Genomic DNA, 288,358 nt, shown 5'->3' on the forward strand with positions numbered 1-288,358 from the left:
ACACACACACACATACACGATCAAGCTCACTGACAAGTAAGGAAATGCAAATTACAAACAACCATGCAATATAGAGTTTTCACCTCTCAGGTTAACAAATGATTAAAAAATTTGATACTATCCAATGTTAGCAAAAGAATAGAAAGATAGGCACATTCACATCCTTGGTGAAAGTGGAAGTTGGCACTTTTTTTTAAGAGGGCAATTAGCTGGTTTTAATAAAATTTAAAGCCTATGGTTATTTATGTATTTTATTGACTTATTAACTCTGTATTTAAAAATTTATAGATTGCAAAGTGCACAGAATTAATAAGTCCAAGAAGATATGCACTTTAAATTTTGTTAGTGTTGCCAAATTGACGTCATATACTTATATAATGTTACATACATAAATACGTTATACACAGAGACGACATTACTAGGAGTGGATGTGTCCTAAGCATTTTATAATCATATATGTATTATATATGAGAATTTATTTTAATACTTTGAATTTATTAGTTCGTGGATATGATTTTCACCTTTTAAGGAAGCCCAGGAGAAAAACAAATTCAGGCTGGTACAGTGGCTCAAGTGGTAGAGTGCCTGCCTAGCAAGCATGAAACCCTGAGTTCAAACCCCAGTACCACCAAAAAAAAGAAAAACAAATTCAAATTATATGAAGACAGTCCAGTAGAAAAAGCATGGCTATACAGAGAGAACAAGACAGAGAACAAGGCAGAGAGATGACAAGGAAGGGTACAAACATTTCATCATTGTGAAAATTTTTTAAATGCAAAAATGTCCATCAACTGTAGACTAGTTAAACGTTATTGCACACTTACACAACCAACCACAATTAAGTCATAGAAAGATAGCACTTTCTTAATACAGTGTTACATTTAATAATGTTGTTGAACAATACTACAGTGTGATTCCACATATACATATATGTATGTTTGTATAACATAGAAATGTATATATATAATATATATTATACATTATATATATAATCTTAGATTATTCTGGAAAGATGCACAAGAAACCTTTAGAAGTAGGAGTGGAATGAAGTTTTTTTTTTTCTACCCTTTTGTGCTATTTGATTTTTTTTTAAACCATGGGCCTATATACAATTTAAAATAATTTAACTAGATGATAATGTACAAATAAGCATTTTGTAGAGTAATATTAAATTAAGAATACTATCATCCGTGATATACTACAAAGGGAAAAATTCTACACCGAAACATTTAAAATGGTTCAAAGTAATTTTTTAAGACATTCACAGGAAGCACCCTAGAATGGATGTACATCAAATGTTCCTCTGTTTGGAAGATTGGCATTTTCTTCGTGCTTTTGTTTATTTTCCATAATGAGTTTTTAATTCTTCTGAAACTGTAAAAAACTACAATAAACATTACATTTATCCCAAAAGCATATCTACACATAAGTACTAGGACACTGTGCTTGGTCCTAGTGTAGGAATCAGCAAACATAATTGAGCTGTGAGTGTAATATTTTGCCAGGCATCTGTGATGAGGCTGTAAAATGGTTCAGCTGGAACGGTGACCCTGTGAGCCCTTTGTTAAAATTGGCACTTCCTCAACACATGACACACTTCATTTTTAGATCCATTTATTTCATACGAAAAATGTTTCTGCTACTGAAATTCATTGTTAGTTCAAGTTTACAGAGAAGACATTTTCTTCCTACAGAGCAAGTGCCAATATCCCAAAAGGGAAGCAGAGCCCTGAGTCCTTCATTCCACAGACATTTATAGGGTGTGGGCTTGGTGTTTTGGGCATTGTTCTAGGGGCTTATGTCCTAGTGCTATAGGAGACATTCAAGGTATTCACTCTCAGGATAGTGACATCTTATAGGTGGTAAGAAAGAAGATAGTAAACTGGAAAACTGTGAACAAGATTTCCTAGTGCATAGACGGCCATTTTCTTGCTGTGTTCTAATAGGGTAGAAGCAGCAAGGGACTAATCTGAGTTTTCTTTCGTGAGGGCACAAATCCCATTGACGAGGGCCCACAATCTCGTGACCTAATCACCTCTCAAAGGTCCCACTTCTAAATTCCTTCACGTTGGTGATTAGGTTTCACCATGGATTGGATACGGTTTGCTTGATCCCCCAGGACTTAAGTGTTCACAGCTTAGTCCTGGGTGTGATAATACTGAGAGGTGATGGAACCTCTAAGAAGTGAGGCAGGCACTGTGGCTCACACCTCCTGTAATCCTAGCTACTCAGGAGGCAGAGATCAGGAGGATCATGGTTTGAAGTCAACCCAGGCAAATAGTTCAAAAGACCCTCTCTCGAAAAATGCCCAACAGAAAAAATGCTGGCAGAGTGGCTCAAGTGGTAGAGCACCTGCCTAGCAAGTATGAGGCCCTGAGTTCAAGCCTCAGTACAACCAAGAAAAAAAAAAAAAGAAGTAGGACTTAGTGCAAGGGAAGTCATCAGTGGTACTGCTCTTGGGAGGAATTAATTTATTACTTGTAGTTCCCACAAGTGAGTTGTAATAAAGGAGTGAGGCTGACCCCTGGATTGTTCCCTGCCTTTCTGTTTTAACATGTGATCTCTCTCTCTTGCATGTCTTTCCACTATCATGATACCATCTGCATGAGACCTTCACAACAGTCATGAGCTTCTAAAACTGTGAGCTAAACCTTTTTTCTTTATAAAGTACCCAGTCTTGTGTATTTTGTTGTAGCAGTGAAAACAAAATGAATCCAGGTTTCAACATATGAATTAGAGTGCCAACACTCAGCCTGAGCTCACAGAATGCTGGACCCTTCCTCCAGAGTTTCTGTTGCAGCAGGTCTGGGGTGCAAGCCAATAAATTACATTTCTAACAACTTCTTCAATGCTGCTGGTGGTGGTGCAAGTCGATATTATCCCAAGGCTACCAAAGTTTAAGAAAGTCTGTTCACTCATTCATGTATTCAGTGAATATTTATTAGAAATGTTGGGTGTGTCAGGGACTTTCCCAGGTACCCCTTAATCTGGGATAACAGACATAGTTCTTGCCCTCTACTCTACAGACTAGTGATTGCTGAGGTGACACAGCTGGTGGCAGAGCTGGCCCTTGAACTGTGACTTCCTTACTTAAAACCCAGTACTCATTCCATTACTCACTAAGCAACATTGACAGGCACCTTGGTTGCCTTTAATGCCTTCTAAGAGAAGTTGTGGGGTAACCTCTTTTCTTTGGAGATGGGTTTGTATTTGCAGGTTTGGACAAAGAAGCTTCCAAAGAGAGCAAGGAATGGGCAGGGGCCTCAGCTCTGTGAGGAGCAAGGGGAAAAGGAAGATCTCCCGCTGGTGGCTGCTGGAAGAGAGAAATGATGAAGAGAAGTGATCGACAGGGGTGGAGACACTGGTGTTCTATCCAGATCCCCTTGCGAGGAGGCAGGAACCCCTCCCTCAGCTGCTGGGAGGGTTGTCAGCTGGCAGCTCTCCTGGGGGACTGTCCCTTCTAAACAGTCATAAAAACAAAAATGCTTTGCCCCAAGTCATACTCCTCTCTGGGAGGCCCCATCAGTGGGGACCTAAAGGCTTTTGGGGAGCAAGGGGCAGCTGAGGCCTCTGTGTGACTGCATCACAGCTCACCTTCCTGCCAGTTTTGTTTCCTCTCTGACCTTCCCAGTTACCTGCATGCTGGTCTCCATCTCAGAGTCCTTCCTAGGAACCCAGTGTGTGACAAGGACTTTCAGGGGTCCACTGTGGAGTGGGGAATCTAAGACTTTTCTTCCTCCCTTTGAAAAGTTTTGGGAAAGCCAGATGTGGTGATGCACACCTGTAATCCCAGCACTCAGTGGGTAGATGCAGGAGGATCTCAAATTTAAGAACTGGGCTACAATAGTGAGACCCTGTCTCAAAAAAAAAAAAAAAACAAAAACAAAACCCCAAAACAACAACAAACAAACAAAAAACCAAGAAAAGAAAAAGCTTTGGTAAAATTGGCATTGTTCATTCATGCTTTTGTAACCCAGTATTTCTGTTACAAAGTGTTGATCCCTCTCCTAAGAGAGAGGCCACTCCCACCCCCAAAAAAGGGATACCATTTTCTGTGAGATATGAAACCAAGGACAAAGATGAGGCTGAATGTCAACAGTACAAGTTTATTCTGTGGAAAAGAGGGGTCTAGTTTCCAAGTCAGCCTCTCACTTTACTTCAGAGGGTTCAGAGGTCAAAGAGAGAGTGGCAGAAATGAGAGGATGGGATAAGGTTAATCAGGCAGTGGAATATTCATGTCTTTCCTACAATGGGTGGCAACTTCTCAAGTGCCATCTCTTTTACTTAAAAAAATTTTTTTTGGCAGGACTGTTTTTTTTTTCCTCAGGACCAGGGTTTAAACTCAGGGCCTTGCACTTGCTAGGCAGGCACCCTACCGCTTGAGCCATGATCTTAGCCCTTTTTGCTTTAGTTCTTCTTCAGGTAGCATCTTGTGTTTTTGCCTGGATGTGATTCTCCTACTTCTGCTGCCTGCATAGCTGAGACAATAGGGGTGTACCACCATACCTAGCTTATTGCATGAGATGGGGTCTTGCTAACTTTTTTACCTGGGCTGGCCTCCAACCACAATCCTCCCACTCTCTGTCTCCTGAGTAGCTGAAATTACAGGTGTTAGCCATATGTCCAGCTTTTTCTTCCTTTCATGGTCTGGTGTTTTGAGTCCTGGTGACTGGTGCTTGTGTCATTTAGCACGAAAGTTAGAGGTGATCTGGTTACTCTGACTGCTGTCTTAGGTTCAGTGGTTTGGCCAGTCTACCTGAGGAGTAACATTTGGCTTTCAGACACTGTGTTCTCAAAGATACACAAGTTTAGGTTAGTGTAGAAATTCAGGTAGGTCACGGTGGACACTGGATTAACGTTTGTGGAGGCCTGAATCATACTCCCCATGCCCCCAGTTCATGTCCACACGGAACCCCAGAAGACGACCTTATTTGGAAATAGGGTTTTTTTTTACAGATGTACCTAATTAAGGATTTCAAGATGAAATTGCTAGGCAGGCAATCCTGAGTTTAGGATGGGTCTAAAACCAGTACCTTAAAAGAAGAGGAGAAACATCTAGAAGACGGCCATGTGAAGACCCAGCAGGGAATGGAGGCACCCAGCTATGAACCAGGAAACACCCAGCATCCCTGGGAGGTGGAAGAGGCAAGTCAGGACCCTTCCTTCTCCTTCCCTAGAGCCATGGTGGACCTCTGGACACTCTGATTTGGGAGTTCTAGCTTCCAGAATGCTGAGAGAATAAAATTCTGTTGTTGAAGCCTGCTTTGTTTTGACAGCCTTAGGAAACTCATGGAATATTCTACTGGAAAGAACTTGAAGAAAATGAGATGCCAAATGATCATTTTTCTAAAGAAAATGAAATGCACGTTGCTGGCTATGTAGACATTTAAAAAACTTGCTTGTTGAGGATGGGGCCGCTTGGGGAGGGGCAGGAGGCAGCCCGGTGAGGGGCAGGTGGGGGACCCAGCCGGGCTGGGCCCCTGGGCCCCAGGTCTGTACAATATGGTTTGCTATAAAACTCAAAATCTTCCAGCCGGGGGAAAAAGAACAAAACAAAACAAAACAAAAACTTGCTTGTTGGTGGACTGTCAGGGTGGCCCCAGTGGTAGAGTACCTGCCTAGCTCAGGGCCTGTGGAGCCCTGAGTTCAAACCCCAGTACCTCCAGAAACCAAAACAAAACTGCTTGTTGGGGCTGGGGGTGGTAGAGCACTTGCTTTGCAGTTGCAAGGCCCTAGGTTCCATCCACCCGAAAAAAGGCAAAAAAAAAAAGAGCCTTTTGTTGAATGCTAATAAAAATAAAAAGTAGGACACTGAACATGTAGGTACCTGCTAATTTTCATACCTCCTCATGATATTTGATTCAATACTAGAACTGTGCAAGGAGCAGAATTCGTTTTTGGATGATTTTAATAACACCGTAAAAGTCAGTCACTAATGAGGTCTCTGCCCTGTGTCTCTATAATACACGTAACAGTCATTTAAACTAGGAATTATAATTTCAAATGCTCCCAATCTTTTTATTTTCTTTTTTAAGGCTGTGCCTCCTGGGCCCTCCAGGGCTCCAAGTTTTATGTTTAGAAGTCTGGGTAGGTGGATAATGAGTGATTTGCAAAAGTGGCTTAAGAATTCAGCATGGCATCACATGGAGCGTCCTTTCCAGTTTTTGTCTTGCTATTCTGTAGCAGACAAGACTCGGCCATAGGCCTCAATTTGCCCTACCCAGGAGATGGAGCCCATTCTGCTTTTTCTTAAGTTAGCAATAGCTAGAGAGTAAAGCAAATTGTCTGAACAGATCTCACAAGCTCAGATACTCTTCTGATTGAATTTGGAGGTCCAAAATCATTTCTGGGTCCTGGAAGTTGAGTCCTTGACCCAATATTGGGTCAATATTGTTTATCAAAGGCCAGAAATACACATGTGTATTTATATATATTATACACACATGCACACATCTATATAAACACACACACACAGTTTCTGAGCTTTATGTAAGGTTTTTTGTTTTTTTTGGTGAGACTGGGATTTGAACTCAGAGCTTCGTGCTTGCAAAGCAGGTGCTCTACCACTTGAACCACTTCTCTGGTCCATTTTGCTCTGGTTATTTTGGAGATGGTGTCTTATGAACTATTTGCCGGGGTTGACCTTAAATCTCAGACCTCCTGATCTCAGCCTCCCAAGTAACTAGGATTACAAGCGTGAACCGCCTGTGCCCTGCTTATATGAGTTTTTTTTTTTTGGCCAGGCACTGTAGCTCACGCCTGTAATCCTAGCTACTCAGGAGGCAGAGATCAGGAGGATTTCTGTTTGAAGCCAGCTCAGGCAAATAGTTCGTGAGACTGTATCTCAAAAATACCCAACACAAAAAGGGTTGATGGAGTGGCTGAAGGTGTAGGCCCTGAGTTCAAGCCCTAGTACCACACATATACACACACACACAAAGAGCTGAGAATGTGTTCCAAGATACTTTCTCTGTTTGACCCTGCTTATGTCCTCAAATTTAGAGACTCAAATCATAGAGATGATTTTCAATGACTAGCTAAGTTAAAATGAAAATTTCCAGTTGAACACAGGAGACTGAAGTTCAGGTCAGCCTGGGCAAAAATGTGAGATCCTATCTGAAAAATAACTAAAGCAAAAAAGTGTGGGAGCATGGATCAAGTGGTAGTGCACTTGCCTAGCAAACATGAGGTTCTGAGTTCAAATCCGGATACTGCCCAAAAAAAAAGTTTCCTTGGGTGCAAATGACAGACATCAGCTTGGCCAATCCAAGCCAAGCATGCACACACACACACACACACACACACACACACACACATACACACACATGCCTCTAGAGTCCTGGGAGAGAGTGTCTAATTGGAGTGGCCAAGGTCACATGATCATTATAGTAACGGTCCTCAACAAATCCCACTTTCCTCTGCCCACCTCCCCACAACGTGATCAAGAGATGGAGACCATTTCTCCAGCTCCTTGACTAGAGTTGGCCTTGTCACTCACCATGACCAACAGCATGTGACAGACTTGATGTTAGGTGAGCTCTGGAGCCTAGGATTTCAGCAATCTTGCAGCTTTTGCTTGTGCCCTCCAGGATCTGACGTCACTCTGCTGTCTCACCAGCCTTCTGGATGATAAGCAATCGTGCGAAGGAGAGTTGAGGCTCCCCTAAGAACCATTGGCACCTGACAGAGCTCCATCCATGCTGTTGGTTTTTCTAGCTTGGCCAAACTTCTACTTCAGTGCAGACACCTGGAGGAGCCCAGGGGAGCCCGGCACATCTGCCCAGATGGCCAGCCCACAGAACCATACAAAATTACAAATTATGATTGGTTTCAGCCTCTAAATTTGCAATTGCTTGTTGCAAGAGATAGCTGAAATCCGTGCCCACCTCCTGGGCCTGGAAACGAGGCATCAGCCGGGAGGGGTGTCTAGGAACCCGTTGTGGCTTTCTCAGTGTGGAGGCTCATATTGGCATTTTCTTCCCCACAGTCAGTGAGAAGTAGTTATTTTATTTTATTTATTTTATTTTATTGTGACAGGGTCTTGCTATGTAATCCAGGCTGGCCTGGAACTCCATATGTAGCCCAAGCTGACCTCAAATTCATCATCCTCCTGCCTCTGGGTGCTTGGATTACAGGTATGTATCACTACACCTGGTTTAAGAAATTGTTCTTCAAAATGCAAACACAACAGAAAAATACATACCTGGCTGTTCAAAAACAACAAATATCTACTCTATTTTACTTTGTGCTTCTTGTAAGTAGAGTTGTATAAACACACTGAGTACCTATTAAATGTTGTCTTAAACTCCTACTTTTGAAATAAGTAAATACCACCAGGACAGGCTGATCTGAATTAGATAGACAGAGACTATAGCCTGTGCCATCTGTAGTCCTCCACTTCTTCTCTTGGCCCAATTTGAGAACAAACACATACACACCAAACCACAAGAAAACTACTGATTTAGAACAAATTAAATAAAGCAACATGTAGGTTGTCAACGCTGAGCACTCCTAGACAGGACCCAGCACACCTACCCCCAGTGTGTGTGTAAGACAGGATGAGCCATGGGTTCAACCACTAAATACCCCCCAGTTAAGAGTAAGCTGGTTTGAGTCCCATTTCTTAAGTTAGCACCAACTCAGCAATTCTCATGCAGGGCCATTTTGCTCCCTAGGGGCCATCTGGCAATGCCTGGAGACAATTTTGGGTGTCACACTAGGCAATGGGGGTAGTGCTACCAACATCTACTGGCCAAGGATGCTGTTCTACATCCTACAATACCCAGGATGACCCATTAGGACAAAGATTTATCTGGCTTCAGGGATGGGAGTGTAACTCAGCAGTAGAGCTTTTGCCTAGCATGTGCAAGGCCCTAGGTTTGATCCCCAGCACTGACAAAAGGGGAGAGGAAGAGAAAAGGAGGGAGAGGAGAAGATGAGAGAAGAGAAGAAGAGAAAGGAGAGAAGAGGAGAGAAGAGGAGAGAAGAGGAGGTTAAGAAACTCTGGTTTACTAGAAATAGAATTGCCCAATAAAATACGAGTCATAAACCACATCCTGGCCTTAGACTAGCCATAAATAGCAAAGTGTGGTTATTTTACACTGAACTGTGCATCACACACTACCCTGCTTCCTACCTTACTGCCTACCTACTTCTTGGAATTTACCAAAGAGAAATGACAACACACTTGCCCACAGAGGCTCGCAAACAACTCTTCACGGCAGCATTATTCATGCTACGCAAGTAGGGAGGCACCCCCAAATCTGCTAAGTGGCGAATGGGTAACCGGAGTGTGATCTATCCATACTAACCAGCAATAAAAAGAATACTTGCTACAGCCTGGATGAACCTCAAAATACAAGCTCAGTGAACAAAGCTAGACCCCAAACACCACATATTGTGTGATTGCACTTATCTGAAATGCCCAGAAAAAGCAAATTATGACAGAAAGTAAAGTACTATTTATCTAGGGCTGAGGATAGGAATGGGGATTTATTGTGAGTGGGTATCGGAGATCTTACTAGGGGTAATGAAAATATTTTACAATTGGTTTATAGTGATGGTTACACAACTTGATAAATTCTCTCAAAAATATTGAATTCCATATTTAGAATGGGTGGATTTTGTGATCTATAAATTGTATCTGAATAAAACTCTTCTGTTCAAAAATGTGTTCATCGTTATTATTCTAGGAGTGAAAAACCTAGGAAAGAAAGAGCAAATAATAATGAAATATATCACATCTGTGTAGGAACAAGACACCACGAAACACACTGAAAACTGCTAAACAACACAGGATGGGGGAAAGGGTGAGGAAGAGCAGTCGAGGGGGATTACCTTGTCTTAAGAATAATGTATTCACAGGTATGATACCAAGGCAAAATTCCCACTGAACAACGAGCAGACACCTAAACAATGAAGGACAAGAATGAAAAACAGGTCACACAAAGGGGAGGTATTAAAGGGAGGGGAGGGTAAAAGAAAGAAGTAAAGAAGGTGAATATGGTTGATGTACTTTCTATACAAGAATGGATATAGAATATTAAATCTGCTGTAATCACCATAAGAAAGGGACTAAGGTAGAAAAGAGAAAAATGGAGGGGATGAACCAATTTAGGATATAATACATATATACCTGGAAATGTCATACTGAAACTCCCTGTATGACTATCTTAAACAAACAAAATGTCTTTTTTCAAAAATGAAGGACAGGAAGGTAAAAAGGACCCTGTCTGGGGGTTGCTCCTGGTGGGAGGGGGAGGACATAAGGAAAGGGTGCAGGAGGTGAATGTGGTGGATATATCATGTACTCGTGTATGAAAATGGAAAAATGAGATCTGTTGAAACTATTCTAGAAATGGGGGAGGGGGAATAAAGGAGAATGACTGAGGGGGTGAATTTAAGCATTTTTGTAAATGTCACAATGTACCCCAGTACAATAATATGCTAATAAAAATTGTAAAAATCCCAAATAACCAGAGCAAAATGGACTGGAGGTGGCTCAAATGGTAAAGCACATGCTTAGCAAGTGCAAAGCCCTGAGTTCAAACCCCAGACCCACCCTACCCAAAAAGAAATAGAGATCTTTTTCAACCAGATATTATTGCCACATAATATTGTTTGGAAATGACAACAAAATATACTAGATTAAAACATATATGAAATTTCCGATACCTTGCTGTTTCTGAGAAATGTAAGTGACCATTTAATATGGTTCAGTGTAGTATTCTAATTATTTAAAAAGAGGATGTTTATGTAGATAGAATGCTACAATAGGAGAGTAGTTAAAGATTAAAGCATTTAAAAAAAAAAAAAAGAAGTGAAAACCTTAGGTCCCAGCTTAGACCTGCTGATTGAGAATCTGCATTTTTTTTCTTTTTGTGGAACTCAGGGCCTACCTTGAACCACTCCACCAACCCTTGTTTGTATAGGGTTTTTCAAGATAGAGGCTCATAAACTATTTGCCCAGGCTGGCTTTGAACTGTGATCCTCCTGATTTCTGCCTCCTGAGTGGCTAGGATAACAGGCTGCACGGCGTTTCATTTACTCTTTACAACCGTCCTGTGAGGTAGGTCCTATACATTAACTCCATCCTATGGATGATCCACTCAGGCTCTGGGAAACGAACTGACATTTTCTTTTTTCTTTTTTTTTTTTTTTTTCATTTTTCTTTTATTATTCATATGTGCATACAAGGCTTGGTTCATTTCTCCCCCCTGCCCCCACCCCCTCCCTTACCACCCACTCCACCCCCTCCCGCTCCCCCCCTCAATACCCAGCAGAAACTATTTTGCCCTTATCTCTAATTTTGTTGTAGAGAGAGTATAAGCAATAATAGGAAGGAACAAGGGGTTTTGCTGGTTGAGATAAGGATAGCTATACAGGGCATTGACTCACATTGATTTCCTGTGCGTGGGTGTTACCTTCTAGGTTAATTCTTTTTGATCTAACCTTTTCTCTAGTTCCTGGTCCCCTTTTCCTATTGGCCTCAGTTGCTTTAAGGTATCTGCTTTAGTTTCTCTGCGTTAAGGGCAACAAATGCTAGCTAGTTTTTTAGGTGTCTTACCTATCCTCACCCCTCCCTTGTGTGCTCTCGCTTTTATCATGTGCTCATAGTCCAATCCCCTTGTTGTGTTTGCCCTTGATCTAATGTCCACATATGAGGGAGAACATACGATTTTTGGTCTTTTGAGCCAGGCTAACCTCACTCAGAATGATACGAACTGACATTTTCAAAGTCACATAGCTTCCCAAGACCCTGGGAAAAGAGAAGGGTCAATCATGCTCACAGATTGCAATACTGAAAGTTTCCTGCAGGGGGCAGAATTCACATTGCTTTCTGTGCTTGGATGACAATGAGTATTGCCCCTTGTGTGCCTAACTCCACTGCACTGACTCCAGTGGCCCATTCTGGGGGCACGAATTAGGGCAACGGAAACTTTGAGAGATGGAGGATACAGAATACGGGTTTAGGTAATGCTGTAACCTGATTTAGCAAAATGAGATAATGGCCATCAGCGCTGGGCTGGCTTCAGGAGACTTGGAAGTGGTCCACAGCCAGACAGCCTAGGCAAGCAGCAAGCGTCAGATGGGATTGCTCAGCAGCAGCTGGGGACTCCTGCAATCCAGGAGGACATGCAGAGACTAGAGAGGTGGGAACTTGAGAAGGCAAGAGTAAGGAACATGGTCAAGCCTGGGTGGCCGGTGAGACTCCAGGAAAATGTACAGATAGAGTCACCAAGTCCTGGTGCCCTTATAGCAGACCAGGCATTATTTCCCAACACCTTTGGTGCATGCAACCCGGATTACCCATCATTGGGAGTGACTAAGAGGGTGACACAACAGGCTCCATGATGCTCCTGGTGGGTGAGCTGGAGAGATGAAGCAGATTCTGATCTGAAGAGAGCAAGTCTCCAAAGCTAGAAAATAAGTACCTGGAGCTAGGTATAAAGACGTGTTCTTGAGGTCTTTGATACTCTTTGAACCAGAAAGTAGCCCAGACTGGCCTTGAACTCAGGATCCTCCTGCCTCCACCTCCTGATGCTGGGATTACAGACATGCACCCGCTTGGCCCAGAAAATCATTCAGTGTTGCAATACTCCTAAAGGAGAAAGGAAGTAGTTTAGCAGAGAGGTGGACAGCACAGACTGGGATTCAGGTAGATCCCAGGCTGGAGAACTGAATCTGTGATTTACTAATTGTGGAGTAATGACTTGGAACAATGACTCCACCTTCTTTGAGCCTCAGTTTACTTATTTTTATTTATGCTTTATTTTAGAAAAATGAAGGGTAATTTAACATCCATCTAATAGAATCTTTTTGATAATTAAATGAGTAAACGAGCTGGTGCTCGTGGTCACACCTGTAATCCTAGCTACCCAGGAGGCAGAGATCAGGAGGATCAAGTCCAGCCTTGGCAAATAATTTGAAAGACCCTATCTTGAAAATGCTGAACACAAAACAGGGCTGGCAGAGTAGCTTCAATAGTAGAGCACCTGCCTAGCATGGGTGAGGCCCTCAGTTCAAACCCCAGTACTGCCTAAAGAAATAAAATAAATACATAAGAAATACATACAAGTAAAATTCTTAGCATAATTCTGGGCACACAGAAAACACCAAATAGATGCAAATTTTTTGGCTGTGTTATAAATTCTTTTCTGCAAGTTTTTAGTTATTAAAATGAAATTAAAACTATAATCCCAGCTACTTGGGAAGTGGAGACGGCAGGATCATGAGTTCGAGGCCAGCCTGGGCTACAAAGGACAGAATAACAAAATAAGCAAACAAAAAATCAGTCAGTGAACCCACAGGATTTGTTGAGTAAAACACGCATTGGACCTCTGTGACCAGGACTTGCAGAGGGACCCTGTGGTATTGTTTTTACCTGCCTTGTATTTTTTCTCTTTTGGGATTGGCCCTTTAATTTTTCTTTCAAAGTCTGCCATAGACAGAGACTGAGAGTGTTCTCAAGATCTATTTTCCTTATTTTTTTTGTAAAATAAACTCCACATTTTCAGCTTCCGTAACACCTAAGCTATGTGTCTCAGTTCTCACCAGTGAGAGGGATGCAAAACCCATGTGAAACACTCCCAGAAAGTGCTTAGTTGGAAGAAGTATGCATTCATTTTTATCTTATTCCTTCTTCCTGGCTGGAATTTAGTTGTGATGGTGAGGTGCAAGCAGTCCCTTTGAGCCATGAGGCGTAATCTACCTGCTAAGAATGGAAGACTGGCAAGATAGGCAGAACCTGATAGAAAAGTTGAGAGAAACAGGCAGGTTTTCTTTTTGGGGTGGGAGGGGGTATGGGATTTGAACTCAGGGCTTTTCACTTGCTAAGCAGGTGCTCTATCACTTGAGCCACACCTCCAGCCCCAAACAAACAGTGTCAAAGGAGCTTATGCCCTGTAACAAAACACTTCTGAACACACCCATGGAGTTCAGGGGATATTCCATAGCTCTGTAGTCTCTGCTGTGTTCTACTGGGCATGGTAAGAGAATAGCTTTCCCAACTCCACGTCCTTAGGTGCAGGGAACTTAAAAAAAAGTTTGCTAATTACTCAAATAATACACGCTTCTTATTGAAGACACCAACATGACCAACGAATGCAGAACTTACATGTGGCAGAGTGCCAAATGTGGTCACAGCGCTCATGCTGAGCTCACTTTAGGCTGCATTCAATACTTAATTGCAATTCCAGAAAGCCAGGTCCTTCTCATCTGCTAGAGATGACCGAGCAATGAAGCTTTTGCTGAAGACTGTTTGGGGAAGAGAAGGATTCTAATGCAATCCAGATGACAAAACAAAACAAAACAAAACAAAAAAACAGCAATTATCTTTAAACACCTCTTTTCTGCTAAAATTTCCTAAGTGCAGCTTCACCTTCTGGCTTCCTTCCTCCTTCCCTGAGTCTGTCCACTCTCAGTTACAGTCACAGTCACTCTCAACTCAGTGGAACAACTCAATTCTGGCTCTTAATTTGCTTATCCACTCAAAAGGACAAAAGCTCAGGCAATCCTCAAAAAACAAAACCAAAGCAGCCTGTCATCCCAGCTACTCAGGAGGCTAAGGTAGGGGGTGGAGGTCGAAGGCCAGCCCAGGCAAAAGTGTGAGACCCTATCTGAAAGACAAGCTAAAGCAAAAAGGGCTCCAGTGGTAGAGTGCCTGACTAGCAAGCAAGAGGCCCTGAATTCCAACTTTTCAGTATTAGGGGAAAAAAAAAAAAAAAAAAAGCAGGACAATATCCATCGATGACTTGTTAAGAATGGCTGGGGAATATGGGTCAATGGTAGAGCACTTGCCTAGCATGTGTAAAGCCCTGTGTTCAAATGTCTAGCACCAAAACAAATTGCTGATGGTAGGCATAACACAGGGAAAGGCATGAGATAAATTGACTGGCTGATGGCAGACCCATGCCCACCTTTTGGGGAGAACTGGACTCAATTCCTCCTAAGCCTATGGTTGAGGAGATCTGGGAGACAGGCAGATTTTATAAAGGGTATTTGGGATTCTGTTTCAGAATGTAGGTTACAAGATATCTACTCTCAGTTCTTTGGCCTCTAAGTTGCAAGTAATTTATACATTTTTGTTGAGTACACAAATAATGCAAGGTCATTATTGAAAATTCAAGCATGGTGGATGAGAGTTGTTTGCTGTGTCCTTTAGGCTGACAGCCCTTCCTCCACCCCATCAGTGTTCATCTGACGTCATCTTCAGAGCCATGCCTTTGTGTCATCATCCACTGAGGTGACCATAATGATGACGATGAGGACGTCTGTGGGCACCTGGTTCTGTGTGTTCCCCTGGGGGAGTATCCCAGAAATGTGTTCAGAGGGCCGTGCCAGAAGACTAGCACCACGCATTCTGGGTACAGCCCTAGTCACCTAAGGATGGGGACACATTCAGAGAAATGCTTTATTAGGTGATGTTGTGACTGTATTAACATCCTACAGTGTGTGCACAAACCTAGATGGTGTAAGTCAACCACTCATGTAAACACGAGATGTACCAGGCTGCTGCTGGTGTAATGCAGCATACTGTTGGTTTGATTTTGTGTGTGTGTGTGTGGTATTTGGACTTGAACTTGGGGCCTCCAGCTTGCTAGGCAAGCACTTTACCACTTCAGCCATGCCCCCCATCCTTGTTGCTTTAGTTTGTTTTTCAGACAGGGTCTCATACTTTTGCCTGGGCCAGTCTCGGACTGTGATTCTCCTACCTCTGGCTCCTGAGTAGCTGGGATCGCAGGGGTGCATCCCATGCCCAGTGACTTTTTTTATAAGTAGAAAGAATGCACTCTGAAATAATGATAAAAAGTACGGCATAGTCAATTCGAGAGCCAATAACATAGCTGTTTGTTTTCATTACCAAGTATTATGTTCTGTACATGACCATATGTGCTCTATTTTTACACAACTAGCAGGGTGGTGTTCACCCAGCATCACCACAAATGCACGCATAACACGGGTACCCGCTGGGTGAAGGGAAGACATTAGCTCCATGGTCATTGAATGGGTTCCTGGTTGACTAAAACATTGTGTGGCCTGCAACTGCATTTGGAGGGGAGGTAGACAGGAGAAGATGAAAGAACAGGTTAAAAAAATCATCCTAAATCGGAGTATCCCCAATTGTGTGGTAAATGCTATTTTTTTATTGTTGTGCTGGATGGGGGACATTGTGGCATTTACAGATGTTCTTACAATGTGTCAAATTTGTCATACTTGAATTCACCTCCTCCCTGCTCTCCTTTATCCCCGCTCTTCACCCCATTCCTGGAATAGTTTCGACAGGTCTCATTTTTCCATTTATGTGTACACGGTGTCCCCCTCTCCTCCAGCAGAACCCGTTCCACCCTCCTGTTCTCCAATTTTGTAGAAGAAAAGAGAAAAAAAATGACATTTTTACTTGTTAAGGTAGCTACACAAGAAGTTTCGCTCTGACATTTCTGTGTATCTATGTGTTATACCCTGAATTGGTTCATCTATTCTATTTTTCTTCAATCTACCTTAGTCCCTTTCTTATGGTAGTTTCACTGGTTTAAAAATTCTTTATTCATTCTTATATAGAAAGTACATCAACCATATTCACCTTCTTAACTTCCTTCTTTTACCCTCCCCCTCTCATATGTGACCTCCCCTTAGCATGGCCTGTTTTTCATAATATTGTTTTATTTGTATTAAGTTTATATTTCACATATGAAAGAAAACTTCTAACTTCACTTAAGATGATGTCCTCTGGCTCTATCCCTGTACCTGTGATGACAAATTTCATTCTTCTTTGTGACTGAGTAAAATTCCATTGTATACAAATATCACAGGTAAATGCTATTCTTGCATTAAAGGAGTCACGGTGAAGGATAGCACATCTGTCAGTGGTGGGGATGGAGACCAATGGTTACATTGGCAACCAGTTTGGATAGACTCTATGGTAACTCTAATAATTCCTACCTCCTGGTGTTCATGTCCTGTGTGTCCCCCTCCCTTGGGCATAGGTAAAGTCTAGGACTTGCTTCTAACCAAGAGGATATGGCAAAGTTTGTCCCTTTTAAAAAAACTATATTTTATTAGCATACATTAATGGTACAATGGGATTTTGTTGTGATAATTCCATAGCTGTGTAGAGTGTCACTTCTGTGATTACATTATGTAAGATTGTCATGCCTGTCTTGCTGAAAGACCCTCTCTCTTGCTGGCTTTAAGGAAGCAAATTGTATCTTGTAAACTCTTCCATGGACAGGTGTGAGGGTGACCTCCCACTGACAACCAGAAACAAACTGTAGCTATAGCTTTCAAGGAACTAAGTGTTGCCAGCAGCCACGTGGGCTCAAAAGCAGATCATCCTCCCCCAGTCAAATCTTAATATGGAATCGCGGCCTCAGCCAGCACTTTGCAGCTTTGTAGAGTACCCAGTTAAGCGGGGTGTGTGGGTTCCACACATGGGAACTGTGTTTAGGCTGTTAAGTTTGTGGCAATTTTGTTATGCAGCAGGAGATAACATACACAGTCCTTAGTGATTTGGTCCATTTAATTTGCAGCAGACAGTCACTGCACTTTACAGTGTTATTCTCATGTTATTGACTCACATCAATGAATGGAGAGAAACTGTAGAGACTCAGAAAATTAAAAAAAAAAACTATCTCTATAAATTGCCATGGAGAGACAGGCCCATTTCTGTCACTGACTGGATGCTATAAATTTTTCCAATAAATTTCAATTTTTCATGTTTTTTGTTGTTCCTTTATAGCCTCATTTATACAGTTATTACCTTTCTGTTGGTGCTGGAAGAGGTTTTTACTTGGCAAAGGCAAGTGAGCTGAAAACTGTGTTCTTAAAATCACAAAACCTTTATTTTTAAAGGTTGTGTTTTAGGCCTTGCTAATGGACGACGGACAGAAAACTACTTCACCAGAGCAATCATTGTCAAACCACCGCTGCTTAATGAGAAATTTCAATTCTAAAAACACACCAGCAAGCACACCAATTGAAAGAGAAATGCCTCCTTAATGATTGTAGAAAAATCTTTATGCCCAGAGAAATTGGTCACAGGAAGGCGCCGTCTTGCTTTTATCTGGCGTGAACATAAAAAGATGTTGATGCTCCAAATCCATTGTTCTGGTTTTTCAAGAGTTTTAGCTTAAGTAATGGCAAACCGTGGGAGTTCACAAAATCAGTTCATTGTTGTTCTCTTATTTTCTGCTCAGAACATCCTGGAATCAACCGTCTCCTCTTAAATCCTTAGACTTTTTGGTTTGTAAGTGGCCTGTGTTTATATGCATGAAATAATGAATCTTGGGCCATCTTCTTAAAGGATTTTGAGTCTCTTGCTTGCTTTTAGTAACTGGACAGTTCTGGAGGAGGCCTCCAGGGCTCAAAGCTGAGAACTACCAAAAAAAACTTCATGGACTCTCTTCCAAAGACAAAGGAAAACAATGAAAATTTTCTATTTCTAAGAAGTAACTAGGGCTGGGGCTGGGGATGTAGATCAGTAGTAGAGTGTGTACTTAGCATGCATCAGGTCCTGGGTTGGATCCCTAGCACTGAAAAGAAAAAAGGGGTGGGCACGGAGGATTGCAGTTTGAGGCCAGCACTAGCAATAAAAGTTAGCAAGATCCTCTCTCTATAAACAAGTCGGGCATGATGGTACATGCTTGTAATTCCAACTATGGAGGAAGAACACAGTTTAAGGCTGGACAAAAATGAGGGACCCTATCTAAAAAAATAACTAAAAGCAAAAAGGGCTGAGGGTGTGAGTTCAAACCCCAAGGCCAAAAAAAAAAAAAAATGAAGAATAAAACTATTTTCTGTCCACAATCTCACTCCCTCCCTTGACTCCTACCCAAGAATGTATGGGGGTGTGGAGGGTGGACAAGGTGAGACTGTTCCTTCTCCTCCCTGTGGGAAACCTTTCTTGGGAGATGGTGGGTGCTTGCCAGAAGCAGGGAGCCAAGACCTGTTATTCCCAGGCTAAGCTAAGAATTTTATTTTCAGAGTCTTCTTATTACTATTATTTTTGGTGGATCTAGGGTTTGAACTCAGGGCCTCACCTTGCTAGGCAGGTGCTCTACCACTTGAGCAGCTCCCCCAGCTCTCAGCTGTGTTTCTTTTATTCCTATTTTAGGAAGGGTGTGATTAAGAGGCGACTGGAAAAGACATTGCTCTTTGGGGTAAAAGCCCAGCTACATATCTGTAGAAACATCCCTCGAGGAGCTAGACTTGGACCTTGCCTTTCACTGCATCACCAGATTTGTCACTAGGTTAAAAAAAAAAAAAAAATATATATATATATATATATCAGGGACTGTGTCAGGACCCACACAAGAGAAAAACGACTCTGCCCCTGCAGTTACTCCGTTGGGCCGCTAGATAGCGCTTCAGCTTCGGTGAGGCAAAATGCAAACCAAGCGAGGGTGCGTCACTCACGTGGTTTCAAGCCGCTGATGGAGGGAATTTTGAAGGCAGGCGCCTAATGGTTTTTGGAAGAGAAGTACAGGTGTTCACTAGGCAGTGTGGAATGAATACGATCTGGAGAAATGCCTCCATTTCATATGAAAATTTTTATTACTAAGCAAGGAAATTAAAAATAAATAGAAAAGGGGGGGGAGAAGAAAGAAAAAACCCAACAAAAAGTGTATAAAATGAAATAAAATAAACAGGCTCAATGACATCATTTCATACCCCTACGATGGCTATAATACATTAAAAAATATGGAGAATAACAAGTGTTGGTGAAGATGGGAGAAATCGGAGCCCTGATTGTTGCTGGTGGGAGTTTAAAACAGTGAAGCCACGGTGGAAAGTAATTTGGTGGCTCTTCAAAAAGTTAAATGTAGAATTACTGTAAGATCCAAACATTCTACCCAAAAGAATGGAAAGCAAGGGCTAAGTGTGCTGGTGCATGCCTGTAATTCCAGTCACTCAAGAGGCAGAAGTAGGAGGATCATTGTCCTGGACAGGTCTGGGGAAAAGCATGAGACCATATCTGAAAAACAAACTAAAGCAAAAGAGCTTGGAGGGTGACTGAAGTGGTAGAGGGTGAGTTCAAACTCCAGTCCTTGGCCCCCAAACAAGGTAAGGACTCAAACACTTGTACACCAATGATCATTTAACACTGTCAATCAACAGATGAATGAATAAATAAAATGGAGTATTTTTCCACCTTAAAATAGAGTGAAGTTCTAATACACGTTACAATATGGGTGAGCTTTGAAAAAAAGCTATGGGAAATAAGCCAGACACAAAGATTAATACTGTCTGATTTCACTTATATGAGGTACTTAAAATATGCAAATTCATAGAGAAAGAAAGTAGAATAAAGGTTAAGAAAGGAGAACAGAGGTTGCTGGGATTGGGAAGAGGAGGAAATGGGCAGGGTAATGGTTGCACATTGAGTATGTTGTGAATAAACTTAATGACACTGAATTATACACTTTAAAATGGTTAAACTGAAAAACAATTATGTCATCTATATTTCACCACAGTGAAAACATACTGCTAGGCCCCCTGGATCTCATTCTTGGCTACAAAAGCTGCATATTTTTACTAGCTAACTTATAGATGGACTAAAAGGCCTATTACCAGGAGCTGGGGATGTAGCTCAGTGGAAGAGCATGTGCTTAGCATGCATTAGGTCCTAGGTTCAATCCCCAGCCCCCCCCCGAAAGGCTATAACCAGAAACACAAATGGTTTTTAAATATGTTAAAAAAGATGCTCAAGAAAAACTATACCAAGAGAGCTTTTTTTCTCATCTGTCTGGCTGTTAAAAATTGCATATTCCAGTAACACACTGTATGGGAGAAGGTGATAAAGGCACCACCATACATTTCTAAGGGGCTGTCAAGTAGTCCAGTCACTCTGAAAGGCAGCTTAATGAGGTCTGTAGAACTACACTGTGCAGACCCTTCAATCGGGCATGATTACTTCTAGAAATCTATCCTAGGGATACACTTGCATGGAAGTGGAGCGATGGGATTAAAGACTACTTTCTGCAGATTTGTTTGACATAGCAATACATTAGAGGCAGTCAATATGACATCGTTTGGGCACTGATTAAATAAATTTTGATAAGCCATTCATTGGTTTTATGGCAGCCATAAAAAGGAGTAAAGAGGTTCTGTTTGTAGTAATGATTGACACATTTGCAAGAAACAAATTGTAGAAGAGTACACATTATGCTATGCTGGCATTTGTGCAAAATATATTAAAGACACAGTATATAAATATGTGCTTGTCACATATAAAAAAATATTTTGGAGGGAGGAGGATGTCACATGAAAGCCAGTCATTGATGCCTCCATCAAGAGGAACTAATGGGCTGGGGGTGACAGCAGGGAGGGTCTCTCTCTCTCTCTCTCTCTCTCTCTCTCTCTGGATGTAGTTTTGATTTTGAACTAGGTAAATGTGCTTTTCTCCCCTAAATAAATAAATGGCAAAGCATATGACAGATTCCCCAAATTTTACTCATGGCTAGTTGCATGTAGTTAAAAAACAACAGGAAAGGGATAAACAATGTGTTATAATAACAATATACATTAAATAATAATATAATAAATATACTTTTGAGATGGGGTTTCACTATGTTGCCAGGCTGTTCTCCAACTCCTGGGCTCAAGTGGTCCTCCTGCCTCAGCCTCTTGAGTGCTGGGACTTCAGGTGGACATCAGCATGTCTATTTTAAACAAAGTCTTTTTAGATAGTAATGGCTTTTTTTTGTGTGTGGGGGGGGCTGGGGTTTGAACTCAGGGCTTCATGCTTGCAAAGCAGGCTCTCTATCACTTGAGCCACACCTTCAATCCATTTTACTCTGGTTATTTTAGAGATGGGGGGTTTTGTGAACTATTTGCCTGGGCTGGTCTTGAACCACAATCCTCCCAATCTCAGGCTCCAAAATACTAGGATTATAGGTGTGATCCTCCAGTACCTGGTTAGATAGGAATGGTTTTGACATTGTTGTCTTAGTCAATATTTAATAATTTTCTTTATGCCAGCTCTTGGTTATCAAATGTGTCCATTATGTGGTATGTTATGGTTTGGCTATGAAGTGCTGCCTGGAAAGGCTCAGAGATTGAGGGTTTGGTTCTTGATTCAGAGGTGGGGCTTAGGGGGAAGTGATTGGATCAAGTGGTCTCTCACCTCCTCAATGATGGATCCATTATGGATTCAAAATTTGAATGTACTATTTGGGAGGCTGTGCAGCTGTAGAAGGTGGAGCCTGCTTGGGCACTGCAGTTATGTCCTGGAAAGATGTACCTTGCCCTAAGCCCCTTCCTGTCACTCTGCTTCTTGGCCACTATTAAGTGAGTAGCTTCTGGAACACACTCCTGCTGACATGTTGTCTGTCTCACCTCAGACCTAAAGCAATGGATTTAGCTGAGCATGGACAGAAACCTCTGAAGCCACGAACCAAAATAAATCTTTCCTGGTTAAAATTGTTCCAGGTATTAGACAAAAAAGTGACTAACATGGTGGATTGCAGAATGGGTCCTGAAAGGTGTCTATGTCCTAATCTCTCGACCCTGTAAATGTTACCTTATTTGGAAAAACATCTTTAAGATGTGCTTAAAGATTGTGAGATGGAGTTACTACCCAGGACTATCCCCAAGTCCAATCACCTGTGTCCTTGTAAGAGGGAGGCAGAGGAGAATTGAATAAGCAGAGAGGAGAAGGTGATGTGATGACAGAAACAGAGAGATTTGAAGATGCTGGCCTTGACGACTGGAATGTTACAGCCACAAGCCAAAGAACATCACATCCACTAGAAGCTGAATGGGCAAGGAGTGGATTCTCCCCTGAGCCTGTGGAGAAAGCATGCCAATTTTAGCCTAGTGATACTGATTTCTTATTTCTGGTCTCTACTACATTTAGGCTCTTTAAACTATTAAGCTGCTGATAATTTGTTACAGCAGCCAGAAGAAGCTGATACATGCTTTTAAGCCCTTTGGCTTGGTACTTAACCTGACCCCATCTGCCTTCCCCCCATTTCATTCCTCACTGGGTGTGGAGTTTCAGGGACACTGCTTTCTTTCAATTCTTTAATACTCAGGGCTTTCCTCTGTCCAAGTTATATTAAGGAATAATTGCAAATAAAAATTGTACATATTCACAGTGTTCAATGTGATGTTTTCATACATGTATACATGTGAAATGATTAAGTCAAATGAATTAGCATATTCATCATCAGCTTAGCATATTCATTAGTGTACATGCTTACTATTTATCTATGTTAAGAACATTTTAGATCTACTCTCTTAGCAATTTTCAAGGATACCATACACCGTTATTAACTAGAACTGCCATGATGTGTAATAATTTATTATCATTTATTCTAATTTATTCCTGTGTTGCACTGAAACTTTGAACTCTGTAGCCAACCTCATCTATCATGGCTTCTTTTTGGAATGGGGTCTTTTAATAAGCTATTTCCTCTGCCTGCAATAGTTTCTCTCACCTTTTTTCTGGGCCTGAGTCTAATAATTTAGACAGGAGGACAGTCATGATATGCAATCTTATTCTACCAGCATCCATCCAAACTTTGTGTTTTAGGGCCTTACCCAATATGGACCCAATCATATTTAAGTTATTCCTTCACTATTTCTTGAAATACCAGCATAGAGAACTCCTTCCCAGAGAAACTAGCTCAGCCTCTTTGACTAGTTTCAGGTTTCCATGCCCCCAGATGAATGTTCTTTAAGATAAAGAATTCTCGAAGAAATCCATGTTGGAGACAAGTTACTTAACATATTTCTTACAACCGCTATGCGAGGCAGGCAATCATAATCTTGTATTATAGGTGAGGAAATTGAGATAAAGAGAACATAAGTAGCTTGCTTACAATCAATCTCATAGGTACTATGCAGAACAGCTGGAATTTGAACCTAGGTCTGCTGACTCCAGTGATAGAGTTACTTATAGTTGCAAACCCTACTGCTGAGACACAGTAGATATCTCTACTCTGGGATGGAGATGGCCAAAGGAGGAGTCACAAAGTTATCATTCTGGAAAGAGCCTACCTAGGAAGCTAAGGATGTTAAGAGGCAAGCTAAGGTGCACACACTTCAAGTTTCCTCCCTTTACAGTCTCCAGCATAATTCATGACATTTTCTGTCTTGGGCAGAAACCCTAGTCCAGTGGCCTAGGGTTTTCCTTCTCACAAGAATAAATGAAATTAATGGATAGGGATAGAATTAATAATATAAGCCAAGATATTGCTTATCTCTTGCCTAGTTTAAGCAAGGATTCCCTCTGTTTAGGAATCTGTCTGTCGTATGTTGGTTAGATGGATAAAATAATGGCCCCTTGATGAATCAGAGCCCTGTCTCCCTGCATCTACAGCCCTTTTTTCTTTCTACCAAGAACAGCACTGATTTATCTATTCCCTTGAAGTAGAGACTTTCTTTGGTTAATAGAATGAGGCAGAAGTAATACCGTGTGAGTTTCAGGGCCTCAGCCTTCAAGTGGCCTGGAAGACTTAGCTTTGGCCTTCTGAGAGTCTGGGACTACCACGTTGCCAAAATGTGTAGTGTAGCCTATTGGAAGGTGAAAAGTCATGTGGAGAACTGCAATACTCCTTGGATAGCACCAATTTCAGGAATGTGAGATGTCACCCTGAGCTCCCCGGCCTTAAGTGAGCCACCAGTTGACTGTGGATGATCGAGTAGTCCCAGGAGAGATCAGTAGAAGAACCACTCCAATTTCCTATCTACAGAATCTTGAGAAGTTGGGGGAGTTTGTTACCTAGAAATAGATACCTGAAATACCTATAGAGCAAAATGAGGTTGTGGTCGTTTGTTATAGCAGCCATGGAAACTAATATACTGGCATCTTTGCCGTCTCTTGAACACCTTTTCTGAAGGATCCTGCTGCCTGAGTGCTCTTCCCACAGAACTTTGTATAGCTTCTCATACATTTTGGGGTTTTTTCATTAAATGACCCATTTAGTTTCTATTTGGTAAAATGCCACCTTCTCAGTGAAGTTGTTCTTTACAACTTTATTTAAGATTGCACCTTTCCCCCCATTCTCTCTGGAAGCCTTTCTCTTGGTTCATTTTTCTCCATAGCATATTTTATTTATTTGTCTTGCTTATTTGTCTGTTTCCACTCATTAGAATATGAGCTTTACAAGGTGAGGGGTTATTACTATTGTTATTATTAATTATTTTACAGTACTGGGATGGAACCCTGGGCCTTGCTCATGCTAGGCGAGTGTACTACCATTGAACTACAGCCCCCAGGCTGATCAGGGATTTTCATATATGACTCCAAATGTCTCCTAATATTTAAAAGAGTGCCAGCAAATAGGAGGCACTTAGCTGGGTGCTGGTGGCTCACACCTGTAATCCTAGCTACTTGGGAGGCAGAGATTGAGGTTCCAGGCCAGCCAAATAGTTCACAAGAGCTCATCTCCAAAATAACCAGAGCAAAATGGACTGGAGGGTGGCTCAAGCAGTTGAGCACCTGCTTTGCAAGTGCAAAGCCTTGAGTTCAAACTCCAGTCCCACAAAAAAAAAATAGTAGGGACTTGATAAATGTTTGTTGAGTGAGCGAGTGAGTGAATGAATGATGGACATCTGTTGAGGTCTTCCTATTCCTCTTACTCAAGAAATAATCAAATTATTTTAATCCCTGTATTCTCATTCTTTCTCTCTCTCTCTCTGTCTCACAGGGTCTCACTACATAGCTCAGGCTGGCCTCAAACTCTTGAATCTCCTACTTCGTCTCCTGAGTGCTGAGATTACAGGTATGTACCACATTTAAATGGCTTTTATTGATGTCCTCATTGTTCAGAGAATTCGAATTTATTAGGGCTTACCAAAAGCCAGGCTCTGTGATAGATGTGGAGGACTGCTGCTTGGAGCAAAATGTGTGTGACCCTCAGTCTCACAGAGAGTGTGGGTGGGCACAGGTGAGGGATTAAAAAAAATAAATATTAGGTTGAGAAGAAGGGCAGGGTGAATTTTATGCTAAAAGTTATTGTGGCATGCAGCTCGAGGATAAACTGAAATGAAAGATACAGAGCACATTTAATCATATTTGTTGGTAAAGGTATTTGTCTTCTTGGAGCTCAGCCAAGGCACATGACTGTCTATAATAAGTTTATGCTTTTCATCACTTTTGAGAGATTGACATTCATTTACTCAGGGTTTTAAAACCAGCATCAGTGGTAATTATACCCAGAGAGAGAAGAATTGGACCGATGTAAGGATTTGATGACATTTGTTCCCTAGTTGTCCTTAGAGAACAGTTGATGTGAGTCGGGTGCCTGAGTTTCTGTATTATTAATGCACTGGGGATTGTAAAACTCTCCTGAAGTTGGTGGGCTGAAGGATTCTATGTTTTACAGCTCATAACATTTTGAAGGACACAATTAACTGACATGCCCAAGCATTGTAGAAAAATTGTCTAGAATCAAATGGCAGGGAGGCTAATTGCCATTTAATTAAGTTTCGAAAATGTAGCCTTTCTTGTTAAAAGCATTGTGTAAGATTAAAGAAGGAAAAAAAACATAGATATAAACCATTTACTCAAACTTGGGGAAGACATTTGGAACATGATGGGGTCAGGACGAAGGTTCTAGCAATCATTTAAGACTGTCAAAACATTTAGGGCTGGCTGAGTGGGTCAAGTGTAGAGCACTTCCCTAGCAAGAAGGAGGCCCTGAGTTCAAATCCCATTATCGTCTCCTTCCCCCCCAAAAGAATGTCATAACATTTAAAACTGGAAAATGTATTTTGGTTAGCTTTTAAAGGCTACTAGTTTAAATAAAGCATATTTAATTAGTCGTCGGAAATGATCATATCATGCAGATACACCAAGCAGTTCTTAGTCCAGGGGGATTTTGACCCCCAGGGGACATTTTGGCACTGTCTGGTCACATCTTTGTTTGTCACGATGGGGCATGTGCTAGTGGGTAGAGGACAGGGATATTGCATGGCAGGGGACAGAGCCTCCATGGCTAGAAATTTCCTGGCCTCAAATGTCAATTGTGCTGAGGATGGCAACTAACGAGGATGAATTAGACAGATGTTTTGTACTTATGCACTAGCTTTAGAATTTTTCTTTTGCATTAAAAATTGAGCTATAATTCATGTATCATAGGGCTCATTTAGTGGTTTTTCAGTACATTTATTATGTTTTGTACCCATCACCATTATCTAATCCCAAAACATTGTCATTATCCTAAAAAGATACACTGTACACACCCATTAGAATGGACAAAATCAGAACACTGATAATACCAAATGCTGGAAAGGAGAACCAGGAAAGGGGGACCTTCAATGAATGAAGGAACTCTCGTTCATTGCTGGTAGGAATACAAAATGATACAGTCACTTTGCAAGACAGATTGGCAGTTCCTTATAAAACTGGACATATATATCTATATATATATACATATATATGTGTGCAATATATAAATATATATGTGTGTATGCTCCCCCTTCCTCCTCTTCCTCCCTTCCTCTCTTCTCTCCCTCCCTCTTTCCTTCCTGCCTTCGTTCCTTCTTTCCTCCTCTCTCTCTCTCTCTTTCTTCCTTCCTTTCTTTCAGTACTGAGGTTTGAACTCAGGGCCTTGCACTTGCTAGGCAGGCACCACTTGAACCACACTGCCAGTTCTTTTTGCTTTAGTTATTTTTCAAATAGGGTCTCATATTTATGACCTGGATTGAGATTCTCCTATTTATGCTTCCCACCTAACTGGGATGACAGGTGCACCTAACCACCTTTTATTGGTTGAGATGGGGGTCTCATCAATATTTTGCCTGGTCTGGCCCTGGACCATGATCCTCCCAATCTCTGCCTTCTGAGTAGTTAGGACTACAGGCGTTGACCTTCTGTAACCGGCAACTGAACATATTCTTATATAATCTAGAACTCACACTCCATGGTATTAATCCAAAGGAGTTGAAAATTTATGTCCACACAAAAACCTGCAAGCAAATGTCTAGAGTGACTTTATTCATAATTGCCCAAATTTGGTAGCAACCGAGATGTCCTTCGGTAGAAAAGAAACAAGCTATTGAACCATCCAAAGATAGGGGGAAAGCTTAAATGCATATTATTAAGTAAAAGAAGCGAATCTGGAAAGGTGTATGGTTCCAACTCTATGACAAAACTATGAAGACAGTAGAAAAATCAGTGGTTGCACAGAGGCTAGGACGAAGGGAAGGATAAATAGTGGGAGCACACAGGATATTTAGGGCAGTGAAACCTTTCCTATGACACTGTTTTGGTGGTACATTGTCATTATACATTTGTCTAATCCCATGGAATGTGTTCTACCAACAGTGAACCCTAACGTCAACTACGAACTTTGGATAATAATGACATTTCAATCATCAGTTGTAACAAATGTACCACCCAGGTTGGGGAGATTGATAATGGGAGAGCTATCTGTCCATGGGGGCAGGATAAGGGGTCCCTCCATACCTTCCACTTTTAGGTAGTTCTCTAAAAATAAAGTCTGAGAACAAGCACCATGATACCACTGTACACCTATTGCAAAAGCTAAAATAAAAGGTGTGAGAGAGAGAGAGAGAGAGAGAGAGAAAGAATTCCATATCCATTCGAACTCAACTCCTAGAGTCTGCCTTTTGTCTCTGGTTTTATCTACTGTGGGCATTTCATGTAAATGGGATGGCTTTTGCATCTGGATTCTTTCACTGAGCTTAATGTTTTTCAGGTTCATCTGTGTCGCTGCATGTATCAGTAGTTTGTTCCTTTTTATAATCAAATACTATTCCACTGCATGAATATACCACTTTTTTTTTTCTGGTGGGACTGGGGTTTGAACTCAGGGCTTTACACTTGCAAAACAGGCACTCTATCGCTTGAACCACACCTTCAGTCTATTTTGCTCTGGTTGTTTTGGAGAGAGGATCTTGTGAACTATTTGCCTAGGCTGGCCTCAAACTGTGATCTGCCCGATCTCAGTCTCCCAAGTAGGTAGGATTACAGGTGTGAGCTCACACCTTTGATATCACATCTTTGCTTATCCTTTCATCAGTTAATGGACATTGGGTAGTTTCTACCTTTGGGCTTTGTAACTAATGCAGTGAGAATACCGTGAGGACTGTTTTGTGTAGATATGTTTTCATTTTTTTTGGGTGTATGTGTGTATGTATACCTAAGAGTGAAATTGTTGGGTCATATAGTTACTCTGTGATTAACTCTTTGAGGAAGTGCCAAATTGTTTTCCACAATGACTACATTATATTACCGTCCCCCCCCCCTCCCGTGCAATACAGGAGAGGGTTCAATTTTTCTCACACACTCCCCAGCACTTTTGATTGCCATTGTCTGTATATTTGATTATAGCCATTCTAGGGCATATGAAGTGTTATTGTGGTTTTGATTTGCAGTTCCCTGATGACTAATGATGTTAAGTGTCTTTTCATATGCTTACTGGCTATTTGCATGTATTCTTTGGAGAAATGTCTACTCAAATCTTTTGCTTGTTTTTTAACGGGGTTATTTGTCTTTTTATTGCCAAAGTATAAGCATCCTTTATACATTTTACATACTGGTCTCTTATCAGATATAGGATTTACAAATATTTCTCTCAGTCTTTGAGTTGCTGGCTTTAGATTTCACAAAGCATTTTTACATCTCTTAACTCTTAAATCTCACAATAGCTAGGCATAAATTTAGACTCAAAGAGGCTAAATGTTGTGTGTAGAATCAGAAGCTAGTTCATGCATGCACTCAATAAACTTATCGAAGACCTACGAAGTCCATTTTTGGTAAGCTACAGAGAAGGGGAACAAGTGTCTAGAATTCGATTTCTGTTTGAGTTTAAAACCTCTACTTAAGAGAATATCACTGGAGTGAGAGAAAGGAAAAAAGAAAGAACAAGGGAGGAGACCAAGCCTTATGACCTTTGCTTGGGAATATCTGCCTTTTGTGTACTTATATTATCAAAATGTGAAGTATTTATGTTAAAACCCATTCCTGTGTGTGTGTGTGTGTGAGTATTGGGGTTTGAACTCAGAACTTTGCACTTGCTAGGTAGATGTTCTACCACTTGAGCCATACCTCCAGTCAAAGGTCCAGTCCTTATTTAAGCAGACGACAATCCATACATCCCAGTTTTCTTCTGTGAAGTTACTTAGCCATCATCGTTGGTTTCATCATGGCAGATCACCTGACAAAGGCTGAAAACACCCATTTCCCGGTCTTTGGGAAACTTTGAATCTGAGCCGGTGTGAGAGTGGATTCTTCCCACTGGGACAGACTTATTAATAAATGTTGATGATGAAGCCAGGTTGCCAGTGTATTAAATTACAACAGGGCTGAAGGTAGGGCTCAGTAGTAGAGTGCTTTCTTATCTAGCACCCAAAGAAAACCAAAACAAAACCATGAAAAATATACCTTGGCATTTGATTAGCAGTATATCCACCCTTAGGCAAGTGGTCCCTGTGGTTGCACATTGGAGTTACTTGAAGCTTTTTAAAAACTCCCATGCCTAGAGGTGACCTGAGAACAATGAAATGAGGCTCTCTACGTTGGGGTCAAGGTGTCAGTGTTTTTTTAAAGCTCCCCAGGTGACCCCAATGTGCATGTAAAATGGTGAGCGAACCTTGGGCTGAGGGCATGGCTTAAGTGCTTGCCTAGTAAGCAAGGTCTTCAGTTCAAATCTCAGAACCACTAAGACAAAACAAAACAACAAACAAACTAAAAGGATGATGAGTTTCTGCTCTGGCCAGTCTGTAGGAGGAGCCCAATTGTAGTCAAATGAGCATGGGGTTAGATTTCATCACTTAGTCTGCAAATATTTGCAAATATTCTAGACTTGGTGCTGGGATAAGCTAAGTAGAGTAGGTACAGTTTGGTGATTATCAGTATGAGCCTTACCACTGGAAATCATCATGATAGGTGAAATATGCCAAACTTAGAAAGACAAATTTTTCATGTTTTCTCTTATATGAGGAATCTAGATTAAAAGAAAAAGACATAAAGGTAAAAGAGGGACTATGGGAAGGGGAAAGGGACCAGTGGGAGGGAGAACAAGAGAGAATAATAGGGGTGAAAGTGTATGTGTGTGTGTGTGTGTGTGTGTGTGTGTGTGTGTGTGTGTGTATGGTTAAAGTACATTATATACTTGTATGAAAATGTCATAATAAACACATCATTTTGTGTGATTAGTATATGCTAATTTAAACACCTAAACAATAAAAAGGAATATGTTCTCTCCTTTTTGTCCAGCATTCTGCAATTTCTTTTGGTGGTACTGGGGCTTGAACTCAGGGCCTCATGCTTGGTAGGCAGGCACTCTGTCATTCGAACCACTCCTTTTATCTCTTTAAAGTGACTTGGAACATTTCTGCTTGTAACATCTTCCAGCTGAATGTTCTGAGGGCATTTACATTTCCTTTATTTTCAAGTTTTGTGTGTAAGTATTTAAGCATTTACTCTCTTTTTGACTGTCACAGCCTTCAGTACCCTCTACTGCCAAAGGAATTTATTAGTTTCCCCAAATTGTTTGCTTAGAGCTCTGTTTCTTCACCATCCTCATCTTTTTAAAAGCTAACAAGGAGGGTATCTTTTTATCTTGGTTCCCCTAGTGCTTTGCATGGTAAATGTTTATTGAATGAATGAGTGAATCCAAGAACATCATAAAATCCTTCTTTAGGACTCAGAGATGATGGCGTTCTGCCAACGTCTCCACTACAATAATCACATGGAATCAGGCTTAATGAATGCTTGGCCGTGAATTCATTTTGTGCAAGAATAAGCACGAAGGCTCAGGTTTCTTGTCAGTTTAATTTTAAGGACAATTTGTTTTATTTGGTAGTGTCCTATGCTTGAGCATTGACATAGTTACTCTTGGTCCTTTGTTATTCTCTTTCCCCATACACTTTCTGTGCAATTCTACTCCAGAAAAAAAATCAGTGATTTTTGTTTATGTTTCTTTATTCATTTTGTCTGTTGTTTATTTGCTGTCTTATTTCACAAAGGAGTTGCAAAGACCAGTAAATGTTCCAACGGGAAGTTAGTAGGACATCTAGAACAGATTCAAGGTAGTGTAAGATGTTATTAACATAGCATTCTAATTGAGAATGAGTAAGTCCCAAGATTCTGATAATGGCTTCCATTTGGGATTCCTGGAAACTAACAGGTTTGGCTGGATGAGAAAAATCAGCAGGCATTACTACATTAACATTCACAGCTTTTCTGGGATTCTTGTATCCAGTCAACAGTTGACATTAGTTATCTCCAATCCATTTTGCAGAGAGGCAATTTCATTCACATTGCCACCTCGAGACTTGGCTAACCTCCTTAGTGTCTTTAGAAGCATTTTTCATTTTTATATATTTTCTCTGGACTGGGTTAGCTCTTAAAATACCGTAAAAGCAGAGACTGAGAGATTTTCCAGTGGCTTTTGAGAAACAATTTTTGTGTAGAGGAAGGGATCTCAGAGTCAATTCAGTGTTCCAAACTCATTCCCACAACCTAAAGCTGCAAGACCCAGAACTAACCACTCCATTTCCCTAAACTTCAGTCTCCCACCTGTGAAATGTGGTTGCCATTCCTTCCTTCCAGGACCATGGTAAGGATTAAATTAAATATGATGTTGGCTAAAAAGGGAAGGAGGCTTGATAAATAGTAGTTATCATTATCCCAGAAATAAGAAGCAAGTTATGTTTGGGAAAAAATTGTACAGAATCTGCAGTTTTGGATTTGTGCTGGTGTGTGTGTGTGTGTGTGTGTGTGTGTGATAACACATTTGTTCTATCCAGTGGAGGGATTAGAAGAGTACAGAAAGATTGTCTCCCACTTCAAATTTTTTACATACATAAAGAGAACATGCTCTCACACACAATTTAATCATTATAAAACAACATCCATATTATTACTGTGCAGGTTCAGAAATAGATCACAGTCCACTTCTGCCTCCCTGAAAAGCTCCTATCCTAACCCCAGGTATCTACTCTCCAAACTTGTGCTTTCTTTATGATTTTGTCACCTGTCTGTAAATCCTTCTCTAAACAGTATTGCTTTGTTTCATCTGCTTTTGAAATTTTTAACACAATCATACTTTATTGTGTTGCTTGGCACTGTCTGGAGAGTCATTTATTAGTTTTCATTGCGGTATGAAACATTGTCATATAACTTTTTCTCCCTTTTTGGTGCTTTTGGACATTTGGGTTAACTCCAGCTTTTTTTGTTTTTTTTTTCCATTATTTTGTATTGTGTATTCTTGTATATATTTCATGGAGTGAATAATTAGACGTTTCTCTAAAGGAGAAATATACCCAAGAATAGTTTTACAATGCACAGATCTTCAATGTTAACGAATAACGAAAGTTCTTCAAAGAGGACGTTCCAATTTACACTCCCCTCAGCTGTGTGTGAGTAGCTAGCTTGAGTGTATTTTTAAATTTTTCCTCATTAGGCATGAGGCTAGGCACCTTTCATACATTTGTTGGTCATTTGGATTTCTTCTTTGGTGAAGCATGTATTGAATCATCTTGCCTTTTATTTATTTTAGAATGCCCTTTCAGGAGGTCTCAGTGACCTTCACCAACTTGCTGCATGACAGTTGCCCCAGACATGCAGTAACCGAGGCCGCCTCGAGTTCAAACTCGAATCATTTGCAGCCTCAGCTGTAAGCAGAGGACTAGTTTCCCTAAGTAACAAGCTCTTCTACTTTAGCCATGCATGTACGAGGGACAAGAAGTGCAGGCAGAGCGGCTTTCCTCCTGACAGGTGGCCCTGACAGCGCCCTGGCAACCTCCCCCAAGGGATCCTAGACAAACAGATGCGTCCCTAAACACAGCATCCTGCTTAACCGCCAATTTCAAACTTCCAAGACGGGTTTGCCCTTCCCCTTTTTCTATTGGTCGCGAGTGTAAGGAAGAAGCAGTATGATTGGCTTTCGCCTTCACTTCCTCTATCCCATTAAGGACTTGGGCGGGACCTGGTGAGACGCCGCTGTCTATCATAGGATCTCGAACGCTGGTTGGTCCAGATACGCTGAGCTCCGCCCTCACCGCGCCCGGGTTTAAACGCGGCGGCGGGAGGCCCGGGGTAGAGCAGGGCGTCGGCTGGCGGAATCTGCGGAGCGTGAGTGTGGTTCCTCCACCCCCAATTCTCCTCTAGCAGCCTCTGCCAGGCCAGGGGAAGGGCCGCCTCTGGCCCCATCCATCCCAGCTTTCCCTTCCTCAGCAGGGAGGGTTGCAGGGTGTGTGTGTGGGGGGGACAGGGAGGGTCACCCCGGGCTGGCGGGGCGCGCGCCCACCTTCCGCGGGAGCCGAAGGTTAGCAGGGTCGTGCGTGGACCGGAGAGCTGTTCTCTCTGGAACCGCACGGAGTCCCCTATAGGTTCAGCTCTGCCTCCTGTCGATATTCCTTGTTGTGCAGTGGGGTCCATGAGTGCCTCGATATCTGTGTGACCTTAGCAATTTACGCAACCTCTCTGTGCCCGCCGTAGCACCCCCTGCTACACCCCCTCTTTCGCTCTCTTCAGCCCTTCGGGTCTCCCTGCTATTGCGGAGACTACGTCCTGCCTGCTGGTCCCTCTGCCAGGGACATTGTACCTTTCTTTCCCCAGATATCAGCCCTTTCAGGTTTTGGTTCAAATGTTTCCTTTTCAGTGACGGTCACTGTCACCACACCCTCTGCCCCGCCCCAATAGCCTTAACCTTGCTCAGTTATTGTATTTTTGTTTTTAAGAATCCCCACAGCACTTAACTCCCTACAGCATACTATGTAGCTTCCTTTCAATAACTGTTTCTTCACAACTACTCTGTGCCCAAGCTATGTGTGTGTGCCCACTATGGAGGCAAAAGTCTCTATCCTGCGGTTGTGGGGTGCAGACCATGAACTGGGATTTGAACTCTGGGACTTGTGCTTGTTAGGCAGGCCACTTGAGGCACACAGCCCAGCCCAATAAATTGTTAAGTGAAAGTATGTCGGAGAAGTGTATCAGTTCCTGTTGCAGACAGTAAAATCTGTTTTTTTTTTTTAATCTTCATGGCCAGACTGAGCTTCCTAAAACTGGATGGTGGCAGATTTTCACTATCTTGGTATCTTGAGGGAGAGCAGGATCTGATCAGAGATCAGCGCAGCTGGGAGATGTTGAAGTTCAAGTATGGACTGCGGAACCCACTGGATGCTGGCGCTGTGGAGCCCATTGCCAGCCGGGCCTCCAGGCTGAATCTCTTCTTCCAGGTAACAAGCTGCCTGCGTTTATGCTTGCTGTCTCCTTGCCACCTGCTTTTGCTTTTATTATAGGACCAAGGATCATATTCTATTAAAAATTGTATTTGATGTTTTATAGGTACTGATGGTAGTGGCCACTGTATACGGGAGTAGACTGCTGAACTTGCCCTTGGGAGAACCTCTTATCATTTCTCACACTTTACACTTCTGTTCTAGACTTTGTCCTTTTATTGAAGAAAGTAAAACAAATGAACAAAGGCACTCATTTTTACCAAAATTTCTGTAGACCTTATTTCATTCAAGGGATGTTTACTTTTTGGATTAAAAAAATAGTTTTGATAGATAGCCACACCTGTGGAACTCACATTCCTCTCAAGATATATAACACTTCCTTCATTGTAGAAGTGTTAAAATTTAATGTCATGAAATTATTTCTGAGTAAATTTCTAATTCTTCTGTTTCTTTTTTTTGGTGGTCCCAGGGTTTGGGCTCAGAGCCTTGCACTTGCTAGACAAGCACTCTGCCACTTGAGCCATGCCTCCAGCCCCCACACCCCTCCTTTTTTATGTTACTCTTTAGATAGGGTCTTGAATTTTTGCCTGGGACTGGCCTGGACTCTATCCTTTTACCTATGGCCTCCCACAAGGTGCACACTATTTTTGCTTGGGATGGTTTCAAACCACAGTCCTCCCAAGTCCTCTTGAGTAGCTGGGATTTTATGTATGAGTCACTGTGTATAGCCTAATTATTTTCTTTCTGATGTATATGGAACTCTGGTCAAGTAGGAGTACTTATGTGATTTGTGTCAAGAGGACAAATGAATAATGAAGATTCAGACTTAAATATTGGTCCCAGCTGTTAGCTGTGTTACTTTGGGTGAATGTCAATTGCTTCTCTGAATCTGCGCTTTAAAATAGAGGTTTATGGAACCTAATTCATAGGGTTATTGTGAGAAATGAGATAATTCATATGAAGTACTCAGCACCTCGCCTGGCTCTTGGGATGCTCTTAGGAGTAATTATATTTAGGAAGGTAGATACGTGAGGTACCTGTGTCATGAATAGTAACATGTTCTTGCTAACATTCCCCTCCTCCCTCAGATATTTGTATTAGTGAATGTTCAAACAAATGAGGATGATTTTCTTGAGGGAAACATTGGGGTTTGAACTCAGAGTCTCACACTTGCAAGACAGGTGCTTTTACCACTTGAGCTATTCTACCAGTCCACACAGAGGAGAATGGAAACAGATCGGAAGCCTAGGTTGTATGGGACCATCCTACGCAAGCTAGATTTAGTCGTGAGACTTTCCACAAATGAGTGATCTGACTCTCAATCAACTTAGATGGCTGCCACTCTTACGGTCCTTCATTATTTGGCTTAAATATATTTCCAACTTATTACAAAATAAACAGGACTTACAATGTACTGATTATGTCATAGCCATGACTTCCAAGGTGCTGGGCACAGAACCAGCATGTATCTCCTCATCTCATGTGAGCCTCATAACAGAGGTAAGAACTACTCTTATTTATACTTTATGTTGAAGGAGATAGGCATGGAAGTATCTTGCCCAAGATCATGCAGCTTGTAAAAGGCAGAGTCAGGCTCCAACTTGGATCTAGCTGACTCCAAAGGTTATTCATGTGATCTTTGGGCCTCACTGTATGCGTCAGAGTTTATTAAGTGCATCTTATGTTTAGGTGTCGTTATATCAGGAAAGATTGTGAGAAAACCTTCAGTTCATCTTTTTAATGCTGAGTGTCTTGTCTGTTTTGTGTTGCTGTAACAAAATATCTGAGGCTGGGTACTTTATAAAGAAAGGAGGTTCATTTAGCTCACAATTCTGGAGTGTCAAGAGCAGGTGCTGGCTTCTAATTGGCTCTGGTGAGGGCCTTGTGGCAGATGGCATCACAGTGGCAGGAACATGTGTGGAAGAGATCATGGTAAGACAGGAAGCAAGAGAACAGGGAGGGGCTGGGTTTACTCTTTTTCTAACAACCCACTCTCACAGCTCTTGAGGGTGAGAGAAGTGTTAATCCCTCTTAAAGACCACATCACCTCCATTGGGCTCCACCTCTTAAAGCGCCACCATGTTGACACACACTGGGGACCAAGCCTCCAGGTCATGAGCCCCTGGGGGACAAGCCACACACATACTGTAGCAGGAGTGTGGGAAAGCTGTTGTTGCAAGTGTGGCACGTGCCTACCATTGGCCTCCTGTGCCAGGTGGGGCTGCTGTTCTTTTTGCACACAGTGCTGTTCCATTAGCTATGGTACTTCAGACTGGGTCTCAGTTTGTCATCTTTCCTCCTGCTCAGTGATGCTTCCTAGCATGTTCTGTGCCAGTGGCTGGCAGACTTCCAGAGCCAGAGAAATCTCACAAATCACCAGGTGGACATAGGTTTGCCAACTTTTTATTTTGCCAATGAAGAATGTCGAAAACAAATAAAAAGGAAAACCTATTACCTCTTGGCCTTTCTATTTCCTAAAGAAAGGGCATTTTAAGAGAGAGAGAATAGCATCTCAGAATAAAGGGCCATTTTAAAAGTTCAATATGTTCAGCTTTACGAAAGCAGTATCACATGGCATCCATTCTTTCTCAGTTTCGTGGGCTGTTGAAAACTTTGTTAAGAATTGGTGCTATGAATTAAAACCACGCTAAGATTCCACCGCACCCCTGTTAGAACAGCCAGCATCAGCAACACCACCAACAACAGGTGTTGGCGAGGATGCGGGGAAAAAGGAGCCCTCTTACACTGCTGGTGGGAATGTAGACTAGTACAACCACTCTGGAAAAAAATTTGGAGGCTACCTAAAAAGCTAGACATGGATCTACCATTTGATCCAGCAATACCACTCTTGGGGATATACCCAAAAGACTGTGACACAGGTTACTCCAGAGGCACCTGCACATCCATATTTATTGCGGCACTATTCACAATAGCCAAGTTATGGAAACAGCCAAGATGCCCCACCACTGACGAATGGATTAAGAAAATGTGGTATCTATACACAATGGAATTCTATGCAGCCATGAAGAAGAACGAAATGTTATCATTCGCTGGTAAATGGATGGAATTGGAGAACATCATTCTGAGTGAGGTTAGCCTGGCTCAAAAAACCAAAAATCGTATGTTCTCCCTCATATGTGGACATTAGATCAAGGGCAAACACAACAATGGGATTGGACTTTGAGCACATGATAAAAGCGAGAGCACACAAGGGAGGGGTGAGGATAGGTAAGACACCTAAAAAACTAGCTAGCATTTGTTGCCCTTAATGCAGAGAACTAAAGCAGATACCTTAAAAGCAACTGAGGCCAACAGGAAAAGGGGACCAGGAACTAGAGAAAAGGTGAGATCAAAAAGAATTAACCTAGAAGGTAACACCCACGCACAGGAAATCAATGTGAGTGAATGCCCTGTATAGCTATCCTTATCTCAACCTTTAGCAAAAACCCTTGTTCCTTCCTATTATAGCTTATACTCTCTCTACAACAAAATTAGAAATAAGGGCGAAATAGTTTCTGCTGGGTATTGAGGGGGTAGGGGGGAGAGGGAGGGGGCGGAGTGGGTGGTAAAGGAGGGGGTGGGGGTAGGGGGGAGAAATGACCCAAGCCTTGTATGCACGTATGAATAATAAAAGAAAAAAAAATAAAAAAATAAAAAGCCTGATGGAAAAATAAAAATTTGCCAGTTAGGTCACCAAAAAAAAAGAATTGATGCTATGTTTGGGAACCCCTGGTCTAGTTGGTCTAAACTCACTGAGCTGAAGAAACAAGGAACCTCATTTTTTCTGAGTTAGTGGCAACTATTGCTAAAGTAACAGAGGGGGTAGCCTTGTGACATGGTGCTTCCCACCCCTGACAGCTCTGAACCTTGTGGGGAGATTTTTAATAAAATAGCTTTTAAGCCATAATCTAGATTATTTTTTTCCACTTCTCTAGTGATTGAAATGTAGCCAATCTGTTTATGTTGCCCTGTGCTGTGAAACCACTCACAAAGGTAAAAGCAACAATAACTTTTTTTTTTTTTTTTTGATTCTGCAGGCTAGAATTAACTAGATGTTTCTTTTGTTCTGCCCTATGACATCAGCTGGGGTTACATCTGGGATCCAAACGTTCATGTGCTGGCTTGGGTCCCTGTGTTCCTCCAAGTGGTCTCTCTTTTTCCATGATATCTTTCAGTTAGTGGTATAGCCTAGAGGTCTTAATTTTTTCTGTACATATCAAATATTTTCTGGTCATATACACTCTTGCAATTATTCAGCATTGCCATTGTAGGAAAAAAGTAGCCATGGACAATTTGTAAATGAGCAGGTAGGGACCATGTTCTAATAAAACTTTATTTCTAAAAACAGGCAGAGGGCTGTAACTGGCCTGTGGACTATCGTTTGCTGACTCCTGATCTAACCTAAGCTTTTGTACCTGGCAACTGACTTCCCCAAAAAAGCCAGAACAGAGGCTGCCACGCTTCTTAAGGGCTCCACCCTGACTTGGCAGAGTGTCAGGTGTGTCACTTCCTATTGAGACAGCTCAGAGTCAAGGGAAGGAGTAGACTCTTTGTCTTGAAAGGGAGGTATGGCATGTTCTTCCAGAGCTGGAGGAGCTGTTGGTTGCCATCTGTGCAGAGACTGCCACACAGTACGTGGCCTGGCACATGGGAGGCATTGCTCTAGACCAGGGGTTGCAAACTCGTGTCTGGGGAGGGGGCAAGAAGTGGGTTTAAACAAGTTAAGTCTGCAGTGAATTCCGTAACATTTCTCCTTCCAAGAGGGCAGCATCACAGCGCCAGCTCAGTGTCACCAGGCAGGAAGGTGGAGCAGTGTTGCTGGATCTGCCAGAGTTTCAAGAGGAGCCAGACGTTTTCTTTTTTTCTTTTTTTAATGTGTGTGAAGTCTCCTGATTTTTAAATATTGGCAGATAATTCAAATTATTTTAAACACTACAGGCCAAACAAAACATGTCTGTGGGCTAGACACAGTCTGGCAGATTGTAATGATTCCTCCACATCATGAATAAATTCCATTTTATGGTAGTTACTCTGTTCACGCTACCCAGAATGAATTAAGGAAACCCATAACAAACCCCTGGGCACAGGTAAATAAGTGGCAATCCTTGTTTCCTATTGTAGATACCGAAACACGTCAGAGCTCGCAAGACCCAGAGTAAATGTTCCCACGAGAAGGGAGGACATTTTCATGTTAATAGCATGCTTGTGATGTTTTTCTTCCCAGGTTCAGGCCAAAGAAACTTACAGTGATAAAATCACACAAGCAGTCACTTAATGGCTGTCAATTGACGTTGCACAAAATTGTGCCATTAGTGTGTCGTGAGCAGTTAGTTGAGTTGGTGGCTTGCAATTTACTCTGTGTGGATGCTATTGATCAAAGCTTTTCATTATTGACAGTGTCTCCATCTGCTGTTTGCTGTTTTTAGGGGAAACCACCCTTTATGACTCAACAGCAGATGTCTGCTCTTTCCCGAGAAGGGGTATTAGATGCCCTCTTTGTTCTGTTTGAAGAATGCCGTCAGCCTGCTCTGATGAAGATGAAGCACGTGAGCACCTTTGTCCGGAAGTGTAAGTCTGGGGAACTTTTTTTTGAAAACCATCCTGAAAGGGAAAACTAGGACACTGGAGGCAGAAGGAGTTAGTGGTTGGTAGTAGTTACTATAAAAACTGGTCTGCATAAAGACCAACCCAGGTTCATGTTCAGGTTGTGCCTGTTGCAGTTGAGAGACAGATAACTCAGACTTCCTGTTTGCAAGTGAAAAACTCAATTCAAAGACTGAATTAATTCATGGAACTGAGAAACCCAGGGATGAGTCAAGCTTTAGGCATGTCTGGTTCCAGGAACTTAAATGATGTCCTCTTGTCCCTTCTTATCCATCGGCATGTAGGCACACTGTTTAGGCCCATGACATTTGATTTAATTTGTTTTAACTAGCTTAATTTAATTTTAAAGTTGAGAGACAGAGGGAGGGAGGGAGGGAGGGGGAGAGGGGAGAAAGGAAGTGGAGGATGGAGGGAGGGGAAGGGCTCTTTCAAAGGTATGCCTCTGATGATTGGGAGACTTCTTAAGTGGACTTCTGGTAACTTCTTAAAAGGGAGGAAGCCTTTTTTGTCCATGCACCTTCTCATGTGGCCTTCATCCATTAAAGGATCAACAATCCACAACTGGGAGTTTCCATGGGCACCTTCTTATTGGGTGGTTCCATTACACCCTACTATTACTACACTGGAGGCTAAGCCTTTAACACATGAGCCTTTGAGGGACATTACAGATCCAAACTGTAGCAGCTGTGTTCCACGGTTTAAAGGCAGTCGTAGGGCCACCTAGATCCCACGTACAAAGAAACTACAAAAAGACAGCAATCCCGAGTGTCATGTTTCATTGAGCACCAGTTTTGGAGAATGGCTACCATACCCTACCCAGGAATTATATTCCATTGGTTAATTTGTGCAACCCCAAAGAAGATTTTGATTGGCTGTGGTTTGGGTCATTTGCCTGCCAGCGAGTGAAGTATTCTGATCAGCTTCCTCTGAATTACCAAAGGGATCAGGACACTGTGATTACTAGGAACTTATGGGATGGTAATATACAGGCGGCGGGGATGCTGAGCATTCAAAATTGACATATGTCCACCACAGTGACGTACCTTGTCTATTCTCAGTTTCCTCATCTGTGAAAAGGGAGAATGAGTTAATAAACAGACTAGGCATATCATGTTGCTTGGCCAATCATAGACAATAAATGTTACCTAACAATGATAACCACAAACCTCAACAATGTTTAAAACATTGTGTATCTTTAAAATGCACTTGAGATATTTGTTCATCATTCTATATTTGTTTGACTATGTTCCCACCTTCTTTTCTTGAATATTTAAATTCTCAAGTAGGGAGTGGGAGAGGAAGGAAATTACATGACAAGCTGCGTTTACTGAGCCATCGCCAGGCCCCTTCCTTATCCTTGAGTTTCTTATCCTATAGTTTCTTAAAGCAGTCAATCATCAAAGAACCATTCAGCAACCCAGGGGGCTAGGTTTAGAGGAATGTAGGCTTTTTCTAGTGGAACTCTCTTCTGGGGAATCATTTCATATTTTTGAAGAGGCTTCCTGGGGAGTGCCCTGAAGAGGCTGTAATTGAAATCTGGTGATTGCTTTAGTATGGTTCCTCCCCGCCCCCCTTTTCAGCTTCTGTTTTGCAATGTGAGCTTTTCTTTTCCATATGGAGAAGGGTCTATGAGCTGCTGCTGCCCAAGTTTCTTGGATCTTCTCGTAGGATTGGAGGTTTTCTTCAGTGCTACTAAGGGAAATGTGACAGTGCTGAAGTGCTGCTTCCAGCAAGATGCTCTGACTTTGGGTGAAGGAAAGGCAGGGAATGAGTGTATGGGAACCCCAGAAGGGTTTTTTTTTTTTGGTGGTACTGGGGTTTGAACTCAGGGCCTTGTGCTTGCTAGGCAAGTGCTTTGCCACTTGAGCCACACCCCTCAGCCCTTTTTGCTTCTTTTACATTATTTTGAGCTAGGGTCTATGTTTTTGCCTAGGGCTGGCCTGGACCCTGACCCTTCTACCTAAGTCCTCCCATGCAGCTGGAATGACAGGCATTTGCCTCCACTTCCAGCTTTTTACTGGTTGAGATGGGGTTTTGCTGACTTTTTTGCCTGGGCTGACATTTAACCACCATCTCCTCATCTCTGTCTCCCGAGTAGCTAGGATTACAGGTGTGAACCAGTGGCAACTGATGGCTAATTTTTTTTTTTTTAATGCAAGAAGGTAAGGATATAGAGGACAGCTTTTTAAATTTTTGGCAGAACTTGAGTTTGAACTCAGAGCCTTGTGCTTGCTAGCCAGGTGCCATGCCCTCAGTCCATGGAAGGGATTTTTTTTTTTTCTTTTTTTTTTTGGCAGAACTGGGGTTTAAATTTAGGATCTCATACTTGCTAGGCAGGCACTCTATGACTTGACCCACTCTGCCAGCCTCCACAGAAGGGATTTTTGTCTTCACTAATTACAGGTGTGTGTCTCTTAACCATAGGGATATATTCTGAGAAATGTGTTGTTAGGTGATTTTGTCATCGTGTGTGTGGACATCGTAGAGTGTACTTAATGATGGTTTAGGTCAATCACTTGCTGTGACCTCTTTTTAAAAAAAATTATTTTTTGATATGTTCTTTAAAAGAATTTAACTGATATAATAATTGTACATATTTGGGGTACAGTGTGATATTTCAATACATGATTATTTTCAATGTGTACCGATTAGGTCAGGGTAATTGGCACATCCACCACCTTGGAAATTTGCGGTTTCTTTGTTTTGGAAACACTGATAATCTTTTCTATTGGATGATGTGGTCTCTTGATGTGATCAAAAGGTGCAGTAATGATGAGATGTATGAAGATGCTGCTGGTAGAAGCAGAAGGAGTGCACTTTAAAATAATAATAACAAGTACAGTATAGTTAGTACATAGCCAGAACAATAGTTATTCATAGCCATTATCCAGTGTGAATAACAATAGTTATTCATAGCCATATCCACATATGATCATATGTGTTATACTTACGTGTGACTGGCAGCCTGTATGTTGTTTATGCATCAACACAAAAAGGTGCTCCGAAGTTAGGGTGGTTACAGGTTTCACTAGGTAATAGGAATTTTTTGGCTCCATTATAATCTTACTGACCTCCATCATGTATGCTGTGCTTCTGTGTTCATCATTTCTGTTCCTGTGACAAAACCGATATAAAAGCAGGAAATATTTATTTTGGCGTATGATTTCAGTCCATGGTCCCTTGACCCCATTGCTTTTGTCCTGAGGTGAGGCTGACATCCTGGCGGCTGGAGCAGGTGGCAGAGGCTGCTTATCTTTTGGTGGCCTGGAAGCAAGGAGAGAATATGCCTCCTAGTGAAATTCTTCCTGCTTTCCTTTTATTTCCTTGGGTCTCCAGCCTATTGGACGGTGGCATTCAAATTCAGGGTAGGTCTTCTCCCTTTTTTAATCCTGTCATCTCTCAGTCCAATCAGGGTGACCGTCAAGGTTAGCCATCACACCATCACTGATGGAAACATTGCTATGCCTTACGTGACTGTATTCTTACATTGCTAGTACCTAAAATAGTGTCAGGTGCTCAGTAAATACTTGCTGAATGAATAGATTGTAAGTAAACAGAGTGGCAAACACTAGGTACAGTAGCACATGATTTATGTGAAAGATCAACAGCAAGTGTGATTTTAAAACATACATGGAAAAGTACAGATAATGGTCAAAGTTGAGCTGTTCTTAATGTTTTTTGCTACATTCACTGTAGGAATAACTGTCTGTGTGTTCACAGCTTTAATTAAGGGCAAATGATAACTTTTGAGAATTTTTTTTTGGTAGTACTGGGGATTGAACTCAGGGCCTTATGCTTGCTATGCAAGTACTCTACCATTTGAGCCACACATCAAGCCCTTTTTGCTTTAGCTTGTTTCTCAGATGGGGTGGGGGGGTCTCAGCTTTTGCCCAGGGCTGGCCTTGGACCTTGGTCCTCCTGCCTCCACCTCCTGAGTAGCTGGAATGACAGATGTGCCCCATAATGCTCAGCTGAGAATTTTTTTTCTAGCTGCAAGCGTAAGACAAAGTTTTATATAAAAGGTTAGGCATCATGTCTTTGTTCTGTGAGCTGCTATAATACATACCTTAGGGTGGGTGACTTATAAGCAGTAGAAATTTATTGCTTACAGTTATGGTGGCTGGGAAATCTAGGATCGAGGCATCAGCAGATTCAGTTTCTAGTGAGGGCTCTCTGCATCGAAGATGCCATCTTCTTACTGTGTCCTTACATGGCAGAAGGGGCCAATACACACCCTTAAGCCTCTTTTGTTAAGGGCCCTAATCCCACTTATGAGGATGGGGCCTTCATGATTTAGTCACTTACTCAGAGTCCACCTATGTTATCACTTGGTGATTTAGTTACAACGTTGGAATTTCGGGGGACACAAGCATTCAGACCACAGCATAGTAGTGAAAGAATATCCTTCAAAATCTTTACCTATCTGAGATAACCACTGGCAACAGTTTGGTGCATAGTATTCCATTTTTGTGTGTGTATACGTGCTTTAAAATATTGATTATGGAAATTTACAAACATAACCAAAGGCAAAGAGAATAGTGTAATGAATCCCTGTATGCTAATCAACTGACTTCAGCATTTGTCAACCGTTTTTCATTCATATCCTAGCATGGCTCTTACTAATTTTGCACAAAATAGATCATAGATGTATAATGTTTGGTCACTAGTTTTGTTCATTTACCAGTATATTTACTCAACAAATATTTATCAAACACTTTAACTATGTGCCAGATTCTATTTTAGTGCTGGATTACAGCCATGATCAAAACAGACAATAGTTTTTGGCTGTAGGAATATATATTCTAATGCAGCTTGAGCTCCTTCATTCTTTTCAGCATGTGTTCCATAGTCCTCTATGGTGTGGACTTTAGACTGTTTTCACTTCCCTGCTGAGGGACCTTCAGTTGCTTCTGATTATTTTTGTTACAGTGCTTCTCATCAGGAGCATCTTCATATGTATATCTTTTCTGAGCATATGTGCAGGGGATTCTGTGAAGGATGAATTCCTAGAAGTTAAAATGTTGGTTTACAATTTCCAAAAACAAGGAAGCATAAACTCAGCTGTATTGGCGTTTGCCCCCTGGGTCTAAATGTTTATTTGACAAAGCCGTACCTTGACTGCATTTTCATCACTGCATTTCATTTGGGTCTTTATCTTCCCCTTAATATTTAGTGTCCTGTAGACCCATAAAAGTGCATAGGGGTGAAGGGCTGGTTGATGTGATTCAGGTGTTATAAAAGCAGCTGATACGAAGAGAAGTCACAAAGGGTTTCCTTCCTCCCCCTTTTTTAATAGTCATGGACTTGATATTAGCATCTCACCTTTTCACCTTAATAATCCAAAAGCCTTTGGGTAAAAGGATGGAGATTTGGAATGGTTTCTTAAAATTCTGAGAGTATTGTGGTGGTTTTGCCTACAAATCAGTTTGTCTGTCTGTGTGATTGAGATGCCTGGTCGTCTCCAGTGACAGAACCAGAGTTATTAAGTTGGGCAGTGCTGTAAGCAACTTTGGGGCCCAAGGCCTGAAAGAAAATTAAAAAGGATTGGCCTTGTGTACCAGCGACTATGAAATAGGATTTAACCCAAAAAGTTGCAAACCAGTACATTTGGTGAATTATAATCCAACAATCAAGATACTTGATGTGAAAGAAACTTAGAAAGGGATGGGGAGGGAGGACAGGGCTTGGCACTGTGTTGTCAGGGCAAAAGTAAAATACCATGCAGCGTTCAAGGTTGCTTCCACATTTTGTTTCCATGTGGGCACTCTAGATTTCTATTTCACAGTGGTCACAGTAGACTCATGGGAATCCATACCTATCGCTCTTGTCTGGTTCCCTAAGGGATCATGGGAAGATGTCTTTGGATGACTGGCTGAAGTGAGAGTGTGATCTATGGTAGGAAGACTGCCAATACTGTAGAGTCGGTCATATGTTCCTTTGATCCATGAGAATGTAAATCTATCCTTGCAAGAAAGAAAGAGGGTGGGCAATGACAATTACAGTCTCTCGATTCTTCTGGCAACTGGACAGAGCCATGAGTTGTAGCAGGACACTGTAGCTGGCCAGTGCCACCTCTAGACTTCAGCCTAGTGTGGGGTGTTCTGGCCCAAAAGACAATAAAACTTGAATGTAGCTGAAAACACACACACACACACACACACACACACACACACACACACGCACGCACACACACGCACACACACGCACACACACCCACCCCCCAAAGTTTTGTTTATAGTACATATTAAAGGCATAATGAGCTAAATGTCATGAATATGTATGAAGAAACATCCCTTTTGTGAATGAGAGGCTCTTCTTGATCTTTATGAATAACTGTTCTGCCTTATTGCTTAATGTAGTGAAATAAAGCAAACAAAGCTTGAAAAAAAATTAGCATTGACTAATTTCATCAAAATGCCACTCTGTGTAATGGCCTTTCCCTTGGTTGTTCATCTTATTGTGTGAGCAACCTTTGGAGAGGCTGACTGTGACTCCAGATGTGGTATTCATGGGAAATTGGTTCCAGGACCCCCTGCAGATCTAAAACTCATAGGTGCTCAAGTCATCTCTAGATGACTTAGGGTACCTAATACATATCACTTATTTGTGTGGATTCAGCATAGAATTTGATGTATGAATTTGATGTATAGAATTTTGCATTTTGAAACTTCCAGTAATTTTTTTTCCCCAAGTATTTTTGATCTGTGGTTGGTGTGGTTGGATCTGTAGATGTGGGAGGAGGGCCTACTGCTCCTAATTTCAGTTTCCGGGAGAATTTCAAGACAGTCTCTTAGGGTCGACAGAGTGACTCAAGTGGTAGAGTGTGTGCCTAGCAAGCATGAGGCCCTGAGTTCAAACCCAGTACTAAAAAAAAAAAAAAGACTATTAGTCTTCAACATGGAACCTGCCTGTGGGATTCTTCAGGACAATTTTTTTTTGTCTGTGTGCCAGGACCTCATGAATGCTAAGCACACAGTCTATTACTAAACTAAACCTCCAGCCCAGGATAATTTTGACTATAGGTGTCTCTTGGCTTCCTTTGGCTGCAACCTCTGCATGTGATCTGTTCCCCTGTTAGATGCAGGATCACTCAAGGTTGTTCCCCTCCATTTTTTTTTTTTTGGCAATATTGGGGCTTGAACTCGAGGCTTTGCACTTGCTATGTATACTCTCTACCATTTGAGCCATACCTCTAGCCTTCCCATTTGTTCTTGTGAGTCAGAGGAGTCCTTGTTCTTCCATTGATGTCTCAGCTTACTCTGTTTACAGCATTGATAATAAATGCATGTGAGATTCCAAAGTCACCATCCATTTAGTCCACACTTTGTACACTGACAACCTCTGATTGAGAGATTGGAGCTGGAAAAGGAATAAAACTATGTTTTGAAAAAGATAGTTGCAAGTCCATCCAGATGTGTGGCATGTCAGTCCTGCAGAGCAAATGTCAGGACTCTGTTTGGTTCTTTGGGCCAACCCCTTGCACCTTTTTAAGCACTGCCTTATATTAAGACAAGGAAGGTGTCTCTATGACTGACACAATGCAAGGAAGATAAAACTTGAGCTAGTGGGAGTTGAGCAAAGCCAACTCTAAAGTTGATTGGAAATGGGAATCATTTTGCTTGTGTCACATTATAAACCAGTCTAAATGCTGGTAAGTATGTTTGACCCAACACTGCCCCGCAACCTTCAGAGGAAGAAGAAAAGCATGGTTTGTATCCTCCCTCCCTATTTTGTAAGTCTACAGGATTCAAATTATAGCTACCATGGAAACCGTACTTTGGAATTTCTGAAGCCCTTAATTTTAACTTTACATATAAAAACACTTTTGTGCTGATTTTATAATTATTCATGATGGATGAGAAAGTGACTAAACGTCTTTTGACAGTGAAGGAAGTCGTAAGAACACTTTTTTCTTCTTCCATAAAGATGCATATATTTGAAGTGCCTTATTTACCTGGCATCACTCTTCCATCTTTTACAGATTCTGATACCATAGCTGAATTACAGGAGCTCCAGCCTGCAGCAAAGGATTTTGAGGTCCGAAATCTTGTAGGTTGTGGTCACTTTGCTGAAGTACAGGTGGTCAAAGAGAGAGCAACTGGGGACATCTATGCCATGAAAATCATGAAGAAGGCGGCCTTACTGGCCCAGGAGCAGGTAGGAGCATTTAACATCAGACCTTTCCCTTTTCTGTACCTCAGTGTTCATTGCAGAGACAATAACCTCCTGATTTAATCTAGAATCCAGCAAATTCTCCTCTGACTCTAAGCTAATTATGGTTGAATGGCAAAAAGTCCTCTTGTATTTTTTAACTCAAAGTGATGTTGGTTCATTTTGAAGACTCAAAAATTTCCATTGATTTCTCCATCATTATTCTATAGTTGTATTTTATTGCAAAACCCAGTTAACCTCTTACCTAATGAATGTAAGATGATCTTCAGCTGGGGATTTGAGGACATGCATATTATAGGTAAATCAGATAGCATTTGCTTCTATAGATTCTTACAGTGGGCATGTGTATTTGATATTGAAATGGGCCTTTGTGGAAGTGAAATAGAATTGTTGTGTTCTGTAGCTAGAGAATTGTAAAGAAGCTATCTTTTTGATTGTGATATTCTTCTTTCTTTTAAGAAAGACGGCGGTCTCTAGACGTATTGATTAATTTGCTGTGTTTTAGAGAGAAAGCCATCAGCCTTGGAGTTCAGAGAGTAATTTATTAGTTACAGCCATTCCAGTGCACATCAAGAGTCCGATAATGTACTCAGCTCTGTGGGAAGCCTGCAAAAGGAATTGAAGTTCCATGACTGTTACTTTCAGGGTTTAATCACAGCCTTGGGAAATGCAGAAAAAAAAATGCAAATCTATAAAGCAGGTGCTTACCAGCTAAAGCATCACACAGGGGGAGAGCAATTAGCAGATTCATTAACGTTGATGTGGGTGAGCCAGGGACAGTTAGGGAAAGTCCTCATGAGGAGAGGGAATGGAGGTTCTGGGCAGAGAAGTGATGGGAATGTGCTGGGTAGATGTGTGGCTGTGGGTGAGGTGTGAGTACTAGGATGCTATGGTGTGTGCGCGCGCGCGTGCGTGTGCGCGCGCGCGTGTGTGTGTGTGTGTGTGCGCGTGCGTGCGTGTGTGTGTGCGCGTGTGTGTGTGTGTGTGTGTGTGTGTGTGCGCGTGTGTGTGTAGTGGTTCAGAACAATAGACTATGAAATAGGGCAAAATGAGGACATTTGTTGGGAAGGGGGACCTTGTAGGAAATGTCAGGATCTTACTTTTTCATTGGGGTGAAATATGCATGATGTGAATTTTGCCATTTTAATTATTTTCAGTGTATAGTTCAGAGGGATTAAGAGCATTCCCAGTGTTGTACAGCCCTGACCATCACCCATTGTCATCATCCTAGACATAAACTGTTCCCATTACACAGTGCCATCCTGTTCCTCTAAGATCTGCTTTTATGTATTTATTTATTGGCAGTACTGGGGTTTTGAACTCAGGTCTTTGTGCTTGCTAGGCAGGCGCTCTACCACTTGAGCCATGCCCCAGCCTTTTAACTTCAGTTATTTTTCAGATTGAGTCTTGCATTTTTGCCCTGGTTCACCTGGATCTTAACCCTCATAATCCATGTGTGACAGGCATGCTTCACCATGCCCGCTTATTGGTTGAGGTGGGGTCTCACTGGCTTTTAGGCCCATTGTAGCTTTGTATGATGATCTTCCCCATCTCTGCCTCTCAAGTATCTAGAATTACAGGTATGAATCTCTGCATCTGGCCTGTAAAAGAAATTACCTTGTATTTCTGTGTCAAGAGCTATAAATGCAAAATTCTGTAACCCTTTCCAGTAGCTTCCAGATTTACTTCTTTCATTCCTATTGCCAAGAGCTGTTTTGAATTGCAGTTTACATTGTGAGCCAGTTGGGGATCATTTCAGCTTTTGGAAGGAGGAGGTTGGGATCAAAGTTTGGTACCTGAGGACTTCAGTGACATTGTGTGGTCTCCAATCAGAGGAACAGAGGGTTGGAAGCTGCTTTGTCTGATTCCCAGAATGATATATACACACCATCCATATAGACTATCTCTACACGTAGAATACTCATCATGTATGTATACACACATACACACACATAGAATATATGTGTGTGTTTGTGAATAAAGTGTGAGCTACATCATAGAAAGGACAAATGCCAGGGCATTTCATATGACTTGGAAGCCAGGAGTAGAAGGTGCTCACTCAGCCTCCTGCATCTGAGTAAGATCTATCTATCATCAGTACACACGGACTAGCATTTGTTGTTTGGTGTTTCTAGGTCCTTGGGTAGGCAGGCAGTAGATGTAGCTTGACCTTGCAATGCTTATGTTTTAGATGGGAAAGAGTGCAACATACCATACCGCAGGCAAATGTGATGTTCAAATAAATGTGCCTTCCTCCTGGCGAATGACCTGAAATGTCCATGTGCCAGGGGTGGGCTGGCGCTTTTTAAAATCATATACACATAGGAGCTAATAAGAACCATGCATCCATTCCTTAAGAGAGTGAATATGAAAGAGAAATAGAGGCCTTCATAGAATCACAGGCTGGATATGGAATTTAAGGGCATCAGAAAAGAGCCACCACAAGGAGAAACTGAAAGAAAATGTCAGAGGAGGTTAAAGTGGTGTTCTGCAAACAAGGCCTGTCTCCTGGGAGAGGCCAGCACATGTGCCCAGAGTACTGTGACAACTGGAAGAGGTCCTCAGAGACCATTTCCTTTAATGGAAGCTTCAGGGGTCAGACAGAGTTAGCAGTGAGCAAGGAAAGGTGGAGACCTTTCAGTTCAGCCACCCTCCCCTAAACACCTTTTATGTGCCATCAAGATGAAGGATCAGCCTTTCAGGCAGTCCATTACTGGGGTCCATTTGCTATTTCCTCAGTGGCTTAGATTTAGCACTGGGGGTGCGCAAGGTGATTTAAGGTGGTACGTGGACAGGCTATTGTAACCAGCGTATCAAAACTGTGACTTCAACAGACGTGTTCACACACACACACACACACATATACACCACGTGCGTGCACGCGCACTAGGAACTAGAGTAGAAGATATATTTAAAATTAACTTTATTTACATGTTGAAACAATCACAAATTTATAGAAAAGTTGTAAATACAGTGTATCAGTCAGTGTTCTTAAAAGAAACAGAACCAGTCGAATATGTGTGCATATATATTTTATGTATATAAGTTGAAACAAACTTACCATCACACTCAGTAAAAGCAATTTTTTTCCTGAACCATATCCACAGGTTTGATTCTGTGGATTCAACCAACTATAAACTGAAAATATTTGAGGGGAAAATGATTGTGTGTATACTGAATATGGAGACTTTTTTCTTGTCATTATTTCCTAAAAAATGCAGTGTAGCTATTTGTAAAGCACTTACATTGTATTCGGTATTCTAAGTAACCTAGAGATGATTTAAACTATTTGGGAAGATCTGTGTAGGTCCTATGCCAACACTGTGCCGTTTTACATAAGGGACTTGAGCATCTGTGTATTTTGGTATTCACTGTGTTCTTGGAACCAATCTATAGTACCAAGGGATAGCTGAACACACACACACACACACACACACACACAGAGCATGTATATACCACAGATCATATAGAATATGTCTACATTTAAGATATTTATGCACATAGGATGCATGTAAATGTGTATATTAATATACATACACACAAACAGAATTTACTTATTTCAAGCAGTTGATTTACCTCGTTGTGGAGACTGGAAAGTCTGAAATCTGTAGGGCAGGCCAGCAGGCTGGGAATTTTTGGGTAGAAGCTGATATTACAGTCTTGAGGCAGAATTTCTTCTTCGGGGAAACTGCAATTTTGTTCTCAAGGCCTTTCAACTGATTAGAGGAGGCCCATCCAGATTATTGAGAGTTATCTTAAAGTCATCTGATTATAGATGTCAGCTACATCTACACAGTACCTTCACAGCAGCACCTAGATTAGTGTTTGATTGCATAAGTGGCTGTTACAGCCTAACCAGGCTGATATGTAAAACCAGCTATTAGGAATTGTATCTTTTGGGCTGAATGTGGTGGCTCAAGCCTGTAATTTTAGCCACTTGGGAGGTGGAGATCAGGAGGTTTGTGGATTGAGACCAGTCTGGACAAAAAATGTTCATGAGACCCCATCTCAATCAATAAAAACTGGGTGTGGTGGTTCATGTCTGTCATCCCAGCTGTGGGGTCCAGACTGGCCTGGGCACAAGGTGAGACCCTGTCTGAGAAATAACTAACACAAAAAGGGCTGGCAGAGTGGCTCAAGTGGTAGAGTGTCTGTCTAACAAGTGTGAGGCCCTGAGTTCAAAACCCAGTACCACCAAAAAAAAGAAAAAAATTGAGGAAATGAAAGATAGTACAATTTTTTTTCTCTGAGCCACTTGAAAGTACTTCTGACTACTTCAGTATGTTTTTCCTACAAGGACATTCTCCCATGAGCCGTAATGCAACCATCAAAGTCAGGAAATAAGCAGTGGTACGTTACTGCTCTCTGATCCTCAGACCCCATTCACATTTCACCAGTTGTCCCAATAATGTCTTTAGAATAAAAGGATCAGTCCAGGATCACACTTGGCTCCTAGTTGTCCTCTTTCGTGTCCTTCTGTCTAGATCAATTCCTTTATTTTTCCTGAGCTCTCATAACTTTGACAATTCTGGTAACAGGCCAATTATTTTTTTTAAATTTAGGCTTTCCTGATGTTGCTCTTGCTTACAGTACGGTTATATATCTTTCACAGGAATATCACAGACAAGATAGTTCTATTTTGTCACATTCTGGATGATGGTCACATTGCTATGTCGATTGAAGTGGTTCCTGCCATGTTTCTCTACTGTGGAATCACCCCTCTCCTCTTGGTACCTATGGGGAAGCTCTTTTGGATGATGGAAATCTCCCATTCCTTGTGAAACTTTCAGTTTGTTCACTTATGTCTGTGTGGACCTCTGTTTTCCTATTTCAGTCAGTGAGCTACAGTCTGTTCCTACCATCAATTATTTTATACTTAGATTATCTTCCAGTTGTCTGTTCAAGTTGGTGTTTGTATCCTTTTGACAAATCCCCATTATTCTGGAGTGTGTTCTTGTCTTCTGGTACTGTAGGATGGTCAGGCTTTTTCTGTGCATTGACTTTCTCTGTCCTGGCCCTGGCACTAATCATTTCTCCAAGGATCCCTGTGTAGTGGAAAATGGTGTTTAGAGGCTAAGGTCTGAACCTTGGTGATATCGCTGCTCTCAGATCCCTTTCAGTAGATAACATGAAGGAATACATGAGTATGTGTGCAATGTGTCTACTTATATACTCCCTATATATACACACAGACACATGTAGAGGTAAACAAACACGTTTACCTCTATATCTGTACGTGTGTATATTGAAAACTGTAATTTCACAGCTGGGCATGGTGCACATCTATAATCCCAGAATTTGGGAGGCTGAGACAGAAGGATCATGAATTGAAGGCCAGTCTAGGCCACATAGCAAGACCCTGTCTCAAGAAACAAACAGCCTCTCCAACCAAGTAATAACAAAAATCCGTAAAGAAACCAACCCCCTCAAAACAACAACAACAACAACAAACAACCAAAGAGAAAATCCTAAATTCACACCAATATCTCTAATTCCAAACCATCTTCACAGGGTTTTTCAGTTCTCACCTTTTCCCTGTTTGTAACTGTGTTAGTCAGTTTACTGTTACTGTAACAAATACCTGAGATAATCAGCTTAGAAAGAGAAAAGGTTTCTTTTGGCCACAGATTGGAGGTTTCAATTCAGGTGTGGTTGGCTCCATTGCTTTTGGGCCTGGGGAGAGGCAGCACGTCATGGTGGCTGGCTGAGCAGGGCAGAACTGTCCACCTCACGGCGGGGTTATGAAGGAGAGAAAGATGAAGGGGCTTGGGCATCCCTTTTGAGGGCATGCCCCAGTGACCAGAAGACCCTCCACGAGGTTCCACTACCCTTAGTAGTGGGGACCAAACCTTTACTGCATGGGTTTTGGGGACACTTACCCAAATACTGCAGTCCCCTCTTCTCTGACATCAAACCCTTATGATTTTTACTTATTACTTTATAATTACTTTGGCAGTACTGGGGTTTGGGCTCAGGACCTTACACTTGTTAGACGGGTGCTCTACCACTTGAGCCATTCTGCCAGCCATTTTTTGTTTTAGTTATTTTTCAGATAGGGTCTCTCATTTTTGCCTGAGACTGGCTTCAGACCACAATCCTCCTAACTATGCTTCTGTCTAGCTAGGATTATAGGTGTGAACCATGATACCTGGCTTCTTAGTTGAGATGGGGTCTCACTAATCTTTTGCCTGGGCTAGTCTTGAGCCATGATTATCTTGATCTTCTTCTCCTAAGTAGCTGGAATTACAGATGTGAGCCACCATGCCTGGCATGTATCTGCATGCATCCTATCTACTGTCTTTGTTGCTATCCCCAGTCTCCTTGGTAGGTCCAGATTTCCTGCTCCAGGCTACCCCTACATGTGGATGTCTTCCTCCCCGCTGCTTGAGGCTTTGATATCCTATTCAGGGCTGTCCCCATACCTGTTTGTCACCTTCCTTACTCTGCCTGGGCCTGACACTCTGTTTTGGGCACTGTGGTTGTCTGTCTCTCCCATCTGGGATGGACACTTACCTTGTTCTCCTCCACCTGTTCAGGAAGGGAAGGTGAAGAAGAGAGAGATATTTAGGTTGAAAGGGAGTGAGTTGACTTTAAAGAGAGATGTTAAGTAAATAATTACACAGCTAAGTGATGACTCTAAAAAAAACAAAACAAAGCTGGAAGTATCAGTTTAGGCGTAAAGGCAGGAAAGAGGGTATTTTTCCCTTTCCATTGAATTCTATCATTATTGTCTGAAGGGTTTCTTTTTCCCCTAGGTTTCATTTTTTGAGGAAGAACGGAACATATTATCTCGGAGCACAAGCCCCTGGATTCCCCAATTACAGTACGCCTTTCAGGACAAAAATAACCTTTACCTGGTGAGTCTTCACAGCCATCTCTCTGATACTCAGACCACCGCTGCAGAACAGTGTGGTTCTTGCCTCTGTGGTCCATGACACCTCTCATTCACTCACTCACTTTTCTGACCTCCAGGTGTCTCCCTGTTCTCCTTGTTCTAGAGATTAAGAGTCAGCCTGTTTAGAAATAGCTCACTGACTGTAGTGGAAGCTTACATTTATTTGGGTGTGGTTTGTACTTTTAATGGAATCTTCCTTAATTGTTAAAAGTTAAGATAACGAATGCGTGGTTGTTGTAAGACAATGTAACATGTTTTCACTCACATGTGGAAGCTAAAAGCGTTTATCTTGCAGTAGTATAGTGGTTACCAGAGGCTGGGGAGGGTGGGGAGGTGGGGAGAGTGAAAAGCTGATTAATGGGTACAAAAATACAGTTAAATAGGAAGATTGGATTAGAGTGGTGTCCTACAGCACAGTAATGTACTCATAATGAACTATACAGAATAATCACTTATTGTATATTTCAAAATAGCTAAAAGAGAGGATTTTGAATGTTCCCGACACTAGCAGATGGTAAACGTTCTAGGTGATGGATATGCTAATTACTCTAATTTAATCATTGTACATTGTATACCTGTGTTAAAATATCACATGGTTCCCCATGAATATGCACTGTTATTCTGTGTCAGTTAAAAAAAATGCACCCTGTAGATGTGTGCGAAGGAGAAGGGAGCACCCTCTACCTTTTTTTCCTCATCTGTCTCTTTAGGGAAACAAATGTTAATGGTGGTATATGTATGTTCCCCATAGGAACAAAAACTGAAAGCAGCTATGTATACAGGTTTTTTTCCTTGCCATGCTGGGAATTGAATCCAGGACCTCACGCATGCTAGGCAGGTGCCCTATCATTGAGCTATACCTTCATTTTGTTTTTAGTAAAATGGTATGTTACTCTCCATTTGGGTCTTCACCTTGCTCTTTGGCCTTTTAGCAATTTATCCCAGGTATCCTAGAATGCTAGTCCATATAGGTCTACTTCATTCTTTTTCAGTGCCAGCGATGGAACCTAGGCACCTTGTACACGCTAAGTACATGCTGTACCACTGAGCTACATCCTCGACCCCTACTTCATTCTTTTGGATGGTGGCATCGTTTTCCCTGATGTACATATAGCATAACTTATGGAATGTTAAAATTCTTTTGGGGACCTTGTTTAGGTCCTTAGGGAATTAAATTCTTATATTTAAAAAGCATATCTTAGAAACAATTTTTGTTTTTGATTCAGCCTTAAAACAAGACTATTATGTCACCTTGAATGGAGATAAACTTACAGAAGCTCATATAAGAGAAAAAAAGTAAAGCCAGGCCTCGGTGGCTCACACCTGTGATCCTAGCTGCTGGGGAGGCTGAGATCAGGAGGATCACAGTTTGAAGCAGCCTTGGTAAAAAGTTCGTGAGACCCCATCTCAACCAACAGCTAGGTGAGGTGGTGTGTGCTTGTCATCTCAGCTATGCAGGAGGCTGAAATCCAGAGGATCAAGGCTCCAGGCCAGCTTTGGCAAAACAGTTCATGAGCCACCATCTCAATGGAAAAAGCTGGGTGTGGTGGTGCGCACCTGTCCTCTCAGCTACTTGTGGGAAGCCTAGATTAGGAGGATCGTGGTCCAGACTGGCCTGGGAAAAAAGTGAAACCCTGTCTCCCAAATAACCAGAGGCGAAATAATCAGAGCATGGCTCAAGTGGCAGAGTATCAGCTTATTAAGCACAAAGCCCTGAGTTCAAAACCAAGTACTACTAAAAGAGAAAACATTGTGTGTGTGTGTGTGTGTGTGTGTGTGTGTGAGACAGAGAAACACACACACACACACACACACACACACACACACACACACACACACACACACACACACACACCAGAAACAGAGAGAGAGACATACACACAGAGACAGAGAGAGGAATTGCGTCTTGGACATTTTGGAAGTACGTCCTGTCTTTATTTTCAATCTGGAATGAAAAGCTTATTGGCCTTGCTTTCATATTAGTGAAAATCCAGTGCTTGTAGAGAAGCTCCCCCGGCCGTCCCAGCCTTCTGAGCCAGGGTACCATCATGTACCTGCCTGGGGAGGCTGTCGTACTGGCCACAAACAACCGCGTGCCTGAAACTTCTTTTCCCTGACTCTGTCTTAGGCCTCGGGCATGGAACTCTTCTCCTCCCCCTGCCTGATGACCTTGGTGTGTTTCTGGGGTCATTGATATTTCAGGACATTTGCTAAATAAGCGGCATTTGCCCCATGCCTCATGGAACCTGTCCTGTTTGGATGGATGGACAGACCTCTTCATTAACCTTCAGAAAGGAAGTTCCCTTGCAATAGCAGGGCATCTGTTTGTTTTCTTTGTTTCTTGTTTGCTCCTATTGTTTTGGATGTTTTAATTAGAGTTCTGTGAGAGGTTTAGCACATCAGCTTGTGAGGACAAACCTCATTTTCCAGGCAAACAGGCAGACCTGAAATCAGGAAGGGCTCTGATTTTTTTGGGCAAAATTTAAGAGTCCAGTTTTCTGGTTTACTCTGTAAACTCATATTTCTCTTACTCTGAGTTGAAGAACTCATCTTTTTTGATGTCTCCTCTCATAAAGCTTCTGCTGCTTTATTTTTTTTCTTGCAGTGCTGGAATCAAACTCAGGACCTTATGCATGCTAGGCAAGTTTTTCTACCACTGAGATACCTCCCAGCCCTTGGCTTAAAAGATTTTTTTATTAGCATTTATTTATTGTACAAAGAGGTTTCATTGTTTACCTACAACGTACATATAATGTACTTTGATCAGATTCACCCTACTTTTTTTTTTTCCGCAACTGTCTCCAACTTTTTTTTATTAGCATATAATAATTCCACCACACTCTTTCTTAACCCCCTTCTCCTGGCTTTTTCTTTCTTTCTTTTTTCCTTGAGACAGCATCTTGCTATGTTGTTCAGACTGGCCTTGAACTCTCAATCCTCCTGCCTTAGCCTCCCAAGTGCTGGGATTGCAGGTGTGAGCCACTGTGTGTGGTACAAAGGTGCTGCTTCTTAAAGGCAAGCATTGTTGAGTTGCTTTGGGATTTTTCACACCATCTACATCAGTTTTGGTAGAGGGTGATGACAAATTCAGAATCCAGTTGAGGACTTAGTGATCCAGTTGTACATGGCAAGCCACTGCTCATATGCTTCAGGGACACCTGCTTGCTTCGTTGGTAACCAGTGACAATGATTAGAAAAGTCCCTGGGAGTGACGCTCAGCCAGTTTTCTTGGGTGTTGAACATAGGGTTTTTTTTTTTTTTTTTCATTTTTCTTTTATTATTCATATGTGCATACAAGGCTTGGTTCATTTCTCCCCCCTGCCCCCACCTCCTCCCTTACCACCCACTCCGCCCCCTCCCTCTCCCCCCCCTCAATACCCAGCAGAAACTATTTTGCCCTTATTTCGAATTTTGTTGTAGAGAGAGTATAAGCAATAATAGGAAGGAACAAGGGTTTTTGCTGGTTGAGATAAGGATAGCTATACAGGGCATTGACTCACATTGATTTCCTGTGCGTGGGTGTTACCTTCTAGGTTAATTCTTTTTGATCTAACCTTTTCTCTAGTACCTGTTCCCCTTTTCCTATCGGCCTCAGTTGCTTTAAGGTATCTGCTTTAGTTTCTCTGCGTTAAGGGCAACAAATGCTAGCTAGTTTTTTAGGTGTCTTACCTATTCTCACCCCTCCGAACATAGGGTTTTTAAAAAATTTTATTTTTTATGGCACTACAGTTTTCAAATCATATCTTCAGGAGGATATTATCTGGGGATTTTGAGAATTTCCTACTTTGGTGGCGTTATTCTTAGAATAGGTAGAAAGAGCAATCCCTTTCTTTTTCTCCTTTATTGTGGACTTAGCTGTGTGGACTTCTGCTTAGAATACCTCTCAGAAGCAGAGTGTCTATTGCTTTTTCTTCTTGGACAGGCTCCTAGCTTCAGGGGCCTTGCTTTCTTTTTTGGAGAATTTGTATTCTTAGCTGCTTCTCAGTTTTTTTTAACCTGCTATCTAGCAAGATGGGAAAGATCTTAAAAAGAGCTGATGTCTTAAGTTCTCACTGCCTCAGTACTTTGATATTTGGAGTCAACAATGCTTTCTGTTTTTTTTTTTTTTTTCTTTTGATAGTACTGGTTTCTTTTTTCCTTTTTTTGACTCAGGGCTTCACACTTGCAAAGCAGGTGCTCTGCTGCTTGAGCCACACCTCCAGTCCATTTTGCTGTGGTTATTTTGGAGATGGGGGTCACACAAATTATTTTCTTTGTCTGTCCTTGTGAACTGCAATCCTCCTAATCTCAGCCTCACATTTAGCCAAGATTATAGGCATGAGCCACTGGCACCCAGCTGGTACTAATGTTTTAGTTCAGAGCCTCAAGTTTTCTATGCAGGTGCTCTATCTACCACTTGAGCCATGCCTCCAGCCCCCAACATTTTTGTTTGTTTTTGAGACAGAGTCTCACTGTGTATCCCAGTCTGATCTTGAAGTTGAGATCCTTCTGCCTCAGTCTCCTGAGTGCTGGGATTACAGGTGTGTGCCATCACATCCAGCCTTTCAGCAACGTTTTTATACCCTTCTTTAGTAGCTCAGTTGTGCACTACTGATGGGATCCTACAGTTATTTCCTGGTTACCATTTTCTTTCCAAGTACTCTAGCACTTTAGATTAAAATGCTTTCTAACGGTGTAGTTAGAATAAAAAATTCAAACAGCATAGGAAGTAAGATATGATCATAGGTCCACTATCCCTTATAATTCTGAAATGCTAAGAGCTCTGAATAACCTTAAATTCTTTTGTTACTCATTTGGCAGCAAACCTCATGTTGAATTCAGTTTGTAGCAAAGCCTGTCCCTAGCTTTCTTAAGAATGTTGACAGTTTTTAATTCATTTCCTTTAGTGTGACTATTCACACATTTTACTGTAAAATCATGTATGTGTATGCCTGTCAGGTGATGTCCCAGACCGACTGATGATGCTGCGTAATATAAAGTGAATGCTTGACTTTACTTCTCCGATGTCTGAAAAACCAAATCCAGAAACACATTCTGCAGCAAGATAAGGGAGCTCCTAGGTCAGTACTGGCATTGTAAGGAACAGTAAGCGGCCTCTTGACCACTTGTGAACACTGACCCTTTGAAGTTTGGGGAAACTCATGTGGGGTGATATGCTCCTCTGCCAGTTGAACACTAATTTGTAATGTGAATGCAGTGTAATTGAAGGTATATTTTAAATGAATGAAAGACAAAATAGGATTCTGCCTCCTATACATCTTTCCTGGCTATCTCTTTTCTCCAGTCCTGCCTCTGTTGTACAAGTCCTGGCCTCACTTTTCTTTTTCCTGCATTTCTGTGATAACTTCCCAAGTGTTTTCCCTGCCATCTGTCTTGCCTGCCTCGCAGGTCTTCTACATACTGAAGCCAAGTCATTGTGCTGTCAAAACCCTTCACAACTCCCTGCTATCATCTGGATCAAGTCCAGTCCCTTGCACTTGGCTTTCGAGGCCTTTCTCACTTGTGCCTTCAGGTGTTCTTGTCAAGGACCATTTCTCTCCTTTTACATTCATCCTGGTCTTCTTTGTTTTTTGACTTTGCCTCTGACCTTCCTGCCTGCTGTTCACTCATTCTCTGTTGACCTGATAACTCCTTGTTCTCTTTCTGGGCTTGGGTTAAATGTCACTTCTTAGAACCCTCTCCTGGGCCCTTTACTTCTGGAATGGATGCTCTTCTGCTATATATTTGTAGCACCTGGTACTCCCCCGTCAGGAGTGGGCGTTGGTCTCTTCCACTAGGCTACTTCCACAAGGGGAGCAATTATTTTTTCTTGCTGCCAGTAGAGCTTTACCAAGTAAATGCCTAAGAAATATTTATTGGGTGAATGCATGATTAATTTCATAGAAATCTGATTTACATGCAAATGTACTTACTGTGTTCCAGAAATCATATTGTCAGCAGTGGGAGTTTTGCTCTCTACAGTATGTAACTCAAGATAGTCCCAGGAAGATTTTCAAAAATTGGAGTGTAGTACAAGAAAATGGAACTTGGGTCCTTTTGAATTTTGTTGGCTAAAAATTTCCCATTTGCAGTGACACACCAATGATGTGGCCTGCCGTTTTCTGGCATATAGAAAATGGAAACAAACTTGATGGTAGTGTCTGGTTCTATATAACAAGGCTAGTCCCTAATTCTGGCAGGTGGCCCATGAAAACAGTGCTTTGTTGATCTGGTTCAGTAAGAAATCTGTTCGGTCTGTATTAACAGATGCCTCATCAGTGTCTTTCCATGAGGGAAAACATTGTTTTACAATTCACTTGCAGTACCATATCTAAATTCTTTGTGAGGTTCTTTGTAGTGATGGGTTTTATGTTGAGGGACTCTTCAGGCTGCCTTAAAAATGACCCAGGAACTTCCTTTCTTTCTACCCAGTCTATCTTCCTTTCTACCTAACATTGTTTCTTTCTGTTCATTCCAAATATTCCCCCCGCAGTTGCATGTAGAGAACTGTTAGTTATGGCATGGGGTCAGCTGCTGTGACAACAGAAGAGACACCAACATGCAGTCCACACTGGAAGAGCAGCACCATTATGTGTGATAAGTTGGGGACCCAGGTTCCTTCCATCTTGTGTCCCCTCCCCCCTAACCCTTAGATGTTGTCATCTTTCACATAGTTGGTATCGGGCTGTTTCATATCTTTGTTCCAACTGGCTGCTAAGAGAAAAGAGCAGAAATTCAGAGCAAGCAAATTCCTTTCACACAGAATAATGTGGAAGTTAGACCCATCATTTCCTTTCAGGTTCTGCTGGCTGGAACTTAGTCACATGATTGCATATCTGTGTGCTAGGGAGACTTGGACATGTACTGTCCAGAAGTATGGCCTATTCTCAGTTAAATTCTATGTGTTAGTTTTTTTGTCGCTGTGACAAATACCTAAAATAATTGATTTAAAGGAGGAAGGATTTATTTTCGATTAGTTTAAGAGGTTTCAGACCATTACGGCGGGGGGGGCGTGGTGGTCAGAGCAGCTGACATCATGGCTGCCAGAAAGGAGAGAGAAAGCTTGCACTCACAGGCTTTCTCTCTTCCCCCAACCCCCGTATTCCATCTGGGCCCCCAGCCTGTAGGACAGTGTTGCCTACATTCAGGCCAGGTCTTTCCCTCTTAGTTAATCCTCTGGAACACTAGAAGTGTGCTTTACTAATCTTGTAGGTGCTTCTCAGTCCAGTCTAGCTGACAATCAAGATTAACCATCACACTATGGAAGAAAGATGGATTTGGGGGGACAATTAATAGTTCCCACAGAGGCAGAGCTGGGGTTTAAAGCTAGGCCACTTAGCTCCATCTTCCACATTCATGCTTACTGCATTGCACTGCTGACGCAATCCTGGTTTTAATACACTGTTTGGGATTGGCTTTTTATATTTCCTCTTTTGCTTTCAGTCCACACCCGTGCAATTTTGTGTGTAGAGTTTTTTTTCTAGGCAGGAACAATTTGGAAATGGCCATGTCTAGGCATTGGCCTCAGGGCCTTTGTGAATGAATACCAGGCTGTCTTATCATTGTTGGAAGTCAGGAGAGAGTTAATGAATATAACTCTGTTGTTTACTCTGGTGAAACGTGGCAGCTTATGATAGTTTTGACAACGAAACATGTGCTGTTTTGATCTCTTGGCTAAGATTATCCGAATTTTCAGGCATGTCTCAAAATTCACCAGGCGTGTGTTCACGTGTTGCTGCTTCAGAAGCCAGGGTTTAGAAGCCAGCTGCCCATCAGAAAGGGATGGCTACTCAGATTATTCGTTTTTATTGCTGCTCTTCGTTTGCTCTCTCCAGAGTCATTGGCCTTTTCTGCTTCAATTTGCTCATCGGTGAATGAGATATTAGTTTCTCTTCTCAACCCCAGTTCAGTTGCTGAGTGTGATACTGCCTTTGGGTGGGGGATGGTTCCTTTGAGTTTTCTATGCCTTTGAAATAATTGTTTTGTGTTCTAGTGTTTCGAGGCCTATTCAAGTGAGCGCATAGACTTTTGCCATTTTAGGAGCCACAATTTAATTTCATTGTCCCAGTTTGTCCCCACCCTCAGACTTTCTGACTCAGTAAGTGTGGCGGGGTGCGGGGGGAGGGGGGGGGCTCCCTAATTTGCACTTCCAGCAAGTTTCCAGGTGATGCTGGCACTGCTGCTGGCTCAGGAGCCCTACTTTGACAACCACTGCCTTCCGGCTCTACTTTGTTTCTGGTTATTGCTGCTGCTTTTTTGTCCCACCAGTAATAGTGTGCACATCTGAAATCCCTTTTCCTTGTTCCTTGAGGCCCAGGAATGGTACCTATTACCCTGCTGTTGATAGCCCAGTGTGATCCATTGTTCCATGTTTATTTCCTTTAAACTAACCCACACCTTTTTAAATGGTCCCTTCATTAACCAATGTCTTCAATTACTTTGTTTGAATGTACTGTCAATTTCTTGCCAAGACTGCATGATTCAATACTCAGTATGGATTTTTTTTTTGAATAGATGGATGAATCAGGCTGGAATTCATATTTTCAGAAATAAAGGGCCTTCTTTTTCTGTAGGTCACCTTACCTTTCAGGAAGAATAACATAGGGTCTCTGCAAGGGGCCACTCAGCTTAGAGGACCCTTCCTTCCTCCCCATACCAAAGATCAGGAACACTGGGTATAGCTAACATCGATGCCAGTGGCAACAGTGCATTTTTTTTGTGACACTTTTGAGTCCTGCTGAATGTCCAAGCATTTTAAAGTGACATTTCCTATCGGTGGCTAGCACAGAAGGCCTTTAATAATGCCCTATGCAAATTAGAACAGAGTAATTGTCTTAGTCTGTTTTCTGGTGCTGTAACAAAATACCTGCATGGGATAATTTACAAAGAATAGACATTTATTTGGCTCACCATCCCGTAGGCTGAGAGGTCCAAGAGCATGGCATAAGCATCTGGTGAGAACATTGTACTGCATCTTACGTGGTGGAGGGCATCACATGGTGAGACCAGCAAGTATGTGAGCCCCGGTTTCTCTTCTTATAAAGTCATTACTGCCCTCATGGGGTCCTCCCTCTCATGTCTTCATTTGATCCTAATTACCTCCTGAAGGCCCCACCTCCAACTATCACTAATCATATGAATTTGGGGGCTAAGTGTCTAACACATGCCTTTTGGGGACACACTCAAGCTGCAACAGTACTAAAGAGTTAAATACTCAAACACCCCCACATTTGTCCTTCATTTCAAATTCAGCACGATGGATGGAAATTGCCATAGCAGTGCTCGGGGTATAGATGCAAACACCAACAGAGACGCATCCGCTCTTTCCAAACCAAACCCATGTAAGATTTGCCCTTTAATTAGCATCTGCAGCTGTTGCCATCAGAGGGGTCTGTCTCTTTTGGCCCCAAAGTCTTCGCTTTAAAAGAGCAAGACCATTATAGCTCCACGCCAGGCTTGTCTGTCAGCTGCTGTGCTTTCTCTGCCATCAGCGGGGTGGCCACATAATTTAGGGCTGCTTCACTGGAGGGTTCTTTTCCCCACTCTGTCTTCCCAGCTTTTGATTACCAGGCCTTGGTGATTCCCATGTGTGTGACCTGCAGCTGTTCATGGTGTGCAGGTGATGTTTCCAGTCCTTGCAAGGATGGAAGAGTATAACTTTGCTGCTGGTGGACCTGTGATCTTCCAGCTCTTTGTTGACAGGGATCTTGTCTTGATATTCAGAAAGACTTCAGGTAGTTACTGAAAAAATAGAAGCAGCAGAAGTGATGGTTGGATTCAAGCCAAGGTCCATTCAAGGGCTCTCTGCTATGGAAACTTTTAACTTGATTGGAGTAGGGAGCCACATTGGCTCTGCACCTTCATCAGCAGTGGGTCCCAATGTGTTGCTGAGCTAACTGTCAGAACAGCTCTGGTAGCTCCTTCAAAATGTAGACTCTGAAGCTGGATGTAGTGGTGCCCATCTGTAATCTCAGCACTCAGGAGGCTGAGGCAGGAGGCTTGTGAGGCAAGCCTGGGCTACATAGGGAGACCCTATATTTGAAAAAAAAAAAAAAAAAAAGCCAGTTCCTGGATTTCACCCATGGAGCTTGAGCCATAAAGTCTGGAGTCACTTAAGTTTCTGAAATTCATACTTTTGACAGGCTCCCTAAGTAATTGGAATGGAAAGGAGATGTATTTCACTCTTTTATTATTAAACACTACAATGCCAGCGTCAGGAAGGTGGGGATTTTGTCTTTTCTATTTGCTGCTGTTTCCTGGCACTGAAATGTTTAACTTAGGTGAAGGTGGGTTTTTCTTTTTCTTTATTTTTTCAGTGCTGGGGATTAGACCCAGGGCTTTGCTCATGCTAGGAAAGTGGCAGCACTTGAACTACTCCCCCAGTCCTTTTTTGTTTCTATTTTGTTTTTGAAACAGGGTCTCGCCTCTGCTTTCTGAGTAGTTGGGATTGCAAGTATGTACCACCATGGCTGGCTGAATGTGTCTTAGTTTTGAAAAGTACTTTCCTAGGGATCCTGATGGGTTTATAGGACTTACAGTCTTCTTGGGTTAGAAGCCACATTCCTTTTTTTGGGGTAGGGAATCAGTGCCTCACTGGGCTTCACTAAATAGTAAAGGTCAGAGACAGAGTCACATTTTTGGACAAAACTAGATCTTTGTATGGAGTCTCTGGCACAAGGTGGATTGCATCTTTGTCCTTAGTTAGTTCATACGATTCTGCTGACCCTTGTATTTGGTTGACAGCAAGTAACCTGATAGAAAGACTCAAAGACTCTTAGTTTGATTTTAGATGGTGTTTTTGGAGCCTCTTTTTTTTTTTTTTTTTTTTTGTGGCACTGGGGATTGAACTCAGAGCTTCATGCTTGCGAGGCAAATACTAAACCACTGAGCTATATCCCCAGCCTTTGGAGCCTCTTGATTTGGAATCATATTTTAAGAGTTCAAAAGTGTTTCTCAGTTTTTTTTTTTTTCAGTACTGGGGTTTGAACTCAGGGCCTTGAGCTTGCTAGGCAAGTACTCTAACACTTGAGCCATGCCCCCACTCCCAAAAGTATTTCTGAAAGCCGGATTCCTTTTTGTATCTTGTACTTGACAGCATGGTGATTGATTAAGCCTGGGTTGGCTGCACACAAACCATCTTCCCCATGTGCTCCATGTATTCCAAAATAGTTTTGGAAAAGGGATACCATCTTGAGATACCTAAATTTACTTCGTAAATGTCTAGAATATGTTTTCCTAATGGTGCAAAGGTGCAATTTTTAATACGGTCATCTGGAATTGTGTTGGGGGGTCAAGTTTGATTGGTCTCTCTGATAAGGGTGCAGTGTATGTAGACATTTTTCATTTAGAATGTCGACTTCATACCCATTATGGAGACCATTCTGGCTAGCAACTGTTGTCATTTTTGTGGCTTGTCTTCTCAGTCAATCCTCGTTTTTGAAGATACAGGAAGTTGTCTAATTTAGTTAGGGTGGATAACTTCTGAGTAGAAGTGAAGATTTACGCAGCCTTTTCCTTTGTAAGAGATGTTTTTTACATTCTGAACTATTCCGCTGGTCATAACAAGTAGAATCTTTAGGACTAGGCACTAAGTACCATTGTGGTCGATATATGAGCTCTTAGAAGTTGCCACTGGCTGCTATACTTTTGGCTTTCTGAGCCTTAAACTTATAAGCCAATCTGTTTTCCACATCTTTAATAGAGCAGTAGGAAATTTATAACTGCGGTGTGTTGTCATAAATATGCATTGTTCTTATTTTATTTTAGGACATCTGAGTTCTAAAAGTATGAACACTTCTTTTACTACCTGTGAATTTCTTTGGCTGTTTTAAGACCTTTTTAATGGCAATGTATATTTAAAGCAGACGTACAAATTAGCATTCACCCACATAGCCAGGGCCTGTGGAGAACCAGGTTGGGATGAGTGGGTGAGGTATAGGCAGCCAGGTGGCTCCTTGTGGGCTCCTCTAGGTTGGGGTGAGTAGCTTAGGCCTGCTGTGAATTTGGGGGAAGTAAAGTATGCATCTTAAGTGCTGCCCCACTAAGGGTTGCTCTTCTTGTTATTTCAGAAATCAATTTGTTTTCAGCAATTGCAGTGTAAATGGAGTCTTCCTCTTCAAATGTAACTGTCTTGTGTCTACTAAATGTAAGAAGTCATGTGAATGGGAAGACCCCCGGTTACAAGGAGTCCTTGGGGAGGATGTGCAAGTCCCTGGCTTCCCCAGGGGTGTTTGGTTTGGTGTTGAACTGGTGTCAGGTAGACTTCCTGGCGTGTTGGAGCATCCTGGGCCTTTCAGAATCTGTGCAGGTGCTTGATGACTGACTTGTCTACAGCTTTCTTCTAATTTTGTACTAAAGACAAACAGGAGTTTTAGAGGACAATAGTGAAAATTCACTTCCCAAAGATGGCTTCTGGAATATAGTGTATGATAGATTTAGTGTTTTTTGAAAGTAGTTTATTTGAACCTTGTCTTTTTCCAGAAAAGAGTGGACGCAACTTAAAAGACACTTATAGCATGGCCAATAAAATGGGAGACCAGAACAAAGGATAGGAGAACTCCATACGGGTTAATGGTTGTGGCAATGGCCAAATGGGTCCCAGCTTCTCTCCCGTTAGAAAAGGACCATGCAGTGTAGGAAGGGAAGGTCTGAAATTGGGTGGTAGTCGAGGATCTTGTGTTGGTACCAGCCATTGTGCCAGACCCTCTGAGGGCCTTGTCTTGCTTAATCCTCACATAGGGCTGTAAGAGAATATAGTCTTCATCTGATTTTACAGAGAATGTAACTGACAGAGAGGTGAAGTCACCAGATAGAAACCACCAGGCTAACTAGTCTCAAGGTCATGTGTTGATTCAGGAATATCACACCTGGTTATCATAAAAGGAAGGAGAATTTCAGTTCCATGAGGTAGAATTCTTTTTTTTTTTTCCAGTACTGGGGTTTGAACTCAGGGTCTCACACATTCTAGGCAGGCTTTTTCTTTCTTTCTTTCTTTCTTTTTTTTTTTTTTTGGCTAATTAAACATTTTAACTGAGACTTCATATTCTTTTTCCAATTTTTCCCATATACACTAGTAAATGTAATATTTTTTCTTATAAAAAGGAGGCTATACTTTATTCTGTACAGGGTGTCACTTTATATTATCATGGACAGTTTCCATGGTAGTGTGAATAGATAGAGTCCACTTGTTTTTAATATCTCTGTATCATAGCTCATCATTTAGCTATGTCATAATTTAGCATCTCTTATGACTGGATATTTGGCTGATTTATCAGAATTTTTTTTCCCTTTTACAGACAATGCTGCAGTGAATCTCTTTCTTTCTGTTTTTCTGCAAACTATTATAAATAGTCATAAAATAAATCATTGAAGTGGAATTACTAGGTCAAAAGGTATATATTCAGTTAAATTTTTAATAGAGATTGTCAACTGCCTTCTACACTGACTGTAAAAGGAAAAGATTGTATCACATTTGTCTGCCTCGTATATTCTGCTGGGTGCTGAGGGGAATGCAAAAAGGATGTGTGAGAGTTTGTTGCCCTCCAGGAATATCCATCTATGCTGTGTACCTAAACGTAGGGAATGTCTGGGGTGTCACTTTGGGTGGGTGAGGGAGTGGACGGATTTAATTCAACTTTTCAAGCTTGTCTTGCAAACATCATGTGTGGTGTCTGGATGAGTCTTTCATTATATTGATTCCCTTGGGTAACAAATGTAATTTCTGTAGGGTATGGACCTCATCCTGCATTTTGCAGATGAGATCGGGCACGTTCAGGGTGGTATGGCCATAACATCCTGAATCTTACAATATGCCTCACACATCTTCCTTGCTTTGTGGGGACATCATAATTATGATACATTCAGCAGTATTTGAGGATCTAATTGAGCAGTTCCCTTTTTTGGAGGTGTGAAAAATTAATAACTTCGGCATTCTGTGCAGGTCATGGAATATCAGCCTGGAGGGGATTTGCTGTCACTTTTGAATAGATATGAGGACCAATTAGATGAAAATGTGGTTCAGTTTTACCTTGCTGAGCTGATTTTGGCTGTCCATAGCGTTCATCAGATGGGATATGTACATCGGTAAGTGAGATTCCTTAATAGCATACTGAGAATTTATTTGAATCATGTAGGAGTCCTGCGTGGACATCAAAATCAAAACAGTCCTTCATCCAGTTTTTAACCAGTCTCACCTGTAATTCACTAAAAGTAAACTTTCCAGAATGACGGGGATTTCAGTCATTCTGGAAATAGAGCTCAATGAAATAGAGCTCAATTTTTAATGCTCCTAAGTTTGTTGGTAAAGGTCTGCTGCCAGCTAACAGACGTAGCTAATTGGATGAGGATCCCTGGCATGGGCTAGTTGAGTTATGTGCTAGAAAAACTGATGTTGATTTGCAGGGAGAATTGACACCCTACATAGGAACGGAAGGTCACAGAGTAGTATTTTGTGTTAGGTTAGCCAGCTTCCTATTACTGTATCAAATACTTGAGGTAAGGTTTATTTTTGGCTCAGTTTTGGAGGTTTTTGTCTATGATTGTGTGGCCCGGCTGCTTTGGGCCTGCAGTAAGGCAGTACGTTATGGTGGAAGTGCATGGTGGAGCAAAACCACTCACTTCATGCCTAGGAAGCAAATAAAGAGAGAAGAGTAATCCCCTTCAAAGGCATATGGTTTGAATCTGAAAGGTCCCCCAAAAACCCATCTGATGGGGCTTATGGGAAGTGATTGGATAATGGGGCTCTGTCTTCATCAATGGATTAATTCATTGATAGATTCAGAATTTGATGGTGTTATTGGGAGGTGATGGAAAGTAGGGGCCGGGGCCTGATGAGAGGAAGTAGGTCACTAGGGGTGTGCCTTTGGAGGGTATATGTTGTTCCTGGTTGTGCTCTCTGCTTCCTGGCCACCACGAGGTGAGCTGCTTTACTCTTCCTTGCCCCTGTCTTCATAACATTCTGCCTCACCTCAGGCCAAAGCAACAGAGGTACCCACTTATGTATTTAAATCTCTGAGACATGAGCCAAAATAAACTTTTGGTCCCTTAAGTTGTTTCTTCAGATATTTGATAACAGCAATGAGAAGCTGCCTAAAATAGAAGGCAAACTCTAAAGACCTGAAGACCTTCCAATAGACGCGCCTCTTAAAAGTTCTGCCACTTTCCAATTGTGCGGTGCTGGAGACCAGGTCTTTAACACATGGGCCTTTGGAGGATACTCAAGATTCAAACCATAACACACTCATAACTGATTACTCATTAGTAATTTACAAAGGTGTTGTACTTGGTCTATAGTTTTTTTATATCCTCACTTTTATTTATTTCTGAGAATGTTGTATGAGTGCAATAATGGCTAGCCCAGGAATTGCAAAATCTGGAATAAAAACTCAACTTTCTCCTTGGCTAGCAAGTTCTTTATCTTCTTTTGGCCTTAGTTCTTATGATGTGAAATGTGTGTCTCTAGCAGAAACAATCCATTTGGTAATAAGTATTTGCTTCCTTTCCTTTTTATTTCTCCTTTCCCTCCATTCTTTTTCTTTTTTTTAAAAAAAATATTATTCTTTTAAAAATATATGCTATTCATTCATATCCATCAATAGGGAAGGTCTGTATAGCAGAACACAGAACCTAAGATTCTTGACTGAATTGATATTCTAGGTTAGCAATTGTTTTGCTTATTGACATAGAGAAGACAACACTGATTCAAGGTCCTGATTTTCTTACAGAGACATCAAGCCTGAGAATGTTCTCATCGACCGAATGGGACACATCAAGCTGGTGGATTTTGGATCAGCTGCTAAAATGAATTCAAATAAGGTGGTAACAAAATGGAATAATACAGCTTCACAGGGGTTAACTTAAAATCATGCTGTGACCCTCATAAGTTTGGGAAATACTGGAATACAATGATGAGCAACATTTTACATCTTCCAGTATATGACTCCTCCATGGATGTGGGTGCGGATGGGGACACCAAGCTTTTAACACATGGACCTTTAAGGGATACTTAAGATCCAAATCATAGCAAACTTCTAATTGTATCCATTAGTAATTTATAAAGGTATTCCACAAAGTCCTCAGTCAGTAAGTGTTTCTTCACGTCCATGGCCCATAAAACATCTGATGTTTTATGTGTACCTGAGAAAGTTGTGGGAATGAGTGATGATCGGCCCAGGAATCACAGACCATGGCACACCATTATGTATAATACCCGTTGGTACCCTTCAAGTCATCTTTAGGAGCATTTTTACAGTTTGTTAAAAAGAAAGAAAAACGATTCCCCTTTCATTTGTCTTGCTTTTTACAGGCTGTCTTCTGCTGTATTATGTTGATTTACTTTAAAATATTTTGAGGAAATGCAACCTCTTTTTTTTCTCAAATCCTCTATTTCCTATGCAACAAAATCAAAATTAATCACCAGAGCATTTGAATTAAGTGTCCTTAAATGTTAGGAACCAGTGCTCAAAATGTCATTTTTAAGTCTTGAACTTTTGGCAGAAATCACACTGCATTCCTCATGCTAATTAGTAAGGCAGGAGAGGAGCTTTTGAGATCAAGAGTGGGAATACTTTAGGAAAAACATGACAAAGTTTAAAAAAAAAAAAAGAGTTAAAAAAAATTCTCTAATAAAGTTGGTTCTTACCAAAATGTGAATTTTGAGGGCAACTATGGAAAAGAAAAAGATAGGTCTGAGAGAAAATCGACTTTAGGTTTTAAGACTGATTTCACAACTGAGCTACTTGGTGACTTAGACAAATCCTTGGGAACTTGGCCTTTTTCTTCTTTCTCTAGAAGATAATGACTCTAGTTAAAATGCACAAATTAAGAGGTTAGAGAAGCCAGCTGCTCTTCAAAATGCCCCTAGGTCTGAGAGCTAAGTCTTTCTTTATAAAGGACTACATGTAAAATTGTGTTTTCCTCTCACATTCCTTGGAGGAAATGTGGGCATTATTCAGCTGCTGCTGGGAAAAGCTTAGACTTGCCCTAAGTCTTTGCACTTCAGCATCTGGCCTGTGTGTTCTGCAGAACCTGAAACCTACATGAGGTGATGGATTTGTGTTCCAGCCCTTGGAAAAAGAGGCTCCCTATGCTGTCCGAAGTCAGGATTTCTCAACCTCAGCACTATGGTTGTTTTGGGTTATGTTCTTATAATATATTGGCTTAGACACTCATTAAAAAATTAGATTATACAATCAAAATATCTTATGTTTTAAAAATTGTGTGCAGTGGCTAGGGGTGTAACTCAGTGGTAGAGCATGTATGGTTGAGATCTTGAGGGTCCTCCCAATTATGTATTATTCAGAAACAGATGTGAAGGCTTAGATATTAAATTTAGGGTAACAAAGCACGGAAAAAAACCTCACAAAAATTTATCCCCTAAGATTCAAAGACTTGTACACTAAATTAGTGACATTAAGAAGCACTTATACATTTTGAAATAAACCGCAGCATAGGACATGGTCTGGCAGTATAATTCAGCACTATTGCCTTTTTGGTCAATATTCTTTATTATTCTTTGTTGTAGGGAGCTGTTCTGTGTATTACATTACGTTTAGCTACATCGTACAACCCTCTGTCTAAAAATGTCTCTAGATCCTGCCAAATGTCCCTTGGAGAAGGGAGAGAATCACTCTTGATTGAGAATGCCTGCAGCAGATTGAGAAGCGTGAGAAAGCTAATTAATGAGAGTCAGCAATATGTGTTTGCAATAAGGAAAGCTACTTGGGAAACTAGATTAAGATTCACAGTCAGTGCCTGGTAATAAATGAGTTAAGGGTAAGGCCCTGTGTTTGCAGCTGGAGCCACTCTCTTCAGAACCCTTGGTGGGGAGACAGGGCTCCCGTTCAGTTCAAGTTTCTGTCTTTCAGTGCTTCAGACTGCCTTTTTCACTTCTAAATGTAGCAACCTTCACTCTAAGCAGGAGCCTCCTGGAGGCATTCAGGTTTACTGGCAGCTCAAAGCGCAACCTCTGATTATTTTGGTCAAGGAGATAGAGCACTTAGTATACACACTTGAGAATATTGCACCTCTTTTCTCCCTGTGCTTTTAGGACCAGAATGTGACAAGCAGATAAAAAGGAATTTTTGAGCACTGTTTTACATGGAAAGGTCCTCTTATTACAGAAGAGCAGTAATTTACAATCTAGATCAAGTGTGACATAGGTTTAGAAATATTTTGGATTATATTTTTGACTAATGGTGCAGGATTTAACCTGTTTTCTTTGAGTAGAATGTTTTATAGGCCTGAAGTAGGTTGTATATGTTTTCTGTACTCAAAATATCCATAAAGACATAATTGATATTTATTTCTGTTACACAAAAATCAATCAGTCCTTTTCCCAACCATTCACAGATATTATCTTTGTATTTTGGATATTTGTGAATCTTAGATGTATTGATTTTTCCCACCATTCATTGCCTTTATCTCAAACTCCCTACTCAAAATGTAGCTTTGAGTATTTTATATTAGTCAACAGAAATAGCAGTCTAGTGGCCCAGGATCTGCTGTGTGACTTAGATCACCCACTTTACCTTATTGCAGTCTCAAAGAATGGCAAATAACTAACTTTTCCAACTTGTCTTGTTTGGCTCTCATGAACCAGTAGTATGACAACTGAAATAAAATGTGTTAGGCGTAAATGGTAATCATCCCCATTTAGCAATTGAAAACCCATAGGTGATAACTCTTTTTAGATTTATATGGGAGTGAAAAGATTTGATTTCTTTTCCACAAGAGGAACAACATAGTGACAATATTTCTTCCCCCCTGCTTCTGAAGGTGTTTGTTTATGCCCTGAGCAGCTAGAAGGGGAAAGCATGTGTTTAAGCATGTTATGGAAAGGAATTGGGCACAGAAGACAATGGTTTTCTTACTTTCTTCCTCATTTGCTTTTTGTTTGTAAAATAATTGGCTAAATTAATCCTTTTCTTTTTCTCCTCCCTCCTTTACTCCCCCTCCCCACCGACCCGCCTTTTCCTTTCCCTCTCTTTCCCAAGATATGACAGATTCTTCTGTTCCCTAGTCATTGTTTCATTGTCTCCTGCTGAACTAGATTATTTTCCATGTCAATACAATAAAAATTAACACTAAGCTAGTCATTTCAGGGCCCTCTCATTCAGTGCACTGAAGGCAGGTGTGGCTCCTGGTTCATGTTTACTATTAGCTGGCTGAGTTGATGCCAGAGGAGAGTGACAGCATGTTGTAAAACCCTTATCGGGATGGGTGAGATTACATGTTGAACAGGTTTCATGTGCTTGGAGGTCAGTGACTTGTAAAAACCTATGTTAATGCTAATAAACACTGTGGTAGGAGTTGTTCAGAGAGTGAGCCAGTGGGTATTTTTCTTTCATAGCTTTCTAGTACAAATTAATGACATTTAGGATGTCAGGAAATTATTGGACATGAATATATATAATCACTTATCTATATGGGGCAAGAATTAGTTGGAGTTATCTGAGTTTCTTTAATGAATTTAATCATTATTTGGAAACAAGGCATTGACAATTTATACTCTGGCTAGATCACCCTGATAAACTTGACTCAGTCAAGTTCAGCTCTTTGAATGTGCACAAGTCACTCGGCCCTGTCAGCTACAAATAAGGACTACTGAATATTCTTGAGCAGTGTATGTACCAATAAAATAAGGTCTAGTGCAAATGATGCATATCTGACAATTGTGTAGTTCTGGTACTGAAAGATAATTAGGCATTGAACCCACAAGGGGAAGCATTTTATCCACAGTACAGAGACATTATCATTATTTAGACAAAGGAAGATGTTACAGTTATTTTTCTTGCTTTGTTATTTCAAGAATATCTATTATTCATTGTTTGTATTGTGGTTTTTGCTAAGACCCTATAGTGTAATCCTAACCCTGTGCTGAGCTCACTTATATTTACACACACATTAAAGGTCAGAAGTCATGGCCCAGGCTTTTCAGCATCAAGGCTTTCCCTCAACTTAAGTGACTTTCAGTTTCTCAGGCTTAAGTCTCAAGCTTAGACCAGATTTTTTTCCCCTTTGCCTTCACTGTGTTCTTCAGCATAGGCCTACCTGTTGATTTCTTGGGTGATGTGACTGTCTAGCTTTCTCAAGTGGGTTCTTGTAGTGGAAATCCTGTTGCTCAAAGCACTGGGTGATCAGTACAGGAATAACAGCATCACATTGCTTTTTGGGTTTAGGGTTGGGAAAAATCTACATCAGAGTATAGGCCTGAGGAAAGAGGTGAAAGGAGAGGAAATGGGAGAATTATAGGAGTGGTTTAATATTCCTACATTATATCTGTACCTATACACACATATAAATGGTAATGGATCATCTTTCCTGTAATGAGAAGATCTAGGGCAGAGGAACAGAAAAGCCTAAAGTGATAGGATGCAAGAGCTTCATCCAGCTTCCTTACTGGGGAAAGGAGACCTCATAGTGTCCTCTCTAAACACTCTCTTTTCTCTCATTACTTAGTTACATCAAAGGAAAGTAAATTTACTTTCTTGATATATACTCTAGCCTTAAAGGTACATGGCTATACCCCCCACATCTCTGGGCTCCTCTTGGGGGGCACTTAAACATCCTTTAATAAGGGAAAGTGTCTTCTCCATTTAACTATTGACCTGAGAAGCCAATTTACTATGTGGGGTTGTAAAACAGCTGATCAACACAGTATGTCACTAAAGTCAGGGCCTCTTTCAATGGGGAGGAGGGCTAGACACGCAGCCCTTAGATCTCATATTTCATGACTCAGTAAAATTTCAAGACAATTTTTGTTTTTTATTTTTTGAGACAAGGTCTTGTTAGGTAGCCCAGGCTGGTCTTGAACTTTCGATCTTCCTGCCTCTATCTCCCAGTCAAAACAATTTTGAAGACCAAAGGGGTTGCCTGCTTACTGGATATTCTAATAAGGGGTAAGAGTAAGAGACAGAAAACCTAATTCTTTTATTAGCATCATTTCAAGAAGCAGAGGACATTAAAACACTATAACAGAAGGATAGTCTTTTCAATGGAATACATTTAGCCCTATTCAGACTTCCTACATTATCTTGTATTTCTTTGCCAAGGTCAGTTGTTGGGCACCACTGGCTTGGAGGCCCCAGTTTCCAAACAGTGGGGAGGGATCATGGGAACAAGAGCTGGGATGTAGAAAATGAACTCATTACCACCTGGCCTTAGCTGGAAGTTACCATGTCATGCCTTGCAGCAGGCTGATGTAAAGATGTGGATTCTGAAAACAGTTTTCCACAGGCCAGGTATGGTGGTGCACAACTGCCCAGCACTCAGGTGGCTGAAGCAGGAGGGTAATGAATGCAGGGCCAGCCTGGGCTACATAGTAGAACCCTGACTCAAGGAAAAATAAAGCAGGCAGTTCCCCAAGTTTTTCAAATTTGAGATATAAAATGCATTTGTGGTTACTTTTCCTAGGGAGGAAAAAAAGTAAAAAAAAAAAAAAATATGCATTGGTGATATTGTATAGCCAGCTACCTGCCAGTTTTTCAGTGATGTTTAGATTGATCTTACAGATTTTTGTTAGGGTTTGTTTTGCCTTTTTTTGAGGTACTGGGGTTAGAACTCAGGACGTCACACACCTAGATTCTCCTATTTGTGCTTCCCTGCATTGCTGGGGATGACAGGCACCTGCCACCAGGCCCAGCTATTGGTTGAAGTGGGGTCTTGCGAACTTTTTGCCTGGAGTTGACCCGGAACTGTGATCAGTTCTCCTGATCTCCACCTCCTGAGTAGCTAGAATTACATTAGGATTACAGGCATGAGCCACCAGTGACCAGCTGCTATATTCTTAACTAAAATAAATTCTAGTACCAGTAACTTGTATCAGGACCACATCTTCCATTCCAGCTATGTACCCACTCTCATTTGTATAACTAAAGGGTGTGTGTCATCAACAAATCTTACCCTTTGCCTTTGGATTATATTATGCACTTTTTTTTAATTAGTAAAGCATTTGCATTTCCTGATAGTGTGCCACTTGTCAGAAGGCTTAAGTGCCTGGGAGAATAGTAATCAGTGGCAAATCAGCTTGTATCTGATGTGGCTGTTCGCAATCTACTTGAGGATAATTGAAAGTTTGCTGTGTGTGTTTTATTTATGGATTTCTAGGTGAATGCCAAACTCCCAATTGGGACCCCAGATTACATGGCTCCTGAAGTGTTGACTGTGATGAATGGAGATGAAAGAGGCACCTATGGTGTGGACTGCGACTGGTGGTCAGTAGGAGTGATTGCCTATGAGATGGTTTATGGCAGAACTCCTTTCACAGAGGGAACCTCCGCCAGGACCTTCAATAACATCATGAATTTCCAGGTAAAGGGACATTGGATTTTAAAGTACTATTGAGGAATGCCATTTAAAAATTGTGTGAGTGAATGTTTATGTGTAAATCAGCCTAGCATTCACTTTGTGCCAAAAGCTGTCCTAAACACTTTATTAATTGTAGCCCATTGAATCTCAGCTGCCAGTCACTATAAGAGTGTTCTTACTTTATGTAGAGCTAAAATAGAAAAACTGCTGCCAGTTAGTCTATAGCATTTTTATTACAAAGTGCTTCTTGATCTTCTATTAAATGTGCCTTTAATGTGAGTCTTAAAATTGATGAAATACAGTTCATTAGCTAAGTTCATCTTCAGACAACTCTGTGAGGTAAAAACTACTATTTTCATATATAGATATGGAAACCAGAGCAGAGAGATTAAGTATTTGCCCAAAAGTAACACAGGCAGTCTGGCTCTGAAGTGCGTGGTCTTGATTTTATGCTATACTGCTCCTTTGTACTCTCAAATATGAATGAGGAAATGAATTAGAATTACAGTAATATATACATGGTAAAATTAAAACTATTTCCTTTCTATTTATTGTGATTCTGGGGATTGAACCTGGGATCTTCTGCATAAGCATGCACTCTACCACTTAGCTACACTCAACTCCAAACAATTTTCTAGTAACTATACTTTCCACTGTTTTTTTTTGTCTACTTCTTAAGTGTTTATTTTTTAGTTTCAACCATAAAGAAAAATAACTTATTCCCTAGGTTTTTGTATCTCATCTAATTTTTCATCTTCTTGGGATGGTTAATGCATTTAAAAAAACGTGCGTACATTGTAGTTCTTGAGTCCCTTCTTCAGTTGAAGTTTCCACTTAAATGATTCCTGGGGCTCATTTATTTCCTTCATTTTAGTTCACTTATTTAGTAATTCAATCAGGAGCGAATTGTACCAGGTATTATTGGTACCAGGTTTGTAGCAGTGAGCAAGAAGGCAGCCCTCTCTGCCTTCTTTGTCCATCATCACTCACAAATCACAGTGCATTGTGTCATTGCACAAGTGGAGTAGAGAGTGAGCATGCAGAGGGGAGTGACAGGGCAGGAAAGGTAGCCAGGAAAAGCCTGGTGTGTGGGGAGGGATTCTAGGCTAGAGAACAGCATGATGTGTCCAGGCAGCTTTAAATAACCCATCGTTGTTGGACGCAAAGAGAGAGATGGGGAGCTTATGAGCTGGGATGGGAGAGGGAGACAGAGGTCAAGTCATGAAGGCTATTGAGCCCCTCAAAGGAACTAGGCCTATTGATGTGAACAGGCCACTTATTTTGGGAACATGCCTTTGCTTTGGTCCATAGTTAAGAGGGCATGAAACTTTCTTCCTTTTTAAAAAAAAAAAAAAGAAAGAAAGAAAAGAGACTTGCATATATGCTTTCTTAAGTTTGAGCCATGAGAAACTGAATCACTGTTAAGGAAATAACTATTCTTTTTTTGGAACAGAGGTTTTTGAAGTTTCCGGATGACCCCAAAGTTAGCAGTGAGTTCCTTGATCTGATTCAAAGTTTGTTGTGTGGCCAGAAAGAGAGATTGAAATTTGAGGGCTTGTGCTGCCATCCCTTCTTCTCCAAAATCGACTGGAATGACATTCGTAACTGTAAGTAGAGCGGTGTTTCTTAAATTGGAGTGTTGGGATTGAGAAATATTTAAGAGCAATTTGAAATTACTCTAGCTCAAAGAAGTTGGTGTAAATTACATAAGTAAAGGCTTTAATTATTTACAGTAGAAAAGGCTAATGATATAGTTGTCTTTGAGTAATAATTCTGCTTTAAAATTATTCATGTAAAACTGGGCCATTTATCAAAACTCTGTGTTTCTGTACTTTTTAGAAAATTCCCTGCAGTAAGTTAGAGGCACAAATGAGAAGGGCTTGAAGGCTGTCCCTCAGTTGGACAGTTCTGTCCCAGAGGAAATGTGGACCTAATAATTTTATTCACAGATTAGGAAGAAGCCTGAGATTAGGCACCTCACCCAAGCTACTCTGCTAATGGCAGAGCCTGCAATGAAACCACAAACACATTGCTGCATTCATTTGTTTCCCTTGGTAATATTGCCTTTGCTCGCAAGCGTGTAAAGTCTATATTGCACATGTACCGCAGTGGATTCATTCACACAGTGCTTTATAATAAGCTGGTGCAAACCAAATTCATTAAAAAATAAAAGACCTGATTGATTATAAACAAAACCAAAAAAGCTTGTTTTTTTCTTTTTCTTTTTTTTCAAATTGGTGATTTTTTTTTTAAAGACCATTTTTATTAAATGTTTTGTTGATTGAATGTGATCTAATGACCTGATCCCATGATCATCTTAGATTAGAGCCAGTGGTTAAGCAGTTGGCCTGTTTGAGTGTGTTTATTTTTGGCAATGAGGGGAGGTGGAAAAGTGCAACTTATTTTTTAGGTGTCTTGGAGTTGTGTTGTAATTATAGGTTGAGTATCCCTAATCAAAAAACCCAAAATGCTTCAAAATCGGAAACTTTTTGAGTGCCAGCATGATGGCACAAAAGTGGAAAATTCCACATCTGACCTTGTGGGGTGGGGGGAGGGTTGCATTACAACGTTGTATGAAATGATTTTCAGGTTATGAATGCAGCCATATGTGAAATGTAAATGAGTTTTGTGTTTAGACCTGGGCTGGGTCCTATCCCCTGTATATCTCATTGTCTAGGATGCAAATATTCCAAAATCTGGAAAAATCAGAAATCCATAATGCTGGGTCTTAGAGCCTCAGATGAGGATCATTCAGCCTATATAACCTCTTGTGCCTTCTGCTGGGATGTGAGACCACTTAAGACCTGGTACTGTCCACTAAAAGGCCATTTGGATGGTTTGTCTAATTTCCTGCTGAAATATTTTGGTCAGCTGCATTTCTTTCCTTCTTTTTGTTTTTGGTGGTACTGGGGCTTGAGGTCAGGTCATTGAGCTTGCTAGGCAGGCACTCTACTTCTTGAGCTATGCCCCCAGCCCTTTTTTGCTTTAGTTATTTTTCAGATAGGGTTTTGTGTTTTTGCCTGGAACGGGCTTCCAACTATGATCCTCCTACCTACAGCTTCCCACGTTGCTAAGGTCACATGCATGGTGGGATCACAGGCACAGACATGTACCACTGTGCCTGGCTGGTAGGTTGAGATGAGGGTCTTGCTAACTTTTTGCCTGGGCTGACCTCAGACTGCAGTCCTTCTGAACTCTGTTTCCTGAGTAGCTAGGATTACAGGTGTGAGCCATCAGGACTGGTACTCAGTAGGCTACATTTCCATAAATCTTTCTTGCCAAACTTTTTTATTCATTGTGTTAGCTTTCTGTTGCTGTAATAAAATAACTGAGAAAATCAATTTAAAAGGAGGAGAAGTTTGTTTTGGCTCAGTTTCAGAGGTTTCAGCCCATGGTCTCTTGGCCCTGTTGCTTTGGGTCTTTGGTGGCATAGTATATCATAGTAGGAGCACATGGCAGAGGAGACCTGTTCATGTCATGGTGGCCGGCAGACAAAAAAGAGAACTAGGGCCTGTATCCCAGTGTTCTCTTCAAGGTCAAACCCCTAGTGGTCTAACTTTCTCCAATTAGCCTTATCTCTCTCTGTAAGTAGCAGAACTATTTGTAAGTTCTGTAAGTTCTGCTACTTATAAATAGTATAAAAGGCTGGCAATCGGCCCTTCAACTCATGACTTCTGGGGGACACTTAAGATCCAAGCCATAACATTTTTGGTAGCTACACTGTTTCATTCTTCTATTCTTTAGACAATACCTCCTCATCTCTAAGAGTGAGCCTTTTAAATCAGTAGAGTATTTTCAGTGCATTCTTCCTTTTATGCTTTTTGAAAGACTTGGTAGTTTCCTTTAAATGCTATTCAAGTACTTAATCTTTTCTCATCTTGCCTTTTTTTTAATCTCATATCTTCTTGAATAGGCAATTAATTTTTTAAGCATGGATGTGCTGATCATGCCTACCAACACAGTGTCAAGTCAGGGAGTGTTGATTAATTATCCAACTAACTTTATTTTGTGTTTTGGTAAATCTTGATGTTTCTTTTGGTATTAGGAGTTTCCCTTTGTTATCTGTGGAGGATTGTTGCCAGGACCTCCCCTCCAAAATCCCATCCAGAATCCAGGACCTCTCATCCAAAATCCAAAATCCAAGGATGCTGAAGTCCCTATTCATATAAAGTGACGTATATTGGCATAAAACCTATGCTTATCCTCCTGTGTGCTTTAAATCACCTCCAGTTACTTATAATACTGGATGTGATGTAAATGCTGTGTAAGTAGTCCTTACATTGTTTAGTGAATAATAACAAGAAGAAAAGTCAGAAAGGTTCAGTACAGATGCAGGGTTTTTTTTTTTTTTAATTTTTTTTCCTGAATATTTTTTATTTCATTTGGGCTGATGGACTGGTTCAAGTGGTAGAACACCTGCCTGGCAACTGTGATGCCCTGAGTTTAAGCCCCAGTTTTGCCATAAATAAATAAATAAATAAATAAATAAGGAGCCATGGATATAGAGGGCTGGCTGTGGGTTAGAATTACCAGGTTTTCTTCCAGTCTTTTCCTTTCAGGCTGTTCACAGGTTTAAGGCTTATTGCATTGACACACATCCATTTTTCTGTAAATTATGTATTTTCTGGAGAAGATACGTGTCTATCTTGAATGTGACTCATGAAGTACTTCTTATTTTTTATCCCAGGGCTTTGGTGCCTACTAAGCACATGCTATACCACTGAGCTGCACCCTCAGCCCAAGATTCTTCTTTTGAAAGGGTATAATCACCTTTGGAATTAGATAACTTTGTGATGGGTCACTATAAACTTACTCATATTCACACATTTGTCTTCACATTTGATTCACTATACCTTTTGTGGATATCTAATTTTTCTTTATCCTAATATATATCCCCTTAGTTTTTCCTTATCTTAACACATGCCTCACCTCTCCCGTTTGTATCAGGGAATTCTCCTCACTCAACTGAATCCTGATTCTTAAAAACCTTCATGCATTTTATTGATTGCCACCTCCCTTTACAGTGGCTCTGAAGACTCACCAAATATATTTGCTAAAAAAAGTTCTCTTACTTTTAATAAGTCTTTTATTTTGAACTGTTAGATTTGTAGAAAATTTGCAAAGGTAGTACAAGAGTCTCCATGTACCCTTCAACTAGTTGTCCTAATGTTAACCTCTTAAATAACAAGTGTCACACTTATCAAAACTAAGATAAATATTTTAACATTTCTACTAACTAAACTTTGGACTTTTTTCAGATTTCACTAGTTTTCCAACTTGTGTCTCTTTTCTATTTCAAAAAGCAGTCCGGTGCACCATATTGACTGGTGTTTACATTGCTGGGACCAGTCCCAGCTTAGATACTAGTGTGGCTAGCCAGGGGATGGAATCGTTGTGCCCACTCAGGGTTGGTAGCGCCTTTTCCTGGTGGTTCTATGGCATTCCTGACTATGCAGAGATGTATGATACTAGTTTCATTCTCTTTAGCAGAGTTTTCTGTTTTTCTTTGCATATTTGAAATCAGCTCAGGGGTTTTGTGATTGAGAACATTGCTGAACTCCATGCCATTTGAACTATTTTTTATCTAGGTAACTCCAACATAAATTATGCCTTTGTCCAGTCCTGTTTTTTCTAAATGCACGTGGAATGACTTTCATCAACCAAAGCACTTGAAATCATGGAGTTCATGGTTGCTGCTCAGTGCCTTGTGGTTCCAGGCTGTTGAATATTTCCGTTTACCACACATGAGATTGTCCCTTGATAAAAGAATCATTAGCCTCTCTGCTGTTTCACCCTCTAATTCTTCTTTTTCTTGTTGTAACCAATGAAAGGAAGTACTGCTTAACACAGTAGGTAATAATCTTCTAAAACTCATTATCTCAAGAGGTGGTCCTGGCAGGATATAGAAATGCAATTTAAGAAGGGTCTGGACAAATTTATGAATGACAGAACTGGGAGTGGCTATTGAGTAAAACTAGGATGGGCCTTGACTTTGACACTAAAGTCAGGCTGAGCATCTGCCATCCTTGGCCCTTCCCCTTGGGGTTGCGGTGGGTAATACCACATAAACCAAGGATCTGACCTAATTTCGAGCTGCTTTTTCTTCCATCGCCATGATGAGTTCCTGCCACATTCTTGGGTCACCAAGCACCCATTACTCTGATGTTTCTGTCCCATCCTTCTGGGAGGTTGTGTTTTCATCCGCTTATTACAATCATCATTTTATGGCCACTCTCCAAGTTTCAGTAGGGGTTTCTTAAGCACACCAGCTGCCCCAGGCCGTGCAGTTCTAATGTTTCAGAGGCTGGGCAGGATTCTGGAAAGCTGAAGCTAATCAGAACTCCTCTCTCATGCCTTTGGGTTATGCCTACCTTACCTGGCACATCACACCTGCTTCTGTCAAGGGGAAACCTTGCTACCTGGTGCTGTTTTTAAATGTCTTCCCCCAAAGGCAGAGTGACGTTGATGGTAATGGCTTATTGTACCTTTCTTTCAAGACCACCATGTCTCAGCAGGTCGAGGGCATAATGCAAGTAGGTGATTCTGGGTTATTTCCTTGAACACTTACGGCAATGCTCTGAAGAACTTGCACTGTCTATTACTCACGATGTGGGTCCTTTCTCTGGGTCATCCTCCCTTCCCTATTTTCAGAAAGACACAGTTCTTGCCAAATTATTCTGATTTGTTTCAGGCCCTTACCACTTGCTAGTAGAGAGTACATTTCGTTGTGATCCAGTAGTGAGTCAGTGGTGATCCTGTTTCAGTGACATACTGAGATCACTCCCTTCCAAACAGGTGTCATTTTTGCTATTGTTGATCATTGTTTGCCCCCAGCCCTGGGTGGCCATAGTCAAACCTCAAGTGTATAATCTTACGGTTGCCAGTAAACCTGAGGGATGCCAGCCCTTGGCTTAAAGGAGGACGGATTCTACATCACCTAGCCCTGAATGACATTCTTAAAATTTTTTGTGTGCAAAAATAAGCAGCATGTGACTTACTGGGTTTTTTATTCCAGTCCTTTAGCATGGTAGACATTATTGTTCAAGGAGCATTTTTTTTTGTGCCAACCACTCAGTATTCAAGTATATCACACTATAACTTCAAAACAATTTTGTTGAGTATAAGGATTTTGTGTGTGTGGGTGGCGGGGGCAGGTGGGGAACTACTGGGCTTTGAGCTCAGGGTCTTGCACTTGCCAAGCTGGTGCTCTTAGTACTTGAGCCACACTGCCAGGCTATTTATTTATTTGGTGGTACTGGGGTCTGAACTCAGGGCCTCATGCAGGTTCTCTATCACTTGAGCCATTCCACCAGCCCTTTTTTGTGTTGAGTATTTTCAAGAAAGGGTCTCTCAGGCTATTTGCTCAGGCTGGCTTTGAACCGTGATCCTCCTGGTCTCTGCCTCCTGAGTAGCTAGGATTATAGGTGTGAGCCACCAGTGCTTGGCTCAGATCTTTTCCTTTAGGTTATTTTTCAGATAGGGTGTAGCGTTTTTGCTCAGATTGGCCTCATACTGCAGTCCTTCTGCCTATGCCTCTTGTGTAGCTGGGGTGACAGGTGTGTACCACAGTGCCCAGTCTGTGTTGTTGAGATGGACTCTTGCTACCTTTTTGTCCTGGCTGGCCTCAAACTGTGATCCTTTTTTTCTCTGCCTCCCTAGTACCTGAGATTATACATGTGAGCTACCACACCATGCGATGTAAGGATTTTATGCATATTTTACGGATGTGGATAGTAGGACTTGCCCGAGGTCACGTGGTGAGTGAGTGAGTTTGGATTTGGGTCAAGGTCTCTGTGATTCAAAACCTGTGCTCGGGTGAATACGGTAGAAATGTTATGTTCTCATGTGTGAAAATGGAGAAATGAGACCTGTTGAAACTATTCTAAGAAGAGGGTTGATGAAGGAGAATGATGGAGGGGTGAATTTAACTAAGATATATTGTAAGCACTTTTGTAACTGTCACAATGTTCCCCCAGTAGAACATTAATATGAAATAAAAATTAAAAAAATAATTAGAACATGGTAAAAAAAAAACAAGCAAAAACAAAACCAAAAAAAGTCTGTGCTTTTTCAAAAATACTATTACATGCTAAAGCGTAAGTAGTTGTTATTGGTAACAACATCTGTGATGATGGCAAATAAACCATGACACACTAGGAAGTGGCTAATCTTGGGTTTATCTAAAAATTTGCTCTGGCGTTTAAGCATCTATAGTAGGCTAATTGCTAGGTGCCTAGGCTCTGTGGATGAGCTAACTTGGATGTGGCCCCGCTTTCATGAGTCCATGATCTGACTCGTTCTTTGCTTGACTAGAACTGTGGTTCTGTTCAATTGCATACCTCAAAGTGATAGGAAATTTGATGCTTTGTGGTTCCCCCGCTGGGTTACAAAACCATGCTTGATGTTAAACAAAATACAGACCATGGATGGTGACCTGGTGATCCCTTCTCCACTCATAGCATCCTGCTACCTTGTTATCCTCTCCGTGTCTCACATCTAGCCCGGGAAAGGACACTGTTGGATTGATGGCCTGCTTCTAAAATTAGGATTTATAGTCTCAGCATGAATTGAGAAGACTCAGGATGTGACCTGTTTTCTGTTTGTTTAGGCAGAGTCTCTCCACTTTGGCACTGTTGACATTTGGGGCCAGGTGATTATTTGTTGTGAGGACTGTTTTGTGCAATGCACAATGCTCAGCAGCATCCCTGGTCTCTACCCACAGATGTCTGTAGCATCCTCACTCTGTGGTCGTGACAACCAACAATGTCTCCACTCATTGCTCACTGTCCCTTGGTGGGGGCACAGTAGCTGAGAACCATTGATTTAGAGGAATTGGCTGGGTTTTCAAGAGAGAACATTGCACTAATCTTAATTCCTCAAGACTGCTGTGCTAACAAATAGTAGAACTATTTTCTGGGGTCAGTAGGACCTTCCTACTCAAGAGTGTGGTCCATGGACCAGCAGTGTTGGCGTCACCTGGGAACTTGTTAGAGATGCAGACACTCAGTCTTGCTAAGTCAGAAGCTGCATGTTAATAAGATCCCCAGGTGATCCCTGTGCACATTAGATTTTATAAAGCTATGAGGGAGGAGAAAAATAGATCTGTCAGGCTTACAGTTTCTTGCTCATCTTTGTGGGTCTTCCTTGTTTTGTCTTCTAGGCTCAGGGTGAGAGGAGGCTGCTTTTTTGGCTAAAGACTCTCCTGGGTAGATGAAACTGCTTAGAATTGCTGGGTTTTATGCTTTGATTTTGAGAAATTTAAAGCTTTTCTCTCAGATAGACTTTACAGCCTTCATATCCTTTAAGATGACGGTTTAATCCAGTCATTATCTTGTGATAGCAAAAAGGCTTTTTCATACCTTCTCCTCCACCCATGTTACTGTTGTTCCATACTCACTTTTAATTTAAGTGTTCTTCATTAATACTTTTATGCAAGTATAGTGCCATGCCATTTACTGAGCACCTACTGTGAGCCAGAGCCTTACAAAACATAGCATGCATATTATTATCCCATTTCCTCCACCCAAAACCCCTGTGAGGTGGGTCCTATAGTTAGTCCCTGTACTTATGAGGACACTGAAACATGAAAAGACACACTGCTTAGCCAGGGTCATGGAGCTGATAGTTGGCAGTGGTTGGAGTTGAACTCAGGTCTCCCTGAGTCCATATTCTTTTGCTTTTGTCTTTTTATTATTTTTGATGTGACTTTGTTTTTGAGACGGGTCAGTCTAAATAGTGCTGGCTTCCCTTGAGCTCATTATCTTGCTGTCTCCACCTCCCAAGTAGTGGAATTATAGGTGTTCACCATTATTCCCAGATCCTTTGTTTTTATTTATTTGAAAAAGCAGGATAGTTCATGTTAAAATATTTGGGTACTATAGAAGGTTATACATTGAAAAATGTTTCCCACCTCACTCCTAGTCCCTTCTTCTAAAGTGAATCCCTATGGTCAATTTCTTGTACAACTTCCCAGATTATTCTATGCTAATATAACACCAGTTCCGCCATACATTTTTGGGGTTTTTTTGGTGGTATTGGTGATTGAACTCAGGGCCTGAGTACTTGAGCCACTCCAAAAGTCTCCACCTATACTCTTAACAGCATCTTTGTATTTCTTCCCAAGGATTCAAGAAGGTTATTTTATTGCACCCCTGAAAAGAAAGAAGGAGTAGTTTTTATAAGACCCTACCATGTTTATCCTTTGGATTCTCTACTCTGCCATTGATTTCTGAGGAGCAGTGCTTTCTTCCTCCCAAATGAAGCCCCTTATGGTCTTAGCATTAATATTCCATGTATATATGTTAGCCTTCTGCCTATAAAATAGTGTTATATCAATGACGTATGCATTTTGTGGTTTTTTTCATTTATTTTGCAACTTTTAAAGGTCTGCTTGCTTAGGAGTTGCCATTGTCTGAGCAGGTATCCGATCATATTTTGTTTTCTAAGCTAGTTTGAGGAGGATAAAGGTGGACTTCCCTCTTAGGATTGATTGATCCTGAAATGTTTCTCCCTGGCAGACAATCAATTCAGGGACAGGAGGAAGTGAGGAAAAGGAATAGTCCATTTGGATATTAGCAAGGGGGAGGAAAAAGATAGAAAGATGGGAAATGCTACAGTAGTGATGGCAGAAATTCAACCTAATAGACCAGGAACATGTGGCCACCACCTGCGAGAAGAGATGAGAGGAAAAATGAAGAGATGTAATCAGTAGATCTTTTGGTCTCATGGGCTACATGGGGAATATTTGTGTGTCTCCTGAGGGCTGCTCTGTTTTTAGATGGTAAGTTATTTAGAGGAGAAAATAGACTAAAAAGAGCTAAATGCTTATGTTAGGATTATAGGATTCCCCCCTATAGTCCGAATTTAGAGGCTACATTCAGAGACGTTAAAAATACATATTCCACTTTATTCCAAGGTAAAGTGAGACAGCTTAGAGATAATTGCAGTATTAAGAAGATAAAAAAGTTAATGAATGTAGGAATCTGGGTGCAGGTAATATCTGGGTAGGGAAGTAAAGTCAGAGCTAAAAGTAAAAACAAAGGAATTCCTATTATGTTGCCCAAGGAAGAATGATTTGGGACTCTCAGCTTCCTGGTAGCCAAAGCAAAAAGGAGACTATGAACAGTTACAAGTCTCACTCCATGAGGAAGAAGTTCAGAATGCTTTATTAAGAAAAGATTCCGTTTTCTGAATACTGGAGTTTGGGGGAATTTCACCTTTGGGTTTCCCGTAAATGAGCTCATCTCTGACAGGGGGCAATTCCTCCAGTGTGCGTCCTGGTGATTTTCATGTGGCTGTTGCTTTTAGTGCTTTCCACCACAAGCCAATGGTGCAAGGCCATATTCCAGTTGAGTAAATCACCTCTAAATGAGATAAAGTAATCTTCCTGGGGAAGATGGGAAATGGGGACTAGGTTTGTTAGAGAACCCATAAATTAGAGTCCTCTATCCTTATGTTCTCATTGCTACAAACCCTTTCACAAGCAAGCAAACATGGAAGCAATTTGGCCAATGATACAAAATTATATTAAACATCTGGGACTTTGTTCAGCAGCCAGCTTTCTAATCAATTCTATGAATTGTGGTGATTGCATTTATGCTCATTTTCTGAGGGTGAAGGTTGGATGGAACTAAAGGGAATGGTTGGCGGGAGTCAAAAGAGATGAAAGCATAAGGACAAAGAGTGGGAGGCCCAGGTGGTTCATGAGTGAGGGTTTGGAGATGATTCCCAGTGTCTCATTGCAGAGAAAATAAATTTGGCCCAGTCCATTCATCCGGTGGTGGAACATTCAACTTTGGTACTGGCGATTTGGGATTTAAGACTACACTTCCTGTCCTTCACAAGTGTGACTTATAAAGGACAACAGCTGGATAGGGAACAAAATATGCACTTTGCTGGCAATGTGAGTACACAATAACTTTTTGATGGAGGTAAATTTTCCCGTCTTGCTGAACAGAGAAGAATGGTGGGCCTTCCTTCATGGTCAGGCTGGCCATGCCACAGAGGCTTCTGGGAATAAGGAGGACAAGAGTGGTCAGTTCACTGAGTGCCTGCCAAGTCTGGATGCAGATAGTGAGAGAGGGTGTGTCCAGCTTGGGCCTTATCCTTGAGAGGTCCTTCCTTCTACTAAACATGGCCCAATAACTGTCCAACTCTGATGAGTCCATTGAGCTCCTCCTTCCATATGGGAGGAGTGAGTAAAAGGAAGACTTGATGTGCTTATCTAACATTTCTCCTTTACAGGATAAAGGAGGCTGCATAGTAGCTCCTTAGACCAGGAAAGGATTGAAGATAAAACAGCTCACTCTCAGCTAGGTGCTGGTGGCTCACACTTGTAATCCTAGATACTTGGGAGATTGAGATCTAGAGGATTGCAGTTTGAGGCTAGCATGGGAAAAAATTTCAGGAGACCCCCCCCCCCCAGCCCCACAAAATCAATAGTTGTACATGGTGGCACGTACCTGTCATCCTGGCTACAGTGAGAAGTGTAAAATAGGAAATTGTGATCAAGGCAGGCTTGGGCAAAAAGTGAGATCCTATCTCCAAAAAACCAGAGTAAAAACAGCTGGAGGCGTGGCTCAAGCTGAAGAGTGCCTACCTACAAGTGCAAAGCCCTGAGTTCAAGCCCCAGTACCAATAACAACAACAAAAAATCTATCTATCTATCTATCTATCTATCTATCTATCTATCTATCTATCTATTTGTCTATCTATCCTTCCCTCCCAATAGAAACAGCCTTATTGAGGAATAATAGACACGTAACATAGACACATGATAAGCTGTGTGTATTTTAAGTGTACAGTTTAATAGACTTTGACATGTGTGTGGACTGGTGAAGTCATCAAGATAACAAAGATGTCCATCACCCCCCAAAAGTTTCCTTATGCCTTTTGCTCCCCTTCCTTCCCATCTTTTCCATTGCCTCCAGGCAATGATGGACTGCTGCTTTCTAGCATGGCAATTTAGTTTGCATTTTCTAAAGTTCATGTAATCATATAATGTGTAGTTGCTTTGGCTTCTTTTATTCAACATTATTCTGAGATTCATCCCAGCTATAGCACTTATCAGTTTGGTTCTTTTTTACTGCTGAGTAGGAGTCCATTGTATGGATATATCATAATTTGTTTATTGAGGGAGCTGTTGATTGATGTTTTGGTTGTTTCCAGTATTGGCCCATGTGTTATCATTTGCGTGCAAGTCTATGGACACATGCATTCACTTCTCTTGGGTAAGTATCTAGGAGTACAGTCGCTAACTCATATGTTAGATGTGTGTTTAACTTTTAAGAAGCTGCCAAACTTTTCCAAAGTGGTCGCACTGTTTTACACTCCCAGCAGCAGTTTTTGAGAGATCTTCCACATCCTTGCCAACACTCCCAACAGTTGGAATAGCTTGGAATATAGTCAGCTCTGGAGATAAGCTTAAACTTTTTTCAAATTAAAAATTCTCCTGGATTTCAATGGCTCACACTTGATCCTAACTACCTGGGAGGCAGAGATCAGGAGGGTTACAATTTGAAGCCAGCCCAGGCAAATAGTTCTTGAGACCCTATCTTGAAAGTACCCAAAACTAAAAAGGGCTGGTGGTGTTGGCTGAAGTGGCAGAGCGCCTGCCTAGTAAGCATGAGGCCCTGAGTTCAAACCCCAGTACCACCAACCCCCACCCCCCAAAAAAAATACCCTCCAAAACCAATTCTGAACATTCAGCTGGATGTGGTGGCTCATGCCTGTAATCCCACCTATGCAGGATATGGAGATGGGAGGATCACGGTTTGAAGTCAGACTAGGCAAAAAGTTAGCAAGATCCTCCCATCTCAACAAATAAGCCAGGCATGGTGGTCCTTGCCTATGATCCCAGCTAGGCAAGAGGTGGAGGTAGGAGGTTGTGGTCTGAATGAGATCCTACATGAAACAAGACCCTACATGAAAAATAAACTGAAGCAAAAAGGACTTGGTGCATGGCTCAGGTGCTAGAGCACCTGCCCTGAGTTCAAACCCCATAACTCTGAACATTCATGGATATAGATATGGATCTATGACACTGACTTGACAAAGAAGCAATGTCACTGTCCTTTAGAATATGTCCACATTCTGGATTTGTCTTGTCTCCTCAGTGGAGGATGGGATGGTTTTGTGGGTGGGATGGTTTTGTACCTGTTCTTGTTGCCTCTCTAGATGGGGGAAGGTTGCCTAAATGGTTTAAACAATTCTGATTGGACTTTTTCTGGCAAAAATGGCTGACAGAGGAGCCTCCACTAGCCTAAGATGGAACCATTTGACTACCAAAAAGATTGTAGTGGCTTGAAGCACACGGAATGCATAAAAATTCATAAGTTCATAATGATATGGACAAGTAATCTCACTGGTCACTCCTGGAGGTTGCTAAGGCCCCAGCTCATTACTGTGAATATTGCTAAATATGGGGGAAAGAACCACGCATCAATCCTGCCTTACTCTTTGAATTGTATTCCACTGTAACCAAGTTGCTGATGTGCTAATAAATGTGGAAGGAGGGGTGAAATTAGAAAGCTACCTTTTGCAGCCCTTCATGAAATAACAGTTCTAGGCAGTGATGATCACTGTTGCTGAAGCCATGAGGTGAAAGATTGGAGGGAACTTTATGGTGGAAGGATCGTGCTGATAAGCATGGGAACCCATGGGTCATTTCTAATATCATAGGAAGTGACACAGGTAGACATTGTGTGCTCCCTGATGTCATGTACTAGCAAGCAGACAACACGTCTTGGATAGTATTCATGGCAGAAGAATTCAATTGCATATGAATGTCCAGAAGGCCCTGGATTTTTCTGCCAATCTACAGGAAGCATAGGGGACAGAGAAATGTGTGAAGCGACATCATAAGGAAACAAATCAGCCAAGTTCAGACTGTGGGAAATTCTGCAAGGATGCATGATACACTTTCTTAAACCAATAAACAGCTCTAAAAATGTAAAGAGTGTTAGGGGTTAAAAGAGACACAGCCACCAAATCAATGTGTGACTTTGGCTGGATCCTGATTCAAACAAATCATGTATAATGAGACATTTTGGGACAATTGGGGAAAAAATAATCAAGCATGGGAATGGTAGTAGATAATGTTATTGAGTTATTGTTAATTTTGGTGGATATGATGGAGCTAGTTGTTCTCAAGTGGGAGTAAATTTTGCCCTGCAGAGGACATTTGGTAATATTTGGAGACATTTTTGAGGGTCTTGGGGGTGCTGTTGACATCTGTGGGTAGAGTCTAGGATGCTGCTGAATACTTACACATTATAGCCCCAACAACAAAGAATTCTCCATTTCTCAATGTCAGTATGCTACCTATGAGGAGCCCTGTGTTAGAGTTACTGACTACAGTAATTATAGATGAAATGATATATCTGGGGTTTGCTTTTAATCCTCTGCAAACATGCCAACAAGGCATGGGTGAGATGGAATGAGAATGGGAGTTGCTGATTGTTGAAGCTGGGTGAAGGGCACATGGGGAATTCATTTTACTCCCTTACTACTTTGGTGTTTGAAAATTGTCATACAAATTAAAAAAATAGTTTACTTTTGATTTATCACACATTAACAACACAAATTATCATTGTCACAATTCCATACATGTGTACAGTATGCCTTGAATAAGTTCACCCTCTTCCCCTCTTCCTCTTCCTCCCTCTTTCAAACACTGATGGATTTCTCTGGGGAGTGGATTATGAGAAGTCTGTGAGAATTTGTCATAAGCACAGTTGTGCTCAATGATCTACAGGCTGAGTTTGGCACAACCCCAGCTGCAGAAGAGAGCAAGAGGCAAAAATGCAGCAGAGCTGCTTTTCCTAAGTTGTTTACATTCAGAGAGAGAGAGAGAGCAGGTTTGTCTTGTTACAATGTCATGCCCCTCCCCAGAATGCTCCACCTCCTTGTTTACCACTGGATATAAAAGACTCCCTGAAAGAGGATGTGAGGTTTTTTGATGGGGGATTGATTGAAGGTTTTTTGATGGGAGTTGATTGGCTGGCTATGGGCTGCTTGTGAAGCTGCTGCTGCCACTCCCGCTGCTCATGCTGGCTGTCTGTTTGACTGCAAGTCTGAGGACTGAGACTTTAAGAGATATTAAAGGGAACATGGGGCAGTACAAGTCTAAGGAAAAAGGTTTTAAAGAATTGTAAAGGTAAGGTTTTAAAGAATAGAAAAGAAAAGAAGCAGCGAGGCTGTTATGTGTCTCCATCTGAGCGCCCAGCACACCTGACCCCAACTTTCTACATGTCTGTCTTCTGTCGTTTGTCCAGTTGCCCCTAGTTAGGTCAGTAGTAACAGAGCTCATGAGAAAGCTTGTGAGAGATTTCATTATGCTGTCTTCCTATGTATACGAGAGTACTTTCATGCTCTTCATCCCATGAAAACCCTATGGTTCTTTTCCTTTCTCCTTCCCACCTCCTGCTGATCACTCCCACTCATACAAATTTAAGAGTAAAGTTTTAAAATGTTGGAGAAAAGGACACTAAAGAGGCCAAGAGGGCTGCAAAGAATGAATTGAAGCTGATGTGTTTTTGGATGTAGGTAATTCGTGGGGGAAGGTGTTGGAAGTGACTGCTGATAGGGCCAATAGTAACAGATCTCAAGGCATGAAAGCCAATGAACTTACTTCTTCACCTTTATTTAAATGTGCCAGGAGAGCTTCACCTGGGTGAAACACTATCCAAAATTCAGCTTTGCAGAGAAATACAATTATGACTGGATGCAACTGTAAATGTCCCTCTTCTGAGTATTCCCAGCCTATGTAGGTGTCTCAAAGATTGCCAAGTACCTAGACTGTGAGGCAGGAAAAAAAAAGGTAAAGCTATAGTGATGAGGAGTGCATCCCAGAAGTGAGAGAAGGCATCTGTAAAAGTATAAACCTGTAGGAAAACAAGTTGATTGCCAAACAGTTGATATTAAGCAACCTTGGAGGAGGAACATGGCTTTGGTTACAGCGAGAGTCAGAACACACAACTTCACTGTGATCCATTGCAGTCGGCCACCAGAGAGGACATCTGGTTAGCTGTTGGCAGGCAGACCCTATGGTTCTTTACATTGATTGGACTACACTTTCCTAATGCAAACTTCCTTATTTACTTGGAAGACAGCAATGTAAAAATTGATCATTAGCCCAAACCAGCATATGATGCTTTGGGGAGTGCAAGAGATGGGGGTCTTTTTTTTTTTTTTTGCAGGTGGGAGTGGGGGATGGCACTGGGACTTGAACTTAGGGCCTCATACTTGCTAGGCAGGTGCTCTACCACTTGAGCTTCTCCACTACCCCATACCTGACTACTTCCTATTCTGGGAGAGGAGAAAATAGAGGGTGGGCACAAGGTTATTGGCAGTATATAGTCTGTTCTCATGGGCTAAATTACTTAAGTATATTGTGTAAGCAGCTCTATTTGCCCATCCCCTGACTTGTTCTCGTGGTTCACTGCATGAGACCTCAGATACTTGGTATCTTGCTTTTCTTTCCATTGCACCCTTTTCTCTCTGAGTAAGAATTCATCGTCTGTTCATCAGTTGTCAAATTTTGCCACTATTTCTGTAGCCCATCTCCTGTTCATGTCCTCTTCCTTCTGTTATCACTTCTTAAGTGTGGAATTTGTCATGTTGGCATTTTAGACTTGTCTGTTACAAGTTTCTGTCATTGACCTCTTCTGACCATGACTGCTGAAATGATCCTCTCAGTCCAGCACTCTAAGACTCTTGCTGGTATTATGTTCTGTCAGTCTAACCCAGGGCTCTCCCTTCCAGGTCAGCCAAGATCTCACTTTACTTCTTCACAGCCTGGTTACCCACAGCTCTCTTGGCTGGCTACTGTGGTTTTTCTAAAGTAGCTCTCTTTTCCCACTTCAGCTCATAAAGATTCCTTTTCACCAACTCTTGAGATTCAATCATCTCCATGACACTTTGCTGAAAGAACACACACAAAAACTCACAGCCTCCCCAGCGGCCAAACTTGCCACTACTCTGTTTCTGTGTTCTCTGCTTTTCACACCCACATCATGACTTCTAAATGACATCAGTGTCTTCTTTACTTACTTCACGACTGTCTTCGTCATCTAGGTAAGACAGCTAATTTTTTTTTTGGTAATCTTCCTTCATACTTGAATGTAGCATCTAATTTGTTGATTAAGGGGCAGGACTCATGGTAGCTGGAATGAAGTTGAGTTTTTGATTTCATATTGAATTCCCACTGTGTTTTAGACACAATCCTGACTCATTGTGTCATCACACAGTATTATGTACCTTGTCCTTTATGACACAGGGCTAGCTGTTACTCACCTTCTTCTTCTCCCACATGAAACTTGGCATCAGTGTCTATAACCTATATTGATGATTAGAAATTTAGGAGTTTTCTGAATGGCTCAAGGCTCTTAATATAAGGCTTGAAACTTTGAAACTACTATAGGAAAAGATAAGGGAAACTCTGGAAGATAAAGGTAGAGGTAATTATTTTCTGAGTAGGACTCCAGTTGCCAGGAAATAAGAGCAAGAATTGACAAATGGGACTGCATAAAATTAAGAAGTTTCTGCACATCAAAAAAAAAACAGTTACTAGCATCAAACAGCCCACAGAATGGGAGAAAATTAATATCCAGAGTACATAAAGAGCTCAAAAAACAGCAAAAAGAACAAATAATCCAATTAATAAGTGGGCAAGTGTATTGAATGGCTAGTTCTCAGAAGAAGAAATATGAATGGCTAATACACACATGAAGAAGTGTTCTTCCTCCTGAGCCATAAAGGAAATGCAGATGAAAACGACACTGAGATTCTGCCTCACCCCAGTCAGATTGGCCATCATCAAGAAAACAGATACCACCAAATGCTGGTGAGGATGCAGGGCAGCAGGAGCCCTCATACATTGCTGGTGGGAATGTGAACTAGTACAGCCACTGTGGAAATCAGAATGGAGGGCTCCTCAAAAAACTAAGAAGTAGACTGACCTTATGACCGTGCCATACCACTCTTGGGCATATATCCAGAGGAGTGTAAAGCACTGTAGAAGAGGCACCTGCACACCCATGTTTATTGCAGCTGTTTACAATAGCTAAGCTGTGAAATCAGCCAAGGTGCCCAACAACTGAAGAATGGATAAAGAAAATATAACATACAAATCCATATATGTCTATTATGGCGTATACATGTACAACATGGAGTATTACTCAGCCATAAAGAAAAATGAAATTATGTCATTTGCAGAAAAATGGATGAAACTAGAGATTATCATTCTAAGTGAGATAAGCCAAGCTCAAAAAGCCAGATATTGCATGTTCTTGCTCATTTGTGGAACTAGATCTATAGTGATCATAGTAGTAATGGGACATGAATATAAATGGGGTCTTGTAGGGAGGAGACCAGTGGGAGGAGGGAGAGAGAAAGCAAAGGCTACTGAGGAGTGAAGAGGATGGAGGAAGACAGCATAACGAACCCACCAAGCACTGTTTGAAAAAGGTGGGGGTAATGGGAAGGAAACATAATGGAGGGGATGAACTTGTTCAAGGGACACTGCTCGTGGATGGAGTGATCACAGTGAAATCTCGTACTACTAAAAAATAAAATAAAATAAAAAATGTCAAAAAACCCAAGAATATCTTAAATTTATGTAAGTTTTCTATCTCATTTGAAATAAAAACTATAATATTTGAGCTTTAGATTCAAAATAAAATGTATTTCTATTATAACCCTACAAAAGTTTGGAAAGTTTGCTAGGCTCCATTTTCTTTTCCTTTCTTTTCTCTCCTCTCCTATTTCTTCGTCTTTTTAAGATAGGGTCTTATTTTGTAGCCCAGGTTGCCTTAGCCTTTGGAGGGCTGGGATTATAGGCATGTACTGTCTTGCCTGACTTTTTTCTTTTAACTATGTCAGTTCTTCAAAAATAATTGGGTACTTTGAGGTCCAGCAACACTAAGGTTTCCTAAAGTGGTGTATTGCAAGAAGTAGCACATTAGGTCTAAGAAACTATCTCACATTTAAGGTTCTTGTTATTCCTTCATTTCCTTAAACATGGAGCAAGGACAGCCCAGTGTTGTTCTTTGTTGTAGGTTTATGTATAGTAGTGAACACAGCAAATTGCCATCATGCAATTTGTGTTCCAGTGCAGAAATAAGGCAATAAGCAGACCAAAATTAGAAAATCTTCTGTGTTTTCAATATTAATGTTTACCTTGTATGGTGAAAAACTGAAGGGGGAAATGGGGTAACCAGAGCTCAATGGAGCATGTTAGAGGCAGAGCCAAGAGGGCAAATCCATTTAGTTCTTCTTTCATTGTTTTTAAAAACATATTTTTGAAGACAATAAATTTTTCCCCCAAATAAGTGTCAGGATTTAAAAAAAGGGAGAGAGAATTTATAGAAGAGAAATTAACTATAGTTTTGAAATAGCTCTTTGTTTCTGAAAGCCTTGTTCTGCCATCTATCTTTACAAAAAGGGGGGAAAGGTTACTTGTATAGCCTCTGCCACTAAGGAGAATGTGCCCTGATGTCAGCCCAAACAAGTTGATTTATTTTAAAAATACATAGGATTTTGTTTTCAGTTTTTCTTAGTGGCTTTTACCAAGGAACAAAAGAGCTTAATGTGTGACTTCTTACTGTCCTTAGTGAATATGGTGGGTATGTGACAGTGAAGAAAGCTGATGATTTCATAATATTATATCGGAAAATATTAATATAGGTACTCATTAACATATTTTTCAGACAGAACAATCTTGACTTTTAAAGCTTCTTCATTTAATTCAAACATCAAGTGCCTTTTTGTAGCCTGTATTATGCTAGATGCGCTCTTTGTGAGACCCGTGTTCAAGTCATTCAATTATATCTTTGGTCATTAAGTACTTAGTGTGTACCTACTATGTACCAGGCATTACACTATATACTGGGTGCCATGTGTTCTTCCATCAGCATAGACTCAAGACCAGTATGATTTCACTTGCTGTCCATCCTTCCTTCCTTTCCTCCTTCCTTCCTTCCCTCCCTCCCTCCCTCTTTCCTTCCTTCCTTCCTTCTTTCTTTTCTTCCTTCTTCCTCCCTTTTCTCCCTCCCTCCCTCCTCTCCCCTTTCCTCCCTTTCCCTTCCTCCTGCTCTCCCTCTGTCTGTCCCAGCTCTCCCCTCTGTCCTGGGGATTGAAGCCAGGACCTTAGACATGCAAGGCAAGCATTCCACCATCCCCAGCCCAATACCATTTTATAGGCCAAATATATATTTGTGCATATATATGTACACACATTTTGTGAGGATCAAAAAAGAAGCATCTTCTATAAGATATAAGATATAGAAGAATTAGCACCCAAAAACAGATGTGGTCTCCTACTTGGTAGGTTTTAGACTTGACCAGGTTTCATATAATCATTTTAAAGATTTTAAGTCCCTTTTTTGTACCCCTATGAAAAGTATGTAGAGCTGAGTGTGATGGACACACCCGCATTTAGGAGGGTGAGGCAGGAGGATTGGGAGTTTGAGGCCAACCTGGGCTACATAGTGAGTTCAAGGCCAGCTTGACATACATAGTGAGACCTTGTCATAAAACATCGAAAACAAGAAAGAAGTGTTTTGAGCCTTCTCATTCTGTCTCTGTCTTCCAAGCACTCACATTTTCCAAATTTTTTCAGTGTGTGTTGCATTTTACACTAGTGCTTGTTGAGTTTTCCTGTGCCCATGAATCACCTGGGGAACTTGTTAGAATGCAGATTCTGATTCAGTGGGTACAGGTGGGGCCTGCATTTCTAGCCAGCTCCTGGACACTGCTAGTCTACAGACCACACTCTGAGTATCATGGTTCTATGCGATCTCCTCTGATCTAACTGCTAGTTCACTAAGTTTCTCTTCAGCTAGTTCTGACTTGCTACTTAACATATCCAGTGAGTTTTAAAACTTTAAGCTCAATAATAATACTTGTTGTTTTTGGAAGTTGTATTTGGGTCCTTTCAAATGTGCTTGGTTCTTTTTCAAAGTGGAATTCCTACTTGTTTATTTGGTAATAAGTTAGAATTTATTTTATGGTCCATTTTAGTTTTTCTTTTTTTTTTGAGATAGGATTTTGCTTTGTTGCCCAGACTGATCTTGGGCTCACGATCACCCTCACTGAGGGTAGCTCCCCAGCTGGGACTACAGGCAGAGACATCAATGACACCTGGCTTAGATTGTTCTTTTATATACAGTTTTTGGAGGGCTAATTCTTACATTTCTTGTATAGCATTCCTTCTTGGTTGTATCTTTGGGTGGCTTATTTTTCCTTGATAGGTGTGTAGTTTTTATTTTTATATTGTGAACTCATTTCTAGTAGGGATTAGGGTAGGGAAAGAGGGAAGGAGAGAGAGGGAGAGTGAGAGAGAGAGAGAGAGAGAAAGAAAGAGAGACTGACTGAGACTCTGACTGGCTGACCTACTGTATGCCTTGTGTTGTAGTATTCCAACAAGTCATTCTCCAGTGTGTTTGCCAGTGTTCTAAGGACTCAGTGGTCCTGGAGTATATTCACGTAAATTTCCTGAATTGTGCTTCCCACACCATAAATGTAGGCACCTTACCTGGGGGCTGCAGTTTTTTATTGCCCTGGACAAAGCAAGCCATCCTCTTCACTTTCTGGAGACTAGATTCTTTCCAGTCACTCCACTTCTCTTTGGCTGGAGGCTGTAGCTTTCCCCGCTGCATACACATGGCCCTAAAAGCCTTACTTTTCAGAGTTACCTGTTGTACTTAACTATCTGACTAGAGTTTTACATCCCTAGCTTTTAATCAGTGCCTGACTCCCTACCTCACCTATTACCAACTGGTGTATTTCACACTGACTTCTACTTCCTCTTAACTAAAATTATCTGGCCATCTTTCTAATCTTGCCCATATTCAGCTGGCTTGGAGAATGTTGAAAGTTCTATAGATGAATCTTATTTTATAGTACAGAGATTCAAAATCATAATTATCTCACTGAGGGTGGCTCCTACCCTTCTATTAATCATAGTCCTCACTTAGAAATGGAGTTCTATTTTAGTCTCCTAAAGATAAATTAGTATATAGTGGAGAGGGAATTAAGCTTCTGCTAGGAATTAAATGATACGATAGGATTAGCATAAACCTTCCCTCGCTATGCCTGTGCCTCGTGCATAAAGAATATTCAGATTCTGCTGTATCTCACTCTCCTCTAATAATGGCTATAAACATGGCTATGTGACCACCAGTAATAATAATAGCAGCAGGTAATTTTTAGGGGTTTACTATTTGCTAAGAGCTGTGCTAAGCACTTTTATATAGATTATTTTATTAAATCTCCCAACAACCTTTTGAGGTAGTTATTCCCATGCTGCAGTCGAGGCTCAGAGAGGTTAAATGACTTTCCCAGGGCCACACAGCTGGTGAGTGGTGGAGCTGGGATTTGAAGTCAGATTCCAACCCATGAGCCATTAACCACTGTGCTTCCATATTAGTATCCTCTGCAAATCTCTCTCCATAAATTTCTTGTCTTTATTTGAGTTTCCTTATTTTTGGGTTGGGAAAACTCTTTTGGATCTTTTTAAATTGTAATTTCCATTAATTTTTTTTTCTTAAGAAAACGTACTGGGTAATTGAAATCAGATTGGCTTTGAGCCTGTGTTGATTGAAGTACACCAGGATGTGGGCTGAAACATTCAATCTAAATTTTCTTTCCATCAGCTAATTTTTGAAGTATTAAGCAGGTAGATTCTGACACTAACAGGGAAGATTTGAGTTCTCTTGAGAGAGCTTAGCGGTGTCAAAAAATTTTCTGGCGGTGCACATTTTACATCTTCGATCTTCCTCCGTTTCCCATCTCATCTTGGTGTACCTGCAGCTCTGAGAGTATTCTCTTGCACTTCCCAGAAGCAACCAAACCTCTGGCTTCATTTCTCTCCTCCACGCCCCTTCATCTCTCTGTGTTTCTCAGCACTGCTTCGGGGTGATTGTTGTTGGGGGAGCTTTGCAAACAGCCAGATTCTTTTGCGTCTCAAAGCAGAAAACACTGCTGCTCATATTCAGCACACAGCTTTGTCCAGAAAACAAGGAGTTAAAGAAGGCCTTGAAGGGCTGTGAGAGCTGTCCTAGGGGGAGCTCTAGCGAGCCCTGGCGGCAGTGACTCATGCTGCTCTGTCACTCAGATTGGCATTGGCCCCTGCCACGCAGGAGGCCAGGTGGGGTTACAGGCAGAGCACGCAGCAGCAGCAGCAGCAGCAGCACCACCACCACCACCACCGAGTGGGGAGCATGCAGCCTGCAGTGCAGGGGATGCCAGCCCACCACGGACGCCCCAGCCTGCAGCCATGGTAACGCTTCTGGCCGGAGACACCCCCAGGAGCCCCCGATGATGGGCAGCATCCTGGTGACTGATGGGCGAGTGTCCACCTCCCTGACCGAGAGAGCTTAGTAGGTGGGCAGGAAACAGAGAGGATGTGAAGCGTCCCTAGCTGGGAGTCATGCCATAAGGAGGTAGGAGCCCTGCCACAGACGTCGGTTCAGCCATCCATACGTGCGACCCACCATCTGCCCATGGGGTGCTGTAAATCACCAGGAGGAACTTTATTTGGCTGGTGTTTCGTTATGCTGATTAAACTGCGGAGGTTCCATGGGCATGATTTGCTCTGGGGAGGAGGGATTATGAACTAAAAAAAAAAGTGGTTAATAAGATCTCTGAGTAGACGCATCCAGATATGAATGAACTAGACTGCAGTGGTATCCTAACATGAGTTCCAGAACCAACCCAATCCCCTCTCCTCTTCCTTTCTTCCATTCTGTTAATCCTTGAAATGTAGACGTTCCATCATACTTTGATGCTCAGTACTGACCAGTAAATAATTTAGATCTGTCTGGAAAAGGGACTAAATAGGTTTAGGTCATCTGGCACCCTGGTATTAGCCCACTGATGCTCTGTGTAGAAGCCTTCTGGAACTATCAGGAAGTAACGGCTGACTCCATTGAGTTAACCAAGTGCTTTTCTTGGACCAAGTGACCTGTTTGAGTTTATCCTTCACTTTCCCCTGCTGGAAAGGCAGGCTGTCTGCGGGTTGGTGGCCATGTTGGTAGGGAAGGGGTTAATCTCTTGTTGCTGTATGAGCTGAGGCTGGGTCTGCCTGTGCGAGGAGCTAGATTGAGAGCAGGAGCTGCAGTGCTGTCGCCAACGCCAGAGGAGTAAGACGCTTTTCTCCGCAACAGTGTGGAATCCATCTGAATTTTTCTCTCTCCCCCCTTCTTGTTTTTCTTTAACCAGCTCCACCCCCCTTCGTTCCCACCCTCAAGTCTGACGATGACACCTCCAATTTTGATGAACCAGAGAAGAATTCGTGGGTTTCGTCCTCTCCACGCCAGCTGAACCCCTCAGGTTTCTCTGGTGAAGAGCTGCCGTTTGTGGGGTTTTCGTACAGCAAGGCACTGGGGATTCTTGGTAGATCTGAGTAAGTGAAAATTTGACTTTCTGAGGGACCTGCATTGATACACGGCATACAGAGCCAGTGGTGGTGGTGGTGGTGGTGGGAGGGTGGGGGAGTGCGGTGGAGGGAAGTCGCTGATCTGCCTGCATTGGGAAAGCAGTCTACCTGTCAGGAGCCTGGGGGGGCTAAAATCTTAATAATTCTTGTTTTGCATCATGTGAGGTACCTGTTCCTGTCTGTGGCATCCTAATTGTCATTTGGGTACTTTGGGTTAGTTTTCCTGTCTTTGGTCTTCCTTAGAGCGAGAAGAGATTGGGCGATTTCTAGCAGTGCATATTCTTGGTCAAAGGGGAACTGAGCAGGAGTTAAACTGAGCTGCTGTCTATTTATCCTTCTGTGTATCTGTCTCAAGTGGGTGGCTGCTTGCTATGTTGGCTGTATTGGGAGAATTCTAAACACCTTGTCTCATAAGCTAAAGGTTTCCTGATGGGTTTAACTGAGCTGCAAGTGGCTGAACCAGAGCTCTAACAGAGAGATGATGCTCGGCTCCTCTCCAAGTATACTGCAAGATCGGGGATCTGGCAGCTGAGCCGCTCTGAGCTGAGAGAGCATGGGTGCCCAGAGAAAGCCCCGTTACAGTGAGCTACCAAGAGAGAGTATGATGCAGCCGAGTCACTGATTCACAGAAACTGGGCTTCACAGAGGAAAAAAAAAAACCAAACAAACCAGAAGATCAGAAAATGGAAGTACAAGTATAAATCTCTTGACCTAGCAGGTCTTCCTCCATTCTTATAAAAGCCACTGAAAAATACATTAGAGTACTGTGCTTGGGATGAAGAGTCCTGCCTTCCAGCCTCCTAGCATTTCTGTAAAATTTAGTAGCCTCTGGATGTGGGAGCTTGATGACATTCTGTTTTTAGGGAGTAAGTTCCCCAGGAAGGTCTTGGACCAGCTGTGTTGTTCCCCAGACACCCTGGTTCCCTCTCTCTGAAGCTCTCGGGGGCAACGTTGAATAATTAGTTGCTACCCACTTAGGAGATGAGCAGAATTTGATTTTTTCCTTGGCAGAATTCATTACCTACTTGTGTATTTGTAGCTCAAATATGGATCAATCTGAAGGGACGTCGTATTGGTTCCTGGGTGGTGTTTCCCTATGGGTGCTATTTTAACAGTAAGCATCCTGAAAGGATCTCAGATTATTATGAGGAATTGGGCATTTGATATGAGATAGGGTTGTGGGCTGTGGTTGAATTTGAGAAAGGTTTTGTGTTGAAAGATCCTGAGATGGTCTTTCTTCATTTGCTTGCCTGAGGTCTGGGTTTAAAATTCAGGTAGTTTCTGATAGTGCTGGATGTGCCTTTCTGGCTGATTTGCTCCATGACCCAAAGCAATCTGGATGATGGTGGGAGAGGTAACAATCTAACTAGCTGTTGAATGTGCTCTCAGATGGATTTGCAATGGCCCCGCAAGACTGGAGGTTTTGCATAGGCATTGAGCAAGGCAGGATTAGAGGCCAGACAGTAAAGGATGCATGGTTTGTGGGCAGTGTAACCTTGACACTCTCAGCACACTGAAGGTCACAAATCAGACTAGAAGGAGATGTGTGGGGAGTTGTGTAGTTCTGGTTAGTCATGGGCTGGCTGGGTCAGAATGCAGCTCACTTAGGGTGTTAATCACTGATTAAGCAGGGGAGTCAGATTTCAGGGGCAAAGGGAGAATGATTTGGAGGATCTGAGGCATTGCAATTAATCTGAAGCAGTGTGTGATTAATTGCTTATTTTTTCTGGAAGACCATAATTGCATCTTTCTGCTTTCTCACAGAAAGCTGAGTTAAGGGAGTTTTCTGATAGGGACATCTCAGTGTTAAGTCCTAGGCACTGGATAAATATTTGTTGATATAATTTGCTCATATTGTTATGAGCAAATTTATACTTAATGTATTTGAAGATTTGCTATTTTAACTTTGGTAGGTGAAAATATCTCTCTAAAGCATCAAGGGAGCGTCTGTTCATATCCTAACAGAATGTTTGCTAAGATTCTCATAAAAAAAGTCCATACAAACAAAGCCTTGTATTTGTTATCTGGAAGATGGAATTGGAGTATTCCTCTCTTTGGGGAACTCTATGTCTTTTCTATGACAATTTGGGGCTAGAATCAGAAAGACTGTCTTTCATTTTGTATCTCCTTATGTGATGTTGCTGTTGGACTTGGCTTCTCTGCCAAGGGCAACTCTGTGGTTGAAACCCGCAGCATCCTTTTAGAAATTCACTCCACCTGTTGGATGTAGGTGACCCTGGACATGTTAGATTATGATTAATTGGGAAGCCAATAGAGTGATGAAATCACTTAGCAGCTCCTGCAGTTTTATCGACATAGAGTTATAGAACTAATTTGTAGGGGAAAGCATCTTCTGGATGCCATTGTTGCCCCTCAGCAACCTCCCGAGTTTCCCCCTCCCTGCATCGCAGGTTTTTGTTTACATGAGTTGATTACCTGGGCTGTTACTCACTCTTCACACCACTGAGGAAGCTGCAGATGCTGCTGCGCTGTGTAGGAGAAACTGACCCCAGGTTGTTGCAGTGAATTGAATGAAACATTCAGAGGTGGAGCTGAATGAACAAGGAATTTTCGGGAGACTCTGGTCTGACTGTTACTGTTCTGGTTGCTCCTCACGTCTTAGGATTGCTTTCTTTTTCTTTTTGCTGGGGACCCCAGACTATTTTTAAGCCAGTCTTTGTGTGTATCATTATTAGCAAGAATCTTGATCTCAGCATTTCAATGGATGAGGTGTAGGAGGAGTTCCTTGCTGCTTGAGTTGGTGAGAGCAGAGGATATCGGTGAGAACTAGTTTGGGTGTCTTTGGATGGGACTATGGTGAAACTAGTTTTGGAGTGGATTGGACTGGCACCTCTTTTCCTTTTTAACCAACAGTAACCCAAACTAAATCCCCAAGCTCTGGATACCTGGAGTTCCTCTGAACCTCTGTTCGCTTGAACATTACAATAGTAGGGTACTAAAAGAAATCAGTGTTAAAGGGTTAAAATACAATGGATCCTAGTGCTCCTCTCTCCCTGGTCAGCATGGGGTACATGTCTTTAGGTCCTTCTTCCTGTTTTGAGTCTCTGCCTCACTTAAGCTCTTATTGAAACAGTGTATTTCTGAGAACCTTCAGTATAAAGCCCACAAGGTAAAAACCAGTCAGATTTATGTTTTGTGTTGGTTCTACACATGTTGGCTTTCTGCTTTTGGAGAAGTTGGAAATGTTGGAGGAACAAGATCTTGATGAGACTGGGTTTGTGGGCTCATGAGGTCTAGATAGGCTGTTTTAGGAGGAGGACTCAGTTTTTCTTTTGCCTCTTGCATTTTCCTTTCCTTTTGAGTAGATCTGAAAATGTAGTGATGGAGCTAGCCATTTACCCCTCTTTCATGAATGTAGAATGGTGGCTGCTACTGCCTTCCCAGATTTTCAGACAACTGGTTTTTGGTGTCTCTTCCTTGCTCTATTGGGCTTCTTTGTATGTTGGCTTCTTCAAATGTAATGAGAGGAAACAGTGATATCTTTTCTGTAGGGCTTTTGGGAGAATTAAATGAAGTACTTGTTCTAATACCTGGCACATGAAAAAGCTTCAAAAATATTCACTATTACTATTTTTGTATTACTAGTACACTAGTCTATATTCATGGAGAGTCTACATGCCAAGAGGATATGGAAAGGACATGCAATAATTAGGTAGTTCAAAGTCATGCCATACCTGAAACCCAGGTTTTCAGGCCTTGGGAATTTTCTCCTGGAAGTGCTTAAATGTCCTGACCAACCACAAGGGTTAAGATACAGTTACCAAATACCTGTTGGTTAAAGGTGGTGCTTGGGGAAGAGAAGATTGGGGAAAGAATTACAAAGTCCAGGCCCAGAATGGGTACCTTCCCACCAAGTTGAGTATGTTAAAGCAAATTTGTGGAAACTATTCAGAGAACACAGAGCAGACTCCTTTGCTATAGAGTTGCACGGTACACATTGGACATCCAAGTGCTTTAGGAAAGTCAGAAGAGTAAGGGAAAAGTCTAAGGAAAATGCTTAATGAGTAATGTCAGCCCACAGTTCTTGCTAAAGGACAGTGATGACTTTTGTTGGTGTTTCTGTCCATTTCCCCATGTGGACTGGGATCTCCAGGGGAGGGCTGATCTTTCTGGAACACTGGGCATGGTAGGCCCTCAAGGTATATGTGTGCTGGAAGTGAGCCTATCAGCATGCTAACAGAAAGCAAAATATGTAGGTCAGTGGAGAGAAAGGTGGAGAGAATTTCAGGTGGTCAGAATACTAATATCAGCCCATCCTTACAGGATACCAACTCTCTGCCAGGCTGTGTTCTAAGCACTTTCACAGATTAACTCACAGCAGCCCAAGAGGAACATACCATTGTCATTCTCATTTTACATGTGAGAAACTGAGGCATGGAGGGATTAAGCAATTTTCTCAAGGTCATGCAGCCAGGACTTGAGCCCAGGCAGTGTGGCTGCAGAGTCTCAGCCACTGTGCTATGCTGTGCAGTATAAATGCCATAGGTGCAAGACATAAGGAAATTTTTGTAAGGTGCCCAGGTTCACATCTTGTCAGAAGTGCAGGTCATTGTGGGAAATGAACAGCCATAAGGTTGAGACAGTCAGGAATGAAAGGTGACAGGCAGTCTAAATGCTAGGTTTTGTTTTTAATCTCTGTGGGTTTATTGAGTAGCTGGATTGTACAACTTGTATTTCGTTGATTTCTTCCTGTTCTCATTCTCTGACTCTAACTCTGTGTGTGTGTGTGTGTGTGTGTGTGTGTGTACAGAAACACATACATCATCTTTCCTTGAGAGTTCTTACTTGCTTAGACTATAAGCTCAGTGAGGACAGAAACCACATTGATCTTATTTTCCACCATATCTTCAGGCTGATCATCCACAAGCTGTATAATAAGCATTTGGTGAGCTGATGAAAAAAAAATTTTTTTTTTTTTTTGAGAAAGGATCTTATTATGTAGCCCAGGCTGGCCTCAAACTCCCTAACTTCCTGCCTCAGCCTTCTAAGTTCTGGGATTGCAAGCGTGAACCATGGTGCCTGGCCAGATCATTTTTATGATGGCAAATTTTAAAGTTTTTCTTTTCTCTCTCTCACTTTTTTTTTTTTGGCAGTACTGAGGTTTGAACTCAGGACTTTGTGCTTCTGGTGAGACAGGCAAAAATCTCAATTTCTTGATGACTCTTTAACGCTTGGCTCCTCAAATTTTTGTTTTGTGCTTCCAGTTGCCTCCCATCTAGCTTGCAGTAGCTTATTCTAGCGGGAGATGGTCTGAATTTGACCATCAGTCCTACTTCCTTTTGTTGAAATACTTGGAATTGTTTTCCTTCCACATCCAGCCAGTGGCTCTTTGACATTGTGCTTACTACCCAGATCCTTGTTGCAGAGTCCAATCTGTGATTTGAGGTTTTAAATAGTCAACAACAATGACAGCCTCTTCTCTCCTTCTTGAAGACATGCATCCACTATATTTCCCAAATAAGTTAAAAAACTGTAACTAGCTTCTGCCCCTAGTTACCATCCTCAAGTGCTGTGTTGTTTCTCTTCTACCATTATTAGGATCATATGTTTAACACTTGATTCTGAGTGTTGTGTTGGGTTTTCTCCTCTCCTCTGGCTCATTCAGTTTCTTCTCTCTCCCAGTTAAGCACATCTTGTTCTTATCTGTTCTCTATTTAGGCTGTGCGTGCCTGCCTTGCAGCCCTGGCAGGACCATTCTACCGCCTTCTCACTTGTCTTGAAGATACCTTTAGGAAATCGAATCCAAACCATCCTATATCAATCCTAAAGATTGGGCTCCAAAAGATCTGTCAAGTGTGTGTTTTGCTGGCCTACACATGCTAATTTGCATGGTTGTCTCAGATCCTTTAAGCAGACAGTCATTGACTAAATGGTGCTACATGTTCCCAAGCTCTGTGCCAGGTTGGCAACTCCTGCTTTGCCTAAACAAACTCCCCTCAGTTCTCTGGCTTACTTGCCTTTCATCTCCTGACCTCTCTTGCTGACAAACTTCACGAAAGAATAGTGTACACTTAATGCCTCTTTTCTCATGCCTACCATGCTCATGAATTGACTGTCTCAGAAGCTGCTGATTACATTCAACCAGGAAATCTAGGGATTTCACCCTTGCCATGTGATACCAGCCATTACCACATTTCTTCTGCATAGCTTTTTATTTTGTTCTCTTCTGCATCGTGGGTACTTGATTTGCTCCCACCTCTCTGTCTGCCAGTCTCCCTCTTCTGAGGCTGCCTTCTTTGTTTCAGACCCTTGAAATGTATGTACCATCCTTAGTCTGTTCTGTGTGATCTCATTCAGGTCCCTGACTTTACCTAGCACTTCCTCCTGGCCTTCTTTGTCATTTTATTTAGGATACTACTACTTTCCCTATGCTTCTAGGCAACAAAAAGGAGTCATTTTATTTTAAACTTGTTCTTTCTTTGCCTCCCCTGCCATCCCATTATTTGGCAAGATCTCCAAGTTGGACACTCCATCAGTGTGTCCTCTGATGATACTTGCCTCTGTGCCCGTTGTTCTGTCCTCACTGTCACCCTTAATGGACTTTTGCTTGGACTATTGCAGTAGCCTTGTAAGAGTTCTCTGCCTCTGGTTTTCCTGGCTGTAATCCATTCTCCACAGAGGGTGGAATTCTTCCAAAGCATAGATTGAATGATGTAATTCGCCTGCTGAGACCTTCAGCAGCATCCCAGTGTGCACAGAATTAATGGCCTCTCCTAAACTTGACATTCAAGCCTGGTATGCCAGGACCCTAGCCTGCCTTTTCAGTCAGACCTCCTTCTTGTCCCCTGGCTCATGTCTTTTTTTCTTTTGCCGCAAACAGGGCTTTGTCCCTAGCAGGTCTAACATTGGTTGAATTGAATTAGACTAAAGTGACCAGGGATTATGCCAGCACCTTCTGTGCCAGTTTGTACAACTTGTAATGGAAGCTCTCATCTATTGAGCACTTTCTGTGTGCCCAGAACTTTTTTCTCATGCATTATCTCATCAAATCCTCATAGTCTCGCCCTAGCCCTGTGAGATAGCTGTTGTTATCTCCACTTTACAGATGAGACGCTGAAACTCAGGGAAATTATTTTCCTGGGTCTTTCACATAGTGACAGTTCTAGGACTTGGAGCCGTACCTGGTTGCCTTGAGACCACTGTACCCCCACCTTGCCTCTCACAGTACCGATTTTATTAGATCATGTAGGACCTGTTCACTTGTCTGATAATCAAGGTGAAAGAGAAGTTTTCTGGAGTGTTCACTCTGTACCAGGAATGCTTCTAAATGCTTAGCAAACATTCTTATTTAGCCCCAGCCACACTCATCATTTTATAAATAAGAAAGCTAGTGATCATGAAATTTAGGTTACCTCTAAAGTTCACACAGATTGCACATGGCAGAGGATGGCAAGTGTTACCAACTGCTAGCTTTAAGGTTGATAAAACCATTCTTAATTTTGGGGGATAAAAAAATCCAAGCTTTGGAATCATATGGAATCATATGCAGGGATTCACATCTGGAATCTATTCCTTGCCAGTTGTGTGAATGAGGAATTTTAACTTCTTTCAGCCTCAAGTCCCTCATCTCTAATGGAGGGTATAATAGTGCCTATCTGATAGGTTTCCTGCAGAGATGTGTGGTGTGCTTAGTGTTAGCACTGGGAGCAGAGCAGGTGTTCCCTTCATGTTGGTTATTGTTGTTTAGGTATGGGGATGAGGCTGGGGTGCTTTCAGCTCTTCTTTCCTGCCTGCTTCCACTTTATAAAGACATCTTGCTGGTTTCTGCCCATTGAGAGAATCTGGCTCCACATGGGGTGCCTGACAGATGTCCTAATATCTCCATCCAATTTTTTTACTCTGAATGGAGTCTGTAAAGCGGTGGTTAAGCTTGAATTTTCCACAAAATGCTTTCGAGGCTTCTAGCAGGATCCAGGTCCAGTGGTGACTGTGCACTGTGCCCCGCATAGATGTCACATGCTCCCACCCATTGCTGGATACTTGAGTTTCTGCTAGATGGAAGAGTGTGTCATTGTGATGTTGCTGACCCAGAACCAATGTGGGTCATCTCCAGTATGGGGTACTGAAAGCTTTTTGTGCCACCATTGATGCAACACAACTCATTTTGTGTTCTTTTGTCCCATACCCTGCAACTGTCTAGGGCACAGAGTGCAGGCACACCATTCATTCATCCGTTCATTCATTCACTCATTCAACAAACCCATTGTTCTAAGCCTTGCGGTACATTTGTGAGCAGGACAGATGAGTCCCTGCCCTTTAGAAGGTAACTTTCTATGGGGGAAAAGGGACAAATCAGTACACATGTAAGTCAGGTTTAGCTGATGGCCAGGGCTCTGAAGATAGTGGAACTGGCCTGGGGACCTGGAGGGGGTGGCCACTTAGGTGCCCAGGAATGCCTACCTGAGTTGAGCACTAGTCTTTTATTTAGGAAGATTGGGTTACTTCCCAAGGTGACACAGCTGAGTGCCTCTGAGGTGCTAGGCACTGTACAAGAACTTGGGGTATAGCAGTGAATCCAAGGCAGACAAAAATCCTTGTCATCTGGAGATACATCCTAGTGGAGCAGATGTACATTTATTTATTCATTTGTTTATTTATTCACTCAATAAATATTTGAGAGCCTGATATGTGCCACGCACTTTCTAGGCACTGGGGATGTGGCAGTGAACACAGAGACAAACATCTCTGCCTACCTAGAATGTGTTCTACCAAAATGACAAGGAGGAGCTGTTATCAAAGACAAATGGGAAAAGTATTCCAGGCAGAGGGAAAAAGGGTAAAGACCTTGAAGCCAGTGCTATCCTGTGTATGCCCAGTGAACAGAAAGCCCATCAGGTGGCTGGAGTTTCAGGATCCCCAGGGAACATAGTCCCCATTGAAGTCGGAGCCTGTACTTGGCTCTGATTGTACTGAGTAGGAAGCCTTTGTAGGATTTTGAGTGGGATGTGGATTTTCTTATTCTCATTTTACAAAGGCTCCGCTGACCATTGTTGGAAGGTGGGTAATAGAGGGACAAGAGTTGGGTCCAGGGAGCTAAGTTAGGCTGCTGTACTTATCCAGACAAATGATAGAAATAAAAAAAAACTAACAAAATTAACCCACAAAGGTAGGCACTAGTTTAGAATTGGGAATTGTATTCATAATCTCACGAGTAGCTGTAATTTTATTACTAGAGTGATTCTTGATAAATGATTTTTGAACGACGTATTAATCATTCTAAAGCAAATTCTAATTCATCATGAACCCACAGCTGCTAGTGTGTGTCAGTGTGTGTCTGTCTGTGTGTGTGTGTGTGTGTGTGTGTGTGTGTGTTACCCCAAAGCTAGATGGAGTCTGAAACTTTGAAAAAAAATTGTATTAGCATATAATAGTTATGCAGGTGATACATTGTGATATTTACATATGTACTTACAATATGTCTTTGTTAGATTAACCCTCTCCATCATTCTCCCTCTTCCCTTCTACCCCCTTCTTAGAAAAATTTCCAAAGGTTTCTTTCTTCAGTTTTCATATATGGATACAAAACACATCTCCCATGTTCACCCTCATTCCCGCTTTCTTTGTGCCCACCCCCTCCCCCTGCACCCACCCCTGGAAAAGAGCTATTTTTCACTCCTGCCCTTCATTTTTTTAAAAGTGTATATTGATACTTCAAGGGGTTTCACCTTAGCACTTCAGGCCTGTATATATCATGCTTTAATCAAATTATGTCCCTCCCCCCATTACTTACTCATTGTCTGTCCGTGCTCCCTTAATATTCAATAGCTTATAGTACAGTGCGTCATATTATAGTCATACCTAGATAGGTTGTTTCAATATTTTTCTTTCTCTAACATTTTCTTTACCTCTGGAGTCTGAAACTCTTTAGGAGAGTAGTGTTTTCGATATTTCCAAGTGCTCACAATGGACACCACTGTATTTTAAAATGGGTTTATAAAGTTAATTCACACATTTCAGAATGTACAGTCTTAAAAACCAATAATTTTTGGAAGCAGAATACTGCTTTTTTTTTTTTTTTTTAGCTTTTGCACCATGTTACAGCTTGTAGTTGCATAGTGTCATCTGCCACAATTAAGGTGAGGCCCTCAGCTGAGCTAATTTTGATTGCTCACATTTTAGCATCGAGCATCCATTCTCAGCTATCTCAGGAATGTCTAACTTGTGATCTGTGATTTGGTGGCATGTTTTACAGGCATTGGGCCCTCTTCCTAAGGGAGGAGATGGGTGGTTTGCTGCTTGCACGTGATCTTCATCATTATGGTGTACATTAGTGAGTACTCAAACATGTACACTTGCTGGTAGGATGGAAGTACACATTGGATTCTCTTTTGATATGAAGTATTCTGTTAGTAGTTTTATTCAGGGATTTTCTTGAGTTATGTAGATTATTTATAGGCACACCATTGGGAAAGCTGCATTTTGTCTTCTTTTTTCCCCTGCAAATGTTGAGGTTTCATGTAAAGCAATTTTTAGGTTTGCCCAATACTTTTTCAGCAAATGTGTTCTCTCTGCTGCAGTGGTACCAACCACCCCTTATTCCCTTTGTGTCTTATACCATCGCCTCTCTTAATAATTATAAAGCAGATGTGTGTAGCAGGAAGAGATGTTGATTTCAGAGTAAATTTTTCTTGAAAATAGAAGCTGGGGAAAAAAAAGGAAAACCCAAACTTGTCTTCGTGCTGGAAGAGACAGCACTGCTGTGTGTGTGTGGGTGGGTGGCTGCATGCACCCGCTGCTCAGAAGTGCCGCTTCTCTCCATGGGGATAACTGGCTGTGTATCCGAAATGTGGCCAGGAGGAGCAGGCAAGCAATGTGTGGGCAGGCTGCATGTTCTTTTATTAGCATTCTCATTGTACTGCATCTCTTCGAGCCCAGAGCGTGAACCAACCTGGGCTTCTAACATCATCCTGCTTCCCATTTAATTGCCCCCCAGGAGCCACCAAGTGATGGAGAGAGAGTTGTTTTTGTGTGGGGGTTGAACTGCTCTGGGGGTGGCAGTGGACTAACATAGCTTGTGGATGTTCTTGGTTCCCCAGGCTGTTCTAGACTCAGATTTAGTGTTGAATGCAGCCAGTCGCCTTCTCTTACACAACCCACTCTCCCTTTCCTTATAACCTCGACCCTCTGACCATCCACAGCATCACTTTTCATGGCTTTGTCCAAGGCCTCCTAGTCTTGAAGTAGCAGAGTTGAGATCTGAACTCACAACTGGTGATTGTACTTTGAACCCCCAGCTCTGCTTCCAACACCCACCCACAAATCATCTTGATGTGATAGGAGCAGGTGGAGTTTGTAGGGTTAGCTTTTCCTTATCCCTAATGCCATGGGGATAATAATACCCACCTCATAGGATTGTGGGAGATCCAGTGAAGTAATCTGGGAAGAATAAGCACAATGTCACATAGTACGTACCTGGCAAATGGCCACTGCTAATCATGATGAGCGTAGTAGCATTAATTTTCTTTCCTAGATTGTTCTTTCCTGGAGGCCAGGAATTGTGGCTTCCTTTATTTTATTCCTTCCATAGCGGGGTTTTTCAACTTGATCTTGGCTGGATAGTTGTGTGGGACAGTCCTGGGTGGTGTAGGTTTTGAGCAGTATCTCTGGCTTCTATTTACTGAATGTTAATAGCATCCCTACTCCTAGTCATGAAAGCAAAAACAAAAACAAAATCGTCTCGAGACATTGCCAGATGTCCCTGGTACTGTTCACAAAGATCAAAACTTTTATGTTCTCCCATATATAATATACATGGTGATATATTTGTGTGTGTCTATCAGAAAACTGAGAGACTGTCCCATTCCAAGGTCAGTGAAATTCCATAATTCCATAATTCCATCATTTCATTCCTGTAGTTCATAGCCTTAAGAGTTCTGTTCAGGGGCAGGAGTTTTGCAAACTTTGCTTCAAGCACCAATAGTATCAGCCTTTAAGTAAAACCATGTTTGATGAAGTGGTCATTTTAGGAAGATTGTAGACCAGGAAGTTGCTGCTTGAACATAAAGAGGTATGTTTGGTGGTACCTCGGTGACTCTTAAGACCAGCTTTGGATGGAACCCCTCAAGCTATGATTTACATTGTGGTCAATTCTAGGATAATGCCATCACCAGCCATAATTTGATGTCACTTTGAAAATCAGAAGGATGGCTAATGAAAATCCTAGAAAAAAATGAGTTGTGATTCTTTTTCAGAGTATCTATTGGGGTATATCAATCCATTGCCTTAAGAAATATATATTTAGAGCTTGCCATTGGTGTTGGGAATTGAATTGCCTTAAAAGTCTATATGTGAAAAAAAATGGAATATGAATATTTTAAGTTGAGTCTTAGCAATCTTTAGTATATTTCTTAGTCTATTAGTATAGTTCTAGAAAATCATGGAAGTGATATATTATAGTTGACTTAGAATAGTCACTTAATCATTGTCTGACACTTCTATCTTGTTTTGAAATTCATAGCCCACCACAATTAATGTTAAAATTGGGTTCCTAGTCAAACAGTGACCACACATGGCCCAGCCAAAATGTCACAGTGGAACCAAATGCTTATGATAGATCTCAGTTTTGAATGCCTAGACCCAATTTCTTTTAATTGGCATCACAGTTCTTAATCCTGGCTGTCCACTAGAATCTCTTGGGAGCTTAATAAAAATGGTGCCGCTTCCAATCTGTGTGTCTCAGATTTAATTGGTTTAGGTGGGCCCTGCACATAGTATTTGTCAAAATCTCTCCATCTCCAGGTGATGCTAATATGCAGCCAAAGTGAGGATCAGGGAAGGTTGGAAGCTGCAGTGACCTTTCCCCCTCCTCCTCCAGCCTCATCTTCCAATCCCATTATATTTATGCAATTGTTGCTATAAGTCAGGTTTAGTCACAGCAATCCTACCAGAGCTTTTTTTAGACATGATTTTTAAAATTTATTCTTAAAAATGGTGTCTAACATATTCATTCTGAAGAGCTCTTAATTGCTGTACTTAGAACTTCTAAACAGTAACCATTTGTCAAGCATCAAAATAGCAGAATGAAGGAGTTGGACCTCGGGTGACAAGAAGAACTGTCACATCATCTTCTGTCAGTGCTGGCAGTGCATCTTCTGGATTCTGAGCCCCATTAATGAGTGACCTAGAAGCTTTTTTTCTAGTGAGGGGATAAGCAATCTGCTACCCACAGCAGCACACTTTCAACATTAAGCATTACTAGAACCTGCCCTTCATGTGCCATTAAGTTTTTCGAATGATATCCCACCATCATAAACTCCTATCTAAAAGGGGCCAGTTTCATGACTATGCACAAAGAGCTCTGGCCTGTGTTGTCATCCCTGACTCATGTCATGTGTGTCATGTGAGTGTCCCTGTACTACTGAAGGGCCAGAGATGATCTGTCCTTCCCTTGGGTGGTTTTGATCTTGTTCTCTAACCCATCCACCCAAGTACAATCAGGAATAAAGGAAACAGCAAAGGAAACTCAATGCCAGGCCAAGCAATCCATTTCATTCCATATGAAAAGGAAAGCGTGCATGTGTGTGTGTGTGTATGCATGTGTGTTTTGACTAGAAAATAGGCTTGTGAGAGGGTGTTAAATTTTTAGCCCAATGTGAGATTTTAAAAAAGATTTATTTCTGAATTTCAATCTCTGTTGCCCGTTTCTATTGAAACCAATGTGAATACTAGCACAGAGCACATTTCAAGAGACTGAGGTCTGTAAGGCCTGTGCTATTTACAGCATTGCATAGGTAGTAATAATAAAAATAGTATGATACTAGTAATTGGTGGCATTTATTGGACCCTCTCGAGGCTCCAGGCACGGTGCTAAGGGCTCTACGTGCACTCTGTCATTTGTTACGGGAGTGGTTGAGAGTCATCTCCATTTACAGCTGAGGAGACGGAGGCTCAGAGCGGCCACACAGCTCTTGAGCAGCAGGGTCAGATTTTGAACAGACTCACTTGGTCACCCTACCGCGTGAGTACAGAGAACCGTCACCGGAATACAGCAAGCCAGCACTATTGACCAGCCCTGTCAGAGGTGTTTTGTGTTGCTGCAGGGCTCTGACCTCTTTCAGGCAGGGAAGCAGTTTGGGGCAGCAAAAAGCAGAACTTTTACCTGCTGGTAAGACCCAGTGCCCATTGATAACCAGCTCCTGCAGTCCTGTTACCAAGGCAACAAAGACCAGACTATGGCTCCTCCATGTCCCTCCATACATAAGACTCTTTACTGGCTATCGCCCAGCCTTGCCCTTCACTTATCCCAGTGTTGTACCCAGGATACCACCAATAAGGGACGCTGCCTCAAATGGGAACCTTGATCTCCACCCATTGTTAACTAATCTCAGTGTCTCTCTCCCCTTCCCTCCCTCCCTCTCATCCTACCTCCCTCTCTTCCTCCCTCCCTTTCTCTCTCTCTCTTTCTTTCTCTCCTTTCTGTGGAAGAGCGTTCTTCTCATCCACTTCCTGGATGGCCTGGCCTGCTATGTCATTTTTGTGATATTTTCCAGAGTGTTACTTCAGATACATTAAGCCAGCTTCACACCCATAGTTCCCTCTTGAGATCAACAGGAACTGTTTATCAATGGGCAGGCTACTTAACATCCCTGGACCCCAATTTCCTTATCTATAACATGAAGACAATAGGTCAAGTCTGCCTCATAGAGTTGTCGTGGGAGATCAAGAGTTAAAACATGCCTGGCATTTTAACAGACCCAGTAATGAGGACAGAGCTCAGTCCGTGCATGAGTTTCCTGTTGATTCTATACCAGATCATCACTTAGTGGCCTAAAAGAACACCAGTGTGTTATCTTGTAGCTGTGAGGGCCAGAAGCTGAAATCTGTCTAGACGAGGCTGCCCTCTCACTAGAGGCTCTTGGGGGGAGAATCAGTCTCCTTGCCTTTTCCAGCTTCTAGAGGCTGCCTATGTTGGTTGGCTCGTGGACCCTTCCTTCATTTTCTAAACCAGGAATAATCCCTGTTACCCCTTCTCCCCTTCTTAGCTTCCATCTCTCTTTTTGGTGGAACTGCGGTTTGAACTCAGGGCTTCCTGCTTGCAGAGCAGGCTCGCTACACCTCCAGTCCATTTTGCTTTGGTTATTTTTGGAGATGGTATCTCATGAACTAGTTCCCCAGGCTGACCTCAAACCACCATCCTTCTGATCTTAGACTCCTAGGTAGCTAGGATTACAGGCATGAGCCACAGGAACCCTGCTTCAGCTTCAATCTTACAAGATCTTTGTGCTTCATTGGGCCTGTCCTAATATCCAGGATAATTTCCCCTTTCAAGTTAATCACAACTACATAGTCCCTTCTGCCATGTGTGGTAACATATTTGTACCTTCTGGGGAGTGGGACATAGACATCTTTGAGAAAGGGAGTGGGGCATTATTTGGTTCACCATCATAAGCATTAGCTATTTTTATAAAATGAAAAAGAATCAAACTGGCTAGCTTGGGGAAGGAATAAACATACTTTGATCAGTATAGTAACCAAAAACACTTATTGTGTTAGCCCTGTCTTGCCTTGGGGCCTTTGCCTCTGTTATCTTTTCTTCCTGTCAAATCCTTGTATGGCCAACACCGTCTGGTCCTTCATGTCTCTGGCCAAACATCACCTCCTCTGAGAAGCCCTCTCTGATCATCCTTACTTAAAATGGCTCCTAGCCCCATTTTCTCTGTCACACCATATTGTGTATATCAAATCATATCATATTATATCACATTACATCGAATCATATCACATCATCCTGTATCCTTCTTTTGCAGTAGTCATTCTTATCTGTAACATTTTTGTTTGTGAATCTGCCTGATTCATTGTATCTGCCCTATAGAGAATATTAGCTCTAGGAGAGTGGGGCCCTTGTGTGTCTTGTTCACTGCTGTGTGCCAGTACCTGGCACAGAGTGTGAGCACAGTACATATCTGTTGAGTGTGTCAGTGAATGGAGCCACGTCGGGCACAGTGCTCACACTGTCCCTGTGGTAAATTCTTTCATTGTCATCTCACCTTACCGATGTGCAAACCAAGGCTCAGCAAGGCTGAGTCCTTGCCTCAGGTCAGTGGCAACTGAGTTTGCACCTGGTTCATCTGCTTCCAGAGTCCTTGCTTCCTTCCACTTCCCTGCCTCATGGCTTTGATGTCATTAGAAGCTGCTTGAGCCAGCTTTGCTGGTGGCCACAGAGCACTGGCAGGTTCTCCATCTCTGCTGCAGTTTCCAAGCACAGCTCCCTGGCTCACTTGCAGACCACTTGACGTTGGTTCTTTTTCTATCCAGGTCTGTTGTGTCGGGTCTGGACTCCCCTGCCAAGACAAGCTCCATGGAAAAGAAACTTCTCATCAAAAGCAAAGAGTTGCAAGACTCTCAGGACAAGTGTCACAAGGTATTTATCTCTGCAGTCGGCCTCCTTCCTCGGTCCAGGATCCTCCCGTCAATATATGCCAAGGGATCTGCCTGGGGCCGCTGCTGGCGCTCAGCCTCCTGATCCATAGAGAGCGAGGCCCTGCCCTCCCTCGCTGAAGTCGCTCCTCCATCAGCTCAGAGGGAGATGAATTCAGGCCTTGACGTTGCTGTAAATCCTTTAAATCTTAACCAGAGGAGGCCCTGGATTTAAAACGGTCCATTTCTCAGCATGACCCAGCCGATGTCTGCTTCTTCCGGCAGGTGGCGTGGGTCCTCACCTGTGGCTGACATGCATCCCATCTGCTTTGAGTGATTCGAAGTCTCTCTTCCTAGTCTTTAAAAACTCCTGCTTGTGTCACTGCGGCCACTGTGTTGATTATGCTCAACGTCTCTTAACACTCACTGTTCCTGCCCAGAGGCAACTCTCTGGAAACTAATAAAAGCCACTGCTTGCCTGGGACTCATAAGAGTGCAGACGAATAATTATCTCCTTGCCCTGTCCTGGATTTGTCCTCTAGATCTTTGCAAGGAGATGGGGGGGATCAAGATGGATTTGGGATAAAAATTAAAGTGACGTCTGCAAAACCAAAACCAAAACCAAACCAAAAAAAGCAAATCAGGTGAAAAATGATGATTGTGGCTTCCTTGCTAACTGGGTTAGAGAAGTGACCAAGTGCGAAGCGGGACTTGGATGAGAGGAGTGACCTAGCATTTGGTGACTGTCCTTACGAAGAACTGTGCGCTCCTGGGCGAAGAAACAATGGTATTTCCATCCCAACTTTTGGTGAATTAGCAGTAGCCCATACCATCAGGTGGTCTTCAGGGGCTGCTTGAGATTTAATTGCTCCTAAGGAACCTCCAGGAACACTTTTAACCTGTCGATGTATTTATTTCAGATGGAGCAGGAAATGACCCGGTTACATCGGAGAGTGTCAGAGGTGGAGGCTGTGCTTAGTCAGAAGGAGGTGGAGCTGAAGGCCTCTGAGACTCAGAGATCCCTCCTGGAGCAGGACCTTGCTACCTACATCACAGAATGCAGTGTGAGCCTTCCCCAAAGCCCCCTTTCCTTGGAGGCTGCACTTCTTGTTGTGTGTGTCTCATCCTGTTTCATGATGGCTTCATGAGGCACATCACAGCCAAAATAGTAGAAAGAGAGAGAGAGAGCCAGGAGAGGGAGAGTAGAAATAGCAAGATCTGTGATTTTGAGATTAGTGAGAGCCAGGCATGAGGTCCCTGAGGAATGAGGCTGGACTCATTTCTAGTGGAAATTCCAGGCGGGTTGCTGGTACCACAGAGCCTGGAGATGGGAGTCAGCTGTCACTGCAGCAAGTTGCAAAGGATCCTGAGATCTCCCATCCCAGCCTTTTTGGTCTACATTGTGTCTGCCAACACAATCAGCCTTGGGAACAAAACTCCCAAACCTATATAAGAAAACATAATTCGAATCTGTCTGAAATCAATTTTTTATTCCCTAGAACCAGGGTAGTGACAAGAACACTCAGTCTTTGAAACACAGCCCTCTGTCATTATTTATCATATGACTTTTGTTTTTTTCTTTCCTTCACAAGAATAGACTGTCTTCTCCATTGTCTCGTGAAATTTTTCATTCAGGTGTTTTTTTTTAATGTGCCCAATTAAACAGTCTTCAGAAGTTGAATCACACATTTACAAAGTTTTTCTTACCCCCACAAGGGAGAGGAAATCTATAGAACGTGGCTGATTAAGAATAACTGCTATGTTTCCATACCAGACTTGGCTGCCTTTCAGTGGTGGGTGAAGTTATTCAGCTGTGTATTTCCGATATACATTTCAGTGCCGTTGAAGCACCAAGGCGAGGCTTATGGATGATAGGTGTCCAGGAAAAAATTAGCCAGGAGGTGGAGATAGGCCAACGGACTCTTAAATGAAACTGGGTAGAGTCATTGAATTATTGATATCACAGAAAACACCAGACAGGGATCCAGATGATGGCTGTGAACGCCAAGGGATCCTAATTACTTTTTTAGTCCTAAACATACAAGTAAGTACCTTTGAGGACAGGTAGATGGTGGCAGGAGATGGGTTGATGGAGTGTGTTTCAGGCCGAATCCGTTAAGGCCACAAACTGGCGATGACATTTTTTTGCACCAAGGGGTTTTTACAGGATGAAAACTGGAATCAGCAACCAGCTGGAAGTTGTCAACTTTGGTCCGTCACCCGAAACCATCTTGGTGTCTGTGAAGCAGCATGCAGCTCTCTTAATGAATCTTTTCAACCAGAGCAGGATCCACAGGGCATCCCTATTAAAATCTTTGCTTTCTGCAGAGCTTAAAGCGAAGTTTGGAACAAGCACGGATGGAGGTATCCCAGGAGGATGACAAAGCACTGCAGCTTCTCCATGACATCAGAGAGCAGAGCCGAAAGCTCCAAGAAATCAAAGAGCAGGTATGACTGGTTGCCTGAGAACAGTGGTCACACAGCCAGCTCAGACCTCTCATTTCAGGCATATTTGGGAGACAGAGGGTAGGGCGAGAAAGGAAGAGGAAAGAGGGGGAGCACAAAAGCTATGTAGGTCACTTGGAAACTTCAGGTTCCCTGTGATTTATGTAAATCATACAGAACTTGCTTGTTCCAGGTCCTTTTGATGTCTGTACCCCATAAGGTCTAATGTTTTCAATAAAGATGTCAATTTAAAGCAAGGGTGGGCAAACTTCAGCCTATGGGATAAATCTGGCTTACCACTTATTTTCTGTGGCTGACAAACTAAGATTTTTTTTTTTTTTTTAGGGTTTCAATTTAGTTTGTGTTTGCAAGGTAACCATGGCTCCAGCCCTTTTTGCTCTGGTCATCTTGGAGATAGGGTCTTGCTTTTTGCCCAGGGTGACCTGGACTGCAGTCTTCCTATTTTATGCTTCCTGCTGTAGTTGGGATGACGGGTGTGTGCCACTGTACCCAGTGTTTTTTTCTGTTGAGATGGGGGTCTCACAAACTCTTTTGCCTGTTCTGGCCTGGAACTGTGATCCTTCCCCTCTCAGTCTCCCATGTAGTTTGGGATGACAGGCACATTCCACCGGGCCCCGCTATTGGTTGAGATGGGTGGCGGCGGGGTGGGGTCTTGCGAACTATTTTCTGAGGAATGGCCTTTGTCCATTCGATCCTCCTGATCTCAGCCTCCAAGTAGCTAGGATTACAGGCTTGAGCCACAGGCAGCCACCTAAGAGATTTTTTTTTTTACATTTTTAAGCAGTTGGGGAAAAAATCAAGAAGAAAAATAGTAGTTTGGTGACATGAAAATTTTATGAAATTCAGTTTCAGTGTAAGCAATGTTTTATTGGAACACAGCCATGCTCTTGTTAATTAACATGTTGGTCTTGACTGCTTTTATGCTTCAGAGGTAGAAACTGCCTTGAACTGAAACTGCTCACTCCCAACTTTTTACAGAAAAAGGTTGCCAACCCCTGCTGTAGATGGTTCAGAAAAGTTACTTTTCAGATGTACTTTTAAGTTTTTGAGAGCAGCCAGGATCATTGATAGTTTTATTTATATAATAATGAAATACCCTTGAAGAAAAGCTTGAGCCATTGAGGCCAAGTCAGAATGAACACAGCATATCTGAGTTCAGAAAGCTGTCCCCTGGGTGTTCAGAAAAGAGACTCAAGACCTTTAAAAAAGCCCACTCTTTTTTTCCCCCCCTTTCTAAAAGAGTTTTCTTTTTATATGGTTCATTTTTATATTGCCTCATTGTTTCATTTTTAGCACAGATTTTTCTGTCTTTTGAAGAAACTGTAAATAGAAACTTTAATGAAGAGATGGCGATGAGTAATTGGAGAGCTGAATTATCAGCTGCTGGGCAGCTCTCATTCACTTCAGAAAGTCTAATGGGAGCACACTGATGGAAATAAGCATTTTTGTTTCTGGGTAGCAGAAACTTAGCCATCTGTGTGGTGTGAATGCAAAAGCTCCTGCAAATAACTTGATCCATTGTTTACTCTTCAGAGGGAATGATTACCTCTGGGGTTTTGTTGGCATACTATGTTTATCACCGTAATATTTTTAAATGATGGGTTAATATCCTTTTGCTTGATAAGAACATTATAAATAAATGTGCACAGGACACTTTCCAAACAGATTATCAGGTCTCTGAACAATACTAAGAGATTTTGAAGGGCACACATGCACTTTGAGCAATCTGCTTTGATAGGTGACTCATGCTCCTTTTATCAACATAGTTTTCATCCTAAAAGTTTCAGGAGGTAGGAGTCTTTTTCTTCCATTAGTTCAGTGTGTTTGGAGATTTACTTTTGGGGACATCCTGGGGGAAATGAAAGCTTCGTTTGACCACCAGAGGGAGCAGCTGGTGTCCATGAACTCCATAGAAATAGAATTATCAAGACATTTTGAAAAGGTGTATGCTGATGGTTGAGTTCAAAGAAGTGTCTTTTATGATTCATATCACAGTGGGCATGCATGTGGAGTTTTAGAGTTAATGAATGCTAAACGTTCCATTGAGGGGAGGAAATTTCTTGCCTTTGGATTTTATTTCTCATTGGAAGAAGACTATGTCAAAATGACTTGTGGGTTTTCTGAGAGCAGGATGTTTGCAAACCAGGAGAAAGCTTTTAATGCCTACAGCAAACTTCTAGTATTTGGTTTTCAGCACATTTATTCCTCCCAGATTTGAGATTTATTCCCTGCTTCCTTTCAAAAGCTAATTTTTTATACAACTGTTTTTTTGGTAAATATTTTGCTTTTATCTAGCTACTCTTTAGTGAGTATTTAGACTTGGTTTAAAATAAAAATACCAAAAGTATGTTGTGATAGTTTAATTCATACATCATTAAAGCAATAGCTGATTCTTCTCAGGAGAGGAAACGCAGGAGTTACTTGTGTTTCAGAGTTTCTGGGTGAATTGGACCACGTCTGCTACTTAAGTTCTGAAGCTCCATTCAGAAGACTTGCTTCAGATGGGTCACAGAAGTTGTCTTTGTTTCCCCATTTTGACCTGCTTAACTCACGCCCATGAGTCATTCCATGCCAGCTCTCTCTCAGCTGCTCTTGGAAACAGACCTGATAGCTCAGGAAAGGAAGATGTTGGGGTAGGGCCTTAGGGACAGACAGTCTATCCTTACTCTTGACATAGCACAAAAATTATATTCCCACTTCTCTGATACTAGTTCAAGAATGAAAAGGGAGCCTGAAGACAAAAGTTGCCTGAGACTTTCTTCTGCCTCTTTGCTGCCTTCACAGTTAGGGTTCATGCCTCTGGGCAGGGCTGGTTGTTCCATTAGGCAAGGCAGGCTTGGGGACAAGTGACCACTGTACTTATAGGGTGGCATATATTTTTAATCTTTTTCTTTCTTCTATCATTCAGTCCCATGTAATTCATTCTTGTTTTTCTTGATTTGAATTAGCAGTTTTATGGACCCATTACCTCCTCTACTAGAATTTTGGCAATTCTAACCAAATATTTCCCAGTGATGTGGTCTCAGAGTTACTGAAGCAGAGCCATCAGAGGCCTGTACTCCAGAGTACCTGTCACAGCTCTTTCTTCACATTGGTTTTAGACAGTCCTTTCTGTTGAATAAGCAGCCTCAGAGCAAAACAGTAACTATCTGAATGACAAAAGGCTTAAAATTGCTGGCCATAAAGATCTGATGACAGTCTTTCCTTTATGTGAAACAGGGTCTCACTGTATAGTTCAGGCTGTCCTCCTCTCTCAGCCTCCCTAGTACTGGGATTATAGGCGTGTACCACCATACATACCTGGCTAAAATTAAAATTTAAGAAAAAATTATTCTTAAAGCCAAAGTAAAAAACTGAGCTTTTGGTCAAAGGTAATTGCTTTTATTAATATTAATATTTCCGTATTTATGAATGTAAATATTTTTTCTGTATATGGGGTGGAGATCAAGGAAATTTGTAACAATGTGGCCTCCTGTCTGAGAGGGTCTAGAAGACCTCAGGTAAAGATGAATCATTTCACTCATGGCTCCTGTTCCACTCTGAGGGTTCAGGAGATTGTGAACAGTTATAGAGATCCTTGGTTATACCACCTTTTATCACCTGCTTAGTATGTACCACAGTTCTGAGGTTGGCCTTCAGTAATAGTGTGCTGTTGGGTAGGAGGGAGTGAAATGAGAACCACGCTCTACCTCAGGCCCATGTTTTCCTTCCTCCACTACTGATGATCAATGGAGAATGTGGTTGCATGAAAACTGTCCACTTTTTGTAAGAACATTATCTCCCCTTTAGTGCACATTGGGAGAGCTCCTGCTATAGTTATATAAGAGTTGTACCTGATAACCTGTTACTTAAAAAAGCATTAATTGCAATTTATTGGCCAAAAAAATTCCCTGCTTCACCAGCATGGTGGTTCACACCTGTAATCTCAGCACTTGGGAAGCAGGGACAGGAGGACTATGAGTTCAAGGCCAGCCTGGACTACATAGCCAGAATATGTTTCAAAAAAATTACTGAATTTTATGAATGTCAAAGACAGTTTTAATTTCTCTTCCTTCCACCTAGTCACCTTGGATTAGACAAATGCTCATTCATAATTCTTATACTTAGTCTTGATTTTGCTACTGAAGAATTTTTTATACTTGGGCCAAAAGTTTTCAAAACTATTGGCCATTTCTTTTGGTAAATCCCATCATGAAAAAAAAAAATCTTGATTCAAATGTTCCAGTTTGATTTTAGAAGTTCATTTTAGAAAAGGTTAGGCTTTCTGGTTCACTTTAAAGGGGTTGTTCTGGGGAACAAAATAATTCTTTCCTGGGAATTTTTTCTGCAAGTTATTTGTCCAGAGCCAGCATTCTGTGATTCTCCCAAAATTGAGGGTGACTTGCCTTACAGAAGTAATGTTAAATTTATCCTTCATTTTTGGGCCCAGAAAAATTAATGGTGAGAAACTGACAATGATGTGTTTCACCTTCCTGGATGCTTCCCAATTACCCTCTGGTGCCACCTGGAAGGTTAATTTTAAAATGCTTGCCATATCTAATTGTGTTAGGAGCACATGACTTCCAAAGGACAAATCTATAGCAATGATTACCCTTGGAGAACTAAACGGAAGCAGTTTATCTCTCTGTGTTGAAAGAGCAGCCCTCTGGGCTCTCCCATGTCATGCCTGAAGGTTCTGTACATACTGTGTGGTCTTGTTTACTCAGATGATCTTATTACTACCTGGCTTCCCAATGGGTACTCAGGACACATGTTCTACACGAAAGCAGTTTAAGGATTGAATGTTCTTTCTTCCCTCCTCATCCCGACACCCCTCCCTTTTGCCAATGTGGTGTCTCTTTGTGGATCTTTCTACTCATCTTTTCTCTGTGTCTGTCTGTTTCCACTCTCTCTTCAAGTGTCTTTTCCTCTGTGGTCGATATCCACCCATCTTCACTGCCTGCCTTTCCTTTTTGGAGTTACAGCGTTTATCTTATTCCTTTTAGGAGTACCAGGCTCAGGTGGAAGAAATGAGGCTGATGATGAATCAGTTGGAAGAGGACCTTGTCTCAGCCAGAAGACGGAGTGATCTGTATGAATCGGAGCTGAGAGAGTCTCGACTGGCCGCTGAAGAGTTCAAGCGGAAGGCAACTGAATGTCAGCATAAACTGTTGAAGGTAGTCAGCGCCCTCCAAGAGGAGGCTTTGGGGCACAGTCATGGATAATCTTTCCAAGATACAAGGGCACACTAGCTTAATGAGTGTAGGTCTGAGAAATAATGGGATACCTTAGAAAACTCCTGGTCTTTATTTATAGATGGAAACATCATTATTGCTTAGTATTATTTTGATAACAGAGACCAAGAAAGCACAACAAGTAATGTTGTCTATAAGACTTTTAGATTGTTGACATTTCCTAATATGTTGCATCTTTTATAGGCTAAGGATCAAGGGAAGCCAGAAGTAGGAGAATATTCTAAACTTGAGAAGGTATTTTTTCCATTGATTGGTTTTACTATTTAGGATAGATTGTTTTCCTTTTTTGGGCCATGCTGGGGTTTAAACTCAGAACCTTGTTTGTGCTCTACCACTTGAACCATGCCCACAGCCCTGCTTTAGTTATCTTTCGAACACAGACTTGTTTTTGCCTGAGGCCAGCCTCAGCTGTGAACCTCCTACCTCTTCCTCCCTAATAGGTAGGATTAAAGGTATGTGCTAACTCTACTCTGTCCCCCTTCCCCCTGCCTCTTGGCTGGCCTTGCACTATGATCCTCCTGTCTCTTTCTGCCTCCCAAGTAGCTGAGATTACAAGCGTGAGCTATTTTATGCAGCCCTTGGATCGATATTTTTTAATGTCATTATCAGTGGCCAGTCATTGATTAAGAATACCTTGGCAATGACTTGAGAACTCTCTCAGGTTTATTATATTATGTTTTAGTTTACCTTTTTTGGTGCTGGGGATTGAACCCAGGCATGCTTTCTACCACTTAGCTATGCTCCCAACCTCTCTGTGTTTATTTTGATGGTTCACCTCTGAAGTGACCATGTTTGGCTTTAGCTGCGGTTCTAAAAGAGATAAAAGACATTTTTTTGGTTATTCCTCCTCACAGTGACACATAAACTGAGACAATTAGCAAAGCATGAAAATTCTTATTGTATTATAGGGCACTGGGCAACTTCATTTCTTTTTTTTGTCATTTATGTGTTTGTGGTCCTAGAGAAATTGTCTTCATGGAGGTTTTGCCATGGTTCATCCAAAGACTATAACCTGATAGGCCTGTGTTCTTCCTCAAAAACAAACCCCCAAAACCCCACATAAACCTTGAGGAAGTAGACTGTAGTAAATATAGCAAGATATTATGCTGATTTGCCTTTTGCTTTCTTTATTTCCTGGGATTTTAAATTATAGATCAATGCTGAGCAGCAGCTCAAAATCCAGGAGCTCCAGGAAAAGCTAGAAAAGGTAAGCCTGAGGTGATTTGAGGGGAACTTACCGCATTTCCACATCCCTTTCTTTGCCTCATACTGGAGCACTAAAGATGAGAGAAAGTAGTCACTCAGTGCTAAAGAAAATGAAGGGGTGAGCTATTACCTGAAAATATCAGGGCTCTGAATACATTTTGTTCCTTTTGAGACGTGTCAGCAGTGTTTATTTTTAAAAACCAAGCTGTGTGAGACTCTCAAGTAAAAGTTCTAATTATACTATGATAGAACCCGTGAGGCGGCTCCTCGCACCTCGGGGGGCCAGGCTCCTCATTTTGCTCATTTGTAGGAGAGGCCTGGGCTGCTCTCCACCCAGACTGCTTCCCTCAGAAACGTTCCACAGGAAGGCTAAAGGGTCCCTGGAAACATGCTGTGGGGTGGACAGGGTGGATTTGGTCCATGACAGCTTGCACATTTTGTGCTGATGGCCCTGCTTCTGTATTTATTTTTAAAACTTTGTATTGACTTATTCCACACAGCTTTATTAAGGCGTAATTGACATATAAAACTTGTATGTATTTATGGTATACGACAGGGTGTTTTGACATGCATTTATAACTGAAATTACGAGGCTCATTAATATACTATCACCACTTCATGTACTTACTTTTTTTGTGGTGAGAACATTAAGAGCTGCTTTCTTAGCAATGTTTCAGCCTTCCCTTTATTTGAACACTAGAAGTGTTTAATGAAAGAGCAAAGTGAACGTGGCCTTGGGACACGACTTTTGCATCAGAATGTGTCTGTACATGTTTGCTGGCTTGGTTTAATAGAGATCCTATTTGCCTTGAGACAGGGCCTTGCTGTGTAGTCCAGGCTGCCCTTGAACTCAAGATCCTCTTGCCTTAGCCTCCTGCATGTTGGGATTGCAGGTCTGGGCACTTTTTGTCTTTTATTGTGATTAAAAAAACCCCACATAACCTTAAATTACCATCCTGGCCTTTTCTACGTGTGCAGTTTGGTAGTGCTAAGTACATTCATATGGTTGGGCCCACCAAACACCAATTTTCCTTTTGATATTACTAAGCTAGCTAAAACCAACTCAAATGTAAAATTTTAAAAAATTAGTTTTCTGCCACATTTCACAGCCCAGGGTCCACACATGGACTGCGTAGGTTTCAGAACCAGGGCTGTCTTGCAGTTTCCACTCTAAAAAACTTTAATTTCAAGCAAGCGCACATAAGGTGATTGGTTTCATAAACTCACATTTTTCCTAAAGTGCTAGAAGAGCAGGAGCATAGTGAAGCCCCAAATAAAAATACATACAAAATTAAGAGGTTTAGATTTTTTTTTGGTAATCATGGATTTGCTAATTATCATGAACACCATGGGTACTGTACTTTTTGAAAGGTATTTATGTGAAGAAAAAACTACAATTGTAGATTTGTCTTCTTTTCTTCTTAGATTAGCAGATGATATGATTAAAATAAGAGAATCAGCAGTCAGAGGTCACTACATAAATTCCTAGGTCTTTCAATCCATCGAGACCTTTTTTATTTGATTTGCTACATTGCATCAAAGGATACTCATGTATCCCAAGAGAAACGTATCAATTGCAATTATAGAATGCATTCCAAATTCAGTGGTGTTAAAAAAGAAGCCACACCTTATATATAGACAAAATATGCAATAAAGTATGCATATGTTTTTGAAAAATGGGTATAAAATACTCAGTGTTAACTGCCTTTTCCACTTAGGATATCATCATCTTTTTCACACGAATAAATTTCAGCATCTATATCCTGTCCCTTCTTTCCCTATAGGCTGTAAAAGCCAGCACAGAGGCCACCGAGCTGTTGCAGAATATCCGCCAGGCAAAAGAGCGAGCCGAGAGGGAACTGGAGAAGCTGCAGAACCGAGAAGATTCTTCAGAAGGCATAAAAAAGAAGCTGGTTGAAGCTGAGGTGAGCAGGAGGCCTTTAGCCTGCAGTGGACTGACTTAGGTGACCACACGATTGGCCTTGCCTGTGCCAGGCGGTGAAAACCACTGCTTGCTCATGTTTGACCAAACTTCTTCCCTTCTGACCATCCCTTTGAAACTTGACAGGTCTGGAGACCTTTTCCCCCAAGCGGAAAGAAAGATCTGTGTCAGCAGCTCCAAGTCCAAAGACATCTCGACAAGAGCTTTCCTGTCTGTTTTCTTCTGACCTCACTAATCTGGGAGTCTTTGTATTTATATAGGCTCACTGTGACTGCATCTCGAGTTTTTCTTTTCCTTCTCTCTGTTTTGCCCTGCCTTTTCCCCCAGAACATTAATGACATTGATTTTTCGAGGCTTCACCTAATACCTATGTGTCCAAGACTCTCAGATCTATAATTTTCGGCCTCTTCTCTCCCTCAAATTCTTTGTTGTTGTTGTTGTTGTTGAAATCATTTATATAATTATACTGCAAATATGAGTGCTTTTTCATTGTAAAAACTTAAACAGTACAGATGAATACAGAGTAAAAAGTGACACTTCTTTCTCTCTCTGCCTCCCCCAGCCCTTGGTGTTTGTCCGACGGAATGGATGTAACATAATTTCACCATTCTATTGCTGGATCTTTGCATTTCCTCATCTCAGTTTGGGTGTGAGTCTACCAGTACATGGCTCTTTGGGGCTGTCCTCACCCACATTCCTGGCCATATTTCCCACTGCTCCTTTGAAATCCTGAATCCTGAGTAATGCTTCAAATCTAGAATGACCTTGGTATCTTTCCCCTGCAAGCTGGTTCCCCTTCTCATTTTCCTTATGAAAGTCAGGGCTACTAGCATTCTTCTGGCCACCCTGTGCTTGAAACCTTGGCGTCATCTGCTTGTCCTTGGACCCTGCCATTCAGTGAGTCACTTAGTCCTATAAATATAGACATATTGTGTCTCTCATTCACCCCCTACTTGCTGTTTCTGTATCCTTGCTCAGAATACAGGCCCTTTTCCTTTTAGTTGAGCAAATGTAGCAATTTCTTGGTCTTCTGCTTCTAGTATCTCCTTCCTTCCAGTGACCTCACAGTGTAAGACTCGTGGACCTCAGGCACTCCTGCCCCATTCCAAACCTTTTGGGGTTCTATATATCTTAGGTGCACCCTTGAACCTGGCGTATGGAACTCCCAACCATTAGACCTGCAAACACTGTCCCTCCACCTTTTCACCTGCTCTCCCCTAACCTATCCTATGCTGTAACAAGTCAAGGCTTCACCTAGGGCCTAGACTGGCTTTGACAACCTCTGTGTTTCTGTTAATGGGTCTCTCTTTATGCACAACACTCTCCTCTTTCTCCTGCTCTCCTCACTCCAAACCTCCCTACATTATTGTTTTCCAAGTTTCACACTTCTGTCATTCTGCTGATCAACTTTATTGGTCAAAAATCTTTTTTCCTCCGTGCCATCTCCCATAAATTTGCACCTGTTTTCTTTGTGGTTCTTCCCCCTCTTATCCTTCATTATCTTTTTTTGTGTTTGTCATCTTTGGCATGGGTGGGAACGATGTCATCTTCCTCTCTGTATTACCTGTGATACCTAGTGTGTACATACAGATAGTAGGTGCTTGGTAAATATTTGAATGAATGAATGCACTCTTGTAATCTCCACAGATGAGCACCTCAATTATAGAATCTTATTTTCTTCGCTGTTGCTTCAGGTGACTGAGACTTTTCTTCCTGATCGAGTGTATGCTTCTTCAGGGCTCTTTCCCTTGATGCAGATGGTTATGCCCATAGCGGTTGCGCCATTAAAACTCTCTGATTGATTCATGACCTACAGGAACGCCGCCATTCTCTGGAGAACAAGGTAAAGAGACTAGAGACCATGGAGCGTAGAGAAAACAGACTGAAGGATGACATCCAGACAAAATCCCAACAGATCCAGCAGATGGCTGATAAAATTCTGGTGAGCAGGAACAAAAGTTGCAAAGTTCAAAGACAACAGATTAGAGGTTGCAAAGGGAAGGGGGTAAGAAGAAAAAATAAACACTATTATAGGGGAGGTATCACTGAGTAGGTGAATTAAGAGAGGTGGTTTCAGTGTGTGTCACATCATAGAATAGTATATTTGAATAACCAAATACTAGACATTTCAGCACTGGTAACAGATCCTTTAATATTATTTTTTGTTCTGTTTGCTACTGCCTGGCATTTTTTGGTAGAATGTGCCTCTGTCATTTTTGATATATTTTTATAGGAGCATTTACATCCTTCTATCAGCAGAGCTTTGTATGGCCATTAACTTTGCAATACCAATTGAAAACATTATAGGTGTTTAGACGGGTAAGACCCACATCCAAGATTCTTGCTTTTAGGAAAGAAAGAGCTTAGTCATACAGAATTGTTTTTCTTAGAGTAGTATCTGTCACCCACTCACTTTCTCTGCTACAGTTGGTTATTGTTACTATTACTTTTTTCCAGTTTTCTTAGATGTAGCAGATCTTTTTAAGGTTTATAATCATCCTGTCTTAGTCTCTGATGACCAAATTAATCAAGGAAGTCTTGAGTGGTTGTAGTTGCAGATGTGTTGAAGTTTTGCCCCTGCTAGGGAGGAAGATAGCACTTTTGAAGGGCTTTTCTCAGATCTCAGTACCTAAGCCAGAAATTATTTAGGAGACCTAGTGATGATTGAAGTCCATGGATGACTCCCTTTTGTCCCACCCCTAGGGGAGATACATCATTGGACGTTCTTCCCCACCATATAAGGAGCGGAAGTGGTGAACAGGCCACTTCATCTCTCTCTCTCTCTCTTCGCATCACTTCCGGGAAATGAGGCTCCAACAACTACATGAACTCAAGAATGGCCAACTTATAGGCTTATAAGTCCAGTACTTAATACCAGACCAAACCCGAACTCTTCAACATTTGATACATTTCTCTGTTTATGTATAGTCATAAAAATATGGTTGTTCTTGGACAAAATGGGTAAAAAGAGGAATTGGTTAAATTGTTAGGCTTTTATACCTGGTCTTTATATATACATATATATGTCTGCACACAAAGACAAGTGTGACTGTTAGTCTATCCTTTCTGTTCTCTTGTTCTATCATCAAAGTTTCTCTTGACTGTTGTCAGGTATGTGAATTTTATTGTGAGTAAAATTAGGTTCCACCACCGCTATCCCTTGCTTAATACAAATGAAATGGTTAATTCTCTTGTGGTTGCAAAGTGTTTCTCTGTTTAATGGTGATGTGTTCATTCATTCATTCAACAAATATTTAATGAGCTTCTACTATGTGCCAGGCACTATTCCAGGAGCTGGAAATATAGCAGTGAATAATAGTATTTGCATAATGTAAATGAAGAGTTGATCCAATACATATAGAAAAAGATACGTTTAAAAAATGACAACAACAACAAAAAATGCCAAATCACCAAGCAGTCAGACTTCAGAATATTTGCTTTTCCAAAGGTTCATTTGTAATTAATTGTAGGAATACAGAGTTCTGCATTTCTGGATTGTGTGTTGCAAACTCCCATTCATATAGAGACCAGAAATTTGGTCTTAATGCTATCAGTCTCAAGTATCTGAGTTTTGGTCTGATATTTAGACTCTGATTTCCATTTCTGTGCCTTCTTATGAGGATTGAAACTGAGAAAAGATGATTATCAACTGATATGTAAAATACTCCCTCCGCAAAGAAAAAAAATGAGTGATTTTTTTTTTTTGTTGTTCGAATGTATCTTGCCACCTACCCAAGTGCCTTTGTGGTTGTGACTTTGTTTAACCGAAGGTGCCTTTTGCTCAAGAACCCTTGCTGAGGCTGCAGACTATCCAGGACACAGGCAAAGAGTGGTCCTTAATATGTTACATAATGATGATGCTCAGAAATAGATCCCCAAATGACATTTGCCTTCAAATATTTGCTCTTCTGAAAAGAACTTTCAAAAGAGATAATGGGGGCTCTCATTACAGCACAGCCTTTCGTTTTGATCAAAGAAGTCATTGCAGGCGGTCCTTTAGTGAACATACATAAAGGCCTTAAAAATATTTTTATTAACTAGAGTCCTGTTTACGTTTCACTTTGCAAGATCACATCTGTTAGATTGCAGTAGATTTTGTGCACCTGGCCTTAAGACAGACTATTTTAATGGCCCCCAAAGCAAAGCCTATGCCTGCAGACTTTAGAATTTCAAAAGCTTAATCACTAACACTTTATGTGCATGTGATTCTCAAAATACTTTTTTTCCTTCCATTTTATGGACATATCCTGTATAATTTCCTCATTCTTTAAAATTCTCATAATTGCTTCTACTTCATAATAGTGCAAAGAGATGAAAACTTGGAGTAATGATTTTTGATATCAGTAATTAACTAATGGGTCCAGAGTCATAAGAATGAATTTAGATGCAGCTTTCTGCATTTACAGCATGTCTCAGTGAATGGAATGCTGCCTTTTAAAAGATCACCGTATTATATACACTGGCAAATGAATTGGTATAATTTTCAAATGAATTACGATTTTGTTTAAAAGCAGAAAACTTCACAATAAAGGAACTAAGAGAATCTTAAATTTGAGCTATTTTTTATATTACTCTAAATTCTCTTCCCATCTCTAATATGTGTGCATGAAATTTCCATCCTTATTATCAGTGTATTTTATGTTCATTTCTGTTCCCATTACATTGTTTCCTGTAAACATCATGTCACATATACATTCTGTGATATTCACATTCTTCACCTATCAGTCAGTTTTGAATCTTAACACTAGTTTTCCTTTTTAGCTAGGGTTCTTGAGCAATAATTTTGTGAATGAGAAAAATATAAAATACTGTTTATCATCATAATAAATTGAAATCACTTTTTCTCATTTAAGGCTGTCAATAACAGTGAAAATGTGGCCTGAGGCTCAAGACAGTGGTCAGGGGGTTTGTACTGTGCAAAACTTTCACATGTTACCTGGTTATCCTTGTTTCTCTGTGCAAAGTTGAACAACTACCTCTGTTTGACCTGTCCTTCTGATCCAGCCTTGCAGCCCACCACTGTGTGTGTGTGTGTGTGTGTGTGTGTGTGTGTGTACTTGGACTTGGGAAACCGAGGGCCAAGCATGGTGGTGGTTTCCTTCCTGTGAGCCTTAGGCTAGTAATGGAGGAGCAGCTGCCTGTTACCTGTCGTGCCTGTGCCAAAGTCATGTTTCCTGTGAGTGTCTAATGAACGTTGCTGTGTCCTTCCCTTTGTGCGCCTGACTGTCTGTTCTTTTGTGTTCAGGAGCTGGAGGAGAAACACCGGGAGGCTCAAGTCTCAGCCCAGCACCTGGAAGTTCACCTGAAACAGAAAGAACAGCACTACGAGGAGAAAATTAAAGTAAGGATACTTTCTGATCTTTCTTGGTATTTGTCCTTTAGAACAATGTAGCTTTCCTTCCTAGGCCCTTTTGGCCACTTTTTGCTAGACTGTTTGGAATAAATGCTGTCCTCATACCATGGTGGGAAGTTTTTGGTCTGAAGTTCAAAATGAAATTTTTTTTGGTCATTTAATTCCATCTTTAATTTTTTTTAACCCACTGACATTCAGTCCATGATAATTTAGATTTATCCGTGCATTTAATACATTGTTTACCTTTAATTTTCTTCCAGTATCTCAGACCTTAGTGCTTTTTTCCTTTTGTTTAATGTATATCCTTGAAGCTTGGGCCTGGTGGTACACACCTGTAACCCAACCACGCAGGAGACTGAGGCAACCGAGCCTTGAGTTAGATGCCTTCCTGGGCTGTACAGTGTGCTCTAGGTCAACTTGGGACCCTGTCTCAAAAACAAGAGTAAAACAAAAGCATTTCCTTGAGAACTTTTTTTAGTGAAGATCTGGTGACAAGCTCTCTGTTGTGTTGGTCTGAAAATGTGTTGATTTCAACCTCATTCTTGCAGAGCTTTTGACTAGGGATAGCATTCTCTGTTCTTTTGTGTCTAAGAGCTACACACAATCTTGCCTTCTTGTATCACTGGAAAGATACATTCCATTGGCTTGGCTTTCAGTATTGCGGTTGTGAAGTCATCTGTCCATCTGACTGTTCTTTTTGAAAGTTATCCATCCTTTTAGTTTAAAATTTTACTTTGCCTTTAATTCTTAAGAAGTTTTACTGTGAGATGTCTAGATGTAGATTTCTTTTTTATTTATCCAGCTTCAGATATACTAGGACTTTTTAATAGATTGGCATCTTTTTTTTAAGATTAATTATAAGAAATTGATGGTCATTATATTTCAAATATCATCTCTTCCTCTCTGTATTTCCTTTCCTTTTGAGAATTTGATTAGACATTTATTAGATCACTTCTAATCTGTCCTTTTCATATTTTCCATTTCTCTGTCTCTTTCTGCTGTGTTCTGGGTAGGTTTCCTGACTTGTTTTCCAGTTGGCTAATTCTTTCGTGCTGTGTCAATCTGCTTTTAAGCCCATCTTTTGAGTTTTTAATTTCAGTAACAGTGTTTTATATTGGTTAATTTGTATTTGGTTAACTCTCAAGTGCAGTAGATTATTTAAGGCACTAATTTCTGATTCCACGTATTCATTTTCAAGTCTGTCTTTTATTTCTTGAAAGGTGTTAAGCATAGTTCTTTCATGGTCAGTTTTTGAAGACCTGTTTCTTTTCTGTTGTTTCTTTTGCTTTTCTTTTCTTTTTACCATGGTACCTAGTTCCTTTTGTGTGCTTGATGAGCTGTGCATTTTCCTTGGAGAGCTATTAGTGGGAATGTTTTTGAGCCCTTGGATAAGAATGTATACCCATCTTGGGGTATAACCCTGAGGGTTTTTTTGGTTTGTTTGTTTGTTTTGTTTTTTCCCCTTCTGTCTCCTCTTGAACTTTGAAGCTATCCATGTTCACTTGGTTCAGCAAATGCCTCTGGTTGAAAACAGCTTTGTATCTTTCTTACTTTTCCCTGCTTCTAGTTTCATTTACATTTTGGTCTGTAATATCTTAACTTTCTTGCCAACTTTTAAGTGCTTCTGGGAAAATGTTTCTGTATCTTATCTAGAATTTTAAATCATTTTCAATAGGAGGGCTGGCCTGAGTCATCTAGCCCACTATTTTACCAGAGATGGACGTCTGACTGTCCATGTTTTTCCTACTCAAATCACATCACATTTTTATTATGATTCCCACCAAGTCTTCATTCATTCCTATGTGCTTGAGAATCAGGCATTGGTCATAACATCTAAAACATTACCTCTTCCCCTTCCCAATCCAGACACTGAAAGAGGTTGCTGATCTTGTCACAGATTTGGTTGGTATCCTCAATTGAGGATTCTTTGGGGAGTCAAATAAGTGCATGCTCACCCATTGTCACCACCACCCTGCCACCTGCTTTCTTTTACCTTTGGTGTGACTTTCAGTTACTTTTCATTAAAGTAGAGCAATAGACCAGAAGTGTTCTTAAAGTGTTTTCATGTGACATTATGCACCCCCCTTCCCCCTACCACCTTAGTGCCTTTGCAACTTTCTCTACCAGTCTCTTTAGCTTGGAATTCTTACTGACTTCCAGTCTTTTATCTTTGGAATAAACTAATTTGCAGAAAATCACGCGTTTTTATAGTCATCCACTGGCACCTTTGCATGATGACAGTAACCCTTTGTGAGATCCATTGAGTGATAGGTGTGATTAGACTAGTGTACCTATCAAAACCATGTTTTGTCTTAAATTGATTTAGGTGTCTCCAGTGAGCTCTCCCATGTCAAAAACAAAACAAAACAAAAGCAAAACCTCCTTGCTCCCCCCACTTCCCATAAATCTTCTTGTTCATCCTTCTGCCAGTTGAACCCTGTCAAAGCTGATAGATGCCTCCATTCTCCATAGACCCTTGTCCTTTTGGTCAACAGATATGTTATTGGTATCTATCACTGCCAAAGTCAAGGTCTTATTTTGAACAGAGTTCAAATGTCTTTTATTGCTTTAGCTCCCCATAAAAAATGAGCATTGGTCTAGATATTATGTGGTATCTGCTACCTTCTAGTTGGAAAGAACTTTGTTTTATAGACCCCAGGGAACGTCAGGGAAAGGTCTGTTTTCTTCTGTCTTCCCTACTGGAATCTGTATAAAACCATTTCTCTTTAACCTTTACTGCTTTATGTTGCCTGTTACAGCTTTTATAAGGCCATTTTAGTAATGATTATGATCAAACCCTAGATTCCACCCTATTCTTGCTCATAATTTTAGAATTGCACTCAAACATCCAAAAGAGTGGGGCAATTTACCCTGTAGAGTTGCTTTGCTCCTCTCTGACCCTTTTGCTCTTCTCCACCAACTCCTATTCTATTTTTTTCACCAGTCAGTTCTAGTTTAAAGCCCTTTTTGAAATCTGTTCTTTCCTTTATCATGTGGACCCCTTCCCTGCTGACTGGCTTCTTTTTGGGACGATGTCCCCTTGAGCTACAAAGGTCCCTTCATAATAGACATTATGGGAAACGCAGATTTCAGTCCCATCTGTGACCCCAATTCTTGCAGCTTTATTCCCAATATCCTGTTCTTCTTGATGCAGTTGGTGTCATTTGCAAAAGCAGAATGGATTCTTTGTGATGAGAGCACAGGGTCTTGGTCAAAGGCTTGGGCCAGGTATAATGTCTTCTTTCTTCTTTTCTATTTTGCTTGGTGTTTTGGCAACTGGTAGGGCTGTGGGTGCCTTGCAGAACCTTAGATCAAGCTGGTGGTTGGTGACACCATTACTGTTTTTTTTTTTTTCCTCTTTGGAACAGTAGGTACTTACATTATCGTTCTCAGCTTTCAGAACACATGGTTTCTTTTCTCCTGGGAAAGGTTTCTCTTCCCAGGGACGTGTTTTTTTTTTTCCCTAGCTTTTTTTTTTTTTCTTTATATTGTCTTTTCTGTCTATTGACTATCCACCTATGTGACTGTCCCCTGCTTCCCTCTTCTTCCCTCCTTCTTTTTCTCAAGTTGCTCCTGTTTAGTCCTTCTTCCCAACCAGCTTGGCAATGTAGGATGTTCACGTCTTCTTTTGTTTCTGTAGGTGTTGGACAATCAGATAAAGAAAGACCTGGCTGACAAGGAGAGCCTGGAGAACCTGATGCAGAGACACGAAGAGGAGGCCCATGAAAAGGGCAAAATTCTCAGTGAGCAGAAGGCGGTAGGTAGAAGGATTCTCAAAGCAAGTTCTCCAAGGAGGGTTTTTTGAAATATACTAAGCATCACTCACTTGATAAGACCCCATTTCATCTGATAACTTCTTTCTGTATAATCTTGTGGAGTTTGTAAGTAACAGGAAGTTTTCTCTGAAACTGTTTCCTGTCCTAAAAACAATGGAGCTGATGGCTCTAGGTGGCCAGTTTTATGCTGATCTGTCATGCAGTAGGATGTGGTCCTTCAAAATACCCCCTGAAAAATACCCAGTGGCCCTCGGTCTCCTTCATTTCTCTTTTCGCTTATCTGTTTCTCTCCTTTGTAAACCATGTAGGCAATTTCAGAAACTCGCTGCTCATAGTACTCACGTATGATGCTGGCAAATATTGTATCTGTATTATCTCTGACTGCATTGGGACTTTCCGTATCAGAACCTCTAAGGAGAGTCTGGGAAGTTATACTTTTAACCAGCATCTGCCCTAACCCACCCCTGGTTCTTAGGATTCAGTAAGTTTGGGAAACTCTGTTGCAGAGAAATATGTGATAACTGTGAACTTGCATATACACATTAAGGCTTCTGCAGCCCCCGGTCACAGGCAGGTGACACAGGAGTGTAAAGGGCCTGCTTCTGCACAGAATGTCAGGCTCTGAAACAGGTCCTTCTATGTCGTGTTTTGCTTATTTATTTTTTTAAAAACTAGCTCTTATTTCTACAAGTGCCTAATTTTTTTCTTTTTCTGTGGTACTGGGATTTGAACTTAACTTGCTTGGCAGGCACTCTGCCTCTTGAACCATACCTCCAGCCTAACCTTCTGTGTTTTCAGTGCAAGCCGTTTAGGTATTGTGGAGACATTAAGTTCCGCTGGGAAAACAACTGAGCACCACCCCCTGAGTGGTGACACCTGTGGTCTAGGGGCTGAGCGCCATCCCCTGAGTGGTGACACCTGTGGTCTAGGGCTAGCCTGCTGGCATTTCAGAAGACACTACCTTGGCCTGTGTGTTCACCTTAACCCCGTCCTCGTGAGTCTCTGAGGCTCCCTGTGTTTCAGATGATCAATGCCATGGATTCCAAGATCAGATCCCTGGAGCAGAGGATCGTGGAACTCTCTGAAGCCAATAAGCTTGCGGCAAACAGCAGTCTCTTCACCCAGAGGAACATGTGAGTGTTCACATTCTAACCTGTTCTTCCCTCCTGGCACAGAGACTCGGTTCCCCTCTGTCTCATAGGCTGCAGAAAATTTAATTACTCTTGTACTTTGGCCCAGCCCGCACACGCTCTGTAATTTTGCCCTGTCTGAAGCACTCTTGCTGCTGTGGCCTTTCATTTGAATCAAGTTTTCTTAAATACCTCAAATTACCATCAGATTAGAGTGCTTTGGTCTCGCTAATGAGGCCATTTGTAGTTTGCTTTTGGAAAGCTCCTGTCCCTGTTCCCCACACTTGCCTCCTGTACTCAGTGAGAAGTGATGGTGTATGCACCACTTGGGCCATCCGTTCTGCTGTCGTTAGGCTCCACCCTGGGGAGCCAGTCTGCCGTCAGCAAGGGCTGTCTATGTTCTGACCATAATCTTTTTACCTGAAGAATTAAACTTTCCAGGAATTCCCCTAAAGATTTCTCTTCAGAGGAAAACATCTGCATCTTGATCTAACGCAGTTAGGCTACTTTTCCAACTCTGAGTTATTCTGTGTTGGATACTTATAAGCAGTTTGATGAGGAGGTGAGGGAGCTGCACAGAGAACTGGAAGGAACAGCATTCTTTCTCCTCATTGCAACCTCCCGCCCAGAGCCTGTGTTAATGAGCTATGGGCGGGGAGGGGCGCTCCTGAACTCTAGCGTGGCCCCTTCTCTCCTATACAGACTCTCAAAGAAAAAAACATGAAAAGGTCTACTAAAGCAGTGAAGAGTTAGCATCGCTGTGTCTTTCTTGACTATACTTAACTCCATAGGTGAGGGACACTGAACAATGAGCAATGATGACTAGATGATTGCTGTGATCATCCCTATGGGGCCAGATCAGGAGGGAGCTAACTAGGGAATCCCCACAGTGTATTTAATGAGAGTGCACATCTTACTTCATTTCCATCTGTCCTTCTGAGGAGACATGTTCACTGCTGGCCTGACTGTGATTTTTGTTTGGATCCTCCCACCACCCCCACCAGGAAGGCCCAGGAAGAGATGATTTCAGAACTCAGGCAACAGAAATTTTACCTGGAGACACAAGCTGGGAAATTGGAGGCCCAGAACCGAAAGCTGGAAGAGCAGCTGGAGAAAATCAGCCACCAAGATCATAGTGACAAGAATCGGCTGCTGGAGCTGGAGACAAGGCTCAGGGAGGTGAGAGTGAGGGGCAAATCCCCTGAAGCTGTTGGGGCCTCCAGGCCCTGAACCAGTCAGCTTTCAAGCATAAATCACCTCCCCTTTTTTACTAGTTTTGTAACTTCTTTAAAAGTGTTGCAGGCTACTTAATATCTCTGTGCTTCAGTTTCCTTGTCTGCAAAATGTCAATGGTAGTGTATCTCCCTCCTGGGGTTGTGTGGGGATTCTATAAATTGGTGCATCTGTCAGTGGGAGCAGAGCATGTCCTCCGCTGTCAGGATTTAATGAGGGCCACGAGGTGCAGTCCATGCGTGATGCTTAGCAGTGCTGGCTATGGAGCGTTGCTCAGTGACTGGGGTAGAGCTCACATAATGATGGGAAGTTAAAAGACAAAGCCAAACATAAGTTTGTTGGATGGAAGGTAATTCTCTTCAGAGATACAAGGAAGCTAGAAGGAGAAACCATGTTTTTGAGAAGAAAACACAGCAAATTTGGTTTTAGTTATGTCGAGGTTGATTGAAGCCATGAAGTTCCAGTCTTGTATTCACTGTGTATTCATTAAACACCTGCTGTGTGCCAATTATTAGCCAGGGCATACAGTGGTGATGACAGACCAGTTCCTGACCCCTGGGGCTTTCAGCCTAGTGACTAGGGTTAGCTGGCTCTGAAGAGGCAGGACTGGAGTTCGGGAGAATGGTTATTGCAAGTTGGACACCTGGGCTGGGATTGGAGATGCAATGTCTTGTGCACTGTAGGTGCTCAAATTATGGTGACGGACTTCTTCAAAGAGCAGATGCTCTTTCTTAAGATCTGTCAGCAGACAGATCTGAGGACTAAACCTTGGAGAATATTCACATCTAGGTGTGTCTTATATTTGGAATATTAAAATGAAGCTACTTCTTCATAGGACAGAAAAAAATATAATCTCATGTTTCTTGGGGTTGTCAAGGTGTGTTCTTCCATTAGATCACTTGGAGTGTCTTACAGTGTAGAGTTCTTGGAGTCACTTTAGCTTTTTAAGATAGAATTGGCAGGGGGAAAAGGAATTTGCATTTTTAACAAGCATCCCAGGTGATTTGTACTTTCCCTAGAGTTTGAGAATCATTGTTCTAGTTTGTCAGAACGCCTTAGGTGGTGCTCTCACTGTTCCCAGTAGAGTTAGCCTTAAGGCTGTGAATGTAAATAACCCAGACAGATTTCTTTAGCTTGGGAACATCGACTGACTGTCTTTTTCCTTCTCTTTCCACTTATGTCCATCTTACCGAGCCTGCCCTGCAGCGGCAGCTCATCTGGGCAATTACAGTGTCCCCAGGGAAGCTTTTTTTTCTTGATTCAGTATTGCAGCCCACCCCACTGCCCTGCAGGAAGGCAGGAGAAACTTAAAATGTTTTATAAGAGGTTTAGGGTTCTACATTCTCCCGGGGAGTTTTAGAGTTTAGCTCTAAATATAACAAGGCCAGTCCATCTTCTCTGGGCAACATGCTGCTGGTTGAGATTGAGGCAGAGGCCTCAGCCTCAAGTCTGATGGACCTGAAAGGGCCCTGGGCCTTCTCCCTACCTTGTGTGCACAGTGGTAGCTCTTCTGCAAGGTATGTGGAGTCCCCGAGGTGCAGGGCTTCTGGGTTCTCCCAGCATTCTCTTTCCTTTCCCCAGTGTTTGTCTCCCTAACCACTCCTTGACTTGCTGTCATTTTCCTCATGGTTTTGTTAAGGAGCGTCACAGGAATTTTCAGGCTTATTGGTAGAGTCCCAGTCTGCTCTGACAGCTGTCATTTTCATAAGGGAAAAACAATAAGACATGATGTTTATAAGCATAGACTCAAGCCAGACTCCTGGGTTCCAATGCCAGCCTTTTTTTGTTGTTGTTGTTTTGTTTTGTTAAAACTATGTGACATTTGTTCAGTTGTTTAATCTCTCAGTGCCACAGTTTGCTTACCTGTGAAGTGGAGGTAATAGTAATACCTCCTTTATTGGGTTGTTATGACAATGCAATAAGTCAATATAGTGCCTGGCGTGTTGTAAGTACTATTTGCTGTTATAACGCCATCATTGTCATTGTCATTATTGTCATCATCGTCGTCATCACTAAAGAGATATCATACCTGTGACTCTAGCTACCAGTGGTTTGTTACCAAGTAGACCTTTCTTTTGATTTTCTGACCTACTATTACAGTAGACATTAGACATCTCCAATACGGATGTCTCCGTTGGTGTTTTAGGTTTGACATATTGAGCCCATTGTTCTTAACCACATATATGGGAATGGCTGGTTTTCATTTTTTTCTCCCTAACTTGACGGCAGAGACTATCTTTCATTGCCATATTCCTTTTTCCACAGAAATGGCTGAGTAAAATTTTCTTAAAGAAATACATGAAACATTGAGTGGATGAATGGATGGAGAAATGTTCCATTCATGGAGGGAGAAATGATTGCCTCAAATGTGACATTAGTGCTGGGTATCTAATGAGAACAAATCAGAGCAAGAATATTTGGAATAAATAGAATTCAGCCTGTTGTTCCATTTGCATTCTAATTATAAAGAATTAGAATATGATGTTATTAGAATATAATATGATGTTATTTATATCCATTTACCTTTAAATGCTTTCCTAATAAAAATAATTCTCATAATTTTCATCCAAGATACTTGTTGTGTGGCTTTTCTCGGGTGTTTGAATATTTGCAAGTAAGGGTGGTTAGTATATGTAGTCACTGGGGATTGGTTCCAGGTCTCCCCCCAGTGATACCAAGAACTGTTGATGCTCAAGACCTTGGAGAAGTATTTGCATATAACCTACATATATTCTCTGTGTACTTTAAATCATCCCTCGCTGGCTTAAAACACTAATACAATGTAAAAACCGTGTAAATGGTTATACTGTATTGCTCAGGGAGTAATGACAAGTCTGTACCTGTCCAGACATGTTCAGTGTGGATGCAATTTTTTTTCTCTTGAATATTTTCAGTCCATGGTTAGTTGAACCTATAGATGCTGAACCCATGGATCCAGAGGGCTGATTGTACATCTTCCTGCATGTTCTTATTCCTGCTGTTTTCCAAGATGCATGGGAGTCAGGTCCATTTTCTTGCACGTTTTCCCCTCTGCTGACTGAACAGCAAGCAGGTTGCACCTTCACTTTCTCTTCTAGTTCCACCAAGCATTTGTCCCTTTCCCTCAGGTCAGTCTGGAGCATGAGGAACAGAAGCTGGAGCTGAAGCGCCAGCTCACAGAGCTGCAGCTGTCCCTGCAGGAGCGTGAGTCCCAGCTGACCGCCCTGCAGGCTGCCCGGGCCGCGCTGGAGAGTCAGCTTCACCAGGCGAAGACGGAGCTGGAGGAGACGACAGCAGAGGCAGAAGAGGAGATCCAGGCCCTTACGGTAGGTCCCAGAGCAGAACCAGGAGTTTGAGAGTGTTGCTGAGAATCTTTGCGTACTCTTAGAGCCTGCAAGAGGTAAAAAGCAATCTCTTTTGGGTAGAAAATCGGCTTATATGGTTTTCTCCTTCATTGGAATTAGTACACTAGCTCGACTGGTAATATCTGCTTCCCTTAGTACCTTGAAAAATTCCTCCTTTCTGTATCATCTTTCTTTTTAAATCGATCATTATGTTTAGTTTCAGCTAGGGTCTGTTTACCTGGGTCTACTTAATAATTATGAAAATAATAATAATAACTTTATGTCTTACAATAGTCTTTCTACCATGTTTTTGGTTTTTGTTTGGTTTACCTCATTTGTGTTACTTTTTTTTTTTTTTCTTTTTTTTGAGGGGTGGTATCGGGGTTTGAACTTAGGGCCTTTTGCTTTCTAGGCAAGTACTCTACTACTTCAGCCATGCCCCCAGCTCACTGTTTATTTTTTTTTATGTTTTTATTTTTTAAAGCTGTATATTCTGCTTCATGTCTTTTTATTTTTTATTTTTGTGGTTTTTTTTGGACACAGGTCTTGCCCTGTAACTCAGGCTGACCTCAAACTTGACATCTTCCTGCCTCTGCCACTCAAGTGGTGGGATTACAGACATGTACCACCACACCTGTCATGCTTCATTTACGTTTTTTATATGCCTCTAGTATGATGCTGATGAGAAAGAGTCTTCCGAATGAGAGAGTCTTTCTCTAAAGGAGACCTGGTTTCCCTGCTCTTTCTGAGAGACTAGTTCACTCAGCTGAAGAATGCTCTCAAGAGGTAAATAACTTGGAGGGGTGTCCCTAGATTTAGACTTCAGTTCTTTCTGGAATTCTAAAAAATGAGACTTTTGGCCATTTTTCTATGGTTGATCATTCTCACAGGGAGTGGCCCAGGCTAACAGAACTCACAGAGTCTTACATGTAAAATCAACTTGCAAAGAGAGATGCAACTGTCAAGTTGACTGTGACACTTTGGATGGCCAGTCTCCACACTCTTGTCCCCTTTCAGGGTGGCCTATTTAGGAACCTTGTTATTCTTGTAAGGCTGCTTGGTAGGCCTGGACTCTGAGCCTAGAAAGCTGAATGGGTTGGCTGTATCAACCAAGTACATACTTTTCTCATAGCAACATATTGTACCTGCCAAGAGGATAGGCACAGTCTTGTCTGCTGGTCAGGGTGTCCTGCCCACAATGCAGCTGATTGGGTTTGATGCATTTTAAATAGGCACCTTATTCATTCTGAGTCCACTTGGATGCTGGCCCTATCTACATCAGCTAATATCTCCAGGCATCTCTTAGAGTGGAGTTACTTCTATAGATGGCTGTATACATCCATTGCTTAAGGTTTTCCCTGTTTAAAAGTTTGTGTGTGTGTGTTTATACTAGTTTTATTCTTAGGAGTTATCTTTCATTGTTGTGTTTGGGGATCCCATTATTTGAACCAAATTTGGAATGTGATTTTTTAGTACCAGGGTCCTTCTGGGACTAGTCAGGAACACAATGACTTACATGATCCTTGGGGTACAGAATAACTCCTATAAGGAAGATGCGTATGCAGCTTAGATTTTCTGGGACTTCCGCCAAGTCTGAATATTGATCAGGACTTTAAGTACCATCATCTCTAAAGAACGCTCATTAAATGATGCCATGTGCCCCAATATTTACTTTGGAAAAAAATAGTCACAACACGTCTTTGTTTATATTCTGCTTTGTTTTAAAATGGGTTGAAGGCAGTTTGGCAAGACACAAAACAGTAAAATGGGACACAATAAGAATGAAAAGGTAAAGAGAAAATAAGTGCGCAGAAGAAAAATGGAGCCAGGAAGGAAACTGATCTTGAGAGTGTATGCCAAGAAGGTTTATACACATGCTGGAGTTGGGTGGGTGGCAAGGGAGATAGCATTTCTTTGCTACTACAGGGAGACATCTAAATTTGAACCACTGTTATTTAGTGCATTGTATATCAGCATTTCCTCCTATATGCATCATGCTTTCATCCACATTTTATGAGCGCTTTGCTTTGTGCCTAATGCTGTGCCTTCAGCCTTTTCTCCCCAGCGGATTGGCCCATAATTCCTCAAATCTTTTTCCCTTGGAGCAGCCAAGAATGACACATTTATCTTGCTATTATGTTAGAATTGGGAGGGCAGGTGGTAGCTATGTATCTTTGTCTGCCCCTGTTTGGAAGAGAGCAGATATAAAATAGAGTGTGTATCACTGCTGTTTATTTGTGGGGAAATTAGTCCTTTAAATCCTGTCTTGCTGCTGGTTGTAATTTGCTATGTCTATGGCTACTAGAACCCGGGCACAGCAGCAAGTCATGACTTAATTTAGTTGGATGGATGAGATCACTGCCTCAAAGCATCTTCTTTTTAATAAAAAAAAGCTCCTTAGGTCTAGAAACTATGGCTCTATCACTCTTATACATGAAAGTGCCATGGAAAATATGGCCTGTTTAACTGATGGCAGAAGGCAGGTATGCTATAACACATCTGTAATCTCAGATCTCAGGAGGCTGGGGCAGGAGGATTGAGAGTTTGAGGCAGCCTGGGCTACATACTAAGCCCTGCCTCAAGGGGAAAAAAAAAAAAAGATGTCAGAAATGCCTTCCATCAAATAGCTGCTTGTAAACTAATCCTGTGGAAATCCAAACCCCATATCAATATGCTTTGATTCATTTCTGAGGCTGTGGGGTTTTTCCCTTTACTCCTGCTTTTTTTCCTTTCTCTTTTTTTTTTAATTAGTGTTTATTAATTATACAAAGGGGTTTCATTGTGATATTTACATACTTGCATGTGATGTATTTTGATTAAATTCACTCCCTCTAATACTCTTTCTTAACATCCTCCACCCTTTTTAAAACAATTTTAATGGGTTTCAATATTCTGTTTTCACATATGCATACAGAGTACTTGGATCCTAGTCATCCCCTCCCTTTACCCTCTCCTTTCACCCTCTCCACTCCTGCTGGTTCCTGCCCCCAAAGGTTCCCCCTCCCCTTCTTGATTATGTGATTATGTTCCATGAATCTGATTATGGACAGCACATGGTTGTTGCCTAAATGGCTAGGTTGACTTTGTTTCCAAGAAAAAAAGAAAATGGTCACAAATGCAAATCTTTCCCATGTTCTTATTGTTTGAGGGTCATGTTCAGACCCAACACAAGCATTGATCTAATTAAATCAGCCATATCTAAAGTGATCTCCTAGAAGGTTTGTGAACTTCACAGTATAATGTTTTATCATTAAAAGGGAATGGTTAAATGGAATATTATTGTTCAATTCTAGTCCATCTCCTAGCTGAGGAAGGGAACAGTTACCTGGTTTGGCCTCTGCTCCTGGGACACGTTAGATGGAGCAGTTAAGTTGGAGCTTTCCATTGAAGAAGCTTGGCAGGGCAACTGGGAGGCCGTTGGTGGTCTTACTAATGCTTTCTTTTTTCCCCACTCACTTTACCCATCCTGTTAATTGCATTTACATTGAAATTGGCTTTTAAAAGCAGAGACTGACTCAAGTTAGAGACCAAGAACTGAGTCAAATTATAGCAGAAATCGCTTTTTGGTAGAAAAGAGAGTTTCCTGGACATGATCTTATTTAAGATTCCATGTAATCTCTTGGTGTAAGGAGGAGAATTGGAGTCTGCACGCTTTATAGCACAGATGTGTCATGTGACATAAGCATTACTCTGAAACCTGATAGAAACATGACGTGTCACTTGTGTGTACCAGCAAGGCCTTGCAAACATGCTTTATATTTCTGCCCCCACGTTCTTTTATTGATTTAGTCAAGTGCCTAGTTGAATAAACACAAAAAGTAAAGACACTAATGAAAAGATTCTTCTTCCTGCATAGTGTGATTATGGAATTCCAAAGCCATCCTCTTTGATTTGTTAAAATCATTAATCAATGTATGCTCTCATTCTTTTACATAAACATCAAGCCCAGTATTTAATTAGTAAGCTATTGGCATGACAGCCAAGATATGAAATCAAGACACACAGGGTGACAGTCTTGCTTGGTGTCTGCTTTTCACCAGGACTGAGAACATGGAAGCCCAAGTGTTCTACAATCCCGACTGTGGATCCCAGAAGCTAGTCAGACATCTACTATTTTCCTTTCAGTTCTGCAGGCTTTTCCTCTCATTAAGGCCATATTGTAATCCACTTTTCTTTCTTCCTTTTGTAACTTCCCATAAAATTAATCAAAGCATAAAAACTCCCCCCAAAGAGCCCCTGGTCCTCAGGCAAGGCTGACTGTAGTCTGCTCAATTTACCTCAGTACTCAGCTCCTAGGTCAGCAGTTCCCAGGAGTGTCTGAGGATCCCCAGGGATTCCCAAGTTCAGACATTTTTATAATAAAAGTATCACTTGATGTTTTTCGGTGTGTTAGCATTTGCTTTTTATTTTTTATTTTTATTTTGCACTGCAATAACATTTGCACTCTTTGGGGTCCTCAATAATTTTATAGCACCTAATTAGCATTCAAATAGTTCATTGAGAGAATCTGAAGCTCATCTCACATACTTTATTATCCTGGTACATACTGTTTTGTGAACTTTGGCCTGTCTTTTTATTTTACAATTTGCTTTAAAGAAATGCAAATCTTATATCTCTTAGCATTTTCTTATTCAGATCAGTTTAATAGCTGTTAAATGCTTTTAGTATTTCTAGCATCCACAGTAAGGTCAGTTTTATATTTTGTATTTATGTTTTACAATCGATAATAAAATCAACAGCCGTAATTGACAATAGCTCATTATAGTCTACCTTCAGAGAGGATTGCCATTTGATGTGGCCAGATCATCCAAAGGCCCCATAATGGTTAATTTTAATGGAAATGAAACCAGAGTTTTGGACACAAGGCTGAAACTCCTGGAATTCCACATGCCATGTCTGTCCTTTTGCCTGTATATGTCAAATAAAGACATGACGAAGATAGAGAAAGGAGGTTTGTTACATGGCTCGGGCCACGCGGTGGGAAGAGGCTGGGTAAGCACGCAGCTCATCTTCAGCCATCTTCCGGGTACACAGATGAGATTTAGCTTTAAATAGTCAAAGAATTAGGACAGGGGACAAAGGTATGCATAGTTAAACAAGTCCTCGCCACAGATGTGGCTTGGTTGATCATTATCTCAATTCTTGTTCTTCAAGGGTCTGGAGAAGTTATCACTGTTGTCACTTGAGGGGACCAGTCGGGTTCCCTATCACCTCACTAGGGGTAATTCTCCTCTTTTGGGCTGGGAGGAGGTAGTCTGTTCTGTAAGACTCTGCTGTTCCTTAGGGGTAGTTTTATGACAATGGACTGATCATTCCTGTTCTTCCTTGATTCCAAGGAGAGAGTGGGTCAGAGCAAAGGACAACAGGTACAAAATAGAGACAGAGATGCCAAGCTTGGCTCTTGTTTTTATTTCATTCATAGGCCCAAATAAGGAACTGCAAAAGCAGTTTAAGCACCTCTTAAAGAAATGAATCAGTATTAGTGGTTGAAACTTCAGATTCCAGTGGGACAGTTAAATGAGTTTTTAATGGCATAGAGTTATTTAGAAACTTTGCTATTAATGGGAAAGTAGAACATTATAAGAAAGGGGAACGGAGTTTCTGTTCCCATGTCTGGGCAGGCAGCTTTTTTATGATCACTGCTTATGCTTTGAGGGAGTTGATTCTGCCCTCAGCTTCCAGTTTGTTCTTGAGACATTTCATACCAAACAGTTATTTAGAGCAGGGATTGGTAAAGTACAGCTAGTAGACCCACTTCATCCTCTCACCTGTTTTGTGTGAATAAAGCTTTATTGGAACACACAGCCACACCCATTTGCATATTGTGCATGTCTGCTTTTGCTCTGTGGGGGCAAATTTGAGCAGACCATAATGGCCTGCAAACAATAAACACTATGTTATTCTTACCCCATCAAACTAGAGAGTCTTTCATTGTAATAAAACGCCTGACACAAAGAGAAGCAGCTTATTTTGCCTTACAGTTTGGAGGTTCCAGTCCCATGGCCCCTTTGGTTTGGACACAGAAGGGGTGTGTGGCGGGGCAAAATTGTTTCGCTCATGACCAGAAGGCAATGATGGCAGAAGAGGAGGGAGCCTGGTCCCACAGTCCCCTTCAAGGGCATGTCCCCAATGACCTAAAGCCTTCTAGGCCCTGTACCTAAAAGTCCACAACACCTCCCAATAGCACCACCCTGTGGACTAACACTTATCACGTGGACCTTAACTCCTCTTTTCTCTTTACCCTCACAGCTAAACATTATTCCCTTTAGTTGTGCTTGCAGAAGAGATCTTGGTTCTGTCTACCTGTCTGTTTTCTGCTACTGTCCTACTCTAAGCCACTGTCACATCTTGCTTGAATGACAGCACTGACCTCTTCAGTGTTTTTCCTGCCCCCTTGTACCTTTGTTCTATTTTGAGGTGTTCTCCCTACAGCATCCACACAATCTTAAAACACTGACCAGATTACTCACTTACTCCTCCTAAAACCCTCCCCTGGTCTCCAACTTATGGCATTTTGAATGAGCCCAAACTCTTCAAGAGTTTTGCTCCCTGCCTGCCTCTTTGTCATCACCTCAGGTTGGTTTCCCCCTTTTGCTGTGTGCTGTTTCAAAAATACATTTTACTTGCAATCTAACACAAGCCAGAAAATACAGTCATCCCTCGTTATCCGCAGGGGATCATTTCCAGGAATCTTGATAAACAAAATCTGCAGATGTCAATCCTTAGATAAAGTGTTTGCATAGAACCTATGCACATCCTCCTGTATATGTCAAAGCACCTCCAAATTACTTATACTACATTGAAATGCTAAGGAAACAGTTGTTCCATTGTTTTATTTAGGAAATAAGGAACAGCACATTTTTTTCCTGAATATTTTCTATCCACAGTTGGTTGAATCCGTGGATGCAGAGCCCACAGGTACACATGGCTAACTGTATACTGAGTTTCACTGATTCTGGGGTCTCTGGAATCAGTATGCATCGTATAGTTATATATAGACATGGACAGGTAGTGGTTTGACAGCACTTCTTTTTTCTTAATGTTATGTAAAAATGATGATAGGATTTGCAGTAAAATTTGATGTGTTCTGGTATCTAAAGAAAAGCCTCCTGAGACAATGCTCACCTTTTCTACCCAAGGCACACTCTGATGTTTTCTATTTATTCTGTTTCATGGGGAATACAACAACAACATCACCACCAACAAAACCCAAACAAACAGTCTCCTTTTGTCATGCTTAGTTATTGGGCAGCAGTCTGAAGTTTTAAGGACACTGCTGTAACCATTCAGCCCTGTTTTGTTTGTCTAATACACCAAAGCCTTTCTTGTACCAGGGTCTTCCTCTGTGTCACTACCTCTGCCCTCTCTGTTCTTTGCATGCCTGGCTTCTTATTACCCTGTAGGTTTTAGTTCAAATGTCACCTTTTTAGAGAAGCCCTGCTTAACCACCACATGTAAGTTTCTGTCTGCTCTCCCTACTCTCTTTTACTTTCCCTTTGTTTCTTTCATAGCATTTGTTCCGGTCTGTAATCATGCACTTATTTTCTGTCTTCCTTCACCAGGATGAAAGTGCCTACATTGTACCACAGTGTCAGGCATGTAACATGCACTCAAAAAAATTTTATCAATTCATGGGAATTGTGTTGTCAGCTTTCCGTTACTGTGACAAAATACCTGAGATAAACAACTTAAAGGGAGGAAAGGTTTATTTTGGCTCACAGTTTCAGCCAAGTTCCAGTCTATGGTCACTTGGCTCTGTTGCTTTGGGCCTGTGGTGGCATAGTACATCATGGTGGGAGCACATGACAGACAGAGGAGGCCTGTTTACCTCATGGCATCTGGGAAGCAAAAAGAGATACAGGAAGGGGTTGGGTCCTAATCCTCTAATTAGGCTCCACGTCTTAAAGGTTCTACTACATCCTAGTCTGGCTTCCTTAACCACAAGGCCATTGAGGGACATTAAAGATCTGAACTCTAGCAGGAACACTGCTGTTTTAGGTGGCTTGGCCCAAGAGAGAGTCTAGTTATTTACTTCGGGGTCAATGTGTGGTTTTGTGAATGTCAACAGCCTTTTTTCTTTTTTTTTGAGACAGGTCTCAAAACTTTTTTTTTTAGAACTGGGGTTTGAACTCACGGTTTGGCACTGGCAAACCAGGTGCTTGAAAAGCAGGCATTCTATCACTTGGGCCACACCTCCAGTCCATTTTTTCTCTAGTTGTTTTGGAGTTGGGGTCTTGTCAACTATTTGCTCAGGCTGGCCTCCCAGACAGCTAGGATTACAGGTGTGAGCCACTGGTGTTAACCTGGCTGGGACTCTTAATTCTCTTGCCTCAACCTCCCAAGTGCTGGGATTCTAAGCATATGCCATCACACTGGATTCTCAGGCTGCTTTTTATCTGAAAAAAGTCTCCACTTTTTCCTGGCTATTGTCGTGTGTGGTGTGTGTGTGTGTGTGTGTGTGTGTGTGTGTGTGTGTGTGTGTGTTTGTTGTGTCTCTCCACTAGCCTTGGAAAGGATCAATTGGGGGGAAAGTTACTTATCTCTGCAGAATTGGGTGGGGGTTAGGACAGATGAAGGAGAATAAAATCTTCATCCTTTATAGCTTTTTTTTCCCCTCTTCTCTCAGTAGTCCCAAAGTATTATTATAAATGCAAAAAGGCATTTGTATAGGGTTTGGGTGTGTGCTGTAAACAGTCTATTCTTACTAACACAGCACCTGTGCCACTGTAACTTATTTCTAATGTTGGGGATGATGTGATTAATTAGTCCTTTGCAAAACAGACACTGGGGCTGCTGCAATAGTATTCCTGGCTTTCCAGGGAAATTGCTCTTCTGCGTATTTGACCCATAGCTTGTAGAATTGCATTCTACCCTATTTAAATTTATAATTAACTTCTTACCTTTTAGGCACATAGAGATGAAATCCAGCGCAAATTCGATGCCCTTCGTAACAGCTGTACTGTGAGTATCAATTAATCAAAGATGACTAAAATACCCAGAAACTAAAACAGAGAAGGAAAGGGGGATATCTTTTTATATCAGTGACCAATTTTTGATGTGAACTTGTAGCTCGAAGCATATAATGTGGACAAACTTACTTGGAGTTTTAGGGGCATAGATATCCTTCTGCCAGGTTTAAGGAAATTAACACCATTCTTCTGTTTGGCAGAGGAAGAGAGTTGGGATAGTGAAACCACTATTAGATCTCACCAGCTTCAACACAAACCCCAAGGCTGCTGCTCCTCCTTCTCTACTGTGGAAAGTTTTGTGATGCCACTAATGAGCTCCTCCGTGGACCTAGAAAAATGTAGCTTCCTGACAGATGAAATTTGCCTTCCTAGTATGCAAACTCAAAATCTAGGTTCCTTTGAGTGATTTTACGTTGCAAATTCCATTAGCAGAGAAGCATCACTCATAGGTTATATAATAGGGCACAGTCAGTGGAAAAGCAAAGTCTATTTTTGGTGGAAAAGAAGGACTGACATAGGCCCCTTTCAGAAGGTGGGGATTTGTCCTTATTCGTGTTTCCATCTCTTCTCTGATCTTTTCATCAATTTATTACCTTCTTAGTCCTCACTGATGTCCTTGTTTATACCTTTTGCAACTGTGAATTTTCAGAAATACCCCCTCAGATACATCTGTAATGAGCACTTTAGCTGCTGTATCTGGGACGATAATCCTAATGGCCTGTGGTTTCCCCCTTACAGGAGGTACAGAGTGCATATGGTAAAGTGCATAAAGGACACTAATGTTAAGTACACTCAGTGAAACTTTTGCATCTCAGACAACTGTGCATTACAATACAGATCAAGATGCAGATGTTTTTAGCCCCTAGAAGATGCCCTTATGTCCCCTTCTCACTGGCATCCTTTGCCCAAAAATATTACTGTTACTCTGACCTCTAGCATATAGGTGAGTTTTGTCTAATTTTGAATTTCATATAAATAGTGTCAGAGAGGATGTGCTCTTTTGGACTTAACTTCTTTTTTTTTAAACTTAAATTGTATGTGAAGTTGTTTCTTATTGTTGCCTCTGTCAGTAATTTTGTCCTTTTTCTTTACTGCCTAGCACTTTCAGTGTACAGATAAAACTGTTTTTCTAATCTGTTCTCCTGTTGATGGACATTTCAATTGTGTCCATGATAAATAATGCTGTTAGGGAACATTCTTGTACGATTCCTTTGGTGGCTGCAAACACTTATTTCTGATGAACATGTACCCAAGAGTGGAATTGCTACGTGAGATGTGAGAGGCACCTCTGTCTGGCAGCAGATTTTTGGTATTTTCTAGATGCCATCTGGAGGGACTTTTCTCAGAATGTCTGTTCATTTCTTCTATTTCACCTCCCTTCTTTGAGGAGTCCGTGCATTCTGTTCCTGTACTCTTCTGCTTAGTTTTTCAAGTTTCTTTCTTTTTTTTTTTCTTTTTGCAGTACTGGGGCTTGACCTCAGGGCCTACAATTTGATCCACTCCACCAGCCCTTTTTTATGATGGGTTTTTCAAGATAGAGTCTCGAGAACTATTTGCCCAGGCTGGCTTTGAACCATAATCCTCTTAATCTCTGCCTCCTGAGTAGCTAAGATTACAGGTGTGAGCCACTGGCACCCACCTTTTTTTTTTTTTTTTACCCCAAAGTTATTTGCTTGTGTTGCATGCATGCTTATGAATGATCACTGAGTAAAATATAGATCCTTCTTCCTTCCTTCCTCCCCCTCTCCCTCCCTTTCTTCCCTTCCTCTCTCCCTTCCTTTTTTCCCTCCCTCCCTCGCTTGCTTGATGGTGTCTTGCTATGTAGCCCAGGCTGGTCTTGAATTTACAATCCTCCTGATTGTGCTAGGATTATAGGTATATGCCACCACACCCAACTTGTGGTTCTTTTCTATTACTAATTTTTCCTTAAGTTTGGACATTTTTTAAATGTGTTAATCAGTAGCCATGTTCCATTTATCTAAAGTTATGTTTTCTACTTTTTCAGTCTTTTGGCATGAGAAAATTTAAAAATCCATTTTTGTAGTTTTATTAATATATAAATGGTGTGCAAAAAACCTGAAGAGTGATGAAATGTTTATGCACTGAGAAACCAAAACACTCAAAACAATGGACATACCATCACCTTTAAAAGTTTCCTTATTTACCCTCTTTTAATACCTCCATTTAAAAAAATTGGATGTTTAGTTTCAATGCCAGTATGTAGAATGAATTTGGTTTCTTGCTTAACTTATATAACATTTAAACTGTCTAAATTTGCTTTTTCTGGAACAGTGACTTTTAACCTCTGCTTTATTTACTTCTGGTTTTCTGTGCAGAAGCCTCTGGAGGCCTTTCCAAGTGGGCAGGGGAACCCAAGAAAGTGGCCCCACCCACATGAGCAGCTGGGTGGCTTCATGGTCCAAACCATGGGCTTTGAAGTCAGGCAGATAAGGCCTTCTAGTAACCTATATGATATTATCCCAAAACTTGGACTATCTCAGTTGCAATATACCATTGATTATCCAATGCATAGTCTATTCAATAACTGCTGTTTGGGAGCTGGGTGAGGCTAAGAGAGCTAGTTTCTTAGTTCCCATATACATTCCAAGTTTCAGAAGCAGTTAGATTAAGAAATACCTCCCTCATCAATTTCCTGCAATAACTGAATTACAGGATGCATGCAGAGTGTTTGCACAGGGCATGGCCCATGGAAAGGACTAAGCAGCATTGGTGACTCTTATTATTTTCTCACATTGGGCTTATAACATAATCTTTTGTTTGGAAAATGGCTTTGTGGTTTTAAAAAGCTTAGAAGCCACTGCTTTAGGACATTTGGCCTCAACAGTAGGTCTCAATGATAAGTTTGCAAGTTCAAGGCTGCTTTAAAGACGCTTAGAAAAGTGTGATGGATGCTCCTTTCTTTGTGGCGCTGTCCAAAGACATTTCTCTGCTCTGAAATGTCATCTTTGTTACTGGTGAGAACGCCCATAATAACTTACCCGATAGGAGTGGAGCGCCCCATTAGCAGCTTTCTCAAAGCTTAGGAGCAGTAAGATTTTCAATCTCAATAAGATTTTCAACCAGTTCTATATTTTGAAGGGATTTAAAAAAGGGTTTGATTCAATCTGGCTCCTAAAACTCTACCTAAGTCTGTTTTAGAGGGGAGTTGGTGGGCAAACATATGACACAGCTTTAATTATGAATCAATCTGTCAGCTATAAGATTAAAAATAAATAATATGCAAATCACTGCCTTCAGGAAAGAAGCAGGCATTAAAATAGGATTTCAGTCCTGTGTCTTTTCAGCCTGATGTTCATTGTTTGGCAATTTTCCTCCCCTAACTTGCCATTGGACATTTTCCTGGCAACTTCCCTCTCCATATCTCCCATTTAGATGTGAGGGGTCAGCAGCTACTTCTAGAACCTAAAGGTTCACACTATAGCCTTGAAAAGCAATAGATAACTGTAAACACAGATCTTGGGTATTTTTTTTTTCATTTGGATGCAGAAATTAGGTAATTTTTTATATTCTAGTTCTGTCTTCGAACTGTATCAAGATGTCTTATCTGCAAAAACAGTCCATTAGAAAGCTTTGCTCACCCCTGCATTACGAAACTATCTGCCTTATCTTCTTTTTTTTTTTTTTTTTTTTTGCTGCTAAGATGGAATCAGCCTTTCTGTTTATCTTTTTTACTCATAGACTCATAATAGTCTGTCAGTGATCAGATCATTTGCTCTTAGACTAGAGTGGATATACTTGTGTCCAAAAAGCAGACCTAAGAATTGTCACATATTTCCTGGTTCAAAAGCAAGAAGGGCTATCCTGACGTAGGTGGCCTGTATGTCTCTCTCCATCATTTCAGGTTTCAAAGATCTGAAAAAGTGAATCAACACTTCTTTCCCTATTTCATAGGGCAGCACACTATGGGGGTAAGAGCACTGATTCTTGAGTTTCGGTGCTGGGTTTGAATTCTAGTGTTGTTGTCTATTAGCACTGTGCCCCTGGGGAAAATCCCTTAGCCTTCTGGCTGCCCCAACTTACCCATCTATAAAATGTGAATAAAATGATCCCTATTTCAAAAGACAGTGGTAAAGATTGCTTATTATCTTCTTCTTTTTTTTTTTTTAGCCATGGAGACCACTAACTTATTGCCTATGTCTCATCAGTTTAATATCTGTAAATTCAATAATATATGTGTGCATTGATAGATGTGTATAACACTTGACCACAACTCCGGCCACTTGAAACAGGGGTACAAGGTAATATTTCAACTTGGAAAGACAGAACTATAAAAATGCAAAGGACTGAAAATGTTTTAAATCCCTGCATGGTGCTTCACACAGACATGTAATGACAAGATTTTGTCAAGTGGGCAAAGTGGAGACAGTGACCAAATATAGAGCCATCAGTCACAAACTAGAAATAGGGGTCAGAGACACGAAACCCTTGAAAACCAGATAAGCAGGAAATGGAGGGGCTCTGCCTACCCCAGTGGGCCCATCTCTCTTGGAGTGAGAGTAATAACCTCACCACCGCATTGACTTTTTTCATGTTTATCTAATTTTGAAAGAAAGAGAAGAGGTAACAGAAATGGGCTCATAATAAATGGTGTTCTTTTCCCATGAGTCCAACAAAGGAAGTGGGTACCCAAAGGCTTATATATAACTTTGGCAAATAAATGATATATTCTTATGTGTACAGATTTCCTCTAGTTTGTATGTTCCCCAAGAGGTCTTAGAAATGAAGCATCAAAAAATGAAGCACTGTGTTGCTCATTGATTTTTATTCCTTATATTTCGCATGGCATAGGATTGGACAATATACAAGAACATCCAAAAATAAAAACAGAAGAGTAAATGTACTGTTCACTTCCATGTCACAGATGGAGAGGCCAATCTACCCAAGTTCAAGGTGGCTTATTTGGGGTTCTAGAATCCATTTCACAGGACATCTTCCAAGTTGGCTTGTCTCATTCTTACTGTCCTTCCTTGGTGAAGAGGTAGAAGGAAGCACAGTAGTAAGTGGAAACATTTACATTTTAGCAGGAAAAGTATCTTAAGGAATGGATTTGCTCCATATAGGAACATCAGTTGAAGGTGCAGGCATTGTTTGTTTGTTTCTGATTTTAGGAGATTTAATCATGTCACATAAAAGGTGACACAGGGACAGTATGAGGCATAACTTGCTAGGAATGACAAAGGTGCAGAGTTTCTATTCTTGTTTCTTCCTGTTGATAAAGAAGGTGCTTTACCCAGAACCTGACCAGGTAGCCTTCATTCCCTCGTGTTGCTCATAGTGTACGTCAAACTAGTACATTAGGAATTTCTAGACCACTTCCTACATTAAAAGGTCATCAGCTCAGTTGACAAGATGAAAAGCTGCATTTTCTGAGCCACATTGAACAAATTTACTTAATTGATGTTTTTTTAATCTATGTGCCTGGGAAGATTTTTATTTTTAAATTGATAATCAAAGGGAGTTGAAATAGGGAGTAAGTCATGGAAACAGTGGTAACATTTGATAAACTAAGTCTGTTCTAGTTCTGAAAATTGGAAACAATTAATAACCACAGGCTTAAAGGCATTTCCTTTTAATTTACTTCTTTTTTGTTGCATAAAATTTAATTTATGGCCTGTGTACCTCATTTCCACTATTATTAGGAAATTACCCTTAAATTTCTAAAGCATTTTATATAAAAGCTCTCTGCAGGCACTGATACTAAACCTCAGCAAAGAGAATAGGAAAGCTAAATGCACTGAAATTAAAGTCATTCTGCCACTGAGCAAGGAAATAATTTAGCAAAATCAGATTAAATCTTTCAATAAAATGACAATTTCACATATGCTGAGAACTAGCTGGTACAGTAAAATCCATTAAAGTGGTGCCATACACAGTTTGTATTTTCAGAATTATTTCTGGCTTTCCTTAAGATTTTTTTCTCTTTGTTATAAGAAATTAAATTCACTGCCTGTGATTTTATTCAAATAACCTTAGTATCCTTCACTGTCAGTCTTCCTTGATAAGTATGTTATTTTACTTTCTAAGACTATGATCATTTCCAGTGATAATGCTCTATAGATGGTGTCAAGTTTGTGTGTAGCTTAATTAGATGATTGTGATATAGACTATTATTCCTCATTCCTTGACTTACCCCCCTTACATTATCTCCCTGATATTAACTCGATCTCATTTGAACTTGCCCCATCCATGCAGCAGTCCCTTGATTTGTTTTGCCACATTTTCTAGATGTACCCTGAGCTAGAGAGAAACCGAGACATTCCTTTTTCTCCCACTGCCTGTGCATTAAAACTGTGTGGGTGTGGGAGTTTAGATTTGGCCTCAAGGCTTAATAGCTGCACATTGATTGCCACCGTCATGTAGGCTCAAGATCCATCCTTCTAGAAGCGTTCCTCGGTTACAATGAATTTGGTAGTTATGTAACTGGATTTCTTTCCCCTTTTAGGTAATCACAGACCTGGAGGAACAGCTAAACCAGCTGACTGAGGACAACGCTGAACTCAACAATCAAAACTTCTACTTGTCCAAACAACTCGATGAGGCTTCTGGTGCCAATGATGAGATAGTACAGCTGCGGAGTGAAGTAGACCATCTCCGCCGTGAGATCACGGAGAGGGAGATGCAACTCACCAGCCAGAAACAAGTAAGGAGGGAGACAAGGTCCTGAAGTCCCTGGAGGACTCTTAGAAGGATTTAGATGTAGGGCCTGGTGCCTTCTCCTGAGGGTTCCAAGACTGAGCCTTGTTCAGTAAACAGGTTCCTTTCCAATCAGGTCTTGTTACTAAGACTTTGGGGTTTTACACGTGGTTTTTTAGAGTGTATAGTTCTTCTTAACTTTGATTTTGAAAATTAAAAATAAAAGCAAATACTCTGGGTAGTTAGTGTGAACCACTTAATTTAAAACTCGGTCACTTTCCCAGCCCAGGTTGGCTTTGGGTTCTGCCTCTAAGATGGAGCACAAATGGCTGTTCATTCACTGTCATCTGGCCCTCTTGGGCTATAGAAGGAAAAGATAAACTGTATTTCAGGCTGTAGTTAGGAACTTGTGCTTTTTTGAATCTGACCCCCCCGCAAAAATAACCTCTAGAAAATCCTCATTTGATACAAGGCACAACTCAGTGGTACTGATTTGCAGACGATGGAGGCTCTGAAGACTACGTGCACGATGCTCGAAGAACAGGTCATGGATTTAGAGGCTCTGAATGATGAGCTGTTGGAAAAAGAGCGCCAATGGGAGGCTTGGAGGAGTGTCCTTGGTGACGAGAAGTCCCAGTTTGAGTGTCGTGTTCGAGAGTTACAGAGGATGCTGGACACTGAGAAACAGAGCAGGTGGGACTTCCTGTTTGTAGAAAGCCGGGGGCACATCTACCTGAGAGTTGTGAACAGGGCAACCAATTGTTCCAGCTTGCCTGGGAGCAAAAATTTACCCAGAAAGCAATACTTTCAGGCCTAAGACCAGGACACTCTGGCGAACGAGGATGGATGGTGTTCCTGGTTAAAATTTGAATGGCATCACCCAGATTTTGTGGTAGTGTCTGATGTCCATTTGCCCTATGCAGACACCTGGGACTTCAGGAAAATATCTCAGTGCTGTCTTTGTGGAAACTTTCATTACGTTTCTTGTTGTCATGACTGAGTGACCACATAGCAAGACCATCACCATTTTAATCCTGGTCGTGTGTATCTGCTATACTCTTCCTTCTACACTAAGGCTCCTCAACCAGGCACTGCTGACATTTTGGGCTGGATAATTCTTTGTTATGGGAGACTGGGCTCTGCATTGTAGGATTTTGAGCATCAACCCTAATCTCTACCCACTTGTAGCAATCCTCTTCCCATGTTGTGACAACCAAGAGTGACCCCAGACATTGCTTAGTGTCCCTGTGGTGGGAGCAAAACTCCTCCAGATGAAAACCACTGCACTACTCGAATAGTGTTTCCTTTCTTTTTTTTTTCTCTTTCTTGGTAAGAAATGGTAGTAATAAGTCTGCACAGTATCTTCCCTCTGCTTTTCTGCATATTTTTCCACAGTTGGCTTAGCATAGCGTTCCCTTCCTGCTGGGGCTATCATAGTGCAGAGGTTGCCATTCACTGTGAAGATGCCATCGATTTGAAGAGTTACTGTGACAGTTTTATAGCTCATGGCCAGAAAGTGTTTTGTTCTAACAAAATTGGTATGTTGTAACAGCTTACAGACGGAAAGAAATTATCTTGAAGAATAAGGACCTTTTTTTACTTTGCACAAAGGCACCACACGGGCCAGTGTTAGCCCGTGCCTGCACGGCTGAATTGCATCCATTCTTCATAACCTTGCTAATGCCACTTTCCTATAGTTCTCTGATTCCTTAAGCAGGATAAACCATGCATAGAAATAATTATCACCTAGACTGTATCACACTCACTTTGGTATCTCCCACATTTTCTTGGCCATAGAAGACTCCGGGAAGTGTGTTGAGTAGATAATTCATGCTAAGTTCAGATGAACTAGAAAAGATTGGAGGCAAAAGATGAGAACCCTTAAATTTTAAGAAAAACTGCTAGAAATAGTTCCTTTTTGGGCATATCAGGGTATGTGTTGATGTGAGGAGCTACTGTTTCAAGCCCCTATTTCTGCTTCTCTCAAAACCCTTTGGGCTTCCCTACTTCCTCACTAGAAGTTCCAGGCATTCTTCCACAAACCCCTTCCTTCCCACATTCAAGTCTAGCTCCTGTCTGAGCCATTTCTTGGGTATTCAAAGATAATTTGGGGGCTGGATCTGGTTTCAGAATCAAGAAATACACAGCCACACATGGAAGGTATAATTATGGACTATGCTTAAGAAGGTTAGCATTAACCTACTTTCATTTCATGTCTGCCTTCAGGACAATTGTAAAAGATCTTGGCTTTCTTTTCCTTCTCCCCACCCCCCCTTCTTTTTTGGTATTGTGTGGGATACTTAGTTGAATGAAATATAATTCTTAATCTTTGTCCTCAAGAGGCTAAGAGTCTAGTAGTGGTGAAACTGTGCATTCAGATATTTATCACCTGGAGAGTGGTATGAGCTAGGAGAAAAATACATTTGTATTTGTGATCGAAAAGGAAGAGATATTTCTTCTAGAGGAGAAATTAGGGACACTTTCATGAAGAACATGGTATTTGATTTTATCCTTGAAGATTGAGTAAGATTGAGTTTGCAGAGTAGAGAAGGGGAATTTGCCCACGGAGGAGATGTATTCGGGCCAAAGCTTAGGAGTAGGAAGACGTAGTCCCAAAATGGGGGAAAGGAAATGATTTTTCCCAGTTACTTCTGGTTTTATTACATTATATAAATGTAGTGTCATTTATGTATACATAAATTATACATTTTATAAATGTAGTGTTATTTATGTATACATTCACCAGATTCATGTTTCTTTTCCTGATGAGCACCCGAAACACTTATCCCTTTTTTCAAATGCTTTAAAAAGAGAGAATGCTTGCTCAAATGGGGTCTTCCATAGTCCACTGGGCCCTATGGTTCCTCAGGGGAGCCTCAGTCCACGTCCATCCCCATGGGCAGTGTGTGACAATCTAGCTAGACACATCCTTACTCAGCCCATTTCCCACTTTGCCTTTCAAAGTCAAATGCCCACAGGAATTTTATTGCTTAAGGGAAATCTTACCCAAAGTCTGAAGTGGGTCCTTTTTTTTTGCTCTGTAAGCTGTTAGAAAAGGAGACATAATTTGAAGGTAGGACTCAGGGTTGGGAATCTGTCTCACCTGTTTAGTTTAGTTGCTCATCAGAGTAGAGATGGATCAGCCTCCTTTTTTCAGATTGGTGGAAGCAGGACTCCTAAGAGCAGGCCTGTGTTTTCCTGGCAGGGCAAGAGCTGATCAGCGGATCACGGAGTCTCGCCAGGTGGTGGAACTGGCAGTGAAGGAGCACAAAGCTGAGATTCTTGCTCTGCAGCAGGCTCTCAAAGAACAGAAGCTGAAAGCTGAAAGCCTCTCTGACAAGGTCAGCACCCATCCTTCTGCCTTTTAGGAAACCATTTTTGTTTCCTTCTTTTAAAGGCATGCTTCACACAAATTTGAACGCACTCCATGGTAAACATTTTTTGTAAGCATTCATTCACTCACTCAAAAAATGTCAGTTATGATTCACTGTGGGACATCCTCGGGTGGCCATAGCACCGGTAGGTAGGTGTGGTGGGTACTGGGTTACCATGGTTGACTAGTGATAATTATTCTCTACCTGTCTGGGTCCCAGAAATCCAAATTTTGATCTGGGTGCACAACTCTCTTCTTTTCTGGCATCTTATTTCTAGAAGACTTTGTGGACCTAATCTTGAGCGTTCTCAGGAAGGGCACAGTGACGATTACTGTGCTGATTTGATTGCTGCAGTTGGAGGCATCACCTCTCATATTCCAAGTTCAGGAACACAATAAGTCTATATGAGTTCATTTTCTGTCACTGTAACAAAATTCCTGAGCCTAGAAATTTCATAAAGAATAGTCTTTTTTTGGCTCATAGTTCTGGAGGCTGACAAAGTCAAAAGCTTGGGATCAGCATCTGATGAGGGCTTCCTTGCTTCATCATAGCATGGTGGAGGACATCCCATGGTGAGACAGCGCGATTTCTAGCCTGAGTTCCTCTTCTCTTGAAGACTCACAGGAGTCCTCATCCTCATGACCTCATCTGGCTCAGGTGTCCAACACAAGAACTCTTGGAGGATGCATTCAAATCATATCAGGGTCTAATCATGCCAGTCTTCAATATTTCAGATTAGAGATACATGTATTCTGCCCATGGGTCATTTTGCAGTGTATCTACAAAGTGATGCACAGTGTTTTGCAGATTTCCTCTAAGTCTTGAAAGAGATGTAGAATAGGTGCTCCAGTGTTGCAATGACAACAATGAAGATCAGAGAAACTATGTGTACATACACTCACATGTACAGACGTGAAGTAGCAATCTTCGTTTGTTATTTCATGTCTATAAAAGTAATTACTTAAGGTCATTGTGGAAAACATAGAAACCACAGACGTGTAAAAGAAAAACTGGTAACTCACCACTGTGTTATATTGGTGAATTTATTTGTATTTGTTTATGTACAAAGACACACACACACACATTTTTTTAATAAATTTGTGTTCTTACTATATATATGGTTTTACATCTTTAAAAAAAAAATCACATAACTGGAGGCTTTTCCTGAGCTATTAAATGTTCTTTGAACATGTAATTCTGAGAAAATAAAATTGTATGCTGGCACCTAATTTAAGCATTTCCTCTTCTAGTGGAAATTTGGGCTTCTTCCAATTTTTTGCCATATAAATAACAGTGTGATGAACATAAATCTTTACAGACATCCGTGATTATTTTCTTACTGGAAATTCATAGAAACAGAATTATTAGACTCAAGGCTATAGCTTGTCACTTCTGAGTCCTAGAGACTGGCGTACCATGCTTTTTTAAGCATGGGAAAAATACATTTGTCATTTGGAGATATTTATGTTTAACTTGAATATTTTTTTCTGGTTGGCTGTTCTTGAAGTATTCTTTAGGAAAGTCCTACCTGTTGTTTGAAGCTCCAGACATCCCAATACCATGTTTGCTTGATCAAATTTGGGATGGACTTCTCTTTTCCATACCTCTCTTATCAGACTTTCTTCTGACAACACGGTCATTGTCTGTGTGCATGTTAGTTTGTTATGGGCCCCCCTCTGCCTTCCTGACCTGATTCAAGGTCCTTGGAGAGCTTGACCATCTTCTCAGTGTGGAAACTGTAATGCCATGCACATAGTAAGCACTCAGCATGTGATTATTTAATTAAATTCAGCCAAACATGTCAGGCCAACACATTTGTGAGCAGTCAGCCTCTTAGAACTTGTCACAGCCATACTTACGTCCCATCCCTTAGAAATGATTCCTTTCCTCATATGGGACACTTACCTGTCATGTGGACTTTTGTTTTTTCAAAAACAACATTTATGTCTTGACCTTTAGAACTTGATCATCCTTTCTAGTGAAGGTTTGTGGACATTTAATAAAGTTGTTAGCATTTAACATTCCCAAATGTGGCACCATGGCCAATTTTTCCCAATGCCCAGCTCAATGACCTGGAGAAGAAGCATGCCATGCTTGAAATGAATGCCCGCAGCTTGCAGCAGAAGCTGGAGACAGAGCGAGAGCTCAAACAAAGGCTTCTGGAAGAGGTGAGTGTAAAACCACCAGGGAGGGATGGCCAGGTGGGATTTTGAAAGTGAAAAATTTGTTATGTTCAGGTGGTCAGATCCAAATTAGATATTCAGATTTTGAAACTAGAATTTTTGAGGCAGAATAAGTTGGTCCTATAACACTTTCTGCAAGGTATTTAACACATTAAAATAATATGTGTAGAAAGCCAGAGGGTCTCTTGTCATTTGTATCCTCCTACCCATGCTTAACAGAGTGCCAGGCTGATGGTCAGAATGGGCTACATAGAGGTCTGTTAAGCACATGACTGGGTGAATATTGAGTTAAATTGTTCTTTAGAATTAGTATTCAAAGTATATTAAGTTTCATGCTAATAGAACATCCAGGCCAATTAGCTTCCTACATTGGGTCGGGATTTGATCAGATTATGCCTAGCACCAAATTTCATGATGGCTTTTGAACATGCACTTAATTCAATTAAAAAAATTATATTCTGCTTTTGAGACATAAGGTGGCAAGCTCAAAGTGATCTCCTAAATCCACCCCTCGTGTTATTTCATGTGTCTTTTCACACAACTCTGTAAATTCCCACCCATCACCAAAGCCCAATACTGTGATGCATTAATGATTCTGCTTTGTTCGTTAGAACTCACCTACAAGGACAAGTGCACTTTATAAAGATATCTAACAGAAAGTTGAATGCCACAGACTGTTAAGCCATAGTGAGCCTGGCAGTTCAGTTAACCAGAATTCCCTATTATATGATACTCATAGCTCCTGACGTGCTTTGTTGATAGAAATAATATTGAAATAATATTGCTATGCTACTAAGCCTGAAAAGCCTAGTAGAAATCTGCGGGTGAGTATAGAGTGTCTTACAGAAAATTTAAAAAAACATTGGGAGTTTGGGAAAATTCTGGGGTAAATGGTGGTGATGGTTGCACAGTAATTTGAATGCCCTTCATAATGCTGAACTATGCACTTAAAAATGCTTAAAATGGCCTAGCATGTACCAGTCCTGGGTTTGATCCTCAGCAGCACAAACAAAAAAAAAAAAAAAAAGAAGAGGGAGAAACAAAGGTTGAAATGGTCAGCTTTATGTTATGTGTATTTTTCCATAGCAAAAAAAAAAGTTAATTTTACATATACAAACACATATGAATGAAATTCACTAAATGGCCTCAAGAACATGCAATACAGGTTGAATATCCTTTATCAAAAATACCTGGAACCATAAGTATTTTGGATTTGGGAATTTTTTTTCTTTCCTGATTTTGAAATTTGCGTATATATAATGAGTTACCTTGGGGCTGGGACCCAGCACTAGACATGAATTTCATTAATACTTGATATACTCCTTATACACGTAGGTTGAAAATAATTTTGACTGTGACCCATCACATGAGATCTGGTGTCAAGGTGGCACTCAAGTGTTGGATTATTGGAACACTTCAGATTTTTGGACTAGGGATATTAAACCTGTCATAGGACTTTTAAATCTACCAGATGGTCAAATAGAGAATTATGGTCTTCTATCTGGTATGAATTGGCAACACTCCCCCACTAGGGGACATACTAGAAACAGAACAGGAGTAACTGATACTCTTGCCCGTTCTACTTTCCCTCTAAGGAGGGTGAGCCGGCCCTGACACGTCTGTACTTTGGTTCAAGGTTACATGGTGAGTCAGTGACAACGCTAGGAACAGAAGGCCAGGAGCCTGACTCAGCCCCTCATTCTCACCTCTCACCTACGTGAGAATGTTTCCAGGTTCCCATTCTGCTCATCCTGAAAGACGTTTGAGCGCAGACATCTGGCTGGCATTGAGTTTGAGTCAGAATTCATAGACTGTTGAAACTGTTAGGAACCCAAAATGTGGTTGGGATCCTTGGTTGAGGTGTATGCTTGATAAGTATTGGCCCAAGCCCCCAGTCTGAGTGTCCTCTTCATAGATACTTTTAGATGAGACAGGATACGTTCAGGGTGGTATGGCTGTAGACATGGGTCCAGAGACGTTTAAAACGAGACAGCATTAGCGGGAACTTGTATGTCATCTAGTCAAATTCCCATCCTTATTCCCGCTGTGCCTGTCCCTGACAAACTTCACTAGTGCATCTTCCTACCAAATCTTTCTTCTTGGGCCTGCCATGGTCTTAGATGCTTTTTTCAGGGGAGGGGGTTGGTGGAGATGGTGTTGAGGTTTGAACTCAGGGCCTCCTGCTTGCTAGGCAGGTGCTCTACCACTTCAGCCATGCCCCAGCTGCTTTTTGCTTTTTTATGTAATTATTTTCAGGTAGGGTCTTGTGTTTTTGCCCAGGGCTGATCTCAGATCCCATCCTAACTACAACCTCATGCATAGCTGGAATCATAGGCACATACCACCGTGCCTGTCTTATTGATGGACGTGGGGTCTTGCTGACTTTTTTGCCTAGGTGGCCACACACCATGATCCTCATGATTTCTGCCTTCCACGAGCTGGGATTACAGGTATAAGCCACTACCCCTGTCCTAGAAGCTTTTTAACCACTACCAGTCCATTGCAAGTAATGCCAGAGGTGAAAGTCCATTTACTAATCCTTCTCATACACCTATTCAAGGTAGAAAATTCCCTTCCTTGTTGAACTTTGGCCAAAATACTTAGTGACTTTGGATATCACAACCCTCCCCCACCCCTTTTGTTTTTAGCAACTCCAATTCTTAGAAAGTCCTTTGTTACCTTGAAGTGAACCCTACAACCTTCCGGCCATGAGTATTCTAGTATATCCAACCAGAGTCAGAGATTAATATTGATTAATAGTCGAATGATTTCATTGACAATCAAAATAACTACGGGAAGGGAATGTAGCTCAGTCAGAGCACTTGCCTGGCATACACAAGGCCCTGGGTTTAATTCTCAGCACCACAGAAACAAAACAAACAAAAGCCCTCATGTTTAGTTAGCACTTACTTTGTGCCAGGTGCCTGCCTGCGGTCTTTCCGTGAATCGTCCCTGCAGCCATCCTCTACAGTAACTACTACCGATACTGTTTCCGTGACAGTCAGTGGGGTATCCAGTCTCTCTCCCACTCCAAATTGCCTTCTTTGCTCTAAGTGAAACATTTCAGATCCCACCAAGCTTTGGATGTTGTTTTCTGATACATCCGTCTTTCCAAAGAGTTGCTAGAAGTGCATGTGGTCTGAATGTGGTCTTCGGGTTTTTTATTCTGTGGAACATTTCTATCTATGTACATTTCTGTCTCTGCAAGCCTCTGCCAAACACCTGGGCTTTTTGAGTGGTTTAATCACATGACTGACACCCACTGACCTGTGAAATCACAGTTGTGTTTTGTTTTAACATCTTTATGGTCTGTGTTTTTTCTGTCGAATTTTTAAAAGAAATTCATCCTGCTCAACTTTTTCTCAATGGTTTTGATCTGCCATTCCTGCCCATTGAGGTTGTCTCACACTCCAGATCTGTCACCCAGCTCCTTCATTCATCCGTCTCAGTTTCTTGTCACCCTCACAAAATTGTCTGGCATGTGGAAGCACATTGCTAAGGTCCATCTTTCTGTCTAACAGTGACCTTTGGACACACTTTCATTTGCATATCTCTGAGCAGCAGATAACTGGCTCTGAAAAACATTTTATTGCCATCTCATTCTCATGGAGGACCTCACCATCCTGAAGGTCATATATACCCTGCTCAGCTCCCCTTTCCTGGCTTAAAAAAAAAAAAAAAAAAAGGGCCTGGCATGCAGTACACTTCTACAGTCCCAGCTACTCAGTAGGGCAGAGATCAGGAGGATTGTGGTTTGAGACCGGCCCAGGTCAAAAGTTAGTGAGACCCCCATATTGACTAACAAGTGGGCATGTTAGTGCACATCTGTAACCCCAGCTACTAGGAGACATAGGAGGATCATAGTCTATAGCTGGGCATGATAAAAGTGAGGTCCCAAGTACACACCCCTTACTGCCCACTCACAAAGAGAAAATAATTTCGTAGAGTATAAATGTCATTCTTATTTGGTTTTTGCTATATTAAATAACCAGCCTATTGCTCGGAAAGCCAATGGACAGTTGACGTGTTTATTCTAGAAAAATGTTTAGGGCCCAGCTGTCACCAAATAGATCCTTGTCCCCATCTCTTGTTTCTCTGGTTCCTGCCTACTAATTACTGTTGTCCTAAAACAGTGGGAAGAAACTAAAGAGGGTAATTTATGGAAGAAATCACATGTACTGAGGAGGACTGACACCTCCTTTTCAGAGGGCATCTCAGCTGTTTTCTTTCTCCTCTTTCTATTTCTTAGGGGTTCTGTGGTTTGATTTAGAAATCCAAGTTGCCAGGCCCAGTGGTCATTGTCAGCCTCTCTTGCTTTATGTCAGGATTGGTGGGAAAAGGCAGACAGAAAAGTGAGGGGAGCATTGAATTGGATGGAGGGAAGAAAGAAGGACAAGGGAGATGGAGCGTACTGGCATTCAGTAAGCACCTACTGTATGCTGGGCACTGTGTTCATTGTATTATTCAAGGAGGTAAGGTATTTATACCCGGATGAAGAGACCAGGTGAGCTGCTCAGGGTCAGAGATGCTAAATGTTAAGGTCAGGATCTAAGCCATGATCTGGTTTCTAAGATCCCAGACTTTTATTAGCAAATCAGCTACCTCTTAAGAGGAAGGGTAGGTGAGGAGTAGAAATGGCAAGTGAAACCCAGGCAGAGAAGTAAAGTCAGCGGAGAAAGGTCAGCGAATGCTGAGGTTGAAGTGGCTCTCAGCCTGCTGAGGTGGGGGACTTTGGGGTCTGCTATGGACCATTTGAAAACTCCCATGGTGATGTTTATTGCTCTTTCCTGGCACTTCCTCCCCGTGTCTGCAGAGAGTCTAGGCCACCAAGGAAGAAGTTATTTGGGTCCCAGCCAATATGGTTAGTGATAACCCAGGGCTTGGATGAAATCAAGCAGCATCTTGTCGGGATAGAACACATTTTAAGAGAAGAAACACACATTTTGGCAATGAAAGCCATAAGCTAGTATCTTTATAGCCTGCCCTATTTTCTAGTTGACTTCCAGTGTACAAATTGCAGAGAGATTTTCAGCACAATACTATTTCTAGTGTAAGAAATTGAGCTTTTTTTCCCCCCTGGATTTTATCAACTGTGTACTGTATCTGAAATCTTCCTTTTCTTTTCTTCCTGCACTGCAGAAATAACCTCCTGCTATCATGGTTCTTCGTGATCCTGTGGGCAATCTTGAGGTTAGGGGTGTTGTGATTCCTGTTTATTCCACACTGCTTGCACAGTGACTTCTCTGAGCAAACATTGAGATCCTAGAACTGTAAGATAAGGACAAATGGAGATCAGTTGTCAGGGCACTGAGTCACACTGCTTTTGCTGTCACCACCACTGGATTGTGCTTTTAAGTACCAGAGCAGCCTTAGTTGTAATGCTGACCCTGCAGCCTAGACTTCCCATTAGGATGTAGATTCTGAGACTTGTGGTCATTTAGGATTTCCTTGAAAAAATTTTTTTATCTTTGCCTGCATCATTCTTAGAATAGAAGACACATTATAATTCTGCAAGGAGATAATTTCAAAATCTGAAGTTCTGGTGTCATGCCAGAAATTAGTTGGGAATAGGAATAGCAGAGGGGTATTGAGCCTTTCTCTGGTGCTCTCCTCACTAGCAAGCCAAGTTACAGCAGCAGATGGACCTGCAGAAGAACCACATTTTCCGACTGACTCAAGGGCTGCAAGAAGCTCTAGATCGGGCTGATCTGCTGAAGACAGAAAGAAGTGATCTGGAGTATCAGCTGGAAAACATTCAGGTGAGGACCGGCAGGGGGATCTGCTTAGAAATTGTATGTAGAGCCAGGGTATTAGCTCAGTGGTAGCGTGTATACTTAGCATGTGTGAGGCCCGGGGCTCATTCCCCAGCACCTATTCCCCAAAAAATTGTCTGCAGAGTTACAGCATGACGGTGAAAAGCCTCTGGTGTAGCGATCAGTATCTTTATGCTGTATACTGTATATGAACACAAACGTTGAATTACACCCAACATTTAATTATGAAAAATTTCAAGCATTCAGAGAAGTTGGAAGACTTCTGTAGTGACTACTACCTGGTCCTACTGTTAACCATTTGCTATTTCACATATCTTCCCAAATATCTTTTTTTTTTTTTATCTTATGATAAAATCAGGACAATGTAAGTATTGACTCAGTGCTGTTTGTGTAGAATTTTCCTATGCCTAGTATCCTAACAACTTTACTTTTTATTTTCTTAAAGTACCAAATTTAAAAGACTATTTCTATGTGGTTCTGAGGTTATCTTTGTTTTCATGAATTTTAGGTTCTCTATTCTCATGAAAAGGTGAAAATGGAAGGCACTATTTCTCAACAAACCAAACTGATTGATTTTCTGCAAGCCAAAATGGACCAACCTGCTAAAAAGAAAAAGGTGGGTCAAAGTGTTTGACAAGTGGGAATTGTCAGTTTCACTCCATCCTTCATGACTTAGTGGGTTGAAAAGTGGGTTTGGATATAATTAGAATAGCCTTCATCAGAGGGTGTCATTGAACTATGTTCATGGCTGTTAAGATTATAGTGCTTTTCTCTGTTAAGGGGGTGAGTTCCTCTCCCCCCAACCCCCTAACCCCTCCATGGAGTAGCAGTGGCTGGGTGGGGGTCATCTGCACAGAGAAAGGTTTATATGCATATCACATGTTCAAGACCCAAACAGGCTTGAACTGAGCTACAGAGAGATTGGCAGGTCATGTGTGTGGGGCTTTAGAGCAGTTCTCAGGACACTAGAATCATCTGCTCTAGTGCTTCTATTTATTTATTTTTAAAGTTTTTCAAGGCAGGGTCTTGCTGTGTAGCCCAAGCTGGCCTCACATTCATTCCTGATCCTCCTGCCTCAGCCTCCTGAGTGCTGGGATTATAAGTGTGAACCACCATGCCTGGCAAGTCCAGTGCTTTTAATTGGCTAACGAAGACTCAGGGAGTTGAAATGACCTGCTGAAGAGCTTGTTTAAGTGGCTGTTCCCTCCATGAATACTGCACTGTCTGTTCTAAGTTGTAATAGACAGACAAATGAAAACAGATGCGAAGGCAGCTGTGGACAGGGTGAAATGTAGGAGTGCATGGGGAGAATGCTTTTCACGGCCAACCCACTGCTTCCCCAAACAACTGAAGCCCTAGTCCTAGGTCGGCCAAGTGTTCTCAGTTCCAGAGAGTCTCTGAGGTGCTCTCAGTTTCCTTCCAAAGGCCTTAGTCTACCACAGTGGTGTGGCAGTGGTTTTGTAGGAGATGGTTGATGAGGTGGAATACCTAGGAGAGATGAGTGGAGGACTGACGTCCATGGCTGGACCCAGTGGTCACTGTGAGGAGGCATGGACAGGTTGTCCCTGCTTACCTCTGGCTCTCTGGAAAGATTTTATGTGTATCACATGACTGTATACATTTGCTATGTTCATGATGTTTAATCTTTTTTTTATTTTAGCAGCGGACTGTTGTGTGGTTATGTCATTTGATGTAGTTAGGGTGTTTCCATTTTTCTTTCAGTTAATTTTTTTTTTGTTAGACGCATTATTCTCTTTTCTTTTTTTCTTCCATATACAGTAAATGTTTTCATTTGTATTTTTATAGCAAATTCCTTGTTTTAACATCATTTAAAATTTTTGCTTTGGTTTTTAAAACACCCCTCTCTGTGTCTTGTAACCAAGCACCATGAGACAAGTTCCAAGTCAAGAGTAACCTCTGAACCATCCCTCCTGGCTCCATACTCCATACTCCTGGTTCCATTTTTTGAGGGGGAAAGACTCTTGGGAAGTGACTCTCCTGTCCTGAGAATGTAAAGGAAGAGGTGGTGGCAGTTCGAGCATCTTTAACCCTCTTGGTGGAAACTTCCGCACCCCACTTTTTTTTCAGCCGACTGGAATGGGCTGAGGCTCAGCCTCCCCTTTTCCCCCTTCACTTGCCATTTTTACTAAACACACTTACAGTGAGTATGCGCCTGGCCTTGGTGGTTTGCTCCTCCCGAGTCAGCTTTCCTTTAGCTAGTGTCCAGTGCCAGTTTCCAGGAGTTAGGAGATATCTCTGTTTCCATTGCTAGGGTTTATTTAGTCGACGGAAAGAGGACCCTGCTTTGCCCACACAGGTTCCTCTGCAGTACAATGAGCTGAAGTTGGCCCTGGAGAAGGAGAAAGCTCGCTGTGCAGAGCTAGAGGAAGCCCTTCAGAAGACCCGCATCGAGCTCCGGTCCGCCCGTGAGGAAGGTAGGGGCTCTTTCTGTGAAGCACTCCAAGCTATGACAAGGCGGAGGAAGGATCTCCATGACAGAGTCCAAGCCTAGCTCAGCATCTTCATTTATAGTCCACGAATTTGCAGTCCAGACGTTCCACACCTGAAAAATTTATGGCCTTCTTGATGTGGCCAAGTTGGCATGATGCATGTCCTTTTGGTGTCAGGTCCTTGAAATGCAGCCCAGGGACAGTCTGCTTGGTCTGGTCCTTTTGGTGGCTCAGTTAACCAGAAGGCATTTGTACTGCTATCTCTGCAGCTGCCCACCGCAAAGCCACAGACCACCCGCACCCGTCTACACCAGCTACGGCTAGGCAGCAGATCGCCATGTCCGCCATTGTGCGGTCTCCCGAGCATCAGCCCAGTGCCATGAGCCTGCTCGCCCCGCCATCCAGCCGCAGAAAGGAGACTTCAACGCCGGAGGGTATGTTCTTGTGTTGCTCTGTTTTCTGTTGCTGTAATGAAACATCCGACCTTGGGTAATTTATAAAGATGTTTATTTGGCTTACAGTTCTGGAGACTGGGGAGTCCAAGAGCATGGTGCCAGTACCTGGTGAGGGCTTTCTTGCTGCATCTAACACCATCATCGGGACCCTATCCTCATGAACTCACCTAACCCTAGTCAGATACTGTCAGTATGAGTTGGATATTACATTTCCAACATAAGAACTGAGTGGGGGGACTCATTCAAACCCTAACTGTTCTTAAGGGATAAAGTTGTGCAGAATTTTTTTAAGAAAAAAATTTGTAAGAAATGCAAGCCTTTGGTAGAAATTACAGATAATACTAAGAAATAAAGAGTGAGAAGTAAGTTCCCCTCCCCTTCATCCCTCAGATTTGTTGCTTTTAACCACGGTATTCTTTCAGTGATAGTTCATGCATGTAACCACAGGCCTATACTGATTCATATGTCTTATGAGTCTATTTAAAGAATATGGGAATATTCTTCTTAGCCCTTTTTATACTATCATGGCACATTGTGCTGCATATTGCAAGATAACTTTTAAAGTATTAGAATGTTTCATATTAGTACTTACGGATCTACTTCTTCTTGCAGAGGACTACACAGTATTCCATGGTGTGGAGTTATCATTCACCTGTTAAACCAGACCTCTGTTGATGGGTATTTAGGATGTTTCCAAACCCATGCTGCCATGTACACCTTGTAAAGAACATTTTACACCTCTGTGAATGTTGTGACTGTGTAGTAAATTCTTGGGAAATGAGTCATTGGGCTAGAGGTTATGTTCACTTCAGGTGTTGATAGTTCACACTGATTTGTATGACTACCAATAGGATAAGGAGTTTTCTTTGTGGTCTCAAAAGCACTCTGTCACCTAGAGAAGGAAAGTGGTGGGGAAAGCTTTGGGGAGAAGAGAGGAGCACTGTGGTTTCATATCATGGTATTGTCAAACCTACTTTGGTTGTGGATCTCAATGGCATTGTGTTGTGTTTGTTGTTTTTCTCCAGGCACAGGTCATCTTGTTCCTGTGTTCACATAACACTTTGATCAAAGGGCTTCATTGTATACATATAACACCTTGATCATAGGGCTTCAGGCAGGAAAGAACTATTCCTAGATGTGGCACCCATTGATGAGGCAGTGTTCTCTCCAAGTCCTTCCTTTGTGGTTATTGCACTTTGCCAGTTTTGCAGTGCAGTCCTGGTATTTATTCCTTACAACTTTCCAATAAAGGAAGGGAAAACCTGCCAGAGTGAGAGGCAGAAATCTGCATCCTCAGCTTTCCTCTTTAAAATTGCCTCTAATCAGTTAGGTAACAAAGAGAAGGGATCCTATAATAGGGAAAACAAAACAAAACAAAACCCAAAACAAATAAGCAAAAAACTCAACCCCTTTATAAGTTTTAATAGACTAGAATCTAAAAGAATTTGAAACTAAAAACCTTTGGTTTTTTTAAATACATTTTTATTAGTGTATATTATACAAAATGGCTAATTGTGATATTTCCATACATGCATACTTTGATCAAACTCACCCCTCTATTACTCTTTCTTATCTCCCCATTCTCTTGTAAAACAATTTTAATGGTTTCGTTATTTTCAAAAAGTTGAGGGTTTTTTTTGTTGTTGTTGTTGTTGTTAGTTTGTTTGTTCTTTGGTGGTACTGGGTTTGAACTCAGGGCCTCACACTTGCTAGGCAGGTTCTCTACCACTTGAGTCACTCTGCCAGCCTTTTAAAATTTTTTCATTGGGTATTTTTTGAGATAGGGTCTCTTGAACTGTTTCCCCAGGGCTGGCTTCAAACCATACTCTTCCTGGTCTCTGTCTCCTGAGTAGCTAGGATTACAGGTGTGAGCCACTGGTGCCCAGCTTAAAAAGTTGAATTTTAAATAAAAGGTTATTCATGAAATAAAAGAATTCTCTAGCCAGATTGTATATTTAGTAATGATTCTGTAATTCATAATAGTTACTTTTAATTTTGATTCTGAAAAGCTCTAGTTACCTGATTTCATCTGGAAAAGAAAGTTTCCATGACTAAAATATTTGCAAGCAATTGATCTAAAAGCTTATTTTCTTATGCTCACAAACACCAGCAACTTCATATAGTCAGTCTTCAACTGGGGATATGTTCTTGAGCAAAACCTAATTCCTAATAGCCAGAAGATGGAGGTTTTAAGTTGATTCATATAGATCTAGATGCATATGTTAGCGCTAAAAATAGTTTCACAATCAGTAAAGGTTTTTTAACCGTTATTGAGATATTATTCACATGCCCTGCAATTCACCCATTTAAAGCATGCAAGTCAGTTTTTCAGTAAGGTCACAGGATTGTGTAACCATCATCACACTAATTTTTAACATTTTTGCATTACCCCCACCCCCAAAAAACAACCCAAATAACCTCTCAACTCATTTGCATGCACTCTTTATTCTCCCCTTTGCCCAGCTCCTGGCAACCAGCAATCTACTTCCTACCCCTGGATTTGCCCTTCTGGGTCTTTCAAATGAATGGAAGCAATAGTTTATGTGGCCTTTTGTGATTGGTTTCTCTCACAGAGCACTGTGTTTCTGAGGTTCATCCACGATGTATCATGAGTCATTTCTTTTTCTTTTTATAATATTCCGTTATGGATATTATATCTTGTTTGTCTGTTATTCTGTTGGTGAGCATTTGAATCGTTCCTGCTTTTGCCCATCACAAATTGTGCTGCTGTGAACATTCATGTAGGCTTTTTGTGGGTGCAGATGTTTTCCGTCCTCTTGGGCGTGTACTTAGGAGTGGAATTGCTATATCACCCAGTAATTCTATGATTAGCTTTTTAAAGAACTGACAGACTGGGTTCCAAAATGGCTGCCCCATTTAATGTTTTCGTCAGCAGTCTATGAGTGTTTCCAGTGTCTCCACCTCCTCACCAACATTTGTTTTCCATTTTTTGGATTCCAGGCATCCTGGTACTTGTGAACTGGTCGCTCACCGTGGTTTTAATTTGCATTTCACAAATGAAACATGTAATGGTGTGGTGTATCTTTTTAGGTGCTACTGGCCCCTTATTTAACTTCTTTGGGAGAAATACCTGTTCCAGTTACTGAGTTTTAAGAGGTCTTTATATAGTTTAGATATGCATCCCTAATCAGAGCTGTGGTTTATAAATGCTTGTTTTTCCATTCTGTGGGTTGTCTTTACTTTTATCTAAGGACTTTTAAATTTTTTTCCTCCAGAGTTTAGTCGGCGTCTTAAGGAGCGCATGCACCACAATATTCCTCACCGGTTCAATGTGGGACTGAACATGCGTGCCACGAAGTGCGCGGTGTGCCTGGACACTGTGCACTTTGGACGCCAGGCCTCCAAGTGCCTCGGTAAGAGTGACAGCCATGCATCTGCTGGGGGAGATAGGAGGGCACCTGAAAAATCTGTCAGATGGTGATGTCGTTTTTCTAATTCCTCACCTTAATACATTCACTGCTAAGCTTTTTACATCAGTGGGAGGACACTATTTTTCCCTTTAAAGCAATGATTTCAAACGTGTCTTCAGCTTATGACTCCAACTTGATGTGCAAAACACCTCGATCTTTTGCAAATTTCCAACTCCTTTTTGTCACACTGGTCTCTCCCCACCTGGCTCCAGCTGAAACATGCAAACATGTTCCTTTGTACAACTGTTTCCTGGATGGAAGCCAGGAAAACTGGGTCGAGAGCATGTGGCTCGTTTCCTCTCTCTGTAGGGCCTAGCACCTGGGAAAGTTTAGGGAATACCTGGATACCCAGCCCCACTTGCAGTGCCTTACTAGGGGTGGTGAACCCCGGTTTGGGCTGGCACAGGAAGGGTTATGTTGAGCTCAGCTGAGCATGTTTTCAGGTTGTTCACTGCTCTTACCCTAGAATGTCAGGTGATGTGTCATCCCAAGTGTTCCACCTGCTTGCCAGCTACCTGCGGCCTGCCTGCTGAATACGCCACACACTTCACTGAGGCCTTCTGCCGTGACAAAATGAACTCCCCGGGTCTTCAGAGCAAGGAGCCCAGTACCAGCTTGCACCTAGAAGGGTGGATGAAGGTGCCCAGGTAACCATTGCAGGGTGACCTGGGCTCAGGCAGGTGCTGGCATGGAAGGTCACAAGCCACCTCCATTTCTGATAGTTCTGGGAAGTGTCTTTTTGAGGACATCCCCTTCTCTCATCCCTTCCTCTAACCAGATTCATACATTTTTCTATTGCATCTCTCTTTTCCCAGAAATAACAAACGAGGACAGCAAGGCTGGGACAGGAAGTACATTGTCTTGGAGGGATCAAAAGTCCTTATTTATGACAGTGAAGCCAGAGAAGGTAAATTAATAATTCAGGGGAATTTCATTGCACGTGGCTAACCCAGGACTCCCAGTGTTGGTGTGAAGGCTTTTTTTTTTTTTTGGATCACCTCGCGAGTCTTCTGCACTTTCCCATTTTTGAAAGTTAAAAGCTGAATGACTTCTCTAAAGGTTATTGGTGCGATACTCACATCTATAGGTCTCCCCCCTGAAGAACCCGCAGGGTGCTGCCCTGAAGATTCTACCTGCTAATACACCTTCAAAGAACTTCTGCCTCAGTCAACTAACCCATAAATCCGCATCGTCATCAGAAATTTGACTGTGCCACTCATCTGACACACTTTATTTTTTTTTATCTTCCCTCTCTGCCTCTTCTGCACACCTCTTTCCCCTGCTTTGTCCTTGTGCACCTCTCTTTACATGCGTATCCTGTCTGTCTGTCCCTCTTTCTCTCCTCTCCTCTCTTGTCTCTCTCCTTGTTCTCGTTCCTGTTCTTTTGTTTTTCTTTCTGCCCTTCCTCTTTGCACCAAGCTGGACAGAGGCCGGTGGAAGAATTTGAGCTGTGCCTTCCTGATGGGGACGTATCTATTCATGGTGCCGTTGGTGCTTCTGAACTCGCAAATACAGCCAAAGCAGGTGAGGAGGAGGTGGGCCAGGTTTGGCAAATCAGGAGGGGAAAGGGGGCGTGGAAGATTGGCCGTGCCAAGAAGTCTACCTTCTTCCATTTCCCCAGCTTAGTTGTAACCAGAATTTGCAGGATCTGGTGGGATCTCTGATTGAGATCTCAGGGCCATTCTTGCCAGTGGAAAATGGGTGAAATCCACTCCCAATCCTGTGCTCTCTGAAATCTCCTAGATGTCCCATACATACTGAAGATGGAGTCTCACCCGCATACCACCTGCTGGCCTGGGAGAACCCTCTACCTGCTAGCTCCCAGTTTTCCTGACAAGCAGCGCTGGGTCACCGCCTTAGAATCAGTGGTCGCAGGTGGGAGAGTTTCTAGGGAAAAGGCAGAGGCTGATGCCGTGAGTATGAACGTGGGTGCTGACTTTTGCTTTGTAGGGCGGGCTGAGCTTGGGTAACTGATCCTAAACATGGGGATCCTTTTGGCTGTCTCGGTGTCCCCTGGGCTTCCTCTCTGAGGGCTGATGACTTCTGACTGTCAGGAGTTTTGTGGCATTGAAGGCACAAACTCCAAGGCCACAGTGAGGCATCTCAAGCCCTCCCTAGGCAGCCATGTAGAATGGAGGAAGCAGCAGCATCACCAATGCAGGGAGGCGTGATGGAGCCTGACTGTGGCATTACAATAGCCTTCTGCTGTTTGCTCAGATGAATTCCCTTGGTTTGAAGCTTTGTGCTACAAGCACTTTGGCCATGAAGCAGCACAATAGCCTGATGACAGCCACGTCTGCTTTAGGAAGGCTTTTCATAACCTCCCTGGCTGTCTCTGCAGTATTTGCTCTTCTGCAGGCAGGTTTGCAATCCTACTTATCCAAAAGATGTTAGAAACGTAGGTGTGTCTTGATTGGCATCACTCCTCCTAGAACATTCTAGGATACAAACAGCACTCATTGCTCATTGGTGTTTGTTCCACCAAAGACCAAGCAACTCTTTTCAGACACTTAGTGCTTGAAAATCTCTCTTAAGAGTTAGCAATTGGAAAATTCTTCACCATGACCTTCTTGAGAAGAGCTTTGTAGGCTTGTTTTGATGAACTGTTTCATTGTTACCCATGTGAGCTTTTTACTGAAATCCACATTAGTATGTGGATTAATATATGGATAGGCCTGTGATCGTGTCTCCTACGAGCTTCTGCCTGCCTGGGTTCAGGTAAACAGAGCAGAGGCTTGTTGACTTGCTGCTGAAGCTGTGCTTTGTACTTGCTGCAGCGTAAGCAGGGAAGAAGCCTGCCATGTGGCTTATTAACTGTGTAGGTGAAGCCTCTGTAGCTTCAGCTCACTTCCTGTCACGAATAGCTTTCTGTGCCTGTGACACTCACTCACTTCTGCATCCAAGCCAAGTTGAAACTCTGAAGCTACTTAACAGTTGCCCCAGAGATACTAGTAACACCCATATCTTGCCTTTGGAGAGCAGAGCAAAATACGGGGTGAGAGGCTGGGGATGTAACTTGTGGTAGAGCGCTTGCTGAGTGTATGTGTAAAATGCTGGCTTAGGACAGGTGAGGTTCTGGATTCAATCCCCCGAACTGCAAAGAGAAAGAGTGAGCAAATATGTGTTTCTGAGCTTAACTTTAAACTTCTCTTTGTCTCTGGATGGTTTGGTTATGAACAGTTCAATCTCACTATGTTGTCTTTTTTTTCTTTTCTTTTATTCTTTCACATATGGAAAGAAATTGCTTGGAAACTCCCTGCTGAAACTGGAAGGTGATGACCGGCTAGACATGAACTGCACACTGCCCTTCAGTGACCAGGTAATATTTTCTGTGTACTGTCCAGCTGGGGTCTGGCTCTAGCTACACACTGTCAAGAAAGAAATGACTGAGTAGGTTTTGTTATTCTTACTCTCTGGGATTATCATGGTGACACAACTGTGTTTCTGTTCTGCCTTTGGACTTCTGCCCTTGCAGGTGGTGTTGGTGGGCACTGAGGAAGGGCTCTATGCACTGAATGTCTTGAAAAACTCCTTAACCCATGTCCCAGGAGTTGGAGCAGTCTTCCAAATTTACATCATCAAGGACCTGGAGAAACTACTCATGATAGCAGGTCTGAGGGCAACAACACAGCCTTTTGTTTACCTTTAAGGGGAATAATTCGAAAGCTGAATTTCATGCTGGTGATGCCCAAAGGTAGGCTCTTCGGGTACCAGGTCAGAGCAGCAGTGGCTGTTTCCTCTGTGTCGCTACTGATGTCAAGCTAATGGACCATCTCTGTCCACATTTGGTTCCCTTTTTGTATCCAATATAACAAAATCTGACACCCCAAAGAGCTTCTCTCCATATGCCAAGTGGAGAATGCTGTATTAGTCAGCTTTCATCTCTGTAGTGAAATGCCTAAGGCAGGCTACTAATGACGAAATAAGTTTGTTTAGCTCACGGGTCTAGAGGCTCAAAGTTCAAATGGCAGTGCTGGCTTGGTGAGAACTGCCCCTTGCTGCATTACCTCATGGTAGGCGGTAGAAAGATAGCGTGGCAAGAGCAAACAGATTGTATCTCCATCCAGGAAGCTGCATGGGGCTGAGTTTGCCTCTTTTATGACAATCCTTTTCTGAGAACTCAAGGGATCTCGAGAGAACTACCTTCTAAGGACCTCCCACTAGATCCCACCTTTCAACGACTCCACAGGACCTTCCAACAGTGCCACTGTAGATACCAAGCCTTCAATCACACGGACCCTAGAGGGATTCTCAAGCTAGCTAAAGCATAGCAAGGTGCCAAGCCTCATAGACTCATTAAAGTCAGACCCTCTGTTCTAATTGCATGAGTACCACTGTGGACCATGACCTTCCAAGAGCGTGCCTGCTACGAGTCCTCTTATATCTACCACTTGCTAATATTGTGTTACATTTTTACACATATCTGTTTTTTTCCTGAACTATTTGAGTTAATTGTAGGTATGAGCCCCAGCTTTTCAGATATAACCCTAAGAGTAAGGAAATTCTTTCACACCACCATGGCACACCATTTTTCTCTTTATTGGCAGTGCTTTTTTTTTCTAAGGAAAAGCAATAATTTGTTGGTTCACTATTCCACATGTCCATAGTTAGGTCTTGTTTCAGGCATGGCTAGAGTCAGAGATTGAAATAATAAATATGGTTAGGAACTGCCTTTTTGAATCTCTTAGCTCTTTTCCCTCCATCTCCCTCCCTTCTTCCCTTCCTTCTGATTATATTATTTAGAACAATTTTAAATTCACAGCAAAATTGAGAGGAAGGCGAGGATTCCCCATGTATGTCCCTCTGCGCACACACACACACACACACAGCCTCCCCGTCAACAGCATTCTGTGTCAGACTTATACTTGTTACTTCTGATGAACCTATACCGATGCATTATTATCACCCAAGTCCATAGTTCGGACTTGGAGGGTCCACTCTTGGTGTACACTGTATAGAATTTGACTTACATATCATGACATGTATCATATAGAATAGTTTCACATGGTACAGTATTTTTGGGAGGAGGGAAGGTACTGGAATTTGAACTCAGGGCCTCATGCTTGCTAGGCAGGTGTTTTATCACTTGAGCCTCTCCCTTAACCCTTTTTTGCTTTAGCTATTTTTTCAGGTAGGGCCTAGACTTTTTGCTCCAGACCAGCTTCAGATCACAATCTTCTTACTTACAGCCTTGCACTGTAGCTGGTACTACAGGTATGCACCCACCATGCCTGGGTTTGGTTGAGATAGGGTCTTGTTAACTTTATGCCCAGGCTGACCTCAAACCATAATCTTCCTGATCTCCATTTTCCATATAGATGGGATTACAGATATGAGCTACTGTGCTTGGCCACATGATACAATTTTACATTAAGGAAATTTAACCCTTGCTGAATACAATTATCTGATATATTGTCCATAGTCAGATTTTACCTGTGGCCTCAATGGTGTTTTTCTATACTGTTCCCCCTTCCCCAATTCATGATCCAGCCCAAGAATAAACACATTGCATTTAATCATGTCTTCCATGATATTGACATATTTGAATAGTCTAAACCTGTTGTTTTACAGAATGTCCCCTCAATGCTGTCTAGTACATTGTGTCTTGAATTTGCTGGGGAGTATGAAGTTAACTCACATCCTCCAATTTTATGGCTGCAGGACTTTCCCCTCTAGAATCTCGACAAAAAGGCCAAATGTTTTCATCTTAGGGCCATCTAAAACATGGGTCTAAAATGTGTTTACAGGTTGAGCATCCCTTATCAGAAAATCCAAAATGCTCTAAATTCTAAAACTTTGTGAGTGCCAGCGTCAACACTTTGTGATGCCACAGGTAGAAAAGGCCGTATCTGATCTTAGGATATAAGGTCTTAGTCAAAACACAGGTGCACTAAAAATTGTATAAAGTTACCTTCAGGCTCTGGGTATAAGGTGTGTATGAAATATAAGTGAATTTTGTGTATAGACTTGGGTCCAAGATGCCTTATTATGTGGATGCAAATATTGCCAACTCTGACAGCAAAGTACTTCTGATCCCAAGTGTTTTGGATAAAGGGCACTCAATCCTTGTGTGGATGTGCAGGAAATTCAGCCTGTCCCTATGGCCTCAAGGCTTCCATTTGTGCCCCACATTGCCTTCCATGTCTTTACTTGCTGGCTTCCTGGTGACAGAGGCTGTTCTTCTCCCCTCAGGTGAAGAGCGAGCCCTATGTCTGGTGGATGTGAAGAAAGTGAAGCAGTCCCTGGCACAGTCACATCTTCCTGCTCAGCCTGACATCTCGCCCAACGTTTTCGAAGCTGTCAAGGGCTGCCACTTGTTTGCTGCTGGCAAGGTAAACTCAGGCAGCTGGTGGCAGAATGTTTTTGGAGTGGGCACTGTCTCTCTCCCCATAGAGCTCAATGATTTGACCTTGAAAATTGGGCATACTCACACAAGATTAAATTTCTATTGCTTCTTTAAATGGCCTGTGAAATAATTTAGGTAGCCATGAAATTTGCACAGGCTTTGAATCTGAAGAAAATTACTGAGAGAAACTGGAGAATAAAATTAGTGAAGCTAAAAGGATGATCCATGGTTTAAAAACGTGTGTGTGTGTGTGTGTGTGTGTGTGTGTGTGTGTGTGTTTATGATGAGCCTTTAAAAAATAATTTAACATGAAATCCCATGTTTGAACTAGGGGAAAGGACATTTTATTACTAGAAATTTACAAATTCTAATTTGTAACATTTATACATTCATCCCTCAGCGTCTGTTGGGGATGGGTTCTAGGACCTGCCCTCAATACCAAAATCCAAGGATGCTCAAGTCACTTATGTTGTATTGAATGCTATGGTATTTTCATAGAACCTATGTGCATTTTTTCCCCCCAATACTAGGGATCGAACTTGGGGCCTTATACTTGCTAGCCAAGTGCTCTACCACTTGAGCCATGCCCCCAGTCCTTTTGCTTGTAGTTTGTTTTTCAGATATGAGCTCACAGTTTTGCCCATGCAACTGCAGTTCTATCTCTGCTTCCCAAGTATCTGGTATTACCATTTTCCTATATGCTTTAAATCATCTAGAAGACTTATGTTACCTAATACAATGTAAACAGTAGGCAATCAGTTATTTTACCATATTGATTGGGGAATAATAAGAAAAAAAAAAAGGTACAACTTTTTTCCCCTAGTAATTTCCATCAATGTTGGTTGAATCTGCAGGTTTGGAACCCATGGATGCAGAGGGCTGACTGTGTAACATGAAATCAGTTAGGCAGAACTCAAGTCAATTCTCTTGTACTTTCTAGCATATTGAAATTTGGGACATAAGTACATTAGTTTGCCTCTTCCTTTAAATCTTTTTCATTAAAAAGTAAGAGTACTTGTGGATATATATACACACATATCATACATAGCTCTAATGAAACATGAACCAATCATTCATAGAGCCCCTCTGGGCCTGCTGAAAACCATTGCCTTGCCAGTTGTCCTGGCCTATGCCTGTAATTCCAGCTACTCAGAGGGAGGAAGATCATGTGGACTGGAGTTTAAGGCTAGTCCAGGCAAAATGTTAGTAAGACCCTGTGTTAATAAATAAGCTGAATAGCTGACCTGTCAGCCCAGCTAAACGGGAGGTGTAAAACAGGAAGACGGCAGTCCAGGCCAGCCCAGAGAAAACTTGAGATACTATTCAGAAAACACCTAAAGCAGAAAGGGCTGGGGGCATGGCTTAAGTGATAAATGCCTGCCTAGCAAGCTCAAGGTCCTGAGTTCAAACTTCAAACTCAGTTTGCCAAAAAAAAAAAAAAAAAAAAAAAACAAACCACTGCCTCTCAGTCCTCAAAGCCAGGTCACAGGCTCTCACGTGGTCACTCAGCAGCATTTATGGGGCACATCCTATCTACCTGAGCTCAGGGGTGTCTGTTCTTGGGCTGCAGGAATAGTCAGGGAAGGAGTCTTTTTCATCCCAAATATTACTAATGCCATATATTTTATTTTAATTTTATTAATCTTTAAAAAGGAGCAACTTTGAGCTTTATTGTTTCTACTGTAGCATTAGTTTTTGCCTTTGTCTTATTTCCTTAATTTTTCCTGCCTTTCCTATGTTACTTTTTCCTGATTTCTTATTTAGCTCATTAAATTTTAGATTATTTTTCAAATATAATATAAGTATTTTAAGTCTATGCATTTTCCTCTGACTTGTATTTTGGTTGCATCTTTAAAGCAACATGGGTAGAAATGTCACTAATGTTACTGTTAACATCCCACGTATTTTAAAATCACTCGTGTGAATGATGAATTACTTAGAAATGGTGCATTTTAGTTTCCGAAAGTTAATTTTTTAAAATTAGAAGTTGTTTTTACTGTATTGTTTGAAATACTAAACATAAGTATGCAGCATACATGTCAATCATAAAGTCGGTTATTGTAGTAAGAATCCACAATCCCATACCCAACCCAAGAAATAGAACAGGATTTCCATTTTCCTCCTGTACTCCCCACACCCCCAAACGCTCACCTGATTTGAACTCTTTTCACCCTTGGTGGTTACATGAGATGGAAAAACGGGCTCAACTACTGATGTAGAACTTCATGTGTATAGGTCTTAGCTAAGAACTCTTTCCTTTGGACCGAAATGCTTTCTAAATCCTTACAGCAATTTCTACTCTCTCTCCTCCCCGCTCCTCATCTCACTCTGTCCTCTCCTCAAGATAAGGATATCCAGGCACTCGGTCTCTAGCCAAAGGCGCATACATGCAAAACATGCACGGTGTCAGGTGGATCCCAAGGCCTTCTCTGGGTCACAGCTGAAGCAGGGGTTCTCAGCCACAATTGGAGGGTGCCATTGGCCATCCTGCCACCCGTCTCCTACAATGTACCAGACATTCCGTATCACCACCTCAAAGAATGATATGGTCCAAGATGTGATTAGTGCTGAAGTTGAGACCCTGCTCTAAATGGGTGCTCCTTTCCTAGTTCTGTTGCGAGCCAGTATTCACTCGTTTTCCTTTCTTTTCCTGGTGGCTTTTCAGATTGAGAATGGGCTGTGCATCTGTGCAGCCATGCCCAACAAAGTTGTCATCCTCCGTTACAACGAAAACCTCAGCAAGTACTGCATTCGGAAGGTGCGTTGTGGCCCAGCCACCCTGCTCTCCTGGGGACAGTGGGTCTCTGGCCTCCTCCACTCTGCCATCCTTCAGCCTGGTGTGACCTCTTTAGAGAGTGAGACCCTTCCTTCCTGGAGGAGCCCAGAGCTGCTTGTAGCTCGTTTCTCTCTCGCTTCTCCTGTTTGGGACCTGCCTCCCCATCCAGCCCAGAAAAATAAGCCTTTGTTGAGGCCAGTGGAGATGCTCCTTTTGAAAGGAGAAGGAGGAAGGAACTCTTTGAGATGTTAGCAGTCAGTGAGAGGGCGAAGGGAAGCACTTGCTAGAATCTTTCTCGGGGCCTAGAAATTTCTCCTCACAAGGGGCAAGCCACTGTTGGCTCCAAGCTGACTTGGGGTCAAGCTGGGAAGGGGGTTGGTGCCTTGTGAGGTAACCACAGTGTGGACAAGGTATGATGAGACCCTTAAAGTTATCTTGCTTTCAGAGACAGTGTCTGCAGTCTCTAGACCAAGAATATTCTGCCATCCTAAGCCTGGCTTATTTCTGGGGTTTTCATGATTAGTCTCAAAAGTGAAAGGAGGGGGAATAACATACAGTGGTCATTACCTGTCAGAGAAATGATTTCACCCTGGGTAGGATGTTGTTAGTTTAGTTTGGGTGTTTATTGAGCGCCCATGGGTACCAGGGACTGAACTATTTTACATTTTTCACAATTCTTCCTCAATTTCTAGGAAGGACAGTTGAAGCTGGAAGAGAGCCTAAGTTACAAAATTGAGACCAAAACTAAGCTTGGTTTTCCCTGTCTCCTCACTGTACCGTGCTGCCTCAGTGCTTCTGCGTATTTAGTTGGTGACCAATAAGTACATGGTGATGCTGATGGTGCTCGTTAGAGAAGGAACTGATAGCGTCAGGAAAAGGCCAAGAATCTTTGTTTCTTTATGACTCCAGATCACCCTTTGGAATAAGCCTGCCTGTCTTTCTTTGGTGACATTAAAATTGGCCTGCAAACAAGTACAAGTAGTTAGGAATGCAATAATGATGATTGTCTTGGTAATGTGGGTTCAAATTAGGAACTTAGGAGCTAGCAAAAAGGACACTAAAGCTATGCATTCTGACTCCCACTGTTAACAGTGGGTGTATATCCCAGTCTTTTTGCTCTGATGAGAATGTATTACTAAATTCTGCCTTTTGTTGAGGTGGTGTTTCTGTCCTGGTATTTTGGCTCCATTTTGGCTTTGATTTAAAGAAAACCTGGGCTTGCACAGAACAACAGTGATAACGTAGCAAAAGGATCTCTGGTCATCATGACATAAGGGGCTTTGTGTGACAGGAGCAGGTCCGGTGGCAGTTGTCTGCCAGTCTGGTAAGATGCTTAGGGCAGAACCAGGAAAGCAGTGGGAACAGCATGTCCTGTGTCATCTCTCATGTCCTTCTCCTCTGCCCCTTGTCTCAGGAGATAGAGACCTCCGAGCCCTGCAGCTGTATCCACTTCACCAACTACAGTATCCTCATTGGAACCAACAAATTCTACGAAATTGACATGAAGCAGTATACACTTGAGGGTAGGGCCAGGCCGGGCTAGTGTCCTCTTCCCCATCCCACATGCAGCTCAGGCCTTCCTGAGACTTGGAAGTCATTCTGAAGCAACTTCTCGCCTGCCTTTACAGAATTCCTGGACAAGAATGACCACTCCTTGGCACCTGCTGTGTTTGCCTCCTCATCCAACAGCTTCCCTGTGTCCATCGTGCAGGTGAACGGCGCAGGGCAGCGAGAGGAGTACCTGTTGTGCTTCCACGGTGAGTCACGGCTGTCTGTGGGTGCCAGGAATCCCAACCCAGGTCCTTTGGGCTTTAGTGATGGTCAGCAGGGCTCTGGGGCAGAGTGGGTCCCCCTGGGGATACAGAGAATGTCTGTCAATCACCAAGCTCTTCCCCAGCCAGGACACTTTTCATAAAACTGAGAAATGACTCCATAGAGCTCCCCAGGTTTGAACAGTTAAATCTGGCCAGTCATCCCCTGGGTCTGTTCCTTGATATTCTGCCACAATGTGTGTCACTCCTCCCCACAATCTCCGGTACTAATGCCCCTGTGCTCTTGACAACTTGCAGAATTTGGGGTATTCGTGGATTCTTATGGAAGACGTAGCCGCACAGATGATCTCAAGTGGAGTCGCTTACCTTTGGCCTTCGGTACGTGAGGCATGGTTGGGGTGCTCCTCGTTCACCAGCCACTGGTGTCCTGGGAAGGAATTGTTCATGGATTCCATCAGGCACCAAGCGCCATGTGTAATAGTTACCTAAAGAAATGTTCTGAGGCTGAATGAAGAATTGCGTAAGTTAGATCCACAGACCACAATCCAGCCGACCTTGTAAGACATTTGTTAAACTCTCATGATACAAAGCGGAACGTCCCATGAACTGATAGAAGTCACTTTCAAAGGCTGCAGAGTATCCCATGGCACAAGGCACAGCTGAACACATGTTAATTTGACCACTTAATTCTAGTTTGGCAGAACAATTAAGCCATGCCTATTCTTTTTTGTAAGTGGTCACTGCAGTGAACATCCTTGACTGTCTTTGTACACTTGTCAAATAGTATCCCTAAATGTGGAACTTCTGGGTCAGAGAGAAGACACATCTGTACAAGCAAACATGTATACAGTCACGCATGTGAGTGTTCTGAAATGCCACTGGGTGGAAAATACCCTTCTAGGCTATTTAGTTTATCTATTGTTACATAATAAGCTACTCTAAAACAACTAATCATTGCTCATGAGTCTGTGGCTTGACTGAACTGTTCCATGTGGCGTCAGCTAAGGCACTGGGACAGTGAGAAAGTCACAAACAAGGCAGGCAGCTGGTGTGATCATAGGTGGGACCCAGCGGAGGCTGCTGGCTTGAGGCCTACACCCACCCAGGAGTGCAAGGGTGGAGGCTATTAAGCCTCTCACTTCCACCACATGCTGTTGTGCTGGGCCCAGCAGGCCCCAGGGTCAGCCAGGTTCAAGGGAAGCAGCCTGTCAGAGAGTTTGTGCCCTGGAGGCCCTGGTGAGAGTCAGATACCAAAGTCATGGCTTGTCTACCAGGATTATAGTGACCTTTTTACTCTAGAGAAGAAAATGGTGCCTGTCACAGCCTCTCTCAGTGCAGTGACACTGATACAGACACAGAGTGTGAAGAAGACCCGTGATGTCTAACTAGCTAATGCACAATGTTTTTTAAATTTAGTTTTTTAAGATTGCATACAGTATAAATAGGTCTAAGGAAAAGTCTGAACCCTCTCCTATGTTCTCTATCTTTACTTCCCCCCGAAAAATCTTTTATGAAGCCAGGCACTGGTGGCTCAAGTTTGTAATCCTAGCTACTCAGAAGGTAGAGATTGGGAGGATCGTGGTTCAAAGCCAGCCTGGGCTGAGAGACCCTATCTCAAAAAATCCTTCACAAAACTAGGGCTGGTGGAGTGGCTCAAGGTGAAGGCCCTGAGTTCAAGCCCCACTACCAGAAAAAAAAAAACGAGAAAAAAAACCTTTTATGAGTTTCTTATACTTGTATTGTTTTATGCAGATGCAGGTACATTAAAATATGTATTATTTTGTTTGTATGTAGCCCATACTGGCCTCCAACATGGGTTGCTCCTGCCTCAATCTCCTGAGTAGCTGGGATTGCAGGTTTTCATCACCATGCCCAGCAAATGCATGCATATACACACACACACACACACACACACACACCCCTACGTACACACACACACGTACATGCATAAATACACATATCTGCATATACCTACACACATACCTACATACATACACACATGCCTACATACCTACCTACCTACCTACATACATACACACACATAGATACACACATGCATACATACACACATACATGCATACATACCTACATACACACATACATACATATGCATACATACACACATACACACAGATATACACATACGTACACACACACACACACATACATAATACATACTTATCCCCACCTTTTAAAAAAAATCAACAAGGTAGCATACAGGCTGGGTACACTGGCTCACACCTGTAATCCAGACACTTGGGCGGTGGAAATTGGAAGAAGCATGGTTTGAGGCCAGCCTGGGCATAAAGTCAGTGGGACTCCATCTCAACAAATAAACTAGGGTGGTGGCACATGCCTGTGACCCCAGCTATGTGAGAGGTATAGGTAGGAGGGTTAGGAGAGTTGCCACTATCTGAGGCTGGCCCCAGGCCAAAAAAACAAGCCCAAGACCCCATCCAAAAAATAACTAAAGCCAAAAAGATCTGAGGGCATGACTCAAATGGTACAGTACCTGCTTAGCAAGCACAAGGCCCTGAGTTCAAACCCCAGTACTTGCCCCCCTCCCAAAGAGGACACGTTTTACACTTTATGCTGAACCTTGTGGACTGAGCAGTGTACGTGCGGTATTTTTCCATGTTAGTATATGGAAAGCTACACCATGCATTTTTCTAGCTGTGTGGAATTCCCTAGGTACACCATCATTTATTTAGCGGGTCCTCTGTAGTATGCTCTTGAGTTTCCCTTCATCTGCCATAACAAGCAACATGGCAGTGAGTATATCTGGGCACATGCAATTACGCTGGTACATGGAAGTGTCTGTAGATAAATTCCTGTACATGGGCGGCAGCCAGGTTTCTATTTTCCCTTTTTCATCTCTCCGTGGCCTCATGCTCTTTTCTCCATGGTGGCCCCACAGCCTACAGAGAGCCGTATCTGTTTGTGACCCACTTCAACTCACTCGAAGTCATTGAGATCCAGGCACGCTCCTCACTGGGGTAAGCATTGCCCTTCAGCTATAGGGACAAGTGTCAGGGTGGCTGTGTGTTTCTTCCTCACCCACCCAGCAAAGGAGGTAACCTGCAGTGAATGTTGGCTCTTGTCTGGAACTCCACAGGACCCCTGCCCGAGCGTATTTGGAAATCCCGAACCCACGCTACCTGGGCCCCGCAATTTCCTCGGGAGCGATTTACCTGGCCTCCTCCTACCAGGACAAATTAAGGGTCATTTGCTGCAAAGGGAACCTCGTGAAGGAGTCTGGCACGGACCACCACCGGGTGCCCTCCACCTCCCGCAGGTACCGGACCTCTCCCCTCCTTCCTACTGGGGCCAAGTGCCAATCTACAAAGCAGAAGAACACCTCACTAAACTGGCTGAAGGTTCTACCTTCCCTTTGTCCTCAAGTGCAAATCTTTCATTGCTTTGAGGTCTGTGGCTCTGGCGTGGCACAGGCCTTATAAACATCAGAGGAATCATAGAAGGGAACTGTCCCTTTCTTTGGTGGCTCCATCAGGAACAGAGCATAGGGATGCTTTATTGCTTTAGCGGGTATTTTGCTGTGCCAGGTGTTGGGCTTGCAGAGGGGACCATGTAGTGATGGTGATGCAGCCTTCCTAATGATGCTCAAAGCCCCGGGAACCACAGCCCTGCTGGAGCCATTTACAGCACTGTGGGAGTTCAGAGGGCCCTCAGCCTGGACTTGGTGTGCAGAAAGGAATGCTCAGAAGAAAAGAGGCTGGTACGGCGGACAGGAAGGGAAGCAAGGAGTGCTCGGGCATGAGGGAAGGCATTCTGTTGTAAACAGAATGTTTGTTTTTGCCTGTGCTCAGGGCTTTTCTTACCAAGCCAGCTCTGAGTTTGCTCTAGCAGACAAGCCCCGAGAACCAGTCTTTTGTAGGACGTGGTCTCGCAGGTGGGATACTCATAATTTGCTGGGTGGGACTTGCTCGGAGCTTCAACCTGATCTTCTCCCTTCAGTGGCTGCTGGGCTACTACAGGCTTTCTCAGCTCCTGTATGTGGCTCGTCTGCTCATTTTCACCTCCACCACAGAAGAGTCACCTAACCTCTCTTCTCCATGCCCTTGCCTGTACAGTGAGGGCTCTGCTTGCTGGTGGTTCATAGCGCTTTTGTGATGATAATGCAATTTTGAGGTAGCACACAGAGAGGGCTAAGCCCAGGGCCTAAGCTGTCATTTAGTGGGTATGCAATAAATTAAAACCTGGAACCAAGACTAGGAAGCTTGGTTCCCTTTTGTCTTCTTTGCTCTCTTCCCTGTCCTTGCTACCAAAATAAAAATGAGGGAAAGTCTGAACTCTAGAAATAGTCCTCCAAACAGTGGTGAGGGCAGGACAAAGGAACCTGCTTGGAGGAGAAAGTAATGCCTTCTTGGGGTGGTGACTTCTCTGCTAGCTGCCTCCCTCTTATTGCCAGCAGCCCCAACAAGCGAGGTCCACCGACGTACAATGAGCACATCACCAAGCGCGTGGCCTCCAGCCCGGCACCACCTGAAGGCCCAAGCCACCCCCGAGAGCCAAGCACACCCCACCGCTACCGCGACCGTGAGGGAAGGACAGAGCTGCGCAGGGACAAGTCTCCTGGCCGTCCCCTGGAGCGTGAGAAGTCCCCAGGCCGCATGCTCAGCGCGCGGAGGGAGCGGTCCCCTGGGAGGCTGTTTGAAGACAGCAGCAGGGCTCGGCTGCCTGTGGGGGCCGTGAGGACCCCTCTGTCCCAGGTTAATAAGGTGAGGTGACGTCCTGAGGCCTGCATCTGTCAGAGAGGCCAGAGGAGTGGCTTGGGAAGCCCCAGGGCCACTGTAATTTAGGCCCTAAATTACATGTGGGACATATGACTTAGGGTTTTCTAAGCAAAACTGTAACATGTTTGTGATTAAAAGGAAGGCTCTGTATGTGTGTGCACATACCTCAAAATACCAGAGCCACCAAAGGGTATATTGTTACCTGTTCCAGAAGTGAGTGCTAGCAGCTTCTGGGATATTCTGTGCATTAAAGCCTTTTTTTCAAACACAAGTACAAATGGACAAATACACATACATATGTGTCCATAGGATTTTTTTCTGAAAGGCTACCCAGAAACTCATAACAGAGGTTGACTTCTAGAACTTTAACTTTCAACTGTAGCTGGGCACCTGTAACCCTAGCTACTCAGAAGGCGGAGATCAGGAGGATCATGGTTCGAAGCCAGCCCGGGAAAATAGTTCACAAGCCCTATTTAAAAAAAAATCCATCACAAAAAAGGGTTGGTGGAGTGGCTCAAGGTGTAGGCCCTGAGTTCAACCCTCAGTACTGAAAAAAAAAAATTCAATCATGTGCTTTCATGACTTAGGTGATTTTTTAGGCTCACAGTTGACCTGGATGGATGTGTTGAAGTGGGCAGCCCCACCCATGAGCAGCCAGGCCCCAGTGCTCTTGCCTGCTTGGTGGGCTGGCTGGTGCCTGGAGCCTACCCTGGAAAGCTGAGCCACCTTTATGTCCCCAAGGCTGATTTTCTGAATGGCATTCTCCTTCTATTGCCACCTGCAGTCCACTGTTGGCACCTTTGACAGTAAAGAAAGGAAGAAAAACTATCCAGACGTTTTTCAATAAAACTTATGTGTGTGTGCTACAGCAAGATTCAGTTGGGGATTTGTCAGTTACTTTGCCCCCAGCCTGACTCTGTGCTTTGAGGGTTGGCTTTGTGAGTTGGTGCTGCCCAGCACAGTATCACTGTGAAATAATGAGGGAAAGACCAGGTGCTATAAACTCCTGTTTGGATTATGCAAAGGGAGCCCAGCCAGTTCTGAGTTTTGGATGGCTAACGCCCCTTTCCTCACTGGTATTTTGCTTCCTAGGTCTGGGACCAGTCTTCAGTATAAATCTCAGCCAGAAAACCTGACTCCTCATCTCAGTCTGCAGGAAAACACCAAACACACTATGGATGTCCGCTGCGGGGGACCCCAGCACCCATCCACTCGGCCAGCCGCCGGCACAGCTGGACCCAGACCCACGCTGGCACGGACACCCTATCTCCAGGGCGTGCAGGTGGCTGAGGCTCTTTGGCGCTGCCAGCGCCCAGTGCCTCCTCTGGGTACCTTCCTGCAGTCATCCTCTTTGCACTTTGTTGCTCTCACAGCATTCACAGACTTTTGTACCTGGCTCTGGCCTGTACCAGTTCATCACAGGAAACCAACCCAGACACTAACTGCGTGGTTAGAATCCTATTAGCCACTTTAGGATCTTAGGGTTGGTTATGGTTGTTTTTTTCCTTCATTTCTTTCCTTTTTTTTTTTTTTTTCTTAAAGACAACAGAATTCTTAATAGATTTGAATAGCAGTGTACTTCCTGTTGTAGTCATTTTTAGCTAGATCACACCATCAGGTCTTTGCCCCTGAATCATAGCGTACTGGAGTCCCTGTCAGTTGGCTAACCTCCCGCCTTCACATAGCTTCATTCTTGTCCCAATCCATTCTCATTGATGGCCCTGCTTTATCCAGGGTGACATCATAGCCAGATGTTTACTGTTCTCATTGCCTTTTATGGCCTTGACGACTTCCCCTCCCACCAGCTGAGAATGTAAGGAGGTCATCAGGCCTCAGCTCGGAGGCAGTGACCTGGGGCCAAGGGACTCACTGAGCTTTCCTTCCCTGCCCCTACCCTCCGCACACCCCCCAGCCTGCTGTCCCCGCTCTCCATTTGGCTTTGGCCAGGAAAGCATGCAATAGAGTTGCTCTGAGCCCAGTATTAATGGGTCTTGGGGTTGAGCAGGGGACTAGGGCCACCCACCTCCTACTCTCCATGGAGTGTTGCTCTCCACTCTGGGATGGGGAAGAGACCCGTCCAGGAGCTCTGCATGGCGGTTCACTGCATGTGCTGCCCCCCCCACCCCCGTTCTACAATGTATTGATGCCATCCCATAGCTCCTGCAAATTGAGACCCTCTGACAAGACTTGCCAACTAACTGGCCACAGCAGGCTGCAGTCTGTAGCACTGAATAAACAAAAACAAAACGCTCAAGCCTTACGACCAGAGAAGGATTTCAGCAAACCACACCTCTCATCCCATTTCCCCTTCAACCTTCACGCTTCCCTGCCGACTTCCTCGCGGATGCCTCTGTGTTCACACACAACCCAGCACGGTTCTACCCCATTAAACTGTGACTTCCCAAACTAGCCTTTCCCTAGGGCTAGACCTAAGACCAGGATGTTGGAGAGAGACGCCGCAGCTCAACTTCCAGCCCCATGGGGTTGGCAGGTCCCCCTTAGGTGCAGTGCGGCTCACCCCAGTTCTCTCCACCCTCTTTAGAGTGTGGGATTCCTGGCAACTGGTATAGAACCAACCTAGAGGCTTTGCAGTTGGCAAGCTAACTAGCGGCCTTATTTCTGCCTTCAATCTCCCACAAGGCCTCTCCTGCTTTGGATTCTCCACGACTCTTAGGCACGCCTCAACGACCAAGGCACATCCTAGGTAGGCTGAAAGGTAGACCTGTTCCCACCACAGCAGGTGACCATGACTGTGTTTGCAACCCATGTGTCCACAGTTCAGGTCACTTTCCAGATTGCAACCTGGCCCAAATACCGGCTCCTTCCTGCTCGTCTCTTAACCTAAGTGCTTTCTTGTCGAAATGCCCACGAACCTCCTTGTCTTAGCACCTTTGGCAAGAGTCCTGCTGCTGTGTTTTATGTGTTGCTTGGAGTCTTTGGGGTCATACACCCTCCCTCTCCCCCAGGGAAGATCCAAGTGAATGTTTGCTGAAGTTTTTGTCTCTTGGTCCACAAGTATTTGGAAAGGTCACTGATAACTGGTCTTTCAGTCTTGGCATTTCATTTAGGATCTCCATGAGAAATGGGCATTGAGAGCCTCAAAATGTATATTGTGTGTCTCATCTGTGAAATGCTTCCTGCTACATAGAACTAGCTCAAAAGACTGTACATATTTACAAGAAACTTTATATTCGTAAAAAAAAAAGGAAATTGAATTGGTTTCTACTTTTTTATTGTAAAAGGTGCATTTTTCAACACTTACTTTTTGGTTTTGATGGTGGTGGTTGTGGACAGCCATCTTCACTGGAGGGTGGGGGCTCCGTGTAGCCAGCAGGAAATACCATAACACGGAACTGCAGTCAAAAGCTTATTAGCATAAGTAAGAGTCTAGGTCTCCAAAAGTACAGGCTTTTTCTTCATTACCTTTTTTATTCAGAATGAGAAAGAGAACACAAGGAACAATTCAAGATCCACCTTGGGACGGATGAACTTTGTTGTTGAACAATAGTGAAATAAAGCAATGATCTAAAAATGTTTGCTTGGGTGCAATGATCTCTTTTCTTACCAGAGACCACAACAAAACATTGCCAATGTCAGAGTAGGGTACTGTCATGGCATGGGACCTTCACCTCCTCTGTGGGCGCCACATGGTAGTTAGAGCATGCTGTTTTCCTGGAATCAAGAGCTCAATCACAGGCCGGGAGTGGTGGCTGAAGCCTGTGATTCCTCACCTACTCAGGAGGTGAGGTAAGGAGGGTCTCAGTTCAAGACCAGCCTGGACAAAATGCTAGACCTCACTCATCTCAACCAATAAGCCAAGTGTGATAGCACATGCCTGTGGTTCAACTGTAAGTAGGAGAATCACAGTCCAGGCCGGCCTGAGACCCTATTTGAACAATAAGGCAAAAAGGGCTGGGAACATGGGTCAAGTAGCAGAGCACTTGCCTAGCAAGCACAAGGCCCTGAGTTCAAACCCTAGGACTACCAAACCAAAAAAAAAAAAAAAGAGTTTGGTGACATTCTCTTCCAACATCATTGTCTTGGTTGATGTATCAATGAGTCATGAATTGGTTAGCAAGGTCATTTTATAGGATTGGGGACAGAAGGCTCCTTAGGCCATTTAGAGTATTACTCAAGGGTGAGGCACCTGTAATGCTAACAAGGCCAACCGAAGATTCTGTCATCCAAAAGCTGAGGCCACCAAGAATTTAATAATTCCTTTGGAAGGAGGTGTTCAGATCAAGGTAACTAAAGATGGAAACACTCTTTTAAATGGATGGAGTTTTAATAGTCTTCAAAGTCAATTTTCTTACCACTTTGGAATTTGTTATATAGACTGGCTTGATCCAGATAAACACTGGTTTTGGCAAATAGTTATTTTTTTTTTCATGCTTCCTGTTGCTTTTGGTCTTTGACTTTTTTATTTTTTAATAAAGTAATCCAACCATGGTCAAAATTTAACTTGCAAGGTCCTAGAAGTTCCTCTGTGGCTGTTCTTTTTAATTTTATTGTTGGGCAGAGAAACATGCCATAAGATAATAATCATAAGAATTTGGATAATTCACAGATGAAGAAGTGAAATGTTGCAAACTTTCTTCGTAACACTAGAAAGATATCCACGAAAAACCAAGCATATCAGTTATTGTCATAAGGATTCTTGGCAGCCAGGGCTACTTCAAAAGCTAAGGAAATATGGGTTGGTTCGAAAAGGAATGTGCTAAGAAAGGTTCTTTGGACCCTACAGAACCACCTCAAAGAACCACCAGCAAATTAGTCACACCGTAAAATAAAGTCAGTCCCCCCCAGTGTTAGGAGCTGGCTTGGTCTCAGGCAGTTAGGGCAGGAGGCCATAAAGGAGCAATTAAAGTCAGCAAGTATGTCATCGAAAAACAGCGCTGATAAAACACTTTGGTTCTTGTATCTGGCAGGAATTCAAGCAAGGCTCAAAGATTATAATAAAAATAAGGCAGAGTTAATGGGGAAAGGAATATACTTTCAGCAGGTTGGGGGCGGGTTGCTTCAAGGGAGAGAGGCATGGGTTAGATTTGAAGGTTGGAATGGTTTATTAAAGAAGTTTTAACATTGGGTTTCTTTGACCCCCAGGGTGATTTCCTAGGTTTGGTTCCTAGTCTTGTTAAATGGGAGAGATGTTCTGTATAAACTACCCGTCCTGCTCTAATTGATAGACAGCATCTGTTTGAAATTCCTAACCTATACTCTATCCAGCTCCTAGGTTTGGGTCATCGTCTTGTTAAATGAAAGATTTACCTGTGTAAACTCTCACTGCCATACCTAGCTGATGTTTAAGGTGTAGATCTACTCTTAAGTAAAGAGCGGGTCAAACTTTAAATAGCTAACCTCAAAGCCAGCCCAGGACAAGTGGCCATGGCGGGGGGAGGGGGGAAGGAAAGAAAAAGCTCATCAAGACCCTAGGAGAAAAAAATCAGGGGCCACCTATCAGAAAGGCACAGTTCTGTGCCTCGGGAGTTTTGCCTTTCTTCTCCCTCTCTTGGGACTCCTCCCCCACACTCTGGGGGCTCCCCTCTTCCACTTAATACTTTTCTACCTCACACTCTCCCGCTTTACTTGCTTGTTGTCTGGGAAATTTATTCTTTGGCTTCATGAGACAAGAACCCTGGAGCTCTGACCCTCCCTTTGGCTATGGCTACGCTAGCAAGGTTAACCTGAAATTAAGGTGTCAGGTTTTTTGGACTTCCAACTTAATTGCCACAAAACTAAAGACTTGAATCCAAAGTAAACTTCATAACCAGCAACTTTTAGACACTTGGGCCAAAAAGAGATGATTTGTTTAATAGGACTGAACAGCTAATCTGTTTCAGAATTCGGCTCCTTGAATGTGGTTTTTAGTACTTAGGTAAAGGTTAAGGCTGGCCCTACAGTTTTCTCTCCCATAATCCAACAGTTAAGGTGGCTTGTTCCAGTGGTTCTCAGTAGGGAAGTTTGCTTCCGTCTCCCAGGGGCCCTTTGGCAATGTGTGGAAATATTCTGGGTTGTCACAGAAGGGGATATTATTGATAGAGGGCAGAGGCCAGAGGTTCTCCACACCCTATAATTCATGGACAGCCCTGCCTCCAATCACAAAGAATGATCTGTCCCAAAATGTCAGTGATGCCAATGGTGAGAAAGAAACCTTGGTCTGTTCTAGTTGGTTAACTGACATTTCTTTCTGGGCAGTTTAAATACTGCTTATGCTGTCTGAAGCATGGCAATTGTGACTCTAGGCACAGTGTTTATTTGAAAAAATATCATTTGCCTAACAAATGTTGAAGGTTTGCTTTCCTTAAGCTGGGAGAGCCGGAGTAGTGGAAATGCTGTTCAGTTGTGATCACTTTAGTTTCCCTTGACTCCATCAATGATTAATGGGACTGTTTGCCCTGAAGGGGTTATTAGACTGAGGAAAGGACTTTGAAAATGACTTTGCTACTGTACCTGACTCTGGCTCTCTCAGAGTCACAAAAAAGGAAAAATGAAATTGATCCAAGGGATGCATGCCTGGAGCTTCTCACTGGCTTTTGAGTTTCCAGATGGGATGGGTGAACTTACTCTGTGGTGGACAGCAAAAAGGACTAGCTTCCTCATCTGGGCAAAGACTGCTTAGTTGTATGAAGAGGAAAAAAAAAAAAAAAAAAAAAAGCAGTGTAGTAATAGAAGCCAAGCCTGAAGGCAGAGCTCCGTGTTTATCAGAGACAGCAGGCATTGGGCCTCATGGATTGGTCCCCATCTGTGGCTCCAGCATTTAGAATTCCTCCAAGTTTTGGACTCACATCAGTGGTGACTCTCAGGTGGACCTAGTGGGTGTTTTTACAATTAGTTGTGGCAATAGGTTTACGAAGTGTATACGTGTCCTTAATGTCCTTGTTTTCTCTGGAAGATAATTACAGTTGTCATTCCAGAAAAGCAGGCTTAAGTTTCTGTTTCTCCACTAATTTGCTCATTAAGAGAGGTGTCAGAAGGAATTCCTCAGAAGCAGAATGATTTGATGAGTGTCTACCTTATCATCTTATTCAAACCATTTGTAGACATTGGTAGATATGTTAGTCTGTACTGAGCAGACTAATTTATAAATAATTTCTTACTGTTCTGGGGCTAGGAAGCCCAAGATCAAAGTATGGTTGTTTGGTGAAGGCTGGTCTCTGCTTCCAGCATGGCAATGAGTTGCTAAACCCTCCAGAGGGGAAGAATGCCATGTCCTCACATGGTGGATGGCACAAAGGCAAGCCAGCTGAATGCTTCATGAAGCTATTTATAAGGGCTTCCATCCATTCATGAGGGGAGGAACCCTCACGATCTAATCACCTCTTGGAGGCCCCACTTCGTAATGTACCTTGTTGGCAACATCTGAATTTTGGATAGGACATTCAAACCACAGTGCCCTCAGAGACCAGGTTATCAGGAGATCTGGGTGCTTGCTTGAAAGTGAAATTGTGTTCATTCAGAAGGAACTGAGTTAAAAATGAAACTTTGTTTTTATCTAAAATAGTCCAGCCTTTGACCTTAGCCACGAATGGTATCACTTTGAAGTTCCGGGCTTACAATCTTGGCCTTTGGAGTCTTGGGGATTTCTTGATTGAACTAGTTGAGATGTTGGCACTGTTTTCTCATCTAGTACCCTCACTTCCTGTCTGTGGCCATTGGCTAAGCATGCTGTCTATAAAGGTCTGTGGCTCCCAGTGTGAAATGAAAGGAGCCCTAGGCATCATGGAGTGCTATGCGACCCCTTACCTTCTTTTCTTTTTTGGATTTCATAGAATCCTTTTTTTTTTATTCATTTATTCACATGTATGTACATTACTTGGGTCATTTTTCCGCACCTCCCTCCCTTCCCCCCTCCTTCGCTTCCAGGCAGAACCTGTTCTGCTCTTATCTCTAATTTTGTTGAAGAGAAGACATAAGCATAATAAGAGAGACAAAGCATTTTTGCTAGTTGAGATAAGGATAGCTATACAGAGAGATTCCTAGCACTGCCTCCATGTACAAACGTGTTACAACCCAGGTTGGTTCATCTCTAACTGATCTTTACACTCGTTCCTGATCCCCTTCGCATGTTGACCTCTGTTGCTTTAAGGTTTCTGTATTAGTTCCTCTGGAGTGGGGACATCAAACACTTTCATGTTTTGGGTTTTCTACCTATTCCTATATCTCCTGTATATGCTCTCCCCAAGAGAGGTAAGTGACTTGGGTCACTTGTCATGTGACCCAAGTCCAACAACACTGCTGTATTTGCCCTAGATCTAAAGACCACATATGAGGGAGAACATACGATTTTTGGTCTTCTGAGGCTGGCTAACCTCGCTCAGAATGATGTTCTCTAGTTCTATCCATTTATTTGCGAATGATAAGATTTCATTCTTCTTCATGGCTGAGTAAAATTCCATTGTGTATAAATACCACATTTTCTTTTTTTTTCATTTTTCTTTTATTATTCATATGTGCATACAAGGATTGGTTCATTTCTCCCCACTGCCCCCACCCCCTCCCCCCTCCCTTACCACCCACTCCGCCCTCTCCCTCTCCCCCCCCAATACCCAGCAGAAACTATTTTGCCCTTATTTCTAATTTTGTTGTAGAGAGAGTATAAGCAATAATAGGAAGGAACAAGAGTTTTTGCTGGTTGAGATAAGGATAGCTATACAGGGCATTGACTCACATTGATTTCCTGTGCGTGGGTGTTACCTTCTAGGTTAATTCTTTTTGATCTCACCTTTTCTCTAGTACTTGTTCCCCTTTTCCTATTGGCCTCAGTTGCTTTAAGGTATCTGCTTTAGTTTCTCTGCGTTAAGGGCAACAAATGCTAGCTAGTTTTTTAGGTGTCTTACCTATCCTCATCCCTCCCTTGTGTGCTCTCGCTTTTATCATGTGCTCATAGTCCAATCCCCTTGTTGTGTTTGCCCTTGATCTAATGTCTGCATATGAGGGAGAACATACGATTTTTGGTTTTTTGAGCCAGGCTAACCTCACTCAGAATGATGTTCTCCAATTCCATCCATTTACCAGTGAATGATAACATTTTGTTCTTCTTCATGGCTGCATAAAATTCCATTGTGTATAGATACCACATTTTCTTAATCCATTCGTCAGTGCTGGGGCATCTTGGCTGTTTCCATAACTTGGCTATTGTGAATAGTGCTGCAATAAACATGGGTGTACAGGTGCCTCTGGAGTAACAGTCTTTTGGGTATATCCCCAAGAGTGGAGATACCACATTTTCTTAATCCATTCATCAGTAGTGGGGCATCTTGATTGTTTCCATAACTTGGCTATTGTGAATAGTGCCGCAATAAACATGGGTGTGCAAGTGCCTCTGGAGTAACCTGTGTTCCATTCCTTTGGGTTCATCCCCAGGAGTGGGATTGCTGGATCATATGGCAGATCTATGTTTAGATTTTTAAGAAGCCTCCAAATTTTTTTCCAGAGTGGTTGCACCAGCTTGCATTCCCACCAGCAGTGTACGAGGGTTCCTTTTCCCCCACATCCTCGCCAAAACATAGATGGTATTCTAACAGAGGTGAGGTGGAATCTTAGTGTGGTTTTGATTTGCATTTCCTTTATGGCTAGAGATGGTGAGCATTTTTTCATGTGTTTTTTTGCCATTTGAATTTCTTCTTTTGAGAAAGTTCTGTTTAGTTCAGTTGGCCATTTCTTTATTGGTTCATTGATTTGGGGAGAGTTTAGTTTCTTAAGCTCCCTTATATTCTGTTATCAGTCCTTTGTCTGATGTATAGGTAGCAAATATTTTCTCCCACTCTGTGGGTGGTCTCTTCAGTTGAGAGACCATTTCTTTTGTTGTGCAGAAGCTTTTTAATTTTATGAAGTCCCATTTGTCCATCCTTTCTCTTAGTTGCTGGGCTGCTGGGGTTCTATTGAGGAAGTCCTTGCCTATGCCTATTAGTTCCAGAGTGTTTCCTGCTCCTTCCTGTACTAACTTCAGAGTTTCGGGTCTGATATTAAGATCCTTCATCCATTTTGAGTTGATACTATTACAGGGTGATATACATGGATCTAGGTTCAGTTTCTTGCAGACGGGTAACCACTTTTCCCAGCAACATTTGTTGAAGAGGCTGTCTTTTCTCCATCGTATATTTTTGGCATCTTTGTCAAAAATAAGGTGGGTATAGTTGTGTGGATTCATATCCGGGTCCTCTATTCTGTTCCCACTGGTCTTCATGTCTGTTTTTGTGCCAGTACCATGCTGTTTTTATTACTATTGCTTTGTAATATAGTTTGAAGTCAGGTATTGTGATACCTCCAGCGTTGCTCTTTTTGCTGAGTATTCCCTTGGCTATTCATGGTCTCTTGTGTTTCCAAATGAATTTTAGGATAGATTTTTCAATCTCTGTGATGAATGTCATGGGATTTTGATGGGAATTGCATTAAACATGTAAGTTGCTTCTGGTAGTATAGCCATTTTTACTATGTTGATTCTACCAATCCATGAGCATGGGAGATCTCTTTCTTCAGGGGTTTGTAGTTCTCCTTGTAGAGGTCATTCACAGACTTCCTTTGTTAACTTTACTCCTAGGTGTTTAATCCAACCCCTTATCTCTCAAGGGAGGAAATCACCGAGAGGCCATGTGGTTTACCCAAGGTCACACAGCTGGTCAGCAACTGAACTTGATCTCCATTCAGTGTCCACTGGGGGGTGGGGTGGATAGGGAGAGTGGCTTACTGAATGTGACTTCAGGCTAGCGATCTGGTCTTGGAGCACTGTCATCTCCTTTACACCCATTAGTGGAGCCAGATGGAAGGAAATAGCCTTGCCTGGGTCTTTTCATCTTTGACTTCAGTATTTTATGTATGGTCTAGTCAGCTGTCCCATCCATGTGCTCTGTGGGTTCTGCATCTCCAGATTTAACCAATCACAAATTGAAAAAAGGAAAAAACATTCTGCCTGTATTACACTTTTTTCTTGTTATTATTCCCTAAGTAACAGTTTAACTATTTATATACCATTTACATTGTATTCAGTATCATTAAGTAACCTAGAGATGATTTAAAATATATGATGTGTTCAACGTGTATGTAAATACTGTGCCACTTTACATTAGGAACCTCAGCATCTGGATGGAGATTTTGGTATTCAAGGGGGCCCTGGAACCAATCCCTGAAGGATACTAATGGACAACTGTATTTACCCTACAGTACTGTTCCATTTTAATAATTTTCAGGTTTTTCCTGTGACTCTATAAATTCATTTGAATATAAATTTCCAGGGGGGGAATCTATCTTTACTGAAAAGCAATTTATTGAGTTAAGCTTTAACCATGTCCTCATCTATAAAGGGAATGCTAATGGGGCCAACATGGCCTGGGTCACAGGACACCATCAGATGTGTGGCTTTGCCTCTGTGTGCTGGAAAGGCTCCCCTTTTCCTCTTCAATGAAGTCATCTCTGTTACCTCCAGCTTCTCGTGTATCAGCTTGCTTGTGGGCAGCCTTCTTCTGAACCATAATGGATTTCCTTTTGTGCTGCTTTTTAGAGACAAGATCTTTCAAATATACACAAAGAAAGAATGCTGGAAAATGAGTACCATTCCAGACACCTATGTCCTTATGGTTTGGTGTGCCATTTCAGCAGTCATCGCCTGAAGGAGATGGAGCTCCTCATGCTCTCAGGGGCAGGATGCTTCTGGGGTGACTGGTTCCAAACTAGTTTTTTTTTTTTTTGATGGTACTGGGGTGTGAACTCAGAGCCTCCTGCTTGCTAGGCAAGTGCTCTACTGCTTGAGCCACTCTAAAATCCCCATGTTAGTTTTTACATTGCGCTTTCAGCCTGGGTGTTTCTGCCCTTTGTGGATACAGTGATTTATATGCTGGATTTTCTTCTTGCTGCTTCTACCTGCAATCTGAGGCTGATGGCTCTCTCTGAGCTGACTCTGGCTAGCAGTGAGATTCTTGCAGTGATGCTGTGCTGGGCTTACTCAGGTAGGGAGCCTCTGTCCAGGTGTGGGTGTCATGCCATAAACAGCCCAGGAGCCCAGAGGTGGTCCTGCCCTACCAGCTCCCTTCCTCACCCTCCACCATGGGTAAGAGGAGCAGTGTTCACAGTTCACCAACAGGGTTTCCTTTCTCGTGTTTGAAAATACATCTTTTCTACTTCTGAGCTTAGCTATGTGTTTTCAAAGCTATTTTAAAACTTATCCAAGATTTTTATTATGTTTTCTCAGGCCCCTAGAATTGGGGGTTTTCAGGGTATGGTGGAGTAATTACCCAGGCTGGAGGGCTTTCCAGTCTACTTTCCATCACTGCACATCAGAAGACCAGAGCTTCACTTTGCTGCTAAGCTTGTTTCTTGTTGTTCAAGAAAAGGCCCATAGGGTGGGACAAAGTGGAGCACATCTGTGGCCCCAGCTATTTGAGAGGTGGAAACAGGAAGATTGGAGTTTGAAGCCAGCCCGGGCATAGCTAGAAAGACCCCATCTGGAAAACAAACGGGTAAGGGTCTTTGCCCAAGTGGCAGGGAGAGCTCTTGCCAGTATGACGCCTTGAGTTCAATTCCTAGTACTACCAAAATAAAACAAAATAAAGGGCAGAGCCCTTTATAGTTGATAACAGCCCCAATCCTGAAAATATCCAGTGTCACGATCGCAGGTTCCCCTGCAGAACCCATTTATGAGCAATAGAAGGCAAAATCTTTGACCTGGTGATGGGTGCCCACCTGCCCAAGTTGTAGTGTCTCTTTGGGGCTCAGTCTCAAGAGGCCCGAAGAAGGCTTCCAAACTGTGTGTGGCAAGTGGGCATGTGAAGGCCATAGCTTAGGCCTCTGGGGCAGGTACAGCAGTCCACAAGGGTAGCACTGAATAAGCCTGAAGAGTTCTACGCTCTTTTCCAAACTGGATAGAATCAGAGTTTCCTCCAAATGCATGTTGTTATTTTTACAAAGCTTTATTGAAACTTGTACATCAAGGTGACAGCAATTCAGTGTTTGGAAAACAGTAACAAAAAAATGGGTACCTGAACTCAGGTTTATGAAATAAATACTGGACCCCAGCGAGCTTGTTCCTGCCTTTCCCAGCAAGAACAAAGGGTATAGTAAGTTCTGACCGCATGACAGGAGCCTGTAGCAATGGATACATTGGCAGCATCCCCCCGGAAACTGAACTGAGTGGAAAGAGGTCCGTCTGCTCTGGTCCAAGGATGTCTTCCCATGGGAAACCAGCAGGCTGCTGTCAGGTTCTAAGTTCCTTTCAGGACAAGCAGCAATGACCACCAGGGCCTTCTTTGCTGGCGGGGGCACAGGTCCCCAGCAAAGTGGCACAGGCCAGAACTGGATGGAGAGTGGGGTGCTTCTGCAAGTTGTCATGGTTGACACCGTCACCTCTTTATGACTGGAATAGGGAACTAAACAAGGTTCCAGCTACTGGTAGCCAGTCCTCAGGCTCGTCCAGGTGAATGGAGAAATCGGCAGTGAGTTTTGCAGTCTGTTCCGAGAACAGATTATTGCTGAGCACAGTCACACGATCTATATTCTAGTCGTGACTTATTGCCTTAAGACTGGATAGCTAGCCACCTCTGGTCTAAAAAAGTACTAAGTGCACACAGTGTAAGAAACAATTGCAAAACTTCATCTGGAAATCAGATAGCTTTTAATTTCGGTAGAAATTACACCTCCCTGAAGCAGAGAAGGGGAGGCAATCTATTGCTTTGATTTGGAAGGACAAGCAAGACTGAATATTATTCTTAAGCTCCACAGCCAGGCTTCAGTAGGGCCAGGCCAGTAGCCTTAGAGATGCCCAGACAATGAGAAATTCGGTGTGGCCTCAGTCCCTGCTTCCCAGAGTTTTATTAGCAGGGTGGCTAGCATTCAGTTTTGGCTTAAGAAGAATACCAGCCATCTGAGAGTTTGCATGTTACAAGTACACCTGTCCTCATGCACTGTGGGTTCAAGAGCTGCAGAGCTTCAGTTTTCCCTTACATCTTTCTTGGACAGGTACAGACCCAGGCTCTTCCAGGGCCACTGTGCCTAGACAATCCTTCAAGTAGAACTAGGGCAGGGATGAAATGTCTTAGAAAGTGTGAAATGAGAAATTCAGTCCATTCCTCTAGTAGAAAGCATGCACATGGGGAGCCTGGTGATGCCAGCTGTCCCTGGGGCCCACCATCAGCTCCCAGCTCTTCATATGGGCTTATACAACAAGGTGGTGACGTATTTTTTCTTGTACCGGTGGGTTGCGCTGAGCACCATCACTCCATCCTAAGAAAGAGGGTGGGAAGGATTGAGGGCAGGACTGTCAGGGGCTCAGACTTAGAGGTGCATGAGAATCATGACAGGGCTTAAGAAAAATAAATTCCTGGGCCCACCTTCAGAACCTGAGCCAGATCTGCCTCAGGCCCTGGAAGCTGCCCCTTAGGCAATCCCGGTGCTAGGGGTCCTCAGAGCACACACTGAAAAATAGTTAAGGACAGTCAGGTCTTTACCTTGATGGAAAGTGCATAAAGGTGGTTCAGCATGACGTGATTAGGCTCAGGGAGCAGTGCTGGATCACACTGTGAGGGAACAAAGACACGAACACTTAGGATCTGACAATCAGATGACTCTTGCTCTTATTTCACAGCATAGGAAAGGAGGCAGGTGCTCCTGGAGAAGGATTTGACCAAGGTAATAGGTGAGGTGAGAGGGTCAAGGGAGTTTCCTCATGTCAGCTGGATGCACTAGTTTGTGTATTTCTGGCCAGGTTTTTACCCTGACCTCTAAATGTGGCTACAGTTCTGTTGTCTTAGAGGATAATGAAGGAAGAGAGGAGCTGTCGGATGAAAGCACTTTCAAAGAATGCAAGAAGATATGATCTATACAAAGCACTCCTGAGCAGATTTCAAACTCAGGAATCTAAGTTGTAGACAATGAAGTTCAAGAATGAAATGGGTAAGTGTAGCTCTCTAAGAGCTTATATAGGACTGACAGTGTTGTCATACCTGTCCTTTTTTTTTTTTAAAGAGAAGCCAGAAATCTGGCTTCTTTTTCATTATACACTCTCAACTTTTATAAATAATTCAAATGAGAAAAGAAAGTGTAGAGGACCATTCTGTGGTGTGGTCCCTACTTTAGGGGAAGGGGTGTTATACTCATCATGGTCACTCAACACTAGGGGAAGCTCTAGCCCTGAAGCACTTCAAGATCTCACGGCTGCTTGTGGCCGCTCATGGTCCAAAGTGATGGTGTGAAACCCAGAACTCTGGTTCTGCCCTGTGCTCAGTACTGCTAAGGTGTGACCATGTCTTCCCAAATGAAGAGACCAAGTGCCTTCACAACAACGATGCAGTCATTCTGAGATCCTCTGGTCTAGGGTTTGGGAAGCCCTGAAGCGGTATGGGAAGATCTTCTTAGGGCCATAATGGCCTGCAATCCCACAAGGGTTGTGCATGCTGCTTGAGAGGAAGGAGGAGATGGATTTCCAAGAAAGGCAGTTCCTCGTTTCAGCTCTGCCACCATTGGTTAATATTTTGAGCCGTGCACTTGACTTTACTCTAGCCTTAGGATCCCAGAGGTGGCTGCTCACCCATTTGTCACCAGAACTCAGTAAGCCTCTGCTGGGAAGGATGTGCAGGGCAGCTGGTGAGAGCAAGGTACTCATCTGCCTCCTCTGAATGCTGGCTCAGCCAATTATAGTGTGACTCTGGGAGGTTTTGAAAAGTCAGCTAACTTTTAAAGAACGACAGGTAAAAACTGTGCTAATTGGTTGTGTACACCACAGTATTTTGAATATGTATACACTGTGGAACGGCTACCTTAAACCAGTTACATATGCCTTACTTTAGACAATGATCATTTTTTGTGGTTAAAACAAAATTTACTCTGTGCGCTATTGGTAGGTATATAAATTGCTATGGCCTGTGGAAAACAGTAAGGAGATTCTCAAAAGCTACCATATGACTCAGCAACCCATCCTCTAGGTATTGTCCAAAGGAAGTGAAATTTGTATGTCAGAGACATCTGCCCTCCTGTGCTCATTATAGTGCTATTCAAACAGCCAAGACATGGAATAATCAACCTAAGGGTCTGTTGATGGATAAATGGATTAAAAATGTAGTATATATTCACAATGGACTACTACTCAGGTTTAAAAAGGAAATGCATCATTTTCTACAACATGGATGAACTCAGGACATTATGCTACGTGAAATAAGCCAGATGCAGAAAAGACAAGACCGCATGCTCTTACTTGTATACAGAATTTAAAAAGTTGGGACACACAGAAGGAGACAGTAGGAAAGTGGTTACCACAGGCTGGCGACGGTGGTGAGGGAAATATAGCATTTCAGTTAGACAGGAGGAGTAAGTGCAGGAGGAGTCACTTCACAGAGGTGACTACAGTTAGTGACAATGGTTCTATTCCCACGCCCCTCTAAGAAGCAGTTTTAAGTGTTACTGGCATGTTATTTAATTACTCCTCTTCCATAAAGTGGAGGTAATAACAGTTCCTACATCAAAGGGCTATTCTGAGGCTTAAATAAGAGCACGTGAGAAGCACTTGCACTAGTTCAGGGCACAATTAATTCGTCACTCAGAATTCTATTTGTAACCAAAGTCTATGTGAGAGCTGCCTTGGACAAAGGTCCTGGTGCTGGCTCTCCCAAGTCCATATTCCTAGGCCATTGGCTGGCCTGCTTCCAGAGGCATTGAGTGTCTTCAAACCTACAAACTTTTGTAAAAGGAGTTAAGGAGCAGCCCCCCCCCCCCGCCAAGTGCTTTTAAGACGAATGCCGAATGTCCTTGAAGTTCTTCACCTGTGGCCTTTTTTTTTTTTTTTTTTTCATTTTTCTTTTATTATTCATATGTGCATACAAGGCTTGGTTCATTTCTCCCCCCTGCCCCCACCCCCTCCCTTACCACCCACTCCACCCCCTCAATACCCAGCAGAAACTATTTTGCCCTTATCTCTAATTTTGTTGTAGAGAGAGTATAAGCAATAATAGGAAGGAACAAGGGGTTTTGCGGGTTGAGATAAGGATAGCTATACAGGGCATTGACTCACATTGATTTCCTGTGCGTGGGTGTTACCTTCTAGGTTAATTCTTTTTTATCTCACCTTTTCTCTAGTACCTGTTCCCCTTTTCCTATTGGCCTCAGTTGCTTTAAGGTATCTGCTTTAGTTTCTCTGCATTAAGGGCAACAATGCAGCCATGAAGAAGAACGAAATGTTATCATTCGCTGGTAAATGGATGGAATTGGAGAACATCATTCTGAGTGAGGTTAGCCTGGCCCAAAAGACCAAAAATCGTATGTTCTCCCTCATATGTGGACATTAGATCAAGGGCAAACCTGTGGCCTGTTTTGAGGCATTGCCAACTTAGTGCTGGAAACCTGGTTGGCCCTGTGGGTTCTGAGGGATGCTGCTCTTCTTCCCAACTAACACGAGAATGGTCAACCTAGCAACCATAGTGTGCTTGGGCACTCTTGGCACAGAAGGGGAAGCTGGTACACTGAGAAAGGTGAGTCTCACTGGGATGGGATAACAAACACCAAGACCCTGCCCTGGTGGCCCAGCAGTTACTGCTGTAGGGGCCACCTGCCCAAGGATATTTAGCTCATCTCAGCATATGCCCTCCACTTCTGGGTGATATCTTAATCCCCAGTGCAACAGTGCTGACAGGTGGGGCGTAATAAGAGGTGATTAGGTCATAAGGGTGGTGCATGGGTTAATGTCAGGACCAGGAAAGTGGAACAGTCACCTCAGGACTGGATTGTTACAAAAGCACGTTCAGCCCTTTCTTGCCTTTAACCCTTGTGCCACGGGATGATCACAGCATGAAGGCCCTTGCCTGAGCCATGCTTTTGGACTTCCCAGCCTCCAAACTCGCAAACCCAAGACATTTCTGTTCATCAAAAAATGACCCAGTCTCAGTTGGGTGCCGGTGTCTCACACCTGTAATCCTAGTTACTCAGGAGGCAGAGATCAGGAGGATCATGGTTCAAAGCCAGCCTGGGCAAATAGTTTGTGAGACCCTATCTTGAAAAAACCCATCAGAAAAAAAAAAAAGACAGTCTCAAGCATTCTATTATAGTGGCAGATAATGGACTAGGACAGTACTTCATAAGCATGTGCTCTTAGGTGGTAGCTTGGACCAAATCATAATTCCAGGACAATTCAGGCTAAACAGAATGGAAAATAACCACAAGGAAATAACTTCAGGACCCAGGACACACACTTCTTTTTTGTATGCAATTGCAATTTCCTAGAGAAAATGTGTGTTGGCCAGACACCTCAAATTTTGATCCAGGATCACTAATGTTTCTGCAAAACAATTTAGACTAAAATAAGATTCTAAAATGTAAGGGCCAAAGGAGGAATTCCAATACATGGCTTATTAAGAAGGGGTAGCTGAGTATTGTTAAGGGTAGTCATGAAATTTAAATGGAATAGGGGTGAGGCAGGAGGGAGAGCCAATGAAGAAAAGTTCAGGAAAGTTTTGTGAAAAGGGGAGGCAGCACCCATACTCTGGAACCTCTTGTGAGCAGCCAGTCCTGTAGACACAGACTGTACAGCTCACTGCAATGGGCAAACACTGCACATGTTCTCCAGCTGCTTTGTAGGTGGACAGAAAGGGGAGCAGATGAAATGACCATCTGGGTAGAAGCCTGTACTCACAGAGATCCCCGTGTCCTTGTTCAGGATGACCTGGAGCAGATGTGGAGGGAGAATGGGTGGTGCTTTAAAACGCTCTTCTGGTTTGGAGACATAGGGTTCCTGATGGTAGGGTCCAGGTGGGGAACTGGAGAGTTCTGTTGGGAAACAGTGACAGGACATTCTGAAAACCACAAATTCTAGGAGCAGTCTTATTTAATGATGGTGTTATCATCTAGCTTTCCTCATCTCTTGTTCCCTTAATACAGATTTATATTCTCTTGAAAGACATACAGGCCCCAAAGGTGCAGAGTGGAGGAATTGAGAGAGCCCTTTTAGAATTTGGATGCTAAGAATAAAAATGGTAGTGAAGTCAAATGCCCTGGTGGAAGACAGAAGTTGTGCAAAGCCAGGGAATCTGGGTCAGATTAACAGAAGCCGTTCTCAATCACCTAACCTCACTTGTCAGCAGAGTGAGGCTTCTGTCTCTTGTCAGGCCAGGCTGGCGAATATCACAAAGAAGCTGAAGGGTTCAAGTGAGGACGAGGTGGCTAAGTTATGTGCACTACCAAGCAGAACAGAACAGTTAGATAAGCACATTTAAAAAGGCTCTCTGCCTCCTTCACCCTCAGGTGTCTCCCAAAGTCAAGTGTCTTGATTACACAGATATGTCATGAAGCTTCTGGTAGTGCAGTGCTTCATGTCAGAAGCAGCTCATCTGGTGATGGGTGGCCAGTTGGAAGGTACTAAGCCATTAACCAAAGAACACTGGGGTCAGGTTCTGATCACCTGATCCCAGAACCAGTCCAGAATAAAGCTGGCATGCCCTGGCTCTGACAGTTCCCTCACCTCATTTTCCAGGGACAGGCTCCTTTCACATGATCCAGCCACATCACAGCAAGAAGTCAAGAAAAGCATTAAGTGTGGAAAACTGAGATACAAGGGGTAAATAAATGGTGTTTAAGAAAGTCTAAATATAAGAAGTCCAGGGAGCTTGAGTTGGTTTATCAGCAGTGGTATCAGCACTTTCCCTAAGTGATCTGTACTGTGGAAAACTGACTAAAAGTTTTGGTATGCAACATAAAATTACATTTATCAGCAAGGGGGAGGATATGTGTTAACTTCCTCCATGCTCCACTCCTTACCTATCTGAGAAAGGAATAACAGTATCTCTAAAAGATGAGTTAGCCATCCTGATAAAAGAACGCTATTTTTGGATTTCTAAGACCTGCTCAACAGCCTGACTTGTCAGCCATAGCAAGCCCACCATGGTCAATTTACCACTGTGATTTCAGACTGGTAACAATAAGAGATCCTGGTGGCAGAACCTCCAGGCCCAGCTGGGTGATGATGGAAAACTGTTCTGTAAACCCAACTGAATCCATTTTCTTAGACTGCCAGACATACTCCTGGAGACTCTTTTTAGTGCATCCCACAGGGCCCAGGAATTGCTTAAACTCCTGCTAGCAGGAAGGGGACATGCAGGTGCTGTTGACACTTCAGATTGTAACACACCCTTTCCCCTGAACTGCACATATTATGTTCCAGGTAGTTTCTTCCTGTGGGGTTTGGACAGAAAGCAATTTATTAAAACCTCCATGGTAAGGAAGACGCTCAGGAGATGGGAAATTTTACTAGGACTATATTGAACAGGTTTCTAGAAAGGAGAACTGTGCTGTATAGCCTGTTTCCTGTGTCAAACTGCTTTTTCCCCTTATCAGGGAGTCTGACAAGGCACTAAGGGACCACAAAAGCGACGGCCAAAGCACTGAGGTTTTTGTTTATCACCTGTCAGTCTACAGTTCTCCAGGTAATGCAAGCAGGAAGTGAGCTGGCAGCTTCCTCGGTGCTGGTTCATTACTGACCCAAGGTGTCCCTCCAGGGCCTCTTTGGCCCCGCCCTTGGCACAAGCAGCTCTGGTTCTATTTCCATGTCTGTTTCCACGACCAAAGTGGACCTACTGAATACCCGAGAAGACAAGGACAGTGATGTACAGCTCCCCCGGGTCAAAGTCCAGCTGGGCCTGACAGTGTCGGAGCCCTTAGGGAGCCACAGCAGCCACGTGACTTTGGCTCAAGAGTGGAAGGCAAGAGAATGAGAGCATTTCTAGGCTGCACAGCCCCCGCCTGCACACGTGGTATAAAAATGTGTTCATACCAGACACATCGGAGCACTTTTGGGAATCCACCATTAAAGCATCAAATACTTCAAAGTCAGTTTTCTTCACTTGAATGATGTTGTTAACTGTGCCAAGCTGGCTGGTTACTATTGGCTGGGAAGAGACAGACAGGCAGAAATCATCAAATGGAAGGTCTGTGGAGTTTATTCTTTAGAGGATTTGGAATTCCTAGCTAGAAGGTCTCATCTCTTGGCCACTCATCTTGGTGGAATACACTAATGGTCTAACAACTGGTGCCACCTTGCTCAGCCACACCCGGGACTTTTACCAGCAAGGCAAAGGGACCTGGCAACAAGCCACAAGGGACAGTGATTTGTATGGACTTGTGGCACCCAAAAGACCAAGGGTGGGTTGAAGAGTACCTCGGAAGGGTCATGTGTCCACTGACCGTCCACGAAGAACTTGTACTGATGTTCTCCTTCAGGCAGATCCAGGATGGCTACAAAGTTATTGTGGCTGCAAGGAGAAAGGAAAAAGAGCATTTCAGTTGGGTAGGCTATCCTCTTAGTTCAAACTAGCCAGGGAACAAAACAAAATGTTTCCATGTAAAACAGTACAGCTGCAGAAGAGCAAACATGTTCAACCAATTTGGACAATTCAGGATAGTGATCTCAACCTAGAAAAGCTATATGAGGAAGCAGCAGGGCAAGAGGTTTTCAAAAAAAAAAAAAAAAAAAAAAAACTCACTTTGCTCAGATACTAGGAGTCTACATTCCTAACACTGAAGGTTAAATAGGCACTTCGAGTTTGCATGCAAAATACCACCTGGAAGCCCTGGATGTCAAGGAGGAGGACAATACAAGACGAACCCTAGCTGCCTAGTTTTATCCTTTGCCAGTTTGTCTTGGGAGGGGGAAGGGATCAGTGTATCAGGATGAACAAACCATCTTTAAAAAAACTTGTATAACTACTTAAAAAAAAAAAAAAAAAGATTCCGATTCCAGGAACCTCTCTCATTTGACTATTTTGTTCCCCTGACTTTAAATAACTTTTGACTACTGTGTTGAGTGACTCCCTTCTTCTCTGTTACCATTGTTCTTTCATAAAGAGTACTCACTAGAAGATATTTTTCTCCTGGACAATTTGAGATAGATGTCTGTGTCAGGATTTCTGATAAAATGCCTTACTGTGTCCTTGCTATGGTGCCTACAATAGCATGTACCTTCCAGGTAAAAGTAATACACAGAGTCAAAGTTAGAACAAACCTTAGAGACCATCTGGTTCAATATTCCCCTTTCTATAGATGAAAACTGAGGCTCAGGAGTGAAGTGAATGTGCTGCCCACGTGGGCTCCAATCGGTATCTCTAGGATTCCTAGCTCAATCCTCTCTCTAGTACACTAGGAATATTCTCTTTCTCAGGAGATCTGAATTGAGACATGTCCATGACACAGAAATACTCTCCACTGAGGAATTTGTTTTCTTCTTTAAAAAAAAAAAAAAAAAAAAAAAAGATAAAAAGAGATGTGCATTAAACTCAGAGACTTCTTGGGTTCGAGATTTGCATCCTATAACTTATTAAGCAAAATTTTCTAATTTGGCATTTATTTTACAAAAACAATTTTCAGAAGCAAGGATATTCATGGGTTAAGACAAACATTTGAGCACTCCTCAAGCAATTACCTTCTTGTGAGGGGAAGTTTATTCCAGTTGTTGAAGGACCCAGATAAGTAAACTTCCTTTCCGCCACCTGTCCATCGAAATACAGTTGGCCGAGCCTGGGCGGGAGCTTTATCATTCACTTCAAGATCATGCTGCCAGGCCAGGAACTCGTCCTTCTCTGGAGCCTAGAAGCAGAGCAGTTTACTCAGCAATAAGAAGCCATTAGTAAGCTATCTACAATGGTCTGCTAACCAAATATTGACACTTCATTTTAAAGAGGCAGCCACTGCCACTGAGGCTTGTCTCTTACTAGAAGTACCTGTTTCCCAACCTGCAAAATGGAGATACTAAAAATAACTATTTCTTGAGGTTGTTGTAAGGGCTGAGATAGTCCATGTAAAATGCTCTGCATAGTGTTTGACACATAGTGAGTGCATAATAATTATTAGTTATTATTGTTATTATTGCTTCGAAAGAGGTCTATATAAAAAAATTCTAGAGGAAACTATAAAACCTGCTTTGAAGAAGATTGCTATGAATTCAAGACAAGCTTAATAAATGTCATTTTTCTCCATTAATTAAGCAAGATTTGAAGTATGTGGGAATTTATTAGGGACAATTCTAGAGTTGTTAACTAGAAAATTGGCAAATTCAGACTGTGAGGAAGGAAAAAACTATCAACTAAGTGCTGTCTAGAACTGAGGAGAAAGACAAAACAAAGACTGATTCCCTCATTATGGTTAACAATGATATCCAGTGTGGTAAGCAAAGAACTGAGGTATCCCAGCTTAAGAGAGAAAGAGCCTATCTAACCCTGTCTGGGTGAAATTTATTTGGTTATGGCTCTTTTACATTTTTTCCTAGTAAGAAGCCAAAGACTTTAAAAGAGCAGGAATTCTTGACTGGGAGATATCCTTAAGGGAGTCCAGCAGGCTTCTAGCACCTTCATTTCAGTACTCATCTGAGCTTATCTAAACATGCCTGCATTCTTTGGATCCTAACAACATGTACAGCTTATCGAATAACAGACTGGAATTGCTTTAGGTAGATGAGGTTAAGTAACTGCAGCAAAAATGGTGAACTGGAATGGTTAAAAGAATTCATGACTTTTTTTTAGTCTCTGGGGCATCTAATCCAATGTGTGCGCTAGCTACATCATTTCAGTAACTTCTGATGAAATCAATCTCCACAGGTCATCTGCATGCTAAACATTTCTTGTAAGAGTTTTGGAATAGCAACAACATATACTTCTGGAAGAAAGTAGTTTCCTTCTTATGATAGTTTATAAAATAACCTTGGGGCCAAAATTAATTCCGGGGGAGGCATGTCAAGTCACTGGAGAAACGTGATTCCAAAGTTCCCTACACACACCTTTTCAGGAATGCAATGAGTTCAGAAAACAAGTTCATATCACAGGATGCAGGGCCAAGTAAAAAAAGGAGACTCTTGGGCTGGAGGCGAGGCTCAAGTACCTGCCTAGCAAGCATAAAGCCCTTTGTTCAAACCTTCAAAAGTAGGCTCTTTATGGTTAGATTTAGAACCAAAATCCAAGTAACAGTATGAGACAAATAATGTGATCACTCAGCCTAATATCTGAGAAAAAACAAACAAAAAACATGAGTAAAGGTGGAATGAGTTCCCAGGCAAGGACTATGACAATTTGCATGCAAGTGAATGGTAACAGACACTGTGTTGGGCAGAGGCCACCTTCATTCTTCCTAAACCTACTTTATTCCTTTAAAGAATTAGTTCTTCACTTGCTAGAATCACTAAGTGTCCTTGGACTTGGCCCTGCAGCTGGAAACACAAACCGCATCAAGATGGTTAAGACAATGTGGTCAAAGCAGGAGTCAAGAGTCACCTTAATTTTTGATGAATTAAAGCAGACTGTAGCAGGAAGTCCAAGATAGACCTGCAAGGATGTTTGCTTTGGTCTGCTGAAAATATGTCACGTTTAAATAACACGAGAAGTTGAGTGGCTTTGGCTGTCTCCTTCAACTTGAACGCCACTCTCCTTCACGAGCGGAATTACCTTTTCCTGGGTGCTCTAAAAAAGCACGCGGTGAGCCAAAAGTGTCAGAACCAAGCAACTGTGGTCAACTACTCAATTTTACTTTCTGCTTACACGTGTGCTCTGGTTTATCTCCAAAGTGGACAAGAATTCCGAAACCAACTTTTACCAAAGCGCCAAGGCGAGGGAAGTTGTGAAATTAATTACACCGAAGAGAAAAGCAGACTCTGGTGCTCAATTACTGCTGGCGCGACTCTTTTAATTAATTACGAATTTGAAGCTCGGTCCCAGGGCTTGCTTTTCTCCTTAATGATGTTAAACGAAATGAGCTCCTCCTCCCGCAGGGCGACTTTCTCCTATTGGTAATGAGGTTCCTGGACGGCTCAGAGGACTCTCAAAAGGCCAGCTGGACCCCCGCGCGCTGTGCCACCTCCCTCCCGGCTCTCCGGGTGGGTTTTGGAGGGGATGTGGCGGGAATGGAGGAGACACTGGACAAGGGGCCCGGCTTCCCCCAGCCCCCGTACCTTGATTTCCTCGGAGTGGAAGAGGTCGGCGTCTTCCGGGCTGTCCATCAGGATCTTGGGCCTGTCCCCGTCCTTGGCGCCCCCTGAGCTGTCCCTCCGGGGCGTCTTATGGCCACCCTGCCGCTCCAGCGCGGCGCGCTCACTGCTCGTGTTGCCCATGGCGGGGGTCTGCGGGGACACGGGACGGAGCCTCACTCCAGGGAAAGGACCGGGGGACCTAGGACCCCGGGGAAGGGCCGGAGCGCCGGGGTACCACGCTCCTCAAGTGAGGGCTCAGGCCGGCAGCTGGCTGGAGCAGGTCGGCAGGGTTGGCAACGTCCCCAAGTGGTCGCGCTTTACCTGCTCTGGTAGTCGCGACTCGAACCCTAGAAGCGGGAAGGTAACCTGACACTTTCCCAACAACTCCCCACCCCTTAGTAACTTCCGCTTCCGGAGACTCCCTGAGTGGCTCCTGCCCAGGGCGGGAGGGATGGCTGCGGCGGGCGGAGTGCATCAAGCCCACTTGACCTCACTTCCGTTTCCGGCCTGGAAGGCGCGGTTGCCGGCAGCCTCGGCCGGCCTCAGAGCGCGCAGTCGCAGTCGGCTGTTCAGGACCGCGCCCAGGACATGGCTCCTGATCGCCAGCAGGAGGCGCACGTGTGCGCAGGTCGTCCAGGCAGCTCTTCCCGCGCTGGACAAAGGGTGATGCCGTTAGATGTTGAATCTTCTGATCGTGCACTCTACAGCCAAAGGAATCCTAAAGTGCAAATCTAATTAAGAGTCCCTTAAATCCCTCTAATACACTGACCCTCACGCTTTAGAGTGCCTCAGAATCATCTGGGGTGCCTGTTTAAAATGTACTCCCCACTCCAAACCTGCAGAATTATAATTTCTGCTGATGAGGGTGGGGAATGCATGTGTAGTCTTATAGGTGTGTGAGAAAATGGCAGACCATAAGATCTCTGGAGACTTCTTAGCTACTGTAGCTTGGAGGTTTCAAATCACTAGAGTTATTAGTGTGTTTTTATTAAACTGAGTGAATAGCCTTTTGCTAAGTCATTTTGGAAGATTATGTAATCACATTGGACATATGATTTTGCATAAAATGCACTGTTTGCCATTTACCGTGGTCAGTGCTTCTGTAAGAAGTGCATACCCTTATGATCCTAAAATAGTTTAATCTTCTCGGTCAGTCATTGTCATGTTTTGTTTTGTTTCACTTTTGTGTGTATCAGAAAATACACTGCGTTTGCTATGCTCTGCCGTGCATTTCATCCTCTGAACGTTTATTTAGAACCTACAACGTACCAGATATTTCACTAAGTAAATGGGGAACACAGATGACTAACATATGGTCTCCTGGAGGGAATTCAACAGTATCTATCAAAATTAAAAATGAATCTTCATCTTTATGCACAATTTTTATTGTAGTAAATGTCTACAGAAATGCACACATGAAAAATTATATACAAGCATGTTCGTTCATATTAGCTCTGATATATTAATTCTAAGATGCACATTTTAAAAACATTTTAATCTCTCTGAAATTGGATGCTTCTTACAATTAAAGGAACCTTAGATATGATGAAACAAGGAAATTAAAAACTGTAAAGCCCTAAAAGTTTGTCAGTAGAAGAGTGGCTAAATGGCTTTTATAGAATTCTGAGCAACATTTAAGAAGAAATAGCTGGACATAGAGATACACACCTGCAATTCCAGCACTCAGAAGGCTGAGACAGAAGGAATGAGAGTTTGAGACTAGCCTGGGCTCCATAGTGAGACCCTGTCTCAAAAGAGGAAGAGAAGAAAATAAAATTACGTGGATAACTGTGAAGAGGTGTGTATGACGGCAATTTCCAAAAGCAAGTGACAGAATAACAAAAGTTAAGAAATTTCAGGTCAGCCTACCTGGTTCTAGTCCCAAAGGAATCCATAGAGTAGAGAGGTCGGAACAACCCACAGGAAGGCAGTAAGATAGATAGGCAAGGATTCTACAGGATCCTGGAGGGTCTTAATCCAGGCCAGGAGAAAGGATAGGAGCCAAGAAAGGTTTCCTGGAACTAATGATGGGCAGGCTGAATTTATTAAATATAATCAGAAATGTTGACTGTGTTGCTGAACTGAATAAGCCAAGATAGCATGGCTGACCCGGAATAGATTCTCTGAGCTGTTTTTCTAACAGTGAGCCCGACTTGCTCACAAGAGGCAGCAGGACAGCCATGAACTTCAGGTTCTCTTCCTAACAACTTGAGAGATGGGGAAGAACACATGAGTTGTAGACTCCTTATCTGAGCTTTGTAGATGCTTTGATGTGTAAGGAAAGTTTCAAGACTTCTCTTCTGCTTAGATAACAGTGAAAGCCTGAACCATTGATGCCAAACGCCATGGGTGATATCCTGAAGATGCTGTCAGTGGTTTTCAATCAATGGAGACAGCCCAATTATTGGAGTTGTACAGGTGTGCCCTGCACAGGGAAGCCTGCCAGAGGAGGCAAGTAGATGCTGAGATTTCACCTGAGCTCCATTCTCCAGACTGTGTTGCCTGGCACCCACCTCTTTCTTTTTTTTTTTTTTAAGTAAAATGTAATTTTTCTTTTATTATTCATATGTGCATACAAGGCTTGGGTCATTTCACCCCCCTGCCCCCAACTCCTCCCTTACCACCCACTCCGCCCCCTCCCTCTTCCCCCACCCCACCCCCTCCCTTTCCCCCCCACCCCCTCAATACCCAGTAGAAACTATTTTTCCCTTATTTCTAATTTTGTTGTAGAGAGAGTATAAGCAATAATAGGACGGAACAAGGGTTTTTGCTGGTTGAGATAAGGATAGCTATACAGGGCATTGACTCACATTGATTTCCTGTGCGTGGGTGTTACCTTCTAGGTTAATTCTTTTTGATCTAACCTTTTCTCTAGTTCCTGGTCCCCTTCTCCTATTGGCCTCAGTTGCTTTTAAGGTATCTGCTTTAGTTTCTCTGCGTTAAGGGCAACAAATGCTAGCTAGTTTTTTAGGTGTCTTACCTATCCTCACCCCTTCCTTGTGTGCTCTCGCTTTATCATGTGATCAAAGTCCAATCCCCTTGTTGTGTTTGCCCTTGATCTAATGTCCACATATGAGGGAGAACATACGATTTTTGGTCTTTTGGGCCAGGCTAACCTCACTCAGAATGATGTTCTCCAATTCCATCCATTTACCAGCGAATGATAACATTTCGTTCTTCATGGCTGCATAAAATTCCATTGTGTATAGATACCACATTTTCTTAATCCATTCGTCAGTGCTGGGGCATCTTGGCTGTTTCCATAACTTGGCTATTGTGAATAGTGCCGCAATAAACATGGATGTGCAGGTGCCTCTGGAGTAACCTGTGTCACAGTCTTTTGGGTATATCCCCAAGAGCACCCACCTCTTTCTAATTTGTTCAAATACACAACATGGACTAGCAATGGCCCTGGCCCCTTTCCAACAGAAACAACTGAACATAAGAATCAGAGGTAGCAAGTATTTTAGAGTCCCTGCCATAAACACAATACACACAAATTCTGGGAAGCCACACTGAAATTTCATAAAGGGACATTTTAGTCTTCATGGAGCTCAGAATTTTTTTAAAAGAACTTTTATTTGTTAATGCATTAGGTGAAGGCAGGTGGATGAATTTTCACCATCTTTGGAAGAAATATTTGGGAGAATTTAACTTATAATGCTATCATGCATCCTCCTAACTGACTTTGACATACTCTCAAGGAGATCTCAAAGACATGAAATTGGGGAAAAAAGGTCTGAGTAAATGCAGATGGAAGAGACTCTTGTAATATCCCATTAAAATCAGCTAGTGGCTCCATGTTGAAAAATCACAGGTCGGGTAGACTCTTCATTTACAATATTCATTCACTCTCTCTTGGGCCACTTTTTGTTTTTTGTTATCTTTTTCTTTTTCTTTTTGTGGTACTAGGGATTGAACCTAAGTCCTCATGCTTGCTAGGTAAGTGCTCTACCATGTGAGCTACACTCCCAGTTCTTTTGTTTTTATTTTTCTGTGATAGGGTCTTGCTAACTTTGCAAGAACTGGCCTCTGATCTTAATCCTCTTACCTCTGCCCCCCTAGTAGCTGGAATTATAGGCATGTACCACCACACCACTATGTTACTTATCTTTATGCAATAATGGCTCATGATTCTCTCTAGCATCAGAAATACTTTTTCTTTTTCTGTTTCTGCACAGATGTGAGTGTCAGCTCACTCCAACCTGGGGGCTGGAGGAGGGGGTTTGCCATGGAGTCCACATTAGGGGCTTAACTGTGTCAGAGACACACTGGGTGTGGACATTGGTCTCAGTCTGAAATTGGGGCATGAAAGGAAGGAAGGGATGGGGGGATGCTCTTATAATAGCAACCTGCTGTTGCTGGAACTAATCTACTCCTAGGAGATGTGACCCGCTCCTGAGACTCAGCATTAATCTGTTCATGAGGGCGGAGCCCCCATGACTTCATTGCCATCCAGTAGGCTCCTCCTCCTTCTCCTTGTCCTCCTCCTCCTCCTCTTCTTCTTCTCTCTTCTCTTCTTCTCTTCTTTTTCTCCTTCTTCTTCTTCTTCTTCTTCTTCTTCTTCTTCTTCTTCTTCTTCTTCTTCTTCTTCTTTTCTTCTTCTTCTTCTTCTTTTCTTCTTCTTCCTCTTCCTCTTCCTCTTCTTCTTCTTCTTCTTCTTCTTCTTCTTCTTCTGGACTGGGGATTGAACCTAGGGCCTTGCACATGCTAGGCAAGTGCTTTACCACTGAGTTACACCCCGAGCTCAGGCCCCACTTCTTAAAGGTTCCACCACCTTAACATCTCTACATTGGGAGCCAAATTTCCAACACATGAACCTTTTCCAAACCATTTCCAAACCCTCACAAGGGATTTGTTTATCTTTTCGTGCTAGACCTTCCTGTGTTTTCTTTCTACTGAGCTATAAATGCCACGTAATAGTCATTGACACAGAATGAAATGAAGTCATCCTATAGTAGGTGGTCCACTGAAGAATACTGATGGAGAACCTATACATGGTGTGCGTTGTTTTGGGTGCTGGGAGATAAAGGAGTAACAAGACAGATAACATTCGTCCCTTTGCAAAGCTGATGTGGGAGACAGATATACACAAGCAAACCAACATGCTGGATAATCTCACATAGCGCTGACTACCATGAAGAAAACAAAGTGAAACTGTGTGAGAGAGTGACAGGGATACTTCTTCAGATGAAGTGGTCACTGAGGGCCTCTTTGAGGAGGTGACAAGTGGGCTGTGAGACTCAATGATAAGAAGCAGACAAACTTGAGATGAGTTTGGGAGGAACATTTTGGACAGAAGGAAAGTAGAATTGCAAAGGCCCCCAGGTGGACATGAACCTATGTGCTAGACACACAAAGGCTATTTGTAGGATGGCTGACATGTATTGGGGGGAGGGGGAGAAGTTTGACCCTGTTGTGCCTTGGTCACAATACTGGATTTGACTGCAAGTCCATGGGAATTTTCGGGAGAGTTTGTGTATAGGAATGATCTGATCCATGTAATAAGTGATAAAGTAATTCTTACAATATCATAGAATTGGGGCACTGGGCTGAATCTTAGAATTCAGCTGGTTATGGAAACACAGACTTGTAAATTTCAGAAATATAAACTCTTGCGGAAAAGATCTGATTTTGGCAAATAGCCTCATTTTGTGACTTCTGGGCTTCTGACAAAATTCTTTTTTTTTTTCTGGTGGGACTAGAGTTTGTTCTCAGGACTTCATGGTTTCAAAGCAGGTGCTCTACCATGTGAGCCACGCCTCCAGTCCATTTCACTCTGGTTATTTTGGAGATGGGGTCTCGAGAACTATTTGACCAGGCTGACCTTGAACCACAATTCTCCAGTGCTCAGCCTCTCGAGTAGTTTGAGCTAACATATTTGCCCTTACCCTGCAGTTTTTCATGCTCTCATGACTTATTTATTTATTTAATTGTGGTACTGAGGCTTGAGCTCACGGTCTTTTGCTTACAAGGCAAAATGTTCTACCACTTGAGCCATGCCCCAGATCCTTTTGTTTTTGGTTTGTCTTTCAGATAGGGTCTTGTGTTAACTTTGCCCAGGTTGGCCTTGAAACCTGATCCTCTTACCAGACTTCTCAAGTAACTGAGACCACAGGTATACACCCCCACGGCTGGCTTATTTTGGAGATAGGTCTTGCTAACTTTTCCCTGTGCTGCCCTGGAACTGTTAACCCTCTTATCTCTGCCTCCTGAGTAGCTGGAATTACAGGAAGGTCTTCAGTTTTCTTTATTTATTTTTTTGCTAGACAAATGGTCTACCACTTGAGCCACATTTCCAGTCCTTTTTGGCTTTAGTTATTTTTCAGGTATACTCCCACACTTTTTGCCTGGGGACAGCCTTGGATCATATTCCTCCTACTTACACCTTCCATATAGCTGGAGTTATTGATGTGAACCACTATGCACAGTTTGTTTGTTGAGATAAGTAGGGTTTCACTTACTTTTTGTCTGGGCTACCCTTAGACTTCAATCTCCATTTCCTGATCAGCTGGGATTAGAGTAGGTATGCCTAGCCTAAAAGTATTTTGTCCAGAGTTTATGGCTAGAATAGACAAAAGAGTTAGCTCAAAATAAGTTACTCCACCATTACTGGAAACCAGAAGTCTAGTCATGGAATGTTCTTATTTCTCATTTTGGGCTTCCACAAATAACACTGCCATTATATATCCATGGCTGATGCACATAGCCTAGTATAGTTTTATGTATAAAATAGTGGGAATAGCTCCTAACAGTAGAATCAATATATCCAAGAGTATCTTGGACATTTCCAAGTGTCTCTCCAAATTTTTTGCAGCAGTTATGTTTAGGATATCCCAGTCTCATGCCTTCATCAATACTAAATATTGTTAAATTTGTAATTTAGGGAAAATGATAATCATTGTTTTCCTGTGAATTTGTTGATTTATGAGTGAGGTCAACCAACTTTTCATTATTGGTCACCCTACTTGTACTTTCTTTATCTCTGCATGAAAACTTAATTGTTTTAGAATAAGAATTAACAGGAGCTACTACTTACTGAGCAATTTCAGAGGCTACTCCTAAATGTACAAATCCACTGGTCTTACAGTACAGTAATTATTTAAGGGATGGGCCTGTATCCCAAGCCTAAGTCACTAGGTTCAGTCAAGGTATATGACTAAATGTTGCAGTGAGAATGCAGAGTGGGGCTTTTGTCTGCAGGTTTGGTGGTAGAGAGGCCTTACTTCTCCCAGGATGCTGATAAGGAAGTTTGTAGCCTGAGAAGATGCTCTCGTGAAGGATTGACTTGAGGACAAAGGATACACAAAAAGGAGGAAGAATTGAGAGAATCCAAAAGAAAAAGCACCATAGACTACTGATTATAATGCACTGGATCAACCTGACCGTTAAGCTTGTCTTTGCCTGAAGTTTTCCACTCTGAGGACCTAACTGCTCTACAGTATAAAATTCCATTGCTTGCAACCAAAAGCCTCTGACTTACACTCAGATGAGCTCATGTTTGTGAGCGGTAGGAATGGAGTGGTTTTTTCTTTCCTGTGACTATTAACTACTGTGCACAGAAAATATATTTTATATGTTAGAGGTGAGACCTCAGAGTTTCTTAAATAGTTGATAAGATTCTAAACAGAGCATGTAATTAATGCAAACCTATCCCAAAATTTCAGCCCACACAAATTTATGTCAATCTTGCACTAATTATGGAAAATGGGTAATGTGTGATGAGGTCATTTCATCCTGTATGTAAAAGCAGGTTTATTACTTTTTTTTGATGGTTCTGGGGTTTGAACTCAGGACCTTGTGCTTGCTAGGCAGGCACTCTACCACTTGAGCCATGCCTCCAGCCCTTATTTATTACCTTTGATTTAGGTATGAACTAAATCAGAGAGTGACTTTATGGTTTATGGTAGTTAGTTGAGCGTAGTGATTGAGAGCATGGAATTTTGAATTGCCTGGCCAGTTCAAATCTCACTTGTGTGACCTTTGACAAATTATCTAACTCCCTTGTGCCTTAGTTTCTTCAGGGAGAGAGAGGAGTTATTAGTAGTGCAGTTTGTACTTTGTGTCTGTGGGTTCTGCATCTGTAGGATTCAACCAAATTTGGATCAAAAATATTTGGGAAAAAATTGTGTCTGTACCGAACATGTACACACTTCTTTTTTTTCCCTTGTCACTATTCCCTAAAAATACAATGTAGAAGCTTTTTACATAATATCTAAATTGCATTAGTTATAAGAAAACTAGAGATGACTTGAAGTATCTGGGAAGATGTGGGTAGGTTATATGGAAATTCTAAGTCATTTTGTATGGGGAGCTTAAGCATTTGTAGATTGTGGTACCCACAGCGTTGGGGGAGTCCTGGAACCAATTCCCGTGGATACTGAGGGTTGTCTATACTTACGTCAAAGGTTGTTAATAAAACAGAAATAATGTTTAGCAATGCCTTTCAGATAGCAAGCTATAATGTTTGTTATTATAATTACCTAGCCTTTTTTTTTTTTTTTGGCAGTACTGGGGTTTGAACTCAGGGTCTCATGCTTCCTACGCAGGCATTTTACCTCCTGAGCCACTCTGCCAGCTCTGGTTCTGTTGGTTGTTTTTTTAGATAGGGTCTTGCTTTATGCTAGGACAGGTCTGGATACTATGACCCTCCATTTTGTGCTTCCCCTCATAGCTGGGGAGACAGGTGTGTGCCGCTGCCCAGCCATTGGTGAAGGTTGGGTGTCATGAACTTTCGCCCAAGCTGGGTTTGAACCATGATCTTCCTAATCTCCAACTCCCAAGTAGCCAGGATTATAGGCTTGAACTAACTCACCCATCTCCTGGGATTATTTTTTTAATGGTCAAACAATGTCTTTGGGGCAACAGAGCTAAGTTACAAAATGTAGAGACAAAGGAAATAAGCCTTCCTGAGCCAGACTTTGTCTTCTATAGTCACGGGGTTCTTGCTTAGCTTAGCTACAATGATATATGCACTGGGAGTGGGGGAGGGGGGAAGTGGGGACTGGCAGAGTGGCTCAAATGGTAGAGTGCCTGCCTAGCAAGCATGAGGACCTGAGTTCAAGTCCCAGTACCATCACACACACACACACACACACACACACACACAAGTCTGATGATACATGTACAGAATAGATTCACGAATGATTATAATACATCACTCTTGTGAAATACCAGGCCACAATAAAATCTTAGAATGAAGTGAAAATTACCCCAGCCATCAGCCAACAATCTGGTGGAGAAGCAGTGGACTGCTTTATACTAGTGGCTTCAGGCAAGCAAATAATACCTTCCTCACTTGGTTCTTGTGACGTTCAGCATTATAATGTGGCATGACGAGCTTAGATCAGTGCCAGACATAATGTGAGCTTTTTAACAGGATTAGAGGCTGGGGGTAGAGAGCGTGCCTGTCATTCCCAACCAAGGTCCCGGGTTGGATCCCTAGCGTGTGTGTGTACACACATATGCCACATACTCACATACACACAGGCTCTAGCTCAATTTCTGTTTTACCGTTGTTTTTTGTTGGTGGTGGTGGTGGTAGTGGTTCTAGGGAATGTCTAGCAAATGTGTTTGCTAAGCATGCACTCCACCACTGACCTATATCAAAGCTCTCTACAGCTTCTTTGCTTTGTCTGTGTCCCTTCAGTTTGTTTCTAGGTATTGTTTAAAAAAAAAAAAGCCCCCAAACCTCAGGGTATATAAGGCGAAAGAAACATACCAGTCATTACAGGAGAACACTCTAAAACACCTTTCTCCATTGCCACCACTAGAGGACATCCTAGACTCAAAGGAAGCTTTGGAAAACAGCCACCCGAAATGCTGGGTTCATTTGGGTCCACATCTTGAAATAACTTTTGTATAGGTGTATTTTCACCTCTTCCTTTTGCTTAATCAACATAATGAGTGATAAATGAACAAGGGACAATGTTTGGGGGCAGAATTTTCAGTTAATACCATGGTTAGTTTCATTTTGCTTTAAAATCTGGGTTTAACTCTGTGAGGCAGAAATGTAAAAATGAAACCAAGAAGATGGAAAAATCCTTGCTTTATTTCTCTTCTTCCATTTAGCCCTCCTTTACACATTAATTATCAATTAATTAATTAATCTCTCCATTCAATAAACAATCATGGGAAACCTATGAGCCAAGTACGGCGTGAGGCTCCAGGTACCAGAACAAGGTGAACATGGACCCTACTTTCATAGGGGCTTGGAATAAATAATAATTGTAAAATTATTGTAAAAATAATAATAATATAGCTAGTTATATGAAAATCTGAAAATGTGGGGGATGGTGTTATGGGTAGAGGAAACAGTGTATGGAAAGGTTCTCAAGGCAGGAGTGATTTCAGCATGTTTGGGGATGCCATAAGAAAGCTAGGGTGTGGCTATGGCAGAGGGGGATGCAGGAGCAGTAGGAGATGAGACCTGAAGGGTAGCTATGGGGTTGACAGTGTAGTGTCTTGAAGGCCATGGTTAAATTTTGAGCTTTTATTGCACTGGAGACCATTAAGTGGGTGGGTGGGGGTTTCAGCAGAAGAATGATTGATGTCAACTCAGGTTTTGAGGTCACCCTTGTTGGATGTGCGTTATAGGGGTACAAATGTGAAAACAGAGTATGATAGGCAGAAAAATAGTCTCTCGAGGACATCCCCATACCAATGCCTGTAAGCTGTGAATATGTTAGATCACATGGCAAGAGAGAATTCAGGGAGCAGATGGAATCAAGGTTGCTAATTGTCTGTCCTTAAAATATGGAGATCATTCTGGATTATCCAATTGGGACAAGGGGCAGGGCAAAGGAGCCAGAACAAGAGAGATGCAGTGTGAGAAATAGTTGAGTAGCCATTGCTGACTCTGAAGATGGAAGTGGGCTATGAACTAAGGGTGTGGGAAGCCTCTAGAAAAAGCAAGAAAGAACAATCTCCCTGAGAGCCCCTAAAAAGGAATCTAACTGTGCTACCATCTTGATTTTGGCTGAGAGAGAGAGAGAAATTTCAGACTTCTGACTTCCAGAACTGTAAGATAATAAATTTGGGTTATGTTTGGAATATTTGTGACACCATCCATCAGAAACTAAGACCCAGAGATCTCTGTAAAGAGTCTCTTGTAATTGTTTAGATGAGAGTTGGTAATGACTCAAGAAGTATTGATTTACCTTCCCTCCTAGGTGTGAGGATTTGTGTGAGGTCCTCTTTCTTGCTAGTCAGTAGGTCATTTGTTCCCTCTTTGTAAGCAGGATTTGGACTTTTATGAGTCCCTTTCAATACCACAGCACAACTACTTCCCATTCATGGGATTCCTTGTCATGCTGCAGGAATAAACTCTTGGCCACAGTGTCAGAAGCAGACAGCTTGGGAAAAGTGAAATGGCAGGGCACCTCAGAAGCCAGTGTGTGGGAAAGTCTAAACTTGGGCAGGAGGAGGGACGAACACGGTGGCTGGACCACTGCAGATTTGACTGGGTGCTCATCTGAGGTTTGGACTGGTTCCCAAGATGAAAGAAACTCAGATGCCGCAGGCAAACAATGCACAAAGGCAATGTTGTTCTTGCCTCTGATAAAAGAATCTCTATAAACTCATCAGTCTATTGGGAAGGGAATTCCTTCTTTCTGTGATTTTCCAGAAATGATAGGTGTTGCTTGAGTAACATTTATCCCTTTTTGTGCTTATCAAAACTAGAATTAAAACTATCTGGCTCCAGGAATCCATTTTTCTAAGATAATTCCCCATGTTCCAATGTTTAACATCCATGAGTATTTTTTAAGGGTTTGTAGTAACCCAAGAATGTGGACACTATTTTAGATTTTTTTTTCTTTTCTTTCTTTACCTTTTTTTTTTTTTGTAATCAGTGGCCCGAAACTGTCTGTTATATTTACAAGCCGGGATCTAGGGTTACGTATCAAGATACATGCATGCTACAGTTCTGCTGAATGCAGCTGTCTTGATCTAGGCCAAAGATAATTTGCTGATCCAGAAGCTGAGGCCAGCAATTTTTATGTCTGCATCTGCTTCTGCCCATAACGTGTGGGTGAAGACAGGGCAACTTCAAGAGCAGTAGCCACACCAGCCTGAGCAAAAGCAAAGAGCAGAGGGTCAGGGATGTTTGCTTCCTGAAGCTTTCCTTCCTCACACACAGCATCTTGCAAAGTAACTAGTTGCAAAATATTTGGTTCATGCCTCTGGCTGGGTCCTGTCATGTTTCCTTGTAATTGTTTAGATATGTGTGCCTCTTCTCCACCTCCCCTCACCCCCCAGACAGTGAGTAACTTTCTTGGGGGGGGGGTCTGTCTTAATCATATTGGAATTGTCAAGGCTCAACCCAGTTTCTGTTGGGTTGACCAGTTGCTATATGAATACTTACCAGATGAGGAAATGGACAAGGTGACAACATATGAAGAAACTGAAAAGCTTTTAGATTACTTTAGTCCTGCATGGAAGGAGTAGTTAGAAGCAAGAATGCTTAATGTGGACAGTGGTTGTTTTTTTTCTGCCCAGCGTCTGTCTCTTTTTCTGGTAAGAGCACTCTGGTTTTTCCTTTGGGGAACCACCCTTCCCATACCCTCAATCTATAAAGATTGCATGGAATTAACCTTGCACTGATATCCAGTGTTTGAATACTGACTTCAAGGCTTGGCCAAAGGCTTGGCCACAACATCAATTTGTATTGCTACAGTGGCCACACCTGTTGGATAATGGCTGGTATTCATTCTGATGGGTTGCTTCCTATTTCTGATCAATTATTCATTATTTTGAATTGAACCTCCCCCAGCACCTTGGACCTATTAAGAAAGAAACACTTTATTTTTGCAGGTGTTGCTAAAGTGGTAGGAAGAAGTCCAAAACTGTTGGCAGCCATCTTTTCACTATGAAACTAAAGCAAATTCAATTAAGTTGGGATTGAAACATGAAGAGGAACAAGTTCCTAATAACACTGGGAGCTAAGATCCAGCTATACCTGAAGCTGTCCCTGGAGTTTTCAGTTATATGAACAGTAAACTCTACTTTTGTTCCAACCAGCTATTGTCACTAGCTAATGAAAAGAGTCTTTTGGCTGATGGTTTAAATCTTTTCCTAATTATGCTTTTGGGAATAGAGAGGCAGCAAGCTTAGCTTGGCAGAATGCCCTGGGAAAGCGACTCATCCCACTCTGTTGATATCAGAGCCTAGGGCCCTACACCTCTCTTGTCACTGGAAAGCTGGTCCCCTGGCCTCAATGCCAATTCACAAATAATGAGAGTGGGGTTTTTGAGGAAAAGGAAATAAAATTTATTATTTATCAAAGAGGGGGAAAGGGAGAGTCAACCTCTCAAAGTCCTATAGTCCCACTTCTGAGAGGAAGTTTCTACTTTTTAAAAGGGGAGTTCAGGAGTTCAGTTCAAGCACATAACAAAATGCATGTCCCAGCATGAGTGCTGGCCTTGGTTCTCTAGGTGTCTGGTGCCACAACTCCAAAGCTGTGTGTCTTGATTTACTTCTCTGGTGGACAAAGAGAGGCAAGGGGTGGAGGACTGCCTGGTTTAACTGAGAGTAAAGGGAGTTACCTTGGTCTCTCCAGTATGTAGACAAGAAGGGGGAAAATGTCAGTTTGATTAACAGGTAGAATAAACTGGCCAGTGTGTAAACTGGCTACACCAAAAGGTTTTTCTGTTTGTAGTCCCCGTTACATTTTCCTCACTGTCAAGTTATTCCTTCCATTTCTGTGGAAAAGAGGTGTCACAATAATCTATTTCCTGACTTTAGTTAATTCATGGGCTCAAGTAAAGAGTCAGTGCTCCTCAGCCAAAGCAGCTCTTAAGCCGGTGTTCCACTCTTCGCCATGGAAATTCCATTCAGTGACAGAACTTTTCTTATTTTATTTTGATTTTAATGGAACCAACATTTTCAATACCTTCTATGAGGACATTTCAGATGATAAGTTAGCTCAGTGTGAATGGCTCTCTATCCCTATCCCTGTCCTCTTTGTGGTCTTCTCTATGGAAAGAGTCTAGGATAGATGAGCACAGTTTGGTTATGGAAGTGTCTAGAAGAATGGGAACCCCAAGAAACATGAGTCACACATCATGGTAAACAGGATTACTTAAAACTATTTTTTATTTTGCCTCTCAGCAACACTTTTCATTTGATTTGGGCAAAAGACCAGGAACTCAAATATACAGAAACAAAAACAAGATGTCCAAAACAGAAATTAAGATCTGATATACTGGAATGGCACCAGCATCCCTGTGTTCTGAGAATTCATGTCCCTGATTCAGTGTCCTCCTGGGACAAGTGCTGGCTCAAGGCAGACATCTGGGTGAAATGACAGGTGAAGTCTAGTGTTTATCAACTTTTATTTATTTATTTTTATTTTTGGCTAGGGTCCAGGATTTTTACAAATGCTTGAGATTCACAATCATCTGAGAAGCAGTTTGTGTTTGTAGATTACTTAGAATTGTCCCCCAGGGGTACATTGATTACAGCAATTAATTTTCATAACAGTGTGAAGTAAGTAGGCAGGCATTCTTATCTCCATTTTCCACAAGAAGAAACTTGAGGCACAGACAGGCTGAAAAACTTGCCTAAAATCAACTTGCATAGCTAGTTAATGGCAAAAAATAAAAAAACCAAAAAAACAAAAAAAGAAAAGGCAAATATACCAGTATTTGATTCTGCACTTCCTTTCATTCAATTAGAAAAGCTGTCTTTTCTTTCGTTTATGGAAGTTCCTTATCACTCCGTTTCTAACATTCGCTTGTGAGGTGGTCTCTACTCTATGTACAGATATATGTTATCCTTTATAGAAATGACTTGATATTTGTCTTTGAGTGTCTTTACTTAAGTAAATTTATTTGAACAGAAATGACATAGAACATCCATTTGTGGAAAGCCACAAGTGGGAGGTAACAAAATAAATACCACAAAAACAAAACAACATCACTGAATTCTATCGAGACAGGTGACCGAGCTGCTTTTTAAAATGGGCAAAGAGCCATGGTGGTTGTTACACAGGTGTTAAGAGCCCACTGACACTCTTAAAAGCAGAGATTTTCTCCTTGCTGTAATCACCATTGAAAAAGAACAGGATAAGGGAAAATTCTTTGTGACTCAGTATTACTTAATGTGTGTCTATACACTACTTAGAAATTACCCTGTGTACCACCAGTGGCACACACTTTGCACTCTGCAAACACTGTGTTAGTGTGTTCTGAAGCAGAATGATGGCTTCACACCTAAGTTTGCATTTGATAGAAAAGAAATTCAAAGGGGAGACATATTCAAGTGATATACAGGAAAATTAAAGATCTTGCCTGAGACTTGCTAAAAAAAGATTGAAAAAAAAATCACACTCCATAAATAGCCAGTTTATTACCAAACTTGGGATGGGGAGGGTGCACAGGTGCCTAAATTGCCACTAAGTACATTCTCAGAATCTGAGTGGATGGTGCGGCTGTGGCCAAGCCGAGCAATGTAGATATGAGGAAGGGAGTGGGAAGCTATTAACAGAATCAAGACAAAGGCCAGACAGTCTTCCCGTCTTTGATGAGCGGATGGGTGAACTCTAGGGGTGCTGCTGGAGACGGGGGTTTACTGAAGATTGAAGTGAACCTAGAACATGAAAAAATGAAAAAGAAAAAAAGCAATCCACAAATTCCACTGTATGGGACAACTTTACACATGCCACAAATATTTGTACTTGTCATTGTAAACACCAGCATCCCTGCTCTCCCAAGAAACCTCCTGCTTCCCGAAATCCTGGTACCCCACCCCCACCCCAACAAGAGTAATGAGATTTCCAGATATCATCTCTGGAGCAGAGCAACGGATGCAAAGAGACTCACTAAGCAAAGTTGGTGACTTTGGCTGATGGGGCTGTGCTGCTTTGATTTCTTAAATTTTGTACTTTTTTGTTGTTCATTTGCCAGGGACCTGCCTCTGGAGAGTCCTGGAGGAAAAGATCTCACAGTCTATAGTCAAGGATCCATTCCTCAGAAACTTCTTTGGGGTGTGTGAGATGAGGACCATCCTCCTCCATGCTTGCAGCCAGCTGTAGTCACTTCAGGAGCTGTATGTCACAGACAGAGAGAGTGAGGAAGGACAGGGGACCTGGCCTCAGGGGCAGGCTTTCTGGGCTTCCCTTATTTGATGGATTACCCTGGCTTTACAAAGGCTGAGTTAGACTAGCAGGCCTGCACACTTTTGATTCTAAACACTGGCTTCCTTTTGAGAAATGTTTCTTACTTGGAAAATACATTTCACTTTACATGTGGCAAAACACTGAATTTTACAGATGCAGCAAAATGCCTGGTGCAGTTATGAGTCTCATTCCCTAATGGCTAGTGGCATTGTAACCAGCTTGTGTGTGTCATTCAGGCATTTCCCTCTTCATTTAAATACATAAATGTGCATTTGGAAATTATATATGCATCGTGTGTGTATGTGTGTGTACTTAATGGGATCATGCTATATACAGTCGTCCTTTGGGATCTATAGAGAATTGGCTCCAGGACCCTCAAGGATACCAAATCCAAGTCCCTTTCATAAAATTGCATATCCTAATATATACTTGGTGTCATCTCTAGATGATTCCTTGTACCTAATACAATGTAAATGCTATGTAAGCAGTTGTTACATTGTATTGTTTTGGGAATAACGACAAGAAAAGCATCTCTCCATGTTCAATACAGATGCACTTTGAAAAAAATTCATTCTGCACTTGGGCAAATGTGCAGTCGAAAACCTCACAGATATGGAAGGTACTGCCATTGCCTTTATTTTACTTATTCATTCAACTATTCACTAAATCTTTACACCTGGTGACACTAATGCCCAACAGTTATGTAGTGAGTACATTGTGTCTGCACTCTGCTTTGTGTCACTTAATCCTCCTAGCTCTGAGAGGTAGGACTGCTATTACCCCCATTGTATGTGTGAGAAGAAGGGGGCATGGATGGTTAAAATATCTGTCCAAGGGCACACAGCTCCTTAGAGGTAGAATCTGCATTAAAACTCGAGCTGTCTCACTCCAAAGTAAGCACCTTTAAGTGCTGTGCCCAATTATCATCAGCAGTGACAGAAATGAAAATGTTCTTGGAACCTTCTCTGCAGCACGCGTGTGATACAGACAATAAATATATCATTTGTCAGGGGGTGGTAAGTGCTAGGAATAAAAGTGAAATCAGTACAAAGGCCCTGAGGCAGGCACATGCTTGTGTTGCTCAAACAGAAAAATCCAGTTTGGCCAAAATGGAGAATGAGGGGAGGGTGCTGGAGGTGATCAAGCCCTGTGAGGTCATAGTAAGAGGGGAGTTTCCATGCTTAAACTTAGTTTAGATCCTTTCCTATGAATATAGATTTCCTTCATTCAAACACAGCCTGTCACGAGCATCCTTGCACATTTGTGGCTCACAACATTAGAATTACCTGGAGAGTCCTAAAACCTACCAATTTCTGGCCCTGTAACTGGAGATTCTAATTTAATCAGTTCAGGGTGGGTCCCAGTCATTGGTAGAATTTTTTGTAGCTCCCATGTTGGTTCTAATGTGTAGCTAGAGTGAAGAATTACTGATTTTTACATGCATTTTTGTGCACCTGTATTTAGGGCAGACACTGAGAAATGGAATTGTTGGGCTGATGGGGACAGGGATTTTAAAGTTTAATATGGTCGTTCCTTGGTATTCAAAGAGGATTGGTTCCAGGTCCCCCCAGGTATACCCAAATCCATGGAAACTCAAGTCTCTTATGTAAAATGGTGTAGTATTTCCATATAACCTATTTACTTCCTCCCACATGCTTTACATCACTTCTAGATTACTTATCATACCTAATACAATGTAAAAAGTTATTACATTGCATTGTTCAGGGAATAATGACAAGGAAAAAAGTCAGTACATGTTCAATACAGATACATTTTTTCCCAAGTATTTTTGTTCTGATGTTGGTTGAATCCAGAAATGTGGAAGTCATCTGAATTGACTTCTGTAAGAAATGCCCTAATTTACTCTTTCACAAATAGTATAGAATCCAGTTTTATCACACCTTGCTGACCTTGATATTATCCATCTTCTTAATTGTCTTAATCTGGCAAGCAAAATCATATAGTATTTCGTTGAAGCTTTCAATTGGGCTTCCGTGGTCACCAGTGATGTTGAACGGCTTTTCTACATTCCTTCTGATTTCCTCATCAACATCCTATCAACCTTAAATCATTTTCACAGTAAAAGTCCTTCCATTGTTGCTGGCTTTTCTCTCCCTCAACTTATCTGAGACAACAAAGAAAGAACCTCTGACCTTCTAGAAATAGGTAATACCCCATTTTTCATTAGGGCATCACAAAAGTTCTCTGAAGACACATCTATGAAAAAACAATTCCCAGGAAGCCATGCTCCAGTCACCAGTACAGGAAAGGACATGGATTTACTTTTACATTTTTGTAAAGTGGTCAAGTTCTTGCTTTGTTCCCCTCTTCATATTCTTCATGCTTCCTTCCATGTCTGATATAATAGCAAGATGTTTCGAGGCCAGGAAAAGATTCATACCGATTTGTGTATAAGTAAGACAAACGTTCTCTCCTGAGTAGAATGGGTTAATATCTGTTTCACTCCATGCCTCCTAATGGGACACAGGCCTAGGACCCTTAACTCTACCTAGAGGTCAAGTTCTGCCTTCCTAGAAACCTAAGAACACAAAGGCTCCTATGGCTAAATATGCAAGCTTTTAATACATGGTTGGGTGTACATATGTGTGTTTAGGTATCTTAAGACCATGCAGAGATATGAGTTCAGTGGATCACATCGCATATGCATTTAACTTATAGCAAATCAACTATTTATGTTCCATAAAAAAGATTATGGACCTGGAGAATCTGGCTGCCATTCCATTCAGTGGTCATGAACAGTTGTGTGAGCACCACTCTTATTCTTTCTCTGTGAGGCTGGAGTATGGTTCCAGTGACACTAAACATGGCCAACTACTTAGGCTAGTGCTCCTTTTCCATCATCAGAAGTGTCTACTTGTTGTGTGCGGCTGATCAGATGCATGTGTATGTTTAAAAGGGCACCCAGCTATGGATGCTCCAGGATTAATTTTGACCATATTCAGTGCTTACTGTGGGCACTGACACGAGGCTCTTACCTCCACATAGACGAAGCTTCTCTATACTACCAGGGTCATTTGGGAATGCCACTTTTCACTGAACTCCAAGGAACATCAGACAAGTGACTATAAACCTAACCATGAGGAAAGAGGAGACAAACCTGGGAGGTGTGAAACTTTCGGCTGTGATAAACAAAGCTTCTACCAGGTGTCTGAGGTGTGAGTGTGATACAAGAAGTAAATATTTGGTCTCTGGTTGTGGGTATTGAGCCCAAGGCCTTGCACAAGCTAAGCCGGTGCTGTACCAATGACATACATCCCAGTCCAGACTATTTTTTTTAAAAACAGCATTTTTCAATGGCAATGGTTTACTTCAAATAGTATTATTTACGAAACTCAGAACACACACATATTCCTGGTTTTTTGTCACATCTCCAGGCTCTGCAGTCAGATTTTCCCAGCTCTTGATGGAAGTTCTTGCTGCCTCCCAGGTTGTTACAACAGAGCTCCCGTGGGTACACCTGCTAGGCATAACCCTATTCCTCACCTTGGCATTGACTTAGATGTAATAAATTGGGATGATGAGTTTGCTGATGTAAATGAAAACTGACTACTCTGCTAACAGCTAACATACTATACAGTATGTTCTTCCTTTTGGGATTTGAGGGAGTGAGTTTGCCAGGGCTGGGCAAAGAGGGATCTGCAAAGTAACAGGATCTGAATTTCCATGGTGGGAGCTGATTTAACTTGTTGGGATTGGGTGGGAACTGCTTTTAAACCTCCCCAGAACACACACATATTCCTGTTTTTTTGTCCAAAATTTGGGAACTTATGTCTTAGTAGTCATTCAATTCCTGTAGTAACCTGGAGCTGGAACATTTCGTTTCAGAGGATTGCTAAGAAATTGACCATGTTACTCATTTTAATGGAAAACAGAACCGATTTCATTCTCTAGGGGGCTACTTCCTTCCTCCCTCTCTCCTTCTTTACCTGTCTGTCTTTCTTTGTCTTTATCCCCCACCTACAATATTTATTTATTTTGAGATAGGATCTTGCTGGATAGCCCAGGCTGTCTTTGAACTCACTATGTAGCACAGGTTGGCCTCAAACTTACTAAGCAGCCCAGGTTGGCTTTGAACTTACGATCTTCCTGCTTATATCACTGCATCCAGCTACAAGTCTTTAAATTTGAGTTTCTCCATGTGATTCGAACTCTGGAAACTTTTATTGTTTTCTTTGATAACATGGAGGAAAAGGTATCTAAAAGGAAACTGACCTTATAGATGGGGAAGTTAATTCTATTTTTATTTCATAGATAGGGAAATGATGTTATTGAGAATTTACTTAACGTGCCCAGATGGTCTGTGTGTCAGAACTAGGATTTGAGCCCTTACAAAACTCATGCCAAAACTTCCAGGCTCTAACCATTGTGAGACACTACCCTTCAAGAATAAGGAATGGAGACGTGACCCCCCTCTTATTATTTTATTCTCAATAAGAATACATCTTATTCTTACTAAGAAACATACCATTTATTCTTATTAAGAAAGCTTCAGTCACAAGCATATACACATCGACACCTCCTCCCCAGTTAGAAGAATTTGTAGGCTGGAGAGAGTCTCCTTACATGACTTCTGAGTCCTTTGTAAAACGCCTTAGATGGTGTCTCATAGGCAAAGTGATCTTTTAATGCCACATTGTCCACTACAGATTGCAAAGTAGGAAGCATCCAGGTTCCCAGTGTGGTTATTGCTTTTGTTTTGTTGTTTGTTTTATAGCTGGCCCTCACCATGTTTTAACAATATGACTTGGTTGTCATCATTTAAACCCCAGAAGACTTTAAATAAAAATCCCATTTCCAATACCTTTTTCAAAATGGGACCCACAGGCTAAGTGGTTACAACCAGAGCAAATCAGTTCATCCCAGCCCTCTCCACTCCATTGTCCCATGGCCAGGTGCCTCCTTCACCTAAGTCCCCTCCCTGACTCCCTGACTTTGGCAGCCCTTTGACTTTGTGATCCTTGACCCTGACTCCTGATGTGTCGAAACCTTACCACAGTATCCCCCACGTAAGTGGGGTCAGCCATTGGCAGGCCCTATTACTGCTTTGCTACTGGGAATACTAGAAGAGATAAGTTGACACAGAGGTAGTGTGGAATTGTGGTTGAAAGCACAGCGTGAACAGTTACACTGAAAACCTATCTTTTCTACCAAGTAGCTATGAAACTTTAGACAAGTAACTTCACCTATCTGAACATCAGTTTCCTTTTCTGTAAAATGGAGATAGTAATACCCACCTCTGTGGGTTTCTGGGAAGATTCAATGAAGATTAATTCCCATAAGAACTTTGGATGGAGCCTAGCATATGACAATGTCTACGTCAATGTGTCAGCAGGTATTATTATAACACACTTAGCTCTAACACTGGTCTGGGCAATATGTATTTTCATGAGTCTCCAGGAGTTAAGTCAAGACTTGGCCTCTTTTCCTTGGAACACTGGCTTTTGACTTTGGCTCACGAGTACAAAGCCTTGAACTCTCTTTAATGGCATATTAAAATCTGAGGTCCTCTCCCGGTAAGGTTGATAATGGTAGTAGTAACAGGATTACTGAATGCATTTTTAGTGTGCCAACTAAGACCACCAAGCTACACACGCTCTGTGGGTTATCTATGCAACAGTGGCACTAGCTTTCGGAAATGGGGACGATTATAATCCCCATTCCATAGCTGAGGAAACAAGTTCGAGCTGGTTAAACAATTGACTAAAGGAAGGGGACAACCTGGGTCCATCCTGACCCATTAATCCCATACTCCACAGCTCCTATGCACACACACACAAACACATCATGCATTATTTTTTATATTTTGTTGGTACAGGAGTTTGAACTCAGAGTCATGCACTTGCGAGGCAGGTGATCTACTACCTGAGCCATACCTCCAGCCCATGTTATGCATTCTTTAAAGAATGAAGTCAGGTGTGTTCACATCTGTTCTCCAACCGCCTCGCACTTCGCAGGCCAACATCATCAAATTTCAATCAATTTGATGATACTGACATCAACGCCACCAACACAAGGAACCTGTTTCCTTTGATGTTTTAGTGTATTTTCCCTCTTCTTGGGACACAGCCACTTATTTTTCCTTTGGGACACTTCCTAATAGGACATCATATCCTTCATCCACCTGCCACTGATTGCTCCTGGGTCTGGCTTGTCCCATAGGAAGTTGTGACTCTTGCTACCTTCTTGGTGGCCAACGTTGAGTTGGCTGATCTGGCAGGATGCAGGCTGTCTGCTTCATCCCTCACCCACCCAGGTGAGCGTCTTTGGTTAATCAAGCTAAAAAGAGGTTGGCCTTCTCAGCTCAATGGGGGTGATGCTTTGGACAAGGGTATAGGAAAAACTGTGCTGATCTGGCAGAAAAGATAAAGGATTTCTCAGCATTCTTATCAGCCCTGCCCAGATGGAGATGAATTTGGGCTTGTCATTTCTGGGTCTGGAATGTCCCTCCCATCACCTTGTCCTCTATCAAACCTCTGATGGAAAGTGTCATTGATTCTAGCAAATGGAGCTCATCTTAGCTAATTAGAGAAACCAAAAGAAATATGTCCAAATTCAGAAAAACATCAGCAACATTCATTTCTTTATGAGATGAAAGTTCATACCAAAAGCACGTGGTGGCTTTTCTGCCCTTAAACTGAGAACTATTAGGCTAATTTAATGTAAAATTGTGTAGGAAACCATTTCACATATACATGGCAAGACAGACCAGAGAACAATCCTAAATATCTCATTTTTTTCTCCTATGTTTCCCATCTTCTTACAGGTGGGACTATGTGACTGGTTTTAGTCATTTAATTTTAAGCCTCAGTGACATTTGTGACTCCTAGCATGCAGTGAGGACTTCACATAGGACTATCTGATCGTCCTCCATCCTTGACTTAGCCTGAAGACACTTCCTGTTCTAGATCAGAGGCTGGCAAATTATAGCCAAGATACCTGGTTTTTTTGTAGATAAAGTTTTATTGGAACACAGTAAAGGTAGACAGATCAAGGATTGCATAGAATTCATTGATGGACTTATTGACAGAAATATGGTCTTGGATGGCAGCAAGACCAGTGGATTCCCAAAATTTGGGTCAGAAAGAGGGACATATTTATGGGTTAGAATAAAATCCTACCTGGAGTGTACCTGGTTCATCTTAAGATAATATCAGAGTCATGCACTTCCCTGGAACCAGGGTCTGATTGTACTGCTGTTCTAATAGTTTGTCTATTTGTAATTTGCTGGGAAACCATGCAGGAAAAAACTGACTAGGGTTATTCTGGGGCAGTCATGGTAGTTACGAATCAATATGGCTATACTCATGTCAAGCTGAATCCATACACCCCTGTTCTAGACAGCAGGGCTACAAGATGGTATTCAGCCTGGGACTCTGACTGCGTGGGGGAGAGAACTTCCACCCACCTGCATGGTTCATGTAATAATGAAGAAGACATGCAAACACTTCTGTTTTGAGTTGTTACTGGAGGATATCCTAACTCAGTCTAACAGATCCAGTGAGCATTCAAGAGAAGGCATTTAATACAGGGAGGGATACAAAAACCCACTTACTTCCTTGTGAAGTGCACTGCACAAGAAATGCCGATGATAAGAAGGCCAATGATGATGGAAGCGATGGCCACCCACTTGGCATTCCGCCCCAGTCGCTTGGCTCCTTCGTAGTCTCCATCATTGTAGCTGTTCAGAGACTGGGGGACACAAGGGAAGAACTGATGACAACAGACAATCCATAAGGAGAGGTGTCTGAAAAAAATGTCTAGTAGAGGTCTTTGGTGGCTGGTCACTTCAAGGCCAGGGAGCTAAGCAAACCATGTGGTTATCACCTCCTCCAGCAAGTCTTTCCTCAAGTCCAAGGCCAAGTTTAACTGCCTTCTCTGTATTTCCTGATTACTTTCATCTTATTGTTTTCCATAGAATATTAAATGGATTGTTTCTCCCACCAGAATGCAATGACTAGGAACACTTGTCTATCTTACGTAGCACAGTGTACTATTGTCCAAAGCAATACTGGTCACGTAAGTGATGCTTGATACATATTCATAGAATGAGAGGATGCACAGGTATGTCTGCCTGTGTCTGCCTGGTCCACTAGACCAAACTACGCAAGCTTTCCAAACTACGACCCATGGGCCCAATTCAGACTGCCACCTGTTTTTGTAAAGTCTGTTGGGAACATTGTCACTCTCATTTGTTTCCTATTGTCTGTGTCTGTTTTTGTGTTAACAATTACAAAGTTAAGTAGCTGGGACAGAGATTATAGAGTTTGTAGGACCTAAAATAATTGCTTCTTGGTCCTACACAGAAAAAGCTCACCCAACTCCTGCACAAGGAGTTCAGTCCATGAGGTCAGGGACGTTGGCTGCATTGTTCATCTCTATGCACAAGCCATCTGTCATTCAACTGGTACTTATAGACATGGCTTTTCTAGCTGTTAAGATGTGACATGGGTTGGTAACTAGCAGCTACTTAGAGGCTTGGCCTCCTTCCTCCATCTCCCATCCACCTTGTTCCTCCTCCCTATTTCCCACCCCCATAGTCCAGCAGGTTAAGGGTTATTACTGGGCTTAGAAGAGCATCATTTCCAAATCTGTGTCTAGGTCAAATTTGTTAAATATTTAAATATTTTCTCTGTTGCTATTACTTTGAGCAATGTCTGGTCCATTGCAGGAACTCAAGAAATATGTATAGACTGAATGCACACATCTTTTTCCTACAAGACATGAGTTCATTCAGGGCATCTTGGAGCCCCATGAGCTGGCACAGTGCAAGATGCTAAGAGACTCCTTGCTGCTGGGTGAAGGCCGGAAGCTTTTCGCCTCCCTTACGTCATCCCACTGATAAGAATCTCCCTGAAGAAGCAGTCCAAGGAAGACTGGCACATGTATTTAGAAATCATGTACAGAGGGACTGATCAGTGGTGTGAATTGTACTTTTCATTGGGAACCTCTATTTTTTGGGGAGATGGGGAAAGGGCAGTACTGGGGTTTTGAACTCAAGGCTTCACACTCGCTAGGCAGTTGCTCTAACACTTAAGCCATGCCCGCACACCTTTTTGCTCTGGCTGTTTTTGAGATAAGGTCTCTCCTTTTGCCTGGCAGGCCTGAATTAGGATTCTCTTATTTGTGCTTCCTGCAGTAGCAGGAATGACAGGTGTGTATCACTATGCCCATCTTTTTCTGTTGAGATGGGGGGTCTCATAAACATTTTGCCAGGGCTGGCCTGGAGCTGTGATCCTCCCAATCTCAGTCTCCTGAGTAACTACGATTGTCAGCTGAGCCACTGCTGGGAACCTGGCTGGGAACCTCTATTCTTTTATTTTTTTTATTTTTTCACTTTTCTTTTATTATTCATATGTGCATACAAGGCTTGGTTCATTTCTCCCCCCTGCCCCCCACCCCCTCCCTTACCACCCACTCCGCCCCCTCCCTCTCCCCCCCCAATACCCAGCAGAAACTATTTTGCCCTTATTTCTAATTTTGTTGTAGAGAGAGTATAAGCAATAATAGGAAGGAACAAGGGTTTTTGCTGGTTGAGATAAGGATAGCTATACAGGGCATTGACTCACATTAATTTCCTGTGCGTGGGTGTTACCTTCTAGGTTAATTCTTTTTGATCTAACCTTTTCTCTAGTACCTGTTCCCCTTTTCCTATTGGCCTCAGTTGCTTTTAAGGTATCTGCTTTAGTTTCTCTGCATTAAGGGCAACAAATGCTAGCTAATTTTTTAGGTGTCTTACCTATCCTCACCCCTCCCTTGTGTGCTCTTGCTTTATCACATGCTCATAGTCCAATCCCCTTGTTGTGTTTGCCCTTGATCTAATATCCACATATGAGGGAGAACATACGATTTTTGGTTTTTTGAGCCAGGCTAACCTCACTCAGAATGATGGGAACCTCTATTCTTGATTTTGAAATCAGCCCTTCAGTAATAATTGTCCCTGGAGTATGAAGTAGATTAGATGTATGGAGACTATTCCAAGCCAGAGAAATACCCAATACACCACAGAGCTTTTTGCTTTTGGAACCTTTCCTTAATTCTTGAAGCTGGACTGCCTTGGTCAGTGACAGGTCCAGAAACTCAGCAATAAAGAGGCTGTGACTTCAGAGGTCTTGTGAAATGAGGATCTGTGACAATGTCAAGAACTTCCCTCAAGGTGAGTTCCAGAATTCTGAGTCCTAGGTTGTGGAGTTCTTGACCCTGGGGGCCCATTAGAAATATTTGGGTAGTTTAAAAATATTGGGGTGGTATCTGGACCCCATTCTAGAGAGATTCTAATTTAATTGGTGTGGGGACCAGCCATATTTTGTACGTTTTTTTTACTGTGATAAATTATGCACTTTGAGTGTACAGTTTGGTGGCATCAAGTCTATTGACACTGTTGTACAACCATTGCCACTATCCATCTCCAGAGCCTCTCCATCTTTTGCAAAGTCTGTACCTTCTAAATGCTAACTCTGTTCTCCCCTTGGCCCCTGGCAACTACCATTCTACTTTCTGACTCTATGAATTCAGCTATTCTGGGCACTTCATATAAGTAGAGTCACGTAGTGTTTCTCCTTTTGTGAGTGACTTCTTTTTTGTTTTTATTTTCTTTTGTGAGTGGCTTCTTTTACTTAGCATAATGTCTTCAAAGTTAATCTGTGTATCTGAATTTCTTTCCATTTAAATGCTAAATAATATTCCATTGTGTGGATAGATGATACTTTGTGTTTCCATTTGTCTGCCTAGGACGCTTGGGTTACTTCCGTATTGTAATTAGTGCTCTACAGGATTGAAAACATTTAGTCTAGACAGCCATCTTTAATGTCCTGCAGGTTAAGAAACCCACCACTTTAAATTTATTCCAAGGAAGGATGAAATAGAGCCTAAACTCAGATATCCGAGTTCAAATTCTACATCTTAGCTGTGAGAACTACAGCAAATTACCAACCTTCCTAAAGTCCAGTGTCTTCACCTGTAAATTGGGGATAATGACAGCAACACCTCTTCCAAATTGGAGGAGCCAATGAGTTAATGCACACAACGTGGTTAGCATTGACTCAGCATATCATACATGCTCAGTAAATTTGAGCTTTTATTGTGAATTGCCACAATGGTTCCATGATGACTATTAGATCACTGGGAGGGCAATGGGGTCATCACTACCATTTGTTGGATCAGAATCTCTGAGGACCCAAGTTTGAGAAGTGAGCTTAGATGCTTCACAACCAAGATCACTGCATAGAATATTAGAAATCCCACCAGATCTTACAACCCAGTTCAGAACTATGAAGATTCAAACCCTCCCGAAGTAATCATTATTTTGTGCTTCCTGGGAAAACAGAGGGTTCAGAGATTAGTCATAGTAATAGTTTGAGCTCCTGTAACAAAAGGAAAAATAATGAGACCCCTTCTTTGGCAAACAATGTCAACTCCTGGCTGCTTAGCTAAGGAAACAATTTCATGTTCTCAGTGGAGTGATAAAAAAGTGATAAGAACGGCCAGTCTTTGCCACATGGAAGGGCACATTTATTCACCTGTGCATTGCCCATGGGGTCAGGTGAGATTGTGGGGGGGGCGCCCTGGATTATTTGGGGAGTTTAGTACAGGTCAGGGCAGCCTTGTTGGCCATCTGGGTGAGGAGCATTTGGGTGCAAACCATGGAAGAATCCTGCCCCACATTTGTCATCCTCCTCTCTGCAAACCACCATCTGGATGTGATGGTCCCTGCCTGCAGACCCAGCGATTCAGGAGGATCTTAAGATGTAGCTTGACTGGGGCTTCTGTTGGCATAGAAAAACAGATGAAAAGCCTCTTTCAATCACAAGTATGGGCTCTCCTCTCCCTGTGTACAGTCCTCTTCTGAATCCATTCTATCCCTGTCTTGGAGAGGGGGCTGCCCACAGATAAGTGTGCTGGGTGAGTATGAGGATACAGGTGGGAATCAGAGTGGGAGACTAGAATTCTCAGTCGTCATTCTGGAGGGCATCCCTGGCTGGGGCTTCAGCTGAAGGGTGGAGAACTAGCGATGAGAGCAGGAGGGGGGATGCCTTCCCTCCATGCCCAGTGCTGGGAATGGATCCCAGGGCTTCTGCATGCTGGGCAAGTTCTCTACCCCTGAGATGTACCCCCAGGGCTCGGCTGTAATCCTTTCCTTCTTCCACTTGGAGAGTCATAATAAGGGTCTCTTGGGAGATGCCACAGCTGAAGTGGGTTTTAGAGAAAAATGCATGTTTTATAAATATTTTCTGAAGTGCTTCGAATGTAAACTATCCCATCTGGTGTGGAAGAACTAGAAAGAATCAGGATGGTGTCAGATATTCAAATTTTATATGATCTTATTTATTCTTTCAAAAAATTACGAGTGCAATTTGCAAACATTTAAATGCTCCAGAGGCACATACAAAAAGTAGTAAAGCTTTTTCTCTAGTTTTATTTCCCAGTTTTAGATTCACATTTGCTTCTAGATTTCTTTTCTCCCCACCAATCCTAAGAAAAGAGCACAGCTTCCTCTGCTTCCATTATAACTAAGCATGTGTATCATAATTAGGAGAAAGACACAGCAATTTGCACTCCAAGATAAACTGAGAGTAACAGATGCAGTCTGTCTAATCCTATCCCTCACATATTAAAACCTTGAAGAGTTCCTATAAATCTGTGCAAAGACAATTTCATCCCCGCCTCGGGCAAAGCTGATATCTGAGCATAGGCTACTTCCTTTGGGATACTGTAAACTCTTGAGAAAGAGTTTTTACCATGAACAGACTCTTGTAAGATGTGTAACCTTGGCAACACCACCTTTGTTTCCTCTACGTACTTGTGTTGGGCTTTTCACTTGGGTAGCTGGCCCTTTTGAAGTTGGACTTCTTTGCATTTCTTTTAAAATCTTTTCTTTTCTGGTGTTTTGGCCTCTGCTATAATTTGAGTCTGGAATGTCCCCCAAAGACCCATATGTTAAAGGCTTGGTCCCCAGCCTGTGGTGCTACTGGGAGGTGGTGGAACCTTTAAGAGGTGGGGCCTAGTGGGAGGTTTTAGGTTATTGGGGGGTGTGCCCTTGAAGGGGATTTTGAGACCCTTCTCTCTCCTTGTCTCTGTATTTCTCTCTGTCTTCCTGGCCACCATGAGGGGAGCAGCTTCCTCCACCACACACTCCTGCCACAATGTTCTGCCTCACCACAGGTCCAAAGAAATACAACGAACAATGGACTGAAAGTTCCAAAACTATGGGCTAAATAAGCATTTCTTCTTTTTAAGTTGATTCTCTTAGATTTTTTGTTACAAAATCCCAATGATAATGGATAACATTTCTTGAGGACCTATTATGTGCCAGGCACTATGTTAAATGCATTTCAAAGAATATCTCACTGACCCTCACACGACACTATGAGCCCAGTGTTTTATTGTTTCCATTTAACAGATAGGTAAACTGAGGTACAAAGGAGTGAAAGAAATTCACCCTAAGTCACATAGCTAGTTTAGTAGTGTGTATGTATATGTGTGTTTATACATACACAGAAAGACAGACACAGTTTTTTGGTTATTGTTTCCAAAAATATGAATAATAGAATACTACACTTGTTCTGAAACTTGTTGTCTTCCACTTAATATAGGGAGGCAGCCTTCCAAGCCAATGCATCCATATTTGTCTCATTCTTGTTTTCCTTCTCCATTCCTGACCTATAATACCAAATTATATTGACAGGTTTCCTAATGTATTCTTAGGGAGAAATCTTACTTATTGTTTTCTTTGTAATTTCTTTTCAAATAGCTTCAAGCTTACAGGAATATTGCTGGTGTAGTTCTCTCATTCTTTCTGATGGTTTCATGGTTTAAATGATCAAGCATTGCCTATAAACATTTCAATTGCTTAGTTTGATGTGGTTACATAAAATGTGTAATAAATATATATTGAATATGTATTTCAAATATTTGTATATATGTTTGAGCTTCTCCTGGGGCGGGATTCTTGAGAATGGGATTATTGAGTCAAATGGTGTGTGGTCTTACATTTGGAGAGGCAGAGTCAAATTACCCTGTTAAAAAAAAGTCATGCACAGGCCGAGTGAGATGACTCAAGCCTGTAATCCCAGCTGTTTGGGAGAATCATGAGTTCAAGGCCAGAATGGGCAAAAAAATTACTGAGACCAACAAGCCTTCTGGGTGTGGTGGCACAAGCCTGTAGACCCAGCTACTCAGGAGGTGTAGGTAGGAGGATTGTGGTGGACCCCGGGCAGAAGTGTGAGACCCTATCTACAAACAAACTAAAGCTAAAAGGGCTGGGGGTGTATCTCAGGTGGTAGAGCACTTGCCTAACAAGTGTGAGGCCCTGTGTTCAAACCCCAGTACCACCAAAAACAAGTCACACAAATCCACACACACACTAACAGTATTTAGGTGCCCTTTCCCCACATTTGTGACAGTATTTATATATTGTAAATCTATTTTTCCCATTCCAATGGTTGAAAATAATCTGCCTTAAGCATTAGGTGAGGGTGACGCCATCTTTCCACCTACATCTTGGCTCCAGTGTCTCCTCCTCGGAGACCTTTTCAGACCAGCTTATCTAAAACCAGCCGTCTTTCCCTGGTAACTTACACAATGCGTGGAACACAGGTCAATGAATGTTTGGTGAATGAAAAAATGCATATTTGAGTAAATGACCATATGCATCTCTTCTTGATGAGTTTTATACTCATATCCTTTTGACTAGTTTTCTTTTTTTGTGATGCTAGAGTTTGAACTCAGAGCCTTTCACTTGCTAGACAAGTATTCTACCACTTGAACCATGTTCTAGTCCTTCTGATTTTAGTGTTTTTTTGAGAGAGGGTCTCACATTTTTTTCTGGACTGGGCTGATCTTAGATACAATATTCCTACCTTTTCCTACTGAGTAGTTGGGATTATAGGCATGTGTCACCACACCCATCCATTTGTCTAGTTTTCTATTGGTTTGTCTTTTCTTATTGATTTGTAGAAACTTTTAATGTTTTATAGATCAGTGCTATGCAGTAGAAATATAATAGGTTGCCACATAGGCAATTCTAAATTTTCTAGTGGTCACTTTAAAAAGCAAAAGTAAGTAGGTAAATTAACTTTAATAATATGTATTTTATTTAATTCAACATGTCCAAAATATTATCATTAAAACTTGTGGGATTAGCCATTTTTCAAGTGCTCATTACTCACAAGTGGTTAATTATAACTGGACTGAACTGCATAGTGGATAATATTCCTTAATGTGTTATACATTAGGCGAAATTTTCTCCCAGTTTCTCCTGACCCTGTTTCTTTAAAAGTTTTATTATTACTATTTTTATTTTGATAGTTTACAACTCACAGAGTTCCTATGTTCTCTATCTAGCATCCCCTAGTGACGATATTTTAAATAACCAATAGGACTTAATCAAAACCAGGAAATTGACCCTGGCACAAAACTGTTAACCAGGAACAGTTCTTACTCAGATTCCACCCGTTTTTTTTTTTTTTTCTTTTCATAGCTGTTTTTATTTTCATGATCACAACCAAGCATAAATTCATGTAAATTCAAAAAGAGTTGATATTTTCAAATGTTGGAAAATTCCAAAAGGAGCCCTTCACATTGCCCAAAATACTTGTTAAGTTAACCTCTTTAAAACCTAACTTTTTTACTGTGATACAGGTTACTCCAGAGGCACCTGCACACCCATGTTTATTGCAGCACTATTCACAATAGCCAAGTTATGGAAACAGCCAAGATGCCTCACACTGACGAATAGATCAAGAAAATGTGGTATCTATACACAATGGAATTTTATGCAGCCATGAAGAAGAACGAAATGTTATCATTTGCTGGTAAATGGATGGAATTGGAGAACATCATTCTGAGTGAGGTTAGCCTGGGCCAAAAGACCAAAAACCTTATGTTCTCCCTCATATGTGGACATTAGATCAAGGGCAAACACAAGGGGATTGGACTTTGATCACATGATAAAGAGAGAACACACAAGGAAGGGGTGAGGATAGGTAAGACACCCAAAAAACAAGATAGCATTTGTTGCCCTCAATGCAGAGAAACTATGCAGAAACTTTAAGGTGACAGAGGCCAATAGGAGAAGGGGATCAGGAACTAGAGAAAAGGTCAGTTCGAGAAAAATTAATTTAGAAAGTAACACTTATGTACAGGAAAGCAATGAGAGGAATCTCACACTATAGCTGTCCTTATCTCAAGCAGCAAAAACCCTTGTTCCTTCCTATTATGGCTTATACTCTCTCTACAACAAAATTAGAAATAAGGGCAAAATAGTTTCTGCTGGGTATTGAGGGGGTAGGGGGGAGAGGGAGGGGGCGGAGTGGGTGGTAAGGGAGGGGGTGGGGGCAGGGGGGAAAAATGAACCAAGCCTTGTATGCACATATGCATAATAAAAAAAATAATAAAAAACCCTAACTTTTTAAACTAAAAAGTCAAAACATCATTTGAATTATAGTGAAAGTTTCTATCATGTTAAACCAGGTTTTCTGTTAGTAATGACAAGTTGTAAGATAAACATCCCAGGGTTCACTGGGATTCATCTGAGCTCTATTCCAAGGCAATATCATTTTAAAAACAGAACATTTTTAACCTATTAAATGGAAGATTTAAGAATTTTCCCCCTCCTGTTTTTCTTTTTTCTTTTTTTTTCCTCCTACATGATAACATACCTACGTTAGGGACAGATCACGGGTCATTCCATGAAGGAAGTAACATACATGATACATTAATGGGTACACCAAAACTTAAAATGCCAAGTTGTATCTTCTAAGTTTTAAATGATTCTAGTACAAACTAAGTCCCATAGAAATTAAGAGAAAGGGGACATTCTTTACTCAAACGAATCAGGAAAGGTCTCATATTACAATGACATTATCTTGAGTACTAGGTTTGATTAGATATATAGAGCTGAGAGAGATGATACTCCAGCCATTAGAAAGAGTTGGTAGGAGGCCGGAAAGTATGGCAGATTTATGAAGACAGATCTCACCAGTTTTATATGTAGTCTTTTCCGTGTGTATGTGTGTAGTTCTGTGAAATTTTGGTCCATGTAAATTCAAGTAACTTTGACCACAGTTGAAATACAGAACTGGCCCAATGCCACAAAGAAATCCTCCTACCCTCATTACTCTTGTAAGTCACACTCTTCTACACCAATGGTCCTTTAAGTGATAATTGTAGTGCTGGGACTTTGCCTGGAGTTTCTGTCTAATGTCACAATTTCATAAACTAACCCCTCATATTTGAAGGTGCTAAGCAGCCAGTTGCTATCTCTGTTCATCCTAAAAGTATATTAAAAAGAAAGGCCTTTAAGCCAAGCATGGTGGCTCAGCCTGTAATCCTAGCTGCTTGGGAGGCAAAGATCTGAAGGATTGCAGTTCCAGGCCATTTCAGGCCAGCCCAGGCAAAAAAATTCATAAGACCCCATCTCCACCAATGGCTGGACACAGTGGTACATGCCTATCATCCCAGCTACCTGGGAAAGCACAAATAGGAGGATCATGGTCCAGGCTATCCCAGGAACAAAGCAAGACCCTAATCTCAAAAATAACCAATGAAGAAAGGGCTTATAAGTGGAGAGCGCCTGTCTAGCAATTGCACGAGTGTGAGTTCAAACTCCAGTACTGCCAAAAACAAAACAAATTAAAGGCCTTTAGTTTCTCTCAGTTTTAATTTTTCTTGGAATGCAAATCAACTCTTACCAGAATAGAGAAAATGTAGGTCTCTTGACACATTTTAAGTGGCACCCAGGATGTCCCAGTAGTGCCTTTTTTCTGACCCTGGGTTCCAGTGATCACGAACCTAGTAAGAACTCCCAGGTCTTGGTAAAGTGGCTTGAGCCAGTAAAGGTCACACTTGAAGAGAAAGTGGACCAGTGTTCTGCTGTGGTAATCTAATGACACCATGGTCACTCTGAGCTTATTTATACAACCTTCCCTGGCGGGCACCTGATACTCAAATACCCAGGAAAGGAAAGATGGTCAGATGCCAGATGCAAGGTGAATGCTTTTACGCCGAGTGTCAGGAAGGCCACATCAGAAAGCTGCAAGAGGGTCCTGAAGCTTCTGAAGCCCTGCAACAGCGACTCCTGGCTCCCTGTGGGAGGGTCCAGACAGCTGCTGCTTCCACATCTCAAAGCAAGAGACACCACAGTAGCCCTGTAAATTCTGATAACTGGATCTGAACACCGTGGGAGGATCGCATGTTCTGGGAACTTGTGAGACTTTACACCAAATGGCAAAGCTACTCCACTGTCCTAAGCTGGGCAAATTTGGAAAGTGCTTTCTCTCTGCTCTTTGAAGAAGAACTCTTGGTACATCCAGCATGACACCCCGAATGGGACAGCATCCTTTATGAAGTTGCTGCCAGTGTAGACTGGAGGGCAAATTCTGCCATTTGTGATTTTTATATTTCCCTGTGTTGGTGGATGCACCTTAGACTTTCTTGGCAGGGGAGGGGAGAATTAAAATATTCCTCAGCCTAAGCCCCATTCTAGACCAGTTGAATCAGGATCTTTGCAGGTGGTTTGCCCAGTGTTGCTGTGAAAGCTTCTCAGGTCATTTTGAAGGGAGTTCAGACGAAAAACCATGGTCTTAGTTGGGCAGGCATTCATTCATTCACTCACTTACTCATTCATTCATTCCAAAACTATTTATTGAGCATCACCTATGTGCTAAACACCACCCCATGCCCTTTTAGAGCTTAAATTCTGGTAGAGATGGAAAATAAATAAGTAAATTTGTAAGTAAACGGATGATTACAGAATACTATTAAAGCAAGGAAAATAGAGTGGAAGAAGGAAGCAATGAGGCAGGAACAGGTAGAATGAGACCAGAAGACCTAGAAGGAGCCTGGCCTGCAAAGAGCTGCAAAGCGGATTCATGGCAGGGAAGAGCAAGTGTGGGAGTCCGGAGGTGGGAAAGGATTATTTTTGTTGAAGGTCCTAGAAACCCCGGTGTGCAGAAGAGAAGAGAGAGGGAAGGAGGGAGGGAGGGAGAGAGATAGGAAGAGAGGGAGAGAGGGGGACAGGGACAAAGAGGGAGAGAGAGAGAGAGAGAGAGAGAGAGAGAGAGAGAGAGAGAGAGAGAGAGAGACAGGGAAAGGGAAGAAGAGGGAGGGAGAGGGAGGGAGAAGGAGGGACGGAGAGGGATGGATAGGGAGAGAGAGGGAGAGAGAACGGAAAGAACTCAGGAGCTATGTTAATAGTAATGCTCACATTAATATAATAGGTAATATTTACTGAGTACCCAGTCCATGTGCCAGGCCCTGTACTAACAACAACTTCTCCTTCTTTTTTGGTGGTATTGGGGTTTGAACTCAGGGTTTCACACTTGAGTTATTCCACCAGCCCTTTTTTTGTGTTGGGTATTTTTGAGATAGGGTCTTGGGAGCTATTTGCCTAAATTGGCTTCAAACCACAATCCTCCTGATTTCTGCCTTCCGAATAGCTTGGATTACAGACATGAGCCACTAGTACCCGTCTCTGATTGCTTCTTGCAGGTAATAGCAATTTTATCCCCCATTTTAGAACTCGGAAAACTGAACCCCAGAGTGAGGGAAGCGGTAAGGTTGCTGCTTTCGAGGCCACTGACTATGGGGGCTGCAGAGTCAAGGGCAAGGTCATGAATTGACAAAACCCCCACAGCCACTACTTCAATGTCTGAATTAACCTAAGGGCTACATTTGCTGCGCTGTTGGATACACCAGCACCAGGCAGTTGACTTGAGTCTAACTTGGTATGACTTTGGCCACTGTTAAAGAAAACCTATCTCTAAGCTGTCAACAATTCATCCAGTTTCTTTGTTCTTGTCTACTAGGAAATTTGTATACTTACTTGCAAACAAAATTAGCCCCCAAAGACAAAATAACAATGATGGAAGATATTATCAGGTTTTTTTTTTTTTCTTTTAGTCTCTTGGTCATTCTGGATAGGTGAGTTGATACCTGTAAAGTGCCAAGAACCATGGCTGGTAAATACTATCAGCAGCATCGGCTCTTGGAGATGTTAGGATGACACACGCTGATTGATGAAGATGGAAAAAGATGAACCACTAAGTAGACTTTTCACCTTTCACATTACCCCTGCCCAGTTTTTCCCTCTTACGATGGTTCCCAGTGTTAAGAAAAGAAGACCTCAATAAAAATCAGGACTTCTGCCATCAAATCCTCTTCTTTGGTATGGCACAACAGGAATATTTCTGTTACCTAGGGCAGGCAACTGAGCGACCAATGACACCTTAGTGTGAAGTAGCTTTTTGAGAAAGCTCTTGATAGCCAATAAAGCCCTGTGAGAGGAGAGCACAGATCACTGGGTGGGTGGATGGGGTGTGAACCTCATGTGGCCTCAGCTGTGTGTGTCCTGAGAGACTCGCATTTTTTTGTGGTACTGGGTTTTGAGTTCAGAGCTTCATGCTTGCTAGGCAGGTGCTCTGTTACTTGAGCCACACCCTCAGCCATCTTTGCTTTAGTTGTTTTTCAGATAGAGTCTCATGCTTTAGCCCCAGGGTTGGCTTCAGACTATGATCTTCCTACCTCTGCTTCTTGCATAGCTGGGATTACAGAAGTACACCACCATGCCCATCTCAGACTCACATTCTTAATGATGGCCTTTCCAACCTGCAGTGTTAACCCCCATGTGCCTGTGCAGTGTTCTGTGGAGACGTCCTTCTTCTTCACCACCTCCCTCTTTCCTCTCCCCCGTCTTCAAACCAGGGGGTTTCCTCTATTCTGAGCTCTCTTTGCTCTCTGGCCCATGTGGCCAATGCCTGCTCATTCTTCCGGTTTACAGGTCTACTTCCTTAGGGCAGCTTCTCAGGCCACTGCATCTTAGGTGGGTTCCCTAACTGTAGTCTGTAGACTCTGACTCAGCCCCTGGCTGGTGTTCTATATGACTCTTCATGCAAGTCACAGTTGTTTCACTTGATTGCCTTTTGGCTCGAGTGCTTGTCTCTGCCCCTTGCCTGTGAGTTTCAGAAGGCTCAGACATGCCTTACTGTACTCATCGTTCTATTTCTAGTGCCTGATGGAGGGCTTGACACATAGCATTCCCTCACATTTTCCAGCTTGTTGTCCTGCTGTGTTTGGGAACAACCTTCTTACAAATGCCTTTTCCTAAATATCTAGCCATTTGGATAGTCGATGGATGCTGTGTGGAAAAGAATATTTCTCTGACCAAACAGATGAAGCTCTGTTTCTGAGACCCTAAAGTGATTATCTGTTAGTTATCTGTTTTTTTTTTTTGTCTTCCATTTTGCTTTAAAGTCAGCATATTTACTGTTCTGGAAGATTAGGCTAATTTTTTTTTTTAGCTTTTAGATTTGGTGTGAGTCCTGTAGAGAGGAATTCATTTGGGTTTTGGGTATATCAAGGGCAAGAACTGTTTGTATCCTCCATTGGTTGGATAAAGTGGTGAATTCTCCAGGGACTGAAGTTTGGGGACTTCAGCCTGAGTCTGGTCTTAGAGATGAAGATTCTGGAAAGCTCTGTGTGGTAGAGACTGAGTGGACAGCTCTGAGCCAGTCTGCCAAGCTCTGCCCCAGTTCTGTGGCCTACTGTGGGATCTTTGGCAAATTAAATAACTTCTCTATGCTTTCCTTAAAGGGGAGGGAGATAATCAAAGGATTTCCAGGCAGATTCAGCAAGTGAAGTCATTAAAAGCTCCAAGTATAGTGCAGGTCACATCACTGACATTCAATAAATAGAAGCTGTTGTCCATGTTCAGCCATAAGAAGGGAGAAGGTAGGTTCAGTGGGACATTTTCCAGGCAAAGATTATTGCAAGTAACTTTCTCTATTCACTCATTCATTTATTAAGAACTTCCTAAGCCACTATGACAGGCTAAGCTGTGTTCTAAGTGCTGGAGTTACCAGCCAGGTACGAACCAGATAGACAAGCAAACTGCCCTCAAAGAATTGCAGAAGCTGTATACTTATCACTCAAACACACCATTAAAAATGGAAGCTGGGCATGGTGTCATATGTCTGTAGTCCCTGCTACTTGGGAAACTGAGGTGGGAGGATCCCTTGAACCTGGGCAACCTAGTGAGACCCTGTCTCCAATAGAAAATAAATAACAAGAAACTTTCAAGCAGTGAGAAGTGCTGTAAAGGCGATAAGACAGGGCCCTGTGGACTTGCTTGGCCTTCATTACAAATCACGTAAAAGTTTTCTTTTACATGGAAACTTTCCCTGGCCTTACCACCTGCTATAAGCATTTGTATATGTGCATGTGAGTAGGGCCGTGTCCTGTCTTATTACAGACAATGTTAGAAACTAGACATGTGGTTCTTTAATATAGTCTTAGCCAAGCCCCAAGGAAAATACAGCTTTGTAGGGCTCACTCTGAAACCCAGTTTCCCTTCTGTGTAAAATGGGGACAATACTTCCTACGACAAAGGTCAGTTGTGAGGCTTAAGTGAAATGAGTGTAAGAGAGCCCTCATTTAATTTTGAAAGCAATGCAGACAGGTTGGCATTAATGTGCCCGGTGTAACAGTGGGGAGATCTGTGCTCAGAGAAGTAAGCTTAAGGGAAAAGAAGGGATTCAAACCCAGGACTTGAGTTCAGAGCCTGAACCAACATGGTATCTGCCTTTGACTCTACCCCAGCCCAGCATTTCTGTCAGGGGCCAAAAGAGAGAGAGGCTAGAAGCAAAAATGGAAGGAGGTATTTCACCAAAATTTGTGTAATATCTAATCAGAGTTCTCCCACAAGGACCACGAAGCCACAGAAGAAGCAACGACCAGCTAACTCACAAGAATGGGGAAAATACTATCAAATATCTGGTAAAGGATGTATATCCAGCATATATAAAGAACTCTTGTTGCTCAACAATAGACATTTCTTCAAAGATGATATAGCCAAAAAGCACATGAAAAATTATTCAATAATGTCAGTCACTAGGGAAATGCAAATCAAACCATAGAAAGATACCACTGCACACCCACTTATCAGGATAGATAAATAAAAAAACACACATTAACAGTGTCATTGAGGATTTAGAGAAATTGAAACCCTCATGCAGTACTGGTGGCAAAGTAACCTGGTGAAGCCACTTTGGAAACAGTCTGGTAGCTCCTTAAAGTTAAAAAAAGGGTTGTCACATGATCCAACGATTCCACTCACAGGTGTACAACTAAGAAAATTGAAAACGTTTGCTCACACAAAAAACTTTACATGAATGTTCATCACAGCATTGTTTATAAGAGTCCCCAAATGGAATCAACCCAAATGTTCATCAACGAGTGAATGGGAAAACAAACTGTGGACAGCCATACTGTGGAATATTAGTTAGCCTTAAAGAAAAAAGTATTATCTGGGTGTGGTATCTCACACCTGCAATCCCAGCACTTGGGAGGCTGTGAGTTCAAGGCCAGCTTGTTACATAGTAAGGCCATGTCTCAAAAAGGAGGAGGAGGAGGAGGAAGAGAAGGGGGAGGATGAGGAGGAGGAAAAGAAAGGGGAGGAGAAGGAGGAAGGAAAGGGAAAGAGGAAGGGGAAGAAGAAGAACAGGAAGGAGGAGGAGGAGGAGGAGGAAGGGGAGGAGGAAGAGGAGGAGGAAGTACTAATACATGGTACACCATGGGTGGACCTTGAAAATGTCCTGTGAAGTGAAAACTTTGAGACATGGAAGATCATGTAGTATGTGATTCTGTTTATATGACCTATCCAAAAATAGGTAAATTCATAGAGACAGAAAGTAAACTTGTGGTTGCCAGGAGAGAGAGAGGATGAGGAGTGACTGTTAATGGGTGTGGACTTCCTTCCTTCCTTCCTTCCTTCCACTTATTTTGGCAGTAGTGGGATTTGAACTGAGGCCTTTGTGCCTAGCAAAGACAAGCTCTCTACCACTTGAAAGCAGTGCCTCCAGTCCTTTTGCTTTTAGTTTGTTTTTCAGATAGGGTCTTGTGCTTTCGCCTGGGCCAGCTTGAGATGGTGATCCTCCTATCTCTGCTTTCTGAGTAGCTGGGAATGAGATTTCTCCCAGCCCTGGTATGACATTTCTTTTTGGAATGATGAAAATTTACTAGGATTAGATAGTGGTGAAGCTGGGATCAGACGAAAATAGTCCCTGCTTTTACAATGATCATCAAATTAGCTTAGAGCAATTATTCCAGTTTGGACAGAGTTGAAGAAGGAGCAAATTGTGAATTGATACTAAATGTGGGAGCAGATTAGATTGAGACCAGGGAAAAGGAAGGTCTGTTAAGAGTTCTTAAATGGAAACATGAGACCTGTTGAAACTATTCCAGGAATGGGGAGAGAGGAATAAAGCAGAATGATGGGAGGGGGATGAATTAAATTATGGCATATTGTAAGAACTTGTCACAGTATACCCCCAGTACAACAATAATAAAAAAAACAAAGAGCTCTCAGGGGACAACCCACAGGTGACAGAAGACCCAGCTCTTGCTTACATGGCCACCCTATTCTAGGACTCCTTCCTGGGGAAGTTGAACTCATTTCAAGTGGATGACATAGAAGACATACTTATGTGCTTGGAAACTTATATCTACCCTAGGGCCTTTGCACTCCCTGACCCTGCCCAGATCTTATCCTTCAACCATTGTCTACCACCTCATCCTTGATCCATATTTATTCTCTTCACAGTGCTTATCACTCTCTGAAAGGCTCTTGCTTGCTTGCTGATTAGTGTATGGTCTATAGACGTTTTGGAATATCTCCTGCCTTTTCTTCCTCCATGCATGTTCATGCATGACAGTGCATCCATATGGGTTGTGGATACTTTCAAATGATAAAAGGTGTGGGGTTTCACTGCATGTTCAATTTCACATTCTGTCCTGGTTTTCCATGTGATCATTTACACTAAGCATTTCCCTATATCATCAAAATCTTCCCCAAGCATGATTCCATGTGTGGAATATTCCATGTCACACATAGATGCCTAATAATTTTCTTCTTTGTTGGAGGCAATATTTATATCCATCTCAATCTTTCACATTTATAAAAACAAATGTTAGTTAAGCACTGTGCATTTCTGGTTAGTCACTTACTTTATAGCTAAGGCTGGGGTGAACACTTTGTTGATAATATTATATCTTTCCATTCAGTTGATGTTTTTTCCATTTTAGTTTCTTGGTGAAGATCTTGGTGGATCTTACATGTGTCTTACATTTGTTCCTGGTATTTTGGAAATTTTACTGGCTATTGTGAATGTGCCAATATTTTGATCTGTTGAGTTACACCTCTGAAATCCTAATTTTAGAACCTGTTCCCCTTTATCCAAACCACCTCTTCTCTCTTTCAAAGACATCCTCACCTTTTTTTTTGGTGTGATACTGGGGTTTGAACTCAGGGTCTGTACTTGCTAGGCAGGTGCTTTACCACCTACACCACTTCCCCAGCCCCTTTGCTTTAGTTATTTTTCAATGGGGTCTTGTGTTTATGCCCATGCCATTTTGACTGTAATCCTCCTATTTACACCTCCCGCATTGCTGGGATGATAGGCACACACTCAGTTTTCTGGTTAAGAGGGGGATCTCCAGAACTTTTGCCCAGGTTTGCCTTGAACCATGATTCTCCCAATCTCTGCCTTCTGAGTAGCTAGGATTACAGGTGTGAGCCATTGCTCACAGCCATCCTCATCATTACCCCTTTATTTCTAGTACATATTTGACCACAGAACAGTGAGATTTCCTCTCTCTCATTATTTGTCTGTCTCTGTCTTCTGTCTCTGTTTGTCTCTGTCACTCTGATTCTCCATCTGTCTCTTTCTCCCTCTCCTTCTCCTTCCATTCTCTCCACAGAGACTGACATCAATGTCTAAATGTAGTCTGAGGTCCTTTCATCCAGGTGTAGGAACTTGCTTTATATAGATCAGTATTGTTTTAGATTCTAAACTGGAGAGCAGGCTTCCATCAAAATAGCTTGACATGCGTGGGCACTTAGTGCATATTTTTAGTAATCACGCCTGAGCTTTCAGATGACTTTAGGATTTCTTGCTTAGATTTTGCTTGCTCCTAAGTTTCTGTAGCCTAAAGGTACTGCTGGGAATTCTGAGCCCAGGATTCCAGTCATCACATTAACTCATTCATGCTCGTCAGTCTCCTTCAAGGACAAGTGAAAATTGTCCTTTGCCTGTCCATCATTAAAGCTAAAAGCTAGGGAGGAATTCTGCCAGGTTTGATTGAGAGGATTATCTGATGCTCCTATATTGACAGGGCAAATCTATTAAAGGAGAAAGCATTCAGAGCCTCCAAGCTTGCTCCCATCAAAGCACAAGGAGCCATCTGATAATAGGGTTTCAAGCGACTAGACTGCAAACTACACGGGGGCAGGGACTGTCATGCTTGATTTTGTCTACCACTGTCACCTTTGGGAGCCTGTTTTCTCATGAGCAAATGGGGGAAGAGCAGCTTTCTTGAGCACCTTTCAAGGATTTTGTGAGAAGCAAGTAAAAATTGTGAAAGTGTTTGAAGGACACATGTATAAGTGTTATAATAGCAATAGCAATACCACACTAGTATAAGAAAGATCTAGAACAAAGGACAAAGAAAGGTATCTGGAGAGGGAGTTAAATATAGGAGGTCTCTTCTTCAGTTTGTAGATAGGACATAAAGGGTACAAAGACAAGTTTGTGGATTTTACTTAGAGAAGGCGGGAGGGAGGGAGGGAAGGAAAAAGGGAGAGAGAGAGAGAGTGAGAGAGAGAGAGAGGGATGAAGAAGAAGAAGAAGAAGAAGAAGAAGAAGAAGAAGAAGAAGAAGAAGAAGAAGAAGAAGGAGAAAGGGAAGAACGAGGAGGAAAAGGAGAAGTTGGGGGAGGAGGAGGAGAGGAAGGAGAAGAGGAAGGAGAGGAAGGAAAAAAGGGAAGGAGAAAAAGGGAGGAGAGGGAGAGAGATATGGAGACAAAGAATGAGGTAGGAAGAAAACCAATGAAAGTTTGGTTAGGGAAAAGACCTATTTTGGAAGAGAGAGGGAAGAGGAGAGTCTGCAGAGCATAAGTGTTGCAGATGGAGCTCCCAGCAATATTCCCACATCAATGATGGCTCAACTCCTTCAAGTGGGAAGAATGTGTCAGTAAGAACCATTTCTCAAAATATATTTATTCTATGGTGTCTGAGCCTTATGATCAAAGACTTCCCAGCAATATGCATGGCAGATGTCCAACACTAAACTGTCCCATTAAAGAGCCACAAGACACAGTGGTTGGTCAGAGGCTCTGGGAAGCTCTGAAGCAGACGGAATAGTCCATGCTGGCTTCATCTTCTTCTTCTCTCTGTCCCTATCTCCTTGGTAAAAGTTGTGGACATCAGTTAGAATCAGGAGTCTAAGAAACACAGTTTTGGAAAGTCTAGCTTCCTTCTGGAACTTGCAGAACTGGAGGTTTGGGGGTGAGTTCAGACACAGGCTCTGAAGACAACCCTTCTCTGACTAAGGGATTTTGCACTGAAGAGTTTCATGCCTTGAACAAGTGAACTGAGAATAAAGACCAAACTCCACTGGACCCTTTAGTCCAGTGGAAATGTGAGGACCTGTACAAGCTCCAGACCAGCCAGGAAAATCGAACCCTGGTTACTAAGTCTTGGTCAACCTCTAAATTACACTAAGGTAGGGTCTGTGTCCCTTAGATGTTTCCCAAAAAATTATTGATAGAATTGCAGAACTTAAGTAGAGAAGGGAAGGAAATCCTTAGCAACAAAGGTAGAAACAGATTTAGGCTTATGTCATCATTCATTCATTAAACATCTGTTACATGCTCACCCTGCCTGGCCTTGTGCTAGGACCTGGGGCTAACACTGCAACCTCAAGGGATTCCCCGCCCCCACCAAACCAGGGCAAACAGTCTGAGAGAAATTTGTTCAGAGTAGAGTGGGGTAAAACTAAGGTGTGAAAGAGAGGGACACAGAGAACAATCAAGAAGGGCTTCATAAAGGAGGTGATTTTTCAATGGGCCCTCAAAAGAGGAGTGGGATCTGTATTTTACTAAGATCCTCAGGTGATGAAAGATTGAGAAGCATTGTTTGAGGGTACAAATCCTACCTGGTCTCTCCTTGGTGATTATTTGAAGGTGTCCTCCAAAGTCATCATTAAATTTCATACATGATAAGTCACAAATAATTTGCTTATTAATCAATGACAAATTCCACTTCAACCATGGCCTGTTTGGCCAACTCATTTAATTGCTGTTGTTACTTTTTTGTCATTCATCTAGGAAGTGTTTAATGATGTTGGAAGGAAAGCTTTGTCTGGATTTTTTCCTTCCTTCCTTCCTTCCCTCCCTCTCTCCCTCCCTTTCTCCCTTCTTCTCTTCCTTCTTTCATAGAAAACTTCAAAAGTATATAAAACTTCACAGGGCAATATAATGAATCCCCATGTTCCTGTAACCCAGCTTCAGCAACCATCCATTAGTGGCCAATCCTCCCCCTTTCTTTCTTTCTTTTTTCCTTTCTTTCTTTCTTTTCTTCCTTCCTTCTTTCTTTCTTTCTTTCCTTCTTTCTTTATTTCTCTCTCCCTCTCTCTCTCTTTCTTTCTTTCTTTCTTTCTCTTTCTCTCTCTCTCCCTCCCCTTCCCCCCACTCTCCCACTCTCCCCCTCCTAGTGCATTAACAGAGATCTAGCCATTATAGAATTTTACCTACAAATTCAAATGGGATTTTAAGAGTGATAGGAGCACACAGATTAATTATTATTATTTTTTTTTGTGGCTATACCAGGGCTTCAACTCAGGGTCTTGCGTTTGCTAGCCAGGCACTCTGTCACTTGAGCCGCATTCTCACCCCTCAGATTAGCATCTTGAATAGATGGTGCCTGCACTATCAGAGATCTAAGACTGAAAGGATTCCCACAGCAACTTCACTTCTAGATTCCCCAATATCAAGAATCCTGTGCACCTTCTCCCACACAGTGGTGAAACTTACGAAAGTAGCCAACAACACTGGAGCTGTTTGGGCAACATGTAGATCCATAAAATCTATGAGCATTTAGAAGAAAGCTTTGAAATGATGACACACTTCACATGAGGTCTTTATCATCTGGAACTATCTGAATGTTCTTCAGAGCTTTGAGCACAGAAATTATAAGAATGAATAAATAAAACTATGAAGTTTTATATACTTTTGAAGTTTTCTATGAAAGAAGGAAGAGAAGAAAGGAGAAAGGGAGGGAGGGAGGGAAGGAAGGAAGGAAAAAATCCAGACAAAGTCACAGGGATCCATAATCTTAAATATCCCCTTTTTTAGGTGAAAATCATGTGGGAAGAACCTGAGAGGGTTGAGAGAAGTCACCTGGAGAGATCCAATGGATTATATACTACTGTCAAGCCCTGTAAATCAACTGCCTGAACCAAGACCTGTTATTTCCATTCTGCCCTGGCCACCAAAGAAAGGACACCCTCCCTTCTAAACTTAATTGAAGTCCACCTGGTTTTGATGGATGGACAGTCTCTGGTGGGGTCTGGGTCAGACAGAAAGAATACTCTGTTTGGTCTGTCTTTCATTCTGGGGGTATTTACTTTCTCTGTGACCACAAATCTTGCCTTCCACAGCAGGTGTGGTCAGGTTCAGGAAAGGTCTGTGGCTTACTCTGCCAGCCTATGACCCGATAATGGATTGTGACAATGGCTTTGGACCAACCATCCATTATCAACTTATCTTCTGTGGGTTTAGGCGAGTGATTGTCTTGTATTGAGGAGTATTTTTCTTTATTTCTTTTCTGTGTTGGACACTTTTTCTGGATCCCATGTCTTCCTTTTTTTTTTTTTTTACTTCATTTTTTGGGGGAAATACCCTCTTATGACTTCCTGAGAAAAGGTATGTAGGAGGCAATTTTTTTGAGATAGTAAATATTTGAAAATGTCTTTCTTCTTCTGTCTCCCCTGAATGATTATTTAGATCAAAGTTGGAAGTAAATTCCCTTCAGGATTTTGAGGTCATTGTTTTCACTATTGTTCAGCTTTTAATATTACTGATACGAACTCAAAAGTCATTATAGATTTGTATGTGAAATATTTCTTCTCTTTGGAGGTTTGTAGGATTGGGGAAAAATCTTATCCTTAAATATCTGAAAATTTACCATGATGTGCTTTCATGTACATCTTGTTCCATCTATTTTGGGGAGTACGGGGACTCCTTTAAACTGGAAATTCATGTGTTCAGTTCTGGGAATTATCCCTATATTACTTATTTGATAATTTTATCTCTTCCATTTTCTTTTTTCTGGAACTTTTTTTTTTTTTGGTGATGCTGGGGTTCAAAGTCAGGGAATCATGCTTGCTAGGCAGGCACTCTTACTTCTTGAGCCATTCTGGAACTTTCTTCAAATGTTAGATTTCTGAGAATTATTCTCACATTTTAATATATTTTCTTGACATTTCTATCTTTTGGAGGGAATATTTTCTTCCCCTGTTTTCCATTGTGGTAAAATATACATAAATATAAAAATTACCATTTGAATCATTTTAAACATGTAGTTCAACAACATTAAATGCATTCACTTTGCTGTGCAACCACTACCAGTATCCATCTCCAGAACTTTCCAGAATCAAAACTGTGCTCACTGAGCAATTCTCCATTTCTTCTCTCCCCAGCCCCTGGAAACCACCATTCTACTTTCTGTCTCTGTGAATTTGACTACTCTAGGGATGTCGTGTAAGTAGAATTAAATAGTATCTGTTATTTTGTGACTAGTTTCTTTTACTTAGCACAATGACTTCAAGGTGTATTCAGGTTGTAGCATGTGTTAGAATTTCATTCCTTTTAAAGGCTGAATAATGTCCTGTTGTATGAGTATGTCATATTTTGGTTATTCACTCATCCATTAATGAACACTTGGGTTGCTCCCATATTTCTCATTTAAAACAATTTTGCATTACTTCCAACCTTAATTTCCACTTCTGCTATTTTAGAAAACACATGTTTTCATATTTTTAGTGCCCAAGAACTCATTTTTGCTTCTCTGATTGTACAATTTTTTTTTCAACCTGTTCTTGTCTTGTGGACACAACACTATTTATCTTCTCTCTGAAGTTGTTATCATCTCTACTTAAAATTTTCTTCTACTTCTAGAGTTATTTCCTTATATTTTATTTCCTCTGTAAACCACAGGTAGAGATCTTCTCATTTCAGAAGAATTTCTCAAGTGTCTGATAATCTTTGACTGCCTCTTCATATTTGAAAGCGAGACACTGAAAAGTTACTCAAAAGTTTTGTATGAGATTGGAGCTTGCCAACAGTTGGGCATCCTGTAGAACATTTGGATGTGGATTTCATCATTTTTCTGGAGGACTCCTTTTTTTCTGTTTGCAATACTGGGGATTGAACCTGGGGCCTCAGACGAGACAGGCAAGCTGCTTTACCACTTAAGGCATGTCCCCTGGGGGACTCCTAAAGGTATTTGTTTTTGAACTGGTTAATCCTTAGAGGTTAAACTCTCCAGTTTCCTGTCTGGATGTCACCATAAGGGAGACAGTCAAGTGGGAGCAAAGTGTCCTTGTTCTACATGCTGGTTTTGCATTAATCCTGCTTTCAGGATGACACCTGCACTGTACTCTAACTGTGACTAGTGTAGAGAGTGATTCTGTTTAATCTCACCAGAGAGCAAATCTTCTATCCTCTGTCAGAGTTAGGGAGGAAGTAGTTGCCTGGCTTCTTAGGGGTGGCAGATGATCTCTGGTTGTCCAATGACTTCTTAAACAGGTTTTCAAAGATTCTTCCTCTCTTCAGTCCTACCCTTTATTCCTACTATCAAAGGCAGTATCTTCAATTGGAACCTCCAATTTCTAAGCCTTCCTAGAGTTTTGTGGGGCAAATTGACTTTCCTCTTGTTGGCTACTCTTTATGTAGAATTTAGATTTCAGTGTTATCTACTCTGTAAAGCTAGTCACTGCTCAGCCATTTTCCTCTAAGAGCTTGTCACTTTTCTAGTGTCTTCTCCTGTCCCCTTAATTTGCTCTTGGGTGTTTATACCTTTGTAAAATTCACTTATCATATTAAGGGGTTTCAGAAGAGAGTGGAGAAAAGCAGGTACGTTCAATCTTCTGTGCTTAACCCAAAGTCCTCCTTGCTTATTTGTATTTTGGTTTAACACTAATGTTTACCTTTAGGGGGCAACAACTAATATTTTATCAGTGACATTGCTTTTATTATAAAATTTGCTAGTCATGATAAAAATAAAAAAAACTGCTACTGGAAAAGATATCTAGGGCTATATTCCTAGAATACACACATAATCACTACCATCATCATCACTGTCACCATTACCATGATCACCATCACCACCACCACCACCATCAGTATTTATGGAGTTCCAGCTGTGTTCTATGTAGTGAGCTGAAAACTTTTTACTTTTATCATTTAATCTCCTCAATTATAGTTGAATAAGTACCATCCCAACTCCTATCTTACAAGGTAGAAAAACCAAAATAAAAAGCACAGTAAATAGCAGAAAGAAAAGGAAAGAGAGAGAGAGAGAGATTTGAACCTCAACGCATGGTCTCTAGAGAGGTTCTGTAGGTATCAGACAGAAGAGATTCTGATAAAAGGAGGTTTATAAGCCAGCGTCAAAAGTCATCAGCTATTTTTAAATCAATGATTAGATTGACCAAGTGATTCTATGACTGCATCAGGATATCATTAAGAATTGAGGCTTGATATAGACTCAATTAGTCTTCTGAATCAGGTTGCAAATTCTAGCTATAAAAACCAATATATAATGAAGTCATCCTAAATTTATCAACACTTCTGCAACTTGCCTGGGATCTCACTTCTCACTTCTTCCACTCCAGGAAGGCAGAAATCTTGTTTGTTTTATTTACCACTTGATAGAGATAAGACAGCATACTATTACCTGGAACAGAGTTGGGCACATATCAGGGACTCAGTAGATATTTGTTTAATGAACAAATATTCTTTCTAAAGGGTGGAGGGTCTCATTAGGAAATGACAGGTTTCCTGTAATTACAGGTTCCCTTAGGATGGAATAAACAGAAATAATTGGAGATAGAAGGGAGGCTGGTGAATGAAAAACCCAAAAGTCAGTCTGACTCCTGTTACTAAGATATGTGATTTTGTTCAGGGCTGTGTGTGCATATTCAAAATCACATGAAAGTGCACTGTGGGAGGGCAGTAGCCCAGCCTGGGGATGGGAATTCTTTAGATATGCATCCCTCAAGGTGAGTAAAGGTTGAAATCACTTTCAACAAATAGGGTTGCAAATAGGGTTGGAGGGCTAGACCCTCCAACATTCCAATACAGTGACACCTGTTGTACTAGAACGTATCTGTGGGGTGCTACATTACTAATCCCAAGACTCCTTGCTCCACCTGGGGTACAGGAAAGAACACAAATGCTAACAGCTTGAAGGATACTCTTCTCAAATGTGTATTTTTTAAAGTACATATTTACTCTTGACTTTGTAATTTTATGGGAGGCTTGGTTTAATAAACAAAGGTATCGATTGTTTTAAGATTGCTGTCTCTTTTTTACCATTCTGGTGAATAAATATTTTGAGTTTTGTCAATATTTTCAGTACATTCATGATTACACTGATTTTCATTATCTTACAGCATGTCTTAGTTGGGGTGTGATCAGTATTTGGGGTGTATCAGTTCTTCATTGGGGACAATCATTAGCAGCGCAGGACATTAGTATTTGGTTCTGCCCATCAAATGCCAATAGTGGTCCAAATCATTGAACCAGTAATGAGGAGATGGTCCCGCACAATTCCAGTGTCTCCCTGGGGAATGGTGTAGTCCCAGTAGAGACCCCCATACACATCATTGCTGTACTTGAATGTGTCATGAGCTACAGGTGAGTGAAATTTGAAAATAGCTAGGGCAGACCATTACAAGATACCTTATGGAAAGAAGATACCTTGCAGTATTGGAGGCCACTGCTATGGTTTGAATATGGTGTGTCCCATCCAAAACTCAGGTTGAAATTGAATCTCCGTTATAAGATGTTAAAAGTTTAGACCTGGTGGGGCCTTTATCAGGTGATCATGGCTTTCCCCTCATGAATGGATTAATGGATTAATAAATTGATGAGTTATCTTGAGATAACTGACAGTACTGGGGTTTGAATTCAGGGCTTTGCACTTACTAGGCACGGTACTGCTTGAGCCACAACTCCAGCCCCGAGAGTGGGTCTACATAAAGTCAGCTTGTCTAGGTCTCTCATGTGCTCCTCGTCTCTTGCTTGTGATGACTTTTGTCATCCCAGGACTCTGCCAGCAAGAAGGTCATCACTAGGTACGGCCCCTTAACCTTAGATCAAATAAAACCTCTTTTTAAAAAGGAACATACTCTGTGGTGTTGCGCTGCCAGCAGCAATAACGGATGGCAGTAACCCGCACCTTGCATACACTCTTCCTCTTTGTCCTTTAGATTTTATGCAAATCTGGGCTTGATGAGTTTTGTGACAAAGATTCACAAAACTCATCAAGCCCAGATTTGCACTATTTCGATGGGAAAATACTTCTAGTACTTTAAAGAGAGTACAACAGGGAGGGCGTAGGAAGCACTGCTTAGAATTTAGCTTTCACTTGTTTTCATAGGTGACATGTGATGTCTTCAGATTCCAAATTTACCCATCTGTCTGATAGTTATTGCACATGTGTTACACAATGCTGGGGACTTGACATGCTGTATTTTGTTCATCCTTATAACAGTTTTGCTTAACATAAAACAATATTCACAAGCTGGGCCTGATGGTGAATGTCTGTAACCCCAGTACCAGCGAGGGTGGGGCAGGATGATAGTGAGATCAAGGCCATATGAATTCAAGGCCAGGCAGAGCCACAAATAAGATCCTGTCTCAAAAAACAAAACAAAGGCGGGTGCTGAAGGCTTATGAATTTTTTTTTTTAGAGGTAGGAAAGATTTTATTTACAGAGAATTTAGTTGGAAAAAAGAGAAGAGAAAGACTGCATATTGGAGAATGCAGGGGGACCCGGAAACCAGTGATCCCCAAGGCTTATGAATTTAATCCTAGCTACTTGGGAGGAAGTGATCAGAGGATCAGGGTTTATTTGCCCAGGTAAATAGTTCAAGAGACCCTACCTTGAAAATACCCAACACAAAAAAGGGCTGGTGGAGTGGCTCAAGTAGTAGAGTGCCTGCTTGGAAAGTGTGAGGCTCTGAGTGCAAACCCCAGTATCACCAAAAAACAAAACAAAACTGACACTCACATTCCCACTTCATAGATAATAAAAGCAAAGCTTAAAAAAAGTACGAAATTTTCCAGTTAACTTTCTGTCTGCACTGTGTGTTCTATCAGCAGTTGCTCTCTTGCTATAAAACTATAGAAAAAGACTTGGTGGATGAGTGAATTCCTGTAGGGCACACCAAGTGGCATTAGTAGTGACCAACTTGTCACTACCAGCTGGAATGTCAGTTCATCTTGGACCAGTGAGGGGAAAAGCCTTTGCAGGCAGTTTTCTAAGTGGCACCAGGAAAAGGGTGGATTGGCTCCTTCATGAACAAGGAGGATGGAGTGTGGGCATCAGCGCTAGCCAGTCAGCCTGTGGTTGCCTGTGGAATTTGGTTGCCACATCTTTTCCACTCTCTACACAGAACCCAAGAGCGGATGTTAAGGAAGAGGAAGGAAGGAAGGAAGGAAGGAAGGAAGGAAGGAAGGAAGGAAGGAAGGAAGGAAGGAAGGAAGGATGTTGGCTGATTTGATGGCTTCCGTGGGCCAGTGTGGGAAAACAGGAGCAAAGGAGACATGAGGGAGCACCATTTACACCATTCCTTCATGCATACACGCATGTTGGAATATTGAGTAAGGTACATTCTCTTTTGGGAGCTGAAGAAGCAGCAGCCACGGACACAACAAATACCCTTGTCCTCATATAGCTTGCATTCTAACAAGGGAACAATATATTGATTGGAGAGTTACGGAACAAAAAGCAACAGGGAAGGGTGACAGAGAAAGCTTGTGGGGGACTTTGATTTTAAACAGTGATCAGGCCTCACTAAGTGACATCTGAATAAAGGTCTTAAAATGATATTAAATAAAAGTAATGATAGTATTATCATTCTGGGTACCATTCTAAGCACTTTATAATCATCTCATGAACGCTCACAACGACCCCAAGAAATACAGGTATATAACAAGCAGTGATTTCTGGACACCCCACAGCAAGTGCTGAAAATAAGATGTGAACCCAAATAGTTGGAACTTCAGTGGCCATGCGCGTGAAGGTTAGCGCAGCCAGCCAGGTTTAGGGAAGGACAATTTGCGGGTGCAAATGGAGTCTCTGTGGATGTCCACGAGGCAAGTTGGGTTCTACCCATGAGCAAGTGTGAGTAGATTTGATGGGAGGGGATGCGCTTGGGTTGCCTGCCACCTTCACCCTGCTCAATCAGTGCTGTCTGACTCTGGCGGGAAGTTTGCTCGCCCAGTGGCAGGCAGGTGGGTCGGTGGGGGAGGGAGCGCAATTGCAAGGGTTGTCCCAGGACAGTGCAGGGCCGAACCTCACCCCGCCGCCACCCCGGGACCAGCTGCTCCAGTCAATAAGGCCAGGATCTCGTTCCTAGGAGGGTTGAAGAGGGCCGCGGAGCTGAGCTCCTGACGGGTGGCCTCTGCTTCAGGGTGGCGCGGAGCTCCCGAGGTCCGGCACAGAAAGCAACCAGCGGCACCCCCCAGTCCATTCCCGGAGAGCCCCCGGCGCAGGACAGAGCAGCAGAGAAGAGCCTGGAATTAGCCGGGATAGGGCGTCCGTGCAGCAGAGAAAGTAAAAGGCCAGCACACATTTGGCTGATGAGAGGAACGCAGGGGGCGCCCAAGAAAGTCCTGGAGAGGTGGCGGATGTCACTCACCCTGGGGCGCGCTGGAAAGGGGGTGCCAGAGAGAGGTAAGGGAAGGGTGCTAGGAGGCAGGAAGAAGCAAGAAGGAACTTTTGCCAGGGAATGAGCGTGCCTTACCAGGGTGCAGGACCAAGGGTAAGGACGGGTCTTCAGGAATTGCTTGGAACCCTCCAAAAGTGGCAGAGGCGGTGCACTGGGTATAGCAAAGAGAAAGGAGCATATGCCAAGACAGACAGTCCTGATTGGAGAGCCGGCGATCAGGGGGACCAGAGCCTGCGCGCTCCGACAATGGGGCGCACTGCTAGGGCGGCACGCGTTGGAGCGCAAGAAAAGCGGGTGCAGAAGACCGCGGTGAACGCCCAGGACGTGGGGGAGGCCAGGAGAGGCAGCAAAGTTCAGTGAAGAGCTGGCCTTGGTTGGAGAAGGAACCGATCGTTAGCCTGGGGGAGGCTCGGTTGATGCTCTGAGCACCACAAGGAGTGGAGAGGAGGTGTTGATAATGGTGGATTGTTCCTAGAGCCTGAGAAAGGCTAGGACGAAGTGTGGATGACAAAACCTAGCGCGTGGGGACAGCGAGAAAGCGAGCCACAGAATGCGCGTTGGGTTCCCGGGAAGGGCGCAGCACTGCGGGATCCTTCCAGTTTCTGGTCCCCAACCCACTCACCATGATGGAGAAGACCAAAGCTACGATGTTGATGGGGTACGCGGGACAAAAACACGAGACGATGGTGAGCCACAGGTAGTTCTTAGGCATAGGCATGTCCTCCTCGGTCTTGTCATCTTCAGTGTTGGCCTCGGGACTGCTGCTCTCCAAAGGTCCCTTGAAGTCCGAGCTTGGAGCGTACTGAGACATGGGCAAAGTCGGCTGCACTGGGAGGGAGAAGGAGCGCACGGTTCGCGCGTTCTGGGGCTTTGGTTGCCGGCTCATGGCGAGGTTCTGAAAAGCTAGTGGTGCGGGGCTCAAGGGAGATGTGACCTCACACCTCCTGTGTCCTCTGCCTGCACCCGGCCGGGCTCAGGACCCAGGCCAAGAGCCTCCCCACGGGAGGGAAGGAGGGAGGGAGGGGAGAGCAAAGGAGGGGAGGCAGGGAGCAAAGAGAGAGCCAGTCGCCACCAGAAACAGATCAAAGGCAGAGGACCCTGCACTCCTGACACACCCAGAGACCATAGGACAGACATTTGAATTCACAATGAGAAACTGCAAGAAAAGGAGGCTTGAAGGAAGAGGGACTGGAAACCTTCTAAGTTGCAAACTGACCAGCCAGCAGGTTGAAGATGACCAGCTCATTTATTTTTAAAGCCACCAAATTTCAGTATATTGGAGGGGAAAGACTCCACCCTATGCAGTTGGGAACAGACTTCCAGTGCTTCCCACACTCCACAGGGTCTCAAGAGACTAGAGTCAGGGGGCCTTCCAGTTTTTCCCAAATGTGGAAACAAGGAAGTCATCTCTCCGATTTTCCACCTACGGGACCACTAGAGAAACATGCAGGTAGATCTGGTGTTGACCGCTCCCAAATGGGTAATTTGGCCACGAAGAATAGAGAATGATCCATTTTTGGAACGACTGTATTAGTATCTGAGCCATTCATGAGGGACCAGCAGTGAGACTCTGAACCCAGACAAAGCTGGGGAATTGCCACACGGCAGTCTAATGACTTCAGGAAAGTCCCCTCACCTTGTTGAGCCTCAGTTTCTTCATCTGAAATAGGGGAATAATCATAGTTCCTGACTCACAGAGATGTTGTGAATACTGTGAGTTTGTACATTAGCCAGATGAGTCTCTGCTCTCAATGATTGTTAGCTTTTATTAGGACTACCCCCAATAGTCAGTTATACAGTATCTCAAACACGATTTTCATTGCTACAAATATCTTACCTGAAATCAGATAAGATTCTGAGCTATCAGCTCAGACAACAAAAATGAAAGTAATTTTAGTAATTTTTGCATAGTCTCAAAAACAATAGTTTATATCATCACACTGCTTGGTTTTTTCACAACATGGATTGATTGTCTGGGATGTTCTCACTTATTGGGTCATCTGTCTCTTTCATTTGACAGATGACTCTTTGAGAGAGATGACTGTCTTACTCACATTTATGTCAGCACAAGGCACAGTGCCAGGTATAGCTTTCTGGGTGAACACTCAAAGATGAAATAGTACCTCCTCCACCATGCCTTCTCCCCCATTTTGGGTGGTTAATCAAGTTGGAATAAACCAAAAAATTACATTCAGCTTTTGCATTGGCTGTTCCTTCTGCCTGGAATGCTGTTCCCCAAGACTGCTGCGTGACATTCCTTCTTATTACTCATCTGTCAGTTCATAGTCACTTCCTCAAAGATCTTTCAGTTTATCTAGTGTGGTACCATAATGTTTTATATTTTATTAGCTTGTTTTTTGTGCATGTATGTGCCACAATTGTAATTTAAATATTTATTCATTCACTGTGTTCTTTCTGTAGACTGTAAGCTCTCTGACCTTGTTAGAGCTGTATCTCTGTACTTAGAATTGTCCTGGCACAGAACAGAAATGCAAGAAACATTTATTAAATGAATGGAGCAGAAAGAATTACCAGGGAGTGTTGAAAAAATGATTTCCAGATCTTGGCCAAGACCTACTTGAATTAGAATTTCCCAGTGAGGCACTCCAGAAATCAATCCCTCTCACTCTCTCTCTAGTTGGTACTGGGATTTGAACTCAGGGTTTCCCTCTTGCTAGGCAGGTGTTCTACCATTTGAGCCACATGTTCAGTCTTATATTTTTAATACTTGAGAAGTCTGTGTTTCTAGAACACTCCCTAGCAATTCCGATGCAACTGGACAATTTCTACAATCCAATACTGTCGCTAGTTCTTAAGATGCCATCTTGAATTTTTAGTTTAGGGATCCTCTCAAGTGCTTCAAACTCTACCTGTTGAAGGTAAACTCAATTTTCTTCCCTAAGAATCTTCTTCCCAAGGCCCATCCTTGGTTAACTGGCCCAACCCTTATTTTTCTAATCACTCTCTCTGCCAATCCTTTCCTCTTTCCACATACTTCAGTTATACAAGCTGCTTCCCCCACCTTTCTCAAACACACTTTACCTTTTTCCCATACCAAAGTCTCCACTCCTGCCATTCCTTCCTCTTGGAATACTGTCTCTCCTCTTCACCTATTTTCTCCATCTCACTGTACAAGACCTGCTCTCCTCATGTATTACCTTCTCAGAGATTCCCTCCCTAGACATCCTGTCTAAAGTAGACCTTATCCTTTTATTCTCCACCTAATGACCCTGTTTATTGCCAATGTCACAGTTATCACAGTCAGGCATTTTCTTGTTTATTAATTTGTTTATTTATTGTCAGTCTGTCCTACTGGAAAAGAAGCTCCACAGAACAGAGATTTTTGGTGGGACTGGAGTTTGAACTCAGGCTTGCAAAGCCAGCGCTCTACCACTTGAGCCACACCTCCAGTTCATTTTGTGATGGAGGTTATTTGGTTATTTTGGAGATGGAGGGGAGGGTCTTGTGAGCTATTTGTCTGGACTAGCCTAGAATCATGATCCTCCCTATCTTAGCCTCTCAAGTAGTTAGGATTACACATGTGAGCCCCTTGGTGCCTGGTGAGATTTTTATTTTTCTGTTTGGTTCACTGTGGTATCCCTTGCACCCAGAATGGTGCCTGATCTTCAGTAGGTTACTGATAGACAATTCATTGAATAAATAAACTGCATTTAGCAGGTGCTTAGGGGTAGGATCTTTATCTTTCTTTTAACCTCTCTAAGAACTATTAATCAAGTATTATTGATTCCATCTCAAATGTGACTCTTCACTCTGTCTTCTTTGTCCTATCTCCATGGCTAGTGTTCCAATTCTGGCTCTTATCAGCAGTGAGAAGGCTCAGTGAGTGCTCTGTGAGTCATATTTGTAATCTAAGACTGGTCATTGTAGTTGATGTAACTGAACCCAAGTTTTGGGTACCAAATGGAATTTCACTTTTCAAAGTCATTAACTGTATGTACCATCCACTCTAAAAGTGTCCTACATGGAAATACAAAAGAAGGGGTTGTGGCCTCAGTATTGATTATTTCGTCTGCCAGACAAGCAACTATTTAACTCTCTAGAATCTTTAAACATTTAATGAGTACCTACTGTGTGCACTTAATGCATTCCCTATATGTACTATCTCTTTTAATTCCTACAACAACTTTTGTGAACAAGGTGGAGAGGTATCCTTTTTAACAAATGAGGAAACCCAGAGTAAGGAAGGTAAGGGGACTTGTGTAGGGTTTTACATCTAAGTAGTGGTGCAAGGACTTGAACTAGGTCTAAGACACCTCGTTTAGCTAGCAGATCCACGTAAGAAAGTTAGAGGAACATTGCTAAAGTTTGCTGGTGTTATTCTGCAAACTCAGGGAAGATGGATTAATAGCTTGTTGGCTGGTCTAAAATGTAGCAGGGCAATTGCAATCACTTGAAACATTTAAAATCAAATTGGAAAGAAACTGCCCACACCAGAAAGTGTAATGTATATAGTTCTGAGTCTTGAGGGGATACATTAGATCACAGGGTTGGGGTTTCCAGGTCTAATTTCCCAAGCTTCACTAATTTTCTCTTGAGAGGTCCGTTTATTGCTCTTGGATGAACCCTACTGGCTGATTGCTTAATAGTGTGTCAATACCTCACCTCTTTAAAACCAGACTGAGGAGGAAGCAACTTCCTAATAAGTCGTCTAGGAGGAGGGGAAGACTTACTGTAGCTTCCTGGATCTCAGTGTAGTAACTGGCCTTTTAGATCTTTGCAGGAAGTTTTATTCTCAAATGTGAAACTAATATATGTGTGTTTTGGAAAAGTGGAGAAATGAAGAAAAGAATCAACAAAAGAGGTACTGCCCAATGGCAAACATGGTATGCACAAGGTTCATTTTTTCTGGTCCTTTTTCTATGGGTGTATAGTCTTCTTCATTCAAATAAGACTGTATGCAGATTTGTTTCTCTTATGTGACAACAGTGCTTGCTGACACTTTCATAGTCTGCATGAGATCCCACTGATTGCATGGATTGTTATTTATGCCATCATGACCTGATCAATAGGATTTAGGTTATTTTTAGTGTTTTTTTTTTTTTGGTTGAAATTTTGACATATGCTGTGATGAGCATCTTTGGTACCCTAAGTGTCTGCATTTGTGATCAATTCTCTGTGGCTCATGATCTCAAGGCTAAATGTCAGACTTTGAAAGGGCAGAGAAAATAAACTTTCAGGCTTGTCGGTTGAGAAGTTGTATTATAAGAGATGAGCCAAAAGTAACATTAGAATTTGGGCCAATGAAATGATCGCAGACTCGATGGACTACAGAAATGAGGTGAAATGAAATGGATTTAAAGAACAACTTTCTAGGGTCTGGATGAGTGGCTCAAGTGGTAGAGCTCCTGCCTAGCAAGTGTGAGACCCTGAGTTCAAACCCCAGTATCACCAGAAAAAAAAAGAACAACTTCCTAATGCCCAATGGGTCTCTAAATGTATAATATTCAGTGAAGATGATATTGAAACCATGAGTGTGTGATGCAAATTTGTGCTTTTAGATTTATGTTTAGGATGGGGAGAGATCATGCTGGGGAGGGGGGGGGGAGAGAGAAAGAGAGAGAGAGAGAGAGAGGAGAGAGAAAGAGAGAGAAAGAGAGAGGAGAATGAGAAAGAGAAAGAGGAGAGAGAGAGAGAGAGAGAGAGAGAGAGAGAGAGAGAGAGAGAGAGAGAGAGAGAGAGAGGGAGGGAGAGAGAATATGAATCTGCTGATCTGTGAAATGCAAGAGAAAGAGTCCAGATCTTTAGGAAATGGTATAAGAGGTTGAATGCTGTTGCTGCCAGATTTCACATTAGTCTCAAGTGCCAGCCCTTAGTAGTTATAAAGAACTGCTGTGGCCTCAGGGGTTTGCTGCAAGAGATCAGCGTCTTTTTGGCTAATATTATTAGAAAACCATTTACCTTTCCAGTTTCCAGCAACTTTGGTCTTCTCACAAGGAAAAAAGCAAAGAAAAACAAACAAAAAAATGGGGAAAAGGGAATATGAAGGGGAAACAAATTCCTGTACCATTAATTCCTTAAACTATGCATTTCAATGAAGTCAGTTCAGGACAGAGGAACATAAAAACAAACTCTCTCAGGCTTAAAATGCAATCCTTTCTCTATTTGATCTCCATTGTACCAGATAATTATATGCATGTATGGAAATATCATAATGAAATCTATTACTTTCTACAATTAACATATGCTAATAAGAAATTAAAAAGTAAGTAAGTTCCCATCTTGTCATTCTTCTTGCTGATTGGCTGAAATAAAATGTTGTGTCTGGGACCATATTCCACTGCTCAAGATGAACCACTCATCATAATTGGCACAGTGCAATCGTGGAAATGGACACTTCAATTGTTGTGCTCTAGTCTAATCCTCCCAAATGACCAAGCATTTAACAAAGGTTTACTGTGTGCGCTCTATGCATTTCCTCAATGCTTCATTGTACTCAGTTGCTCTAGAATATTTGTGAGTACGTGGCAAAGTTTCTTTCTTTCTTTTTTCTTTACAAATGAAAAAATCTAGGATCTGATAGACTTGTGTAAGGTCTTATAGCTAAGTAGAGATGCCAGGATTTGAACTAGGTCTAAGACACTTGTTCAGCTAGCAGGTCCAGGCAAGAGAATTAGATGAATATCTCTGAAGTATGATTAGGAAGAAATCAGCCACACCCCACCACACTCCCTATAGTCCTTGTATCCTGGTATAATTGTCCCACACTTGCAATAATAGTGTGTGTGCAATTTGTGTCTTGATTTTTTAAAAAAAACTTAATGTTCTATACTAAGTATTTCTTACATTGTGATTCTCTGATCTCAGTACTTTTAAGATAATTTAACATTTCCTTATGTTGGATAATGTTGAGGATTTGTCATCTTTTGTGTTGCAAATAAGGATGCAGGAAATTTCAGAGTCTCACAAGCCCTATTCTTTTTCTTTCTTTCCTCACCATCTTATCCAGGAAAATGCATTGGTGTCATTTGATGAGATGGAGTCATAAAAAGCAGGTTTTCTCTCCTTGACCATGCTGGGAGGATGGGGAGAGACGAGAGGTCTCATGAAGCAGAAATATTTCCATAGCACCCAAACTCAAAACCACTTAGGGCCTAAAAGGCTGACATAGGAAATTGTAAACTGCAGTAATGGATGGGGGAGGCACTTGGTGAGGGACGTACAGTCTTGGTTTGGAGACGGTGCCTGGAAATCAGAAACAAAACAGACGAGAATTGTACCTAAGTGTGCTCTAGTGAGGGAGAGGTGAATTTCTGTTTGGAGTACATCTTTGGTACAACTAAGTCGAGGAGATCAGATATCATGGACTTTTGTCAACTGTGTCATATTAACTCTTAATGTTCATTCAAAGCTTTTATCTGGCTACCATTTGTCAGGCACTATTTTGGGTGCCATTCTAGAATTCCTATGCTTATAGACAAATAAGATTTTGATTTATGATGAAGGAAATAGAATAATGTGATCATGATGGAGGAAGTGCAGTTCTGTGTGGGCAGATTTTTGTCATAATAACAAACACCTGAGATAATTGCATTTTAAAGAGAAAAGGTGTATTTTGGACCGACCACAGCTTTGGAGGTTTCAGTTCATGATTATTGGAAGTGTGTGGTGAGGCATCTCATGGTCTCTAGGAGGTAAAAGTAAGAAGGGGCCAGGGTTCCACTATCCCTTTGAAGGCATGCCCATAAAGACCTCACAACCTCCCACTAGGGTACTACCTTCCTGTAGCATCACACTGAGGGCCAAGCCCTTTCCACTTGGACCCTTAGGGGGACACTTGAGATCCAGACTATAGCAAGTCCTTTAGATGAGGTGGCTGGGGAAGGGATGCTAGATATAGTCAGTTGAAAGCTGGCATCACTCATATCTACCCTATCCCTTACCTGAGCAGATCACCATGAGTGTTCTACAAGGGCCAGAAAACTATAGCCCCTCTGCCTCTTGGGTAAATAAAGTTTTGTTGAAACGCAGCCACACTCATTTGTTGGTGTATTGTCTATAGCTTTTCTCATGCTACAATGGCAGAGCTGAGTAGTTGTGGTAGAGACTGTATGATTCAAAAAGCTGGAAATATTTATTAGATATCTACCTTTGTCAACTCCTAGTCTGCATCAACAAGCCTCTTTGCCTTCTGGTTTCAGATGGGTTTGTGCAACAGGTAGGTCTCGCAGGAGAATGGAGGAAAGGAAGAGAGTGACATCATGGTATTTCCTTTCCTGATTCTCTTCTTGCTGAGTTGCCTAGATCTAGGTGAATCACTGGGCTGAAGTTCACAGAACCTTTAAGGCAACTCCTTCCATGAACTCTCCCTTGGAATTCTAGAATGGCCCTGACATTTTCCTTTTAGCTTTGAGGATGACAACAGCCTCTCCACTGTTCCTGGCTACTAAGTAGCCCTTTGTAAACCACCCTCTCTCTTATGTTCCTGTTGTGAATGTCCCAGTTGAGGCTTGCAGGACCCATGACCTAGTTAGAGTCTCCTTGAAGAGGTGTCATTTGAGTAGAGACCTGATGACTAAAGAGAAGCCAGACCTTTGAGGGGCTGAAGAAAGAACATTCCAGGCAATGGGAATGCAAATGCAAAGGTCTTGTGGAAAAGAATTTATAGAAAGAAGGCCATCGAGGGTAGGAGATCAGGTAGAAGAGATAAGCATGACGGGACCATCTAGAGCCTTTCCAGCACTGGTTGAGTCTGTATTTTAAGAACATCAGGAAATTACTGAAGTATTTTAAACTGTATTTAGATGTGAGCTGGTTAATGTTCTTTTGTGCTAATCCATTGCCATGTATGGAGAGTGATTAAAGCTGACCTTGGGAAATTTATTGGAAGGAAAATATATTTCGTGAGCTCCAAGAAGAGTTAGATAACTAGGTCTCAAGACAGGCAGGAGCCAGGAAGATCTGAGAGCTTCACCATAAGAGTTGGTTGCTTCTTACCTCGTTCTCAATGAGCAGCCTGTGTCTATGGATCACACTCCAAGCTCTTGGGAGAAAAAAAATGGCTTAACTCAGGGCCTGTGTCTTGTGGGCACTAATTGACTGCTGATCATGCAGTGACATAAAGGAGTCATCTATTCCTTGATTTGGTCACGAATCCTATGCAAATGCACGCTGTGAGCTGTTCTAGGTACTGAGGATGCAGATAAAAATGAGCTAAGCCATTTCCCTATCCATGTTGTCATGGAACTTACACTTTAAGGGTAAATGAATTCTTCCCTAAAACAAAGGAAACAAATTATTTCAAAATTCATTAAAAAAGTCACTTCAAAACACTCCTCAAGTTCAGGGCTTTTAAAAAAGATTTCTCTTATTCATATGTGCATACAATATTTGGGTCATTTCTCCCCCCTTCTCTCCACCCCCTCCCTTACCCCCCCATCCCCTTATCTCTAATTTTGCCCTTATCTCTAATTTTGTTGAAGAGAGAGTATAAGCAATAATAGGAAGGACCAAGGGTTTTTGCTAGCTGAGATAAGGATAGCTATACAGGGAGTTTACTCACATTAATTTCCTATACATATATGTTACATTCTAAGTTGATTCTTCTTGAACTAACCTTTTCTCTAGTTCCTGGTCCCCTTCTCCTATTGGCCTCTGTCACTTTAAAGTTTCTGCATTAGTTTCTCTGCGTTGAGGGCAACAAATGCTATCTAGTTTTTTTAGGTGTCTTATCTATCCTCATACCTCCCTAGTGTGCTCTCGCTTTATCATGTGATCAAAGTCCAATCCCCTTGTTGTGTTTGCCCTTGATTTAAAGTCCCCATATGAGGGAGAACATACGATTTTTAGTCTTCGGAGCCTGGCTAACCTCTCTCAGAATGAGCTCCATTCTATCCAATTACTTGCGAATGATAACATTTTGTTCTTCTTCATGGCTGCATAAAATTCCATTGTGTATAAATACCATATTTTCTTAATCCATTCACCAGTAGTGGGGCATCTTGGCTGTTTCCATAACTTGGTTCTTGTGAATAGTGCTGCAATAAATGTGGGTGTGCAGGTGCCTCTGGAGTAACCTGTGTCACATTCTTTTGGGTATATCCCCAAGAGTGGTATTGCTGGATCTTATGGTAGAGCTGTGTTTAGATTTTTAAGAAGCCTCCAAATTTTTTCCAGAGTGGTATACTAGTTTGCATTCCCACCAGCAGTGTAAGAGGGTTCCTTTTTCACCACATCCTCACCAACACTTGTTGTTAGTGGTGTTGCTGATGATGGCTATTCTAACAGGGGTGAGATGGAATCTTAGTGTGGTTTTAATTTTCATTTTCTTTATGGCTAGAGATGGTGAGCATTTTCTCATGTGTTTTTTGGCCATTTGAATTTCTTCTTTTGAGAAAGTTCTGTTTAGTTCACTTGCCCATTTCTTTATTGGTTCATTAATTTTGGGAGAGTTTAGTTTTTTGAGTTCCCTGTATATTCTGGTTATCAGTCCTTTGTCTGATGTGTAGCTGGCAAATATTTTCTCCCACTCTGTGGGTGGTCTCTTCAGTTTAGAGACCATTTCTTTTGTTGAGCAGAAGCTTTTTAGTTTTATGAAGTCCCATTTATCTATGCTATCTCTTAGTTGCTGAGCTGCTGGGGTTCTATTGAGAAAGTCCTTGCCTATACCTATTAGTTCCAAAGTATTTCCTACTCTTTCCTGTATCAGCTTTAGAGTTTGTGGTCTGATATTAAGGTCCGTGATCCATTTTGAGTTAATATTGGTATAGGGTGATAAACATGGATCTAGTTTCAGTTTTTTGCAGACTGATAACCAGTTTTCCCAGCAGTTTTTGTTGAAGAGGCTGTCTTTTCTCTATTGTATATTTTTAGCGCCTTTGTCCTGAGTTCATTTATCCATTTATTCATTGTGTTCTCTGTTTCACTTTGGTGTTTATACAGTGCTTCTATGGTTTCCTTTATTTCTTCTTTTGCTTTTTCAAATTCTCTATTTTTGTTGTCTTGGAATTTCTTGAGTGTCTCCTGTACATTTTGGTTGACCCTATCCAGTATCATCTCTATAAAATTCTCATTGAGTACCTGTAGTATGTCTTCTTTTAAATTATTCTTGTGGGCTTCATTGGGTCCTTTGGCATAGTTTATCTTCATTTTGTTGGAGTCTGGATCTGAGTGTCTGTTTTCTTCATTCCCCTCTGGTTCCTGTACTAATTTTTTGCTGTGGGGAAACTGGTTTCCCTGTTTTTTCTGTCTTCCCGTCGTTGTCTTTGGTGTTGTTATTGTCCCTGTACTGTGTGCAATTAAGTATTTTCTAGCTTGTAATAATAACAATGGTAATATTTAGAATGGAAGGGTGAGCTGAGATGGAAAGCAAGAAGTTAAAGAAAGGGGGAAAACAAATACACAGACAAGAAGGAGAAAATGGAACAAGGTGTCAGACAAGAAAGTTTCAAAGGTATAAACAGGGAGCTTTAGTGTACTAATTGACAGTAAGCTGAACAGACATTAGAGAGACAGAGGCTTGAAAATCAAAAATAAAAAAAAGATAAGAATAAAAATAAAAAATAAGTAAATGAAAGAAATATCTATATATAAAAATGAATTAAAATAAGATGAAAAAATAGAAAATTAAAAAAAACCCCAAAAAACCAAAAACCAAAAAACCTCCAAGTTCAAATGCAATGAAGTTTCAGTCTTAATAATTTGGGTGTCCATCTCAGTCTCCAATCCTGGAGATGGTGCCTCAGATGTTGTTCTGTAGTTGTCTCATCAAAGGGGATGCATAAAGTAGAATAAAACTACACACACACACACACACACACACACACACCCCACTAAGTGTCCCAAGTTCAAATGCAATATAGTTTCAGTAAGTTTTTCAGCATGCAGGTGTAATTCAGTTGTTCTCTCATCAAGGGTAGGGAGAATAAGAAAAAAGAAGAAAAAAAGAGTCTGGAGACAGTTCTGAGAATGGTATCTGCAGCTGTGGCTTGCCTGCCCACTGCTGTCAGCCTGCTGTTGTTGGTGGCATTATTTATGCAGATCTCTGGGGTGAGCTTAGCACTCACCTGGCCCTGCAGGCTTTGTTTGCTCAGATTTCTCCTGTGCGGGAGCCTCTGCTACAAGCTTTCCCCTTTCCAAGCACACTGGGAAAGGTGACACTGCACCCGCGTTGTCAGGCCTGCGTGTTTATTTACAGTTCATGTGGGAGGTGGGTCTTCCTCCCTCTCCTGCGCAGTTTTCCTCCCACCGCCACTTTTACAGGCTTTCCTGCTCCTGATTACTGGGCGGTGCTGCTGCTCCTGCCAGCCACCGTGTTTACAGTTCACGTGGGAAGTGGGTCTTCCCTCCTCTCCTGTGGAGTTTTCCTCCCTCCACCACTCTCACAAGCTTTCCTGCTCCTGGTTGCTGGGGGCATGCCCCCGCTCCCACCAGAGCCTCTCCAGCCCGCCCAGCTTGTTTATTTACAGTCCCGGGAAGGATTCCCTTCCCCCAATCTTTGGCACTCAGGGTGCCCCACCCTCTTTCCCGCTGTCTTTATTGTTCTTATTGCTTATTACTCAGTTTCTCTTTTTTCCCCAGGTGGAGGTCAGTCTGTCCAGGGGGCTATGCTGCTCTGGCCCAGGCTTGTCTGTGGGAGTACCCTGGTACCGCAAAGCTCACCTGGTCCACGTCTTCCCAAGCCGTATGGGCGTGGGTGACTGGCGGCCCGGGGGCCCTCCTGGTTTCTCCATTTAATGTGAAGTGGAGATTCTCTGCACCGGCTGGAGGTGTGGAGGGGTCAAAGTTATGCCTCTTCTCAGTGATTATGCCTGCAAAGTGTGTCTCCAGCATCTCTCCAAGATTTCACTATAGGAGGCTCGCTTTCTGCTTCCTCCCTCTAGCTGCCATCTTGGAATCTGCGCCTTTGTCAAAGACAAGTTGGTTATAGTTGTGTGGTTTCATATCCGGGTCCTCCGTTCTGTTCCACTGGTCTTCATGTCTGTTTTTGTGCCAGTATCATGCTGTTTTTATTGCTATTGCTTTGTAATATAGTTTGAAGTCGGATATTATGATACCTCCAGCATTGTTCTTTTTACTGAGTATAGCCTTGGCTATTTGTGGTCTCTTGTGTTTCCAAATAAATTTTACAGTAGATTTTTCAATCTCTTTGATGAATGTCATTGGGATTTTGATGGGAATTGCACTGAACTTGTAGATTGCTTTTGGGAGTATAGGTATTTTTACTATGTTGATTCTACCAATCCATGAGCATGGGAGATCTCTCCACTTTCTATAGTCTTCCTCAATCTCTTTCTTCAGAAGTTTATAGTTTTCCTTGTAGAGGTCATTCACATCCTTTGTTAAGTTTACACCTAGGTATTTGATTTTTTTTGAGGCTATTGTAAATGGAATTGTTTTCATATATTCTTTCTCAGTTTGTTCATTATTAGTGTATAGAAATGCTAATGATTTTTCTATGTTGATTTTATATCCTGCTACCTTGCTATAGCTGTTGATGGTGTCTAGGAGCTTTTGAGTAGAGTTTTTTGGGTCTTTAAGGTATAGGATCTTTACCTATTCGTATTTCTTTCATTCCTTCTTCTTGCCTAATTGCTCTGGCTAGGAATTCCAGTACTATGTTGAATAGGAGTGGAGATAGTGGGCATCCTTGTCTTGTTCCTGATTTTAGGGGAAATGTTTTCAGTTTTTCAAGGTCAGGGCTTTTTAATCTAGCCATTGTTTTATGTTCACAGTCCTGTCTGTCATTTTTGATTCTGAAGTCTGTGTTCAAAGGGATTTCTCGATGTATCCCCACTGTGTATATACTGTACTTTGGTCAGCTTAATCCTCTCACCCTTTCCCTCCTGCCTCCTATTCATCAACAGTTTTCAGTATGCATTGTTATTTTCATCTGCCTGCACACATGCAATGGTTTTGATATCGTTGACTCTCTGTCATTGTCTTTCCCTTTCCCTCCTCCCCCAAGTTCTATAGAGTTGTTCAACTAGTACAAATATGTTTTTCATATAAATGTGTGCATGACCATGCTTGGTTTTGTGTGTATGTTTATCTTTGGATCTATCTTCCACATATGTGATAAAACATGCGACTCTTGTCTTTCTGAACCTGGCTTACTTCACTTACCTGTCTGCCAATTCCATCCATTTACCAGCAAGTGACATAATTTTATTCATCCTTATGGGTGAATAAAACTCCATTGTGTATATACACCACATTTTCTTCATCTATTCATTAGTTGTAGGGAATCTGGGCTGTCTCTACAGCTTGGATATTATGAAATATAAACATCAGTGTGAAAGTGTCTCTTTTGTATCCTGACTTACATTCTTCTGGGTAGATGTCCAGCAGTGGTATCATTGGATCATATGGCAGTTCTATTTTTAGTTTTTAAAGGAATCTTCATACTGCTTTCCATAGTGGTTGCACTAATTTATATTCCCACCTATAGTGTATCAGGGTTCCTGTATCACCACATCCTCACCAGCATTTGTTGTTGCTTTTCTTGAAGATGGCCATTCTAACTGGGGTGAAATGAAATATTAGTGTAGTTTTGATTTGAATTTCTTTTATGGCCAGGGAAGTTGAGCACTTCTTCATGTATTTGTTAGTCATTTGTACCTCTTCCTTTAAAATTTCCTATTCAGTTCATGTGTCTGACTGGCCATTGGCTGTAGACATAGTTTCTTGCCATGTGGGCTTCTTCATATGTGTGCTCAGAAATAGCAGCTTGGTTTTCCAGAAAAATGGTAGAAAGAGAGATAGATAGATAGATAGAGAGAGAGAGAGAGAGAGAGAGAGAGACTTTTTGTGATTTAATCTTGAAAGTGACACTCATTATTATGCTGTGTTCTATTGACTATGAGCAAGTCATTAGGTCCAGATCCCTCTCAAAGGGAGGAGGTTATACAAGGGCAAAAGGGCAAGAATGCCTGAGGGTGTGGATCTCAGAGGCTGCCTAGGTCCTACTATTACCCCAGGTCCCAGTAAAGAATTTGGACTTAGAAAGGTTAAGTCACTTTCCCAGCATCCTACAACCCTTCAAGGATAGAATTGAGCTAAGGACCCAAATGAGAAACTTAAAAGTTTCCCACCTTTAACTGCTGTAACCCTCACTAATCAATCATTTAACCAAGAGTGGACTGACCTCAGGCTCAAAGTGTTGGGAAGAACATATAACAGTTTCTAGCTAGACTTTAATAATACTGTTTTCTTTTAATCAGTTTGGTCAAGTAGGAGTGACTTTAAACTAATGGTAATGACATTAAATTTCCTTTAAAATAGATCTAAAATATAAAATATGTTAATTAAAGTAAAAATAGTGGAGACAGCACTCAGAAAAGGCAAACATAGTGGAGGTGACCTATGGTTTACTCAAGTTTGGAGAACACTGCCTTAGAACAATGCATCTACCCTGAAAAGCACCTCAGAGATAGTAATTCCATTTTTTGGTTCAATCTTATTTTTATCTTCATTTTATGGATGTGTAAAGTAGAACCAAGAGAGTGCAAGTGGCTCCCCTAAGGGCACACAGCCCCCATAATCACACTCCAGGTTCACTACTCCCCTGCCAAGGTTTTCTTTTCTCCTTCTTTACCTCTCTTATGTACCAGCTTGAAACAACTTCCTTTGTACTTTCCTTACTCTCTCCCCACTAGTTCTAATCCATTTTCCTCTCAATCAGCGTTTCTCAGTCTCGGCCCTGTGAAGAATTTTGGGCAGCAGAGTTCCCTCTTGTGGGATGTTGTTTACACTTTGTAAGATGTTAGACAACATCCCTAAGTAGCCTCCCTGTTGTGACAGCCAAACATGTCCCTAGACATTGCCAGAAGAACCCTGGGGGTGGGAGTGGGAACCATATCTGTTGGGCATCTCTGTGCTTTGTGTTTCTATAAGATCTCAGAGGCTGCTTGTGAGGACCAGACAGTGAATAACACTGCTCCAAACACCCAGCCTACTAAGATAAACATTTTCTCTCCTATTTTTGGAAACTCTGTATATCACAGTTGTGATGCAACATAACCTTCTAGTG

General features: G+C 42.1%; 3 protein-coding genes across 14 annotated transcripts; 1 reads left to right on the forward strand and 2 right to left on the reverse strand.

The window, feature by feature from the left end:
• The first annotated feature begins 34,030 nt into the window (after positions 1-34,030).
• Cit (citron rho-interacting serine/threonine kinase) lies at positions 34,031-198,067 on the forward strand. 12 transcript variants are annotated; one of them, XM_074061228.1, is made up of 48 exons: positions 34,031-34,051; positions 34,968-35,157; positions 40,587-40,728; positions 48,746-48,921; positions 55,692-55,793; positions 69,750-69,892; positions 71,533-71,623; positions 77,915-78,118; positions 79,569-79,722; positions 103,337-103,520; positions 119,829-119,934; positions 120,851-120,994; positions 122,259-122,378; positions 127,382-127,552; positions 127,814-127,864; positions 128,784-128,837; positions 130,621-130,761; positions 132,595-132,720; positions 136,024-136,119; positions 139,772-139,888; positions 140,931-141,040; positions 142,042-142,216; positions 145,378-145,575; positions 154,501-154,554; positions 161,026-161,223; positions 161,689-161,909; positions 164,422-164,557; positions 166,654-166,758; positions 172,392-172,532; positions 173,056-173,163; positions 174,820-174,982; positions 175,267-175,431; positions 178,689-178,826; positions 179,350-179,530; positions 179,699-179,790; positions 180,303-180,407; positions 180,627-180,796; positions 182,122-182,202; positions 182,359-182,494; positions 185,076-185,215; positions 187,895-187,987; positions 189,420-189,528; positions 189,634-189,762; positions 190,075-190,155; positions 192,695-192,773; positions 192,893-193,072; positions 194,207-194,516; positions 195,624-198,067. In XM_074061228.1, the coding sequence occupies exons 2-48, from the start codon at positions 35,062-35,064 to the stop codon at positions 195,645-195,647; spliced, it is 6,240 nt and encodes a 2,079-aa protein (XP_073917329.1). In that variant the 5' UTR covers positions 34,031-34,051; positions 34,968-35,061; the 3' UTR covers positions 195,648-198,067. The 12 variants fall into 12 exon arrangements, with proteins under 12 accessions (XP_073917329.1, XP_073917330.1, XP_073917332.1 ...); XM_074061229.1 differs by having other exon boundaries at positions 194,210-194,516; XM_074061231.1 differs by having other exon boundaries at positions 174,865-174,982.
• A 9,345-nt stretch (positions 198,068-207,412) lies between these two features.
• On the reverse strand, positions 207,413-219,911 carry Prkab1 (protein kinase AMP-activated non-catalytic subunit beta 1). The gene is made up of 8 exons (XM_020179057.2): positions 219,766-219,911; positions 219,427-219,594; positions 216,913-217,076; positions 215,653-215,746; positions 215,269-215,383; positions 213,136-213,269; positions 208,967-209,035; positions 207,413-208,742 (listed from the first exon to the last, which is right to left on the reverse strand). Exons 2-8 carry the CDS (start codon positions 219,583-219,585, stop codon positions 208,665-208,667), a joined length of 813 nt encoding a protein of 270 aa, XP_020034646.1. The 5' UTR covers positions 219,586-219,594; positions 219,766-219,911; the 3' UTR covers positions 207,413-208,664.
• A 13,668-nt stretch (positions 219,912-233,579) lies between these two features.
• Positions 233,580-273,482, reverse strand: Tmem233 (transmembrane protein 233). Its single transcript, XM_020179034.2, has 3 exons — positions 272,993-273,482; positions 243,135-243,271; positions 233,580-235,489 (listed from the first exon to the last, which is right to left on the reverse strand). Exons 1-3 carry the CDS (start codon positions 273,254-273,256, stop codon positions 235,483-235,485), a joined length of 408 nt encoding a protein of 135 aa, XP_020034623.1. The 5' UTR covers positions 273,257-273,482; the 3' UTR covers positions 233,580-235,482.
• Between the last annotated feature and the right edge of the window lie 14,876 nt (positions 273,483-288,358).

This window comes from Castor canadensis, chromosome 18 (assembly GCF_047511655.1).
Source record: "Castor canadensis chromosome 18, mCasCan1.hap1v2, whole genome shotgun sequence".
In the NCBI taxonomy this organism is placed as follows: domain Eukaryota; kingdom Metazoa; phylum Chordata; class Mammalia; order Rodentia; family Castoridae; genus Castor; species Castor canadensis.

What these genes read in the sequence shown, in the direction of transcription:
- Cit (XM_074061228.1), top strand. Translation starts at nt 35,062, where the DNA reads ATGTTGAAGTTCAAGTATGGACTGCGGAACCCACTGGATGCTGGCGCT. An exon ending in CTGGAATGACATTCGTAACT is followed by an intron (nt 79,723 to 103,336) that starts GTAAGTAGAGCG and finishes TTCTTTAACCAG; the next exon opens with CTCCACCCCCCTTCGTTCCC. An exon ending in TGGAGACAAGGCTCAGGGAG is followed by an intron (nt 142,217 to 145,377) that starts GTGAGAGTGAGG and finishes CCTTTCCCTCAG; the next exon opens with GTCAGTCTGGAGCATGAGGA.
- Prkab1 (XM_020179057.2), bottom strand. Translation starts at nt 219,585, where the DNA reads ATGGGCAACACGAGCAGTGAGCGCGCCGCGCTGGAGCGGCAGGGTGGC. An exon ending in AAAGTGCTCCGATGTGTCTG is followed by an intron (nt 213,270 to 215,268) that starts GTATGAACACAT and finishes GTTTCCCAACAG; the next exon opens with AACTCTCCAGTTCCCCACCT. An exon ending in ACAAGGACACGGGGATCTCT is followed by an intron (nt 209,036 to 213,135) that starts GTGAGTACAGGC and finishes GTTCCCTCACAG; the next exon opens with TGTGATCCAGCACTGCTCCC.
- Tmem233 (XM_020179034.2), bottom strand. Translation starts at nt 273,256, where the DNA reads ATGAGCCGGCAACCAAAGCCCCAGAACGCGCGAACCGTGCGCTCCTTC. An exon ending in CTTTGGTCTTCTCCATCATG is followed by an intron (nt 243,272 to 272,992) that starts GTGAGTGGGTTG and finishes TGTGTCCCCCAG; the next exon opens with TCTCTGAACAGCTACAATGA.